The 279,986-nt window shown below is 52.8% G+C and overlaps 9 protein-coding genes across 28 annotated transcripts in view; 4 read left to right on the forward strand and 5 right to left on the reverse strand.

Moving 5' to 3' along the window:
- TENT5B (terminal nucleotidyltransferase 5B) overlaps positions 1-1,510 on the reverse strand; it is a 10,613-nt gene extending 9,103 nt beyond the window's left edge. Inside the window, exon 1 of the mRNA XM_048826086.2 lies at positions 1,101-1,510. Within this exon, the coding sequence (XP_048682043.1) occupies positions 1,101-1,274 (174 nt within the window). The 5' untranslated portion in view covers positions 1,275-1,510. The remainder of the gene's footprint in view (positions 1-1,100) is intronic.
- A 34,479-nt stretch (positions 1,511-35,989) lies between these two features.
- Positions 35,990-93,398, reverse strand: SLC9A1 (solute carrier family 9 member A1). The gene is made up of 12 exons (XM_048826062.2): positions 92,351-93,398; positions 54,567-55,027; positions 48,786-49,036; positions 45,928-46,145; positions 44,664-44,866; positions 43,779-43,868; positions 43,319-43,389; positions 42,313-42,486; positions 42,012-42,126; positions 40,987-41,088; positions 40,500-40,572; positions 35,990-38,923 (listed from the first exon to the last, which is right to left on the reverse strand). Exons 1-12 carry the CDS (start codon positions 92,706-92,708, stop codon positions 38,601-38,603), a joined length of 2,439 nt encoding a protein of 812 aa, XP_048682019.1. The 5' UTR covers positions 92,709-93,398; the 3' UTR covers positions 35,990-38,600.
- An 11,596-nt stretch (positions 93,399-104,994) lies between these two features.
- On the forward strand, positions 104,995-153,009 carry WDTC1 (WD and tetratricopeptide repeats 1). 2 transcript variants are annotated; one of them, XM_048826063.2, is made up of 17 exons: positions 104,995-105,306; positions 114,392-114,454; positions 119,659-119,806; positions 123,075-123,158; positions 124,095-124,141; positions 125,386-125,497; positions 126,840-127,027; positions 128,952-129,134; positions 129,466-129,560; positions 131,434-131,549; positions 133,018-133,093; positions 134,829-134,925; positions 136,129-136,302; positions 145,603-145,838; positions 146,680-146,848; positions 147,580-147,772; positions 149,755-153,009. In XM_048826063.2, the coding sequence occupies exons 3-17, from the start codon at positions 119,699-119,701 to the stop codon at positions 149,950-149,952; spliced, it is 2,076 nt and encodes a 691-aa protein (XP_048682020.1). In that variant the 5' UTR covers positions 104,995-105,306; positions 114,392-114,454; positions 119,659-119,698; the 3' UTR covers positions 149,953-153,009. The 2 variants fall into 2 exon arrangements, with proteins under 2 accessions (XP_048682020.1, XP_048682021.1); XM_048826064.2 differs by lacking the exon at positions 114,392-114,454.
- An 8,830-nt stretch (positions 153,010-161,839) lies between these two features.
- On the forward strand, positions 161,840-169,738 carry TMEM222 (transmembrane protein 222). Its single transcript, XM_048826097.1, has 6 exons — positions 161,840-161,995; positions 165,842-165,926; positions 166,465-166,496; positions 167,244-167,340; positions 167,922-168,052; positions 169,626-169,738. The coding sequence occupies exons 1-6, from the start codon at positions 161,871-161,873 to the stop codon at positions 169,711-169,713; spliced, it is 558 nt and encodes a 185-aa protein (XP_048682054.1). The 5' UTR covers positions 161,840-161,870; the 3' UTR covers positions 169,714-169,738.
- A 16,196-nt stretch (positions 169,739-185,934) lies between these two features.
- LOC125624829 (trophoblast glycoprotein-like) lies at positions 185,935-198,313 on the forward strand. Its single transcript, XM_048826089.2, has 3 exons — positions 185,935-186,047; positions 186,847-187,141; positions 196,641-198,313. Exons 2-3 carry the CDS (start codon positions 186,858-186,860, stop codon positions 197,476-197,478), a joined length of 1,122 nt encoding a protein of 373 aa, XP_048682046.1. The 5' UTR covers positions 185,935-186,047; positions 186,847-186,857; the 3' UTR covers positions 197,479-198,313.
- On the forward strand, positions 187,058-222,558 carry SYTL1 (synaptotagmin like 1). 3 transcript variants are annotated; one of them, XM_075121231.1, is made up of 16 exons: positions 203,249-203,401; positions 204,629-204,775; positions 209,590-210,054; positions 212,634-212,782; positions 213,330-213,435; positions 214,107-214,155; positions 215,308-215,353; positions 215,522-215,607; positions 217,369-217,488; positions 217,968-218,134; positions 219,268-219,367; positions 219,808-219,969; positions 220,237-220,315; positions 220,922-221,021; positions 221,406-221,611; positions 222,197-222,558. In XM_075121231.1, exons 3-16 carry the CDS (start codon positions 209,927-209,929, stop codon positions 222,334-222,336), a joined length of 1,638 nt encoding a protein of 545 aa, XP_074977332.1. In that variant the 5' UTR covers positions 203,249-203,401; positions 204,629-204,775; positions 209,590-209,926; the 3' UTR covers positions 222,337-222,558. The 3 variants fall into 3 exon arrangements, with proteins under 3 accessions (XP_048682024.1, XP_074977332.1, XP_048682022.1); XM_048826067.2 differs by lacking the exons at positions 203,249-203,401; positions 204,629-204,775 and adding an exon at positions 187,058-187,141; XM_048826065.2 differs by lacking the exon at positions 204,629-204,775.
- Positions 222,559-222,858: 300 nt separating this feature from the next.
- Positions 222,859-247,929, reverse strand: MAP3K6 (mitogen-activated protein kinase kinase kinase 6). 14 transcript variants are annotated; one of them, XM_048825949.2, is made up of 29 exons: positions 247,237-247,929; positions 243,534-243,673; positions 241,341-241,364; positions 239,937-240,124; positions 237,444-237,612; positions 236,745-236,851; positions 236,158-236,328; positions 235,549-235,661; positions 234,869-235,028; positions 234,339-234,489; positions 233,601-233,708; positions 233,432-233,481; positions 232,539-232,634; positions 231,857-231,941; positions 231,541-231,674; positions 230,534-230,661; positions 229,991-230,127; positions 229,444-229,549; positions 229,032-229,189; positions 228,411-228,615; positions 228,097-228,256; positions 226,881-227,049; positions 226,274-226,459; positions 225,885-225,990; positions 225,058-225,310; positions 224,596-224,705; positions 224,226-224,326; positions 223,787-223,863; positions 222,859-223,401 (listed from the first exon to the last, which is right to left on the reverse strand). In XM_048825949.2, the coding sequence occupies exons 1-29, from the start codon at positions 247,859-247,861 to the stop codon at positions 223,317-223,319; spliced, it is 4,302 nt and encodes a 1,433-aa protein (XP_048681906.2). In that variant the 5' UTR covers positions 247,862-247,929; the 3' UTR covers positions 222,859-223,316. The 14 variants fall into 14 exon arrangements, 11 of the variants coding, with proteins under 11 accessions (XP_048681906.2, XP_074977365.1, XP_074977363.1 ...); XM_075121264.1 differs by having other exon boundaries at positions 225,058-225,355; XM_075121262.1 differs by having other exon boundaries at positions 226,881-227,130.
- Positions 247,930-253,642: 5,713 nt separating this feature from the next.
- On the reverse strand, positions 253,643-263,082 carry FCN3 (ficolin 3). 2 transcript variants are annotated; one of them, XM_048826020.2, is made up of 8 exons: positions 262,903-263,082; positions 261,864-261,986; positions 261,005-261,049; positions 260,145-260,180; positions 258,821-258,948; positions 257,498-257,627; positions 256,922-257,056; positions 253,643-254,522 (listed from the first exon to the last, which is right to left on the reverse strand). In XM_048826020.2, the coding sequence occupies exons 1-8, from the start codon at positions 262,991-262,993 to the stop codon at positions 254,281-254,283; spliced, it is 930 nt and encodes a 309-aa protein (XP_048681977.1). In that variant the 5' UTR covers positions 262,994-263,082; the 3' UTR covers positions 253,643-254,280. The 2 variants fall into 2 exon arrangements, with proteins under 2 accessions (XP_048681977.1, XP_074977399.1); XM_075121298.1 differs by lacking the exons at positions 261,864-261,986; positions 262,903-263,082 and having other exon boundaries at positions 258,821-258,973; positions 261,005-261,046.
- A 2,924-nt stretch (positions 263,083-266,006) lies between these two features.
- The window catches only part of CD164L2 (CD164 molecule like 2), a 17,962-nt gene continuing 3,982 nt past the window's right edge, over positions 266,007-279,986 (reverse strand). The window contains exons 2-6 of one of the 3 annotated variants that reach the window (XM_048825970.2): positions 278,032-278,136; positions 274,466-274,543; positions 273,707-273,772; positions 271,222-271,384; positions 266,007-267,092 (exon numbers count right to left, since the gene is read on the reverse strand). In XM_048825970.2, coding sequence (XP_048681927.1) covers positions 267,086-267,092; positions 271,222-271,384; positions 273,707-273,772; positions 274,466-274,543; positions 278,032-278,136 — 419 coding nt within the window. In that variant the 3' untranslated portion in view covers positions 266,007-267,085. Of the gene's footprint in view, positions 267,093-267,890; positions 269,802-271,221; positions 271,385-273,706; positions 273,773-274,465; positions 274,544-278,031; positions 278,137-279,986 lie in introns of those variants that run through there. The other 2 variants (XM_048825969.2, XM_048825971.2) reach the window with 2 other exon arrangements.

Below are 279,986 nucleotides of genomic sequence, written 5' to 3' on the forward strand. Positions count from 1 at the left end.
CTTGCATAGTAAGAGATGGATGCAGAGCGAAAAATCTACTATCTTCGCTTCGGCTAGTAGAAGTATTTGCTTCAGCTGGAGAATTCCTCAGCCTGGGTGGCAAGATGCCATGCATGAGAGACTGAATATCACAGTCTCAGCAGTTTTATTTTCTGCTAGCAGACTTCAAGCCCCATATAAGCAGACAGCGAGAGCAAGCGCGGGACCAGCCTGAGTGCAGCCTCATCAGGGCAGAGTCCAACACTTCTGTACAAACTACTTACGAAAAAATCAGTGAGTCAACAGTGGCCTCTAAAGTTTCTGGTGACCTCCTTCTCCTACACAGGGAGCCTACCAGCTGGTTTAGAAAAACTGGAGATGTTTCGGGTAGCCCCATAGCATGCGCCGCTATGGAGGAGCTGCCCTTGCCCAGACACGCACTTGGTCTCCCATCAAGCAGGGGGATTTAAACACAAGTTGCTCTGGAAAGGGAGACACCCTTTGGCAGAAAATACTGGGTCTCTGCAGATCCCAGCTCCCTCCCACCCCCATGGCAGTTTCTCAAACAGGAGCGGGTCAGAACAGCTCCCATGGGAAGGCAGCCTTTGCCAAGTCACAATGCTCATGTGCTGGGGGGGGGGGGGGGGACACCCTTTGAAACCAGCCTTAGCTAGCCGATCTGCTGGCTTCCAACAGCCCAGCACGCAGGACTGCAGCAGAGCCCGTGAACAACGCTGGGCAGGAGCCACCGCACGCTTCTACAGGATAGGGGTGACCTTTAACAGGGAGGTGGGGCGCAGAAGGGCCTACAAGGCCCCCTCCTTTGCCAGCACCATGCACAAGGGACCCCCCCCTCCTCCCCCACCATTGTGGTCACACAGTGGGGAGCCACTGGTCCCTCCCCCCCATACCATGCACAGTGCAGAGCCAGGCACCCCCTCCCCCATACATAGTGGGGGCACCAGGCACCCCTCCCCCCAGCATTGTGCACAGTGGGGAACCAGGCACCTCCTCCCCAGGACCATGCATGGCAAGGGACCCTCCCCCCCCCCTTGTCGGGGGGGGGCTCTAGCCAGCACAGACCCCCCCGCCGGGGGTCTGAGGGACACGCCCCCCCTCACCTGCACGATCCTGCGGGGCCGCACGGACAGGGTGGGGAAGTTGCCCCGGCCGTGGATGGGGACAGCCTCGCCCAGGATCTGGTCCAGCCGCTGCACCTGCTCCCAGCTCAGCACGCTGAACCGGCCGCCGGGCCGCTCCGAGCCGCCAGCCCCGGGCGCCCCCGCTGACAGCATCGCAACCCGCCCCGCGCCGCTCCTGGGAAACGCCACCGGAAGCCGAGCTCAAGTCACCCGGAAGCGGACAAGAAAGCAACCGGAAGTGAGGGGCTTTTAAAAAAAAAGAAACAAACAGCAGCAGCAGCAATTATGCTGAGGGGAACTTGCTGAGGGGAACCCGTGTGAACCGGCGCCGCGCGCGAAAACCCCTCCGCTGCGCGCCGGCTACGCTGAACACTGCGGTCACCTCAGCCCCCGGAGCCGCCTTATATAGCCGCCCCGCCGCACCCCGATTGGCCTGGCCCAGCCACCAATCCCCGCAGCGCTCCGACTCCTTCCAGCGCTCTCATTGGCCGCAGGGAGGAGCGGGAGGGGGAGCTGCTTTCCAGATTCGCCAATCGGGGGACGGGACGGGACGGGACGGGCCGGGGCGGGGGGAGGGAAGGCGGAGCCAAGGAGAGGGAGAGGGAAAGCTGGCTCTGGCCCGAGGCCAGGCTTGTCCCGGTCGCTGGACGGGGATCCCGTCTGTGATTGGTCAGGGCAAGAAGGCTGGGATTTAAAGGGACACGCACCGGCCGGAGGGAGCTAGATCTGCCTTGGAATTAGAGGGGATCTCGAGGAGGGAGGGGGGAGCTGGAGCTGGGGGCTTTGGAGGAGGGGGCTTTGGGAGAATGGGAATGAAGTTGGGACTGGGGGTGTGTGGGAATCTGGGGACTGGGGTGGTGCCCTCATGGGGACACCAACAGCAGCTGGGAACAACAGAGCCACCCAGGACTTTGACAGAGCGTACAGGGCCCAGCTGTTTATTTGTACTGGTGCTAGGGAGAGTCATTCTTTCCCCCACTCCAATCACCCTGCAAGGTCCTAGTTCGGTGCTGATTTACCTGCAGGGGGAAGTCAGTGACACCCTACTCTAAACCATCTGTCCCCTGGGTCTAGACATTCGGCAGCTTTCCGGTCCAGGAAGTATATCTTCTCCTGCCCCCTGACTTTCTGTGGTTTGCACGGTCATAATAATACCTTGCATTTTATGACATTTGCTAAATATATGGCAATGCACTGTTTACTTCAGTCCATGGCTTCAAGGCTTTTGCATAGCTTTCCTCCCCAACTAGGAATTTTGTGAAGAAGCTTCAGCTTGAGCCATCATCTACAGTGCTGGTCATGAGGAGTTAAACATGCTTTATGGTGAGAGATTAAAGGAGATAAGTCTATTAGTTTATCAAGAGAAGGTTAACAGGCGACTTGATTGCAGTCTACAGTTACTGACACAGGGAAAATATATCTTATACCAGAAGGTTATATCTTATATAATATATCTTATACCAGACAAAGGCATAACACAATCCATTCTCAGGAAGCTGAGGTAATTGAAGTTCAAAATGAAAATAAGGTGCACATTTTTAAAAGTGAGGTTAATTGACCACTGAGCCATTTTACCAAGGGATGCGGTACATTCTCCATCGCTTGGAGTCCTGAAATCAACACCGGGTGTCTTTCTAAAAGACATGCTGTAGTTCACCCCCAAGTTGTTGAGTTAGGTGCAGGAATTGCTGAGTGAAATCTATGGCCTGTGATACACAGGAGGTCACACTAGACGGGCATGATAATCCCTTCTGCTCTTAAAATCTCTGAATCTACAAGAGTGCCGGGGTGGATCTGTGCTGTTCTTAGTGAGTGGTATAGTGATTGGCACGGGCTGGAATCCATGTTGGCTTAGTTACTCGGAAGTCAACATGTGTAAGTTTTAGCAGGTTCAGCAACTTGAACTGTAAGCTCTTCGGGGCAGAGAATACTTTTGGCTCTGTCTGTACAGCGCCTAGCACAATGGCCTCAAACTTGGTTGGGACCTCTAGGCCCCGCTTTCACACAGATAATCATGTTTTTCTCTCTTTTCAGAATTGGCTCATCTCAGAACCTTTTTTTAATGTGTACATTTTTATTTCTGGATTCCAGAGGGTTCACGTTTCAAAATGACCATTTTTGCAGCCCCAGAGTTGCAAGTGGTGGAATTAATAGCTAAATAACAAGGGAAGATCTGTCCCAGGGATCTTACAATGGAAATTGGAATTTCCTCAGTGAGAAGCAATAAAGGGTGGAGGAAGTGGGTATGGAAGAACGAAGGGTGCAACAGTGAAAGATTGTGATGTCCATAGTGTTATTTATGCAGTTTACTACAATATATTAAGGTTTGGGGGTAGTATCCATAGCAAGGTCTGGGCTGGGGAAGGAGGGAAATGAAGGCGCACAGGATATGGGAGGCTATTCCAGCAGATGGGTCAATATGAGAAATGGCTCATCTGCTCATGGAAGAAGATAGTCATAGATATGTAGGGCTGGAAGTGACCTCAAGAGATCACCCAGTACATCCCCCCCCCCCCCACACACACACACACTGAGGCAATATTAAGTATACCTTGAGATGCCACTGTGATACTCCAAATGCTAGTTTCTTGGGTGCAGTGGCATCCCTAAAAGTGTCAAAATATTGCTTATCTGCTCATGACGTCTGCACACCTCACAGCACAGATTACACCCAGCCCCAGAGAGGAGAAAGAGACTGAGGGGCCATATGGCGCTCTTTAGGGAGAGAGGGAAAGAACCAGCTGTCACGGAGTGTGGGGGAGTCCAGGCCCTGCACCCCTCTTCCTGGGATTCACTGAGACTCTCAGCCAGCCAGTAAAACAGAAGGTTTATTGGACAATAGGAACACAGCCTAAAACAGAGCTTGTGGGTACAACCAGGACCCCTCAGTCAAGTCCTTCTGGGGGGCAGGGAGCTTAGACCCCAGCCTTGGGGTTCCCTGCATTCCACCACCCAGCACAAAACTGAAACCACAACCCCTCCAGCAGGCTCTCTCCTGCAGCCTTCGACCAGTTTCCTGGGCAGAGGTGTTACCTTTCCCCTCCCCCTCCTGGCTCAGGTTACAGGCTCTCAGGTATCCCATCCCAGATGAAAGAAAAGGAGTACTTGTGGCACCTTAGAGACTAACCAATTTATTTGAGCATGAGCTTTCGTGAGCTACAGCATGTAGCTCCACGGTATGCATCTGATGAAGTGAGCTGTAGCTCACGAAAGCTCATGCTCAAATAAATTGGTTAGTCTCTAAGGTGCCACAAGTACTCCTTTTCTTTTTGCGAATACAGACTAACACGGCTGTTCCTCTGAAACCTGTCATCCCAGATGAAACTCCCCTGCCACATTCCCAGGTCAACACTCCCCCCTCCCTACTGCGTCACACCAGCATTGTCCTGTACTTCATGGGGAACTCAGCTCATCCCTGAGCTGAGATGGAGTGATGGGATTGATCATTCCCTTCCAGCCAAGAGGCTCCCTAGCACTGGGAACAGAGGGCTGCATATCAAACAGGGATGATAGTTGCTGCCTTTTGCTTATGAGCACAAGTACACCTGCTTCAGAGTTATTAACTGCAGACTGGCTACGGGTCAGCCACAGTCCTAGGGCATTCCATTGCTACATTGGGGATAAATTTGTCTCCGTGGATTAAATCCTGCCCTTAGTTACACCCATGCAATCCATTTGACTTCAGTGGAGTTGCTGGGGTGTAATTCAGGGCAGGATTGAGCCCTGTGACTGCCTATGGTTCATGGTGTTTTATGATAAGTCATAACCACCTGAAACGAAACGAACGGTGACGTGAGAATAAGACCTTTGCCCAGAGAGGCACCTCTGTTTATACACTTCCACCCTTTCAGCTCTGCCGCCAACCCAGCCCAAGAGGCAGAGCATGTAACGCTGAATATATATATGAAATATATATATATATATATATAAATATATATATGAAAGCTATATAGTTTTCATTTAAAGCTTTGTCTAGTCTGGCATTGTCCTGCCACAGAAGCTGTTATCTTATGATAAAGTCTAAGCAGGTAGCCAATTCCGCTGTAGCGTTTCAGACTCTGGCTTTATTAAGCATGGCTTTCGTCACATTCGGATAGAGAATTGAAGAGGGCTGTGGGGGCATGGTTAAGGTGGACTCAGGAGGCATTCTAGTAGGATCTAAAAGACAAGTTGCTGTCTGAGAAAGCTACCATGGGAAACATTCAAAAGACGGAAGGAAGAAGGCTGCACAGTTCTGGAACAAAGGAGTTAAGCACCCACATGTCCCTGAAAGTGCCTTTGAAAATCTCAGCCTGGAAGAATAATGGGGAAGATTTTTCAAAGCACGTAAGGGATTTAGGAGCACACATTGCATTGAAAATAATTGGGACTTGTGCTCTTAATTCTCTTTGGTGCTTTTGAAATTCCTCCTTTAATCATAATGGTTATTATTATAGTTGGTGATTATATGCTATGATGGCGCTGCAAAGGCATGCAGCATTTGATTAAACTGAAAATCCGACACATTCACTAACTGGGGGAACATACAGTCTAAATGTCCATCTGCCCTGCAGCTTCAGACATTCCAGGAACCTGCTCACCATGCAGGTGACACCCAAGGTGATTAAAGTGCTGGTCCATTTTACAGTGGAGATAACTGTGTCTCTGATCTGTGCTAAAGCCTTAGGTCCCCATCTTTCAATCAGTCCCCTGTGCCTGTCTGGGGCTCCCTCAGCGTCTGGCTATGTGGAGCTCGTTGGACTTCCCAAAGCTCTACTGTGGATCAAGAACATGGCTAAGTTCCCATCCACACATCAAAATTATTTGTACTCTTTGTATTGAGATAACACCTGCAAGGCCCAGTCAGGGTCCCTTGTGCTAGACAGTGTTCACATATATACCAAAAAGACAGTCCTTGCCCATTTAACTTCCAATCAAACTATAAGACAAGAGCCAACAGGTGGATACGATGAACAGACAGGGGTTGCGGGGGCAGGGGAAGGAACACGCGCTAACAGGGAAACAGTTATGATCAGTGGAACCAACAGCAGTCACAGCGCCCACTGCCTAGCTATTGTTGCATGTTTTGTAGGCATCACAACCCAGAAGGGTTTAAGGCGGGATTTGGAGCACAACAAGGTGGCCTTGAAAATTTTTATGGGGAACTCCTCCTCCCACACATAAAGTTAGCATGGGAGAAAGACCACAAACTAGACCAAAGAGCGCTCCACGCTGGCATTGTTGGGGGAGTGGAGGCAGAGCTGCCAGCTCTGTCATGTATATGAGATGATAGCTAAGGTGAAGATAGGCCCTAAAAATGAAGACAAGTACTGTAGTTTGTGCTGGATGTGATGGGAAAGGCGAGCCAGTGGACAGATTCACTGATGTGGCTTCAACTCCCATGATTCCTACAGATTGGGCATTGCATTCATGAAGAGCAGAATTTGCCTCTAAGACGTGATGAGATGAGACAAGCTAAGACGTCGGACAGTGGCTCAGGTGACGGAGGGTTGGATTATTGATGAGAAGAAAAAGGGTGGTGCAAAGAAATGTCCAGTTGATTACATAAGAGATGCACATTGCCACGGGCTTCTGAAAAGAACAAGGAGCTCTGGGAACCGAGGAAAATAACGCTGGCTGGTTGAATGAGCAAATTAAACACAGCCTGGAATACACAGCTCCATAGTTAGGGTTGATAACTGAATTATCCAAAAGAGCCAGAGAGAAGAATGCAGGAGGCAGAAAAGAGGTCAGGGTTAATTTCGTTCTTGCTCAGTAATGATTGCACTAGCCACCTACTGAGTACTAGTTGTCCTAATAAATGAACCTCAAAAGTATCAGTTTTTGCCCCTCGTAAAGTTAGTGGTGTCTGGTGAGTGTAAATGGAACTGGGAGCCCATCTTTGCTGCTATTTATAGTAAATGCACCCAACTGGCAGAGCTGACGCTGAGAGCTATGATTGGGTTGTGTGCTGGGCAGCATGCAGTAAAATTATGAAATGTCCGGTAATACTGAGACTGCCATGACCTGGCTAGTGTGTATGTGCTCAGAACAGGCGTTGACAACATAGCAGTTAAAATGCCAGTGGTTTATGGCACCTTGGTCTATCACAGGTGGATCTGTGCCATCATTAGTGACAGTGGGTAGTTTTAGTGAGGAAAGGGGAGTGGAGACAAGGTTTATTAGTCTTACAGACTTAAATGCTGCCTGAAAAGCATAAGCAGCGGTCAGCTCCCTTGCCTTTAAATCTGCTCCCACCAGGAAGTGCAGAAAGCAGATGCACTCGCTTCGTTATTATTGTCTTGCTGGAAACAGCCTGAGATGGCGCGAGGAACATGCCCCAGCAGGTCTAAGGTTAGGAAAATAGCCGAGAAAGAATTCCAAACTGGGTTTCCAATGGATGGGTTCATTGAGAAAAGCTCCTACTCTGCTCTTTCAATAAGAGTGTGATGTTTGACCAGGTGGGAAGGAGGGATGCTGAGGTACCACTGTCATGGCAGGGGATCATCTGGATAGGCACTGGGTGGCTTTTGGGGTGGCAATCAGGTGGGTGGGTGAGCTGGAGGCCTCTCTGGGGCCCCTCTGGAATTTTCCTAAATGGGGCTTTACTAGACATAGACTGGAACGCCTCCAGGGCAGAAACTGGCTTGTTCAGAGGGTTAGAATGGGTTGGAAGAGGCAGTGGCCCCTTTTTAGGGATGTTAAAAGTTTTAGTCAAGACCGTGGCTTTGTCCCATCTAAAAGGCTCCACCCAAATAAGCAAACATGGACTCCTCAAGGTGTTGGAGGCAGAAGGCAGCAGAGAAACCTCCAAATCAGGGACCGGGTGATGGAGTAGAGGATGGAACTAGAGGGCGGAGGAGGAAAGTTTCTGTGGGATGGTGCCAGAACTGGGAGGAGGAGGGTGGGTCTCAGTCCGATTCCTAGCACACAGGTGTCTATATTGCTAAAATCACCAATAGCGATGCCTCCAGGGCAGTCGCAGGAGAGGTCAGAGATTGAATGGGCCGTGAAGACAACTGTGTGACCCTCTCCCTCTTGGAAGCGATTCCTGCGGATCAGGGCCAGGGCCTAGCAGCTGGGTTGCGCGTGGGAAGCTTGCACTCCTACTGCCCGTGTTGTTATCTCCTCTGCCAATGAAAAGAGGATGTGGGTATCTGAGCCATGGTCTGGCACCTTTCTCCAGCCTCGAATTCCCTCAACGGGTCTCTTATCAAGGTACAGCTCGTCTTCCCCAAACACATCGTTGGGAGTGATTTCCCAAGATCTAATGCTAATGCACAGGACACCCTCTGTATAAACACAGCTGCCTCTGAGGTGGTGGATGTGGATTTAGGAGGTGGAGTGTTCTCTCGCTTCTGTGTCAGAAACCTCCCTTAACAAACGGATCTCTTTAGATAGCTCCTGTTTATTCATAGTGAACGCATGTCACGTTTCCAAAGGCATCACGGCCTTTATGGGGGTTCCCAGATATACTGCAGATGCTAGTGTACAGAACAATGATGCAGCTCATAAGGGCGGATAGGCAGCTTATGCACACAACGGACTGCGTCACTTACGCCCCACTCCAACACCACAGTGGGACCTCTGTCCTGGGGTGAATTTCACCCGGAGGGCAGACATAGTCAGTAAAGTCCATTATATAAGTATCTCCCTGTTGAGTTTCAGTGCCTTGACTAAAGGAGCCAGGGACTCCTTAAATCTCACAGACACCCCGAGAATGAAGGGGCTTAAAAATCACTGGAAGAATTGGCCAACAAGCACCTGAAAAAAAGCATTCAGATTCTTTTTGAATTAAGCTTTGACACGGTGATATTTTTTAAAATCACGACCAAGAGCCCAGAGTGTGGGATCGGTACCTTGTGCTGCTTTACCAGTGGAGAGAAATTACGTTACATTGGTTCCTGAAAGCTTCAAATGAGGATAATTATATTGATTACTGGAAATCTGGGCCCCATTGTGGTAGGCATGGTACAAACAAATAACACAGACAGCCCCTGCCCCAGAGAGCTCACAAGCTGGGACTGCGCCAATTTGTGACTTAGTCGACTGCAATGGGGTAGGGATGACAGGTGTGCGAGGACAAGGGGCCAGCAGAGACAGGTGCATGGCAGTCGCCAGTCATGCCACCAAAACACCTGTGAGCACAAGCCCCCAGACCAATAAAGCATCTAAGTTACCATTAGTCATACACTGGGCTGTGAGAGGCGCAGCATGACTTGGGGAGGGAGTGTGGTTTAGTGGTTAGGGCAGGGCCTAGATTCTGTTGCCGGCTCTGTCACTGACTCACGGAGTAACCTTGAGCTTCGGCTGTCAGATGAAGGATAACAACACACAAATTCCTCACCTAGGTGTTGTGAGGTCTGGTTAATTAGTGGCTATAAAGCACTTTGGAAGGTGCCCGTATTATTAAGCTCTAAAGGTTGCTCTGCATCTAGGCAGGAGGGGCCTGAGCCAAAGCCCATTGAAGTCAGTGGGAGGTGTTCCCGTGATTTTGGTAGACTTTGGAGCAGGCCATGGGGTCAGAATTCCCTCAAATGGTTCCAAAGGTGCCGCTGAGATGAACTGTGTCCTCCATTATGGAAACAGGCCAGATTTTCAATCCAGATTTTCACCCGGGCTTGGTCAGGATTTCTGTGAATCACTAGGATCAGGATACCTCAGCCTCAGAGCGGGTAAGATCTCAGATGGGTGGAATAAATGAGAAGAGACCTCAGAGTTCACCTCCCTATTGTCAAAGCCAGCTACACAAAAATCCTAGAGGTCACAGAGGGAAAAACCCAACTGCATGCAGGGGGCCAGTACAAGTTTTATATACACTGCTTATCGCTAAGGACTTTAATGGTTTCTGTGCTGTATGCCAGCCCCTGGAACAGTGGTGAATTTCACACTCAGTGAACTCCAGGGCCTTCTTCCCATAAAATGATGCTGATAAGATCTTGCCACAGCAGAATGGAGAGATGTGATTTGCAAGGGGAGGACATTAAGCATGGTGTGGGCGTATCTGCATATGAACTGAAGTTTCCCATAATTTAATGACTAGTATAGTTCCGGATTTGGGACAAAGCCTCCCCTCCCCCACACGAATTGCCTGGACTTCTCTTCATTTGCTGCATTAGACTATTCAACCTTTGGCTCTTAATGTGCTGAGGAGACTTGACAAGTACTCCGTACCTCTCTGGACAGGCAGCCCATCTGCTTTTGTACGTTGGTCGCCAGGAGCTGTCTCTCATTCTAGTGGCTGGTAGACATCCATCCAACCTACATATAGTGGCCTACGGGTGACACGTGAATTGCTTTGGCTGGAGAAGACTCTTGCATTGTTGTAGATAGTGGGCCCCTGTTTTGCTGGTGTGAGGTTGTTGCTAAGTAGCACACCAAGATTCGGCTGGCCCACGAGCTGCTGACCTGAATTCAGTTCCTCCTTGGCATGCTGGGCTGGTCCCTTTGGGATCATGGTAACAAGCCATCTGAAGGTCTTCTTCAGCATCTGACCCCTTCCTTCCTACCTCCTTGCAGAAGCCTTGCAAATGCATGTTGCTCGGAGGATAAGGCAAAGTCAGAAGGTTGCAGCTTCCCGTGGTATTTGCGTGTTTGTTTGCTGAAGGAGCTGATTTTGGGGCAGAGTTTCTTATAACAGCCTCTGATGTGCGTTCAGCTCACCTGGCCTGTGGCAGCATTCCCACATCTGCGAGCGCTGTGGATTCACACTAACAATCCCTGAGCTTTCCTCTCTGATTCCTGCAAGTCTCCACAATTCCCTTCTCCTTGCAGATGTTTTTTAAGGCGGCAAGAACAAAATTGCCCCCAAGGGAAACCCTTTGCTGATCTCTCACCGGGATCATTTATTTCTCACTCTGTGGAAATGGTTTCTCCAGTTTGGTCTCTGGGGCCTAATTTCTCAAAGCTGAACGAATTAAAGACTCACAGCACTGTAAGATAGGCCAGTATTTGCCCCTATTGTAGAGGTGGGGAAGCTGAGGTGCAGAGAGGGTACGTGCCCAAGGGGAGTGAGACTCGCCCCCTGCCCCAAGTACTTGACTCCTACTCCTGTGCTCAGACTGCTAAACCTCTCCCAATCCACACCGGTTGTGCTGGGTTCAACCCCCATCATGGTCCCATAGGAATGACACCTGCCCAAGTAGGACAAACGGAGATACCCGCTGTCAGCACTTTGGCGGAGCATCAGCAAAGCGCTTTTACATAACAATGGCCAAGGTCCTGCTTCAGATGGGATTGCCCAAATTGCGCCGAAAATGCTTATTTCAGCACCTTCCACCAGCCTGTGTAAACTGCCAGCAGCTGTACTTTGCCCCTGGCTGAGACGGGGAGTCACCACCTCACCAGAATGAGACAGCTGCTCTCACAGAGAAGGAGGATGGTCTTGTGCCTAAGGGACTCACCTGGCTTCAATTCTCAGCTATGCCACTGACTCCCTGTGTGAACTTGGGCAAGTCACTTGATCACTCTGGGCCTCGTTTCACCATCTGTAAAATGGGGATAACAACACACTTCCTGTGTCTGTCTCGCCTATTTTGAGTGTGAGCTCTTGCATGCAGGGCCTGTCTGTCATATACAGTACCCAGCATGATGCGGGCCTTGATCGTGGCTGGAGCTTCTAAATACTACTGTCATACAGGTGCTACCAGGGGCTCTTCCCCCCAATACTGGGTGAATTCCCACTGTCTGATAGTGCCTGCTTAGATTGATGTATATCTAATCATCCTCTCAAATACTTTGGAGCTAAATGATTCCTGAGGATAGCTGGGTTACACTATCTCCAGGGGGTCTAAGATTTTGGAAGAGAGACTGTTTCAGAGCAAAAAGAGGCCAAATGTACGACACTGGCTCTGTTGCGCTAGAGATGGGACACAGCAGAAGTTACCATGGCTAGCTCCGGTGTGACCCAAGAGCAAATTGACCATGCTGGTTTATGGTTAGCGCACACAACTTGTTCTGGGCTACCGCAGTGTGTTTACTGTGGCGGGAAAGGGCGAGACAATTTCTGAGTTTCTGCATATTATAAGCTCTGGCACTGACTTCCTCTGTGATCTTAGGCAAGTCACTTCAACCTCTCTGTTCCTCAGTTTACCTCTCTGCACAGTGGAAATTATAAGAATGATGATGACGATAATACTTACAGGGCTGCTGTGAGGCTTAATGAGTGCCTGTACTGGGCTTTGACAGCCTAAGATGAAAGGCACTACCGACGTGCAAGGTGTTATTACAAAAGCATGAGCAGTGATGCAGGGTCATGGAATGACACCAAACACCTCCGCTGACTGTTCAGGAATTGGCAACCCGCAGATGATGGTGGGGTCCATGTATTGATGGATATCTTGGGGACTGGCTTGGGGGCACCTGCAGGATGCTTCTGGTGGGAACGGGGATCCCCAGTTGCCCTTTGTCTTCCAGAGCCCCCTGCTGTTAAGAGAGAGCGATGCAGGCTGCTGTGAGACAAGGCAGAGGTGTCAGGCTCTCCATCCATCAGGGCTCACGCAAACAATGAACGAGGGATTCCTTACCCAGGCAGTAATCCCGGGGCTCTCTCTATGGCCCTGTCTTGGTCAGGGAATCACCCCCAAACTCCAGGGCTCATCCACTCGACAGGAGAGAAATTATACCATGCTGCTGAGATACACAGGATTAGCTGGGGGCTCCTGGCCTTACCCCTCACCTGCCCTGCCCCTGCCCTCCTAGCAGACTGCAGTGGAGGGGGCCCTTGGAAGCACAGCTGTGCACCCCCCACGCCCAGGTGTCCTGAATCCCCATTCCTCTGGTGCAGTGAAACCCGCTGCAATGCTGCGGTGCGCAGGGCCTGCTGCAGCTGGCAGTGGATGGGCAGCCTCCATGCACCCTTCCTGTAACAAACACACCAGGCTGGCTCTTGTCCCCCGGAGCCAGCCTTACTCAGACCCACAGCCATGCTGGGTGTCATCACTGACCATCCGTTTCATGTTCCTTCCCTCTGCACTGGGGTGTTCCCAGGGCCCTGGGGTGGGAGGGGGGAACCACTGGTGCTGCGTCAGCTCTGCCCAGGCAAACAGCAGGGAGACAGACTGATCACACCGCTCCTCGGCATGCCGGAGCAGCTTCAGCTGTGGCTCATGTTCCAGGCTGAGGCTCGGAGCCTGCCCTTCCTGCCTCCCGAGGGAATCAGACAGTCGGTACTGCCTGTTCCGAGAACATGGGAGAGGGACCCACCTGCGCCTTAGGCCAGGCTGCCTGAACGCGGCTCGTACGGATGCAAAGGGGCAGGGAGCTGGTGGCTCCCAGACCATGTTCGATCCCCCGGCAGCCGGGCCCATAGACTAAAGCGAACAAGCAGGCAGGTGGGGGAAAGTGGACCCTGTCCTGATGCCCATGTAACAGCTCCAGCCATAGTTAGTCACACTCCCAGGTCCTTCCCTAAGTGCTCGCTTGTGTCCTCCTGGGCGGCCTGCATTTCCTGCCACAGCCAACACCGGGGCAGAGAGCTCTGGGGAAGCAAGTCTCCTAGGGGCCCCTCCAAAAGCACCTCCCTGATTATTCCCTTGGGGCAGCTGCACAGCATGACCCCCCCTCCCTCCCAGGGAAGTGAATGAAGGAGCCTGACTGGGGACAAGAACCAGCCACTTTAACTGGCCCTGAGCGTCAGCCACCAGGAAGTCCTGTGCCCGCTGACACCAATCTGGCCCCGCTCCTGCAAGTGCAGCCGAGCACGGTGGTGCTGACTCCAGAGAGGCCATTGGTGCGAACAAAGCCCCGTGCACGCATACGCGGCTGCATGCTCGGTACTTAGTTCGGGGCTCTGTGTCACTTTCAGGGGGAGCAGGGCTAGGCCGGAGGCCTATGAACGCAGCTTTGGGGCAGGCTGGTGCCTTCCCTGAGCTCTGTATTCCCTGCTTTTTGCTCGGGGTCTCTTGGGTCCTTGCTCTCTACGCAGCAGGAAGACTAAGGGAAAACCACGCTGACAGATCGCTACCCAAGAGCCACGGTTATTCCCTATGTACCAACATACGAGCCCGGCTACCGACCTATGTCACTAACCTGGCAGCATTCTCATGCCTCCTGCAACAGACGACAGAGAGAGAGGCCCGTGAGAAGCAGTCTCAAATGCGGCCACTGTGGCCGCCTGTGGCCACCAGTGGCTTTTCTTGCAGCCACAGCCTCCTGGGCTGTGACTGGGGGGTTGGGGGAGGCGAGCAGCAGCCCCTCACCCCCGTTGCTCCTCGATGCACCACCTTGGTGTTGTCTGCTGGGGCTGCAAGCAGGGGTTGGGCGCTGCCCCCCTCTGGAGACAGCTGGGACACAATGCTGGAGGAGCAGGCAGCCGGTGAGTTCCCCACTGTCCCAGGGGCAGTGGGGCAGCAGGCTCCGGCCACCTGGCTTTAAGCTTCATCCCCGTCCCCCGGCCATGGGGCTTTGGGCTCTGGCTCTGGGGCTTTGGGCTCTGGGGCTTCAGACTCTGGCCCCCCACTGTCTCCCCTGCTCCATCCCCCAACTCGATCGCCCTTGGCCTTAACTACCTACTCCGACCCCCCATCTTGGGGTTAATTTGTCCCCAGGCTTGGCAGGGCTGAGTAAATCTGTTGTGAAAAGTGATATTAACAAACATGCAATAGACTCACTAGCTAGCAATAAAGAAAGTACAATGATTTAGACGTGTCTATGTGCCTATTTATTTGTTTCTCCTAAAGCCAACTAAGTATTTTAGGGAAAAGCGTGAGCGTGGCCACCAGCTAGGGTGCCCAAATGTCCCATTTCAATAGGGACAGTCCCGCTTTTGGGACTTTTTCTTACATAGGTGCCTATTACACACTCTGAGGCCACCAAAAAATTTACCCTGAGAACCCCTGAGCTAGAGGGCTCCTAACTCTGTGGGATAGGCCCCAATTCCTGTCCTCTAAACCACAAAGTCTGGATTTGATGCCAATTTGGGATTTGGCTCCCCCCCCGAATTAAGGGGTGAGCAGCTCTGGAGGATTTGGGGCCAGGTCCATCCCTGGTCCCACCCGTAATGTCCTTTCCACGCACACGTTGCCTGCAGCATCAGCAGTCGCTACGTGTACCTGCCAGAGACGTCAGCACCAATTCCAAACGGCGGTTCTGGAGCCGTGAATAATTCGTTTGTTTTTCAAGCATTGACCTAAGCTGAATGAATGAGCCCATTAGCTAACGAAGGCAGCAAGTGAGTGGGGTCTGCCAGGTAAATATTTGCCAGGCGTACTTAATTAGCTAACGGATACAATCTCTGCCCATTTGTCACAGTGACACTCGCCAATTAGGCAGCAAACCTGGAGCTCGTTTGTGCTGGGAGCATTGGCCTTGGCACCACCTAGGAGCCTAATTTACCTTCCGGAGCAGGCACCGGGCCAGTGGGAGATACAGGGTGCTCCGCATCTCCCAGGACGGGGCTCACGTCAGGGCTGGGCTAGCAGGGCCAGCAGAGCCTCTCAGGCTGATCTACGCAAACCCTGCTGTTCAAAGCCACTTCCACTCCCACCGCTCTGACCGGGCCCCTTCGCTGGCTTCCTCTCGCCCTCCACAGCTTCTCCTTTCCCCCTCTGAACCCTGAGCTGCCTCTCGGTCAGCTGACCCTGCCACCTCCTGCCCCGTCCACTCTGCTCACCACTTTATTGTCTTCACGCCTTCTTCCAGCCGCCCCACTGAACGGAGCCGTCTCCCTGGCCTTGGGCTGAATTCTGCTCCCCTCCTGCAGGCGAAACTGCCCTTCGCTCCCTCTTCTGTGTTACGCAAGCCCCAGAGAGCCGTGGTGGGTTTGATGGGGCTGCGGCCAGGGTGAATTGTACAACCTGTAAATCACAGGTGGGCAGGCCTTCGGGGCAGCCCCCCGCCATCGCTGCAGAGAGTGAGACCAGCTCCATCCCTGCACCAATGCGACAGCTGGACGGAGCTGGCAAGGAGGGGGCAACTTGCACCTCCCCCATGCGGAAGCTGGTTCAGCCCAAGGGTCACCGCAGGGACCCAGAACAGTTGGGGTGTTGACACCCTCAGCCGCTCTCCCTTCTGCCCCAATACGCTCAGTGCCTGTTCCTACAACAGCCCCTATGGGCTGGGGGTGCAGCACTGGGTGTGTGGGCTCTGAGACCCCCAGAGTTGGGCTCTTGTGCCAGGAGTATTCCATGGCAGGGTGGGGCTTACAGCCCCTCTGAGCTGGCTAGGGCAGCATAAAAGGGCTGCAGCTCACTGGGCGTTGATGCAGCGTGGGCGGGTAGACAAGTGGGGCAGTTCATCCCAGGCCCAACCCTCCCTCCAGTGCTTTACAGGGCACTGAGTGAACCCTGGGCCCAAACCTCCGATGCCCTGCGCCCTGTGTGGTCGTTTGCACCCCTGCCAAATGAGTGCGCCAGGGAGGTCCGAGGCGCTGCCATGCTGACAGGGTGGCACGTCACACTCGCTCTGCACTGGTGCAAAATGCTGCACGAGGGGCCGGGCATCGGAGAGGCGGGGCCGTCTGGCTGTCATGTGCCCCGGGCTGTTTTCTCAGCTGCCTTGCCCTACAGAAATGCACCTCTGTCGTCCTGGGCGCTCTGGGCAAGCTGCCCCCAGCCTCACCGTGGGGGGATGCGCTGGAAGGCTGCGGTGACTGGAGTGAAAGGTCGCTGCGTGGTTCGCTTCAGCGATTCCTCAGCGCCTGCCTCGCTTCCGATTCAAGAGTCTGTAAGGGCACTGAGCTTGGCTGGGCCGCTATTGCTCCTTATTTCAGCCCTGGGTCCCGGGTGGGCACCGCCTGTGTAATGCCCGTTGGCTGGCAGCCGGCAGGGTCACTGGGCCCTGAACCTGCAGATTGGTATTTGCTTTGAGCCCGATGCTGGCGTCTTTACTCACTGCTTCCATGACCAGCTTCCAGTGACACCGACAGCCCAGCGACCGGCCTTGCGCTGTTCCCCAAGGAAAGGTGCTGGCCCCACCTCGGCCCTACAAGCTCTCACAGGCGCAGCGAAACCTCCACGCCGTGACTATTGTGCCTGTCCCAGAGCCCGCAGTGCCCTAAGCAGACCTGCTCCTTGGCTCCCCAGTTCACACTCAGCTCTCCCAGGCACTGTGCTTTGCCTGGCGCTCAGAAGGGGTTGCAGAACTTTGTGGACGCACAGGGATGGCCCCGGGGTCCGATCCTACCCAGCCTGGACTGATAGAGACGGAAGCCTCCTGCACCTGCGATTGGTTTGGTCAGGCGGGATCTGTGACAGATACTGCAGCCCGGCGCAGTGTCTTTGGGGGCTGTTGTCTGAAGTCTCTGGCTGGTTGATGTAGGGTTGGGTTCTGTGGGGAACCCTGTGGGGAAGGGTGACCGCTGCTCCTCTGGGAACTAAGAACTTGGGAGGGGAGGGGGGTGATTAAGTTACTGAGCCTAACCATTCTTGAGAGGTGCCATGCCCTGGAGTGGTTCCCACAGGCTGGGGCAAGCTGGGCTTTCTACAGACGAGGAGCCAAAGGCTTTTGGTATCGGGATGAGCTTGAACTGACCCAGGGCCTTCAGTCTGATCCAGCAAACGGCCAGGCCCTTCTGTCCAAGGGGCAGAAAGATTGGAAGGACTTTGATCAGCTGGTGCCCCACTAGATGGATGGGTGACTGCTGGAATGGTTCGTGTGTGTTCAACTCTGCATTGCTTGTAATATTGTCTCTGCGATGGTTGTGCTTGCTTAGAGAGAGCTGTGGGGTACCTTATAACTGCTGGCCGTACATTGCTCCTCACCCTCGGACAGAAAGCAAGGCCCAGGCGCTGGCCTTGAGGCTGGCGATATCACAGCAGAGGACCATTGGTGCCAACTGGTAAACTGGGGTACCCGGTTCCTTTGGGAACAGAGGATCTGGGATTCCCGTGAGTAGCCAGCGTCAGGAGGTGGGTTTCACAGGCGAACTCTTCGAAGGGGACTGGGATGCTCCGATTGTTCCCCCGCGAGGCAAAGACAGGCTGGCCGAGCCCGGAGGGGAGTGCTCGAGTGGCTGACAGGCTGGTGGCATTGACACCCAGCTGCCAGAGGCAGGGGGGCTAACAAGGGGCCTCACAGAGCTGTTAAGCCTCAAACGCCACCTTCAAAGGTCCCTGCCCAGAGACAGGTGATGGCTTGAGACCTGCCTGGAGTGGCCCATGGAGCGACTCCAGGCAGCAGTTACGCTGCAGGTGCAGTTACGCCGAAACGTGACAGGGTCTTCCACTAAGATCCCGCTGCCACCCGTCAGAGAGCTCGCCCCAGCCTGCGACACCCTCTTCTCGGCCCCGCCGTGTAAGGAAAATAGCCTTGAGCCCAGCTTCTCCTCTGAACTAGGGGCTCCCATGGAACTGAAGCTGCTTTCAGGGGCTGGGGTTGTCAGCAACGAAGCTTGGCAAGGCTTCAGGGGTGGACGGGTGTTGCCAGGCCCCCTCGGCTATGCCCGATCACACAGGATACGAGCCTGTGACAACCCCACCCCCAGCTAGTGGGGTTTGGCTCCAGTTGTAACCCCACCTGCTTTTAGCTCTTGCTGGGACAGGCCCCAGCGTTCCTGCCAAGACAGCAGCTGGGAGCGATGCTTGGCATCGGGCAGCTCGGTGCCAAGTTTTGACGGTTGTTAGCACACTGCCACCCTTACGCAAAGCCCACGACCGCAGCTGGCAGAGCAGGAGACCAGCGCCTTGCCCCTTGGCCCCGAGCAGCAAGAACCTGGGTGGGATCCAGAAGCTTTCTATAAGGAGGGACGTACACTGTCCTCTTCAGAAAGGTTATTGCCCCCGAGCCGAGCTCCCTTGCCCCATGAGAGGCTGGTGTGATGGCGGCTCTGCCCTCGCCCATCGCTGCAGCGACCCAAATGCCCGGCAGGGTGGCCGAGGAACAGCCCCAGGCTGGGAGCGATTGGATGTTGGACACGGGGAAGCCCAGAGGACAGACCCCCTGCACTGAAGCAGCTGATTCCCTGTTCCTGTCTCGTCTCCCAGTTGGGGATGGGGCCTGTCCCTATGCCCCCCCGCCCCCTTAGCAAAGCAGGGCTCAGTGCATGCTCCCTGAAGCCCCCTTCCGCCGGCATCGCAGTGGGGACAGCTTTCCTTTTATTAAATCCTTTTGCTGTTGTTCCCAGCCGCCACCCAGAGAGCCACCAATCCCTCCGTTTCCTGCCTGCAGAGACCTCTAAATGTGTCTTATTGCAGCAGCCAGAGGACCCCGCCGAGATCAGCTGTGCCAGGACCTGCACCGACCCACAGCACAAGCCAGGCCCAGCCTCAATCAAAACACACAAGAAAGGCAAAGGGGGAGGAGTTATTTATCACACCCATTTTACAGATGGGCAAATGGAGGCCCAGAAAGGGGAAGTGACTTGCCTGGCTCGCCCAGCAGACTGAAAGCCAGACAAGTGTGTTGATAGGCAGGGGCAGCTGCCGTTTTGGGAGGCAGAAAAGATGGAGCAGGTTACAGAGACCCCCACCACCCCCACTGGGCTTTCCCATGGAGACTTTAAGGGAAATAAGGAGAACAAAAGTAATCGAATAAAGAGATTCAAGCTGAAATCACATGTGGGCATGTGCGTGTGAAAGATGGCGATGGCTGAGGCACTGACCTGGGACTCAGGAGATCTCAGTTTGGTGGCCAGCCCTGCCACAGACTCACTGTGCAACCTTGGCCACGTCACTTAATCTCACCATGACTTAGTTTCCCATCTATAAAATGGGGATAACTAGCAATTTCCTATCTCCCCGAGGTACTGTGAGGACTGATTTCATTCATGGTAGTGAGATGCTCAGATATGCTGGGGTTGTAGGAAGCCCCAGCTGGACAGGAAATTACAAGTAATTCTGGAGAATTGTTGCTCTTGGTTCTCAAGGAAAAGAAACAATGTGCTGTGCGTCTGGCTGGGGAGGCTGAGTGGTCAGGCAACATTTCAGCACGATCCCTTAAGAAACGCTGGTATTTCACTCTTAACACTTCTCTACAAAGACAAGTGACTCAAACGCTCTTCTCTGGGGCACCTGGCTCTGACAGTGAAAGCAGCAGGGTGGGCACATGGTACCGGCTTTGGCTTAGAGCCCTGGAAGCCACCATTAGCACAGCCCAAAGAAAGACGCCACGCCATTAAAACAGAACGTACCATTGCAACATCCAATGACTTGGTCCTGATGGCCCTCACAAGGATTCCTCTCTCCTCCCACGCATCCCAGGGAGAAGGCGAGTGGCAGAGTACAGAGGAAAGCATAGTAATGGCATTCACAACTCATTTGCGAAGGGAGATGCCCCATGCAAGACCCAAGCTGGGGAAATTCTCCTTGCCTTGGGATGCTTGTTTGTACATGGCCAGCATTCATGCATGAAGTTGGCATAGCACATCCAGTAGTTTGGTCCAGGGCCTAGGGGCCAGGAAATGAATGTTCTACTCCTGCTCGGGGAGGGAGTATGGTTGGAGCAGAGAATGAGGAGTCAGAAGCCCTGGCTCTGTCACTGATTTGCTGTACAACCTCGGGCAAGTCACTTCCTGTCCCAGTTACCCTGCCTGTAGACCAGGGTTAATGGCACTGACCCACCTTTGAGGGGAAAAGTCTTCTCATTGAAGGTGCTGGAGAAGTGCAAAGTATGATTTCAGAATGGCGGGGTTATGAGCTCCGATGGCTAATCACCCGACATTGTCTCAAGCTGCAGCCATTCACCAGCACTGGGACTAGCTGAACCATGGAAAGGGCTCAGGGCAGTTCTTTAGCCATAGAGGTGTTTTGATTGACAGCTCGTTCGGGCCATTGGGCAGCTCTTTGAAAACGGCAAGAACTTGGGCCCATCTTTGGACGTGCCCAGGAAAGTGCGTAAGACGTCAAACGAGGACTCTCAAAGACCAGGCACCTGCTGTCCCTACAGAACGGCAGTGATCCCAAGTCCACAGCAGAGAGCAGGCGCTGGCTTTCACACTTGCAGAGCGATGCGTCTGAGCACAAGCAATATGAAACACATTTCCTAGTGCAGGGCTTGATCCTGAAATCCTTACGCACCCGAGCCCTAAGCCCATTTCAATCGCCGCAGTCTTGCCAACGCTTGTGGGTTTTTTTCACAGGTTTTCTTAAAGCCGCAGCTGCTGTAGTCAGGAGCATCCTGGCTTTCATTTAAAAACAAAGTTTCTGGCCCACATAGTTGCAGAGAAAAGCCTGAAACCATGAAACAAGCACGACCTAAAAGGTGGAAAGAAGAAAAAGGGAAGGCAAATAAAAGGAACCCAACTTACAAAAATCATGATCTGTAAACCAATCTCATATTTTTGGCAGGCCAGCCTCAAGCTTTGTGAACATTTGCCATTGGCAATATTGTCTGTGAGACAACGCGGATAAGGAAGGGTAACAGGGTCTGGCTCCAACTTACCTGCAAAGACCTGAATTCATGGTTTTCCTGATCCAGTTAATGAAATATCCTCTCCTCCCACCCCGACCGACTGCGGCTTAGCTGCCACCGAAACAGAGGATTCTGGACCTGAGCCTCGTCAGGTCAGATGTTCAGAGAAATGGGGAAGAGCTAGGCAGGGCATGACTAAAATGCCAGTTAAATGGACAATGCCACAGGCCCTTTTCGGAGGGCAAAGCATAAAGCCATGAAATCAATGCTATGAGCTTCATTAAATCAACAGGCAGAGGCTGCCTAATGGAAAAGCCCAAGTCGACGGGTGGATGGTTTGTCCCGTCCAGAGAGATCTTTGCAAAGGGGGGGGGGGTGGAATTGCCTACCAGAAAATTGCTAGGAATTGGGAATGTCAACTCTGCTGTCTCTGCGTCCGCTCTCCTGGGTTAAACATGCAGGCAACCAAATCACACACTCTAGCAACATCCAGGCCCCAGTTTAGCAAGGTATTTAAGCATGTGTCTAATTTTAGGTACATAATACAAATTCATAATAATAATGAACATCAACTAGTTACATGCTTCAAGTCAAGCATGTGCTTAAGTACCTGGCTGAATCAGGGCCTTAATTGGCAACAATTAACAAAAGGATTAAAATGGTACTTCTATAAAAAAGACATGGCCCCTGAACGTGTCACTCTGCTGCATACCACAATTTCATGTTGACAGAGAGGGCAGAGCTCAGATCACCCCGCTCTCAAAGCAGATGCCGCTGCCATTTGAACTTTAAAGGACAATCCCCTTTAAGTGTCAGCAGTACAGGGCCTATGACACACAGCCAAGGCATTCCGATTCCATCCAGTAGAGAGCATCAGTGCACACAAGCATGACCCAGTTCATTATTAGATGAGTGCCCCATAAAATACATAGGATGGTTTAGTGCTCTGCGCTTGCGCTACGTTGATGACATCTTCATCATCTGGACCCATGGAAAAGAAGCCCTTGAGGAATTCCACCATGATCTCAACAATTTCCATCCCACCATCAGCCTGGACCAGTCCACACAAGAGATCCACTTCCTGGACACTACGGTGCTAATAAGTGATGGTCACATTACCACCACCCTATACTGGAATGCCTTTATGCCTACCTACTATGCCTCCAGCTTTCATCCAGACCACACCACACGATCCATTGTCTACAGCCAAGCTCTATGATACAACTGCATTTGCTCCAACCCCTCAGACAGAGACAAACACCTACAAGATCTCTATCAAGCATTCTTACAACTACAATACCCACCTGCTGAAGTGAAGAAACAAATTGACAGAGCCAGAAGAGTACCCAGAAGTCACCTACTACAGGACAGGCCCAACAAAGAAAATAACAGAACGCCACTAGCCATCACCTTCAGCCCCCAACTAAAACCCCTCCAACGCATTATTAAGGATCTACAACCTATCCTGAAGGATGACCCATCTCTCTCACAGATCTTGGGAGACAGGCCAGTCCTTCCCTACAGACAGCCCCCCAACCTCAAGCAAATACTCACCAGCAACCACACACCACACAATAGAACCACTAACCCAGGAACCTATCCTTGCAACAAAGCCCGTTGCCAACTGTGCCCACATATCTATTCAGGGGACACCATCATAGGGCCTAATCACATCAGCCACACTATCAGAGGCTCGTTCACCTGCATTTCTACCAATGTGATAGATGCCATCATGTGCCAGCAATGCCCCTCTGCCATGTACATTGGTCAAACTGGACAGTCTCTACATAAAAGAATAAATGGACACAAATCAGACGTCAAGAATTATAACATTCAAAAACCGAACACTTCAATCTCCCTGGTCACTCGATTACAGACCTAAAAGTGGCAATTCTTCAGCAAAAAAACTTCAAAAACAGACTCCAACGAGAAACTGCAGAATTGGAATTAATTTGCAAACTGGACACCATTAAATTAGTCTTGAATAAAGACTGGGAGTGGATGAGTCATTACACAAATTAAAACTATTCCCCCCTGCTTATTTTTCCTCCTACTGTTACTCACACCTTCTTGTCAACTGTTGGAAATGGGCCATCCTGATTATCACTACAAAAGTTTTTTTTTTCTCCTGCTGATAATAGCTCACCTTAACTGATCACTCTCATTATAGTGGGTATGGCAACACCTATTTCTTCATGTTCTCTGTGTATATATCTATCTTCCTACTGTATTTTCCACTGCATGCATCCGATGAAGTGGGTTTTAGCCCATGAAAGCTTATGCTCAAATAAATTTGTTAGTCTCTAAGGTGCCACAAGGACTCCTCGTTCTTTTTGCTGGTCCTATGTTTACTAGTTACCAATACAACCAGTCTGATACATTTTCTCCTGTTATAAAATAATAAAGCCTCTCAGCAGAAGCATCCAAAAGCTTGGGGAGGATGGTGTCACCTTGGCTCATGCCCACGCACCAGGACGTAACTTAATTGCTGGAGCCCAAACCCAGCTATTAGCAATGAAATAACAAGTTGCATGAATGGCAAAGGACAAATTCATTTAGAGATTTCAGCTTCCAGTGAGCTGTAGCTCACGAGAGCTTATGCGCAAATAAATTGGTTAGTCTCTAAGGTGCCACAAGTCCTCCTTTTCTTTTTGCGGGTACAGACTAACACAGCCGCTACTCTGAAAGCTTCCAAGGTGTCATTCTAACAACCCTGTAGGGAGTGGGGCTCTCTGCGTGCCTTTCATTTGGCATCCCAGCCCCTTCTAAGAGGTAGATGTTTATGATCTCTCGTTTATACCTGGGAAAACGCACCACTCACCTGCAGAGCCTGGAATAGAACCCAGGAGAGTTGACTCTCACCTCCCGCCTTAGCCACAAGACCACACTTCCACCTGGCAAGGCCCAGCTGAACCAGTTTGTGAAAGGCCGGATCCAGGTCACATCTGCTCCCCTCCTGCAGATGAAGCCTCATCCCAGCCCCAGGCCTGGAAGTCCAGAGAAGTTTAATGTGTTGGTTTTTTTTTGTTTTTTTTTTACTCTTTGCCTGGCTTCTGTGCTCCCAACCAGGTCATTCCCTAGGGCCTGTTGGGGCTGGGAGGAGGGTGAGTTCAGGGGGGAGCTTGCATGTGCCAGAATTGTTGTGTGAGTCCGGGCCAGGGCAGGGCTGGAGAAAGCTGGTCAAGATTCTCCTCTTTCCTCAAAGTGCATGTGAAGGGGAGTCTCAGCCCAGGCGAAGTGTCTCCACCAGACTGTCCCTCTAGTCGGCTATCTCAGCACAGAGACCCAGGATGCAATGGGCTGTGGGGAGCCTAGAACACCGCTCTCGTCCCTGAAGAGGCCATTACTCAAGACCAGGGCTGAGCTGAGTAGTGAGGGGGTCGGGGAGACCATGCCTTGTAAACAGAAGGCTTCAGTCTCCAGGGCTGTTAGCTGGGTAGTGCTGGCCTAAAATAACGACTGCCCCAGGAATTGTCCTTCTTGCCGGGTGGCCAGACGGAGGCCAGGCTCCAGCCAGTGCACTGGGTCTGCTCAGCAGCAGGCAAGGAGAGGGAGGGGACTATCCACCAACCCACCCCGAGCTCAGCCAACTTCTCTTCTCTGTAATGGATCTGCCCTGAAGGTGGATTGTGGCTCCCAGGAGGACCCACAAGCCTGGCCCTGGAGGCTCCGTCCAAGGCCTGCATGGCTGTGTCAAAGCCAAAGTGGAGAGGAGGGTCTTTCACCCTCTCTTCCATACTCAGCTTGGAGCTCATCAAGGGGAAGGCCAAGCCCAGAAACCCCCCTAAGCTGATGGGCTCTTCCTGGGACCCGGAGCCCGTCTAGAGCAGCATGTTCTTTGCTCTCGCTCCCCCGGCGAAGTCTTGGAGACCGAGCTGACGGCCAGTCTGTTCTGTGGAGGTTCTGAGCCTGCTCTCCTCAGGGCAGTACCTGAGCACTTTCCAGCTGTGCATTAAATGACATGCCTGCCCCCTCTCAAAGGTGGTTCATTTCCCCTCTCGTTCTCTGCATTAGGCTGTTGTGCTACACTTCGGAGCTGGCCTCTTTCATGCTGGGTGTTAAAATGGATTCCTGAGCGTGAAAGGTCTCCTGGGACTTTTTGACATCCCAGCAATGTTAACTCCGGTGGCCTGGACAAATTCCAGTAGGGACAATATTCTTCCTCTTGCAATTTCAGTCGGATACAGTTGGTATTCATCATTTCCTCTCCTAAAATGTTTTATAGCAGTACTGTACACTGTTCAACAGCGGCTGGTTCCACCCCAGAAACGGCTGCATTTCAACGAGTGGGAAGGTGTGCTCTGGGAATCTCTACGCAGCAAAAAACAAAACCCCCGCAGTAGCGAGGCTCAGAGCCTGCGTCAACTGATTGGGGCTCACGCTACAGGGTGAAACATGGGGGTGTCGATGTTCCCAGTTGGGCTGGAGCCCGGGTTCTGAAATCCGGCGAGGGGGCGGGTCTCAGAGCTCGGGCTCCACCCTGAGTGGGAACATCAGCCCTGCTATGTGTAGCCTCATAGCATGATCCCGACTCAGTTGACCTGGCCTGTGGGGTTTTCTACTTTGCAGTGTAGACATGTTCTCTGTGTTTAGAGCTACCCCATTCATTTATCATTGGGGCTGAAAAGTGCTATGGAAAGAGCTAATGCTCAGGGTGGGGTGAGATGGTCCCAGCCATTGGTGGCTGCCGCTTCTAGCGCATCGGGCCCTTGGTGGGGTGTATTTTCCACGAACGAGGGGCTACCACCGCATCTTAGACGCCACAGGGGCGGAGAAGTCACTAGCAGCCAGCAAGTGCTCTGCAGGGCTCTCCAGTTTCACTGGGATTCCTGGAAAGCCAGTTTCATTTTGTTCCTACGGTAACTGCACATGCAGACACCGGTGGGTCTAGGCATGGAGGTGGATGTGCAAGAGGGCACACACGTAGACATGGGAGGGACCGTGCAGGCGTGTGACAATACGCTGTGGACTGTGCCTGAGAAATCCAAAGGCCCAACCCTTACCCCACTTGGGGTGGAGGGAACAGGGTCAGACCCCACATCTGCAGAACAAGCGACAGTGCTGTGTCCCCAGGACCCACGGGGACCTGGCCTAAGGGGCTCCAGGAGACGGTGCCATCCCTCTCACCCCTGCAGCGCTCGGCCAAGGTGTGCAGGCCTGTCCGCACCCTCCTTTGTGTCTCTCTCCCAGGGCAACTTCGCCAAGCCATGGTGTAAACACCAGCTTTCTGGGACGGCACACCCCTCTGCCTGCAGGCTGCTTGCCATCAGCTCATTGCCAAGCGAGAGCAGAGACACAAAGCACCTGTGTGACTGCTTACTTCTCTTCTCCTTCCCCCGCCCCCCCTGCCTTCAGCGGGAGGAAGGCCCTTGCACCAGGCAACGGTGGACGGTGGACTTTGCCAGCCGCTGAGCTGGACGCCTGTGAAATCTCCCAGCTCACTAGGGATACGGGCCCAGTCTCCTGGCCCGCAGCAAGCATTGGCCGTCTTGTCTCTGGCAGTTGCTTCTCAGAGCAGGGATCCTCCTGACGGAAGCACCTCGGAGCTTTGCCCGTGGCAAGTAGGGTTGCCAACTTTCCAATGGCACAAAACCGAACACCCCTGCCCCACCCCCTGCCCTGAGGCCCCGCCGCTGCTCACTCTACCCCCCCTTCGCTCCCTCGCTCACTCTCCCCCAAACTCTCTCACTTTCACCAGGCTGGGACAGGGTGTTGGGGTGCGAGAGGGGTATGGACTCTGGGCTGGGAGTGGGTGGGATCAGGGATGAAGGGTTTGGGGTGCAGGAGGGGGGCTCTGGCTGGGGCCAAGGGGTTCAGAGTGCAGGAAGGGGTCCGGGGTCTGGCTAGGGGTGTGGGCTCTGGGGTGGGGCCAGGGATGAGAGGTTTGGGGTGAAGAAGGGGGCTCTGGGCTGGGGTGCAGGCTCCAGCTGGGGGGTGTGGGCTCTGGGGTACAGGAGGGGGCTGAGGGCTGGGGTAGGAGGTTGTGGGGGTGTGGGCTCTGGGAGGAAGTTTGGATGCAGGAGGGGACTCTGGGCTGGGGCAGGGGGTTGGGGTGCAGAAGGGGGTTTGGGGTCCCGGTGGCACTTATTGCAGCTCCCAGGAAGCGGCCAGCCTTAGGCATACACAGCATACGCGGCTGCATAGGGCACCTGAAAATTTGGGGCACCCCTGAGTCTTAGTATCCACCCTCCCGCCTCTTCCTATCCCTGTTCTGACCCTTCCTGCAAGCTCCCACCATAGCAGGCTGCTGCAGCCTGGTGAGTCTTCCTCCAGAGGGGATCTAGAACTTAAAAATGAAAAAGCCTCCAGCCTGCCAGGCCTATTAGCACAACACAAACTGTTAAAGAGCCTTTCAAGTGGCATTGAAGCCATTTAAGAGGCATTTGCTAACCCCCCCCTCCCCCGGTATATACTGTCAGTTTCCGAATTTACTGACAAAACCAGTTGGGCATTACTGTAATATTTACTCAGAACATGTTAGTCTAAGAGGACCTTAGTTTAAAATTTGCTTTAAAAATATTTCATTAGTGTGTTGCTGAAGATTATAAAATCACATCTCTAAAAACTCCTTGCATAGATTTTTAGATGCCCAATCTGAGTATTCATCTTTAGCTTTAAACACCTGGATCTTCAGACATAGTTTTTAAAATAAATCCTTCAAAAGACCACCCTTATCTAAAATACACACGCGAGCCTGGGCTGCATAGGGGCACCAGTTTAACAATACTGCATAGGGTCCCATAAATCCTAAGGCCGGCCCTGGGGTGGGGCTGTGTATTTAGCGGGGTCCCAGAGGGGTCTGTCCTGGGTCCGGTACTATTCAGTGTTTTCATTAACGACCTAGATAATGGAGTGGAGAGTAAGCTTGTAACAATTTGCAGATGATGCCAAGCTGGGAGGGGTTGCAAGCACTTTCGAGGCCAGGATTAGGATTCAAAATGACCTTGACAAACTGGAAAATTGGTCTGTAATCAACAAGATGAAATTCAGTAAAGACAAGTGCAAAGTACTATGCTTAGGATGGGAAAATCAAATGCACAGCTACACGATGGGGATTAACTAGGCAATAGTGCTGCTGAAAAGGATCTAGGGGTTCTCTTGGATCACATATTGAATAGGAGTCAACAATATGATGCAGTTGCGAAAACGGCTATTATTCTAGGGTGTATTAACAGGAGTGTTGTATATAAGACATGGAGGTAATTGGCCCACTCTGCATGGCAGTGGCGAGGCCCCAGCTGGAGTCTTCCGTCCAATTCTGGACAAAGTGGAGACGGGCCAGAAGAGAGCAACAGAAATGATAAAAAAGTTTAGAAACTCTGACCTGGAGAATTGTTCTCCATGTCCACTGAAGGTAGAACAAGAAGAAACTGGCTTATGCTGCAGCAAGGAAGATGGAGGCTAGATATTAGGAAAAACTTTCTAACAATGAGGGTAGTTAAACTCTGGAACAGGCTTCGCAGGGAGTTTGTGGAATCCCTGGGGGTTTTTAGGAATAGCTAAGACAAACACCCGTCAGTGGTCCTGGCTCAGCACAGGGGCTGGACTAGATGACCTCTCAAAGTCCCTACCTTTCGATATCACTGCATTGTCCAAACAGCCAGTTACACCTCACAGCACCTGCAGGCATTTTCTCCAGGCACAAGGAGGTGAAGTGACTTGGGCGAGGTCACAAAGCAAGTCAGTGGCAGAGACAGGAATAAACAACCCCCCCACATGGCTCCTGACTTCCAGTCTCCTGCTCTGTTAGACCCTGTACCTCTGACAGGTGAGGAAACTGAGGCACAGAGAAGGGAAGTAGCTTGTCCAAGCTCACAGCTGGAGCCAGTGGCAACATCTGGGAGCCAGTGCAAGAATCCTGACTCCCAGCCCTGTGCTCTTGTCACCAGAGACAAGACAAGTGCTGCCTGCAAGAGAGGATCTAGACTTAGTTTACAGGTAGGCTTGCTAACACAGACAGGTGATTGTTATGAAATGGGAACAGCAGCTTCCCCTCGCCCTCCCACTGGGCTTGCATTCAGAATCCAGTGTTGCTGTGTTTACACACAGTAGGATGTTGTCTCTGTTCGAAGCACCTTCCATAAGTTCTCTCCCTTCTCAGGCCAGCCCTGGGTGCCTAGGAGAAAAGGTCACTTCACACGTAGGGAAACAAGAGAAGTGGAGGAACTTTCTCCAAGCCCCAGACTGAGGTGGGGTCAAGGATTAGAAATCAGGTCTGTCCAGTTTCTAGTCCTATGTTTCCACCACTAGAACACACGTCTACATGGAGACAGAAGCCCAGGTGGCCACGGATTTGGGGTGCCCATCTTGAAAATCTGACCGAAACCCTCAGCACTAGGCCCAGATTTTCAAGTGCGCAGCACCCATGTGGGCACCTGACTAAGAGCTCAGCACCCAGCTGCTCCTTCTAGGACACTTGCAGCCAGATGAGTAGAGGTCAGCACGCAAAATGCAGAGCACTTGTGAGAATCTGGTCCTGTGGGGCTGATTTTCAGACCTCATGAGCACCCCCCTCCGGGAGCAGAGGAGGCTCAGCACGCCTGAAAAATACCATCCAAGCTAATACCTCGTGATCTAAAATCACTGGCCTCTTCTGAAAATTTTGATCCCAGAGTATTTCCTCTGTCATGCCTGACTGAGCTGCCAGCAGATCGAGAATCCGCATCTCCTCCTCTTTTTCAGAAGGTGCTCGACCCCCCCGATTCGACACCTCCCCCCCAGAGCCTTTCTAATCCATGCCCTCCTCCCCTACGAGCCCCGCTCCCACACCCCGCCAGCTGCCAAAGGAGCGCCACGAGACCTGGTTTCTATTCCCAGCTCCAGCACTAACTTGCTGTGTGATCTTGAGCAAGTCACTGCCCCTCCTCTGCCTCAGTTTCCCTCCCATCCTTTCTCTGCTCTGTCTATTCAGACTGTAATTTCATGGGGGCAGGCCCCATCTCACTAGGTGTCTATGCAGCACCCTGGGCTTGGGTGGAAGGTCTAAATGCTTCTTAATGCCAACACTGAGAAAGCGGTTAAGCAGAAAGAACATTGAGAACCGACCACTGTCCCGTGCAGGGCTGCTGTCTGACTTTCTGACGTGCCCTTTTTCTCAGTTTGCAGAGATAAGCAGTGGGTTGAAGTCTGCATTAGTCAAACCTAGGGACAACTAGCTGAAATGCGATGGTCTGTGCCCTGCAGGAGGTCAGACACCAGGAGCTAATGATCCCCGCCTGGCCTTAATATCTCTAATCAGAGCCCCCAGCCACCCTCTTGGTTCGCCGTTAAGTTTCAGTTTCTCACTCCCCAGAAGAATTTTTAAACTCCCACAAACCAGTTTCTTTGCAATGAAAAGTAAAATTCTAGACAAGCCGCTCAGTCCTGTGTGTGTGTGTATGTGTGGGGGAAACGTCATTCCGGCTGGGCCCCGTCCTGTTGGCAAGGTCCCCTTTCAACCCCCAGAGCTAGCCGCAGTGCTCTGCCAACGCCAGGTCAGTGCTAAGCATTGGGCTCCGGCACCAGCACCAGCCTTTCACCCTCCTGCTGGTGGCTGTTCAGGCGATGGCAGCAGACGGGCAGAGCATGGGCATAGTTTATTGACCTGTCCGGACCCGGCTACACTCGGGCCAAGGGAAGGAGGAAACAGGCTTTCCATGGGGTGGCTCCTGCCCCACACATCTGTGGGGAGGGAGCAGGAGTCTGAGAACCAGGTTTGCAATGCCAGCCTTTTGAGAGCTGCATTTCGCAGGGCCAAGACCCTTCTCTCTGCAACGGGACAGGCTGGGAGCTAGGCGTGCAATGCTCTAGCTTTACCGCCCTGCTCTGCCCCCTTCATTGCAACAGGTCACCCGCTCCTCTCTCTTCCCCCCCAGCGCGGGCTGCCTGGCTGGCTCAACCAGTCAGACGCACCCCTCCCAAGCACCGAGCCAGGAGCTCCCCCCAGCCACCACTGGCTTCTTTTGCCTAGCCTGTGAATACAGAGTTAACATACCCCACCCCTAAGGGCTACAGGCAGGACGGGCCCCCAGTGGAAGATTTTCCTCTGTAGCAGGAGAGCTGTTCCCCATAGAGCACTGAGGTCTGACCGGGTATGGGGTGGGGTGAGATCCCTTGCAATCAATACCCGTGCTAGCATCATCCCAGTACCCCCAGCTTGCACCACCCAGGGGTGTTGAGAGCACCAAGCCCTGCACTGTACGTCGGCCTCGCTTTCTGGCTGGGAGGTGGAAAAAAATAATCAGACCCACGCCAAGCTGCTGCTGGCCCTTTTAAGGTGCAAGGGACAGAAAATAAAGTTGAAGAGGGCAGGAGATTAGAAGTGCCAAGAACAATCTCAGCCTGCCCTTGGCAGAGCAAACAGCCCGGGTTTGTGTGTGTTTCCAGCGGCCACGTGCCCACGCGGCGTGGTTCTTCCCAGGGCTGGAGCGAGTTTCCATGGAGGGGGAGCCGAGGTGCTTGTGCTACGCAAACCATCCCCCCTCACCTTCACCCCTGGCAGAGGGTCAGCCGTACAGCGGGGCAGAGGCTTGTAGCGACGGTGATGGACTGTCCACCCAGCATGCCCGCTGCCCTGCAACAGACCCAGTCCATCTAGCACAGTATCCCTGCCTCCTGCATCACGGAGCTGCCAGGCCGGGGCACCCCAGGGCCCACTGTCCCAGCGGCCAATGCACCCCCAGAACCCAGCTCGGTGACTGCTTAGAGACTAGACCCGGAATTTTCTAAGCCTGGCCACGAATCTTGGGGGGAGTCTCACATTTCCTGGTTCTCTGCTTGAGCCACCTCAGACCATGGAAGTGGCTGGGCCCCCCCTGATTACAGGCCTCAGCACCAATGAGAATCAGGCCCTGCGTAGCTCAGGTTGGGCCCCCAAAGGCTGAGGTAGCCCAAACCAGCATTCACTTTAGAATGGCCGGGCCCAAGCAAAGAGGAGGCAGGAACGGAGGCTGAATGGAGCCTCCTGGGGCTGGTCCAGCAATAAGCCACCTCACCCCTGCCTTAGCCACCTTCTTCCGGGACCCTTGAACCAGGAGCCCAGCAGGACTGGCCCGGGCATGACAGCTGGAGCTCCTGTATTCTACCTGCTGTGCAGGTCTCTGCTTCTCTGGGTCCCAGCTTCCCCAGCGGGAAAGCAGGGGATCTAGTTCCCCACGTGCAGAGGAGGGAGGCCCTGACCTCCATAGAGCCCTGGGCCTCTGGCCATGGCAACTTCCCGTCCCACAGCCCGAGCCCTTTGCTCCAAAGCCATTGTAACGAGCCTAGAGCCAGCCAGGAAACTCCTCGTTCTCTCTGCCGCACACCATGGCTGCCCCGAACTGGCCCTGCTGTTGGCACAAAAACTCACAGAGCCCACACATGTTTGGAGCAGGTGGGTCTGCCCCTTGACCCGAAGGAGAATCTCCCCAGGCAGTTAGCAGTATAGGGCCTATGACACACAAGTGTCTTACACAGATTGTAAGCTCTTCAGGGAAGGGACTTTTTGTTCTGTGCTTGTACAGCCCCTAGCCTGGGCCAGAGGAGGGGGTAAAAGGCACAGGGAAGTGGAAGGAAAGCTCCTGGAACCCAGCGTCAGAATGCATCATGGGTCCCATGAACAAGCCAGCCATTCCCAGGCCAGCTTTCCGCAGCAACTCTTCCCCAGGGACTGCTGACCCCTGTCATAGTGAGCTCATGTCACAGAGGAGAGTCAATTAAAGCCATGCCAGAGACCTCCAGCAGGGAAGCTCAACATTCATCAGCACCTGGGCAATTAGAGCTAATTATTTTAATAAGGCAGACCAGGTCAGCGTCCTCCTCCTGTTCAGTGTCGAATGCCTCGCCCAGGGCTTGTAGGGTTGCTAGGAGGAGAGCTGTTTGAGCCTGCAACTATGCCAGCTCCTGGTGGGAGATCGTGGACACCATCAGTTAACCTGGGGCAGGCTGGTTTACTATTTGAATGGAAGACCACCAGCCCTACTCACAGTGGGGATAGCCCTTCAAATGGGGGGGCCCTCTCTCTCCAAACCAGTGCTGGGGGACCTCATGCCGACAGAGGCATCTGCTTGCAAAGGATCTGACGGCAGACTTTAACTGTTTCACTTCCTATCCTAAATTGTTGGGCTGCGGGCTGTTAACAGTGTCCAGTTTCCCCTAGAAGTGGGTGTATTTCAGCCGTATGCAATTTGATTTCCTTATGGGGTTACAGTGGTGCACAAACGCTAAGTCAGTGACAGCACCTTTCAGCCAGGGTGGGGGGCTGCTATGTACATGCACCAGCATCCCACCACAGCTTCTCTACACCCCCATTAGCATCAGCATCTATTTAAAGAGACATTGGCCCAAGAATCCTCCACTGTTTCACATATGCTCCATACAAACAAAGCCAATGGGTGCCTGCTGGGGCCAGTATCGGGTGGCAGAGAACAGCCTTGACGCTCATTAGGAAGAGCTAGTTCTCATAGATCCACGCCCAGGGGAGCAGAAGGTCCTGGGCAGTTAAGCTGTGGGGGTGGGTACTACCCATACAACAGCTGTGCAGAGATCGACCCAGAACCAGGATCCTCCATCATGCAGGTTCTGTCCAGGCTTCTGACCCAGCACCTCCTTCTTGAATCTTCAGAGCACCAGGACAAGTTGTTGCTCGTTTAACACTGGACTGAAGGAGAGTCTGTCCTTCCCCTTCATTGTGCAAATCGGGGGAGACACAATCACACAGGCACCAGGGTGGGGCATGAGGTTAGGGTAGTGAATATCGCACAGGCTCTGCAGCGATAGACCAGGCTAAGGGGTAGCCAGGCCTGGAGCCAGCAAGCTGTTTTGCCAGGGCGGGCCAGACCCCCCCCCCCCCCAGCCCTCCTGTTAAGCCCATGAGATACAAGCAGCCTCCCAGCAAACAGCCAGGCCTGGCTTGTTGCAGATTCCAGAAGGCTCCCCACCCCGGGCGTATGAGTCAGGGCACCTTCGTAAGAAGGAGCTGGGCGCGACACTTGGAAAACCGGTGGAGTAACCAAAGCACTAGCGCCTTGACCCAAACCAAAAGGGAGAGCAGCCAGGAGGCTGCCAGGGCAGGGCAGGGCGGGGGGAGAAAGAAGAAATAGTCCAGTCCCCAGAGCAAGGTCCCATCTGGCTTCGTACCACTGCCCGAGCACAGCTGTCACAGCCAGAGTGAGGGGAACAGTCACCACAGCCCTAGAGAAGGATCGAGGACTTGCTCCGGCACTCCATGAGGACAAGGGCAGGACTCCCCTTGACTCCACCTCTCTGGTCCCTGATTGCTCAGTTGGACCCACTCTTTTCCTTTCAGGCTCTGGCTAGCCTTGTGCCTAATCACAGAACTGGGAGTCAGGCCTCCTGGGCTCCATTCCCACTGACTTACTGGGTCAGCTGGTCATTGCCCTTCTGTGCCTCAGTTTCCCCACACAGAGGCACCGAGCAGCTTAGATTAACATTTTAAAACAGGCTTTGAGAGACAGAGCTAGAGACACGTCCATTCTTCTCTCTTCAACTGATACAGGCCCCAAGAGAGACTTGCAGCAGAAAAAGGTCATTGCTCCGACCCCTCCAGCACTATACGATGCTTTACCACAAGACTTAGAACCTAAGGCCTGGGTCCATTAGAACAAGTGCCTGCTGCCAGGCCTTGATCTTTGTTTTTCCCTGGTGCGGCAGCTGATGATTTATGTAACTCCACTAGAGTGGAGTCTACTGCAGACAACTCCCTGTAGGCCACGCCCACACGTGGGCAGAATCAGGGTCAAAATGATCCATGGGGAGAGGCCACTGGAGTGGGACTGAGGAGCCCCACGTTCTATTTCTGGACAGCCAGGATTGAGCACTTCATCAGAAAGACAGTCCCTGCCTGGAGGCAGAAGGCCAATATGAACATGCTGGCTCTTCCGTTTGAGAGCCTCAACTCAACTGAGCCCCACTGGAAGGGCGCGTCCCTTTCATCTCTCTTTGCGCAGGCCAGTTTGGCATTGTCACACCTGACAGCAGCAGTCGCAACAGTGTCCTGCTGTGTCACCCACCTGCCACGAACATCAGTGTCCCCGGACCCTTACAAGTGAGTCCTGCCTCCTCCATCCTTTGGGAATGCTCCCGGTCTCAGGACTACCCCCCTATGGGCCTCGCTCCGCAAGCAACAGCGGCAGCAACTAGCCTGCGAGTGGGTTCTGCAAATGCCAAGCGGAAGTGCCCTAGACTGCTACTAGCTTTGGGTTTGCACTGCCAGGCTCGGCTGCAGCATGACAAGGATGCTCTAGGTTACTGCTCATCTTAGGTCCATCAACAGCCCTTGGTGGTGGGGCTCAGCGTAGTGCTCCAATTCCAGAGGTAGGGAAGAAGCAAGATAAATGATGCAACCCCCAGGCAGACCATCTGGTCGTAGCTATTAAAGGGAAGGTTTGCAGTAGCTAAAGCAGAGAAGAGGAGTGAGGAGGGCCTAGCGCCAGCCCTGTTGCTGACTCACCATGTTAGCATTTGGCAGAGTGCAGCCAGGGTAACTCGGTTTCCCCATCTGCAGGAGGATAGTACTTCCCTACCCGCAAGGTGGTGGGATGGCTACTTATAAGCGCTGCTTTGAGGTCTTTGACTGGAAGCTTCTAGAGAAGAGGGTGGAAGGGTCCAAGGTCAATGAAAACCACTAAAAATTAACATTAATTTATTAGAATAGTCATGAAAAAAGATCTTCTTTACAGGTGTTTTATACAAGAGAGAATTTTCATTGCTTAATTATTCCTTCCGGAGGCAGAGCACTGCACATGCCCCCAGAGACAGGCACATTCCTGTGGACTCCCTGCCTCTGGGCGCTCCGAAGCCATGAGCTGCAGAGACCCCTGCGTCAGAGAGATATTGCACGTCAGAGGAAAACCGCGCCGCCCGCCCGCCCCCTAACCCCGGCCCTGCGAACGGGCTGGGTGAGCAGGCGTGCGGGAGGCTCGCTCTTTGGATGGCGGAATGGATTCACAGATGGAGCAGGCTGGGTTGAGGCATGCGCCCCAGCCAGGCCCACCAAGTCACTGGACACACACACAGCATTTACTAAAGGCAGACAGGCTAGGAGGATGCTGTTTGCGCAGGCAGACACCGTGTGGCTAAAAGGCACGGCGCAGGGCACAGAGCAGAGCGCTCCAACGGGGCTGTCTAAGTGCTGCTGGAGGAAGACAGGCACCAGAAGGGCTCGCTAGGTGGCGGTGCCCTTAAAGCCAAACTTGCAGCACGCCCTGGAGTGCCCTCGACAGGAGGGGCAGCACCCACGGGGTCTCAAGAACTGCCTGCTCCAGAATGGACAGCCTGGGCCCTCGTCCCCTCCCCCATGCCTGCCTCCCCCTGGCCCCAGTTTTACATACACAGCCCCAAAGCAGTAGCTGTTCTATGCGACAGTCCCTTGACGGGCAGCCCCGAGGATACGTCCGGCCCCTAACAACCTAGGAGCCCCTCTCTGAATACAAAGGAGGGGAGCAAAGCTTTGCAGCCCAGGAAAACTAGACCCAGACTCCCAGGACGGGGGGAGCGTCGCAATAGCCAGTTCCAGATTCTCCCACCCAGCATGGGAGGAAAGCGGCCCACCCAGCAGAACAGGGGTGGGGATGGCACCGTCCAGGGGGTAGTTTGGAGCAGGAAGCTGTACTACATGCCAGGAAGCAATCAGAGATGCCCATGAACAAGTCCATCAGTGTGGGAGGAGGACTACCAGCTCTGGGAACACTCTACAGACCCCATCCCCTGGAGCCTGTGCGGTTGTGAGGCCATGGCCCCGTTTCCCTGGACTTTCCCCTTTGGCGGAGAGACTTCCCTGCCTGTCAGAGGCCATTAAAGCTTTACATTAAAAAAAGTGCAGTGTGAGGCCACGGAGGAAGCATCCCCAGCCAGGCAGGGGGAGTGGCTTGGACGTCCCAAGGCCCAAACCAGATTCATTAAGTCACCAGGTAAGAAAATATCCGCAGCAAAAAAAACAAAAAAAAGAAAAAAAGCGCATTCCCTATGTACAATAAACCCATCCAACCATCTTTGGTTCAGAAACGCTCCTTGCTTTTATACAGGGTGGGTGTGGGTGTGGGTGTGTGGACTCCTAGATCATCAGATCAGAAAGTCCCCAACCAAGTGGGGTGGGGGTCAGGGTATTCTACATAGTGACCGTGCCCCGAATAGGGAGGGAGTGCGCAGCACAACGGACTGACCCTGGAGGGGACGATGGATGGGCTGGGGCTCAAGCTCCCCAGCAGTAGATTACTAGCGACAGCTTTTAAGTGAGAGAGAGAACGCAGAGCAAAAGGAGACTTTCAGGGCATGGAACCACAGTGACCCCCTCTGGCTATATGGGGGTTTTACCCACCCCCCATTGAAGAACCTAAAATGCTGCATTCACCCCAACCCTGAACAAATACATTTAAAAATCTGGCTGCCGGGGGGGGAGGGCGACAGCCTGGCAGATGGAGGCACCAGCCAATGCAAGGCGACAGCGGCCACAGCACCGACTGCAGTTCTAAGCCAAGCTGGGCCCCTGCTGAGCTGGGGGAGAGGGTGAGCCGCGCACCCTTGAGGCTGCTGGAAGGAGATGGGCTGTGTGTTAGCACCTGCAGCAGAACAGCAAGGGGTTTCCAGCTCCTCTGCTAAGGGTCACCCTCTGGTTACAACAGCCTCAGCGGCAAGGCAGGCTGCTGCGCTGGCTCTGGGACAGGGACGTGAACTTACAGCGGGTAACCAAGCTGGGCAGAGGCTAAGCCCAGAGTCCTGCTTCCCTCACGCAGACTGTCCGGGGAGTAACCCACAGCCACACACGTTGCAACAGTCCCTGAGTTGGTAAAGATTAGGGTTGCATCTGGGGCAGGGTAAACAGCACAGATCTGCCCTTGGGGGAAGTTTCTCCAACAGCTGCGAAGCGCCTGGATAAGCCAACTCTGCTGGTAAACAGGCTCCTGTCGAGCAGGGCTCCTTTGGGATTCCCCCGCATTCAGCGAGCATCGCAGCACTACCAAGGGAAAGCGGGCCAGGGCAGCACATGAAAGCTGAAGAACCAGGCTGGAATGCATGGGCTCCCCTCCTCGCTGAAAGTCACTGGGGTCTTCTCCTCCGCTTGAGCAAGGGATTCCTCACCTGCCACAGCCAACGCTCACTCGGCAGCCCCGCCCGGGCAGCAGCCCCATTCCACCCTCCCAAACCCAGAGAGTCGCGCCGGGGAACCAATGGGAAATAAAAATCCGTGTGTGTGCAAGCAGCTCCCCCTGCAGGCCAGATCTGGCAATGCACCCACCGCTACTGCCCTTTGCGGATGAACGGCTCGCCCTCCTCAGGTTCGGGCTGAGGCCCAGGGTCACTCAGGCACCGCATCATTCGCTGGTTGCTGGGGCTGTCGCCGGCCCCTGGTGTGAAGACGTCGTCAGTGCCCGGGGAGGAAGACTCCTTCACGTGCATCACGAGACCTTCCTCGTCCTCCTCGGGAGAGGGTGGGAGGCGGCTCAGGCCCTTCAGCTCCTCGTTCACCAGGTCGACGGACTCCGGAGACTGGGGTGAGGCCGGGTCGATCGTGATGATAGGTAGGTTCCCCGAGTCCGACTTGGGCTCATACGCCAGCGGGTCTGGAGAGAGGGAGCGGGGCGAACACAGTCACCATCTCAGCACCACACACAGCTGCCCTCAATTCACTCAGAGGGCCAGGTGGAGTTTTCTTAGACCACTCATTAAAAAACAGTGTGAGGAAAGAGGAGTCTAGTGGTTAGGGCAGGGGGGGATGAGAGTCAGGACTCCTGGGTTCTATTCCCAGCTCTTGAAGAGAATATGATCTAGTAATCGGGGCTGGGGGGGACTCAGAGCACAGACTCTTGGGATCTGTTTCTACTGCTGGGAGCGTGAGCAACTGGTTGGTGGGTGGGGTGGAGGGCTGGGGAAATGGGAGTTAGGACTTCTGGGTTCATTCCTGGCTTGTTGAGACTCTGGGCAAGTCACTTGGCCCATTCCTAGCCTCGGTTAACTTGTACGTAAAAAGAGTTCACGATACTACTGACTGACCACACAGGCAAGTCCGAGGCTTCAGTCAAGGTCTGTAAAACGCTTTGAGATGACAGTTTTATACATGGCAATAAATCGTCACAAACCTCATGCCCAGAGCGAGGGCAGAGTTTACTTTCTAAAGAGCGAACACTCAAGGCTTAAAAAAACCAAACGCTGAGGAGACGGGACCCTTTAAGGCAGCCCCACTCACCCGGCTGGCTAGGAAGCCCAGGAGAGAGGACACTACTAGCTCAGCACAGATGCCGGCTATGTAAAAACAGGGCTTGAGCTGCATGCACCTTTTTGAGTGTCCCAAGAAAATTTGCTTTGCCTGGGGCTCAGGACAGCGTATGGGAATCTACAGCATATGGTCCCTACCTACAGGGCCCAGTTTGAGCTGCATGCATGACACCTTCCCCGAGCAGGAGGCTCAGCGGCAGACTCAGAGCCTCATCTTCAGGGTGCTGAGCACGCCCGACTCTAACAGAAGTCAGTGGGAGCTCAGCACCCCGGGGAACTGGGCCCTGAACAGCTGTGGGTCACCTATGCGGCAGCAACTGGACCTTGCCAGGAACAGCTCACTCCAGACAGCTGGAAAGGCTGCCCCCTGGTGGCCATGGGTGGGAACGGTCAGCATTCCTGACCATTTCCTCTATACTTAATGTTCTCACTCTAAACAGCAATGTGGGTTTCTTTTCTATTCCCTGGGTGTTTGATTCAGACCTTGCCAATATAGTGTTCCTCAAAGTGTTGGACATGCTTTGGGGAGGAGGAGGAGGGGATGGGGAGGAAGAGGGGGAAACGACACACAGGACTAGCTGGGGGGGGGCCTGGACTGGTGGGCATGGCAGTTTCCCCCTGCGCTGTCCTGTTAATGTGGCTAGGCCAAAGCGAGGGGCAGCAGGAGTTCAGCTAGATTTCAGGGGGAGTTTGTCACACTGGGAACTGAGCAAGGCTGGTCTGGAAGCAAGAGGAACAGGAAACTGCAGGGGACTGTGTCATCATGACCAGAGCTGGCCTTTAAAAGGGAAGTGTGAAGAGCAGAAGGGGTCACTATCAGCACAAGTGCAGCAGAACAGTTGCTGTAAGCAACACCCCATCACCAAGTCTCCCGTGTCATCCCAAGCCACCTTTTACCCTCCCCCTCCAGAAGCCCCCACATACCTGAGCCGATGCGTGCCCTGGACATTGTGGGAGAGTCGAGCTTGTGTGCTGGGACTGTCAAGTAATTGTTTATCTGAAATCAGAAGGCAAAGCGGGCATGAGCTCACATTTCTAAAGGGCCAGGACAGGGGTCTTGCTGGGGGCAGCGCCCCACTGGGGATGGGGTGAAGAGAAGCAGTGAGGCTCCCAGTGGATCCACAGGAAACAGATGCACCATCCCCAGCTGCAGAGACAGCAGCAAGAGCTCTGGGCCGGCTCAGCTGCTCTGGTGAGGGACGCACCTTAGGAACAGCTGGCGGGGTTACTTAAATGCCCTAAACCACACCGTTGTCAGGAAGGAGAGCCACGGAGGGTCGCCACATTTCACTGGCTGCCACTTGGGCCCAGCTTGTAACGTCTCCTTCAGCGGGAGTGAGAAACGCTCTGTGCAAATGCCCCCCTGACCCGCCCCCGCAGCCAGCTGTCAGCTCCCGCCTCTCCAGCGCACCTTCTGCTCCAGCTGCCGAGCCTTTTGCCTCCTCAGCAGCATCTGGTTCCAAGCTTCCTCGTAAGGGTCGGCCACCAGCGTGTGCCGGTTGTATGATCGCAACTGAGGAGGAACCCAAAAGGGATCAGGGTAAGAAACATGGGAAACATGCAACGCACCCACTCTCGGTCGCAGAGCCCTGGATCCTGCCGCGTGAGAAGCTGAGCATGTTCCCCAGCACAGGGACAGAGCTGTCGGCAGGTTTCCAAGGAACTCCCAGCATGGTATTTCCACACGTCTCTTGAGCTGGCCGCAAAAGTCCACAGATTTCATCACAAAAACCAATGAGACTGGTGCTCCTAGCTCACCGAGGAGCCCCCAAGGAATGACCCCACTCACCCTCCTGGCTGGCTACAATAGCCCAGCCATGATCAGAGTTCAGCAATGCCTCTCCTACAGCAGCTTCCCTCCTTCACTCCCCTCTGGCTGTGCAAGGCAGCACAGGTGACATTTGCCCCCTACTCCACAGCCGAAAGGCTCTCTCTGGAAGCCCCTGACCCTTCCCACCTGGAGGCCCCAGCTGAGATCAGGTCCCCCTGTGCTGCACCAAAACACAGTTCCTGCCCCCAAGAGCTTACAAGCCAAGGGCAGGATTATTTTCCTTGTTCTACAGCTGGGGAACCAAAGCACAGTGAAATGCCATGACTTGGCCCACATCACAGACGGTGGCAGAGCTGGAGAATTGAACCCAGATCTCCTGGGTCCCAAACCAGGGCCTTAACCACAAGGCCAGCTTTCCTCCCCACACCAAGTCAACCTCCAGCCCAGCTGTGTGGTTCTTCAGGCCAGTGGGGGTCCCACTTCAGCCTTGGTACACCTTAACTAGGGAAGGGGAGGAAAGGACCGGGAATTGCGAAGGTAGACAACGGGGACGAGGCAGGTAAGTACACTAACGGGTGGGTAGGAAATGCAACACGGGCTCCAGCTGCCCAAGGGGATGGGCTGAGCCGCAAGGGGGCAGCCTGGGGCTAGATTCGGGTCATTACCCTCTGCCTGGTTTTCTGGAGGTTGTTGCGCAGGATTTTCCGGATCTCCTCCTCTTTGTCCTTGGACAGCGCTGGCAGGATGCGCTTCACGGGCAGGGCTTTGGGATTGATGTTCCTGAACAGACAGACAGCAAAGATAAGGGAGGAAGCGAGCCTCAAAGCCGGGCTTTATGGCAGCCGAGCGGGGAGGCACTGGGAAGAGGAGGCTGAGCAGAACGGCGGGAAGGAGGGATTTAGAGCCAGTGGGAGCCGCTGACAGAAGTTAGCTACCCCTGTAAAGCAAACAGCAGGGTGTACTCACTGCATGGAGACCGTGGAGATGGCAGAGGGGATCTTGCCCAACCCTCCACTCTCCACCAGCTCGATGGCTTGTTTCATCTCCATCTTGTGATAGAAGGCAATCAGCTGTGGCTCCTTGGACCGCTCGCCCGCGATCAGGCACTTCTTCATGTACTTCTTGTTGAAGCGATTCAGCCTACCCAGGGTGCGGGGATGGGGAGAGAGAAGGAGATGTGTCAGGAAGTGACTCTAAAGTCCCCCACCCCATTTGATTAGCGTCATGCCCAGCGTCCTCGTGTCTTCCCATAGAACCAGCGAGCCCAGCAGATCAAAAGGGTTCGGTGCTCCTGGGTGCGGAGGAGTCTGGGCCCAGGCGTCAGACACGCTCCCCCTGTGCCCAGGGCCCCAGTATGCCTCAGAGACTGAAGAGCTGCACATGCCCATCAGCTACAGGTGACACCAAGGCCAGAGGGCTACCCAGGACCGGCCAGCGCAGCTCCTGCAGCGTTGGCATCGGATCCACTGAGCACAGCAGAGAGTTGCTGGGTCACGCGGCGAAAAAAACAAAGGCACAGATGCACCCTGCTGCCAGTGCTGACCCTTCCGTGCCTGGCAAATCCTTCCCTCACTCGGTAGCGAGTCCCCCATGCTCTCTGTCAACCCCACTACACAGAGCAGGCAGCCAGGAGGTAGAGCCAAAGCTGAATTTCCCATGCAGTTTGGGAACGTGCTCTGGGCTGCAATTGGCTGGGTGGAATCAGAGGGCATCCTGGCTGCTGCAGGGAAGAGGACAAGGGAAGACAGGCCTCTGGCACAGCATAGCTCCGTGCGGCTGCACCACCTCCCTGTGCTTCTCACCATGGGTTCCTGGAATGAGGCGGAGCGGGATTTCAGGGCATTGCGGGAACTGGGGGACCTGAGCTTGCTAGGCCGCATCTAAAAAACTCTGGCTTCTTTCCCCAGCTTCCCCCCACCGCCCGCATGCCTGCCGGCGTCGGAAAGCCTGCACACACGGGAGCCGCACTCACTTGTCTTTCCAGTGGTGGTGGCCGTAGTGACCACATATATCCTCGATGCCAGTCAAGAGATGATCCAAGAACTGGAGAGGGTGCAAAGCAAAAGCGTGTGTTCAGCCTCGGGAGTGTGCACCGGCCAGACCTCTCTCCCCACCCCTCCCAGTTAACCCAGGGCTGGTGGGCTGCCATGCTGAACCTTGCTCAACTGAGGCACAGCTCCAGGAGGATCGGCCTCTGGGTGGCAGCACAGACCTATCCTGACTGGCTGCTCGGTTAGAGAATGTGCACTAAAAAACGACAGTCCTTTAACAGCCCCCCTTACTTTGGATACCAGCTCACAGGCAGCGCCTGCTCTGCATGCCAACCTGGGTTACAGCCTCTGGGGCAGGGTAGCAGAAACAGAAGAGGACTAAGGCAGAGAAGCGCAGGAAAGCAGCGCCAGGGAGGGACCCCGGGTTGGGAGAGCCATTACCTGGGTGTGAATCTCTTCGTTGATGGAGCGTTTCGTCTCTTGCTTCTTCTTCACAGCCAGCAGATCCACCAGGGGGCGAATGGTCATCCCCTAGGGAGGAGATTATACCCCCGTGAGAGCCCTCACCCAGCTCAGAGCGTGAAGCACTGGCATCAACCCTGGTGGTGGCACCATCCTTACCCTGGAGCAAACCCTGCCCTCTGGAGTCAGTCCTGTTACATGACACTATGGACCCAGGCACTCCAGGTCCCTCCTACCTCCTCCAAGGCCTAGGACTGTCACTACTGGAGATAAGAATCAGGCCGTATATTTTCTAGCTGGGTCGTACCCCTCTGTCGTGAGGTGCAAGCCACCCTCCTGTCCCTTTGTGCCATGGGAATCCCGCGGTTGGTCCCCAGGAGGCTGACATTATAGGGGGACCCTTCCTTATAATAGACACCGAAGCACAGAGGTGATGCCAGGCAGCGGCTGGAGCCACTCGGGACTTATCACGACCTTTGAAAGCTGCTGAGAATCACGAAGTTCACAAAGGGACAAATCTTCAGCACACGTGGCGTTTCGCAGCCAGCGATCACGAAGAGCTGGACAAAGGCAGACAAGTGTCACTACCCCATTCTACAGACAGGGCAGCGGAGGCGCAGAGAGTGGGAGGGATCTGCCCACAGTCATGGAGTGAGTCAACAGCAGAGCGAGGAACGTCCAGAGTTCCTTGCCAGGGTGGGTCGCTGGGCTGTCCCACAGCTCATCCTTGACAGCAGCCATGGACCCCAACATCTGCTCCTCAGCCAGAAGCGCCAGGGAAACAACATTCCTGACTGACACCCATCATCACATTGTCAGGGTACCTGGCTATGCACCAAGACCAGGAAGGGGAGTTCCGCCTACCTGCACGAAGACCGTGAAGAAGATGACCGTGATGATGGCTGTGAGGAACATGTCTCTCATGTCGAAGTGCTTGTAATCCAGGAGGTAACCCAGCGAGAATGCAATGGCCCCTCTCAGGCCACCGTAGGCGATGATGAACTGGTCCTTTGGGGTCAGTTTTACAATGCGGAATTTATTGATGAACCAGGTGAGGCCCAGGACACCTAGAGAGCAAGCAGGGAGGACAGAACAGACCTCCTCCAGGTTACACAAGCAGAGTCACATTCAAACACACACGTCCCGCCCCGCCGGTCAGCCCCTGACAGATACCAGCCATGTTATTCCTTCAGCAGAACCGGTCACATGCAGCACAAACCATTTCCATTGGGGGAAGGAGTGAAACACAGAGCGCTCCAGTGAAAGCAAAAGGCTGACACTGCTAGAACCCCCATGCTCTGTGAGGGTCCCTCTCCCCCGTCCCAAATCTTGGCTTGCAACCCCCAAGCTCTAACCATCTTAGTCCCCGGCCTCTAGACGCAGCATATTGTCTGGTACAGCCTGTGCTAGAACCTGTCACGGGTCTGAGCCCAGCCCAGGCTGGCAGTAGCCAGATACCCCCACTTGGAGGCTGCTCAGGGCTTGGGCAGGGCAGGTCTCAGTCCAGTTCCCCATGGACAAGTGTCTACAAAGGAACATCCCAACTGTCCCTTGCCTGAGGGCTGGAAGGGGCCACGCAGGCTAAGCAGCCTCCCCCAGGGGGGCTCTGTAGCCCAGGTCAGAGGCAGTGTCAGAGAAGGGAATGGCGACGGGGCGTGCGCTCCTGTTCTGGATATGCACAGGCCTCTTTGGGCTCCAGGGGAGTCAATCCAGTGCTCAGTTCACCCAAGGGAGAGCACTGGGTGGGATCTTCCTAACAGGGGGAAAGTGGCGTCTAGGGACCAGTCTGGCCCCTAGCCTGGTTCAGCCTGTGACCCGAGGCAGGCTGGAACCCAGCCCTCCAGAGGCGAAGTGCTGGGGCGCGAATGCAGCCTGGCACTGCCAGAAGCCCCAATAAAGGCTCCTCCCAGCCCCCCTCCGCAGTGCTGCATGCTCCCTAGAAACCAGACAACTGCAGCCTCCCAGCAACGTGCTCTACCTAGCGAGGACGAGAATAGCAACAGTCCCTATCTAGGGCTCCGAGAGGAGCCAGCTTCACATGGCAGTACCACTGCTCTCCAGCTCCGGGGGAGTCTGCGTGAGAGCGACCCCACCAGAAGGGGCAGTCCCCAAGGCCCCGGCACCTCACCTAACACCCTGGCAATGAGGCAGAAGATCAGCGTGCTGATGATGAAGGTCCAGTTCCAGTAGTGGTTGCCGGCCACGGTGGAGACCCCCAGGAAGATGAAGATCAGGGTCTCACTGACGCTGCTCCACATCTTCAGGAAGTACTTGATGGTGGTGTGGGACTTGTGGGAGATGTTCGCCTCCACGTAAGGGCGCATGACCACGCCGGAGGCGATGAGCCTGCAGGGAGGAGGAGGAGGAGGGGAGAGGACTTAATACACCCATGGAAACCAGCACCCAGCAGGATTGTCCATCAGCTCCTTGCCCTGGGAGCAGCACTGGCCTCAGCGGCACCTTAGGGCTTCTCTGGCTTATCACAGCTCAGCCAGTCAGCAGAGACCCGATAAGAGAAAGGCAGCGCTGCACAGCCTGAAGGACAAACACCAGTGCAGGTGGGGCCGGAGTCCGGGACCCACCTGCAGCTACTTGGAGCCACCAAGGAAAGCAGGAGAGGAGTTCCCGGGCAGGGCACGGCTCAGGAACTTGACTGGACACAGGCTGGTGCTGGAATTCAGCCCTGCGAGGCAGAGGTGCTTTGTTAGCAGAGTGCCCAGCATGCTGCATCTGGCATGCTGGCCTCTCTGGCAACAAAGCACTGCAGTGACTCACCAGGCCCACAATGCAGCTGATAAGGCTCCATTCACAGCAGGAGTGACAGGCAGGGGAAGGAGGCGGCAAGGCCTCTCTCTAGCCCCAAGGGCAGGGCAGGAGAGGTTGCAGAAGCAGCCTTAGTGTGTGTAACACAACGAGAGCTCAGGCCACCTGCAGTAAAAGCAAACTCTTCAGGTTCTCCAGGATCACTAAAGGTACGGGCTAAGCTGCAATAAAAGACTCACAGCATGGCCACAGCTAGCCCGAGTCAGCTGACTCTCGGGGCACAAGGCTTGGGCTGCAGGGCTATAAAACTGCACCATAGACTTTCAGGCTGCAGCCTGGGCTCTGAGACCCTCCCCGCTCGCAGGATGTCAGGGTCTGGGCTCCAGCCCCAGCTCAAAGGTCTACACTGCTATTTTTAGCCCTACATTCCCAGTCAATTGACCTGGGCTCTGAGATTCGCTGCCGCAGGTTCGCAGTGTAGATGTACTCTAAGGGGCTCAGCATCCATCCACGGGTAGGAATGGAGCAGCAAAACTGACCATGCCTACTGTTACAGGCCTGCCACAGAGCTAGAGTCGCTGGAGCAAGAGGCTGGGTTCTATTGCTAGCTTTGATTGGTGTGAGCTTGAGAAAGACTTCTCTTATGCCTCAGTTTCCCCATCTAACATGCCTGGAGGCCTTCTGATGACAGTGCTACCTGAGTGCAGAACAAGATTACTGCTGAGAAGGAATTAAGTGGTCCGTCCTCAAGTTCACTCTCCAGGACAGTTTCCACTTCTGGAACTAACATGATGGACATTTGAATTCCTGTCCCCATGCAATTTAAAACCCTGAAAAAGCTTCTGATCCTCTGCAGGGTTTGGCTCTTGCTGGTGACCACTGTAGGCCCGACTGACAAACAGGAAATTCGCACTCGGTTAATCATGGTGATACAGTTCGTAGCAGTCCCTTCCGGCCTTGGAATCGATGGTCACTAGTCTGAGACTTCCCAGAATTACTTCCTGTTTGAACTACAGCAGGCCTTAGAGAAATCCCCAATCTTGAATTAAGAATTGCCAGGAAGGGAGGATCCGTAAATTGCTCTAATGGTTAACCACCCTCACCCTATTTCCAGTTCAGTTCCTCTAGGTCAGGGGCTCTCAAACTTCATTGTACTGCGATCCCCTTTGGACAATAAAAATTACTATCTGACTCCAGGAGGGGAGAGTGAAGCCCAAGTCTGCCTGATTTCCACTGCCCGGGTTGGCGAGCCAAAGCCAGAGCCCCACTGCCCTGGGTGGGGAAGGGGTCAAAGCTGAAGCCCAAGGGCTTCAGCCCAAGCCAGGGGGTCTGTAACCTGAGCCCCATCGCGCAGGGCCGAATCCCTCAGCTTCAGCCCCGAGCCCCAGTAAGTCTAAGTGAGACCTGGCAACCCCATTAAAATGAGGTCCCAATTGCAGTTTGAGGATCGCTGCTGTAGTGCAAACCCCTGATGTAGGTGCACTGCACTGGCATAACACAGGCTTCCCCCAGCTCAGCATGTCTATGCTAGGGCCCTGCACTAGCAGAATCAACTGGGGCGAGCGCATAGCAGGTATCACTGGGGCCAAGAACATGGCCTGATTCAAAGAGGGACTGGAGGTTTCTGCAGAGAACAAGACGATCTGGAGCTATTGCAGGAAACCCTAGAGCACGCTGTGAGGGATCATAACCTGCTGTGTCAGGTTAACACAAGCTCTAACAGGGGTCAGGAGGAGATTTCCCCAAGGGCAGATTATCCCCTAGCTGCCTACTGCAGGATTTCTTCCACCCTCCTGTGAAGCCGCCATCAGAGAATGGATGCTGGCTTAGATGGATCAGGGGTCTGATCCAGCGTGACCACTGTTACATCCCTAGTTATGTCACTAGGGTGCGTATACACTTAAAACACTCCAGTGGCCCAGCTGCACTGCTCTAGTATTAGACACTACCTACGCCGGCACAGGTCTCTCCCAGCACTGTAAATAACCCACCTCTCTGAGAGGTGGTAGCCTGGTCAAAGGAAGAACCCCACTGTTGACCCAGGGACTTACGGTTGTTGCTCGGGGGGGGGGGGGTGGATTTTTCACACCCGAGTGACTTCGTTATGCTGACCTAGTTTTCTAGTGCAGGCCAGGCCAAACGCAGCTCAACCCAGATAACTAAGCCCGGGCAGAGAGCAGATCAGCGCGCTGACCGTGATGGTCCCGCCCAGCCCGTACTCACGCCATGATGCCGGAGAGGTGGAAGAGCTCGGCCGACAGGTACGCCATGTAGCTGTAGAGGAAGACGAAGAGGGGCTCAATGACGCGGATGTGGGAGGTGAAGCGGGAGGTGAAGGCGGCAATGACTCCATAGATCACGCCGACGAAGATGCCGCCTAGGGACACCACGAAGAAGCTGAGGAAGCCCAGGATGATGTCAAGAACGGTCACCTGCTCGAAGTTGGCATACTCTTCGAAGAGGTGGTAGAGCACCTGGAAAGGGAGGGGTGGGCGAGAGAGTTGGGGCGATTTCAAGCAGCCAGCCATGCTCCTGTGAAGCGCAGGGAGGGTGGGCTCTCCCCTTGGGGGGAGCCCTGATCAGAGGCTGCCAACACAAGATCTGCATCAAAGGGACTAAGCATTAGTCTCCGACATGGCAAGGAAACATAGCGAAGCCCCTGGTTCCATAGCCAGCACCCGCCCTGCTGTGCGCAAACCCTTTGGTAACTGCTGTCCTGGAATATTTGTTCAAACAAGTCAAATGCAAAAGCAAGTGGCGCTCGGCTGTGTGCGACACACCAACACCCCTAGGGACGCAGCAGCTGGGAAAGGGTAGGGGGGAAACCAGCCCTACGGGCTCCCTTCCCTTCTGATTCGCTGGTGCTTCCCTTGATCTCAGCACCCTGCCTGCAGGGAGCACGGCTCTCCAAAGCAAGCCTCGTAGCTCTTATTGTTTAAAGAAAAGGAGGACTTGTGGCACCTTAGAGACTAACCAATTTATTTGAGCATAAGCTACAGCTCACTTCATTGTATCCCAGGAGGGCCCAGAAGCGCCGACTGCAACACAGGCCTCCTTGTGTCTGTACAGCTCCTAGCACAGTGAGACAGAGGCCCTGCTCGCAGTCTAAAATGGACAAGACAGATTAAGGGTGGGGTCCCCCCGGGCTATGGAGATTGAAAAGTCAGAAGGTCCCGTGGGCTGCACACTGTAACAGCAAGTGGAAGACCATCAAAATCCAAGAATCCCTGCTCAAGTTCGGCTATCTGGCTGCAGGCACAAGGTTGCCTGGTTAGTTCATTGCACGCTGTGGCTGATCCACGAGCCAAACCCAGCATAGCCGAGATGCCTTTCAGGGCTACGGGATTCAGCTCCAAGTACTGTGTCAGCCGCAGCAGAGCAATGGGCTAAGCACCGTCAGCTGCAGCATCCGCCCTGGAACAGCACTTTACCACCAGGCCGCCATGCACGCAAAGAGCTGGTGCCTTCCCCACGGCCTAGCAAGAGCAGTTAAGAGCCTGTGGGGCAGAGAGTCTTGGGCAGACAGCGGGACAGGCACGACTCCTCTCTCTTTGCTTGCCCATCAGTTTCCGCATCACCCTTGGTAGGCTGCTGAGCAGCCCACGCTCTGAAGCGAACAGAAGGGACGTACAGTAAGAGCCGTTGTACCCAAAAGGAGCACAGAAGATTACAAGGAAGGGGGAGGCGTTCTGTTGTCTGTAGCACTAACCTCTAGACACCGAGGCAAGCCAATGCCTGCACTCTCACAGCCAGCCCTTGGACCGGGATTTCCCTTGGAAACACCCAGGCCCAGAGCCCTACTGCATTCCCTGGGACGCTGCTTTTGCTTCCCTGCCGCAGGCGTGTGGGGAAGCGTCCGCATCTCGCCAGAAGAGACTATTGCCCCGAAGATTACAGTAAAGGCCAGTCTCTTCCTCTTCGGGGCTCTATCTACACAACCCCCTCAGGGCCAGGGTGTAGCTTAGCCCCGCGGGACCTTAACCCTGCCCCCAAGAGCCTTCCATCGCAGTCACCCATCTATAGCCAACCTCCTTGCTCAGTGCTCTAGAGCAGCCCAGGGGCCAGGCTAATACAGATCCCTTTTCTTTCATTTCACACCTGGGTCACAGCTGTGGGGCAATCACGCTGATAGCCAGAGTGGGTACAGCATCAGTCAGGATGTAGACCCCAGCTTCCACTTAGCTAGAGCATCCTGATAATTCTTTCCTTTCTATTGCTCGGCGACGCTCCTCCGCCAGTTTCCATGGCACTGGGCTGCAGTTTTACAGCCTCTTCTCCTGAAAGGTCGAGCTGTTTATTCAGAACTGGGCTCTTAAAACAACTTTCTGGAGGGAAGGCTTCTTAAGCGCAATGATTGCAGCAGCCGAACAGGTCCCCCTGGGAGGGACTGGTTCTGCCCTGCATAAACTGGGGATGGAAGAGAGCCATGATCCCGCCCTCCAGTCAGTCAGCCGCACCTGGGCACCCAACAAAGGGATAAACCTGTTAGACAAGTTGCTATCTGCAGAGCTGGAGGCCCTTCCCCAATACAGGAAGGGCCAGAAATCTCATACGCCCAGCCTAGCCCAGGGTGGGTCAGCAAACCCCACTCCTTTCCGGCGCCTACCCACTTGCTGCAGGGCCGGCTGCAAGAGAACAAAGACAATGACCAGCACTGCAAAAACACAGCAACCCAGGCCCAGCAGACAGTTGGCCCGTGATCCCTTTACTGCCCCAGGTCCAGTCTTTGCCCAGGCTGCAGGGAAGGGCAGGGCAGGTAGGCTCCCTGGGTGTGTGCACATGGCAAGCGGCAGGCAGGCAGAGCTATGGAAGCTCGTAAGGGGCCATGCACACGGTTCTGTATAAAACTAAATGTCGAAAGTGAAAGTGAAGCCTCCTTTAACAGGCCTAACCGCTGGCTCATCCTGAGAGACCCCCAGAAAGGATGCAAATGCAGTCTCTTGCAAATGCAGAGTTAAGCGGTTGCTAGAATGCTCCTGCAATCGGAAGGCAAGAGTCTCCCCAGACTCACATCCCTGGTCCAAAGGCCACGGCAGACCTCACGTTCTGACGGATGCACAGGCCATGACTGGTGCCACGCTTCCTCCACACAACCGAAGGCCCCTGAAATGTTCTTTGCACGCCACACCTAACGCAAGGCGGGAGCGTGCGTGGGTGGTGCATCGAGGGCTTTCCGTTGCCAAGAGCAAGAGCAGACCCAGATTTCTAGGGCTCAGCAATGCAGCACATTCTCAGCTTATTTACAGAACCATGTCCCATGCCCAAGCAGCAGCTGAGCCCAGCTTATCCCCTGGAACTGAACAACTCAGAGACACTGATTTCGCTCCAGGATTAGCACCCATGTTGCCACAGACATGGGTATGCTGACCGGAGGCAGATCTCCACAGCCAGGAGCTCTGACACCGGTTCTCTAGTGATGGCAGGTATCAGAACTGGCTCCGACCCTGGTTTCAGAATATCCTGTTTGAAGGGACTCGGAGATACCTTAGTTCTCCAGCCTGGCCAGTCCCCTGAATGATCCTCGCAGACCACTTTTTATGGCTAGCCCCCAAGGACGGACGGTCTGGTCCCAGAAACGCTTCGGAGCTGAATGCCAAGTCCCAGGTGAGCTTTGATGCCTATACATGTAGCAAACTGCTGAATGGTTTCCAAATATTTACCCCCTTCGGTCAGTGTTAAACATCCCCACACCCTTCCCTTCTCTCCCATGATCAACCGGCACTAAGATCTTCTGCCGCTCGACTCCTGTTCCCACCAGCAAGCCCAGCCTATCCCCTGGGGCAAGGAGTACACAGGCAATCTGCTGGGGAGCTCGGGCTAGATGGGTGAGACCCGAGTGCATAGAATAAACCTGCACCAGCTAAGCTGGGCCTCTGAGCCCATGCACAGCCCAGCCCTGGGAGAGGTTTTCCCAGGGCTGCCTATCCAGGCAGCAGCACACAGCAAAGCAGGTCACCCCTTGACCTTGTGGGAGAGTTTAGCCAGGCTTGCAGTTTGGCCCTTATCAGAGAGCTCAGCAGAGTTTTCTACAGACATTAAAATAAATCTTCCAGCACTGTGTGGGAGGGAGGAATTTGAGGCTTGGCTGAGTGCTCTAAACCAGGCATGTCCTCTCTCAAGTTTAAACCAATACAAAAAGCCCACCAGTCCCTTGCAGTGTTGACCTATCCAGATGAAGAGGTCAGAGCAGGCTACAGGATGGGGATAGGAAAGAAGAGAAGACGCTGCTGCCCTGGGCAGTGAAAGGCTCACATCAGGCCCTGCTCAGACTGGGGTCCAGGGAGGAACTGTACAACTTTATGCAAAGAAACAGGAGTTAAAAATAGTCAAGCAAACTCCAGCTTGAGGAACCTTTGGGGTAGGGTGGGAGACAGTGTAGCTGGGTTGCTTCATTACCAAGTGACAGCGTGTGTATCAGAGGCTGTTTCCGGTCTGGCTCCTCTCCAGCCCAGCTGCAGCCCGCAGAGAGGGATAGATGCATCACTTCCACCATACAGCGGAAGATCCCAGCAACCCAGCTGCCCCCATCCGCTGCCCACTCACCCCGACCAGAGCGCATCAGCGCTGCCAGGAATCAGTGCAGAGAGGTGTGTAATGGGAGCGGAAGTTGTGGGGGACACTACTATTAATGATTGCTATTATCACAGCACCAAGGAGCCCCAGCTGTGGGTCAGGGCCATGCTGGGTTAGGCACTTTACGCATACAGCCCTACCAGTGGAGACCCGAATTCTACTCCTGCCCCGACACTGACCTCAGACAACTCACTTACCCAGTCCCCTCCGCACCCGACATGCTTTACCCGAGATCTCCAGATAAGCCCTATGCATGGGCTAATAGTATCATCACCCACATGTAACTCAGGCTATGTCTACACCAGGCGGGGGGATTGATTTGCAGCACACAGCAGTGAGGACCTGGTGGCACAGACTGCACAAGCTCACTTGACACCCTCCCCTCCCCGTATGCACTCACTTGTGCAGCCTGCACTGAAGTTTGCACCACCACATCCTCGCTGCTCACTAGCTAGAGCACAGCAAGCTTCAGCACCTCTACACAAGCTGCAAGACACACCCCAGGCTAACCCCCCCCCATCCACTTCCAAGCCAGAGTCTAAGGGGAGATCTAAGTTAGTGTAACTCACATGCCAGGGTTTAGCAAGCAAAGCATCTAATCCTGTGGTTCCCAAACTTTAACAACCTGTGAACCCCTTTCACTAAAATGTCAAGTCTCACGAATCCTCTCCTAAAAATGAGTATTTCCAGGGATTTTCTCCTTTACCAGAGTATAAATTATAAAAAACAGTGATCTTGGAAATATAAAATTTGTTTTTATGACATGCTTATTACACACTATTTATTATTATTAATCATTACAGTATTTTTATTACATTATGAAAATGGCAAAACTCTTCCACAATCTCACTTTCATAGCTTGTATGACTTGGAATAAGCCTGTTATAAGACAAGGCTCTTATGTTTCATCCAGGAATATCAGATGTGAAACAGCATGAAGGTATTTAAGAAGCCAAATCAAAGAGTTCCTTCTACACAAGCATTCGGGTCTTGAGCAGTCCGACGCACATTAAAACAAAGCTTAAACTTGTTCTTCATAATAATTTTAAAAATACCACCAGCTGCCTATTTAATTTTAAAAACAGCAAAAAATATCCCCCTCCCTTTCCATTTCTTATAAGGAGTCTTGAAATTTAAAATCTCCTCAGTGTGATAGATACGCTTGCTTTGATCTGCTTAGCTCTTGGAAGTCCAGGGGCCCTGGGCTGCTGGCCCCAGGCTGTCCAGGGTCCCTAGGGACAGCTCTGTTTGCCATTCCCCTCCTCCCCAGAACCCCCCTGTAACATTTTGCGAACCCCAGTTTAGAAACCACTGATCTAATCCAATCATATCCACGCTGCCCTCCAGTCTAGACTCTGCTGCCCTCGAGGGAGCTCTGCCACCAGAGCAAACCCAGGGCCTTACAAGCAGCTTGACACGTGCTTCACTCACCACAGTGACGGCGTCATTCAGCAAGGATTCCCCAAACACCAGGATGTGCAGGAGCTCATTGATGTGGATCTCCTCGAAGACAGCCAGCACCGCCACCGGGTCCACTGCCGAGATGATGCTGCCGAAGAGCAGGTTGGCCAGCAGGCCGATGTGACCCAGGCCAGTGCCGCTGATCTGGCACACGGCATACATCAGCCCGCCCAGGAAAAAGGCGTTCCAGAGCGTCCCCACCACTGCAAAGATCAAGATGGTCCCCAGGTTCTCCGTGAACTGGCGCAGGGGCAGGAAGTAGCCGGCATCCAAGATGATGGGCGGGAGGAGGAAGAGGAAGAAGATGTCCGACTTCAGGATTGGGGGACTCTCCCCGACCCCCTTGATGAGTCCCCCAACCAGCAGCCCCACGACGATGAGGAGGCAGCTCTCCGGCACGATGCTGGACACAGAGGGAATCACATGGAAACCTAGGTGAGAGAAGACAGTTGCAGCCATGTTACAACAGGCAGCCCGCCCCTATGGCAGTGAGCATCAAACAATTGAGACATGTGTTTGCTGATTAAAGGAAGGGTGGTCTTGTGGCTAAGGCACTGGTTGGGACCCAGGAGACCTGGAGTCTATTCCCTACTCTGCCACCGACTCAGACACCTCGGGCATGTCACTTCATCTCTGTGCCTCAGCTGTAAAATGGGGATATTAGCACTGCCGTACCTTAGAGCTGCAGACAAATGTATGTGAGCGGCTCAGATAGGAGGGTGATGGACTAAGAGGACCCGGCAGATCTTTGTTGTTCATTTCCAGGCCAGGGAACAGAAGAAGCTATGAACTTCCACGGGCAGTAGCAGCTGTTAATGGCGTGGCTTTACGGCCACCCCAGCGCTGCCCCACACTCCACCACTGCTAGTCTGAAGGGCTCAAGCTGCTGACTGCTACAGCTCTGCTCATCAGACCTACAAAGCTTATACCCAAATATGTCCCTGGTGGAGAGTACGCTGCCCACACAATGCTGCTACGAAGGACACTAGGCCAGCACAAGTTGGCTTTTGCAACACACCCTTAATACCCCTGGCTGCCAGTCTCCTACTCAAGGAGCCCAGCACCTCTAGCACGGACACTGGCCTCTGACTCAGAGGCAGATCCACCGCTCTTTTGAGGCCAGTCAGAGCAGCTCCTTAGCCTTCCCTCTGCAGCAGAAACTAGCTGAAACGTCCAGCTCCTTCCACCATAGAGATGGGAAGGTCGCTCGACATGAAGAACTTGGCAACACATCCTCATGGACCGGGGTTGCTCCTTTGTTTTGGGAGCTGAGTCGGGGACTTGTTTTTAACTTGCGAACTCATCCTCACCTTGGGGCATAGGGGAAGAAGGGCAGGATGCGAGCTCACTATATGCCTAGACCCAGCACACCCTTCTGCTGGTGTAGGAATCATTACACCAGATCCAACCAGTGCTCCAGAGAGGTGTTTTATAATCCTATTTTAAACCATCATTTCAACCAAGTTTCCGGATACTGATGCAATTCCCCGGGTTTTACCCAGTGCTTTATTTTTAAGACGCGAGGCACATATGCTACCCTCCAGTTTCCTGGAACAGGGGCGGATTTTAAATGAGAAATCCCATCCTTTTGTTAGCAGCTTGGCCATTTCATTCTTCTGAGCTCGTGGCTGTACCATCTGTTCTTGGTGACGTGGCAAACAGGAAGCTTTCCCCAGTGAAGGAAGGGGTCTAAGTTATCAATCGTTGAACCTAGATTTTCCTACATGGATTGAAAGCTCTTTGGGACAGGGGACATCTTTTTGTTGTATGTTTGTACAGAGCCTAGCACAATGGGGTCCTGGCCCATGCACTACAAATAAATATATAAGAAGTTGCAGCTCTTACACGGCTGCAAAGATAACTTTCCAAATGAGAACCAGCACAATGCTTTCCTCTTGAATCTGCAGAGACACAGCCCCAGTGCTTCTGGTGCTGCCCATGGTTTCACCTTGTGGTTGCTTAAGGAAAGCTAACAAGGCTCTGGTCAGTTCTGTTATATTCAGAGGGCTTATCATGGGGGGAGGATGACCCCCATTCACCCCCTTTCTTCTCCCCACACCTCATCACCTAAAGTTTCAAGAAAAAAAAATAGCACGCCCTGCAGGATGCAGGAGCCTTTCGGGCTAAAGGGCCCCAGAGGGGTGGGGGAGAAAAAGAGGACACATTGTCCCCTCTGGGGACCAAAATGGGGAACCTACAGGTGGCTACAGAGAGGGACTTGAAATTTATCCGCCCCCTACCTGTCAGAGACAGATATGAGAGCCGGAGCCTTGGGACAGACTCCTGTCATGGATCTCAGGACCCTTCTCCTCTCCAGGAGCTTAGGGGGAGTGGAGCTGCTCACCAGAGCATGGCTGCTGGAGCTCGGTGGAGATCCCGAGTTGCCTCCCCCGCCCTCCCCAAATGGCTTCTGGCTAGCAGGTTTAGTTCTCTGGCTAGCAGACATCTGATAGGCTTTTCAAAGTAATAATTAAGGTAGCAGAGAGAGACTAGTAACATTTTTAACACCTGCCTAAGGGAGGGAAACAAAACCCAACCCAGCTTCATCTCTGCAGGTGCCCTAGCTGCAAAGTGAACTAGCAAGCCAGGCGCAGGGAAGAGGACACCTGCAGCTTGTGGATCAGGCAGACGGGGCTTCCTGCCTTCCAAGCCAACCGTGCAACGCAAGCATCTTGTGGCGTGCGCAAACACAGATCTGGATGGCAAGTGCCTAGTTCAGCTGGGAATGTGGAGCTGACACAGCCTCTGGTCCGCAGTAACATCCCGCTGCTGTCAGCCGATTTAGGTGCTGGGACGGCTAAGGCACAAATTCGAACACACGGCTGACGGTCAAGCAGTGAGTCAGCAGTTTGCTCTGATCACTAGACTGAATCACGTACCCCCAGGTTAATAGGATTTACAATGAACAGGCCTAAAGGATGGAAATAGATTTAGAATTATGTTGGCTTCCACCACCTCCAAACTGCTACCTCTGCACAGTGAGGGAGTGGCTGCAGAGCTCCGACATGGGACAGGGGTTATTTCCATACCCACGACGTGAAACTAGCCAGCCTGGGGTTGGGCTCTGGGCTGAACGAGGGGGTTTGTGACGCTGCAAAGCTCTAACAGCAGAAGGGGCATTTGCAGACCTCAGACAGAGTTACGGCTCAACGAAGGAGGGAAGGAAAAATGCGTAACACTCCGGCTTCCTTTTTCAGGGGGCTCGGCCCAGAACGACCATCACACCAGTGCCAACTGGCTGCTCCTCGGGGAGGGGCTCCTGCACACCCCCACCTGTTAGAGTGCCTTAGTCGGAGGAAGCAGCCCCAGCGCATTGGCGACATTTTTGGGGGGGTGGGAGGGCGGGGGATGTGAGAGACAGGCATTAGCACCAAGGGACGTTTTTTAAATGGGGGAATTTTCGCGCTGGGAGAAAACGTAGGGTTGACAGCCCCAGAGAACAGAATAGTGAAGGCAAAGGTTGCGGCCGCGCAAACTTCCTGCCCATGAGCCTCAAATCTGAAGCACATGCAAGTGTGGAACTGTCCATCCGTGAGGGGGGAGTTCGGTCTATGCAGCCCATTCAGTCCATGGCCTCTGCTGAAGCTAGTGAGGGGACCCAGGGGTGCCAGTTACAGTAAATCTGCGTGAGGTGGATACTTGGCCATTGTCTCATTCATGTCACACAGGCCAGATAGTCATCTGGTCACTACAGCCCTGGCTTTTAACCAGAGACCTGGAGGACAGAGGCTCTTAACCCCATTGCTAGTCCCCTGATCCATGCGGTTACCTCTGGCACCAGCTGCCAAGAAGGCACATCCAGTGGAATTACTGTTAGACAGCTGCAATTAATCACCATGCACCAGACCTGCCATTGTCACATACAATCTAAGAGTCTGAAGGGGACAGAAGGTGGCAGAGGATCTGGAGAGGAGGAAAAAGCATCCCCTGCCTTTCGCGTCTGCTAGCGGGCAACCGAGGGAGGAGTGGGGGGAATCATTCAGCTCTTATATTAGGCACACTGAGGCAGTAAAATATGGCAGAAATGCAACCATGAAGACTAAACTGGCTTCAGCCTCCCACCCTAGGAAACAGGCCCCTCCCAAGGTGATGCGCTATTGGAATTTGTCTACACAGTAGTAAAAGACCCACAAAATTGCGGTGTAAACATTTGGGCTCAGGCTGGAGCTGGGGCTCCGAGACCCCATAAGGGGCGAAGGGTCTCAGAGCCTGGGCACCAGCAGAAGCCCACATGTGTGCACTGCTATTTTTAAAGCTGCAGCCTGAGTCCCCCAAGCCCAAGTTAGCTGACCCAGGCTCTGAGACTTGCAGCATAGACACACCCTCAGGAACTGACTGGAGCTGCGGATGATCGGACCTTTGCAAACCAGGCTCTGGGGCTTGAAGGCTAAAATCCCAACCTGGTTTCTGCCTTGCACAAAAAGCAGGGGTATCAGTGGAGTATACCCGGGTCCCTGACCCGGCTAGTTACAGGACACATGGCTTTTGGCGCTTCCGTTGCCACTACCAGACACAGCCACATCTCTCACTTACCCAAAGTCGTGTCGCTCTTTAATACACGTGTCTGTTTCCCAGGAGAGGCGTTAAAGCAGAGGATTGAAAAGGTTTGTATTTCCACTGCATAGGATATTAGTGTTCCTCAACCTTTTTGATACCAGGGACCAGCTTGCTGCCTTCCTAAACCGTGTCAGGAAAATCTCAGGGAGCGGCACCGGTCCACAGACCTTCGTTGAGAAACTCTGATCCAATGCACATCAGCCCTAGCCAGATCATGGCTTAAGCTACAGGCATTGCAAGAAATCCACAGTGAGTCAGTCAGGTGTCACTTGCTAAATATGTTCAAGGATTGAATAATATCCTCTCCCTCCAGCAATTCAGTGTCTCTCACTTTGTCCCTTTCGCTCTCAGGATTCCATTAATCTGGAGCATCCATGTGCCAGTGCCAATTAAACATCTACAGCCTTTCTGTGAAGCCCTAAAAATAAACTTACATGGGCTGCGCATTAATTAGGCCTTTGATCTCGCTGAATTTCAACACACTCACTCCCCACCTCCTTCTCTTCTTAAAGAGCGCATGAAAGCTTACTTCTACCGGGCTACTGCTGTGATCCCATGGAGACAATTACCAGCCTCAGCCCGCCAACGAGGGAAAACAAGGAGCATTAGACCAGCTCATCGCAGGGAGGAGAGGGGGTAAAAAACAGACAGTAATGGCAGCAGCGTACCCACTGCTGGAATGGAGAGCACACCCACCCTCAGACTGCCACAGGCCGGATGTGAGAAAGGGGAGACAGGGCAGTGAGTGGGAGAGAACGGCCCTTGCAGTGCAGGCTTGTGGCACACAAGCAAGGCCAAAGTTCTAACACCACCTCACTTCTAACCCCATCTCCGACACCGACTTCCTGTGAGACTCTGGGCAAGTCATGTGTCTGCGTGCCTCGGTTTCCCCATCTGTAAAGTGGGGATAGTATTTACCTCCCTAGACCCTCTGAGTGAAGCTGCGAGGGTTGAGGATTTATTCCAGAGGAACTCTGCAGAGGCAGATTGCTCCTCAAGGGCTAAGCAGCCATATCAGCTGGGGCAAGGCAGCTTTACGCCAATAGCATGTACCAAGCAGCAAGCTCGCCAGAAGAGCTTTGCGAAGCATGCAGGGCCTCGTTCATGCAGTGAAGAGCGCCAAGGTGTTTCTTGGGCAGGAGGTGAAAGGTGACAATTGGCCTTCTGATGATCATCCCATTGGAACAGGATTCCCAGCCTAAGCATCCAATGAAGTGAGCTGTAGCTCACGAAAGCTTATGCTCAGATAAATTTGTTAGTCTCTAAGGTGCCACAAGTACTCCTTTTCTTTCTGTGGATACAGACTAACACGGCTGCTACTCTGAAGCCTAAGGACTGCCACCCTCTGAAAGGCAGAGGCTAATCCAATATTAAAACGACTAGAGCAGGCTTTATAAAACCTTGCAGCATCCTCACCTCCCAGCTGGGTGGGGATCGTTCAAGAGAAAATTATGTACATCTTTCTCCCATTAAGTGAAGCAGGCACAGGACACCAGAGCTAAGGTTCCCCAGCACCCATTCACATCATTTGCTCATTGCTGTTACCAAGGGAACCTCCCCCTGCCTCATTAGAAGCTCTTGTCTTCTCTCAAGCTCTCTGTGTGCTGTACGGCGCAGGTGGGAGTGTGATACATCTGCGACATACAAAGGACAGAATCACTAACTCCAGCTGCTTTGTCCGGCAGAGCTCATTCTCCAAGATCTTTTAAGAAGAGGCAGAGGAGAATGCAGAACCTGCTCCGCTACCAATAGCTTCTGTCCAGAACACAGCCCTGGGCTTCAACGCCAATTCTCTTCCAGCCTCCCAGGACTGAACAACAATTTAGATCTCTGCTCCCTTCAGGAGAACATGAGCAGTCTAGCATTGCATGGATGGCCTGGTAGTTTTCACGTGGGAAAATTACAGAATGCATGGGCTTGCTCAACTGCTGACGGTGTTGCATAAGGGTTATACAAGCTATTTGTCATCTCAGGGCTGAACCCAGCATGGGTTCACTGGGGCACACAGATGCTGTTTTGCTGCTCTCCAATCCTCCTGCGATTTCAAATGGATCGCGTGTTCTTCACTTCCTGCTCTAAACTGTTGTGTGCTCTTCAGCCCCTGCTGAAGCCTAGCCCTGTCTATACAATGCGTGGTCAGTGCTTTGGGACCCTCTGGGATGTAAGCTATGGAAGCACAAAATAGGGTAAGAGAAAGACATGGAACTGGCTGTAAAATGCCACATAACAAATCAAGTCAGGGCTCTATTTATTTTAACAATCCAAATTTAATACCTGGCCCAGGTTAATGCTGATCTCGGGCAAATCTAGATGTATGACGCACATGGACTATCAGCATATGGAATTGGGCATATCTAGTTCAGGTAAAATATTAATTATTTGCAGTGCTTAATTTGTAATGAAAGACATGTCAGGGTTCAGGCCTTTTTTTTTTTTATTTACACTTTCATAACAGAGGTGGCAAGCCCAGCGGTGCTCGGGCTACTAATGGCCAAGCCCTGGCACAAAATTAAGCACTGATTATTTGTATTGTGGTAGTATCTAGGAGCCCCAGTCATGGACCAGGGCCCCATGATGACAGGCACTGTACAAACAGGAAGATGGTCCCAGCCCTAAAAAAGCTGATTCCAGCAGCCTATTTCAAATGAACGAAACTGACATTAGAGACCATTGCTGCTCCTTGGCGTCCTGATTTCAGAAGTAAATCATTTTTTGCTGCAGCACAGGGCAGAAGCCAGTTTTGTTCAATATCTTCATAAATGATCTGGAGGATGATGTGGATTGCACCCTCAGCAAGTTTGCAGATGACACTAAACTGGGAGGAGAGGTAGATACGCTGGAGGGTAGGGATAGGATACAGAGGGACCTAGACAAATTGGAGGAGTGGGCCAAAAGAAATCTGATGAGGTTCAACAAGGACAAGTGCAGAGTCCTGCACTTAGGACGGAAGAATCCCATGCACCGCTACTGACTAGGGACCGAATGGCTCGGCAGCAGTTCGGCAGAAAAGGACCTAGGGGTTACAGTGGACGAGAAGCTGAATATGAGTCAACAGTGTGCCCTTGTTGCCAAGAAGGCCAATGGCATTTTGGGATGTATACGTAGGGGCATTGCCAGCAGATCGAGGGACGTGATCGTTCCCCTCTATTCGACATTGGTGAGGCCTCATCTGGAGTACTGTGTCCAGTTTTGGGCCCCACACTACAAGAAGGATGCGGAAAAATTGGAAAGAGTCCAGCGGAGGGCAATAAAAATGATTAGGGGACTGGAACACATGACTTATGAGGAGAGGCTGAGGGAACTGGGATTGTTTAGTCTGCGGAAGAGAAGAATGAGGGGGGGATTTGATAGCTGCTTTCAACTACCTGAAAGGGGGTTCCAAAGAGGATGGATCTAGACTGTTCTCAGTGGTAGCTGATGACACAACAAGGTCTCAAGTTGCAGTGGGGGAGGTTTAGGTTGGATATTAGGAACGTGGTGGACACTAGGAGGGTGGTGAAGCACTGGAATGGGTTACCTAGGGAGGTGGTGGAATCTCCTTCCTTAGATATTTTTAAGGTCAGGCTTGACAAAGCCCTGGCTGGGATGATTTAGTTGGGGATTGGTCCTGCTTTGAGCAGGGGGTTGGACTTCCTGAGGTCCCTTCCAACCCTGATATTCTATGATTCTATGATTTATTTTATTTTTGGAAGTCTCCATAGGAAAAATCCCAGATGGGAAGGATCTCCTCAGGCAGAGCAGTGTTATTACAAAATGAGTCACACAGGATGCCTGAGAAGAGTAAACAGCCTTCATTTGCTAATGAGGTAGGAGCATTAACAGCAAGCCAGCTTACACAGGAGTGCATGAAGCTCATTTAGGCTGCTGGCAGAACACTGCAGGGGGGGGAAATCTCTGGGGCTAATGACTCTTGCTATCAGACATGTCAAATGCCATAAAAACTATCAAATGCAAGAAAGCTGAGTCAACATTAGTGCTGAGAAATCAAACAATCAAGGAAAAGGAAATCCAAAAGATAGAGGTTTCTATTAAAACACTGACTTGGCCGTGTCACATCCTGCATGTGTTCCGGCACATATGGGCAAACAGAAGTTAAAGACACATTGAAGGAGGCAGACAGAGAAACCATTACCCAGATGCAATGTGGTCAGGTTACGGTTAAGGCAGACCCTAATTTATTCAAGTTCCCAACCAGAATTCTCAACATTCACTTCAGGGAAAACTGAATGCAGCATAATCTCCTCTTGCCCTTAAATGCCTCACACCTAAAATTTATGATCTTTTAAGCAATTAAGGACACCTCAGAGGCTGGACTGTCGCTGCAAAAAAGGTGTGGATTTTACACTGAGATTGGTAACTCAAGATCATTCTCAATGTAAAACCTTAGTGGAGGCAAGGGACAGGTAGTTTTTACCTGTGTGGTTAGTCAAGCTCAACCCTACACATTCCCAACCTGGCACTTGCCTCGATGCAACTAGTCAATGTAATAAACTAGCTGTGCCTTGTCTCCGCTAGGATTTTGCATTGAGATAGATGGGTGTGCTCTTACGCTGAGTTGGCTATGTGTTGCAGTGAAGACATAGCCCACGCTGATGAGTTTCAATAGACGCCCCATGTTCTAAACAGATTTACTGTCAGCCTGCCACTGAAAGGCAAACAGAAGCAGCTCTACTGAGCAAGTCCAAGCACTCAATTTAAAAATGTTTATGACTAAGGCCTTGCAGCTACACTTGCTCACATGTGGACAGACTAGCAGTGAGGGATCTTCTGCTCATGCAAAGGCCCACGGGAGAAGCCCACTTGTGTGCTACCCACTGCAGGAGTGGAGCCTAGCTCCCTGGTAAAGCGCTTTGACATCTGAAGATGGAGCGCTGTATAAATATTAATAAAATAACTTTAGCAAGACTGATCTGCTTTTCGACAGAACGGCATGGGGCGTTTTCCCTTTGGCACCGAGAATAAGGTTAAACGAGCCATGTTCAATGGCTGCAGCTAGCAACATCAGCATTATGCAGCTGCTTGATGTCCGCCAATGCCCGCTTTCTTTACTCCCTAATGACTGAAAACGGTTATGCTGAGTTTTCCTCAAACTTTCTAATCAGAAGCTACATTCGGGCTGAGTCCAAACCAGGTGACACAAGAGAAGAAATGGGGGGTGAAGAATGAAAAACGGATCTCACGCTTTTTAGTCAGGCTTGCTAACAGTGGACACCATCATAAACTGGCCCCTCACTATAGCAGGAGGTGAGTGATGGTGATGGGAGGTGATCTTTTAACTAGAGCTAACATTTGTACCACTGCAGCTAAGATAAAAGTGCTATTGAGGCTTGGTGGTATTTATTATTGATCAGTAGATCTCTAAGCGCTCCATAATCTTTAACCCTTACAATGCCCTTGTAAAAAGAAAAGGAGGACTTGTGGCACCTTAGAGGCTAACGAATTTATTTGAGCATAAGCTTTCGTGAGCTACAGCTCACTTCATTGGATGCATTAGGTGGAAAATTCGGTGGCAAATACAGACTAACATGGCTGCTACTCTGAATGCCCTTGTAGGACACAGAGGTGCTATTATCCCCATTTTACAGATGGGGAACTTAGGCATAGAGAGACTGAGGCCCATATCCACAAAGGTATTTAAGTTTCCTAACTTCTGAATTCAGTGGAAGACCTTTGTGGCTCTAGGCCTGGGTGACTTGCCCAAGGTCACACAGGAAGTGTATGATGGAACAGGGAATTGAACCCAGATCTCCCAAGTCTTAGGCCTAACCACTGGGCCAGGCTTCCTTTCTCTAAAGGCAATCTGGTTGTACATAGTTGCCCATGGAGGGGCGGTCTCGAAGGTATTCTTTGTGCACTCTCCTACCCCATCCATGGACAGTGTTTGGATCATTTATTTTTTTCCTTCACCACCCACTGATGCACGAACAGCTTGCCAGCCACAGTCACACGCAGCATCAGGATTGTGATCTAGCAGGACATGTGCTGTCTCTTGGGGTGCTGACAGCGATAGCCTGGATTATAGCTACTCATCAAATTGAAAAGAATCCATCCAGTGCCATGGAACAGGTCAGATCTGGCAACAGACTGAGCAGGAAGAGGTTGCAAAAGAGGCTGGATGCTAAATATTATGGCTGAAGCAGAAAAAGTTCCAGAATGTACAAGGAGGGGGGAGAAACATTCTTCTTAATCTCTGAGGACAGGACAAGAAGCAATGGGCTTAAATTGCAGCAAGGGCAGTTTAGGTTGGACATTAGGAAAAAATTCCTAATTGTCAGAGTGGTTAAGCACTGGAATAAATTGCCTAGGGAGGTTGTGGAATCTCCATCATTGGGGATTTTTAAGAGCAGGATGGACAAACACCTGTCAGCGATGGTCTAGATAATACTTAGTCCTGCCTTGAGTGCAGGGGACTGGACTAGATGACCTCTCAAGGTCCCTTCCAGTTTTATGATTCCATGAAATACCTAGATTTCCTACCTTAACTTCCAAAGCAACTCTTTTGGTGGAATCCCAGCAGACAGCTCAGTAACAGTAACTGATACTATGTCATTAATTCCAACGTGTTTTACTGCTGATTAGCTATGGTATATCTAGGAATCAGTTCACCCACCACTGAAATGGTACCACCTCTGGGTTGGAAAATAGCAGCTGTGTGACAGCAACACTGCATGGACATTGTAGAGAAATATAGACGGGGGTGTCTATTTATCCTCTCACAGTGCTGTACAAGAACAAGGAGTCCAATGAAATTGAAAAGCAGCAAGTTTTTAACTAATAAAAGCAAAACCTCTGTTTTACATGATGCATAATTACCCTGTGGAACTCTCTGCCACAAGGTCTAATTGGGATTAACAGTTTGGTAGGTTTTAAAAGAGGATTACTCACAAGTCTATTCTTAAAAACATCCACAACTATGTCAGATAGCATAAAATCACTCCGGGCGGGCACTAGTCCCTAACTGCCTGGGGTTCAGAAGAAGTTCCCTCTTATGGCAAGTAACAGAGATTGTGCCTTCTGGGGTTTCTTGCACCTTCCTCTGAAGCATCTGGTATTGGCCACTGTCAGAGACAGGACAGTGTACTAGAGAGACTACAGGTCTGGTTCCTACATACATTTCAGCAGCGAAGAGCACACTGTCCCAGTGAAGCTGCCCAGGAATTTTAGGCAGGCAGAATGCATATGCCAGGGCCCCACAGTCACCATCCCTCCTCTAATGGAAAAGATTAAGAAACGAGGGAGGAAAAAGCACTTCATATATTCACTCTGCTTTTGTTCGATTCCAAGTCCCATAAAACCAATGTCTTGAAACAAAGAGGGATGGGAGAGGAGCCAGAGCATGCCAACTTCCCATGCTAACATTTGCATTTACATGTGTTGCTGCCCAACTGAACCGGAACAGAGCCGGAGCCAGTCTGCCTCTCTGCATTGGGAAGGATGACTGCAAGCAAGATGGCTCATCCCCAGCATAGGCTGTTGCCCCAGCACCATGAGGATCCTGCAAATCAGACAGCTTTGATGACTGCCATCCATACCATGGCGCAATGGGGTATCAGTCAGGCACATGGCTTCAGCCCTAGAGTTTCTAAGAGCCTGGACTCTCCAGCCAAGTCCAATGAAGAGTCTCAGATATAACCCGTTAACTAACTTGTAACCCTCCCTTTTCTATCTCAAGCTCCCAAGTGCTCACAGACAACAATGCAGGAGGACAGCAGCACGGGTTTCACTAACAGGACAATGTCCATAATTGGATGTCCTACCATCAACCACAAAGGAAAGGGAGCATCCCCTACAGCTAAGGGCAAGTTGCTTGAAAGCTCAAGAGCTTCCTTTGATATCATACCTTTGGGAGCATCCTCCGACTATGAGCAAATATTGGGAGCACGGGAGAAGAGGGAGAAAGATCCACAGGTAAATCAGGGCTTGATCCTGCTCCCACTGGAGTTACAGAGGGCTAGAATACTATGTCCATTGCAGCAGAGCAGACCCTCACCTGAGCAGAAGATGAAGGGCCATGGGAATTTTACTCCAGTTTTCTGAACAGAGAGGAGTCTAGGACAGTGGAACTCCAGACTGGAAACCTCACTTCACTAGAACTCTAATTATGATCCCATGGATGGGGAGCCAGCACCTTTTCACGGTTTAATATCCTCCTCTCCCACACACAGCACCCTGTCTACATTACAGTCAGGCACGTTGGGATTACAGGGTACTGTAACAATGTCCTTTGCCAAAAACTGCAGGGCTTGAGCAGAGAGAGAGCTTCTCAGTAGATCTGTCCACCTATGGTACTTATCTGGCCTCCATTAGCATAGCATCTGAAAGCCTCACACAGTAGGTTTATCCTCCCAACACTCTAGCAATGTGGAGCGAAGTCACCGAGTGTAAACCACTGGATTATCCTCTCTCTCGAAAGGCAACATAGGCTGTAGACAGACTTCCAAAATTTGGAACAATTTCCATTGCCATCTGTAGCCAGTCACCACTAAAATTGTCTGAAACCGGTCATTAAAATTAGGTTCTCTAAACTCAGTGCTCTTAATAACATGCCCCACTATTATTGCAGGGAACACACTTCCATCTCCAGACACATCTTCTGAGTTACCGTTCTGCTTTCCCAGAACGGGAGAAACTGAGGCACAGAGAGGGGGGAAGTATCTTGCCCACGACCATGCAATGACTCAGGGTCAGAGTGGGGAATAGAACCCAGGAAATCCTGATGCTCAGCCCACCAGCCCATGCTGCTTTTCAGTAGGTCAGATATTTTACAGCAATAGCCCTTTTCAGAGAGGACTGAATACCAAGGACAGGAAGATGTTGCTCTTTTGTGCGACTTCTGGATGACACTAAAACCCCCGGGTCATCAAGTTCCAAACCAAAAGTGGAAGACCTCAAAGAGAGGATCCCCCCACTCCTCCCAATTATTAACTGTGGTTATTCCTTTGCTGTTATAACTAGGATTGTGCTGCCCTTAGCCCCCTGATGGGAGGGTAGTCTGGATGCAGTTTTAAAGGAGAAACGCGGTTCCCTCCTCCAGTCTCTGCTCAGCCAGCTGATGCATACAGCACAGAACGAGGAGCAAAAAGTTAAGTCTGCAGCAAAACTGCAGCTCCTAGAGCAGACCAGCTATTTGCAAGGAAGCAATACTCCCAACAAAACCCTGTGGCTCCCACCTCACCGGAGCTACACCATGGAACTAGACCCATTGCTGTTCCTAACACAGCACAGGGGGGAAGCCACGAACAGCTGGAAAATAGATTAACACAGGAGGGGAGCGGAGCATGCTCAGTTGGGGCTGCCCTTCTGAAGGACACTGCAGATAACTTGCTCCAGCAAGATAGACACACCTCAGGTCTCTGTGCAACCCAAGAGTCTTCGCAACAGGGCTACCTTAACTCTTTAGAGAGAAAAAACAAACAAACAGGAGTACCTGTGGGTGCCACAAGTACTCCTGTTCTTTTTGCAGATACAGACTAACACGGCTGCTACTCTGAAACGTAACGCTTTAGGAGGCTACAGCTGGCAGGTCAACCCCATCCAAAGAGCAGCAATAAGAGACTATGAACAAGGATGCTGCTCTTTCTAGACTCGACTGAGGGGTTAAGTGCTGAAACGTATATGCATTTCAGCAGCCAGACGGAACACCCTCCCCCAGTGTTATTTACTGCTTTCAGAGGGATTGACAGGTTCTTACTCCCCTATACAAAAAGGATCAGCGCAGCTGTACAATTGACTGCGTTGACACCAGAGTCACTCTAGGAGGTGGATAAACTGTGATCCAGTCACTAGATGCCTGTGGCTGCTTAACAGGGGAGCAAGCGTGATCCCCTTTTAATACCGTTATCCTAATTTTGGTACTTATATGGCCAGCCCCCGTTGCCACAGTAACTACGTACCTAATCCAGCTGCAGTCCCCCTACATCCACCACCTACGAATCCCAGCGTCCTCTCTCATCCTTCAGTTGGCCCTTTGAAGATCACTGTATTCCACACCCATTTAAACTCCCCCTACCACTTCTATACCAGCTTAATGAAAGGGGCCTGCTCCCCGATGAACTAACCAGTGCACCTGTTTCCCCGAAGAGCTTGCCAACCAAATTTTTTGCCCAGCATTAGGAAAAGACAATTTCCACCAGACTATGTCCAGCTATGAACTTAAAAAGGCAGAGGATAGAGTGGGGGTGGGGAGTTGCCGCTAGACTGGTACCTTCTTTTTCTGAACGGACTAGGAGAGAACGCATGGTTTCTGGGCTAGGCAGGACAGACAAGCACTAAGCTGGGTGACGCCTCTGATTGCACACATTTCTTTACTCCTATTGAGCAACTTGTCATACAACGGGGGAGGGAATGGTCTTTGGCAGGTAGAGTATGGGTCTGGGAGTCAGGACTCCTCCTGAATACTATTCCCACTGACTGACTGATTCCAAGGGTACAGTGACTTCATTTCTGTTTTCCCATGTATCACCATAAGAATACTGCCACTTCCCAGAGCTGCGAGGCTTAATTAGTGTTTACGAGTACCTTGAGATCCACTGAAATGCGAGAGATTACTCAATTAAAATCCTGTATATCTGTGCCTTTTGGAGTGAGGGTTTGTGGAATAAGCATCTGGGACTAATCTACTAGCTCATGGCTAGCATCCGATCATCATGTGGAGGAGGGAAAGCTGATTCCTAGTTAGCTACTTCCTCAACTACTTCCTCTCCTGGCTAGGTGGAGAGCCGTTCCCTAACCCCGCCCTCCAGTTACTCATTTATCCAGACACTGAGTGAGTTTCCAGGGTCCTCCTTCACTCCGGGGAGAGGATCCTGGAAAAGGTCAGTTGAAAGGCATCCCCTGCCCCCTAGCTAATCTTCCCCAGACACAGGCATGGCTATGAATTCAAAAGTGCTTCCTATGACATTATGGAATGTTATACCCAGGTGCTTTAACAGAGTTCTACCTCAAAAATCCACATCCCTCACAGAGCCCCCAGTAGGCAGGGGGGCAAATGGGACCAACCAGCCCACCGAAATGAAAAATAAAAGCCAAAGGAAGACCTAGTGCTCATGCAACCACAGCAGCACCAGGCAGTCAGCAGTAACCTAGATGCTTTGGGGTAGAGACAGAGATTAGACATGCCCTGAGGAAACTAAACAGCTAGTGGTTTACACCTAACAATAGACCAAAACCAATGCTCATGTCCACCCTGCAGTTAAGGCCTTAACACGTAAATTATATTTGTTAAACCACATTAGGCCACTCAGTCACCTGCCCCATCCCCAAAACTGAGATTTAAAGAGGGATGAGCCCCATACCACATCATCTTGGGAAGCCATCACATACGCGCTTTCCCCCACCTCCAAACTTCTTGGCTTCTACCCCCACTGCAGCTCTCCTTCCCCAGGGCGATATGAGGGCTGGTGCCAGGCTGTTTGCTCCTCCAAAAACACTGACATTAGTTGAGGGGCAAGAGAAAGTACCAATCAAAGGCTCTGGAGCCAGAATCAACCCAAAAAGCCTCGTTGAGGGGGGTGGGAGGAGTAGGAAAAGAAAAGAAAAGAAAAAAAAAGTCCTATGGCTCCCTCAGACAGAAGGATGCAATCTCTATCCAAACTTTCCCTAACGCCCTTGGACTTTGACCTAGGCTGCTAAGCAGCAATTTCAGAGTAGCAGCCGTGTTAGTCTGTATTCGCAAAAAGAAAAGGAGGACTTGTGGCACCTTGGAGACTAACCAATTTATCTGAGCATAAGCTTTCGTGAGCTACAGCTCACTTCATCAGATGCAAGTGATGCATCCGATGAAGTGAGCTGTAGTTCACTAAAGCTTATGCTCAAATAAATTGGTTAGTCTCTAAGGTGCCACAAGTACTCCTTTTCTTTAAGCAGCAATTGTTATTTCATCCAGATTCAATCAGCTAAATGGTGAACTCACTGAACCGCCGCATGCAGTGGGCCCTTTCAGTAGCTAGGTAAGATCTACTAGCGTCAACATCCTGGTTTGTAGTTTCTAGCCATTTGCAGTCTGCAAATGGTGGGCATTGTATACATCAGCCTCATTTGATGACATTCAGACCAACAGATGATTTGGGTGGGTGAAGGGAAAAATACTTGGCGGCAGCCCTGTCTGCAGAATTGCTGCCTGATGAACTTCATTAAACAGCTCTTAACACCGGAATGGGGCACTGGACTAAAGTCTAGGAAAGACACATTGGCCAGTGTAACTTAGATCTGGACTGAGACCTCTAGGAGACAACCTTCCCATTTAGCTCGCGTACAGACCTTGGGCTCTCTTTTCTCACACAGAGCCAGATCCCTGGCTGATTTACCCTGTCTGAGCTTTGAGCCCACAACATTGAATACAGAGTGGAAACCCACCCAGGCTAACATTAAGTGTCCAGCTGGTTTGCCGTGACCAAAGCTACCAGGCATGTCTTGCCTTTGCACTGAATTCAAAAGAATGTCTCTGGAAGGTACCAACAAAGGAGAATGCAATTGTGTTTTCTGTTTAATAGCTAGGAAGATTTGTTGCCAGCTCCCCAAAGTATGATCTTTTCCTCTCTTTCATTTGGGTCTCTCACCACTCCTTCCTGGAATAAAAAACAAAAAGTCCACAAATGTGCTCACCCAGAGATCCCACCTTAACAATAAAACGTTCCCTTCCTTTTCACACCTTCTTGTATTACTGCAAACAAAGCTGCTAATGGATTAAAGGAAGCTAAATTTCCCATATTAGCAGATTAACAGGTACCTGATACAGTTTGTTTAACTTCACACACACTTACATGACAGTCTTACCGCCTACAAGAAACCAAACCCACATGAGAAAGCGACCTGCCCAGACCCAGTCACTTTGCAGAAGATAAAGAATGTTAATCATATCACGCCAGCCCCTCATGCTATGAATGAGTCCAAGCTTTAGACCTACCGCAGAACAGGAGAGAACTCCTGTAGATTACTGTAACCCAGCCACCCAAAGAAATGTACTCCCTACCCCCGAGGCATGTGAAACATCAGTCTTTTAAGGAACAGTTATTCAGAGCTTTTGACGAATTCCAGCTGCCAGAATGAGCAAAGGCCACAGGGACGAGCAATAGCTGGAATAGGCAGATTGTGTCTTTAAACAGTTGAATTTCACTGGGCGCTGAGGAAGGTCAAGCCATCTAGACAGAAGGAAATGGGTACAGGCTGCCGATCTTCCCCTTTCAGAGCAACACAAGCCCCCTAGGAGGAGTGCCAATCTCCTTGCCATTTTTTTTGAGAGCAAAAAGCCTGCGGGACCATGGCTGAGTCAATAAGACAAGAGTCTCCGTTCCAACACATTAAAAGCTGACTCCTCACGCTATTATTGAGCCATAGGAAATCACTCCCTGCTACAGCTTCAGGGCAGGGTGCATCTGGTCCACATCTCCGTCACAAGGGCCTTGTCTTCACCAAGGAATTTTTGGCTCAGATTTCCTGCCCGTTTTTATCACTGGATGCAGCTCCACCAATGGGAGAACTGGTGTACATAGGGCTCAAAGGCAGCTACTGGGCATTTTAAGCCCCACGTTATCTACTATCGCTCAGAGTAGCTCTATAGCATACAGCCACTGCAATGTAAACAGGGCAAATGCAATGTAAACAGAGCTGAGTACAGATGTGAGAGGTGTTATAGGTACTGTAGGTTCTTGTGACACCAATTCTCTAGTGCAACCGAGCCTTTTGAGCTCCCAGCATCAGTTCCAAAATATCTTTATTCCCTGGAGGAACAGGCTCAAATTTCAGCAGAATTGAATCAGTCCATTGTCCTTCTGAGGAAGATACACCGAGATGTAGGCAATTTCTGTGAGCTGTTCTATTAGATGAAATCTTAGGAGTATGTGCTATCTGTGAATACTAAAGATCCGCTGGTAGAGGTTTACCCATGCATCCATGACCAAAATCCCCCATCCCATTCTCAATTCAGTATGTTGCATACTGCTTGTCTGCCTGGCGGCAGCCCTCCCACCCCAAAAGCAGCTGAATTTCAATGGCATTGCGTATATTTTGTACAGGACTTTGGGATCCTTTAGGATGAAAACAATGATGTAACCACAGAAAAAATGTACAATTAAACAAGGTACTCTGATCTTTTCCTTAAAAGGCTGTGAGATTAAGGCATTTTAAAAGCCGCTAGAAGGCTGGAGAGGCTTTGGTGCTGAACAGAACGTCTATGAGGCCAGGAATCATTCATTCATTTAGCGTTTGGCCTCAGAGTTTGGGTGGGAGGCTCCATTTCATCTGTGGCAACAGAAATGAGGACTTGGCTACACTTGCAAGGAAGAGTGCATCAAAGCAGCCTCAGGCACCGTAGCTCATAGAATCATAGAATATCAGGGTTGGAAGGGACCTCAGGAGGTCATCTAGTCCAACCCCCTGCTCAAAAGCAGGACCCATACCCAATTAAATCATCCCAGCCAGGGCTTTGTCAAGCCTGACCTTAAAAACTTCTAAGGAAGCAGATTCCACCACCTCCCTAGGCAACACATTCTAGTGTTTCACCACCCTCCTAGGGAAAAAGTTTTTCCTAATATCCAACCTAAACCTCCCCCACTGCAACTTTAGACCATTACTCCTTGTCCTGTCCTCTTCCACCACTGAGAATAGTCTAGAACCATCCTCTCTGGAACCCCCTTTCAGGTAGTTGAAAGCAGCTATCAAATCCCCCCCTCATTCTTCTCTTCCACAGACTAAACAATCCCAGTTCCCTCAGCCTCTCCTCATAAGTCATGTGTTCCAGACCCCTAATCATTTTTGTTGCCCTTCGCTGGACTCTCTCCAATTTATCCACATCCTTCTTGTAGTGTGGGGCCCAAAACTGGACACAGTACTCCAGATGAGGCCTCACCAATGTCGAATAGAGGGGGACGATCACGTCCCTCGATCTGCTCGCTATGCCCCTACTTATACATCCCAAAATGCCATTGGCCTTCTTGGCAACAAGGGCACACTGCTGGCTCATATCCAGCTTCTCATCCACTGTTACCCCTAGGTCCTTTTCCGCAGAACTGCTGCCTAGCCATTCGGTCCCTAGTCTGTAGCTGTGCATTGGGTTCTTCCGTCCTAAGTGCAGGACCCTGCACTTATCCTTATTGAACCTCATCAGATTTCTTTTGGTCCAATCCTCCAATTTGTCTAGGTCCCTCTGTATCCTATCCCTGCCCTCCAGCATGTCTACCACTCCTCCCAGTTTAGTATCATCCGCAAATTTGCTGAGAGTGCAATCCACACCATCCTCCAGATCATTTATGAAGATATTGAACAAAACCGGCCCCAGGACCGACCCCTGGGGCACTCCACTTGACACCGGCTGCCAACTAGACATGGAGCCATTGATCACTACCCGTTGAGCCCGACAATCTAGCCAACTTTCTACCCACCTTATAGTGCATTCATCCAGCCCATACTTCTTTAACTTGCTGACAAGAATACTGTGGGAGACCGTGTCAAAAGCTTTGCTAAAGTCAAGATACAATACATCCACTGCTTTCCCTTCATTCACAGAACCAGTAATCTCATCATAGAAGGCGATTAGATTAGTCAGGCATGACCTTCCCTTGGTGAATCCATGCTGACTGTTCCTGATCACTTTCCTCTCATGTAAGTGCTTCAGGATTGATTTCTTGAGGACCTGCTCCATGATTTTTCCGGGGACTGAAGTGAGGCTGACTGGCCTGTAGTTCCCAGGATCCTCCTCCTTCCCTTTTTTAAAGATTGGCATTACATTAGCCTCACTACCCATCCACACTGGCAAGGCACATAGAGCGCTCTGACTCCACGGCAAGAGTGCTCCTGGTGCTCCACCTCGGCGAGAAGATTAACACTTGGTGCGCCTTGGCTGAAACGCCCGGGTGTCAATGTGAATGAGGTGTTGCATTACTGCGCTCTGATCAGCCTCCAGAAATGTCCCATAATCCCCTTAAGTCAAGTGGCCACTCTTCTCATTGTTTTAGAATCGCTGCAGGAATGCAGATATGTCCTTTGAAAGCTCCGTTTCTGACAGCCGGCTGCTTATCTGCTCTGAGACAGAGCAACCGTTACTGTGGAATGCTGAAGGGGGGGGAGGGAGAGAGGGGGTCTGCTGCTGTCTGAACTTACAAGACAGCATGCTGACATGCTCTCAACCCCCCAAAAACCCACTCTCTCTCCTCCCACATACATACAAAACACACTCCCTGTCACACTTCACCCCCCACCCCCATTTGAAAAGCACGTTGCAGCCGCTTGCATGCTGGGATAGCTACCACAATGCACTGCTCTCTGTGGCCGTTCCAACAGCTGCTAATATGGCCAAGCCAGTGCGCTTGTAGCTGTCAGTGTGGACAGATTGCAGCGCTTTCCCTACTGCACTCTACGAAGGCTGGTTTAACTCAAAGCCCTCTACATCTGCAAGTGTAGCCATGCTGTAAGTCTCAACACGGACGGAGACTAGAGGCTGACAGAAGAATGCTGCAGACAAGGTCAGTCAACCAGCCAAGAAAGAAATCCCTACCAGCAACAGATAGATGCTGTGATAAATGAAACTGGGCTGGGGTAGCTCCCTTTTATGGACACCCACCCAGCCAGCAGCTATAAAATCCCTCTTAGTAGCTGTTCTCCAATTGCTCTACCTATAAAGGGTCACTGCTATTCATAGGTAAAAGGAAGTGAGGGGGCACCTGCCCAAAAGAGCCAATGGGAAGGCTAGAACTTTTTAAAATGGAAACAAGACTCCCCTTTTTGTTCTCCTGGGGAGAGGCGGACAGGGCAGCAACTATGCTGTAAGAGTTTGGGCCAGGTATGAAGAAATCATCAGTATCATACCTAGAAACTACTCATTTAAAACCCCAGATATGTAAGTAGATCAGGAAATGTCTGGGAAGACGCGATTAGGTTTATTCCTTTTATTTCGTTAGGGCTTGTGGATTCCTCTGTTCTAACCCCAGGTGCTTTTGTTTTGCTTGTAACCTTTAAGCTGGACCTCAAGAAAGCTATTCTTGGTGCTTAATCCTTGTAGTTGCTCTTTTAAAGCAAGAGCCTGAGTTCCCAGATATATTTTCTCCCTTTTTTTGGTCAATAAAATTTACCTTTAAGAACAGAATTGGATTTTTGTGTCTTAAGAAGTTTGTGCACATGTTGTTTAATTAGCTGGTGGCAACAGCTGATTTCCCCCCCCCCCCGCCCCCTTCTCTGCTCTTCCCCAGAGGAAGGGTGGGGGTGGCTGAAAGGGCTTGAGGAAGGAATTCCCAAGTGCTCCCTCCTGGGCTCTCAAGGGGTTCTGCACTTGGGTGGTGGCAGCATCTACCCATCCAAGGTCAGAGAAAAGCTGTAACCTTGGGAGTTTAATACAAGCCTGGAGTGTCCGGTATTAATTTTTAGAATCCTTGCAGGCCCCCACCTTCTGCACTCAAAGTGCCAGAGTGGGGAATCAGCCCTGACAGATGCCCTGGAAGGCAGTCCTGCTGGGGTGGATGGAACAAAAAAAGTTAGTGTACATAAGCTTCTTTTAGTATAGGCCAGAGAGATTGATTTCCTAGAATTCAGGCCAGAGAGGCCTTCTGCTGAACAGCCACATGCCCAAGAGCCCCCCAAATGGAAAGCCAGAAGCTGGGGAGGGCGGAGGGGGGGAACCAGTGTTTAATTTGTAACTTGTCATCAGTCACTTGCAACACACATGGTGGCTGTGACCTTTTCCAGCAGCAGGATATGCTAGGACGAGAGGGCCAAGTCGACTATTCCCACGCTCCATCCATCACACCTAACACTATAAACTCTAGCTCCGTATGTTTAAAGCCTCACATGTGAAATGTATACACTTTCTTGATCTCTAGAGCTGGCAAAAGTCAAACCAAGAGTGATTTGCTTTCCAGCTGTCTCCAGTAACCCCTAGGGTGCAGCTATCCCTCCAGCTGAAGTGACAGTAAAAGGCACTCAGGTCCAATGGTGATGGGTGCAGTACAAGTGCCTAGATACTGTAGATAGATACTGTATTTCTGTTTCTAAAGCCACCAAAGGATTAACTGGCTGTTGTGCCCAGATGAGATGGAACAATACTTGGCAGCTTTCCAGGATCCAACCACAACATACAGCAACCTTCATCCGAAGAAGCAAGATGGTCTTGCGGTTAAAGCACAGGACTCGGAGACAGGAATTCTGGGTTCTTATTCCAGCTATGCCACCTGGTTTGAAACTCTTTGTGCCTCATCCTGAAACAGGGCTAATACGTGCCCATCTTCAAGGATGTTGCATGGCTGAAGTTTTTGTTGTTTGTCAAGGACATTGAGATCCTCAGACAGAAGGTGCTGAAGACAGACAAAGGGCTCTCAGTGGTTAACAAATGTTAATTAAGTCTAACACCAACTATATCCATCTCCATCAATGGGGAAATTGAGGCACAGTGACTTACGCAGTGTCATGCAGGAGGTCAAAGGCAAGGACAGAAACAGAATCCAAGAGTTAGGATTTCTAGTCTGCTGTTCTAGCTACTCAGCAACGGTAAGGGTATTGGAGAAAAGGATCTGCTATTAGAGACCAGCAAGTTCAGTGCAATAATGGAACGTTGAGTGTCCAAGCTCCTCACTTCCTTTCCTCCATCAAATCTTACATCTAGTGACTACTAAGTCAAAAAGCACCACACAAACAGATTTCCTGTTTAAAACTAAAGAGTGAGGGAGTTCTTCGGATTGATTGCTGTCCCTGCCATCCAGCCCTCTATAAAGCATTGGCCCTGAAGTCAGATAACTGCAGAGTATAGCAGACAATTAAAAAACAAACTAAACAAAAACAAAAACCATTTCCACCCACACTGGAAACCAGACAGCAAATCTTACTTGTGGTTTGTTCTTACAAGCCTGCAAATTTCTAGGCCAGCACTAAACAGGCACCTAAGTTTCCACCAATTAACTTTATTATCCTGACATAGGCAGCTGCTCATCCAGACCAGCTAATGTCTCTAAACAGGCCAGGGACAGTCTGACTGCTTCCTTGGTCCCCTGCCTCCAAAGTAATGAATGAATTTGGACGGATCAGTTACTCAAACACTTCTCCAAGAGCTGCAGAGGTGAGCAGCTCACAGAACCACATTTGGTGCACCGGCTCTTGCAGGAGACCATAAAGAGCCTGACTTGTTTACTTACCAACTCAGTTACACACAGTTTTTAAGAGGGTCTGAAGTTATTTTAGCTTAAATCGATGTGTAATAGATTTCAGCTAACCCAAGTCCACACCGGGGGAGGGAAGACACGGGGGGGGGGGGGGGGCACGACTGCACCTCTTTGCTCCATCCTCTACCAGAGCAGGGTTTAGATCAGGCCTACGTCATTGCTCTTCTAGCCACATAAAACCATTTAAGAAGTGGCTTCAGAGAGTGGCTTCACAAACTTCAGTTTGTCTCCTTGGCGAGGAGGAAAGCTCATTATTGGGGCCTTCCTTAGTTCCTCCCAGACCTGGTTTAACATTAAATCCTCCCTAAATTAACCGCTTATGATTTGGCAAATAAGCTACAGTACAAACCAAGACCACCCGCTCCTTTCACCCGCTCGCTTACCCCTTCTTGGGGCAAGGAAACGGACTCTGGAGGGGGCTGATAAAGCAGAGGGATGAAAGAGATAAACATAAGCCGCGTGCGTGGAGAAGATTAAACTCATGACCCGGTCATCTGACACAGAGACATACACAGAGCAGACAGTCAGCACTTATGCCTTGAGTCACAGAAACAGCCACTCTGACCCTAACTGAGAAACTAGGGCCTTCTGAACTAGCTGGACAGCTGCAAGTTGGTACAGGGCTCCCATTAGCCAGCCTACAGTGCTCGAACTCCATGAGATGATAGTACACTACCACCGTCAGTGCAGCTGGGATATTCACCACCCCCACGTATGCAAGGCCAGCCCTGGTCACTATTTGAATAGCACCTTTGTCTCAACAGCACTGATTTAGCAAGTTCAACAAGTCAGGCAGTACACAGAGTCCAGGATCAGCTTACAGAGGAGACAACATTTCCGTGAGTTACCCTAGATCACCATCAAATAATCTGCCAACAGGAGACTCCACAAGACATTTCTGTTCATTTTTCAGGGCAGGGAGAACTAAAGCAACACGAAGCGTTTACACACATCTCCTCTTCAGAGCACTTGACAGACTCTGAAACCTGTCATTAACAAACCAATTTTATTTGAGCATAAGCTTTCGTTAGCTACAGCTAGCTCACGAAAGCTTATGCTCAAATAAATTGGTTAGTCTCTAAGGTGCCACAAGTCCTCCTTTTCTTTTTGCGAATACAGACTAACACGGCTGCTACTCTGAAACCTGTCATTAACAAATCAGTTACTCCCCTGTGGAGTAGATATTCATTCCCTTTTTACAGATGGGGAAATGAAACAGCGAGGTTAAGTGACTCACCCAGGGCCACAGAGTGAGCTGGCATTGGAACCAGCATTAGAAATCAGCAGTTCTTGGCCCCAATCCTATGTTTACATAATATCTCACCTTCAACCAGAAGAAAAGCCAACCTCTGGAGGGAAAAAGATACTAGGCAGTTTCCACTTGCCAATATGGAACTAAAACCCTATCGTGACAGTCTCAATTGTCACCCAGAGATGTGCCCTGGCCAGACAGGGAGAAGAACATTTCCATCTAATTTGGAGAGGATCACAGCTGTTGGTGGGGTGGGAAATGCAGATACTTAATTCTTCAAGACATAAGCCCATTACCAACTGTCTGGTGTTCAGAAGAAACTTCTCCCATAGCCACCTTATCACAGAATGCTCCAAGACAGGGTTTCTTGCACCTTTGTTTGTAGCTTCTAGTTCTTTCCACTGCTGGAGATAGGACACTGGGTTGGACAGAACATAGGAGTCAGACCCAAGCAGGCTCATGTTCCTACAGCAGATATTGTAAAGTCATAGCCCTCACTAAATTATATTTACATTACAGACACAGTCCCCCAAGCCTACTCCCAACACACAAACTGAGATTAGCAAAACTGTTTAAAACCCTAAGGCATGATCTACATACAGTTTTTGCACTGGTCTAACTATGTCAGTTGGGGTACATGATGGTACAGCAAAGGCTTTAGACATGACCCACACATTTTTCCCAGATTTCAACTGTAGCAACACGCGCCAAATGCCACAAATAACCAGGCTAGGAGGGATCATTTAGCATAGTTGGCTGCAGTTTGTGGGAGTTTTATAATAAAAATTGTGCAAGTTATCCAACCTTTATAGATGCATAAGGTCACCACGATGCAGCTTTTAACACAATCATTAAACAGCTATGGAACGCTGGATGCCAAGGCTGATTTCTGACAGTCACCATTCCATAGCAGCTACAGAATAAGGTGGTCCAATTATTCCTCCTTTTAAAGGAATTATTACCACTTCCTGGCCTCTTGTCTTTTATTGCACAACACAGGTTACAATCGTGAGAAAGGCCTGCCTGCTGCGCCTTAGTGAAGCCTCCTAAATGGTTAATAGGATCATAAGACTTGCATCAGTCATATTAATAGGCCATAAATAAACTCACCAAGTCAAAGAGCACAACTGCTCGTCTCAGATTAGAAAGACATATTTACCAAGTCCTGAGGGAGAGTGGGAGGGTGTGGACAACAAAGCTTCTAGGGAAATAGTCCATTGGTCTCCCCACCACCCTGCACTATTACCCTCTGAGTAGGAATGGTGGGAATCACAATGGAAATATTCCTGTAGCTTCCCAGACCAAAAACCAAATAGCACAATTGGCAATGCATGTTGGTCCTTGACTTTCTGGGAGACGAGAGACACTTGGTACATTCCACATCAGCATCTAACATCACTTGCCGTTTCTTGAGCCATTTACAGTAATGGCGACAGAGGCAGTTTTGCAGGCTATACCTACAGAAATCCCTAACACACTATACTCCCACGGGGGGGGGGGGGGGGGGGGGAGGGGCGGGGAGGAGGGGTATATGGGACCTTGCAGTGGTCAGTCTTTAGAGCTGTATTCAGACACAGAATTAACCATTATCATGCAGACGAATATTGTCTCATTCTTTCCTTGTACTCCCCCACCCCCATCAGACTGTCTGTACCCCTCTGTTGTTTCTTGTCTTATACTTAGATGGTAAGTTGTTTGGGTTAGGGACTGTCTGTTTGTTCTGTGTTTGTACAGTGCCTAGCACAACAGGGTTCTGGCCCATGACTGGGGGCTCCTAGGAGCTACGATACAGAACCAGCCCCCTGGAGTCATCCCCAGCAGCACACACTGGAGGGTATGTCTATACTGCAACCACAGGGTACGACTGCAGCTCTAATGGACATACCCAAGCTAGCCTGGGTCCTGGAACAATGATGCTGCAGCTGCACGAGCTGTACAAACCTGCCAGGAACCCTGGACGATTTCTTGCAGGGCTAGGCTGCGCTGATGCTTGCGCTGACGTGTCTTCACTGGTTTTGGACCTGAGCCAGCTAGATTAACTTGGGTATGTTGGCTCAAGGTGCGTTCATTCACACGTCATGATTGCGGTACACACATATCCTAGGAGAGAGCCAGTTCAGTTTCACACACAGGTGACCTGCAGAATCACTACTGACTCCATTCATTTAGTCTTTGGGTTATGCAAAAAAGAATTAAAGTTTCAAACCCAAAGGAATTCAGATTGCAATGGAAAGAGGCCTCCCAAAGAGAAAGACCTTCATTTCCTTTTTTTATATTTGCGTAAGAGTATGCCAGTGAGGTTTGTGCTGCTGGAACCTCATGCATCAGGCTCATAAACTGCCACTTCACTTGGGTCTGCCGCTAAGATTTAGTATGGCAGGAAAGTGACTGCCAATTTGGGAATATTTCTGAGACTGGGAAAAAAAATCCCACTGCAGATTAGCAGAAAGGATTTTTCTCTAGCAAACATGCCCCTCGCGGGCTTGGTAAAGCTAGAGAAATTATTTTTTTCCACCATTAAAGGGAATACAAGAGCTGTCCCCAGGAGCTTATTGTACTGCAACTTTCACCGCCTACCTGGTGACACAGAAGACTGGATGCTGTGATGCCTGAGAGTCACTCCTAATTGAGGGAATGCATTTGTTTTCTTCTAGTTATGAATAATACTTTGCATTTGTTGGACTTTCCACCTGAGGATCTCAAAGCACTTTACAAATATCAATTGCCGCAAAGGCCCTGTAAATATATCCATCTTACAGGGGGGGAAATGGAGGCACTACATGGGTTTCCTCAGTAGCCAGACCAAGACTGTGGAATGAACTCCCATAGGAACTAAGTACCATCATAAACCTTACCATCCTCTCTGCTCTAAGTGCAAGGTGCATTTATTTGACCATGCCTTCTCTAACATATAGCTCTGTGTGGTTATACACATGACAGATGCTAGTCACAGGGGTTACTACAGTACTGAAAGGCATTTGCATGCCAGCATGAACACAGTACAGCACACTGTCATGTAGGCAAGGAGGATAAGCAACATGCCTAATGTACCACAGCGGGGTGCAGACCACATACTGGGCTTCCAAAGTCAATCAACAGTCAAGAACTCCCTGCTCCTTTAAGGGGTGTTTTTCTCACTTTGGTGTACCTAAAGTGGGCTTGTTGGGAGCCTTTCCCTATGATCCCTTTGAAATCAACAAAAGCAGATTCAGGCCCTAAGATGGGGGTGGCCAACCTGAGCCTGAGAAGGAGCCAGAATCTACCAACGTACATTGCCAAAGATCCACAGTAATAAGTCAACAGCCCCCGATTAGCTCCCCCACAGGGCCTCCCACCCACTAGTGGCCCCGCCCACCAGTGCCTCCCCCTCCCTTCCCACACCTCCTGCCCACTGCGATCAGCTGTTTTGCTGTGTGCAGGAGGCTCTGGTGGGAAGCGGGGAGGAGCAAGGGTGCTGGAAGGAGTGGAGGCCTGGGGCAGAGCCAGGGGTTAAGCAGTGAGCACCCCCGGCACATTGGAAAGTTGGCACCTGTAGCTCCAGCCCCGGAGTCGGCATCTATGCAGAGAGCTGCATATTAACTTCTGAAGAGCCACATGCAGCTCCAGAGCCACAGGTTGGCCACCCCTGCCCTAAGAGATAAGAAACAAGTGCTTAAGGCCTTTTCATAGGGACCGGTTGGAGAAGGGAAGTACTTCCTTAATTAATGCTACATAAAGTAGACTCAGTAAGGCTGCATTCTCACAGTATATTCCTGATGGATTTCAGTTTTTATCTGAACAAATTAAGCCTCGGGGAGTGAAAGAATCCAATGTTTACAACACTGGTGCGGTAATTCATTCCTCATTATCGTTTGCTTCTAACGTTTCCTCCCTCAGTACCCACAATCCATTCACCGAGCCACTGGACCAGCTACATTCACAAGATTCAGAACTTACCACATTACTGAAAGCATTTTGGGGGCACTCTCCTATGGAGAAGTCTATAGCTTCACACCAGGAAGGGATGTGTTTGAGGGGGGAATGGGTTACAGTAAGGCAAGCCTATTTTTCAACACAGTAACAAAACACTTGCTGAATTTCTGTTTTGCCTAAATGAAAAAAGTGGGTCCCCTGAAAGAAGGTTATTTCTTCAGCATCCAAGATCTCTACCTACTTACAATCCAATGAGAACAGCATTACCTCCCTCAGTACTGGTGCCAATAGATAACTGGTATTTCCCCTCTGCTCCATTCTCCACTTAATCTGGCCTTCATACCCTGACCCACCATGTTTAGAGATGCTATCTGGGGTGTACCTACCAGCACTCAAACAGTGGTTAACTTGCTAGGGAATGCTAGCGCAAGTGCCTTTGATGATCACAGTTGTGGCAGTAGGGCAGAATATCTCAGATTCATAGTTTTTAAAGCCAGAAGAGATACTTATAGTCATCTTGGTTGGCCTCCTGCATAATGCAGGCCAAAGAACCCCATCCAATAATTTCTGCTTCAAACCTGTCACTTCTGTTTGAGCAATAGCATATCTAAAGATATCTAGTCTTGGTTTAAAGACTGCAAGTGACTGAGAATCTGCCATGTCCCAAGGTAAGTTGGTCCAACAGTTAATTATCTTTATTGTGACCCTAGTAACCACAACCCTGAACCATTTACGGCTTTATAGGTTAATACCAACACCTTGAATTCCACCCAGAAAGGTACTGGGAGGGAGTGTAGATCCTTGGGCAGTTTTGTGACTTGCCCTCAACCTGTTCATTAAGAGGAAGCTTCAGGCTAGGACATTCCACACTAGCTTCAGTTTCTGAGTGGTCTGAGGTGTAGCCTGATAAGGATTGTATTTTAGCAAACACTAAGGCTCCCTGGGGAGTGCTCTCCGGGGGGTACAGGATACATTTACACACTTGCTCATGTTCTTCCCACTCTGTAAACAACCCATATTTCATGTGAGGAATTTTTCACCGCTCACACCCTAATTGCATTAGTACTTTCTTCAGTTCCCTCAAGGAAACTGTTTGGATCGTTCTTCTGTCCAGGCTCCAGCAGCACACAGACAAGCAAAAGAAAAAAGGCCATGGCCAATCTCCTTTTCAAACCTCAGTCACGCTGGCAAACTGTATGAAAAGGCAGGAAAGAAATAGCTGTGTGCATTAGGATCACTCACAGATAAGGAAGCGAGAAAGACCAACACGGTTGCTTCTGAAAAGAGTGTTTATTATAATTAAGAATAATTTGCACTTCTATAGCACCAGCCAGACAAGAACCTCAGAATTAATTTACTCATGTTCATGAATCAAGCCTCAATACCCAGGCAGAAAATGTATTATCCTGATTGTCCAGATGGGGAAACAGGGAATCAGCCAAGCTGGCACAGAACGCAGCTCTCCTGATCCCCAGTCTGTGCTTTACCCACGAGACCAGGATGAGACCCCCAGGCTCCAAAAATCTGCCGAGGATGCACAAGGAATCTCAAAGTGAACCTGGTTTGGGTCTTTCTAACCAAAGGGGCCCCATGGCAAACGTGGTAGTTCTAAAACTAAGCAAGGGCCAATTTATGGAGTCCAGCCCCTTCTCACATGTACCTGTCCCGGTTTCAATGGGGCCAGATCCCCAGCTAGTGTAAATCAGCCTTGCTCCATTGGAGTCAATGGGGACAAACTCCCTTGCCACCAAGAGCCTCACTAGACAAACAGTGGGGCCCTGCAAGGGCAAGAGCAAACAAAAACGGTGGAGAGGGATAAACATACAATTAAGTAGGTATCACTGTCTCCAACTACTTTTCTCTCAAGTTTCGGGCCGGTCGGCCAGTCCCTTATAGGCATCATGGCAGCAGTTGGCTTGCTGTTCACTGGTCCCATTTCCTGCCTCCTTTCTGGATACTCTTATTGGTTCAGCTAAAACAACAACATGGGCAATTTGTGTTTCAATTCTTTTATTGCTCACCATGCCACCGACAAGCAAACCAGCTCTGCTTCCAACCTGCTCAGAAGTTTGTGGTGACATTCAGAGCAGCTCCCTAAATTCTTCTAGGAAGAGTAATTCTTCTAGGAATAAGACTGATACCTTCTTAAAGAAACCTGTGTTACTGCCATGATGAGGAGAGCTCGTCTGAAGACAGAAAACTGGTCATTAGATGCATTTCTTGGATCTTTGGTTTCAGAGTCCAGTAACAGTGAAAGCTCCCCACGCCTGCACGGCATAAGCTCTGCCATGCCTCAGAATGTCCCGGGTCTCCTCCCAGCTGTGAGTCGGTGCCTTCTGGCATGCCTGCCCTCATGCCCAGAATACCTTCCCCACTCCTACGCACTATGCAGCCTCATTCTTCTCTTGATTCATGTCTTTCAGCCAAACTTCCCCCACACTGGTTTCTACTCCAGCCTCTTATGCCATGGTAGGTATCTGTACCACACTCCCCACTGTGGTATCTCATCCTCAAACCTTAGACACTGAAAAATCCTAAGATACAATAAATACCAATACACACGTCTTGTTGGGTCCTCTTTTCATAATGTGTGGGCTTTTCAAAAGTGCTCAAGTCCCATTTCCAGAAGTGGCTTAGGCAAGTGGAACCAAAGGGTAAAATTGTTAAGAGCACCTATGTGACTTAGGAGCCTTAGAATCATGGACAGTGGGAGATTTAGGTACTTTTGAAAAGCCTATCCATTGCAAAAATATACCGGTCTTGTTGGTTGCTCTAACAAAAATATCCTGTGATCTTTTACCCTATCCCCCTCTAACTCCACTTGTGTTTTGTCACTTTGTTGTCCTTTTCCTAGCTCAAATTGCAAGTTCTTTGGGGCAGGAACCTCCTTCCTTTTTATTCATTGTTACAGTGTCATAGGTGTGCATGTGGCACTTTGAAAAGGAATTAAAAAGAGCACTGAATATTTGGCTGCAGGAATCAGATGCCATTGCAGGAAGCTGTCTGCTGAAGTTAGTGACATTTCTGAGACAGTAACATAGGATTACTGAAATAGATCTCGTCCTGCATATTGTAAATGGGCCAAGAAGCCTAGCCTAACAGACATCAGAAACGTCTTTAATTCCACTACAGCACACTGACTATTATCCATAACATGGGGTCTATAGGTCTACATGGAACAGGAGGAAAGCCTGCAAAGTGTTATTTTTCCAAATAATAGATGCTCAGCTCAGATCACTTTACAGCTAATTTAACGTAGCTAACAATTACATGGATATTTTTGAAGTATTGGTTGATGTCTGCTGCTCTGAAGAGACAGGCTGGTGTAGCGGTTGTTGTGGACCAGACAACCCTGACCCAGACGTTCAGAAAGACCAAGTGCTGTGAAGAAAAACCAGCGATGACTCAGTAATTATAACAGGCTCCAACCAAACAGGAGGGCTGCATCAGCTAGTGATTTAATGTCTCACATGCTAGAGGGAGAAAGACAAGGTGGAAGAGCATACCCAACAACAGGTACTGCCTCCCAGGGACTCTCAGCATGGAGGAGACATCTAAGCATCACCACACAGAGTATAGCTTGACTGTCATTGAGCTACGTCTTAGAAGAGGAGCGAAAGGCCGTAACTCCTGCTGCCCTCTAGACCTGCAAGGTGACTTGGACAAAGATGCTCCCAGGAGCAGGATCAAAAGTTTTGTAAGCTCACATCCAAAGCCTCCTTCAGTGCAGCATGGAAGGCTTAGAGAGAAAGGATCTGACATGCTGCCACACCTTGAACCCGGACAATTCCCAACACAGGGCAGTAATATTTTGCACTTCTATAAAACAGAACGGGGGTCTCCAAGTGCTTGATTGACACAGTTAAACCTCAACACTCCTGCAACGTATTTTTACTGCTCAGGTGGGGAAAGTGTGGCACACAGGTGAAGTGACTTACCCACGGCCAAACAGCAAATCTGTGGTAGAGGAAAAGCCTGACTGCCAGTCTCTGGGCTATTCTGCTATAGACTGGCACTGAAAAGAGACGCCATGACACTATTACTGCAATTCGTTAGTAAGTCTTTATTTGCATTCCTTGCGCATTCTTTCCATTTCAGTGGAAATGGGAGATATTAATTTATGTCTGAACTACATGCCTGTCTCCTGGGGCATTGGCGCTGAAGGTCAGCTCCCTCTCTCTAACCTTGAGTTCTGAAGTCACAGGCGGTTCTAGTACTACCAACTGATGCTGCACTAAGAGAACATTAGCTAACAGCATTGTAAGCAGGCAGGGGGTAAAGAAAGACCTAGGAGAAACGTGAAAGAAAATGAAAGGATGAGTGGGAGAGAAGGTGAATCAACAGCACAAGAATCCATTTTTGTCTTCAGTGAGGCCATGTGAGAAACAGTTTTAAAATTTCTACCCCAAATGCCCTACCAGATACTCAGTGCGAAAGCCAGGGGAAATCATCTGTGCCTGCTTCACACAGATGGAGGATTCTTTACACGGCAGAATTGCTGGTTAGAAGCTTTGCTACCCCCATCTCCTCCTGAGTGGGTGGTGATCAAAGGCCATCTACACAACTGAACTCGCCACATGGCAAATGATGTTACAATAATTCAGTTTCCACTAATACAACTAATTCCATATAACCAAGCTCACAAATGAAGATAACGGGTGTAACGCTTCCAAAATCTATCATGGTTAAACCATGGTATGGTTCCATCTAGACAAGTGAAAAGAAACTGTTACAACACATTTCCCGCATGTTCAATGGGACCTAAAAGGTGTTTCAACTTACATCCCCACAGCCTATTCCGGTGCACTTCACTGAGCATTCTATCTTAAAATGCCTCTTAATTAATAAATAAGTCAGCATCAGTCCTAGCCTCAGGTGCTCCATGGCTGGTGGAGATCACAGCCAGAAGTGTGTTTGTGTTACACTAGCACTCATTTCTAGTGCCTGTTACATTCTCACAAGCTGGCAGGTAACTGAAATTTGCAAGATAGCTGCTCTTTGAAGCACGGCACAAGAAGAGCACGCCAAGGTCAGCCAATGTGCATGGGCCTGAGATTCCAAGGAATCGGTTGCCTCAAGACTGGGCTGGTAGGCCAAGCAACTAGGACGCTGAGGCTCCTGCAGTGCTGGCTCAGCACAGATTAAACCACCATACAAAGATTCCCCAAGGGACTCCTTTAAGAGAGGAGTTTTTAAAATCAGGAAGGGGGGGGGGGAGAGGGAGGGGAGATTGAGGAATGTGACAGAATAGCTGGGGTCTGTTGACCGTGATAACGGCCCATTAATTTTTACCCCAAGCTCTTCAGCTTCTTTCCCACTGGCAGCCCATCCATATTGCCGCCAGTTATAGATATCCAGAACAGCACTTCACAGGATTTTAATCCTGTCCCCCGGAGCTCTGCAATAGCCCAGGCATGATTATTCAGACTAGCTGTTCAATCACCAACTCCCTGCCTCAGTTGAGAGGCAGCCTGGTCCAATGGACTAAACCCAGAACTAGAAAACAGAAGCTCCTGAGTTGTAATCCCAGCTCCCGGAGCGTCTCCCTGCGTGGTTGTGGGCAAGTCACAAACTCTCTGCACCGGTTTCTCTATCTGTAAAATAGCAGGAATATTTTTACCCACCACCCAGGGCTCTCACAGGTATAAGTCAAAGTTTGCAAAGGGCTTTGAAAATAAAGAGAACTATATACAGCGCTAAGCATTATTGCTATTAGCTATTCCGATCCTGCCCTCACTTCATATTAGGCCCTGTGGGGAAAGCAAGCATGAAAGGTTTGGAGGATAAATCCTTGGTCTGGTTAATCAAACCTGGAACTCCCAAGTCCTGTCATTTTAGATTCCACTGCATTGATTTGTATCAGCCCCACAATTACAGATTTGCCTATCTGTCTGAAGACTGAATTACACAGCCAGAACACCATGAGCTATAGGGGTGGCGCAAGGAGTGAAGAGTAAGCTACTGCCAGTAAGCATGCTCCTCCCAGAAGCAGGGACATGTTCCCTAACAGAGGGGTTCTCAACCTTTTACTTTCTGAGGTGCCCTCCAAACGTGCTATAAAAACTCCACAGCCCACCTGTGCCACAGCAACTATAAAAGCCAGGACCAGAGTTAGGGGGTAGCAAGCAGGGCAATGCCCAGGGCTCCATGCCACAGGGGGCACTGTGAAGCTAAGTTTCTCAGGGCCTCAGGCTTCAGCTCCAGGCAGTGGGACTTTGGCTTTCTGCCCTTGGCCCCAGCAAGTCTAGCACTGGTTCTGCTTGGCGGACGCCCTGAAACCTGCTCGCGGCCTCCCAGGGGGCCCCAGATGCCAGGTTGCTCTAACAGGTACAACCACAGCAATGATCTTAGCAACTCACTCATTTGGAAGACATTGGATTATATGGTTAAACCACTAGTTTAAGGGATGAAATCGGGAACTATGAGCTAAGACCCAGAAACACAGTTATTCTCAACTGGGCTGATCTGACCCAGCATCAAAAGCCTTGGAAATAAGGAAGAGGAAGGGGATGGAAGAGGATGCTAGAATTCCTAACAGGAGTGAGGTAACCTAGGCTGCGGTATATGCTGTCCCCCCAGCACTCCACAGTACACCTCAGTTACCTGCAATGGGTTCTCAGACACCCTTGAAAAGCTGCAAGGCTGGTTCTCCTCCTAAAACATGTACCCCAGACTCCCACAATCCCTTCGATGTGTGAGAAGCGACAGGCTCTGCTACTGACTAAAAACATCCTTAAAACAGCACAAACAGCCCTAACCCACAATGTAGAGTTCTGCAGAAACTGCCCTGTCGCAGCCTCTGCATAGCCACTACAGATCACTCGGACAAATGAAGATGCTCACAAAAGAAGGCAGCCAGCAAACCTACTGGAAATTAGAAATTTCCTAACCCCATTTCCCACCCTCAGCACATCATATTTCCTTACAGGGTATTTCTGCTGCCTGTCCTGGTGCTTTTCACCTGCGAACACCAGTTTCACGTCTTGCACACCAACCACAAAGCATGCCTCGAGACACACTAACAGGACTGAAACCGGGTTGTGTGTGGCTAAAGGCCAGAATAAACAGCAGCCTCCCCTGCCCCGGCTTCTACCAGCACATACAGGTTTCTGATTTCCCCACCCAATAGAGCATCAGAGGGGTAGCTGTGTTTGTTCTTGTGGATACAGACTATGAGGAGTACGGTGACACCTTAAAGACTAACAGATTTATTTGGACATAAGCTTCCATGGGTAAAAAACCCACTTCTTCACATGCAACTGAAGTGGGTATTTTACCCATGGAAGCTTATCCCCAAATAAATCTATTAGCCTTTAAGGTGCCACCGTCTCCTCGTTATTCCACCCAACAGAGGTAAGGAAGACTGTAAATGCAGTGTAGTAACTGAAATCAGTTACTACACGTTACTTAACATATGGAACACGTGCCAGCTGAGAGGGGACTATGGCTACGAAGAGAAAAGCAACGGTATTGCTTATTTGTCTGGCACCTTCTTCTAAGGATATTTAAGAGCACTTAAAAAGACTTGCCCAGCTTGTGTCAGAGTTAGGGGTGAAGACAGAAGCCAGGAGTCCCGATTCAATACCTGCTCTAACCACTCTATCTTACAGACAGACACATGGAAGTCTTCTGGGCCTAAAGATTAACACTTATATCCCTAGATTCAAACAAAAAGTTGAGAGGCCCACAGGCAAGTATTAAAAGCTGTTCATGTCTACACAGACACTCCCTTTCCACACCAACTTTGGGGGGGGGGGGGGGAGACATTTCTATAATCTCAGGCAGCAATCAGCAGTTTGCCCTGAATTATCAGTCCAGTGCTTGGGGTCTGTTACACCAGAACCAGGGCAGATACAGCCAGCCATGAGATTTCCCAGCACAAGCACCAATCTTTCTTTTAGCTCTCAGAGTCTGATAGGAGCCTGGTATAAGATTCAGCAAGTTACAGAGCACTACAGAAGAGCCTCTAGAGGTGTTAGGTTTTAAATAATTAATAGTAAGAGTCAGGAACAAAATAAAGGAAATGCAGGTCTCCTCCTGCTGCCCCATGACCATCCAAAACAGGAACAGGCAGACGCTTCATCTGCACTCTTGGCTTGAAGACAGAATATAAACAGACATCACAAGTTGGAGAGCGGCCAGTTTGACCTCTACACTGAGAGTCAAAAGCCAGCTTTGAAATCTAGGCATGCAATAGGACCAAGTGTGCTCACATCACATTCTGGAGAATTCAACTGGTATTAATCCTGCTGCAGAAGTTCTGAGAGATTTTCCGTCAGAACCTCAGTACCTCAGACCCGGTTTGGGATACTCATCTCTCCAGGGTATCTAGGTACTTATACGCCCCAACTTTTACAGTACCTCACAATCATTAATATATTTATCTCACAACACACCTGAGAGAGGGGAAGTGCAATTATCCCTATCGTACAGGTGGGGAACTGAGGCACCGAGAAACTAAGTGCCTAGCTCAAGATCTCACAGGCGGTCTGTGGTAGGACAAGGAACTAAACCCAGGTCTCCCAAGTTGCAGGCTAGCGCCCTAACCACTGGACCATCCTTCCTCAATAGGGAGGTTCAGCTGTAAAAGGAAACAGAAGTGACACATCTGAATTTCTTTGTAACAGAATGGTCAACAGTTGCTACTTCTATACCATATTTCATTCACGGATCTCTGAGACCTTTACCAATAAATCTTACAAGACCCCTATGAAGCAAGTTTTATACCCATTTTACAGAGTGGAAAGCATAGAAAGGTTGAGCAATTTCTCCGAGATCACAGGGATACTCATCAGGAAGAGAACACAGGAGTCCCACCTCCTAAGCCCGCAAGTTTGGGCACTGTATACATACCCTCCACCCACACCGCATGCAGAGAAGTGGTGCCAACATACCCAGTTTCATGAGGCATGCCAGCAGTATCCAGAGCGAGATCTCAAACGGTATCCGCACATGGGTGTAGTCAATGCCCAGGACAGGGAAGGCTTTCCGGTACTTGGCGTGCCCAGTGCTGGTGTGGTTGGTTAGAGGGCGAATCTCCTGGGAGACATCCAGAGGGGCTGCAGTGAAGTCCCCAGGTTCACTTCCACTGATAACTGCTGGGTAGTGGTGGGGTGGCTCAGAGGCCAGCATCGGATTAGGCTGCAAGCCATGGCTGTGAAGCAAGGGCAGCAGCCCTAGGAGGGCTGCCACAATGAACAAAAAGGGCAAAGCGCGGAGGGAAGGGGCACCACGGGAGCCTTTCGCCTGCATCTTTCCCTTGCCCTCCAAGAGAGCCCGGCTATTTCAGAGGAAGTCTGCCCCCGAGGGCTTCATGGGGGGTGCAAAGGGGCCGCTGCAGAGGACAAGAAAGCGCGAGGGGAGGGAAGGGGAGGAGGGGACAGAGCCACCAACAGACCGCTCCAGTCTTCCCCTGGAAAGTGGATTTAAAAAAATAAAACAACTCCCGAGACCAGAACCGGGCCGGACGCTGGCCCGGGGAGCGGCAGAGCCTGCAGGCAGGAGAGCCAGAGCCCCGCAGAACCCAGCGCAGTGCGAGACACCCTCCCCCGAGCTGCGGGAGGGCACAGCAGCAGCCCCCGGGGACAGACGGGCCGGCGGAGGGAAGGGGCAGAAGCCGCGGGGGCCGCCCGCTGCAGAGATGACGGGAGCAGCCCGCGCCCCGGAGAAGCCGGTTCCTCTCTGCCGGAGAAGGGCTCGCCCAGGTCCCTCCCTCCGGCGGGGGAAGGCCGGCTGCCTGGCGGCCCGCCCCGGGGCTCCCCGCCGCTGCGGGTAGAGGGGACCGGAGGGACGGGGGGTGTTGCAGGGAGTCCCCGCAGCGCAGCCCGGCTCCTCCCGCCTCGGACCCGGAGCTCCCGCCCGCCGGCCGGCTCCCAGCCTTATACCGCCGAGCCCAGGACGCGGGGAGAGGCCGAGGCGCAGCCGCAGCCACAGCAGCACCCGCCGGCCGGGAGCAGCAGTGCACAGGGTCCCGCTGCCGCCGGCCCCAAGGCAGGGAGAGAGGGCGGGCCCGGCCCGGCCCTAGTCCTGCTCACGGGACTCATGGGGCACCCCCAGCATCCAGGGGAGCCGCTCCTCCTGCAAGTGGGCCCAGCCCCCTAAAGTCGCCACAATCCCAGAAATAGAAATGCGGCCACCTCTGGGGAGTAGGCATCAGCCCCTTAGCAAAAAGAAAAGGCGCACTTGTGGCACCGTTAGAGACTAACCAATTTAGCAGGAGCAGCAATGGAAGATGTGGGGGAGTTGGTAGCCAAGGGCAGTGGGACAAAATCCAGCTCTTAAGAAAAGTGCCCTGGGATCTTTAATGGAGCAGGAGAAGGAGAGGTGCCATGGTGATGGGCCCCTAAATACAGAGAGAGAGAGAATGACCACACATAAAACATACAGGAATTTAGAGGTGGTCTCATTCAAACAACTTCTGCGCTCAGCAAACTCCCTAGAATTCAAGCTCCAGCCTGTACAGTCTATAAAATAAACACAGCAAGGAAATTCATGCAACAAAGCATACCAAGGAACACTGGACATTGTGAAAGCAAACCAGCAAAGCCAACTAAGAGAAAGTATAGACTGTTTTAATTTACTTTTTATGCATGTGTACAAGTAGAAAGGAGAGTACTACCAAGGATACAGCCAATGTACCAGACCTAACCAAACCTTAAGACCTACACAGCCTCCTGGGACCAGATTAAAGGTTACCTTGTTAAAGGTATTTAGGTGCCTAAAGACAAAGATAGGTGCATCATAGGATTTGAAAAAGTACCCCTCATCCCCAGCCTCACCCCAGAGCCCACACCCCCTGCCAGAACCTTCACCCCCCCACACACAACCCAACCCTCTGCCCTAGCCCCTACCTCCAAGCCCCCTCCCGCACTCCAAACCCCCCACCACACATCACCTCCACATTGATGCACATAGCAAATTTCATTTTGCACATGGACATAAAAAATTAGAGGGAACACTTGTGGTGGGTATCATAGGCTGGGGGAGGCTGAGCCTCCCCAGACAGCGAGGCACGGCCCAGTCCACATTCCGCCCCTAATCCCCCTCCTGGCCCAACTCTGCTGCTCATCTTCCCCTGTGCTGTGGCCCCCAGATTGGGCTGGGGCTGCGCTGCCCACCTGGCGCTGGGGCGGGGCTGGGGCTAGCCTACCCAAGCCAGCCAGTCACACACCACCCATGCTGACTCCCATTGGAGTTAGACAACTAGGTGCTTTTGTAAACTCCCACTAGGTGTCTATTTGTATCATTAGGCACCTAATACCTTTTAAAAAATGTGGTTTTTGGCTGTTAAGTCCAATCAAAGTGCCACCAGAAAAGCAGACCTGTAAAATAAAACCATGGCAGTAACATGGAAGGCTTTGTAGTGAAGCAGGTGATTTTGGGGAGTCAGCTTACATGAACTCTGTTCCTGGCTCTGCCACCCGTCCCTGGGCACAACACACAGGGCCTGTTCCATTGAAATCAATGGGAATTTTGCATTGTTTTAGTGGCAAAACTATATACCCATTTATCTGCCAAATGTAAAATGGGGAGGATGATATGTCCCTACCTCACAGGGGTGTGATGAGGATAAATTCATGAATGTTTGTGAGGCACTCAGGTACCATGGGGATAACTCGAACTCTCAGCTTGCAACACTCCCACTGAAGCGAACCAGAGTCCCATGCATAGCAGACTCAGGACCTTGGATTTCACTGGAGTGGGTCTTTGTTTTAAATAGGCATTGTCTCCCAGGATGCTGTGCTGCAGTTTAAATAGACAGAAGAGGAGAGTTGAATACTGGACTACAGGAACTGCAGGTTGAGTATCTATCACTGAAGGATACATTGCTCAATAGATCCTTACTCCAGAGTAGGGGAGCTAACGGTCTGGCAGTTACCCAAGAGAACCAACGAAGAATAAACCTGACTAATCTATGACTAGAAAGAAGAGAACATTCAAATGAATCACAAGTCTGAACAGGAACAGCCAAATGTGTTAACGTCTCACTTCTGCTTGGATACATTCTGGACAAGCAAATTCATCAGCAAGGAAGTCCTGGACTTTACATTTAGCTATAGGAAGAGCTTTGTCACATGCTCCCGAGTAGGGGCCTATTCCTGAACTATTAACCATGATGAAAGTTTTGCCATTGGTTACAGAAGGAGCAGAAACAATCCTCCTCCTACAGAAATCAATGGGAAAACTCCCATTAACTTTAAAAGGAGTTACAATTCCTAGGATCATGCAGGTAAAGAGACACTTGTCCAGGGCACTCACCTGGGCTGGTTCTCTTCTGGAAATAGAAAGATTTGACCTAGTTACTCTGGGCACTATCTCCACAAGGGTGCCAGGCTTTATCTAGATCACTCAGTAATTGTGTAAGTAGGTGCAAATTCCCTAGACTCTGAGAATAGGATGTTTGCCAATTAGGACATGGGCTCCAAATTAATTTTTTGCTATTTTGGTCAGACATTTCACACTAAGCTTGAATGAAAGTAACCGTAGCTGGGCAATATCTCCTGGAGTCTATCCACTATGCTGAAGAATCCCGCTTTCTAAAATAGTTGTAACTTAGTGCGAATTCCAGAGATTTATAATGATGTTCCCTGCTACCCACAATCCCTCTGACAGAGATCATGAGGAACTGGGTTAAGTCTATGTAGAGTTCTATTGCCCATACAACCTCTGATAATCTGAACACCGGGCTACCCCTACAGTGCAGAAACATACTCTTCCATTCATCAAGGCATAGCAACTGTCTCAGTGCAGATTACTAGTTATTCATGACTCACATTTTATGGGGGGAGTCAAACTACCCACTGGAGATACCTTCTATGGATTTTAGAACATGCATTTACCTTCACACCAGGAGGAAGCCTAATTAATTCAGTTTAAGCTTCTTGATCTGCCAGAATAAAGAAATGCAACTGTATGGAGCAAGCAAACAGGCCTTTAAAAGTATCCAGTCAAGCAAATAACATCAGTCATAACACACTAGATCTTATTCTGCTGTATTCTTGAAAAAAGAAGCTAGTGCCATGAACATAGTCACCTCTACTGTATATCTAAGTTGACCACTGTCTTCCCTAGATTCTGGAAATGCTTTGTTTCTCTTTGTGCCTCTTTCTTCTCTTTGAGCAGCCCGTAATGAAGCTAGGGCCTGTCATCCTTCCAACTTCCTTTTCAGAAAGTAAAGAAAAGACCCCCCCACAGCATCCCAAACAAAGATGCACTTAATATTCCACAATCTAGAACTCATGGGAACAGCCAATAGCCTTACGTTATGCAAGTTCCAAAAGCCCTTTCTCAGTTATATTTGCACATTGTTCATGCAGAATTCAGCTCCACTGGAGCCATACTGGAGGAATTTGCAACATAACTTGCCTTTCTATGGCATCCTTGATCAGAGGATCTAAAAGTGCTTCACAAAACATTAATTAATGAAGAGGTAAGCATTATTTATAGCCATTGCACAGATGGGGTAAATGGGAGGCTACGTTGTCCTAAATCACATAATGAGACAGTGACAGATCTGAACACAGAAACCAGAAATCCTGACTACCTAGCCCCTATGCACTGGCCATTAGACCACACAGCTATTAAGGACAGGTTTCAGAGTAGCAGCTGTGCTAGTCTGTATCTGCACAAAGAAAAGGAATACTTGTGGCACCTTAGAGACTAACAAATTTATTTGAGGTTTCAGAGTAGCAGCCGTGAGCATAAGCTTGGTAAGGTGAGCTATTACCCGCAGGAGAGCCAGGGCGGGGGGGGGGGGGGGGCACCTTTTGTAGTGATAATCAAGGTGGGCCATTTCCAGCAGTTGACAAGAACGTCTGAGGAACAGTTGGGGTGGGGATGGGGGAGGCGGGGAATAAACATGGGGAAATAGTTTTACTTTGTGTAATGACCCATCCACTTCCAGTCTTTATTCAAGCCTCAAGCGGTCAGGAACAGTATCCCTGATAATATCACGGCAAACCTGGTGGCTGAACTTTGTGACTTTGTCCTCACCCATACCTATTTCACATTTGGGGACAAATGTATACCTTCAAATCAGTGGCACTGCTATGGGTACCCGCATGGCTCCACAGTATGCCAACATTTTTATGGCTGACTTAGAACAACACTTCCTTAGCTCTTGTTCCCTAACGTCCCTACTCTACTTGCACTACATTGATGACATCTTCATCATCTGGACCCATGGAAAAGAAGCCCTTGAGGAATTCCACCATGATTTCAACAATTTCCATCCCACCATCAACCTCAGCCTGGACTAGTCCACACGAGATCCACTTCCTGGACACTATGGTGCTAATAAGCGATGGTCACATAACCACCACCCTATACTGGAATGCCTCTATGCCTACCTACTATGCCTCCAGCTTTCATCCAGACCACACCACACGATCCATTGTCTACAGCCAAGCTCTATGATACAACTGCATTTGCTCCAACCCCTCAGACAGAGACAAACACCTACAAGATCTCTATCAAGCATTCTTACAACTACAATACCCACCTGCTGAAGTGAAGAAACAAATTGACAGAGCCAGAAGAGTACCCAGAAGTCACCTACTACAGGACAGGCCCAACAAAGAAAATAACAGAACGCCACTAGCCATCACCTTCAGCCCCCAACTAAAACCTCTCCAACGCATCATCAAGGATCTACAACTATTCTGAAGGACGACTCATCACTCTCACAGATCTTGGGAGACAGGCCAGTCCTTGCTTACAGACAGCCCCCCAACCTCAAGCAAATACTCACCAGCAACCACACAATAGAACCACTAACCCAGGAACCTATCCTTGCAACAAAGCCCGTTGCCAACTGTGTCCACATATCTAGTCAGGGGACACCATCATAGGGCCTAATCACATCAGCCACACTATCAGAGGCTCGTTCACCTGCACATCTAACAATGTGATATATGCCATCATGTGCCAGCAGTGCCCCTCTGCCATGTACATTGGCCAAACTGGACAGTCTCTACGTAGAAGAATAAATGGACACAAATCAGACGTCCAGAATTATAACATTCAAAAAACAGTTGGAGAACACTTCAATCTCTTTGGTCGCTCGATTAGAGATCTAAAAGTGGCAATTCTTCAGCAAAAAAACTTCAAAAACAGACTCCAAGAAGAGACTGCTGAATTGGAATTAATTTGCAAACTGGATACATTTAGGCTTGAATAAAGACTGGGAGTGGATGGGTCGTTACACAAAATAAAACTATTTCCCCATGTTTATTCCCCCCTCCCCCCCCGTTCCTCAGACGTTCTTGTCAACTGCTGGAAATGGCAGCATTACTGATTATCACTACAAAAGGTTCCCCCCCCGTACCCCCCCCCCGGCTCTCCTGCTGGTAATTGGTCACCTTACCTGATCACTCTCGTTATAGTGGGTATGGTAACACCCATTGTTTCATGTTCTCTATGTATATAAATCTCCCCACTGTATTTTCCACTGAACGCATCCAGTGAAGTGACCTGTAGCTCACGAAAGCTCATGCTCAAATAAATTCATTAGTCTAAGGTGCCACAAGTACTCCTTTTCTTTTTACAGCTATTAATGTTTTTGTACCTCTACTACAGTCTATCCCTATATCTGATCCATTTATTTCTCGGTTCCTACTGCTTTTTTCATTCATGAAGAATATCCTAGCATGCCTGCCTCTCTGCTTTTAAGACATTTTTTACATCCTCTCCCTGTTTCTCCCAGCTGATTGTAACTTATGATCAGCTGAGCAAAGTAGATGAGATGCAGCCTTCCTTCCCTGCTTGATTCTCTGCCACATCCCCTTGTAAACCAAACCCAAAGAAGTGTGAAATCGTGTGGCTTTTCTCTTCTCAACCTCCGATGTGTGCAGCAAAAAAAATTGGGAAGTAAATAATACTCTATTTAATTTTGCATTTCATTATAATTGGCATGGGCTAACATTTAGCACCTGCGAATGCAGGTTCTATTGTAAGCTCTGCAACCAACTTGCTAGGTGACCTTGTGCAAATCACTTCATCTCTCTCTCTACACTTCAGTTTCTTCTTCTGTATGACAGAGATGGTAATGATACTTGTCTACCTGGCAGAGTGTTGAGGCTTAAATAATTAACACATATAAAAGACTTTGAGATTATCCAATAAAAGGTATTGTACAGGTGAAAGCATTATTATTTAAGTACAGAGGCTAATTTACAAATGTAAATGAAAAATATAATGAAAATATAAAGCTGATCTTACAAAGCTTATACAATGCATAGAAGCAGTCAGATAAGAGAAGATAAATCTACTTGGTTCTCTCTCATGTAAGAGCCCTAGATACAGGCTCACATGGGACCTGTTTTCCTAATAATTCCATAACAGAAGCCCTAATGAGATAATCTCATCTAGTGCATATTATATTTCAAACCCTTGCACATTCAGAATTTCATAAATATAAGTCTTCATATAAGCCATATGTGCAACATCACTTACTTAACACTGCTATAGAGAAGGTAATTTTGAAATTCCCGAATTTCATTGTTTACATTCCCAATTCAAGTTGTGTGTTATTACCCAAAGTTTTTGGCTTTTTATTATTAAAGAAAGAGTGGGAGACAAGGAATTGGGTGTTTATTGAACATTTAATTTAAATGTGATAAATGTCTATTTTAATGTGAGTGTTGTAAAATGGAAGAATTATCAGCTCTCCTCTCCAGGCAGTTTTATTCTATTCTTCCTGCACATTGCTGGATTTTCTGTCTTCAGAAATCTCATTTTAAGTGAGTTGTGTAAAAGACCATGTATATAACATGTAGAGTCGGCAAGTGGGAATGAGACTACTTCGGTTACATTCCCAGCTTTGCCACCAATTTTCTGTGTGACCTTGAGAAAGTCACAAACTCTCAGGGCCTGACTCTCAGAGCTGCTGAAAACCTGCAGCTCTCCTGACTTTCAGCTAGAGGTGTGCATGCCCCCCATCTCTGGAAATCAGGCACTGTATTCCTCCATTTCCCAATCTGTTAAATAGAATAATGACACCTCTCTGCCAGGGGCCTCTGTGGCTTAATTCGTTTTGGTAAAGTGCTTCGAGATCCCCAGACAGAAAGCATTAAAGACATGAAAAATATTGGAAAGAAGTTAGATGGTAGGAACAAGAGTAATGGATTCTGACTTTTTAAAAAATTACTTAATCTGGTGTTTGCATTGTTGTTGTAGCCATGTTGGTCCCAAGATACAAGAGATACGGAGGTAGGTGAGGTAATATCTTATTTAACCAACTTCTGCTGGTGAAAGAGACAAGCTTTTGAGCTACATAGAGCTCTTCTTGTCTGGGAAAGGTAAGTTAATACAAGGCAGAACAGATTGTTTAGCATAAGTCGTTAACACTTATCCTGAGGTCCCTTCCAACCCTGATATTCTATGGTTCTATGATTTGAGCATAAGCTTTCATGAGCTACAGCTCACTTCATCTGAAGTGAGCTGTAGCTCACGAAAGCTTATGCTCAGGAATGCATCCGATGAAGTGAGCTGTAGATCACGAAAGCTTATGCTCAAATAAATTTGTGAGTCTCTAAGGTGCCACAAGTCCTCCTTTTCTTTTTGCAAATACAGACTAACACAGCTGCTACTCTGAAACCTGTCATTATTCAAGATGAAGTTGCCAGTTAACACCTCTTCAGTCACAGGACAAAAAAAGGGGCTTAGTGGGTTACATATTGTTGTACTAAACCATAAATCCATTGTCTCTATTCAGTCCATGGTTTCAGTGTCTAGCAAAAGTTATGAATTTAAGTTCCCAAGCTCACCTTTTGAAGAAGTTGTGCAGGTTTCCTTTGAGGATGAAGTTTGAGAGGTCACTTAGGAAACGCTCAGTTTGCGAAAAGCATTCACCCTTGGGCGATATGATACTTTTATCTTTTATCATTTTTCTGTGAGAGTTCATTTGAGACAGTTGTGATTGTCTAGCTCAGGGGTAAGCAACTGTGGCAAGCATGCTGATTTCCAGTGGCATTCACACTGCCTGGGTCCTGGCCACCAGTTGGGGGGTGGGGCTCTGCATTTTAATTTAATTTTAAATGAAGCTTCTTAAACATTTCAAAAACCTTATTTACTTTACATACAACAGTAGTTTAGTTATATATTATAGACTTATAGAAAGAGGCATAAAAATGTTGAAATGTATTACTGGCACACGAAACCTTAAATTAGAGTGAATAAATGAAGACTCAGCACACCACTTCTGAAAGGTTGCCCACCCCTGGTCTAGCTCCACCCAAATAGTAGTTATTGGGGCATTTAGTGCACTGGATGAGGTACATATTGTGATAGGCATGTGTAAGCCCCACGGCTCTCACAAGGTGTGTTGTGGGAAGGACTGATCATTGCCGCAGTGGAGATATGTCTATAGGTTTTACATCTGTTGTTCTGGCAGGAACAGGTGCTGCTTTGAGTTGGTGTGTCCTGGTCTGCAGGAGCTTGCTTCTGATGATGAACTTGCAAGGTTGGGGGGTTGTTTGAAGGCCAGCAGAGGGCATTTGGGACAGATTTCTTTCAGCATGTGGTCCTCATTAAGTATGGTTTGTAATTGTTTAATGATATCCTGTATGGGTTCAAGTGTGGGGTGGTAGGTAGAAACAAGGCATGTGCTGTCAGGGTTTTTTTTCCCCTGTATTGAAGCAGGTTCTCTTGGTGGCCTTTGGGATCCATGAGATGATCTACTCTTGTGGTGTATCTTTGTTTGGTTTCAGAGGAACAGCCGTGTTAGTCTGTATTCGCAAAAAGAAAAGGAGGACTTGTGGCACCTTAGAGACTAACCAATTTATTTGAGCATGAGCTTTCGTGAGCTACAGCTCACTTCATCAGATGCATACCATGGAAACTGCAGCAGACTTTATATATACACAGAGAATAGTGGGAGGAGGTATTGTTTCATATTCTCTGTGTGTATATAAAGTCTGCTGCAGTTTCCACGGTATGCATCTGATGAAGTGAGCTGTAGCTCACGAAAGCTCATGCTCAAATAAATTGGTTAGTCTTTAAGGTGCCACAAGTACTCCTTTTCTTTTTATCTTTGTTTGGTGAAGGTGATTGTAAGTGTATTAGGGGATGTAGCCCAGACTTTCTCCTCAGGGCATATTCTGTGGTATCTGAGTGCCTGGCAGTAGATAACATATTTCTTGGTGTGTTTGGGGTAGTTACTGGATCTGTGATGATCTATAGGTTTCTTCTATATAGTTGTCTGTACGGTTCCATTGTTGAAACTGATTGTGGTGTCCAGGAAGTTGATGCTGGTGTAGGAGTCTTCTAGAGCTGTGTTTCTCAACCTTTTTGATACCAGGGACTAGCTTGCTCCTTCCTAACTGTGTCAGACAGATCTCAGGGACCTGCTCCTGTTCACAGACCGGTCGGTTGAGAAACACTGTTCTACAGGGAGTTTGATGGATGGGAGGTGGTTGTTGAAATTGTGGTGGAAATCTATGAGGGAGTTTAGGTCATCTGTCCAGAGGATGAAAATATCGTTGATGTATCTCAGGTATATCATCAGTTTAATGGTGCATTTCTCCAGAAATTCCTCCTCAAGGTAGCCCATGAAGAATTTGGTATGTTGGGTATCCTCGTACCCATCCAATGGTTTGGGCAAAGTGTTTGTTGTTGAATGTAACAATATTATGGATGGAGGATGAAATGGATGAGTTTGGCAATTGTTTTTGGGGTGGATATCTGAGCGTTGTCCATTTTCTTGTAGATAATTGAGGCAGGCAGCGATGCTGCCATTGTGAGGGATGTTGGTGTATAGGGAGGTGACATCCATGGTGGCAAGGACAGCGTTCTGAAGGAGGCTGTTAACCTTCCAGAGTTTCTGGACAAAAGCAGTTGTGTACTGCAGTACCTTCTCAAGAAAGCGGATAGATGTGATAGTATCACCATTTTAATTGATAAGTACCACAGGAGGAAGCCAAAAAAAGATGAGAGATTGCAAAAGTAGAGGTAGCGGTTGGTCATTGGTTCTATGGCTTCGCTGGGGTTCAGTGTCTGTGTGTGTGTGGGGGGGAGGATAGAGATCTCATGGAGCTTACATATAGTAGGTGTTTTAAGAGGCTGCTGCTCCTTCTGTAGAAGTTAGAGAAGGCAGAAGTTTTCTCCTGCAACGTTGCCAGGGCTGAACCTGGAGGCATGGGACTGTGGTTTTAAATGCACCTTAAACAATTAAATGTTACTAAATGGTTTAAAATATTGAATTGCAAAATAAAGGATATTTTGATTTTAAATGGAGTCTAGGGATTCTTGGAATTTTAGTAACTATAAATTTTTGCATTTATCTAATCAGTTGACTGTGGCTTAACTTCACTTACCATGACAAGCCCAAATCAGCATTGTACTTCCCACCCCATGTCTTTGATCTGAAAAGTGAGGCACAAAAAAAATCTGTTAGTTGGTAAAACAAAGAGCAATGTTTAGTTCTCTCAGAACTGCAGGGATCTGTGCTTGAATGGTGAAGTGAGGGAGCATTTTTGCAAACAGTGCCACCACCTGGAAAAAATACTTCAACACAGCAAAAAGGTCCAAGCCTGGAGCTTCCTAAGATAAGACCAGGTTCCTCATTTGATTTCTAGGACAGTTTAGTATGCAGACCAGATAGTCAAGCTTAGGCATTTGAGTTTTCCTGACCAGACTTGGAGATGTCCACTTACCTCGCCTGGCTCTAGGTGATTTGAAGTTGCTCCTTGTGGGGTTATGGCAGAAGGTGGATACAGTGAATACTGCAAGCCGGAGATTCAGAACAGCCTATGCTCTAGAGTAGGCCGAAGGGAGACAGGACACAGCCCTGGTGGGCTGGAACACGAGGCTGGGGCTCAAGGGGAGAGCGACCCTGTAACACGGTAACAGGTGAGATGGGGCTTTCGGGACAGTTGGAAACCATAATCGGTTAGAGCAGGACATTGGCCTGGGAGGCATGGCACCTGGGAGGCTGGGTTTCAGGTGCCATGGTGAAGTAGAGCAGGAGATGGGGAATTGGAGCAACCTGGCTGCGGTGGCATGCGGCAGGACAGGGAAGGGTCTGAGGAAGCAGGTCAGACGGGCGGCGGCGGCCATGACTCAGGGAAGTCCTAAGGGCGCTGATGGGTAGGTGGGTGAAAGGGAGACTGGGGGCTTAGCTTGGCCTGAAGACCTGGCTGGGTGGAGAGGCTGTAAGCTCAGCATGGCCTAGGGACCTGGCAGGCCAGCGTGCTAAGAGGGCGAGGCTGGGGTGGACGTGGCTGGGGCTGCCCAGGAGCCTAGCTGGAGGAGAGGGCACAGGAAGCGGAGGGGAGGCGCCGGTTTGCACCGCGCCCCCCAAAGGGGGCTATCACTTATCAACTCCTTTTATAGTCTAGTGTGGGCCGCCCGCCCTCCTTGAAGAAACTACAATTCCCAGCAGGCGCGGCGGCCCTCCAACCCCCGCCCCTCTTGACGCATCTGCGGGCCGATTGGCTCAAACCGCCCGCCGAGCTGGGAATCCCTTTGGTCGGGGCTGCAGTCACTCCGAGCGCGGGCAGATAGACGTTATAGGCGAGGGAAGGGGCATTCTCGAAGCGAATCTGTGCTGTTGGCGTGGCGTAAGGGCTGCCGCGGGGAAGGAGTGGTGGCGCAGTTGGCGTGGCGCAGGCGCAGTGCTGGGGGAGTTTACTGAGCCCCAGACAGCTGGAGGAGATAAACAGAGGAGGGGGCTGGGGAGGGACCGAGTCCCAGCCAGCCTGGGGCTGCGGAGCATGGCGAGGGGCTAGGGGGGGCAGCCCCACCCGCCGAGGGATCCGCCTGTCCTGGCCCAGGGGCCGGGCCGTCCCCTGCATGGATGGAGCCTCTCAACTTCCACTCGCTGCGGAGCGTGCGCGCTGAGGAGGCCTGACAGGTAACAACCCCCCCCCCTCCGGCCAGGTAACTGCTCCCCCCCGCCACTACACCCTGCCAGGTAACTGTTCCCCCCCGCCACTACACCCCGGCCCTGCCCCCCTCCCCGGCCAGATAACTGCTCCCCCCTCCCCGCCACTACACCCCGGCCCTGCCCCCCTCCCCGGCCAGATAACTGCTCCCCCCCCCCCCGCCACTACACCCCGGCCAGGTAACTGCCCCCCCCGCCACTACACCCTGGCCCTGCCCCCCTCCCCGGCCAGGTAACTGCCCCCCCCCCCCCCGCCACTACACCCCGGCCAGATAACTGCTCCCCCCCGCCACTACACCCTGGCCCTGCCCCCCTCCCCGGCCAAGGAACTACCCCCCCCCTCCCCGCCACTACACCCCGGCCCTGCCCCCCTCCCCGGCCAGGTAACTACCCCCCCCCCGCCACTACACCCCGGCCAGGTAACTACCCCCCCCCCGCCACTACACCCCGGCCAGGTAACTACCCCCCCCCCGCCACTACACCCCGGCCAGGTAACTACCCCCCCCCGCCACTACACCCCGGCCCTGCCCCTCTCCCCGGCCAGGTAACTGCCCCCCCACGGCCACTACACCCCGGCCCTGCCCCCCTCCCCAGCCAGGTAACTGCCCCCCCTCCCCGCCACTACACCCCGGCCAGAGGACTATCCCCCCGTGCCACTACACCCCAGCCCTGCCCCTCTCCCCAGCCAGGTAACTGCCCTGCCCCCCCCCCCCCCCACGGCCACTACACCCCAGCCCTATCCCCCTCCCCGGCCAGATAACTGCCTCCCCGCCACTACACCCCGGCCCTGCCCTTCCCCCCCCCCCCCGGCCAGGTAACTGCCATGGCCACTACACCCCGGCCCTGCCCCCCCCCCGGCCAGGTAACTGCTCCCGCCACTACACCCCAGCCCTGCCCCCCCCACCGGCCAGATAACTGCCACCCCCCCCCCGCCACTACACCCCTGGCTCCCGCCCCCCCCCCTCCGGCCAGGTAACTGCCCCCCCCCTCCGGCCAGGTAACTGCCCCCCCCCTCCGGCCAGGTAACTGCCCCCCCCCTCCGGCCAGGTAACTGCCCCCCCCCTCCGGCCAGGTAACTGCCCCCCCCCTCCGGCCAGGTAACTGCCCCCCCCCTCCGGCCAGGTAACTGCCCCCCCCCTCCGGCCAGGTAACTGCCCCCCCCCTCCGGCCAGGTAACTGCCCCCCCCCTCCGGCCAGGTAACTCCCCCCCCCCCCTCCGGCCAGGTAACTCCCCCCCCCCCCTCCGGCCAGGTAACTCCCCCCCCCCCTCCGGCCAGGTAACTGCCCCCCCCCCCTCCGGCCAGGTAACTGCCCCCCCCCCCCTCCGGCCAGGTAACTGCCCCCCCCCCCTCCGGCCAGGTAACTGCCCCCCCCCCCTCCGGCCAGGTAACTGCCCCCCCCCCCTCCGGCCAGGTAACTGCCCCCCCCCCCTCCGGCCAGGTAACTGCCCCCCCCCCCTCCGGCCAGGTAACTGCCCCCCCCCCCCTCCGGCCAGGTAACTGCCCCCCCCCCCTCCGGCCAGGTAACTGCCCCCCCCCCCCCTCCGGCCAGGTAACTGCCCCCCCCCCCCTCCGGCCAGGTAACTGCCCCCCCCCCCCTCCGGCCAGGTAACTGCCCCCCCCCCCGCCACTACATCCCGGCCCTGCCCCCTCCCCCAGGCCAGGTAACTGCCCCCGCTGCCACGCCCCCGGCCAGGTAACTGCCCCCCCCCCGCCACTTTGCCCCTGGCTCCTGCCCCGCCCCCCCGGCCAGGTATCTGCTCCCTCCTCCCCACCACTACGCCCCTGGCTCCCGCCTGCTCCCTCCCCCCCCGGCCAGGTAACTGCTCCCTCCCCCCACTACACCCCTACCCCCCATCTAGGTAACTGCCCTTCCCCCACCACTATACCCCTGGCCCCCCCTCCCCCCTGGGCTAGGTAACTGGCCCCTCCCCCACTACGTCCCAGTGGGCCCCCCGCTAGGTAACTGCCCCCTCCCCATTACACCCCCGACCCTGACCCAACCTCCTGCTAGGTTACTGCCCCTTCCTCCATTAAACCCCGGCCCTGCCAGAAAACTGTTTCCCCCCCCCCACTATGCCCTGGCCCTGTCCCCCCACCAGGCAATTACTCACCTCCCCCACTACACCCCTGGCCCTGGCAGGTAACTGCCTCCTTGGGTGAGGTAACAGCTCCCTTTCTCTGCCACTACACCCTCTGCCCCCCAGGTCCTCCTACCCTGGTGAAGTAACTGGCCCCCAGCCCTGCCAGGTAACAGCCGCATCCTTCTCCTGCTACACGCCCCTGTCCTGCCATGTAACTGCCCCCTGCCCTGACAGGTGACAGTCCCATCTTCATATCCTCACTGCTGCATTCTCATGACAAGTAACTACCCATTCTCTTCCCTGCTACACCCCCTGCCCTACCCCTCCCAAGTAACTGCTTCTATCCTTACATTGTCACTCCTTTCTCCTCCTGCACCCCAACAGGTAACTGTCCCTCTGCCTCCACTCTCCCCCACATGTCTGCCTGCCCTTTGCATACCTACTGCCCTTGCGTTCCCCCTGGCAGGTAATTGCTTTGCTTGTCCACTCCCTTAACTAACTGCTTCCCTCCCTGGCTGCCCCCATGCCTTCCCTGTTCTCCCCACTTTCTTCTCCATCCCCATCTGGTAACTTTCCTCCCTCCCCCTATTTCCCTTGCTCTGACATCTCTGCCCAGCTTCCTGTCCCTTGACAGGTGATGTGCTGTCATCCCTCCTCCTGACTCCCAGCCAAGTTCTTGTTCCTCCCAGGTATCTAGGGTTATTCCGTAGTGACACCCGCCTCTGGACAGTTGGGTTTGAAAACCTAGTATAAGTCTGAGTTTGTTTAAAAACAAAACAAAGACCCTCCACAAACTCTGCCCCAACCAAGCTGATCCCTCTGAGAAGTCATATGCTGGATTTTAGGAGTAGGGAGTCGAGCCCTGCAACATGACCTGAACCCGATGGGACCCAACTGCACATGTTGGGGTCAGGTGGGAAAAGAACGAGATCAGTTTTGGGTTAGATTAGCTCTCTTCCTCCTCCCTCTAGGGTCAGTGTGATGGCAGCTGCATGCACCGGTGGCAGCTTTTCTGCTGCCCGCCATCCTCAGCCACACTCTGTGTGTTGCGGATGGAGTGTGCCAAGGAGTGGCAATGCCTCTCACTCTGCAGTGCACACACAGCAGGCCTTGGTGGATGGCAGGAATAGGGCATGCAGCCACCTGCACGGATAGCTGCCATGCTGACCCCATGGGTAAGAGGGGGTGATGGCAGCTGTGGCGTTGGCTCACCTTTGGTAGGAACGGTCAAGGTAGGGTCAAACTACTTGACCCTCTCCAGCTTGGGTTGGACCTAAAAATGAGGCCCGAGCAGATTTCTAGTAGAGAGGTTATTTTACTTCTGTGTTTGGCGCTGATGGGACTACTGCTGGAATCCTGTGTCTAAGTTCTGATGTCCACAATTCAAGAAGGATGTTGATCGATTAGAGAAGAGCCACCAACATGATTAAAGGATTGGAAAACATGCCTTGTAGTGGCAGGCTCAGGGAGCTCCATCTATTTAACTTTCACTTTAAGCTAAGAGGTGGTTAGATCTGTCTCTAAGTACCTGCATGGGGGGCAAATATTGATAATAAGATCTACAGTCTATCGGACAAAGGTATATCAAGAGCCAAGGGCTGGAAGGTGAAGCTAGACAAATTCAAATAGGAAATGAGGTGTACATTTTTAACAGTGAGAGTAATTGACCATTGGAGCAATTTACCACTGGTTGTGGTGGATTCTCAGTCACTGGCAACTTTTAAACCAAGACTGGATGTTTTCTTAAAAGATGTGTGTTCTAGTTCAAAAGGAATTACTTTGAGGGAGTTCTGTGGCCTGTGCTATGCAGGAGGTCAGACTCGATGGGCGCAATGGTTCCTCCTGGCCTTGGAATTGATAAACCGTGCTTGGGGGTTGCCAGGCCTTTGTTGCTCCTCCTGTTGGGTCCCTTCCTCTGCCAGGCCAATGAGCCACTTGCACCTACGGGCTGTTGTGTTTCTTAGTCTCCGCTCTAATCCCAAGAGGGTGATTATGCCAATTCAGGGATGAGTGGCTGTGGAAGGATGCAGTTTAAAGTAAGTTTGCAGTATTGCAGCCCATGCTGTGTCTGTTGTGTGGGTTAGCTTCATTCTGGGCATATCCGAGCTCCCCTGTGACAGAAAGCTAAGAACCCCTCCAAGTTGTGAGCTGGTGCTGCCAAATCTGTAGTTGTTTTCCCACCTGCGTCATCCCATTCTAACCAGCCTCTTTCTCTGATGGCCCAGATGTCTGAAGTGTTAGATAACAGCTCTGTCCCCGTTCTCTCTTTCCCCTTGTTCCTAGGGGTTGACTGCTGCTGACAGCACCTTGTGCTGGATTTCTGCCCCCCCACTAGCTTATTTCCCCTACTTTTCTAAGCCTCGTTAAAAGGGAATCTTATCAAGGAGCAATGACACTGTGGTAGGCATGGGGGAAAAAGGTGGGTGGAGCTAGTGTGTTGGTGAGTACTAGCTTGTGTTGGATGGGTGAAAATAGTTTGTGTGTTGAGGGGGAGAGTCATGGAAGTTTTTCCTTGAGATAAATCATATTTCTGAAAGGACCATGGGGAGGTAGAAATCAAAATATGACTCTTTTTTCGGGTGGCCTTGGATTTACAGTCTGAGAACCCTGAATTATGCCCAGGAGGTTTGGGATTAGATCACTCATTTAATGACAACCTGTAGTAGTTTCCTAGAGGACTCCCTCCTATTCACTTGGCATTGGCAGAACTTTTTTGAAGCGTAAGTGATACCAGGTTTGAACTTAAGTACAAAAACTGTCAAGCTCACAGGAAACTTTTGTATACATGTGTAGGTAACTGTATGTATAAGGACAGGTTTCAGAGTAGCAGCTGTGTTAGTCTGTATTCGCAAAAAGAAAAGGAGTACTAGCTCAAATAAATTGGTTAGTCTCTAAGGTGCCACTAGTACTCCTTTTCTTTTAAGTATAAGAGAGGTGTGGGGGGGGGATGATTTTTGGGGAGGAAAGCTAGTTAGTGGGTTAAACTAAATCTGTTGTTCGTACAAAAATCTAGTAGGACTCTGAGATACAAAACAGATCAAGGACTACAGCTATCTGTATTTTGACTGTAGTGACTTCCTGCTGCAGGGGTCAGTTGGAGTTGACCAAGAAGGCACAGAGTGTTCCTGAGCAATGAGCAGGACTACTGGGTGAACTAGTCTGGTAAATCTTGTAACTCTTTTGTGGAGTTCTTTGGGAGTGTCTTTCCAGGAAACTGCTGCTGTCTGTGCTCCTAAAGACAGGTTTCAGAGGAACAGCCGTGTTAGTCTGTATTCGCAAAAAGAAAAGGAGTACCCACAAGTACTCCTTTTCTTTGTGCTCCTAAAGTATTTTAACTCCACAAACATTAACTGGGAGGCTGGTGAGGCCAAAGCCTGTAGAATTCTGCGGATCATTAACTTTTGGCTGCAAACTTTAAGAGATCAAACTTTGCAAAGTGTCAGCTGCCTTTGTAGACCTTGTCTGTTCTCCAGCATCACCTGCACAGGATTGTTCTGTTATGAATTATGAAAAAGTGCTACAGAGGATGGGGAAGTTGGGATGGGGAAGAGTGTGAGAAGAGTGTAAGGATGAAATCCCATCTGCAGTATCTCCAGACTTTGTGGAACGGTGAGCAGCAGGTAATTAAAGGAAAAATCTGTTCTGGATTAACTGAGTTGATCATAAGGACAACTGCATGAGGTTTGTATGGGAAATATGTTCCAATGTGGCCTAATACCCTGGCCTGTTTATATTGCTTTAGCGTTTTTTAGTAGTATAAGAGTTCAATGTTGCATGTACCCAGAGTGAAGTTACCCACAGCACAGATAGTGCATCGGTAGTAATCGTGTAAGTTTACTGTAGAATGTGGCACAATGGTAGGGAGCAATCCTTTCTTCCCAAGAGATGCCAGTGCATGCTTGGGGAGGGGGGCTTCCAAATGCATTTGCCCCTTTGCCTCTCTGAGACTATCAACAGGGAGGGGAGAGTCTGATGATGATTTTGTGACATGGATATATCTACTAGGAACAGATCTGAAACACACCCACTTGTTTTGCACAAACCATAGAAAAGCCAAAGGTGACTAATTCTCTATTGTCACTGGTTTGAATCCAGCCCAGGTCCTGGAGGTGAGAAGGCTCCATCTCACTACTAATCCCTTGACGTACCCAGTCCCCCTACCTTGTAGCAGAAAAAAATCCCTCATTTTAGAGGGGAGAGATCAGGAAAGCGGAGGATATCAGACTTTCTGATCTTGTCTCTCACCAAGATGCGAATATTGAACTGAACTTTAAAGTAACAAAATAATAATTCAGTTAGTGCTTTCTCCCTCGGTGGAGGGTGCTATATGGAGTGCCGGGAAAGAAACCAAGTGAACGAAGAGATGGGAATGTAAAGGGGTTCCTAGTAAAGGAAAGAAAATGGTAGAAACTAGTTGGAGTCACAGGTGGGGTGAAGAAAAATGTGGTTGTATTAAACCAAGCCTTGTAAAAGTAGATCAGATGCCCCTTATAGTTTTGCATATTAGCTGGCTTTCAAGGCATGGCCTGAGGTTCTTCCCTAAGGTATTAGGTCCCACTGTACTTCCTGGAGCACCTTGGTTTTTCCTGCAACGTCTCTGTCCCATCTGAGTTTTTAGCCTGATCTGGCTCATAGCTTGAGGTGCTGTAGCTACAGACTGCAGTGGGGCATTATTATGCCAGGGACATTCAAGAAACTCCCTGACAAAATACTACCAGCTATATGGTATAAAACTATGTATAAAATAAACAAAATTAAACCAGTTTGCTCTTAAACAGATTCCAGCTGGGGTGGCTCAAAACATGCTTTTTTGAATAACTAGGAAATATCTAAAAATGAGCCACATGAGCCGAGAGACCTGCTGCTAGAGAAACATACGTTGACTGATACGTTCTATTGGGGGTAACGAATGTGCATGGCCTTTTAGAATCCTAGAAGATCAGGTTTGGAAAGGGCCTCAGCAGGTCATCTAATCCAACCCCCTGATCAAAGCAGGACCAATCCCCAACTAAATCATCCCAGCCAGGGCTTTGTCAAGCCTGACAGTAGAAACCTCTAAGGATGGAGATTCCACCACCTTCCTAGGTAACGCATTCCAGTGCTTCACCACCCTCCTAGTGAAAAAGTGGGACATCCAGTAATCATTTGGACAAGAATAATTAGAAGCCCTTAGATGTACTTCCCAGGAGATCCATAAGGTTTAAGAGCCTTAATCTAAACTTTATTTTGGGATCTGTTTCTAAATTAATCAGGGACAATTATCTTTAAATCTTAAGAGTAAGATAGGATGACTAACAGAGTGGCAATCCGGTTTATTAATAGTGAGCACTTATATAGTGCTCATCTGTAAAGCACTTTAAACACTAACTAGCCCATGCAACACTCTTGTGAGTTAGGTAAGCATCAAACATGTGGCGAAAGTGAGGCAGAGATTGTGATTTGCAGATTGTCAAATTGCGGGGTGGAGGGTTGCTTTTACTTTGGAGGAGAGGATCCAAATTCAAAACTACCTTGACAAATTGGAGAACTGGTCTGAAATCAACAAGATGAAATGTAATAAAAACAAGTGCAAAGTACTATGCTTAGGAAGGAAAAAATCAAATACACAATTACAAAATGTGGAATAGCCAGCAAGGCAGTAGTAGTGCTATAAAGGATTTGGGGGCTATAATGGATCACAAATCGAATGGCTCAACAATGATGCAGTTGCTGAAAAGGCTAATATTCTGGGATGTATTAAAAGGAGTATTGTATGTAAGACACTGTGGGTAACTGTCCTGCCCTGTTGGCACTAGTGAGGTTTCAACTGGAATATTTTGTCCAGTTCTGAGCGGTGCCATCCTTTTAGAAAGATGTGAACAAATTGGAGGGAGTCCAGAAGAGGGCAACAAAAATTATGAAAGGTTTAGAGAACCTGACCTATGAAGAAAAGTTTAAAAAAAGTAGGCATGTTTAGTCTTGAGAAAAGATGGGGTGGGGGGGGTGGGTGGAGAGAGGGGGAACCTGATAAGTCTCCAAATATGTTAAGGGCTGTTACAAAGAGGATGATGGTCAATTGTTCTCCATGTCCACTGAAGGTAGGACAAGAAGTAATTGGCTTAATCTGTAGCAAGGGAAATTTAGGTTAGATGTTAGGAAAAACTTTCAAACTCTAATGGTAGTTAAGCTCTGGAGCAGGCTTCCAAGGGAGGTTGTGGAATCCCCAGGGTTTTTAAGAACCGGTTAGACAAACATCATTGAGAGATGATCTAGGTGTCCTTGGTCCTGCCTCAGTACAGTAGGCTGGACTAGATGACCACTCAAGGTCTCTTCCAGTCCTAACTTTCTTTGACTTTCCCGGGACTACAGACCATGCCTGATCTAGGATTAGAAGTTGGGAGATCCTGGTTCCCAGTCCCCTTCTCAAACCACTAGGTGATCATTCGGAACCTGCAGTCCAACTGGACAGATTTGAAGTTTAAAATAAGTTCTCTTGAAGAAGGATTTAGGATCTTGCAGGTTTGGTTCTGAAGACCTGTTGAGCAATGAAGGTGTAGATGAAGAAAGAAAAAAAGCAATTTTTCAAACTTTCTCTCCGAACCACCGCCACTTCCAAGACACACAGACTTACATAATTCTTCCTGATTAGTGTTTAAAATCTTACAAAATTCAGAATCAAGACCAAATTCTTACTAGGCAAAAGTAAACTGGAAAGCATGAGAGTAAGCCGCTTGACCATTTTGTCCCAAGCCATTCCCCTCTTGCTCTTGTATCAGCCAAATGCTTAAAAATAAATGTGCAAAAGTCCTTTCTGGGTTAAGGGGCATTGGGCGGGGGGTATTTAATAGAACTGCAAATTGTTCACTTATAGACTTGTGCAGTGGTGGTAATGACTTTAAGTTGGGACAGTCCTTAGCAAAGACAAGTGTTTTGTTGTAAGAGTAACTTGCTCTTTTCCCCCTTTTTTTTTTTTTTTTTTTTTTTGACATTTAGTACTACTGATACGCAGGATTGCCAGACCTGAAGACAGAAATTCTTCATATAGCTGCAGAACAGGTACAGCATGGGAAGCACTGGGGCGTTTATGTGCCCTGTCCCACTAATATTCCTAAATCATGCCGTGGAATGACCACCAATACGGGCAAAGGGGTAGCTGAGCCCTATTGACTGCTCTGAGAATCCTAACAAAAGACTTCATTGGTGGTTCTGTGGACGCTTGTCACTGAGAGTGAAACTATGACATCCCAAACTCATTCCAAATGAGCTACCAAACTGCCAGCCAGCTGAGCATAACACCCTTCTGGTTACAGCAAAACTGGGCTGAGTCTGAATGGTCAAATGAGTCGAGACTCCATATCTCATTACTCAATCCCAAAAGCTGGCCCCCTCGCAAAAATAGCAAATGACTGGCTTGTCTCTGTGCTCCTTCAGCGAACTGGTAGTTCACGATGTTCAAAATTGCAAGCGGGGGGGAGGGGATTTATTCATAAATGGAACTTTCTGAGAGACTAAATGCTTTTCTTGGGCCACTGTTAACAAGTTGAAGAATTTGGGAAGTCCCCTACTCTTGGCTAAATGTCAGTTTGTGTTGGTCTATGTGGAGAAGGAGGGAGATCTTCATTTTTATGAAGATTTTTATGTACATCCGCTTACCTGCTTGGCATTCCGACTGACCACATAGAGTTGAATTAAAAGGGGTTATTAGAAGAAGCAGGAAACAATACAATGGCTAGAGATAAGATATAGATTCCCAAGGCTGGAGCCAGCACTGGGCATGGAGGTTTTGATACTGACCTGTGCACAGGCTGGGTGGCCCACTGAAATGAGTCGGGGGTGGAGGTGACGCTCCCTCTCTGAGCCCCACCAAACATTCCTCCACGCCTCCCCTCGGGGGGGGGGGGGGGGGTATGCCTTGCAGTTTGAAAACTGTTGATGTAATCTGACCTCCTGTGTAACACAGGCCATTGAACTTCCCCAAAATAATTCCTGGAACAGATATTTTAGAAAAACATCCATTCTTGATTTTAAAATGGTCAGTGGTGGAGAGTCCACCACGACCGCTGGTAAATTGTTCCAGTTCTTAAGTACCTTCACTGTTAAAAATGTGTGCCTTCTTTCCAGTGTGAATCACTTCACCCTCCAGACATTGGGTTGTGTTATACCTCTCTACTATCTCCCTGGGAGGGGGGTGGGGGGAGGGGAAATGCTTCAATGATCCTTTAGAGAACTATGGGTGGGCTATTAATTTGGATGTGCCTACATGCCTGACTCCAGCCAAGTAGTAGGCTTATTTTTTACAGGTCTGGGGTCTTAAGATCAGAAGGACATGAAATCGTTAAAAATCCCTGTCTGGAGAGGAAGAGGGAAGTCGGGGAGTGATCAGTAGCTGCTTAGGGGGAAACAGGAATCGGTTCTGGGTCCGGTTCTCTTCAATATCTTAATGATTTAGATAATGGTATAGAGAGTACACTTATAAAGTTTGCAGGTGATACCAAGCTGGGAGGGGTGACAAGTGCTTTTAAGGATAAGATTAACATTCAAAATGGTCTGAAGTAAATAGGATGAAATTCAATAAAGACAAATGCAAAGTACTCCACTTAGGAAGTAACAATTAATTGCACACGTATAAAATGGGAAATGACTGCCTCGGAAGGAATACTGCGGAAAGGGATCTGCAGATTGCAAGCTAAATTAGTCAACGGTGTAACACTTGCAAAAAAAGTGAACATCATTCTGGGATGGATTAACAGGAGTGTTGTAAGCAGGACACGAGAAGTAATTCTTCCACTTTACTCTGAGCTGATAAGGCCTCGCCTGAAATGTGGTGTCCCAAACTGGACACAATAGTCCAGTTAAGATTACGACAAATTGGAGAAAGTCCAGAGGAGAGCAACCAAAATGTTTTGTCTGGAGAAAAAAAGACTGAGTGGGCACAACAGTTTCCGAAAAAGGTTGTTACAAGTAGGAGGGAGAAAAATTGTTCTCTTTAACCTCTGAGGATAAGACAAGAAGCAGTGGGCTTAAGGTCCAATTTGAATCGCCCTTGCTGCAATTTAAGAAAAATTTTGTCAGAGTGGTTAAACACTGGAATAAATTGGCTAGGGAGGTGGTGGAATCTCCATCACTGGGGATTTTTAAGAGCACGTTGGACAAACACCTGTCAGGGATGGTCTAGATAATACTTAGTCCTGCCATGAGTGAAGGGGACTGGACTAGAAGACCTCTCAAAGTCCCTTCCAGTCAAACACTTCTGTGATTCTATGAAACCCTTACATGGGGAGGGACTGAGGCAGAGAATGCAACAGGGGCAGTTGGTCTGAGATAGAGGCCCTGCGGCATTTCTGAGGCAGCCAGGCTTGCCTACGTTTTTGAAGAAGTGATGAGATTTAGGCAAGACCCAGATGTGCAGAGCTCTTGGGATACTAACCCTTTTATCTGTGTGCTGTGTACCTTGGGGTGAATGGACCATATGTCTGTTTAGAAAAAGTGGTTTTGAAGCACTTTTATCTACCTCTGATCACAGGTTCATGGAGGCCGGTGTCTTGTAGATGCCAAATCCAGTTGGGCCTATCGTGTTATCACTGTTGGAAATGGGATCTGATGCCCCGGGCAGAGTTGTAGAACCGTGGGGCTCTCATCAGAGGGAGGGAAGGTAATTAGTGAAGGCTGTCATTGGGGGTGCACGCGTGAGAGACTGCAAAGGGGTATAGAGTACTGACCGTACACTGGGAATAGGGGGTTTTGTAGCCTGGCAAGGCAGTGTAAAGTTGAGTAAACAATGGAGATTCACTCTGGAAGAAGTGCAGGTAGAGACCTGTTGCTTGGAAAGATTGACGCGGAGGTACTGTGGGAAAGATCACAGGTGAAGCTTACTGCTGAAAAGTCAGTCTATTAAAACTTGACGTTCCCTTCCCAGAGAGGTCAGTAGAAATTCTCTTATCTTCACTCTGAGCCTAGCAGAAAAGTGACTGACTGGAAACAGTCTTTACTGGTTTCTCTGACAAAGTAGTTTATTTTGCACATTGATGTTTTTTACCCAGGACTGGCCTTGGGGACAAGTAATGATTTGGTGCCCTGTGCTCCTGGGGGCCCTGCAGTTCTGTGTCTACCTCTGAGTTGCTGAGTCAGGCTGATCTCCTTTGCCCAGTGTTGGGCATAGAAGGGGAGGTAGGAGCCAACTCCCCATTCCGCACAAAAAATATCTGGAAGGGAGTGTGACAATCTTATTTGTTTCCACTGGGTTTGCTGCTGGGCTAACCATAGAATGCATCCGATGAAGTGAGCTGTAGCTCATGAAAGCTTATGCTCAAATAAATTTGTTAGTCTCTAAGGTGCCACAAGTACTCCTTTTCTTTCATAGAAGATGTGTTATTCCCTTATGGAATTTATCAACATTGTTGATAAACTGGCCTGGATAACCAGAGGTTAGTTTAAAAAAAAAATCTGATAGTTTAATCATCTTACCTCAAGGTTAGAAATATTGATGACTTGTATGCATTCACAAAGCTGCCTGTTAACACTGAGTCTTGGAGGTGGGATTAATAGGGGTAATGTTAAGATCACTTGAAAATGTAAGGCCTCTTAATGGGCATACACACCAGCTTTCTGGTAACACTTCATGTGTAAACAAAATCTGGATTGAGTAGCGAAGGCCCAGTAGTGCTGGCCATACCTAGAAATGCTACAGACATGCTGTCCAAACTCCCCTTTTCTCATCCTGATCTGCAGCACCTTCTTCTGTTCAAACCTTGAACTTCTGATGTGCAGAATTTACAAAATCTTGTTTTAAGATGTGTGCAAAGAGGTAAGAATAAGACAATAACATTCACTGTCTCTCCTGATCTATTCTAGGAATTGTTCCCAGGCTTCTGGGGTGACAGGCTATCCCACCTTGTTTCTTCTTCTCCACAACCCCATTCACCAAGACCTATTTATCTGATCAGTGACTGCTACACACAGCTAAAAAGTTCACGTTGAGGAGTTCTAACATTCCCTGTTATACCTGAATTTCAATCTCTGCTTAGCATTTCCTGATTCTTACAGGTTTAAATAAGATCCTTAATGTTACCTTCATTTGGAGTTGTATACTGAGAGCAAGCTAGATTAGTTCTCATGAACTCTCGTTAAAGAGAATGTCACGTTTAATTCTGGTACCCTATAACATAGAATGTATATTAACTTGAACTTTCAAAGCCGGGTTTAAAAATATTGAAACAGTGACAGGTACAGCATCCTTAATAATTGAATGAGATTAACCTCACTGAGAGCTGATGTTTTATTTATACTCCCATCAGCTGGACCTCCTGTTGAGAACAGGATTGAGACACAAGAATGTATTTCACATTCGTATGCTGAGACTCAAATTTCAAAGCCTTTAGGCAAGTTATGTTAATATACTCCCTGAAAATTAACCACCTTTATTATCTCAGTTAGTTTGTTCAAAACCGATCCCTCCTTGCATTCAAAAAGTCACCATTTGCTGATCTGAACTGTCAAGATGGCGGCGATGTCTGATCTCGAATTCGTCTTTATCATATCGAAGGAACACTTGTGCTCTTCTAGTAATTTACTGTAGTTCATAATCAAATGTAGTGGTGATCAGTTGCGTTCAGTTGCGATTTGTTTTCCTTTTAAAATGGAGCCTCCTGACTAGAAGCAAAAGGCTAGAAAGCATACATATGGAAGAGCTTGTACACACTATCACTTACGTCTATATAATGTCTGACGCACAGGGGTGTGAATAAGCCACTCCCTGAGTGATGTAAGTTACACTGACCTAACCACCAGTGAGAGCTTTTTCCCACCGACATAGCTACTGCCTCTCGGAGAGGTGGTTTTATTATGCCGATGGGAGAGCTATCTCCCGTCGACATGGAGCATCTTCACCAGATGCACTGCATCGGTGCGGCTGCGATGCAGTAGCCCTTCTGGTGTAGACTAGCCCAGTACTCTTATTACATTGATTGGGTTGGGGGTAGGAGGGACCCAAGACTTGCATCGTTGACAGTCTCAGTACTTTCAAGGTCTCTGCTTCTTACAGGGCTTCCCTAGAAACAATTGTTCTGACATTTTACTGTCAGCCGTCTCCCTTCTGCCCTTCTGAGTCCCTGCTTCTCACTCCTGAGTTTCATGAAGGAGCCTTGCATGAGCCTCACCAGTTCTTTTTGCGAAGGGAGCTCGGCACTGCCATTAGTTGGAGACAACACTTAATTAGCCATGTGTATAAATGACCTGTTAAGTTTTTCTTTCTCTGTTTGTAGGTAATTAAATGTCTTTACTGTGGATCTCCGCATTGTTGGAATGCTTGGATGCACTGCACCTCCCCCTATAGCTTTCTTTTGTCTGCCTCATTGTGAGAAGATGGCAAAAGTAAACATTACTCGAGACCTCATCCACAGGCAGATCAAGGTATGTGTCATTCCAAGACACTTATTTGTGGTTGGTGGATGGGTAAGGAGAGTGTAATGTTCATGCTGGAGCAGTTCTGTGGGGATAGTCTTCACAGAACTAATATCTGCCATACCCCATCTTGCTGAGATCTTGTTAGTTTTCAGAAGGATTGACACTTGGCTGGGAAACTTTGCTGCAGGAAGTTGTGCTGTGGATTAGGTACGGGGGCACTTTCCTTCAGAGTAGATATTGAACTACTGCCCAAGCATAGTGTTGGGGATACTGTATTGGTGGAGTTACCATCTGGATGAAACTTAAGAGGTTGTGGTGACTTGTGATCAATTAAAATCCCTTTAGTAGATTAGAGGTGTTAACCTCTGAGCCCTGGCCAAGTTTCAGCTCTGACAAGTCTATACTTCCTGAGCAGTTTCCTTTGGCCCCCCCAACCTGAAGCAAATACTCACCAGCAACCACACACCCCACAACAAAAAGACTAACCCAGGAACCTATCCTTGCAACAAAACCCGTTTCCAACTGTGCCCACATATCTATTCAGGGGACACCATCATAGGGCCTAATCACATCAGCCACACTATCAGAGGCTCTTTCACCTGCACATCTACCAATGTGATATATGCCATTGTGTGCCAGCAATGCCCCTCGGCCAATGTACATGGCAAAACTGGACAGTCTACGTAAAAGAATAAATGGACACAGATGTCAAGAATTGTGACACTCAAAAACCAATCGGAGAACACTTCAATCTCTTAGGTCACTCGATTACAGACCTAAAAGTGGCCATTCTTCAACAAAAAAACCTTCAAAAACAGACTCCAATGAGAGACTGCTGAATTGGAATTAATTTGCAAATTGGATACAATTAACTTAGGCTTGAATAGAGACTGGGAGTGGATGGGTCATTACACAAAGTAAAACTTATTTCTCTTTGTTTCCCCTCCTACTGTTCTTGTCAACTGCTGGAAATGGCCTACCTTGATTATCACTACAAAAGGTCCCCTCTCGCCCCCCCCCACTTTTTCTGGTAATAGCTCACCTTTCCTGGTCACTCTTGTTACAGTCTTTATGGTAACACCCATTGTTTCATGTTCTCTGTGTATATAGAGACAGGTTTCGTAGCAGCCGTGTTAGTCTGTATTTGCAAAAAGAAAAGGAGGACTTGTGGCACCTTAGAGACTAACCAATTTATTTGAGCACAAGCTTTCGTGAGCTACAGCTCACTTCATCGGAATGCATCGGATGCATGAAGCTTATGCTCAAATAAATTGGTTAGTCTCTAAGGTGCCACAAGCTTCATGCATCCGATGCATTCCGATGAAGTGAGCTGTAGCTCACGAAAGCTTGTGCTCAAATAAATTGGTTAGTCTCTAAGGTGCCACAAGTCCTCCTTTTCTTTAAACTTTTTTCTTAAACTGTTGTCATGCTAGTATTTGTATTTCTAAGGCACTCATTACCATTGTGTCTTCGAGTTGTAGTATGGTGTATTAATTGTTTGTATCTTAAATTTGTAAATGCTTGGGAACGAATGAGATGAAACATGCAAGATTATAATAATGCCAGCACTGCCTCCTTTCCATTGGGCAGAGGGCAGAACATCCAATGCTCTGCACTATGGCCCTGTGCCCACAGTGGGGAATGCAGTGGAACTTGATTAGTGGCCTATAATATGGCACCAACAAAGTATACACATGCTGCTCTGCCACTCTCTAGACTAAAGTGTTAGGTGCTCAGTGGTTTGGGCTCAGGATGCCTAAAAGATTGTCTAAAGCTCCAGGGCAAGGACTGCAAGTAGGGTTGCCAATAGTCCTGTATTGTAAGAGATGTCCCTTATTTAAATAAAATACCGTCTTGAGCTGATTTAATAGGGGACAGACACCTTTTATCCCATATTTCAACCAGGGTAGAGCTATTTGTTGGCAACTTGATCTGGTGCACAGGGTCACAATACCACTCAACTTTGGCCCAGCCACCCCTCAATCATGCCTAAGCAGCCCCTGGACCTCTGGGTTTCTCCGGTATTTTTTAATTAGTTTTGGCAACCTGTCTGCACAGTTCTGCTCTTCAAGCACAATGGAACTATGCATAACAAGGATAGATCCCATTCGGACATGGGGTGGAGCTTTCTTAAGGGCCGATCCAAAAGCGTGGAATGAACTTTCACAGGAATTAACCATCAGACCTTGCAATTTTCTGCTCCAAGTGCAAGGTGCACTCTTTTTTTATCTATCTTTTGCAAATATAAACAGTATACATGTATTCTATTAAATTATTTAAAAACACCTTTATCCTTGTGGGGGAGAAAGAATTAATGTGGCTCTTGTTGCTGAACATACTTCCAGAAGGGGCTCAGATACTATGGTGACAAGGTCTATATAAGAAGCTTAATGGTATAGAGCCTCTCTGCATTTCATGAATAAAGAGTTAGGGTGATATATGGTGTAACTAGAACATACTGCCTCTCCATTTAGCCTCCCTTCATCTGAGCCAACTACTAACCTATCGATGATCTCATTAAGGAACACAGGGGAACAACCATCCTGAATTTGTATTGGCACAGCACTGTGGTAACTGTTCTCTTCTCTGTGGAACAGCCTATGCTAATAGTACTGCAGTTGTATGCCTCTGTTCTGTCCCTCTGTCTGTGTGTCAAAGAAGGCTGTCCAGTACAATATCCCAACTCTCTCCTGTCTAGCGGTTAAAGGTCTCAGGAAGACTGAGAATAGCCTTGGAACAGTGAAAATGCAAGTGTGGATTTTGTAGTAAAATGACACTTGGTTCTCAGGACAGGGTTGTATGTGTCATGGTAGATTTTCTGAATAGCTCTAGTCTAGTGCTTGCATTATCCTTCAGCTGTGACTTGAAGCTTCTGGCTTTCAACCTGTTCTTGCCAAAAGATCAGGCATCCTTCAAACTCTTGGGTGTATCTTTTTGGCAAAAAATATAAAACAGGCAACCCTTCTTTTTTTTCTTGGGTCACCCTGATTCTTATCTCAGGTGCCAGACCTGTCTGTGCCTGGCAATTGGGGTTTTATCGCTAATAGTTGCGAAATGATGGCTTCTCTCTCTTTCTGAACTGGAGAATACAACAGACCCTGTGCGTGAGTGTTCTTCAAGCTGATAAGAAAACACAGAGGAAAGGCATCTGGCTGGTGCCCTGGCCCATTTTGGGAGGGAGTTTGTGTGTGTTTTCGATGATTGACTCTGCTCCTCGGGATAAGGGAGTGTTCTGTGCTTGCTGTAGTAAGTGTGGTGGTTTTCCTTCACATAGGAGAAGGGCGCCCTGGGCTTTGAGCGGCACTATCATGTTACTGACCCATTCATCCGACGCCTGGGCCTAGAAGCAGAGTTGCAGGTGAGTGAAGAGTGCAAGAAGAACAAAACTACCTACCTGTTCCCCGTTAAAAACTGAATAACACGCACCTGTCTGAGCTCCATAGACGTATAAACTCTCTTAAGAGTCCTGGTTTGTCTCCTCAACACGAAGCACTTCTAGCACTAGGCTCTAACTTGCTACACCCTACAACATCAGCTGTCTTGTACCCAGGACAGGCACTAATCCTAGTCATAGTTGTTTTTGACATAGGCAAACCTCTTCTAGTTAAGTCTGATGGCCTGACTTCTTCCTATGACATTTGTGACTGCAGTAAGTTCCTTAGAAACTAATAAGCGAATTGTCACACTGCAGTCTGACGCTCCCAAAACAGATTACAAATCTTTGAGAGTTTGTCTTCCCATTGGTACAAATTCAGTCGTCCCCCCTCGCCCCCACACACCACTCTTCAACTCTGTCTTCCTCTCCCCACTAAATCTCCCACCCACAACCTCCCGAAATGCTGAGTAGGCACTCCAGCTGTTCTTTTTGTAATCCTTTGTTAAATAGGCTGAAAGTATTTTGCACATTCACCCAAATGCAAGATGCTTCTCAAAGGGAGGTAGGCAATGAAAGCGTATCTTCCCTGCTTCCCCCAAGGATCTGTGCACATGATTCTCAGCCTAGCCAAGAGCTTTTGAAACAAAGTCACCTTTCCTTGTGTGCAGCAGTATCTCTGCATTAGCCTCTAAGGCTGAGCTGCTATTGTATCCAGTTGTAACTTATTATTTTTCCCAACAAGCTAGAGCATGCCTTTCTTTCCTGGAGGTGCCTATCTGAGGTGTGGGTAGGGGTGTCTGAAATGGAAAGCTGCTTGCATCAGAACAAGTTGTGTGGGGTGCTTGCTATGTCCTTATCTCATAATAGTCCTTGATAAGTCTGCAGTTTGTGTAACATTCTCTTCCCTTCTTTGCACAGGGTCACTCTGGATGTGTCAACTGTCTAGAATGGAATGAGAAAGGAGAGTAAGTATGTGTCTCGATTCAGGGATGAACAGACTGATAGCCCAAGCTCTCCCATGAGTAGGCTGAGGATCATCTTATCATAAGGGGCCACTTCCTCTTCCCAGTGAAGTAAATGAGGGCTCAGGCTAAAGGTTTTGAACTATAAATCCAGGTTTTGGAAATGAAGCTTATTTTGTTGGCTGCATCTGGAAATGCTCCTCTTGTGAGTTGGTAAAAGAAACAGGCTGGATGGCAAGTGAAGGATCCTCTTCCATAGAGGACTAGAGTACCATCCACTTAACTAGGGTTGTGGCACAGTGGATCTTTGGGATTTGTAGCCTTATATGGGGCTGGGGCGGGGGATTTTTTTTTCTTTCCCTATGCTGTAGTCTGAGTGCTTCTCTGGTGGGGAAGTAGAGGGTAGAAGAGTCCCTGTCTCCATTTGATAACTTTCTGCTCTGCACTATCATACGCTAAAGCATTTGTGTTTAATAACTAGCACAAGTGAAGTAAACCATATCCACCTGGGAAATGTAAGGGAGAGTCTCTGCTGTGTTTGAGCCAATTACCAACCAATTGCCTACATTCTGTCCTCTGGTCCTTGCCCAAATCCATAAGTCAATGGGAGTTTCATGTACTTGAGGGAGGAATTTGGCTCCAAAGCAGTAGTTCTCAGGCTGAAGGTCATGGCATCTGTTGGCACCACCATCTGATCACCTGTTTCATGCCTCTTCCACTGAAGTAGACCAGTTCTGCCACTTGTGACTGCTTCTCCTGACACGCACGCGCGTGCACTCATAGGCACCAACTTCTCCTGGCGCTGGTGGGTGCTCGCGCCCCCCAGCCCACCCCATTCCAACCCCTTCCCCATCCCCGCCCTGCCTCCTCCCCTGGGTGGGCCGCGTTCCCCCTCCTCCCTCCCTCCCACAGCTCCTCCCGGCAAGCAATGGGAGGAGAAGGTGCGCTCAGGGGAGGAGGTGGAGGCGAGATGAGATGAGGTAAGCTGGGGCAGGGTGGGGAGCTGCTGGTAGGTGCAGAGCACCCACCAATTTTTCCCTGTGGGTGGTGCTCCAGCCCTGGAACACCCACGGAGTCAGCGCCTATGCACACACTTATGAATCACTGCATGGATTCTGGTGTGGGGCACATTTGAGGACCAGTTGTGAATGACAGGATGTGGGCTTACAGGATGAGTGGCTGAGCAGCTAATCACAGCTGGGAATGGAGCAATGCTTGTAGCGCTCTCCCCTCTTGGTTTTTTTCAGCTTGCTGGCATCTGGCTCCGATGACCAGCACACCATTGTCTGGGATCCCCTGCATCACAAGAAGCTTCTTTCTATGCACACTGGGCATACTGCAAATATCTTCTCTGTCAAGGTGAGTGAGGCCCCAGGTGTGTGTGTTTGAAAACGAGAGGTATAAAGAGGGCACAGTTGGATGGGGCTCCATGTTTGACTTGCATGAAAATAACTTGTTGTTTAAATGTTGCTGGGGAATATTTTTCCATAAGCAAGTTCTCCAAAGAGTACTAAATGTAAAGACTTTCAGTATTAGGAAAAGTTGTATTAGATGTAGTATTCTGCGTCTGTCTATGCAGTTCTCTGATTTTGGCCACATATCCATATGAATACTGGCAGTGGTGGTTATATCAATCCAGGTGGGGAAAAAATGCCGTAGAGAGAACTGCATTGTATGTCAAATTGTTAGACTTGTACAGCAAGCAGATGCAAGGAACGTACATAATTACAGAAGGTTACTCCCACATGCATAGAGAAAGGATGATCCAGTGGTTAGGGTGCTAGTCTGGGACTCAGGAGACCTATGTTCAGTTCCCTGCTCCAGCACAGACATTCTGTGGGGCCTTGGGCAAATGATTTAGTCTCTCGAGTGTGCCTCAGTTTCCCCATTTTACAGATGGGGATAATAGCATTTCCTCACCTCAGTGCGGGTGCTGTGAGGAATAAAGATCGAGAGGTGCTCCATTATTACATTAGTGAGCACCATGTAAGAACCTTACAACCTTACATAGCTCTCTGGCCACGTGGCTTTGATTGCTACTCTGCTGCTGTTGGGAGTGGCTTACATCTTCCTGTGACATGTAAGAGAAGTCTTTAAATGGAGGAAGAATTTGTTTTCAAACAGTCCCTCCTTACTGAAGGAAAACTGGAGACTGGTCACTTGTGTCATGCTGAGCACAAGCAGTGGTAGCCAGAGTTGGGACTGCATGCAGAGCCCTACAATCTAGACTCCGTCTTGCCTTCTTGCAGCATTTACGGAGAAGGCAAGAGTTGCTTTGCCTGTTGCAAATAAGAATGACCTGCTATCAGACAAGCTTTGATTTCCCAGCTGGGAGCTCCTGTTTATTGCACTATTGCCTGTAGTGATCCAAGCTCTTTCAGGATGTAACTGTAGCTACAGCAGCTTGTTGCAAAGGGAGATGCAGCAGCAGCTAGGCTGTAACTAAGGTTGGATGACTGTAAATGGCAGTTGAAATGTCTGAAGCTCGTCGAGGTTTGAATCTCTGTCCTTCCTTCCTTGGGGAGGGATAGCTCAGTGGTTTGAGCAATGGCCTGCTAAACCCGGGGTTGTGAGTTCAATCCTTGAGGGGGCCATTTAGGGATCGGGGCAAAAATTGGGGATTGGTCCTGCTTTGAGCAGAGGGTTGGACTAGATGACCTGCTGAGGTCCCTTCCAACCCTGATATTCTATGATTCCACAGTTCTTGCCACATTCAGGGGATCGGATCCTCCTCACAGGAGCTGCCGACTCCAAGGTGCATGTTCATGACTTGACTGTCAAGGAAACCATCCACATGTTTGGTGACCACACGAACAGGGTCAAGCGTATTGCCACGGCTCCTATGTGGCCCAACACTTTCTGGAGCGCAGCAGAGGATGGGCTAATCAGGTAAAAAGCTTTGGTGCTTGTTCAGGGGAGTAGCTCTTGGTGCTGTGAGAGACCTTTTATCAGACTAGTCTTGCTTGAGTGGTCACTGACACCCTTAGTTCACTCAGTTCCCTGCCCCTTCCTGTTGGGTTGGCATGGTTCAGTTAATAAATGAAGGGGAACTTTGGTTCACTGGCTTGACTATTACAGACCTTGTCTGTCTGCTTCTTGTGACTTTATTTATTATTTGTATTGCCATAGCGCCTAGGAGCCCTAGTCCCTGACCAGGACCCCATTGTGGTAGGCGCTGTACTCGGAACAAAAAGTTGGTCCTGCCCCACAGAGATTACAATCTAAGTATAAGACAGATGGATACGGACAGGGATGGAGGGGGTACAAGGAAGCCGTGAGGCAATATTGGTGATAGGGCAGTGGTCTCAGCACACCAGCCGCTAATGGTTGTCAAGTTTTTGGTAGGCCTCGTGGCAAAGGAGAGTTTTGAGGAGGGATTTGAAGGGTGGCTAATGAGGTAGCTTCTTGGGTATTTCTGGGGAACTCCTCCCAAACATGAGGGGCAACGCAGGATGGGAAACTGCAAAAGTTGTTTGTTTGAAAAGTTAACAACTCGGCAATGGAGGCTGGTATTGTGGGCCAATTGGTGGTGAGTGTTGACAGCTCAATGGTGAATGAGAGAGAAGTGGGGTGGGGATTGATTGAGAAGAACCTTGAAAGTGAAGATACTCTGGGCTTGTTTACACTGGCACTTTATAGTGCTGCAACTTTCTCCCTCAGGTGTGGAAAAAACACCCTCTTGAGTGATGCAAGTTTCAGCGCTGTAACGTGTCAATATAGACAGTGCACCAGTGCTGGGAGCTACGCCCCTCATGGAGGTGGCTTTTTTTTTTAAGAGCACTGGGAGCGCTCTCTCCCAGTGCTGTGCCGTGACTACACAAGCCATGTTAAAGCCCTTGGCTTATGTTTTGAGTTTAAAGAAAGGGGAGGCAGTGGAGGGATGCAGAGAGGGGTGATATGACTGGCTAGGAAAATTTATCTTTGCAGCGGCATTCTGAATGGACATGAGTGGGGCAAGGTTGCATTTGTCAAGGGCAGCAAGAAGGATGAGCACTTGGAATCGAGTTTTAGCTGTGTGGATATGAGAGGCCATATCTTAGATTTTTAATATTTTATATTACTGTAGTGCCGAGAGGCCAACAGGTTAAGGCCCTGTTGTGTTAGGAGCTGTACACATATATAGTGAGAAAATTCCTGCCCCAAAGAGCTTGGTCTAGTCTCTCTCTCTCTCTCTCCCCATCCCCCCCCAAAAAAAACAACAAAAACCTGAATGGTTCAGCTTGAAATAAAGGGCATCTTTTCATAAATAGAGGAAATGAGGAGGGCATTTCCTGTTACAGAAAATGAGAGATGAGAAAAGAACAGTCCTATCTCCATCAGAAGGAGCAGAGAAAGGCAGATGCAATTCCCTGTGAGATTCCTCTCCAGAACCCTCATTAAGACTCTAGAACAACTAAAGATACTACCCTCAAAGAATTTATTTAATCCAGGCTTAATAGTGGACCCTGGGTGTGTGGTAGGTCAAGACTCGGAGTTCTTGTTGGTGCTAAATAAATTCCCATGTAATACAGACTTGTCAGTGGAAAATGTTGGTTATTCTGGTGTCAAGGCTTAGCTCATAAAATCAAGGAGCTCCCAGTAGACCTGGGACACTGGAAGCATTAGTGTGACTGGAGGGGAAGGGTGTCCTCTTTCCTCCTCAGACACCATCCAGTCCTCTGTAAAATCTAGGTCACTATTTAGCAGGAATAACATGGCAGTATCTGAATTCTTCCTCTGCTTTCCATGGTGATCAAGCTAAACTCCCTTCTGTTGCTATGTTGGTTCTTCCTGGGCACTGGTTAACTAACTCTCTCTCCCTTCTGCCTTGTAGACAGTATGATCTGCGAGAGAACAATAAACGCTCAGAAGTCCTGATAGACCTGACTGAATACTGTGGGCAGCTGGTGGAGGCCAAGTGCCTCACTGTCAACCCCCAGGATAACAATTACCTAGCGGTGGGAGCCAGTGGGCCCTTCGTACGGCTCTATGACATACGCATGATCCACAACCACAGGTAATGGCCACCATCACTCGTAGGACCTTCTCGACAGGGAAGTGAGTAACACGAGACCTGAAAGAGGCCTTGCATGGTGGGAATGGGGCATCCAGAGGAGCTGGCGATCATCCTTCTCAGCTGTGCAATGGTACTAAGTTTTCTTCCCCCAGCATCCTTTACACACAGGTAAGTGGAACTGCCCACCACTCTTGTGGTGACTTGGGGCAGGTTTGCAATTGCTCAACTGTCCCACCTTCTTTCTTTGCAAGTAAGAAAGTATATCTCAGGGCAAGTTGAACTCAGGCAGTTAAGTGTTTTTAATCATAAAACCACTTTCCTTTCTGGCTAGAAAAAGCATGAAGCAGAATCCCTCGGCGGGAGTCCACACGTTCTGTGACCGGCAGAAACCCCTTCCGGATGGTGCAGCACAGTACTATGTGGCAGGTACAACTACTGTCCTGATATGACCATTATTTCTATCTGGCAGTGTCTAGGAGCTAGGGCAGCAGTGGGCAAACTATGGCCTGCAGGCCACATCCAGCCCACCGGCTGATTTAATCCGGCCCTCAAGCTCCTGCTGGGGAGCAGGATCTGATCAGGGTTCGCTGCACGTGCCATAGCTCCGCACGGCTCCCGGAAGCAGTGGCATGTCCCCCCTCTGGCTCCTACGTTTAGGGACAGCCAAGGGGCTCTGTGCAGTGCCCCAGCCCCAAGTGTCACCCCCACAGCTCCCATTGGCCAGGAACTATGGCCAATGGAAGCTGCAGAGGTGGGACCTGCGAATGCGGCAGCGTGCAGAGCCGCCTGGCGGCACCTCCACGCAGGAGCCGGGGGGGAGACATGCCACTGCTTCCGGGAGCTGCTTGAGGTAAGCGCCACCCAGAGCCTGCACTCTGAGCCCCTCCCATGCCCCAACCACCTGCCCCAGCCTAGAGCCCCCTCCCGCAACTTGAACTCCTCATTTCTGGCCCCACCCCAGAGCCCTCGCCTCCTCCTGTACCCCAACCCCAATTTTGTGAGCATTCATGGCCTGCCATACAATTTCCATACCCAGATGTATCCCTCAGGCCAAAAAGTTTGCCCACCCTTGAACCAGGGTCACTGATCAAATGCAGCACCAGAAAAAACCCAGTCCCTGCCCAAGAGAGCTTACAATCTGTTGCATGTGCCTCCAGGCCTCACCAGTTATGTTATGAAAACCAGGATTGTCCTGCTCTGCTATCCTGCAAGGCTATAAAATACTGATACATTAATTAACCGGGGGGGGGGGGGGGGACGACTGGATAAATGTAGATCCCCCTCTCATTTCTGGGTTGAGTTCACACCTGACATAGATTGCTAAAGAACTTGGTCTACTGATGTATGTTGGCTGGCCTACATCACAGCTGTCCCCTTGTAGTCGGCTTCATTGCGGAGTCAAGAACTGAATAAACCACAGAGACTATAAACTCTCCTCGAGGGGGAAGCATTTGTGTTCCAATGTGAGGGGAAACTTGGCCTCATTCAGTACCTGTCTTGTGGAGAAATGGGCACCTGTTTTTCTGTGCCCTTCACTAGCACTAATCACTCTGGTTTTTTTTGTTTTTTTTCCCAAAGACCCTAATATAGATTGGTCTGAACCACTGCACTGAAACAGAGGTGAATGCTACAAGTCTGACTGGAAAACCAGTCCATTAAAAAGGATCAGAATTGTACCCTGGAAAGCCTTATTTATAATAAGGCCCCACCATAGGGTCCCTTTAATGTTCTTAATCCTCCTGTGTTGGCCATTCAGTCCTTGTCTGGTCTATCTGAAGCAAGAGAACCCATGAGTGGGCTGAGCAATTAATGCACAACGTGTTCAAGAAGCCTATATTCTGCTGTGCCAATGAGCCAAGACACGGAAACATTATTAGAGAACTGAAAAATAATGTCTTTCAGATGGAGTCTTCCACTGGAGTCAGCCACTGGAATTCATGGATCACTGGAGCTTCAGGATATTCTCACTGAAGCAGTGTTTGGCTGCCTTTTGGATCCTAGCTGGATTGCAAACACCAGTCTTCGGGGGCTGATTCCTTTATACCTGGGCATAGTCATGCAAAAGGGCTTCTTTAAGTTTTGAGGGCAAGTCTTCCTGCCTTGAGTAAGAGCCCCTCAGAGACTGATGTAAAGACTTACTATATACAGCAATAGAAAACTGGGAAATAGCTTGGAATGTGACTGCATTTCATTCATGTGCTCTATTTCAGCAGTCTCCCTCAACACATGATGGCCAGTGTGGAGCAGAAGATATTGAGGGCTACCAGTTAAGCAAGTAAACTGTCTTTCTCCTCTGCAGGGCACCTCCCAGTGAAGCTACCGGACTACAACAACCGGCTGAGAGTTCTAGTCGCCACGTACGTCACCTTCAGTCCAGATGGCACGGAGCTGTTGGTCAATATGGGAGGGGAACAGGTAGGATGCTAACTGAAGTTCAGGAATAAGAGCTTTACATAAGACTGTATTAGCTGGGTCATGATGTCTTGACTCACCCATATATTATTCTACAGAGTTTATCATGCCTTGAGCAATTCGTGTGTGTCTGTAATACACTTTGATTCAAGTGGCTGTTGTGTCAGGGATGTAATTGTTACACTCTTACATCAGAGGTCAGCGTAATGTTAAATTTGAGTAGCATTTTCACTCTGGTTTTGCAGTTGACATTTGCTTTTCAGGAAGAGCTGCAGAAATTGTTTCATGACTGACCTGGGAATGAGTTGCTTTAGGAAACCTGCACGAATTCCTATACTGACACCTCTGGCTAGTTCTATAGTAGAATCTAGTGGAGGAAGAGCTGTCTTTTCCTAAAAGAAAAGGAGTACTTGTGGCACCTTAGAGATGAAGTGAGCTGTAGCTCACGAAAGCTTATGCTCAAATAAATTGGTTAGTCTTAAGGTGCCACAAGTCCTCCTTTTCTTTTTGCGAATACAAACTAACACGGCTGTTACTCTTTTCCTGTAGAGACAATGGCTTGCACCTGGGATGTTTGACAGGTTTCAGTCTAAGCATTAGGTCTTTGTAAAGCCTATTGTGAATCTCTTCCTGGTAGAAATCAACTGCAAATCGAGGGCTGGTTTAGTTTGCAGTGAGATATGTAAATCCTGTTGGCAGAGCTAACTTCTAAGGGTTAGAGGGAACTTTCCTTGTGGGCAGGTTATTCCATAGCCATTCTCTGCACCTTCCTCTGAAGCATCTGATGTCACTTTGAGAGAGAGTATTGGGCTAGATGGACCTTGAGTCTAATCTGGGCTGGCAGTTCTTATGCCAAGGCACTCTTGCTCAAGGGCTTTGTGGGACAGAATTCTGGGCTCTGGGCTTCTCTAGAAGAAGAGTCTTCCTTTGCTTATAGATGGTTTTCCCTCAGTCTAGTGTGACCCACTTGCTTCCCATTCTCCACTGCTAATTGTTTACAATCAGGTCATGAACCCAAGGACAAAAATGGTTCAGTAACCTGTTTGTACAGGCTGAAGTAAAATTTGTAGGTTGTGTGTGCGGTGGGTTGTTTTTGTTCGTTTTTTTTTTTAACCCTATTAACATTGTAACTGGAACTTTTGCCTTTACTAACGATTCAGTCACCGGTCAATTCTTGCTTACGTAGTATGTTTGGTATCAAGGGGGCTTTATCGCCCCTAGTTTAGTAGGACAGATGTCTCATTTCTCAGCACCGTTCTTTCTGAACCTCTTACCTTGTCCCAGTGCTGGTACTGCTGCCCGTTGTCTCCTTGCTGTGTGTGTGTGTGTGAATAACATTCTACCAAACTCAGAAATACCGTAGATGGAAAGCAAAGCAGTTGGCTGGGTGGGTGTTCTATCCTGCTCATCACCATGGTGTCACTGGCTGTGCATTCAGTCCTTGATGTCTCTCTCTCCCATTGCCTTGTAGGTCTACTTGTTTGACCTGACTTACAAACAGCGGCCATACACTTTTCTCCTGCCAAAGAAGTGCCACTCTTCAGGGGGTAAGTGTGCTGCTGTATGGGAAGTGAGAGCAAAGCCCAGTGCGATTCCGCTTTCCAGCGTGAAATCTGAGCTGAGTGGGAACTAGAAAAGTGAGTGAGGGCAGCACAGTAGCAAGGCTATTTCTGCAGTGCTGTTAATGCTCTGACTTCCAAAACCCTTCAACCGAGCCATAAAACAGGTGTCTCAGGGTAGAAGGAACTGAAATACCAAAAAGGTATGTGGGGGGGAAAGGGGTTCTTAAAACTGTGCATAAGGAGTAAGGGAGGACTTAACGGCTTCAAACAATATCAATATGAGACTGCTGGTCTTCCTTTTCTTCCCTACCCAAAGGTACCTCAAACAACTGAGCTGTGGTGCCTGGAGAGTGGAGAGACTGAATCATCTCATTCCTTAGCACTACCACCTGCCCTCTGCAGCACTTGTAACAAACCAACTCCACCCTGTCAGGGAACAGAAAACTGAGGCAAAGGCTATGCTATGGCAGACTGCCAGGAGAGGGCACCTATACATGTGGTGGAATGCCTGTGTGTGTGTGTTTTCCCCCCCCCCCACATTTTGGCAGTCCCGGGGCAGTCTATACTGTGGCACAGAGCTTTCCCAGCCTTGTTTAGCCTCCATACTAGTAGGGGTGTTGGTCGGTCTCACACTCTCACTCCTGTGACATCAGTTGGTTGCTGCTCCTGTATGCAACTAAACTACTCAGGCAAGTTGGCCAGGGAGCAGAAACTAAAAGAGGATCATTTAGTACTAAGGTAACCCTTAGGACTGCTAGCCAAGCAGAAAACATCTGCGGAGAGGACCGCTAGAAGTGAGTGCAGGACTGGGAGCTAGGCAATCATGAGGTCTAATCCAAGTTCAGACATAAAGTCCCCTCTGCAACTTTAGTGATGTCCCTCCCTAGCTCATTTTCCCTACTCCTAATGTGAGGCAAGTGTTCTTCTTTCTGTATTTGTGATAGCTTCTAAAATGGGAAGGTGAAGAGTTAAAAGCATCAGGTGTGGTGGTGGTGGCTGTTTTGCTCTTTGCTTCCAAAGGGTTAATGGTGATGAGACTTTATCTCATGCCTTAAAAGGATCTGAAAGCGAACATCCCTAGACAGGAGCCCAGACTGGATTCCAATCCCCTTGCTTTCTTCTGTTGCTTCTCACTCAACATCCACCTTCCTTAGCTCTACAATGTTTTGCTTTAACTTAATTTCAGTGTGTCCTAGTCACTTATTAAAAAGGTAAGGATGTCTGGGGGTGGGGGGGTGTAGTTCAGTGCAGCTGACGTAGCCATTCTATAAACTTAAAACCTCTACTAACCTGAGGAAAATACAGTGGGTCATGGCTTGTGCCCAGGCCCAGTCTGTTGAAGGTGATACTGAATGCCCTTCGCATGGTCTTCCATTTTCTGTGGGAATGGGGAGGCGGGAGAAGATTGGAGAAGCTGTAGGTGTATTCAGCTTTCTTGCTTGGGAGATCTGTTGTGATGGATCCTGCAGAGTATTTGTAGCTGATGTCCGAGGGGGTCAGCCAACCCTGCCAAATGTGTATACCTCCATATACTTTGAAGTAGGAACCAGACTCACTGAAGTCCGTGGAGTTGTAGCTACTTACCTCTGATCTGAATTGGGCTCCTGCTAGCCTGATTTTGTGTTGGTGGAATAGAAAGCCCAACCCCACAGAGGAGAGTCTGTGTAATCCGTTGCAGGATTGTACTCTTCAATTTACTGAGTTTTTTACAACCCCCCAGAAGTGCAGAATGGAAAGACATCAACCAATGGAGTGTCAAATGGCATCCATCTCCACAGCAACGGATTCAGATTGTCTGAGGGAAGAACACATATCAGGTGAGGTGACAAATTTGTTTGGATGAGGTGCCCCTCTATGCCCTGTGCTCCCAGTGAGACCTGAAGCTGCTGACTGAGGTGTGAAGTGGAATTCTTCTTCACTTACTAACGCAAAGATTACCCATGAAGCTTTGTTCTGGGATTCCCTCAGCTGCTGGTAGTAAATGGACTGCAAACTGGAGCTAGGTTAGGCCAAGAGCATGATGGGGAAATCCTGGCTATCAGGATCTTTCTTCTTTTATGGTTGTGTTGAATTATTGCTGATTAAATCCACAACTGCCTGTCATGCGTGGAAACTGACCTCCTTTACTTATCCATAGCACAGTCTCTCCTTCTAAGCTGAAGGGAGTGCCTTTGTGGGGGTGGAGAAAAAGATGACTGTCTCCATGCCCCATGGTGCCCTTCTCCCCTTTGCTGGCAAAGGGATCCATTGTGATCTGGGCACCTGTTGGCTGTGAGATGATTTGACAGCCTCCGTTCACAGATCCCAGGACAGCCCTTGGATGGTCATGACTCAGTCGTGATCATCTTGGCCTGGATTTGAACTGGTGACTGGGTTGAATGGCTCTTTGCCATTACCAGCATCTACTCTACTTCTCCCTTTTTAAAAGGACTAAGTGTAGTTGGGGAAGCAGAGGCAGACGTGAAGTTGAACATGTCTGGTTTTTTTGGGGTTCCACTAGCTTAAGGTGCTAATTCATCAGAAATCTTTGAAATGTCAAGAGACTTAGTGCAGCCATGTGAGAGAGCTTAAGAGAAATATGGTTTACACCACACAACCTGTGGAACTTGCCGCTGCAAGGTATCTCTGAAGCAAAGAGATACGAGTAGAATTCAGTGAAGAGTTAAGCGCTTCACACAGATAATAAAAGCACCTATTGTTACATTACTTAGTGTTAAAAAAGATGGGAGTTTTCATGCTCCAGGGCATAAGCCAACTCCTAGCTAACAGGGCTTCTAAGGAAACTTCCCTAAGATCAGGTTATTCCATTATGTGGCTTCTTGTACCTTTTGTGAAGCATCTGGTATTGGCCACTGTCGGATATTGGACAAGATGGACCCTTAGTATGACTGGGGTGGGCTCTATTCCTTTGTTTTTCAGTGTAATGGAATTCTTCTATTAGACTTTCAACAATTTGGTCTAGTTAAATCTCTTCAGTGTTACCATAGTGATTGTAACCCCACACCTGTCTATCCCTGCAGTCCCCAGATTGAGCTGCCTCCATATCTGGAAAAAATTAAACAGCAAGCCAATGAGGCATTTGCATGCCAGCAGTGGACTCAAGCCATCCAGCTGTACAGCAGAGCAGTTCAGAAAGCACCCAACAACGCCATGCTGTATGGAAACAGAGCCGCTGCCTACATGAAGCGCAAGTGGTAAGTAAGCTGGACTCCTTTTGTGGAAGGCTAACAAAATGAGTGTGCGCTGTCAAACGTAGCGTACCACAGGGTTTGGGCATCAGTACTGCTAAGTATACAAAGTTATGGGCTCCAGACTTGGGTGTGACCCCACAAGTTCCTTTCTCTTGGGCCCCATTGCTTGGGCTCCTAGCCACATTTGTGCAGAGTGGGGCTCATCTAATAGGATAACACCTACTGAAGGATATTGTGAAATGTAGAATGGCAGAATTGTGTATGTTAGAGACTGGTTACAGATGGTGTCTGGTCATGAGATGCTGTTAATAACTCACTTCATTGCTCGCTGATACACTCTCTGTAGCTTTCTGTTTCTTTATAACGTTAGAAAAAATCTATAAAAAACCAATGTCTCTCAAGCAGCATCTGTAGCTCTGTGATCTGGTATAGGGAACGTTCCAGTGAAAGGGCTTATAGACATTCATCCCCTGATGAGGTAGAGGTTCTACTGCTCATCTGGTTCAATCCTTGTTACGTTCCTGAAAGCCTAAGACCCCCTGCAGGTCGGTTGTAACTGCTCCTACTGCTAGCTTAATCCAAATCACCACCACTGGCAGAGCACATCTAGTGTGAGGAGTATTAATTCTCTTACTACCTGGACTAGCCACGTCCTGCCATACTAGAAACTACCTGGGATCCTTTCAGTAACACTGCAGGATTATGGTTAATTTTTGGGCGCTGTCGAAGGCTGCGTCTGGCACACTGCTGAATGCATACTGCTAGCATCTGCAACAGTTAATGTCCCTTCTGACAACAGCCAGAGCTGCTCACACAAAATATGGCAAAGCTGTTTTAGGCGCATGTGTGCGTGCGCGTGCTCACTCTCTCTCATAGAATCTCAGGGTTGGAAGGGACCTCAGGAGGTCATCTAGTCCAACCCCCTACTCAAAGCAGGACAAATCCCCAATTAAATCATCCCAGCCAGGGCTTTGTCAAGCCTGACCTTAAAAACTTCTAAGGAAGGAGATTCCTCTACCTCCCTAGGTAATGCATTCCAGTGTTTCACCACCCTCCTAGTGAAAAAGTTTTTCCTAATATCCAACCTAAATCTCCCCCACTGCAACTTGAGACCATTACTCCTCGTTCTGTCGTCAGCTACCACTGAGAACAATCTAGAACCATCCTCTTTGGAACCCCCTTTCAGGTAGTTGAAAGCAGCTATCAAATCCCCCCTCATTCTTCTCTTCCGTAGACTAAACATCCCCAGTTCCCTCAGCCTCTCCTTATAACTCATGTGTTCCAGTCCCCCAATCATTTTTGTTGCCCTCTGCTGGACTCTTTCCAATTTTTCCACATCCTTCTTGCAGTGTGAGGCCCAAAACTGGACACAGTACTCCAGATGAGGCCTCACGAGTGTCGAACAGAGGGGAACGATCACGTCCCTTGATCTGTTGGCAGTGCCCCTATTTATACATCCCAAAATGCCATTGGCCTTCTTGGCAACAAGGGCACACTGTTGACTCATATCCAGCTTCTCATCCACTGTAACCCCTAGGTCCTTTTCTGCAGAACTGCTGCCGAGCCATTCAGTCCCTAGTCTGTAGCGGTGCATTGCATTCTTCCGTCCTAAGTGCAGGACTCTGCACTTGTCATAGAATCATAGAATCATAGAATATAAGGGTTGGAAGGGATCCCAGAAGGTCATCTAGTCCAACCCCCTGCTCGAAGCAGGACCAATTCCCAGTTAAATCATCCCAGCCAGGGCTTTGTCAAGCCTGACCTTAAAAACCTCTAAGGAAGGAGATTCTACCACCTCCCTAGGTAACGCATTCCAGTGTTTCACCACCCTCATAGTGAAAAAGTTTTTCCTAATATCCAATCTAAACCTCCCCCACTGCAGCTTGAGACCATTACTCCTCGTTCTGTCATCTGATACCATTGAGAACAGTCTAGAGCCATCCTCTTTGGAACCCCCTTTCAGGTAGTTGAAAACAGCTATCAAATCCCCCCTCATTCTTCTCTTCTGCAGGCTAAACAATCCCAGCTCCCTCAGCCTCTCGTCATAACTCATATGTTCCAGACCCCTAATCATTTTTGTTGCCCTTCGCTGGACTCTCTCCAATTTATCCACATCCTTCTTGAAGTGTGGGGCCCAAAACTGGACACAGTACTCCAGATGAGGCCTCACCAATGTCGAATAGAGGGGAACGATCACGTCCCTCGATCTGCTCGCTATGCCCCTACTTATACATCCCAAAATGCCATTGGCCTTCTTGGCAACAAGGGCACACTGCTGACTCATATCCAGCTTCTCGTCCACTGTCACCCCTAGGTCCTTTTCCGCAGAACTGCTGCCTAGCCATTCGGTCCCTAGTCTGTAGCTGTGCATTGGGTTCTTCCGTCCTAAGTGCAGGACCCTGCACTTATCCTTATTGAACCTCATCAGATTTCTTTTGGCCCAATCCTCCAATTTGTCTAGGTCCCTCTGTATCCTATCCCTCCCCTCCAGCGTATCTACCACTCCTCCCAGTTTAGTATCATCCGCAAATTTGCTGAGAGTGCAATCCACACCATCCTCCAGATCATTTATGAAGATATTGAACAAAACCGGCCCCAGGACCGACCCTTGGGGCACACCACTTGATACCGGCTGCCAACTAGACATGGAGCCATTGATCACTACCCGTTGAGCCCGACAATCTAGCCAGCTTTCTACCCACCTTGTAGTGCATTCATCCAGCCCATACTTCCTTAACTTGCTGACAAGAATACTGTGGGAGACCGTGTCAAAAGCTTTGCTAAAGTCAAGAAACAATACATCCACTGCTTTCCCTTCATCCACAGAACCAGTAATCTCATCATAGAAGGCGATTAGATTAGTCAGGCATGACCTTCCCTTGGTGAATCCATGCTGGCTGTTCCTGATCACTTTCCTCTCATGCAAGTGCTTAAGGATTGATTCTTTGAGGACCTGCTCCATGATTTTTCCAGGGACTGAAGTGAGGCTCACTGGCCTGTAGTTCCCAGGATCCTCCTTCTTCCCTTTTTTAAAGATTGGCACTACATTAGCCTTTTTCCAGTCATCCGGGACTTCCCCGGTTCGCCACGAGTTTTCAAAGATAATGGCCAATGGCTCTGCAATCACAGCCGCCAGTTCCTTCAGCACTCTCGGATGCAACTCGTCCGGCCCCATGGACTTGTGCACGTCCAGCTTTTCTAAAAAGTCCCTAACCACCTCTATCTCCACAGAGGGCTGGCCATCTCTTCCCCATTTTGTGATGCCCAGCGTAGCAGTCTGGGAGCTGACCTTGTTAGTGAAAACAGAGGCAAAAAAAGCATTGAGTACATTAGCTTTTTCCACATCCTCTGTCACTAGTTTGCCTCCCTCATTCAGTAAGGGGCCCACACATTCCTTGGCTTTCTTCTTGTTGCCAACATACCTGAAGAAACCCTTCTTGTTACTCTTGACATCTCTGGCTAGCTGCAGCTCCAGGTGCGTTTTGGCCCTCCTGATAACATTCCTACATGCCCTAGCAATATTTTTATACTCTTCCCTGGTCATATGTCCAACCTTCCACTTCTTGTAAGCTTCTAAGCTTGTAAGGTCCTTGTTGAACCTCATTGTTTGGCCCAATCCTCCAATTTGTCTAGGTCCCTCTGTATCCTATCCCTACCCTCCAGTGTATTTACCTCTCCTCCCAGTTTAGTGTCTTCTGCAAACTTGCTGAGGGTGCAATCCACACCATCCTCCAGATTATTTATGAAGATATTGAACAAAACCAGCCCCAGGACCGACCCTTGGGGCACTCCACTGGATACCGGCTGCCAACTAGACATGGAGCCATTGATCACTACCCGTTGAGCCCAACAATCTAGCCAGCTTTCTATCCACCTTATAGTGCATTCATCCAGCCCAAACTTCTTTAACTTGCTGGCAAGAATACTGTGGGAGACAGTGTCAAAAGCTTTGCTAAAGTCAAGGAACAACATGTCCACTGCTTTCCCTTCATCCACAGAGCCCATTATCTCATCATAGAAGGCAATTAGATTAGTCAGGCATGACTTGCCCTTGGTGAATCCATGCTGACTGTTCCTGATCACTTTCCTCTCCTCTAAGTGCTTCAGAATTGATTTCTTGAGGACCTGCTCCATGATTTTTCCAGGGACTGAGGTGAGGCTGACTGGCCTGTAGCTCCCAGGATCATCCTCCTTCCCTTTTTTAAAGATGGGCACTACATTAGCCTTTTTCCAGTTGTCCGGGACTTCCCCCGATCGCCATGAGTTTTCAAAGATAATGGCCAATGGCTCTGCAATCACATCCGCCAACTCCTTTAGCACTCGGATGCAACGCATCCGGCCCCATGGACTTGTGCACATCCAGCTTTTCTAAATGGTCCCGAACCACTTCTTTCTCCACAGAGGGCTGGTCACCTCCTCTCTCTCTCTCTTTCTTCTCTCCCTCCCCCGTAGAGTAGGACCATTGGATAATGACTTACTATCAGCATATCAGATCTCTTGTACTGCTGTTTGTGAGAAACTCCCTCCTGGTAGGAGTTCTCCTATCCTGTTGCCGAGATGCAGAACTACTAGAAATCCGATCTGAATATTGGTAGCTGGCCAGTGGCTGGTATTGCAAAGCCAGGTACAAAGGCTTGGGAGCAGCCTCGGAAGGGTGTAAAAGTCAAGGAGGGAGAAGACTCTAGGGTGAGGCAATGGGATGGAATTGTGAAAGGGGAAACATAGGTAGAGCATCAGGGCAAACTTCATTCACGAGATGTTAGGAAAAATGATTCCCTTCACTAAAGAAGTGGGTTTGGCTGGTACATCTGAAACTATACTGTGCTAAGCACTAGAAGGTGAACAGCAGGGTATTTCTTCTGATGAGAAGATGAGCAGTTAAAGCTCCAGCAGGTTTCTTTCCTATGTAATTGTGACGAGGTCCCCAACCTGGACTGGGACCACTGAACCCACCAAACCCTCCAGCCTGGACTGTCTCTCGCACTGTGGTGCTAATGTCAAGCTACAAGCTGCTGATAGGCACTGCAATTGTACAGCTATCTACAGGCAGGGACACACCCAGCTGAGTTACATGAATGATCACACAGCCACTCATGACCCATCAATAGAGGGGCCGCAGCCAATTCCCCCCCCCCCCCCATTCCCTAGCCTTGAATCCCAGAAATATACCGTCTTGCACTGCTAAAGGTTCCCTTTGACCACGCAAACTCATCAATAAGTTTGCCATTTCTTCATAGGAAAGTGGACATGCACCAGCCTTTGTAATCTGAGTTGAGATTCCCCAAGCACTTCAGCTAAAAACACAGTTTTAGATAAAATATAAAACAGATTTATTAACTCCAGAAAGATAGATTTTAAGTGATTATAAGGAGCAGTCCTAGAGATCAAATTTGGTTACTTAAGAAATAGAATTTTAGACTGCAAATTTATTTTTAACTGGAACAGACTAAGTAAGATTTGAATCAAACAGTCTCTTACCCTAACAGATGGTACAGGCCGCTTACAGTTCCTCAATACACAGATTGGTCCCACGCTGGAAGGGGGTCTAATCTCCCTAGTTCAAAGTCTTTATCTTCCAGATGATTTCCTAGGTGTTCAGATTGGGGGTGGGGTGAGAAGCCAAGTGATGATGTCACTGCCTCTTTTTATACCTTCTTCTAGCTGCTAGAAAGATCCTTGCTGTGATGTGAGAGCCAGACAGTCTCCATTGCCTACGTGAACTTTCTGAGAAGCTTCTGGGAGAGTGGATTCTCTTTGATGGGCCATCAATGCCTGTCTGGCCCTCGTTTCTTGCAACAGAAAAGCCGGCTGTGGGCATCTCCCAATCTCACACGTTTCAGTAGCATGTACAGCAATACTTGATAACTTCACATACGCTGATAGTACACACGGTCCAACAGGATATTAAGGTTCAGCAGATCAAGACTTTTAAAATACCTCACAAGGCATGCATTGTACAAAACCTATCCTAATCCTGTGACTGTGAATATGGGGGTTCCCAGGCGCTACTTTGCGGTACAGAGTGCCACAGTAATCTTTGGGATTTAACTGAGGGATATATTAGTAACTTGCCAGGAGCACAAAGGATGTGGTGACTGGCTCCTTTTCTCCTGCCAAAGGCAGCTACCAGCATCCCTCAAATAGAGGCTGGGGTCTCACATGAGACAGTGCATTGTATCCTGGCTCCTCAGCCCATGTTGGGACACATTATCCTCCTGGGCTATGTCCTCCGTACTCAAGATGGGGACAGCTGCAGGCCAAGCTATAGAACTCTATGGGCCTCCCTTTGGCCTCCCTCTCAATGAATAATGGGCAGGTATAGAAAGAGGAAGACACTGGATTGGAAAGTCTTAGCCTATCCCCCACTCGTCCCTAAAGCTACTGCTCGTGGTCTGTAGCTGGTTTTCAAACATAAATGTTCTGTCACTTAAAATCTGCAAATGCCCAAGTTTGCACTTACAGGCGAAGTTTCCTAAGCAATCTTCACTGGCTGCAGTTAAACCACTTTATATCTAAAGCTTTTGAGCTCACATGATGTCAAATCTTGTAACTCTGGGAGAAGGAAGCTGCTGCTTTAGAATAGCAAATTCTTGATATCCAATCTGTCTGGCTGTTTCCAGTTTGACAGTGGAGACTGAAGTCTTTTTGGGTGTGTCAAAGTAGCAAATAGCCAAACTAACTCTTTTTAAAATACCGAGAGAGCCACATTCTGTCTCCATTTCACTTAAAGCTTTGCCTGTGGTCAAGTCTCTTCTTGGATATCAGCTGCATAATAGAAAACTTGTTTTTTAAAGCCATGATTTGAGCAGGGGAGCCTGCATCCACACTGCTGGATTGATGGTATGGTGCTTCTGAAGGTGTATAAAAGTGTTAAGTACTGTGTGTGTTCATGCTGGTTCTGCCACTAATTTCACAGAGAAACCATTTAACCTCTCACTGTCACACTCTTCCAGCTGTAATGTAGGGCCAGTATTCACCTACCTCACGAGTTGACACTTACTGCGCTAAATTCAGGCAGGTGCAACTTCATTGTTTACACTAAGTCTGAAATGAACCCATTGTTTGCAAAGTGCTTTGATTTTTCTTTGCACTAGAAGGTGCAGGTGATGATACAGCTGTCTGAACTGTTGGTCTGCAAATATATTTCCATAAATAAAAAGCCTCTGGGCTGATGACCTGCTTTCAAATTCCATTCTGTGGAGAAGTCTGCTTTACCTCACACAATCTTCTTGTGACTCACTAGATTTGGACTTCCGGGCTGACTAGGACTCTTGTGGGCAGTGCTATGCTGTTACAGCAGGGATGGCAAAAGACATTTCTAGGGTTGGGATCGTCTCTTAAAGCCTGGTGGCCTCATCACACACGTATCTTCCTTCAGGGGTCAAGTTGATGCGGGAGGGGGAGATAACCATGCTCTTCCAAGTTCCACCCACATGAGTCCTTTAAAACAAGGCATTGCTTGTAGACTGTGCAGATGTTCAAAACCCTGCATGTGCTCGCTGGGTTCATTGGGGCCCAGATGGCCTGCTTGACTCACTGATAGTGGAGGGAAAAACAAATGGTGATCTTCCCCCATGGCTCCAAAATGAGGAATTGCTCAGGGCAGTTTTATACTTAAAACACTGCATTGGTGCATCTGTGCTGCTGTAGTGCTTAAGTGTAGCTGCTCCCTTCGGCATTGTTTATCCACCTCCTAGAGAGGTGGTGGCCATATCATGGTGCTGTCTACATGGAGGGGTTGGTTGGATTTTTCACAGCCCTGAGTGATGCAGTTATACCAATTATAGGTCTGTAGTGTAGAGCTGGCCTCAGAGTTCCCCTTCTTTTCTTATGTACTTTCATGAGCAGTGAAAGAGCTAGCAACGTTCATGTTCCCAAATATCAAATGGGGCACCTGAGTTACCACGTCACTGAGATATATGGGGCAGTTCACGCTTCTGAGAGATTGTTCCAGGCTCTGGCAGATCAGTTTGCTCTGTTCAGATTTGAGATTATCTGTTGCAACCCAAACAGTGTGAGTGTGTGAGGCGGGGGAGGGGGGTCACATCCCTGAGTGATGTAAAAGCCTAAGGCCAGGTCTACAATACAGACCTAGATCTGTGTAACTATATTCCTCAGGGGGATGAAAAATCCATATCCCTGAGCTACATAGTTACGTCTACCGCTGTGTAGATAAACTGTCTGTCTTCCCACAGGAGAGCCTCTCCCACTGGCATATCTACGGCCTCTCGGGGAGGTAGATGAATGGCCAACAGGAGAAGCTCTCCCGTTGGCTTAAGAGCATCTCCAGTAAAGTGCTGCAGCTGTGCTGCTGTAGCGTGGTACGTGAAGAAAAGCCCTTAGACTTTATCTTTAAAAATTCTGAGACTGGCACAGGAGGGCAGCTTGGGAGAGTAGCTAATGCTGCTGCCTGCCAGCCCGATCAAAACCCTGGCTTCCATCCCCTCCTTCAGCCCACATCTAATATAACTAAATACCAGAGTGAAAGGTTTGTCAGGTGTCTGCTTCTGGGATGCATGCTGAGACAGGTTGGCATTGTCCTCCACTTTCTCCGATAGCCTTGGGGTACAGGGCAATTCAGCATGCTTTAGCCTAAATATTTTTAAACGTAACCAGTTGGATGTTATGATTTGGATCAATAGGTACCAATTGGGGTTACAGAAGACCTTTTTAAAAAAACAGAACAAAACACCTCAGGATGAACATGAATTGCGGGAGGAGAATGCCACTTTGGAGACAAATGTCCATCAGGAATGTAAAATCCTGATGGTTTTATATCCCCCTGCTGAGCATCTAACTTGGCCATTGGAAAGGGAAATGTGCTGCTACACTGTTTCCCCACAAGAGGGAACACTTGAGCTGCTCTGCTCGTGGAAAGGTATCTGTGCCCTAGGGCTCTCTTCTGCAGGCTTGACCTGGGGACTTACCCCTTTGGGGATGGGGGATCCCCACCACTGACTAGCTTTCAGCAATGAGACTTGATCTGTAGGACTTAAAATAGTAGCACAGGAAACTGTTGTGCTGCACATTAGGGTGGGAGGCAGAGACCTGGTCCTCAAACAGGAGGTGGTCTCTCTTCTGTGTGGAGACACATTTCTGTCAGCTGAGCTCACAAGGAGCAGCTGGGAGGCGAAGTGAGAGCTCTTGTGAGAAAGGAAGTGCTATTGGAGATACTTGAGCAAATGGGAAGCCCACGGGTACAGGGAGAGCTGAGAAGTAGATGACAAGTTCTCGTGTTGTACAAACCCTGGAAGAGGGTAGTGGATATTTAGGTCCCTTCAGGGTCTGTTCTTCTCTCTGCAGGGATGGGGATCACTATGATGCTTTAAGAGACTGCTTGAAGGCCATCTCCCTGAACCCAGGCCACCTGAAAGCCCACTTCCGCCTGGCCCGCTGTCTCTTTGAACTGAAATATGTGGCAGAAGCGCTGGAGTGTCTGGATGATTTCAAAGGGAAGTTCCCAGAACAGGCGCATAGCAGCGCTTGTGATGCACTGGACCGAGACATCAATGCAGCCCTCTTCTCTAAAAGTGATAATGGTGGGTGCCAACACTCAGCCCTTTGGGTTGGATTCCAGTATAACCCAGGATGGAAGTCTTTCCCTAAATTACAACCCTTCTATAAAGTGAGGCTCATTGAGATGCAATTTGTCCATAGATTTATTTGATCTCCTGGCTGAAAGCTGTCTCCATAACTGCACCAGCTATCTTGTGATTTGCATCTGTTACTTGGTTATTTACGGAGAGTTCTGAGTTTCGTAGTATTTTATGGTCTGTCCCTTCTTGCTGAAAATTATCCCTTTCCTTTTAAAAGGGAGGTTCCTGAAGCTTGTGCTCCTGAGACTACAGGTTGCAGGGGGAGGGTCCCAAACAATGAATTGATGCTTATATAAAGTGTTGGATTCACAGCTCTGGAGGAAGGTCCTTGTGCCACAGAACAGGTACAGTATGGGCAGTTTCAATGCAAGCTTCCTGCCAGTATCCTTCACCTCTTGGCCAGAAGGCACCTCAAGGGAAAACCTCCCCCAATGGTTTATTTGATCCTTGGTTTTTGGAGGTTACCACTACCAAGGGGGGTAGTTATGAGATGGACATCTGCCCTCCAATTGGACTGAACTTGCGCTGAAGAGTCATAATCACTTTTGGTCTTAAGCTGCACATGGGTTCTAGGATTGGTATTGCAAGAAGAGGGTTGAGGTACAGAGGTGGGACAGTGAGAAGGAAGTGTGTACTCTAAGTACCTGTCCTCTGGATAAACTGGCCTTCGCTCTCAACTAGACCTGGCAGCTGAGTATCTCTCAACTAAACTTGCTGGAGAATTCTCTGCTCCAGCATGTGATGTGTGAGGAGGAAAATATCTCTGTACTCTTTATACTTCCAGCTGAAGACAAGAAAGGGGGCGGGCCAATTCGGCTGCGAGCAACTGGGCGCAAAGACTCCATCTCAGATGATGAGATGGTGCTGAGGGAACGCAGCTATGACTACAAATTCCGGTACTGTGGCCACTGTAACACCACCACAGACATCAAGGAGGCCAACTTCTTTGGCAGGTACATTGACCTTGCATGGTAAAGGTGCAGCATTTCAGTTGCACGGAACAGCAGAGTGCTGCTGTCCAGTGGATATGTCATGATGTGCAGCCCTAGCATGGGTGGCAATGAGAAGATCTTGTTGCTTCTAGTCTGCGGGGTTTTTTGACCACTGCAGGAACAGCAGAAGTGGCACTCTTCCATGGATCACTGGTTAAATGGTAGGTCAGCATAGAGATGACTGTTCATCACAACTTTCAGTACTCCAGCACTTAGTGCCTAACCATGTGGGCTCTGAGGATGGAGGGAAATGACACACAAGACTACCTTTTGTCACTATCTAGAAATGTCCCTTTCCTTGGGGCGCTGGGACAGCGCTGTCTGAATCTGGAGGTCCGTCTGGTTTTGTGAGATTTCCCTGCTCGGTACAGTGCTGGGAAAGATGCTGATGAGCCTTTAAGTGCATGGTGAAACCTAGTGCTGGATCTGAGTTTTGTCACTAGCTGATTCTCTGAGCTAGTTTTGTGTTGATGAGAATAAGGCTAACCAGGCAGTGGCTTCCTTACCTCTCAGCCTAATGGACTTACCTGCTCCCACCTTCATCCCTCAAACCCATGAGAATAGCCATCTCCTCTGAGTGTGCAGTGTAATAGAGAACAGAGCCCTCCTCCACCCTCTCCTTCAAAGCATGACTGCTGGCTTCTCTAACAACCCTGTGATCTCAGCAGAGCCCTTTGTTCTTCCCTTCCTAGCAATGCACAGTACATAGTCAGCGGCTCAGACGACGGGTCTTTCTTCATCTGGGAGAAAGAAACTACCAACCTGGTGCGGGTGCTACAGGGGGATGAGTCTATTGTGAACTGTCTCCAGCCCCACCCGAGTTACTGCTTCCTGGCCACCAGCGGCATTGACCCAGTTGTACGGCTCTGGAATCCCAGGCCAGAGGTAAGAGAAGTAGCAGAGCATCTATAAAGAGGTGGGTCCTGGATGATGGACTTTAGGACTCCAGGCCAGAAGCCATTGTCCTGATGCAAGCAGAAGATAAAGACTGATTACGGGGTACTGGGATAGTTGGATGGATTCAGAGTGAGACTTCTGAGTTTTGTTCCTGGCTTTGCCATTGGCTCACTCTGTTTTTGCCTCACTGTTGCAATTTGCAGAAGGATGGATGACCCTGGCAGCTGTCAGTATTACTCTGAGAGTAAATCTGTGTGTAGCAGAGTAGTAAAAAGATGCCCAGGTAGAACACACTTTCAACTTCTTGCCAAAACACTTGTTTTCAAATGTCATCCTGTGAGCTCCAGGTTAGGCTGTGGACAACCTCTTCTGAGCCAGGCCAGGGATGGCTGATCATGCAAGAGGCTGGGGAAGGCCTGGTATTGGAGGGAGGCTTGGAAAAGGGAAGATGCCTTTGATCATAAGTGGGGCTAAGGTCTAACTAGAACCAGGCATAGCATAATACAGGCTCTGCTCGCCAATGTTTCCTGCCTCCTTTTCGCCAGTGCACCTCTCTTGACCTGGAATAAGCCTTGCTTTTTCAGCACTCATGAGATGGCTTTTTTAAAAACCAAGCCTCCTTTCTTAATGCTTCCAAAGGAAGGATGATGTCAGGGGATTGCCCAGGAGGGGAGGGGACACTTGCAGTGTTCCCTCTACTTTTTCCAACCCACGTGCGGAATGAATGTTATGTGCATCAATATGGAGGTGATGTGACACATCACCTCCATATTGGTGCACATAAAATTCATGTGGCACGGGGGTGGTCGAGGGGTTTGGCATGTGGGAGGAGAATCTCTCCCCTGGCTGCGGCAGGGCTGGAGCTGGGTTGGGATTGGGGAAGGGGCGCCACTCCCCTGGCTGTGGTAGGGCCCGACTGGGTTGGGGCTGGGGGAGGGGCACCTCGCCCCTGGCTGCAGCCTTAATGCCTGAACAGTGCTTAATAGGCGGCTGCGTGGCCGCGCAGCTTAGAGGGAACTTAGGGAACTTGTCACAATGGGCACCTCAGCCTTTGCTTTTCTCCTCTTTCCTGCCCCTTCCCAAATAAAAAACCCGCTGCGACTCTGTGTGCCACCCAGTGCATCTTGCCTGAACAGAGAGTCATAGAACCTCAGGGTTGGCAGGGACCTCAGGAGGTCAGCTAGTCCAGCTGCTGCTCACAGCAGGACCAGTCCCCAATTTTTGCCCCAGATCCCTAAATGGCCCCCTCAAGGATTGAACTCACAACCTTGGGTTTAGCAGGCCAGTGCTCAAACCACTGAGCTATCCCTCCCCCAGTCTCAGATGCCCCAGCTCGCACAGCCCAGTTGGAGAGCCAGCAGGCAATGCAGCAGGACTAAGTGCAGGCAGCTGGGCAAAGAATTCTTTTAAGGATGGCCAGCGGCTTGGTCATTAAGCCACTGTATCCAACCCCTGCTTAAATCCTAGTTTAATACAATCTTTCCCCAGCACAGGCCTACAGATTAGAGCAGTGGTCTCCAAATTGGATGGTGCATGGCAGCAGGAGTGCTGCCAGACAGCACTCTGCCATTTTTTTTCCTTCGGCGGCAGCTCTGCACGTCCACGGCTGGTGTTCCCCACCTGCAGCTGGTCTTCCGTCGGCAGCGTGTCTGCGGCAGATTTTTCGCCCTTCATCCTGGGGGTGTGCGAGCCAAAAAGTTTGGAAACCACTGGACTAGAGGATGCCTAGTAGCATCATGCTGTTGGGCTTGTAACATGAACATACACCCATTAGGGAGTGGACCAGCCCGCTAGTCTGGTGTCCTATGACCTGACTTTCACCCAATTTTCAGTCCAGAAGACGTGAGCTTAAGGCTCCAGAAGGGAGCAGGAGAGATGATACATCCCTCTCCGGTGTGCAAAAAATTACACAGTTCTGGTGTCCCCTCATGTGAGTGCCCTCCCAAAGTGGTCTCTTTTCTTGTTTGCAGAGTGAAACTCTCAATGGGCGTGTGGTGGAAGACATGGAAGGTGCTTCCCAAGCTAACCAGAGACGAATGAACGCAGACCCCCTGGAGGTGATGTTGCTGAACATGGGCTACCGTATCACAGGACTGACCAGTGGGGGGGCTGGAGGCTCGGATGATGAAGACAGCTCAGAGGGGCAAGTCCAGTGCCGGCCCAGCTAAAGCAGAACTGCTTGTCCTTCCTGTAATTGTTTTGTTGAAGGGGAACCTGGTTTCCTTGGTTCTAAACTTTCTCCGACTGCACTGTTTCACACTATGCACAGAGTAGGACAAGCTGGCAGGGGCAGGAGCGGCCTTCTCATTAGACCACCGCCACCATCTCTCCCCCTCCTCCTCGTCACACTACTGAGCAGCATGGCAATGCAGTCTGGGATTTGCCTTTAGTGGAATTTAGTCCCTGCAGGGATTTTGAGTTGTCTGTGAGCAGTATAAATTGGTGACCTTCTCCAGCTGGAAGAAGGGGCATTGGCTACATTCATGCATTTGCAGAGGATTCTTAACGTCCCAAATAAAATGTAAATCTAGGGCAGGGATTATGGAATAACTTTACTGCAGTGATCTTGGTCTCTGAAGCTTGACTTAGCTGCTCTGCTGCCGGCCCTGGGTCCCTGGTCTGGGGCTACTGGTCATAATGGAAAAGCTCTTTGGCCCACTGAACAGCTCGCTAGCATTCATCTGGTCTCCATCTCTCACCGTATGGTCCTTGAAGGGGCCTGTGTTTGTGTTTAAAAATGGGTGATGGCCAATCCTTGTCTCTGGGCATCTGCCTTAGTTGATGAGTAAATGGAGACATTGAGTACATGCAATTGGAGGGGGCAAACTGCCTTCCCAGCTTTAATATCCATTATTTTCCTCTGTGTGGCTTGTGAACCTGTAGAGTAAAGATGCAGTAATGGGAGGAGACTTGGCCTGGGGTATGAGGCTTGGATGACTAATGTGGGCAGAGCTACCAAGGAAAGTGGCTAATAGCACTCTTCCAAAACTTCCATCTCCTTCACCCAAAATACTTTTTAGATCCATTTACCTTCTCCTTTCCTAGCACTCATGCCCTGGTGTTGGGAATACTACTGCCATGCACTATTGCATCTGGAGTTTGAGCTTCTAGAAGGTGAAATTTTAGTGCAGTCAACTACTCAATCTCTACTCCTGGCCTCAGCTGAGACGATGTCTCCCTGCCTCCTCACCATGGTGACCTCCTACCTGTGCAACAAGTAGAGGAGGTACTGTGGGTTAGTGATCCTCTCAGGAGCAGTCCTTGCTTTCCCCACTTTTCCCTTGCTAACTGTCCACAAAGCCAGGACTGGTGCTTCATATCTTTAGAACATAGCACTGTATTTCCACTCTTTTGTTTCCCAGGTAATTTGCAGCCCTGTGTCCCTTCTTGCACTTGCCAAACAGTAAATGTACAATTGATCTTACACAACTGTGCTACAGCCTAAGCAGAACTGTGTTTTTTATGACCATCAACTAAAACCAAAGAGCCCCCGGAGATCTTACTACTTTCTTGCACTCTACCTTTTGCTGCTGAGGATATAAATATGCTAACATTGGTCCCAGGAGTGTGGGGGTCGTGTGTCTGGGCATGCTGCCTTAGAGCTGTTTCCCCACATGGCAGAGTCCCTGGTCTTCCTGTACCTGTTGTGGAAGGGTGAGTGGCCCATCCTTCCTTCTCTAGCAGCTGTGTGCTGCCACGCATTGAAGGGAGGATTGGCTGGGTGTTGGCTGATCAATGTGACTGTCTTCCCTCCCACCACCGCAGCGCACTCGACCTGCTTTTCTGTACAGCAAGGGTGAGCCAAGTATGATCTAAAGAGGTCTGTGGTGTGTCCCAGGGCCTAATCCCTTTGTAGTACAGTATCTACACTGCAGTATTCAGCAGACCCCTAGAAATCAATGCTCAACCTTCCACCTGCTGTATTCCAGGGGGAGCTAGCTGGGACCATGTGGTCTCTGCCTGCTGCACCTCTGCCTTTAAGACACAAAGGCAGCCAATGTTTGCTCCAGCTTACACAGGTGAGGCTCAGCCCTGATGTACTCTGGGTCACTTAGAGATGCACCCTGGGAAGACTGAGTGCTCCTGTGCTCTTCAGAGCCTCAGGAGACTAGGACAGATGGTTTTCATAGTCCAAGCAAACGTAACCTCAGATCTTCTTCCATCCAGACAAGACTTTACTGGGACAGGCCATCTCTTGGTGGGGGAGGGTGCTTATGCCGTTCCCATTCTTGCCTGGTTAACCTTTTAACATACCACCAATATGGTACATGCGACTCTTCACACAGTTGTGCCCATTTAGTTGTGTACAGGCTATTCCCCGCACCAGTGTGCCAAAATTCCCAGGTGCTCAGTGTTTAAAATCCAGTGGCAGCAGAAAATGACTCACTTGTTTGGGGTTGTGGGGGTTTTTTTGTTGTTTTTTTTTTTTTAAAACTGGCTTGGGTTTTTTTGCTTAAGATTTTCCAATAGACACGCCTTTCTTTCTCCTCCCTCTCCTTTGCAAGCTTTTGCTGGAATACCTTTTTAACTCTCAAATCTACTGAGACTAGAGACTCTGAAAAGAACAGAACCACAAGCTCTCCTGGGGTTTCTCTTTCCATTGAGCTTATGCCATGGCAGCTGTTTTTCTGAGTGCCCGTGTAGCTCTCCTACCTGCCAGCTGCAGTGTGAAAGCTACAAGATTTCCTGTCTCTGCAGTGGATAGCTGCTTTTTTTTTTATGGCTGCTTTTTGGATTAAAAAGAAGGAAATAATAGTGGAGTTGGAGGGAGGAGTCCCTCTGGCCCCAGCCCCTCATTTTGGACAGATTCTGTCTGCTTTACTGCTTGTTAATGGGAAATTCCATATTTATTGGTGAAGGAAAAACCTACTGGGGAAGAGATGTTGCTTTATTTACCTCTGCTGTTTTCTTCTACCCTTCTCCTTGAAAAGAAGCCCCTCCCTTTTTTGGTTAACTCTTTCTAACCGAGGATAGACAGAGATTACTCCTTTATTTTTGTATTTTAGCAGTGGGAATCTCCTTAGAGCCTCTAAGATTCCTTTGGATGTTGCAAAGACAACTGTTCATAGCTTTTTAAATATTTAGAGGACAGTCTCCCAGCCTCTACCCCTGCAGTTGTAGAGATAACACACAAGCCTTACTGTCCTCATTAACAGGAGCAGAATATTTGTTTCTCTGGTCCCTGGAAGAGAAAGGGTTAAGCAATTAAACAGTTCTTTGTTCTAGTTCTCTTTGGTGTCATTTGTTCAGGGGATTGTGCTGCCCCTATTTTCCCCCCCTCCCTCCCACCATTGACCGTACTTGGCTGGGAGGGGGAAAAAATCAGATGCCTGGAGGGATGACTATTAAATACACTTAGTAGGGTGCACAGGCTTCTGCAACTCAGTGCAGTGTGTGTGTGTGTGGGGGGGTGTCTATAAAAGAAGCTTTTTATAGGATGACCTGCTGGTAGTGACTATTTTCAGTAGTCCTCCACGGATGGAGTACTGACTTTGACTGACCCAGTGGCAGGGGGAGCAGCAGCTGTTCTCATGCAGTGTGGGGGATGCGTCTGACCTTGGGAACAGAAGCCTCCTGCCTACACTTATCTCCAGAAGTTCCGTCAAAAATATCCTGGCTGGGGTTTGGACTAGATTGGCTGCCCAGGGCATTTAGTGGATGAGACAAACTAGCCAGCCGGTGTGATTGCCTTGTGTAAGGATGTGGGATTAGTTTAGTTTCCCTAGAGATCTCTTCTAAAGAGACATGTAAAGGGGAGCTCACATGCTCCATGGCCACTGGGGCTTGTGCCTAATTCAAGGATGTGGGGGAAGGCCCTCCTGTGGGGCCATGGAAAGAAGATTGTGGAGGAACTGAGCTGTTACTTCCAGCTGGGGAGGAAATGGAACTCTTCCTATTGGTAAAATAGCCCCTCTTAGGCATGGAACTCTTCTTAAATGGTCACCTGTGTCTGAAGGAATAAGCACTGCACAGCACAACTGATCCAGGTGTTAAGGGTCGCCTGCCTGACTCCTTCCACTGCAACTGAGCTGGCTTTGCTTTCTGGCGAGGGAAACACCCTGTAAAAGCACACTGGCCACCTTGAGAAATATTTGTACCTAGTGCATTAATCCTGGGTACAGAGCCAGAGCTGTGCCCTCTCCAGAGAACATTGCAATGTTTCCCTCGGACTGTGTGCAACCTATTCTCCTACCCCCTCGGCTGTGCTGTGGAAGCACGGGCCCTAAATAATGGAGTTGGCTATTACCAAAAGGGAGAAACAGCATGTTCCAGCGGACTCAGTGGAGTCCATTAAAACTCAGGGGAGCTCACCAAGTTAAACCTGCTGCTCTCAGCACTGCTTTGCAGCCACCCCCTCTGTGCAGTGTGGCTGGGAATGACAATGCCAGCTGAGCATTGTCAACTGCCCTAAGCAGAGGCCTTGCCAGCAATCTCTTGACACCTTAAGGGCCCACTAGTTTCATGCTGAATCCCCGTGCTTATGTTGTGAGCCATCTGAAATGTCATCGTCCTTGTAATATCCACCTCTGCTTTGACAAAGCCGTGACAGCTCCGTTGCATTCCAAGTGGCAGCAGCAATCCTGTTTGTTATGGATGAAAACTTCCCTGCTGCCTTCCACCGCTTACCCAGCAACTGGATTATACAGGAAAGCCACTTCACCTCCTCCTTACTACTACGGTAGCGATCCTGTCCTGCTTACTTTCCTGGGGGAAAAGTCCTAGGAATGCAGCATGTAGATAGTCTCAAGGGTTGGAGAGTGCCTTCCTTCACCAGCAGACTTCTGAATCACCACCTAATGTGAGGGCTGCTTCCTCTGTACGTCTTGGTTTACAGGCTATAAATGTTCCTGTGTGGTTTAATGATTCAAACCATTTTGATGTTGCTGTGGACAAGAAGAATCTGTCACAAGGCTTTTTCTTACTACGCTCCCACAGGAAAATATCTGAGTGCTTAAGTTAAACTTTGTGAGCAAATCTACAGCTTTCTGGGGCCAGTTCCTGGATGAGGTGTGGTATCCAGGACTTTCTACCAGCGTTGTGGGTGTTCAGTCCTTCGCGGCATCCGGTGCTTGGGGTGTACAGGCACCTCAGTCCTGCTGTAAGATAGCTATCCAACACCCTGACTTCCATTTTTTTTCTGTTCACACCTTGTACCGGTTGTTAAGAGACAGCTCTTTAATACTAATCTTCATAAGAAAGTTCTGAGAGGGTCTGGTTTCCCAGCTGGCTGACCAGAGAGTTGAACCTACCAGAACCGTGCTGTTAGTCAACCACCAGTCTCTACTCAATGTGAGATTATTAAAATAACTTGAACCTTGAGCTCTGGCAACCTGCTACTAGACAAAAAAATCTGTTCCATTTATCTTCAGCCTCGCACTGCTCGTTCAGTGCTGCTTTCTCCCCAGCTGTATAAAAGGGTAGTTTGCAATAAGGAGAGAACCAAGTGTTCACTGACTGACTGCACAGGAAATGCCCTGTGTGTTCTGAATCAGTCACAAAGGTGTATGCGGGCTTTACTTTCGTCTCTGCTGTTAAGCCTCCTCTGGCAGAGTGTCTTCAGAGGTGAAAGTAACTCTGGCAGGAGGCTTCTGGCCTGCAGTTGTTCCAGTTCATGCACTTGATCACACCAGCAGATGCACTCTATCAACTATGCCCTTATTAGTGTGTTTTAATAATTGCATCAGCTCTTGGGCTGAATTTGTGGGCAGAGAGGTGGTGGTAAAGATGGAAGGAGCTAGTTGGAAGCAATTAAGAACAGGGAGAGGTTAGGTTGTGTATCTCTAAATGCTGAAGAGGTAAATGTGAGCCCCCTGGAAGGGAATAGTGATGAATAGCTCTTGGGCTGAATTCAGCCATGAATGCAGGTAAAACTGCCGCCTCCCCCTCCCCCCGCGCCAAATGGTGGTGCCTCATTGCTTGATTTACATTACAATCTAGTGGTTTAGTACTGCAGTGACACCCGGTCAGTGGGACTAAGCTGTGTCTCATCTCTAACGGGAGGTGGGAAGAAGTATTGGAAGCACACCACAAAGCAAGCTGCTTTCTGATGAGGGAAATCTCTCTTCTGAAAGTAGTGTCCCTACCCTAGTCCCCTTAGGAGTAGGACAGGCCTGGCTTACAGTCCTCACTGTCACATGAAACGAGGCTGCCTCTGGACCACACCGGTGCCAGCCAAGAACGGGGATGAAGAGCCCTGTGTGGGCTCTTCAGTGTGTTTGTGTTTACTGAAATCAGTGGTGGCTGTGGATGAGAGAGTTGAATGATCCCACATCTGGCTTCCTGGGATTGTTCCTCTATCATGGCTCCACTGGAAACATAACTCTTTTCACACTTGCTACACCTAGAAGCTGCCACATGAATTGGTGAGCACCAACTTAAGTGAGAGGCAGGGAGGGGAAAGTGCGGCTCTGAAATGGCATTGATCCAGAGAAGCCTCATTGTTAAAGGATGGGATGAGGGAGCAGCCTTGGTTTTTGGTGTGTGTCCCTGCTTGATATCGCCACAGCCAGAAAGAAGAATCTGACATTTCTGCTCCTGTTTAGAGGCTGTCAGATTGCAGAAGGCACAGGCCACCAAAAAAAAAAAAAAAAAATCCACCCACCATAGCTTTTCACAGGGAAGGGAAGTATTTTCAAGTGTCCTCTGTCAATTTTGCCTAATTGACATTCCAAACCGTTTCCCCAGCCTCTGGCCCACGGCATCAGCTGCCCCTGTGTGGCTGCTGCTTCATTTGTCAACGTCGCTGCCTTTTTTTGCTGAGTGGTTTGTTTCTGGCAGCTCCTATAATGCTTCAGCTGTCACAACAGGCAAGGCTCAAGAGAAGGCTGCTTAATGAACAAGAGCTGGCTGCATGCCTGCTTCTTTCAAGCCTCTACTATGAACATCTTAGCCACTGCTTGAAAGGAAGCAAGCAAGAGATGCAATTGAATTCCTTGCAGCCTGGGTCCTATCTATGAAGAAATGCCACCTGCTTGGATGAATCCAATCTGATGCACTCCTGGGGCTCTTCCTTCCCAAAATGGATGGGCCTGATGTGTTCTTCTCTGAAAGGTCTTGGAGCCCCTGGTGAGCGATGAGCCTGCAATCAAGTGTGGAAAGATCACTTCTGCTAGTAAATTCTAGCCTAGGAGACAGCAGAACATTTCCTAATAACATGAGACCAGGGTCACTGGGGATAAACCCACCAGCATAAGAACAAAGGTGGGAGGGGGGAAATGTAATTGGATATGGTACTGCTCTCACAGTGCTGCTTGTGTATGACTGATGTTCCATCCATATGGTGATGCATGGAGCATGCTGGCAGCTATTTTGTGTCTCAAACTATTTCCCCCATCCTAATTTTATTCAAGGAAGAATTCCTTGCGGCTTCTTTTTCCAACTGCATCCACTTCCGCCTGCTGACTGTTCCTATCCTATGCAGATTCGTGGGAGAGGAATGGCAACAATGAAAGCTTGACCTATCTACCAATTGTCACTAGGCAAGGCTTGATATCGCTGCAGCTGTCCCCTCCCTCCACTTCAAATGGATGGATTTCTACCTGGGGGAACCCTCCTGTAGAGTCTAAAAAAGAAATGTGATCTGCTAGTGTGGGTTATTTCCTGTGTGTGTGTTTGTGTGTGTGTGGTGGTGGGGGGTGCGGAATTTAAGGAGACTCTGGAGTTGAAATGTATCTCTGAATTATCAGTTCAAATCCTGCCCCAGGACAATCAGGTTCCTACTTTCTCTGACAGCTTGATCCACACCACTGCAAGAGAGGCCTGGTTGTTGGCATGCTCAGCAGGGAGCCAAAAAGTCCAGATTGTCTGAGGACGAAACTCTTTATCACTAGAAGTGGTCCTGTCATTGTTCCCCATTCCCACCGAAGGCAGGACAAGAAGTAATGAGCTTAAGGTGCGGCAAGGGAGAGTTAGGTTAGCTATTAGAAATTGTTTTTCCTAACTCTAAAGATCGTTAAGTCTGGCATAGGCTTCCAAGTGGAGTTGTGGAATCCCCATCACTGGAGGTTTCAGCAGCTTGGACAGATTCCTGCTAGGGGTGGTCTTGGTCCTGGCCTCAGCACAGGGGCCTGGATTTGATGACTTCTTGAGGTCCTTTCAGCCCTATATTTCTGTGATTCTATGACACTGCAAGGGAAGCTTAGCCTGTTGATGCCACTGTGGCTGCTCCTCTTCTGTGCCTGAAGAGAGGGCCTAGGCCTCAGTACTGTGCAGCTGGCAGCCTCTATCAACACTAACAACCACCCTGTTAACTAATATGAAATGGGCATACTAGCTCACGTGGGCAGTGGTGCCAGAGCAGAGGACAATGTGCGAATCTTAACAGCATCCCCTCACGCTCTTGCTAAGTGCTGCAGCCAATGACTATTCACCCTTTGCTTTGTTCTAGACCACCCAGAAAAGTTAGTCTTTTAATCAAACACTCCAGGGTTTTGTGTTTTATTGTCTGTCCTAGATGTTTCATGCAGTTTGTATGGTCACAAGCTTGGCCTTGCTTGTTGGTAGGGGAGAATTATTAGGGCAGGAACACTCTCCCTTTGATTTTTCTTCATGAGGTTTGGTAATGGAATATCTCAACATTTACCTCCAGGTTACCAGATTGAAGCCTGGCATGGAAGAAGGGTGTTACAATCCGAAGGCTTCTCTGTTGTCTGGGAAATGGATTGATGGGTGTTGACCCAGTTCATATTAGATCAGTCTCCACATCAAAAATGCCCTTGTGACGGTTGGCTTCCTTATGGGAAACATTAGTAGAGATATCCAGGAGTGAATGAGCTGGATAGACTGAATGTAGCTCTCTTACCTAAGGGTAGTTGTTCTAAGGCATTGTTTAGTCCAGCATTCAAGGTAGGATGTTCGCTAATGTGCTAACTACTATCTTCTAACAGTTTTTAGTGTAGGTAAGGCAATGTAGACTGACATGCTAAGCTTGTTGAGTCGAACCCTCAGTCCCTGTGGACTGATTAGCACAAAATGTACAGTGCCTTGTTTGTACTAGACTCTCAGAATGTGTTAGCTGACATCTTTAAATTCTAGTCAAGGCCAACCCTTAATCAAACCTGATGGAGCACGGGGGAAGCTTGCAGTGCTGGTCTTTATACTGCATGTGCTCTGTGGCTAGAGGATCTCAGTTGCCAAGGTTTTCAAACTGGAACTTTTCACCAGCCTGAAATACATTTAAAACATATAAACACCCCTTCCTCCCCTACATTATATTTTCCAGCTACTTCTCTCCCAAAAAAAATCTCTAGATAATGCAGTTAACTTTAAGGCAGGAAGGGCCCCACTAACTCAGTTTAACAGTGAGATGTGTAGGCCACAGCAGAAACAGAGGCATGGAGCTGAAATGGGAAAATCAACTATGAAGGACATGATCTCCTACTTGAGAATGAGCCCCATGGTCTATGAATTTATACTCTGCTAGCTATTGGGAATAACACTCAACCTTTCTTAATAATAAACTGCATCCCCAAAACAACCCTTGTATTAATGCAGTGCTTTGGATTGCACTGCAACCCCTTGGTGTTTTAAAGAGACCTTGTGCAGAATGAAGCCAGACATACAGGCCTAGGAACTAGTCCAAGACTTTTACTAGCAGAGCTCCACCAGCTGGCTTCTAACTCTGCAACACTTTAAACATTACTCATTGCTCCTGTGAGCTGTAATAGCAGCACCCTGCCACCGCAATCTTCTAACCTTGAAGGGAAATAGTCACAGATCTTGGTGTAAGGAGGAACCAAGGACTTCTAGAAGTATAACAGGGGTACATAGAGGAATGTGCTGTATGTGACGCTCACCCAGGTAACGCATCAGCTTTTGGTAGGAGCTAGGATAAAATGTCCTGCTCTCAGGATACAGTGAGCCAATGAGAGTGGTTTGGACAAGGTAATTAACCCATTTTCTAACTAGTACAGCAACTTACCCCTCAGTATCCTGCTGAGAATGTTGTGGGGTTGGAACTTGGAATAAATAAATTTCTTTTTCAGCTTCCTCATGTAGTTGAATTCAATTTCCTAATAAAGGAGTTATTTTTCTAATTTGATTCTGGATTTGTAACTATTACTCTAAACACAGTACCAATCCCTGCCGTACCTCAGAGAAATGTGTCTGTCTGAAGCTTGATTAGTTAATATTTATAAAATGCTTGGGGATCCTTGGCTCAGATTCACAATGGAAGGGCCAGGGATGTGTTGTTTCTTCCCACAGTTATTCTTGTATTTTACCTGATTTTCTGTTCTCTTCTTGATTGATAGTTACCTATTTCCGTCCTCCCTCAGGTGTGCTGCTGTTGTCCCTACACGTTCTCCCATCTGTCCTAATTTCTTTTAACTTTTGTACCTAATATAAATGTCCTCAAGTTTTCCTTACAGATTCCCATCCAGGACTTTGGAACAGTAAAGAAAAGATCCAGCTAACCATTCCTAGAGTCTACACTGAGCCTAGTACATGCAAAAGAGGGTTAGGTTTGCTGGAGTTTAGTTAGTGCTGCTGAGTGGATACCCATGTGCTACAGACATGATCAGTAAAGGTTATGGTCATCCATCACTGTCAAGTCTCATTGCCTTGATTTATGGGTCTCCCAGCAACTGAGAACACAACACCCTATTCTGGGGGAACAAAAAGCACTACTGTGATAGTGGCATTAAAAAAAAAAAAGTACCACCAAATCTCCTGCAACAATGGATGAATAAATTCTCAACATGAACCAGAAACGAAGGATTCTGAAACCTTGGACGAGACTTGCAAAGAGAAGGCAAAGCAGAGAAATCTGTCATTCCTGCAGAGGGGACAGCTTGTACCAGCTCCAAATGGGGAGTGCTCCAGCCATCCGTGGGCCTGTCACAATGCAAATGAAACATCAGTGATGCAGACTTTCTATCAGGAGAAAGAAAGAGATGATCCCTCAGGGGCAGCTCTAATGAACAATACATAGCTATTCCTGCTGCTTCAGTTTGGCATCATTAGACACAAGCTGTTGTAGGTAGTACTTTGTTAGGAAATGAAGAAATTCCCCTTTTTGGGCATCCAGCCAGGGCCTTTGATGTAGCTCCCAATTCATATGAATTGATAGCATTTCCTTTCCAGAAGGAATCAGCACTTAAATCTGTCAAAGAAATATTGCACCACCTTGTAGGTGTAGGGGAAAGATTTGCTTTTAAGAACATAAGGCTGTGTTTTTTGAGGACTAGGCCACCCTTTAAAGGACTACCCCTTTAATGACACACAATCCTTATGGCTGTTTTTTCATTATTTATTCTAGACTCTTCACAGAGCTGTGGTGAAGAGCGGTATGAAAAATAGCAAAGTCCCTGTCCGTTGAAAGGCAGGTATGGTTCAGTCCAGCTAGAGCAGGGCTTAGTCCCAAAACTCAGATTGAAATCTGAGCGGGTAGAGAGTCTTGGGAACATTTGGATCTGGAGTTTTGGTTCAGGCTCATTGCGTGGCTGGTTCATATAAATATCTCGTCATACCCAGCAGTGGAAACGTGACACTGAAAAGATGCAAGATTTGATGCGGATGAGACGCCACTGGCAGGCACCAGCTTTCGGGCTGACATAACCTAGAAGACGTGGCCTGCCAGGAGCGAGGGGCTTGAATCAGCACCTCCGACACCTGTCTGGACGAGTCTCGCTCTGGAGGTTGCAACCTCCAATTTCCTGCTGCAGGAGGGGCTGGAGGAAACGCACGGGCCTGACCCCTGTCCTCAAAGGGGTTTAGGCAGGAAGCAGGCCCATACCTCCAAAGGTATGTAGATGACACAGTGCTTCCCCCCACCCCAAGGAGGGGTGGGATCTGTGGCCCTGTGTGCACCTTGGGGCCCAGCTCCAGTTCTGGGGCAGGGCTCTATGGGGGGGCTGGGGGCGGTAGGGGGAGCTAAGGGTAGGAGATCCTGGGGGTGGGGGGGCCGTGTATGGGAGGCTGGGGGGGGTGGGATATAGGGGGCAGGGTGGCTGGGGGGGGCGGGTTATGAGACCAAAGGGCCCAGGGAAGGCCGAGGCAGAAGGTGGCGCGCAGGCCCCGCTCTCCCTAGTTACCAGACGGCCCCGGAAGCGCCCGCGGTCTCCAGGAAGTGACGCGCTCCCCGGCGATGGCGGAAGCGGAGGCCGCGGGGGGGAAGATGAAGCAGTTTAATGGCGGCCCGGGGGCCGGGCTGGAGCCCGAGCGGGGCCGCTTCCCCTACTGCGTGGTGTGGACGCCCATCCCCGTGCTGACGTGAGTGCGCCGCGGGGCGGCTCCGGGTGGCCAGGGCCCCGCTCGGGGTCTCGGCTGCCGCCCGCGGGGCCTGGCTGCGTGTGTCCGGCTCTGCCCTGTCCCCGGGCTGCTTTGGGCGCCGGCCCCGCGTTACTCGTTGGGCGGCCGCCAGCCCCTTCGCGGTAACTGGGCCAAGGGGCGCCCCCCGTCACGCTTCCGGGGCAGTGCCCTCGGAGCCGGCCCCGGGCGCCTCTCTCCGCGGGCTGCCAGATGCGGCTCCCCGTTGAGCCTCCGGAGCCCCCCTACCCTGCACCTTCCTGAGCCCCGGAGAGCCTGGGCTTCCTGTCCCGCGCCGGGGGGGGCTTAGCTCCATGCCAAGCGACGTGAGCTCGGCTGGCAAGAGGCCCTCTTCCCGCCGGACAGGGATCTTTGTGGTGGGGGATAGTGGCCTAACCATCGCTCTTTAAATCCCTACCTTGGGTGGTACCAACCAACCAAAAATAAAACACCGTGGCCTAGGGAAACTCTTCAAATTCTGCTGAACAAAACGTGTCGTAAAAACGAGGCGTCCTTGTGGCGCCTTAGAGAAGAACAAATTTATTGGGGCATAAGCTTTCGTGGGCTAAAGCCCTCCTCATCGGCTGTGGGTTTTAGCCCACGAAAGTTTATGCCCAAATAAATTTGTTCGTCTTTTAAGGTGCCACAAGGACTCCGGGTTGTTTTTGCTGCTACAGACTAACACGGCTGCCCCTCTGAAACCTGTAGTAAAAATGTTAGCTGAGGTACCAGCGCCGTCGGCTAAAAGCCATGGTGCTCCATTGTGTGGAGACCTGGGTTTGAATGTTCAGTGTCTAGCTCCCTAGCCCTGCCAGAACGGTCAGTGCTGCAGAGGCAGTGCGTACAGCCCCAGGGTCAGGGTGTGGATGGTCACAGGAGAGCCTGCTTGACAGGGAGTAGCTTGATGAGGTCTATAGAAAAGTCCTGGCCAGTTATCCTAAATACATATTGTAGCTGTGAAGCATGGCTCTGGTTCAGGGAGTAGAAATGGTGGATCCTGGGGGTACAATTAGGAACCATGAAGGTTTTTTTCCCCCACCCTTGCCTCTCCTGTGCTTCAAACCTAATAGGTTTCCCACTACAATGAGCATAGATGATCACTAGGGCAGCCAGGAGCCGACTCACAATCACTACTTTCTCTGTGGCTTTTCTCCTCGCTAAGACCATATAACGTGTACGTTTGTCGAGTGCAAACCTCATGACTTCAGGTTTTTCTATAAGAAGGCATGGTCTCTTGTCAAGGCTGCTTCTGAGCAGCTGCATGGATTTTTACAGTTGGCTTTAGATATGCCCACTGTAGCAGCATGTGGATTTATTAAATAGTTTGAAGCAATTTGAGAAAAAAATATTTATAATTCCTTTATAATGATGGCTGGGTTATTTTTGGTATGCCTTTTCCAATTTTCTTTCATGCAGTTGGGGGAAACAACCCAAACACAGCCATCCCTAGTGATGACCAAACAAGTACATGCAAAATCAGCACACTAGAAAGAGGCATTTGAAAGCAATATAACCTTTTGTTGCAATCTGACTAAAATATCCAAAGCCATAATGAAATTATTTTGATTTGTTTGCTGGTTCTTTTAGTGGCTAGGGACTCGTTGTAGCAGAGCTGAGATGGGGAGAAAAGATATTTTATGCAGTGTACCAGAAATCTGAATGATAACCCTTCAACCTCAGGTGGAGAAGAAAAACCATATTACAGCTTTCATGTTAATGAATGCTCTAAGGTTGCAGACCAACTTTCATTGTAACTCCTGTTTTCACCTGCTTAAACATTCCAGGCTTCATCTCATCCCAAAGTACTGTTTAAAAAAGAAAAATGAAGAAAAAATCTTTTCAGCTTTTTAATTAGCTGATTAAGGAGTAAGACATGTATCCTTTTAACAGACCACTGGATATCTTTTCTTTCTCCTGGATTTCCCCTCCCATGTCAGTATTGACAACTTCCTGCAGAATCATCAGAAATCTCATGAGATGGTTGTGATGCTGTGAAATTTCTTGTTGTTTGGCACAATTATCAAATTTTCCTCCTCTCTTCCCAGTCACATGGGCCATTCAGTCCCCATATCTGAATTTAGAGTTTAAAAACTAGGTAATCTTTTTAATGTAGACATGTCTTCTGTAATGTTTAGAACTTCAGACCCAACAGCATCCTGGCAATCAAAAAATGAAATTGACTGTAAAACTCCCCCTATGTAAAAGTGAAACTGTCTGGTTTGTTTTCGTTGTCCAAGATCGTGAAATGCAAAGAATAAATAGTGTAAATGGTGAAAAGTAAATAAAAGTCATTAGGGGGTTGTGGAGATTGGCTTAGCCCAGCCTATAAATATTTAGTGCTAAACAACAACTAAGGCCTGGTCAACACTTGAAAATCAGATCAACCTAGCAACAGTCGCTCAGAACTATGAAAGTAATTGCACCCTGAATGCTGTGGTTAGGTCAAACTAACCTCTGGCATAGACGCAGCTAGATCTACTACCACCTTGTGGAGTGGTGGATTAATTACAACGAAAAAACCCCTTCCATTGAAGTAGGAAGCGTCTACACTGCAGTGACGTAGCTACAGTGCTGCTGCCATGCCGCTGTAGCACTTGTAGTGTAGACGTAGCCTTAGGGTGTAGGGACGTAACTCTGCTAGCTCCTGAAGGCTGTAAATACTGAGGAGGAGGAGGAGAAGATTTTAGGATAGCACAAGATAATTAGATAAAAATATAAACTGATGTCAAGAAACCTTTGGAAAAACAGGACCATTTAGGCTAGGAAATATTCTTCCTAGTGGTGGGAGCCCATTGTCTGGGGGAGACACAATAAGTTTTCAGTGAAAAACAGCCCTGGTGTCTTTTGTCCCAAACTTAGATAGTAAACCCCTTGGGGCAGGGGCCGTCTTTTTCTTCTGTGATTGTACAGTGCCTAGCATTGTGGAGACCTGGTCCGTGACTAGGGCTCTTAGGTGGTGGTGGTATTGAAGTATTTGTATGATTGTAAATATTGGTATAAAGATGGGTTAGATGACCAAATAATTTTTTTCATTGATAACTTACAAGATTCAATTTGTCTTCAAGAGAGCTTCCTTCTAGAGCCAGTGCATTTACCCAGAAAAACTAAAATGGGGTTGCTTCAGATAAAGATTGAAGTGCTCATTCCTTCCTGGTTTCAGATGGCTTGCACAGTGGTGTATTTTGAGAGCAGCATCAGGCCCTGAGACTCCTGTCTTTGTAATAACAACAATTAATCATATTAAAAGCTTAAAGTCTTGGTGCCAATGCAAAGAAACCTAAATTTGTGGAATTGCTTGTCCGGGTGGTGTGGGTTTGGACATTATCTGCTTTTATATTCTCCTACCTGTATGTGTGTATCTGTGTGACCTAGCCTCTGCCAATTTGTGCTCAGCTCTGCTTTACTAGCTGTCACGTCTCTTCCCCCCTCACCCCCAGCACCTACCTCTAACTTGCTAGCTCTGTCTGTCTGTCTTTGTCCCACACAGTTCATTGTGTAGCCCAGTGATTCTCAAACTTTTGTACTGGTGACCCCTCTCACACAGCAAGCCTCTGAGTGCTACCCTCCCCCCCTTATAAATTAAAGACACTTTTAAATATATTTAACACCATTATAAATGCTGGAGGCAAAGCAGGGTTTGGGGTGGAGGCTGACAGCTCGCAACCTCTCATGTAATAAACTTGCGACCCCCTGAGGGGTCCCAACCCCCAGTTTGAGAACCCCTGATGTAGCCATTCTAGCAATCTCCTGACGGAGTGTGTGATCAGGGTGAGACATTTGACGCCGACATTTCATTTGTTATCTTGGTAGATGGCTCTTCCCTATCATCGGCCACATGGGTATCTGTACGTCAGCTGGAGTCATTCGGGACTTTGCGGGCCCTTACTACGTCTCCGTAAGTAGGTGATGGTTCTGGTTGATAAATGAGGAACTTGAAGTTGGCCTGGTGCCCACCCTCCTCAAATGTTTGTGAACGGTTCTCTCGGTGTTTCACATTTCCAAAGTGAAATGAAAGCTTGAAATAATTGCTGCATAAATCCCTGAAGAGCAGAGAACTGCTGTGTGTTTAATTTTTTCCACTGGCTAACCCTGTATTGGATTCAGGGCAGATACAACCATGTTAGTCACCTTTGTGTTGAGGGCTGGCCAGTGCAGATAAGCTGGTTACTGCCATCGAGGATGGGCTAATTTGTTTTATTGAGCAATAAGGGAAGGGTGTCTTTTGACCTCTTGTACCTCCAGAGAAGTATTAGATTCCAGTGACAAGGGTTAGTTTGATGTATCCCACAATACAGGTGAATATTGCCATTTTTGGGTCAAAATCAGGGGTCCAATATTAGTGTAACTTAGAGATTGAGGGGGCTAGGAGAAGATGCATTTATTGAATTTTGTGTGGTCTGTATTCTCCTGAGAGATCTTTCTCCTTTCTATAGGAAGACAACATGGCGTTTGGGAAGCCGGTGAAGTAAGTGCTGCTGTTTCTTTTTATTAAACTTTTAACAAATTCACATGGAAATGTCCTTAATTAACTGAAACCAACATAAATATGTAGTAATATAGGTAACATTCTCAGAGATCAAAGGCCCTAATTCAAAGGGGCAGCTAGTGTATCTGTGCATTCCAAGAGAGAACATTAAATTAAATCTGATTAGAAGCATGACTGCAAAGTTATGGTATTAAAATAATGGGAGAGTCAATATTTACATGACTATTACAGCGGTTAAGACTTTATATTAAAGTAGAATTTGTGGCAATCAGTTGCTGAAAGTAAATGATATCAAAAACTGAGTGATAAACAGTTAATATTCCCATCTTGGTTTTGATGTTTTTATTTGCCATGATGCAAATCAGCTCCTGATTTTTGGACTTTATTCAAATAAACAAGTATGTGGATGGAATTAGGGTTTTAAATTCCACATGAAAATTGGAGTTCAGAACCTAATTTGTTCCACATGTACAATAATCCCTTGCTAGCTGAGGTGTAACTGCTTTAGGTTGGAGGTGGGGGGTGGGGTTCTCCTGATGCCTTCTTATCACATGCACCTCTCTAGAACAATGCAGTTCCTTGAGTTCATTGAGCCTCATTAATGAATGACTGAGGGTTTGTCTGCTGACTCCTGCTTTAAATAGCCCCCTAATGGGGAAGGAAAGGAAACTGAAAGAACAGAAGGTGTAGTGATTAAACTAGGGCTTCTCGTGTCTTCCTTGTCAGGTACTGGAAACTGGATCCAAACAAAGTGTACTCCAGCAGTCCCAATGCTTGGGATACGGCTGTGCATGATGCCTCTGAGGAGTACAAGCACCGAATGGTAAGACTTGCAGCCCTGCCTGCATATAGGCTAGTCTTGATTTAACCAGGTGCAGTGAAACAAGGAAAATCCTGTATTTTTTTTCTTAATAAAATGCTACTCTTATAGAACTTGGACAAATCTTCTAATGTTTCTTGCTCTTCTCCCATCTGTGAAATGAAATTTCTTGATGGGCTGATCCCTTTTTATGAAGCAGTTGATAAGAGCTATGTGATCAAAGCCAGTTCTTGACTGTTTTCTGTGTCATGCTCTATCCTCATGTCTCTGCATCTTCACACTTGCCTCGTGAAAGGCTTATGTTTGTGCACTGGTCCTCCATCTCTAAGGTAATATGGAATCAGAATCCTTCTGCTTACTTACTGCTAAACTGGGAGTAAGCCCTGGGGAATATACTCTCTCAGCAGTTTGTTCTGAACTAGCATCCAAAAGCACCAGTGGGATTGGGGTCCTGTTGAGTTCTATTAGAACTTATTATCTGGCTAATTTTAGGGGACAATCCTGCCCCAGAACGAAGATGGGCGGACCTAGAGGAACCTAATGGAGACCGAAAAATTCTAACTTCATGTCCCTTTCTATTATAGCACAATCTTTGCTGTGACAACTGCCACTCCCATGTGGCTCTGGCCTTAAACCTAATGAGATACGATAACAGCAGCTCCTGGAACATGGTCAAACTTTGCTTCCTCTCCCTCCTGTATGGGAAGTATGTAAGGTGAGCTGCAGACCAGTCTAGATCCTGCAGGCGAGGGGATCTGTTTATTGAAGGGCTAGCTTCTCAAAGTTTCTGATCCTTCAGTGTTTTTCGCCACCCCAGAGAGAAGTGGTTAAGCTTTCACCCATATGTCTTCCGATTGTGTATTGAGGACCGTAGGGCTCAGCTGATAGCATACCTGCCCTTGGCTGGATGATTGTGGGCTCAGTGCTTATGAGGAATCCTGACACTAGCGCACAGCTAAGTTGGCAGGGTTGCTGTCCTTTTTACCAAGATGTTAAGAGCAGGCTTCCCATGACTGGTGAAAGCTCAAGAGGAAAGAGAGATCACCAGTGTCCTGAGCAACCCTATATCTCCATTAAAGGCCAAGGTGTGGTGTGTGAGGTTTTGCTGAGCTTGTGATCTCCTGAGATACTAGTGTTTAACATTTTGCTTTGCGAAGTGCTTTTGGGGGTTTGGTCTATGAAAAGTGTAATCTAAAGCAAATCCTAGTCTATAGCTCCCCATGAAGTCTTTGGCTGCCTGACCCTGGGTCTGGCCACCGCTTGTAATGTTCATAACTGTGACCATACTTGGCAGTGGCCTATGTCAGCCACAGATTTTCTTCTCTCTCTTTTGTGTTGTAATAAAATGAGTCCCGTTTTTTTATTAGGATGTCCACCCACTGCTCTTTGGATTTTTCTCCCAGACCTTTACCACCAAAATTGCTTTCAGCACCATAATAGCGTTCACCTGGGCTTTGTTTAAAAAGAATAACTTTAGTGCCAGTTTCTCAGTCCTAGGGAATGTGATCCTCTGTAGACGCAGAACAGATAGAGCAGGGCAGTAGAGTACAAGCTTCCCCAATACTGTCCTGCAAATGTGTTTTACCCCTGTTCTGGAGGAGCCTCTAGGGGCTTTTAGGGGAGTTCAGTCCCTGTGCCTTAGTAAGTCCTCGGCCCCGCTACTCAAGTTGCCAGCTGTAATAACATTTCATTGCATTTTTGTAACATGGGAATTTATGACCTAGGACTGATCTGATGTGACCATCCCCTTTCATATAGACATCAAATAGCCAGCCAGTGCTAACTGCTGGGCTGGATTTGAACTGACAGCAGAGATCAGTCTGGGTCCGGTTCTGTTCAATATCTTCATCAGTGATTTAGATCAGGGCATAGAGTGTACTCTTACGCAGTTTGTGGGTGATACCAAGCTGGGAGGGGTTGCAAATGCTTTGGAGGATCGGATTAAAATTCAAAATGAGCTGGACAAACTGGAGAAATGGTCTGAAGTAAACAGGACGAAATTCAATAAGGACACATGCAGAGTACTCCACTTAGGAAAGAACAATCAGTTGCACACATACAAACTGGGAAAGGACTGCCTCGGAAAGAATACTGCGCAAAGGGATCTGGGGGTCATAGTGGATGACAAGTTAAATATGAGTCAACAGTTAGGGTGATGGTTCCTCCCTTTCTAACCTGCAACTCTTCAATTATCCCCAGACATTTCTCTCCCTCCCTACCCCCCATACACACCCTCATTATCCCTTATCAGCCGTGTCTCTTTTTAATCCTCTTTCTCTCTCTTGCAGCATAGGGGGGTTCATGAAGACCTGGCTTCCCTTTGTCCTTTTCTTGGGGGTGATCCTGACTGTCATTCTGACCCTTCACTTGCGGTGATGGATACCGTGCTTCCCTTCCATTGGTGCACAAGGGATGAAACTGTGGTTGCTGGATCCAACAGGTTGGGGACACAGGACCCTGGGAGTCACTACAAGAGAAGATGGCATCTTCACTCGATAGTAACGACTCTCACTTATGCTTCCTGGGACTGATGTCTGTCTTTCTGTTTCGTTCCGTCACTGGGGTCTCCCAGTATTTGGGGGCCTGGGGCCTCTGAATTCTGCTGCTCACCCCCCCGCTGGTTGGTTTTGGGAATGTACCCTGTAAGCAATGATCTCAACACAGGGTAATGTTGCAAGGGCTAAACCTGCCTCTTGGTACCTGGGCTGCCTCCTTAGCACAAGCAAATACTCATTGTAAGGTTTTCTGTGATCCCAGGCTGCCTTTACATTACTACTTATTTCCTCTCAGTAAACTTCATCATATGCTTCTTAACTATTACGCTGCCCAGATATGGCGTGAGTTCTGAATTTCTGAGGGGGAGAGGAGGGATCCCCTTATTGCACAAATCTGCTATAGCACACATTTTCAAGTGGAGATTCCAGTCTGTTAGTGGCCATGTTCACCTACTGCGGTATATAATGCCACTCTGCTTGTGTACACTCTCCCTTGTAGCTGGGAGTGAAACAAAAGTGCTGGTGGCAAAGCATTCCTCTGATAACATTCATGAGCATTCTCCTGTGGCAGGACAGCTCTGCTATAAATTAACAGCTTCAGAATGAGGGGCATTGCACTAAAGCGTGCATAGATGTCACGCTGTGGAATGGCTTGTAGCAGTCCGTGCACTTCCAGTAGCATATTACTGCAGAGATCAGAATGTGCACATCTGGTCCAGGACATGGACAATGTAGCTCCCTTGCTCCTGCCTTTGCCACGTCTTCCTAAAATTGCTACTCTTTTCCTGCAGCAGTTTACTTTTCTGGAGTCCCTAACACTTATGTACCGCAGCTTAGCCACACCCTTGCAATAGACTTGGTGATGTGACAGCAGCACCAGCATACTCATGGGACAGTATGTTTAGCTGTGGGTCTCTAAAACATCTTTGCTCTGCTGTGGAGTGAAATACTCGAATTCCAAGCCAGCTGGTGAGTATAAAATATTTATTAAAAGAAGTGTTTGAAGACACAGAGTTCCTCAAGTGCAGTTAACCGCTTCCCTTAGGCCTGGGCCTATGAAAGGTAGCATCTATCCCATAGTGCCGAGTGGTGGCAGTTTTCCTACAGCTAGTCTCAGGTTAATGAACATGAAGATCTATTCGCTTCCAAAGCGGATTCATTATTACACTTTGAAAAGATGGGAGTGCTGCGTTACACTACCATGGCAGCACTAGACTGTGCCTCATGGGACCCCTTATGAAAGCTAAAAAAAAGATTATTGGTGAAGATGCCAACTTGATAGCCCTAGAATCTGCTCACGCAGCACAGTAGAGACAGCACAGATGTGGGCTACGCAAGCTTCTCATAGACATTGGCCAATAAATGTGCCTCAGTCCTGAGCTGGAGGCACTTCCTGGGAAAATCCGTTTGTTCATTCCTTGGCCTCTCTGCTAAGGGTGCCACCCAGGGTACCCAATGTGGTGGCTGGCTTCGAAAAGGTGCCCATTTGTTTGCTGTGAACTGGGGCAAGCACACCGCCTCAATCACACAGCAGGGATTCATTTTTCAACTCTGATGCTTTAAAAGGACAATTCTTTACCGCAGCCAATGAATTCCAGCCTCAAGTAACTGTGTCATCAGTAGCTCTCTACATCCCTTGCTTAGCAGCATGCCATTTTCACTGGTTCCTATGCCTCTTGAAAGACAATTCCAAACCACATTTGTTGCTTTCAGAACTCTCCATGCACTCTCCTCCAGTTCAGGGGGAGGAAAGGGGCTTCTCCTGTGTAGCTCCATCTCTCCTCGCTGGCATCTAATTCTCTTTATCACCAAACACTTTCCCTTCTAGCCTAGGAAGGAGACTGTGTAGACACTGCCTTGTCTTTCCCTTACACCTGGAACTGAAATCCTCTTCTCAGTGTCTCTCCGGCATTCAGTTATTTCAAGCATGAGCAGAGAGCAGGCTGCTGCTAAGTGAACTCTAGGCTGATTAGATATTCAAGGTCTCACATCAAAGTGAACCTTAGAATGAGCGTGTGGTGTCTTATCAAGTTACCTTGTGCTACTTCAGTTATTACCTGGCGAAGTTACTACTGAAGTAACAGGCCTAGCCAATTGAATAGGAAAGATTCCTACACTGCTTTCCTGTGTTACTGCTTGAAGTGACCTGCCAAGAATGACATCAAGGAAGACCTAGAAACCTCTGTGTCCAGAGCTAGAAGCCAACCTGCTTTGTGCAGTAGTAATAGTCCTGATACACATTGGGTCGACTTGTAGGAGTGCTTCCCTGATGTCTTAAGTATACAAGCGTTGCCAAAGTTGAAGCTTTAACACTGTCAGTGGCTGAAGCAGGAGCAAGTCTACTGGCCCCTGTGTATTCTGAAAGCATGTATGCTACCCTGACCATGCGTACGCACTCCTCCCCCACCCCCGAATCTCCTCCCTGTCAGGAACATTAGAAACACTAATAGCTCCAGACTAGAGTATTGTAGGATCTGACGTGGGGATTGTCCAGTGCACCAGTCAAGTCCTTGAACTGATTCAGGCTGGGAATGAATGGGTGAGCACTTTGACTGATGTGGCAGTAACACAGAGCTGGGGTCAATGCTTTGTACGAGTCCCAGCTGAGCGACCAGCTCCCGCTCAGGCCTTGACCCTGGTTTCACAGATACTGAAGGAGTGCCCAGCTGTGCAGGGCAGCCTAAGGTGGCTACAATCTAGGAGGAATCCTAAAGTTTAGGTACACTGCAGCCAGCGGAAATATCCTGCCCTTGAGTGTGCCAAGTTGCCCCACTCAGGAGGGCTGGCCAAAGGAAACTGGGAGCAGCAGAGCTGTGCGAAGAGACATAAGCAGAAAACCAGGGGCCTGTGTCTCTACTGATAAAATTCAGACCCACCAAGCCCCAGAAGCAGAAGTGCCAATGGAAGGTATAGCGTGGATGGGGGAGCAGGTGGATTTTTATGACCATCTTGCCTAACCAGGAGCTGCCCCTGGAGGGAGCTACACATCTGACATTTTCTCTTGGTGTTGACGAGGCTGAACTGGGTGCCCTGGGCTGGTGGGCAGTGAGTGCCCGCTGCGTGCAGCTTTCTTTACGTTGCCTACAAAGTGCATGTTGCCCTTTTTAGAATGGCTGTGTTAAAGTTGAACACCCAATGGTAAGGTGTTGCCACTGGTCTATGTACCCCTCTTGAAAACACTCTCCCTCTAGGGTCTAGCCCTTCCCCACCACTCTCTCCACTGCTTGTCTCAAGCAGGTCTGCTGCAGAGCTTCTTGGATTTGCCTCTGTTCTTTATCGGGGCCCCTGTCCTTGGGGTTTGTTCTCATTATCTCAGAGGGGTGTTGGGCTACTTTGTCAATATTGAATGCTGCTGCTGTGATTTCATAATTCCAGTGGTGGGGAAAATAAACTCCTTTCTGTGTATGTCTCCAAGTGCCGGTTCTTTCGTTGTTCTGTCTCCTTTTCTTCCTCTAGCTGTCAGTGAGGAGAGAGGGATGTATTCCCTGGGCCCAGCTCACTCTGCCCTCTCCCTACTCTGCAGGTCTCAGGGCTGCAGTCTCCAAACTGAGTTTTAGCTGCAAGTCTGTGATTTCGTCCCACCTCAGGTATCCTGACCCACGGTCATTCAAATGCCATCTCTCAGTGCTCCAGCTTGCCATCTGTGATGGGAGAAAATGGGGTTCTTGGCAGAACTGAATAATGGCCCAAGCGTTATCCTGCCTCAAACGGGGAGGCTCTGGCTTCCTCTTCAGAACCCAGCTTTGGGCAGAGGGTTGAGCTTACCATGTGCAGGGCTCCAACTTCTGGTGCTACATAAGCAGGGCGATGCTGTCTTCTGTGGTCCTGCAGCTGGCCCATCTGGTGCTCAGTCAGCACAGGTATGGTCTCTGACATGGCTTGTGCTTCAGGCTGGGGCCCTGGGGCTCTTCAGGCATGTGTCCTCTCCTCCCCACCAGCTCAGCATCTCACAGTCTGTCCTCATCACAGTTACAACTGAATCTGAGGAGTTAGCTATGGCCAGGTTAAAATGGGGAGTGTAAATGGGCCCTTTTCCCTGTTCTGGACTGGAGCTCAAAACTTGATTGTCCCAGGCTTCAGTGCAGTTGCAGTCCCACCTACCCTGTTCCCTCTGCCTGCTGTTACCGCTCCATAGGCTTGAATTGCTAATCCTTGGAGATCACTGACAAACTGATGGAGCAGACGCTGAACCAACCTCCGGGAGAAGAATGCTCTCTTAGATAAGCCCCCTCTTGCTTCGGGAGGTTTAGCCCACTTAGCTGTGAATAGATTCCCTTTTTCATTGTTTAATTCTTCTGTTTTCCTAGAAGCTGCGTGAGACTCTCCAGCTCCTTATCCTGCTGCAGAGCCATCCTCCACTGCCCTCTAGAAAGACAAAGGTCCTGGCTCTTTCATTTCACCGAAAGGGCAGCACTTGGGAAGGAGGTTCTCGCAGTTGCGCAATGTGAGCTGCGGTCTAACCACCCTGTGGAGGGGCTGAATGGAATAGTAGTATGCAAACAGGCCTAATATTGCTGGGTGCATCCCCCACCTAAGCCTGTGGGGGTTGCAGGGTTTAAAACAGGCCTTGGACTAGAAGGATTGCTACATAACAGGCAACAGTTGCCCATTTAATCTGCTATCCAGTGGCCAAAGCTGGATGGTAGAAGAAGGGGAAACCTTAAAAGTCAGTCATGTCTACTCTTCCTGGGCCTTTAAAAATTCTCCCTAATTATAAAATAGCACCGCTGCACAGAGTGAAGTCTTTTCTGCCCCAGTCTCCTTCTTCACTGTCACGGGCCGTGGGGTCTGAAGCCTCCACCTGTGGTCACGTAGGGCTGCACGTAGCCAGGGAGCCCATAGTCCACTGCCAAACATCTGACTGTACGTGCTCCAACAAGAGTGTTGCCTAATGGCTCATACTGCCTTCTAGGCCCTGCTCAGCTTCACTCCCTTCCCCTAGGAAGAGAGAGCCCTGCTCTGCTCCCCGCATTGCTGGCTGTGCTGCTAGCTGGCTTCTCTGTAACTTTTTTCCCATGTACCATGGAGATCACAGGCCTGGTCATATGTGCAAAGGGATCTGCATGGGGCTTCATAAGTCCTTCTTTGCAAAAGGCCCCATCGAAACTAGGACCAGTCCTGAAGTCCTAAGCTAGTTTGAGATCCTGGTGAAAGAGGGAGGGTATGATTGTGCCAGTATTGAATAAGGCCCTTGGAGAGAGGGGAAGCACACATGGAAAATCTCTTTCCTCCAGAGCTCAAATGATTACCAGCTGCACATTAACCTTTGATTCCCCTCGCTCAAGGAACTTCACTGGTGCGAAGGTTCTATGTCCCAGTGATGTCACTTAGCAGGCAGCTTTTGGTGCTCTGTTCTGCGTTCTGGTAACCTATGGCTGCCCTTTACGAAGCAGCAAAACTCAGAGCATTTAAAGCGGCAGGGAAAGACTCACCAGACATTACCATGGGCTGTTTGGCCTTGGTGTAATGAGACCGTTTCAGTCCACTCATGGTCCTCTGGTTTACAGTCTCAGCAGAGGGCAAGGACTGAATGGGCCATGGACGCTGCCCTCTCTTGCGTTCTGAGATCTGTTCTGAGGCACATCAGCTGGGAAGCTTGCCCTGCTAGTGCCCTGACATAAACCCTGTTCTGTGAATGGCAAAAGGCCTTCAGCCCCCAGGGCTGCCAGTATAGCACCGTTCCCCAGTGCTACTCTCATTAGCTTGCATCTTTAAGGCTGAATAATTTTTGTGGCTAGTTCCTCTCTCAGCAGAAGCAGCTGATCCTGGGTCTGGAGAGTTTCTCCTTTGTTGTTTGTCACAGGGTGTTGTCTGCTTTATGTGGCAGAGCCCACAACAAGGTGGAGGAAACTCACCGTGGCACCAGGGCTTAGACGTGCTTGAGTGGGCAAAGTTACCCTAATGAAAAGCAGCTCAGTGCTGCAGGGTCACGGGAGAGGCGCCTGCCTTGATCTTCCTTTATTAAATTCTTCTAAGCGTTGTTTGTTTTGGCTGGCACCATCTCTACCTCTGCTCCTGAAGCAATGCTAGTTGTGATTTCCCCCAATGACTGAGTGTGCTGCCGGCTTGCTGACCCGCGGTGAAGCCATCCCAGTTGCTGCTCCCATCCCCAGCTGCTGTTTGTGCTGCTAGAAAGACACTTCTTGCATTTCTGGGGTCATCTCTCTCTCTCGGATTGAACTGTCTCAATCAGACACGTCCGGCATTTCAAACTGCAGGGAGTGGTGCAGCGTTTGCCACCGGAGTTAGTGGGCTGGTACTGGGCTTGTGGGATGGCTAACCAATTTGGCTCACAGCTCAGATCGTAAGAGGAAGGGATGCGGGTATTTTAAGTCTTTGCTTTGAGAAATCTCCCCTCTACTGTCCCCTGTGTGCTTCTGGGCTGCTGTAATAGAGAGTGGTGTAACAGTATTGGGAATAAAGAAAAGGAGTACTTGTGGCACCTTAGAGACTAACCAAGGTGCCACAAGTCCTCCTTTTCTTTTTGCGAATACAGACTAACACGGCTGTTACTCTGAAACCTGTCAGTATTGGGAATGAGCTGTACCGCTCGAAGCACCTTTATACCAGAATAACTGAGTCCATGCTAGGGGATTGTACTGGTCGATCGAAATTGATTTCTAAACCAATACAACACCTATGGGTGGATACGCTTGAATTCTGGAGGAGCACTAGCTCCAGCCTGGTTAAAGAGGAGACCGGCTTTATTTTTTAATAGGTGCTATTTCAGTGTGTTCTCACATGCACATGCCAGGGCTTTAGATACTGCTGGGCCGTGTCGGAGAAGGAGGAGAGGTCATGGAACAAATCTGGAGTCATTTGGTCACAGGACTTCTGAGATACAGACCGTCCCCCTGAAATGTACATACCTAAAATCACGGACGGGCTTGTACTCGGGCAGCTAGCATACGCTGCCATGGCTACCCTGTTGTGTTTAGTGCGCTAGCTCGATCACAGGTCGCGCATGTACCTGAAATTATCCCTCTAGTGGCAGGGTAGATGTTCCCTCAGTGCCTGTCCTCTCCGAGGTGTCTCCGCTGAGAGTCCCATTTGTGTGATGATCACCGGGAGCAAATAATAAAAAAAACAGCCTCCTATCTAGCACTTGTTCTCAGTAGACCTCAAAGTGCTTTACAAAGAAGGTCAGTATAGTTATCTCTATTTTACAGGTGGGACACTGAGGCACAGGGAGAAGTGACTTGCCCTGGGTTGCCCAGGGCGTTAGTGGCTGAGCTGGGAATAGAATCTAGCTTTCCCGTGTCCCAGTCCAGTGCTCTGTCCTTTAGGACACACTGTCTCCCTGGCCTGAACTAGACTGAGAGCTAGTTGGAGGAAGTATGGCCTTGTGGCTCAGGCTCTGGACTGGAACTCATGAGGTCTGAGTTCTATTCCTAGCTCTGCTACAGGCTTCCTGTGGGACCCTGGGCAAGTCACTTAACTTCTCTATACCTCAGTTTCCCCTCTGTACTGAGTGATCATAATGCTTCCCTACATCCTAGTGTTGTGAGGCTGAATACTGCAATGTGTGTGAGTCACAGACACGACACAGAAGAAATCTATTTTAAAATATCCTGTAAATAAAATCTCTCTTCACAATTACCTTCAAATAACTGATCATTAATTTCAGTCATTACAGCCCTGAGCCAGATTTGAACCGGCAATTTACAACTGGAAGGCTCCATACACGGTTTCCAAATGAGAGTGAAAGGAATGAATGGGCTGCAGTGAAATTCAAGAAAATAAGACCATGGAGACATTGAGATGGCATGATAAGTCCCCAGAGCAGCGTTTGAGTGACTTATGTCATCACCGGAGACCCCACTAGGGAATTCATTATTTTTACAACTTTAATATATGGATCTGAGCCTCCATGCATTTCCCAAGCACTGAGGCATGTACTGCAGTGCGCATCAGACTCAATGATAGCTATTAGTGCAGTTACCGTCAGGATACTAACAAAGGGATTTAAAGTCAGTGTGAATCAGGCCATTTGGACTATATCTCCCAGGGAATGTATGGAACTGGATGTGCTAAAATAGCCACACTCCATTACTGCAGTGTCAGGACATGGGAATGTGACTTTCTGATGCTTGGATGGTGTAGCTGGAGATTAGTGGTGGCAAGTTACCATAGTGGTGAGCCTGGGGGAGGACAGAGGACACACATGATTGTTCTGATTTCTCTCTTGCCCATTGTGCTCCTGATGTGGAGAGAGACTAAGGTATTTAGGCTCCTAACTCCCATTGATTTCAATGGAAGTTAGGAGCCTAAATATCTTTGTGGATCTGGCCCGAAGTGCGCTCACGTCCATTGGAGCTCAATGAGAGTTGAAAGTGCCAACCAACACCACACGGGATCGGGTGCCGACCTACCAAACGCTCTTTGTCAAATCAGCAGGTGGGTTCTACCACCCTGGCGGGCTTGTACTTGATGGCAGCCTGAGAAATTAACCTTGACAACCATCAGTCGCTGAGGGATTTTCCAACACCAGACAGTGGCACTAATCAATTAGAGTGCAGTTTACAAAATGAGCATGTAGAAAGCATTGGGTTATTTTAGGAAATTATAAGGGCCAGATTCTCATTTATCCTGAGGCTCCTTTATGCTGCCACAGTGGTGTAAAGGGACCTTAGTGAAAATGAGATGACCTCCTAAGTCGTTTAGAATACATGTCTGTAAGTGAAGCATTTATGCCCAGATCCTCAAATTTATTGAGTTGCCTAAAATACCTAATTTATTTAGGTGCCTAGCTCCCATTGATTTCAGTGAGACTTCCTTTGAGGATCTGGGCCTTGGAGAGTAACATGTAGGCTCACCTCTTTGAGGAGTACAGGACCCCCCAATAATAATAATAAATGCTTAGCTGTTATTGGTAAAAGTAACTTTCAAAGGTAAGTTTATGATGCACATAGAAAACCTGGAAGGTTTATCATTATTATTATTATCATTAATGTTTAAATTGGGGAATGTTCTATTTATCTGTTTTTTGTTTGTTTGTTTGTTAGTTTAAACCTTGTTTCTTTTTCTGGAAGACTCTATGGATGACTGGAAAGCTAATAGAATTGTGAAATCACAAGTTCCAAGGAAGCGATTGGAAGCAGAGAGAGATTTGCTACATGCACGTTGGGGTTTTTTGTTGTGTTTTGTTGAACTCAACTTTCTGACAAACAGGGGCAAGATAAAAGATTTAGCAGCCCAGCCCCTTCAGGAAGACATCAAGAGCTTTCACACCAGTTCTCTAGTCCCTCAAGGAGACCTCCAGCCATGCACTTGTGAAGTCACCAGTATACTAGTTCCCTAGTCATCCATAGAGTCTTCTGGGAAAACATGGTAAAAAAACACACACACACACCCAAACCCTGAATTATAGTATTTAAAAAATAAAACTGAGCCAAATTCTCCCTTCCCCCGTAACATTTTTTAATCCAAAACTTTAAAGCTTTTTTTATCACAGCAAAATGAAAAAGGCCCAAGCCTGATTTCTTTGTTCTTTGCAGATCACTTTTAATTGGTGTTATGGGCATGAGCCAAAGGCATTACATACTCTTTGTCTGTCTCCTGGGTTGTGTCTGCCCTGATTCCCTGAGCCTGAGCTGTGACTCTTGCTGCTGTCCTCATCTGGCGAAATGAGGCAGACAGAGGCCTTGTTTTTTGAGTGCTTTTGTGAAAGGGGGCGTTTAGACTGTGACCCCACGTTACAACTCATGCATGTTTCAGCACCCTCCCTTGCATCTAGCCAGGAAATGGAGGTTGGTCGCAACCCACCCGGCCCTGTTTGTGTCCCCTTGGGCATCATGTTGCCCAGACTGAGAATCTACATTGCAGAACCAGATTTTGCTGGAGAAGAGGGGGGATAGAGGGGCAGTTTGAGATTAGATCTTTATATATCCCTGCTGGAGCTCAGAAAAATGAATTCTAAACTAACCCCTCTGATTTCCAGAAAGGAAACCATCACTGAAACTACACAGACCTCCATCACTTGCACCAGCTTAGGTACCTTTAACTAGAACTCCCTTGGCTTTGATGGAGCTGAGGTCGGTCTCTGCATACCAGCTAGCCAGCTACTGCCTGTAATAGTTGACTCCAACCTGAGCTGTGGCCATGCTAACTTGAACTGCTAACTTGCCACACGTGGCAGCGAAACAAAATCCGCTCAGTTCTGTAGCTGAAAGTTTCCATGGCCAACAGGTCTCCCGTGCACCCCTCTAAACATTCAACGCCCTGCTGTATCCTTGGGACTGTAGGTCTGATTCCTTGCGGGAGAACCCCTGACATTCCCCATGTGAATTAACATTCCTGGGCAAAAGAGAATTTCTTTCCAGTGGGGGCAGGACAAAACACACCCAGCGGGAGAGGCTGTGAAAGGGAGGGAGTGCACTGTGTGCACCAGTGGTCATGAGCGTAGCTGTGGGGTTAGCTGGAAGGCTGGCTTTGATGTGGGGTCATTTTGCCACAGCTGGATGGAGGGGGATGTCTTTCTCATCCAGTTAGCAGCCCCTGCATCAAAGGGCTCCCTGGTGAATGGTATCAAATTGCACTTAAGCATTAGCACATTAAGAGCTTTTGAAATGACAGCAGCAGTGTCTGGGCTGCCTACGGCCCTGGTGCCTCATGGGCTGCATCCCCCCTTGTCATGCAGGGCAACTAAATAATCCGTTTTGTTTTCAGGGGAGGGAGGGGGATGGAAGCCCTGGGGCAGGGAAGGCTGGGGTTTAGGGCTGCCAGCTGTCTGGATCTCACCAGGAAGGTTTCAGACTTCATTCCTGATCAAAAACATGGCAGAAAAGCTGAGAGATCCCGCTTGGCCATGTAGCTAAAACCCTTCAATTCCCAGCACATGGGAGCTCCGTGCTCCAAATCCAGCGCAGAGGGAGAACTCTGTGATCGGCACATGAAAGGAGAGAACAGGGCAGAGAGCACTGGGAATAGCTCTGGTGGGAGGAGATGAGGGGGAGTTTGGCCCAGATGGCCTTATGGAGGCTTATTCTCAATCTGCCACTTGAACTGAAGTGATGACAGTGCTTAGCACAGCCCCATTGCCTTCCACTGGGCCCTAGGGCTCGCATTAAAGACATATCACCGCCCTCCAGTGAGGTGGGTAAGGAGTCACTTCATCCAGCATTGAAGTGCAGCCACTTCTGGGGAGGGGGGGAGGAAGACAGCAACTGTTTAACAGTCCACATCAACATTGTATAATAATAACACTCCCTACCTCTTAGTGCGTTCCAGCCCTAGATTTCAAAGCACTTTACAAAGGAGGTCAGTATAATTATCACCGTTTTACAGATGAGGAAACTTGCCCATGGTCACCCAGCAGGCCAGTGGTAGAGCGGGAATTGGAACCCAGATCTCCTGCATTCAAGTTTAGTGCTTGATCAACTAGGGCAGGCAGTGAGGGGAAAGCCTGTATCCAGGTGAAACGGAAAGGGGGCCGAATGTTAAAGTGAGCCTGGCACCAGGCTCAATGGCCCTACTCTTAAGGCATGTTTGTTCGATGGCTGCCAGCAGTTAGGCTTTTGACTTTACAGCTCATCCCTGGGCACCATGCGGGACTCTAGCTCCACGTTGACTCAGCAGGAAGACTGTCACATCACCTGCAGCGACCACGTACTCCTTGGTGGTTGCCCTTCCAACTCTGTACCCAGCCTGGTCAGCTTGTGAGATTTAGCGGGATCACGTCAGCACAAGATGGGAGGGCAAAAAAGCTGTCAACCATTAGAGCATCTAAGAAAGGGGGCTTCATATTAATTAGATCATACTGATTTGTACCAGTCCAAGCAATACTCTGCCAACTGGTCTCACCCTCCCAACTGGCAATTTAGCACATGGGTGCAAATAGGTTTGGCGACGAATCTCTCCTGCTGGGTTATAACCCCTTCATCTGTGACACAAGAGTGAATCGCTGACACCTGTCCCCTTCTTTGCAGAGGGTGGAGATGCCTTCTTTGATCCTGGGGGTCTAGGCACCCTGGGTTAGGGTAGAAGTTGCTCTTAGAAGACTCTGAAGTCCTGGGTGGTTGTTTTTCTGTTGGTCACAGATAACTAGTGCAAGGTCCTTGGGTTGAAGACCAAGGTTATAACTCAAGACCAGGTTGGCCATGTGTCAAGCTCTGCTTCATTAGCCTGGTATGCAGAGTCAGCAGAGCTGCTGCCTGGTGACCTACAGCCCTGACTCCACTCAGGGGGCAGGCATGAATCTTGGTTTTAGTGATGGAAAATCGGATACGTTCACTTTTATACTAGGGGAGAGGAGCAATCACTGGTAGTAAACAGGACTTTGAGAAAGTCTGAAACCATCATTCTAACACTGCTCTGCCCACTTGGTACCAGCATGGTGCATTGGCTGCTTTCTCGCTTGCTTTCTCAGTTCCAGGCGCATTCCGGGAATTGCAGATCAAATTACCTTTTTCAAACCTTTTAACTCGAGGAAGACAATAATCCCCCAAGTACAGGGGAAAGAGGTGAGTATGGGTTCACCATCCACCCCCCTGCATGCCATAGTGTCCAGCTCCATGGGGAGCCCTGCATCTTGGTGCATAGGTAGGCCTAGGGGCAGCAGTGGGGGAGAAGGAGTGAAGGCGGAAGCACTGATCCACTGGTCCTTGCTGCCTGCGGCAGGTGTTGGGGGTGGCCACTGGTATGGCAAAGGTTACTGATTCCATTGCTGCTCTGTGGGCTGCTCAGGATTCCACCCCTCCCAACTTTGTGGGATCCCTGCACCAATCCCACCTATTTGGGCTTGAGGCAGGAAATAGGACTTGCTCCATCTTTTCTCATGTTAAACTCCTGCATCCTTGGATTGTGCATTCATTACATTCACTCCCCGTTCATTTCAAGACCCTGTTTTTTAAAACTTTCCACAAACTTACACTGAGGCTAATGGGACCATTCATGTGAGAAAGGGCTGCAGGATTGGGACCCTTATTTCACTCTGCTTTCTTTTCTTCACTCATCTAGCACTGGCCTCCTTTCTGTCCCTCCCAGGGTGGTGGAAGAGCATTCTCCTCTGCAGTTCTTGCCACCTGGAACAGCTTTCGTGTCATGTCTCTCTCCACCTGATCCACTCTCCATCTGTTTTCACATCTTGGCTGAGCACACAGCTTGCGTCCCTTGCTTCTGCACCTTCATTTCTCTCTCTCTTTCTAATTCTTTCTTAGCTGTGAAAGGCGCTATACAGAATGAGGTTATAGTGTATTACAGTAAGGTGACCAGAAGTCCCCATTTTATAGGGACAGATCTGATATTTGGGGCTTTGTCTTATATAGGCGCCTATTATCCCCACCCTGCACCCTGATCCTGACTTTTCACACTTGCCTTCTGGTCACCCTATATTACTGGCATGTCGGATCTGTTTCATTGAGTGAGGGAATTCAGATCAGGCTCTCGGGCTAGGAAGCCAAGTCTCTCGGCGTCTCCGCTACCAACTTGGCATCACTTTCTGATCTGAGCAGGGGTGAACCTTACCCTGATTTATAAACCTGGCAGGAAACAAAATACTTGTAAAATTGAAAATGTCATTCATCTTTTCCATCTTCCTGGGACAGTGAGTCAGCAAGGAACAGTCTGTGACTCCTACCGGCCCCCTGTGCATGGGGCCTTTGTTCAGTATGAGAAATCAAATGATATCCAGCCCACCCGCTAATTCATTGGGCTGAAACACCCTTTAGTGCTTTGTCATAAATCTATGTAACGGAGGGGTCTGAACAGCTCGGGGGATTAGTGATCCTCTCTCGGAGACCAGCCTGAGTTCATCCTGAGCTGGGAGTAATTGAAAGTCATTCCCATCACATGGCTGTTTGGTGGCCAAATGAGTTTGGTGAGCCTGACTCAGTTCAGCACATCTCCGTCACAAAAAACACAGTTAGAATCGACAGTAACTGGTCTCCTGCTTGGCACTTGTTGCAGAAAAGCCAAGGTCTAAATGACAAATGGAAACTGAGCTCCCCTCTTGCTCCCTCCAGGGCAGGCATTAGGCACGCTGGAGGAAGCTTGCCCTGCCTTCTCCTTTGCTGTGCTTGCATGATGCATGGAGAAAGAGAGGCCTTCAGTCTCCAGGGCTGGTTAAGTATTTCCATGCAATTCCCTGTGCGAGGAAGACTCTCTGGGTGAAGCCTTAGAACCTTCTGGCCCGCGAGGGTCTGTAAAGTGCTTTTCAATCCTTCAAGATGAAAGATGATATGAAACAAAAATAGTTATTAGATGCTGCTGCAATGACTTACAAGGAATTCTTCTACCTCTGGGGACTTTGGGTCACACCAATAAACTGTGCGAGTGGAGACCTGAATTTCTGAATGGAATTGTTTTCTCTAAAAACAATGTTGTAATTCAGCGTTCTGTCTGTGGTGTAACTTCCTAGAGAGAGTATATAGAGTCATTCATTACCAAATATTTTGTAGATTGTTTGTCTGGACAGAAGACAGATTGAATTCTATCCCCCATCTAATGCCAAAGTTAGCAATGATTCTATCTTCATTTGGACAGCACATAACACAATGGGGTTCTGGTCCATGTCTGTGTTACAAAAATACAAATAATTTCACCCATTATCAACCAGTCTTTCTTTCTTTGGTTGTGTGAAATTTCTCATTACGGGTTTTGTCTTTTAACCTAATCTTCAGATGATGTTGGATCTTGGAAGAACCAAATTTGGTTCATGGTCTAAATTATGACAATGGTCCAGGGACTAAATGTAGCAAAATGAAGGGGGAGGGAGAGGAGGTGAACATGTCTCTAGCTGCATCTGGTGGTTTAAATCATTGGGATTTTTTATACTTTTACATGTGTTGTTTCTGTGTGTTCAGCCAAGCAAGAGGAGGAGGATGGGGGAATGTAACTTCTAGCTATGGGACTTATCTAGTCTCCTTCACTATAGTCTCTCAACATGTCATTATTTTGAATGTATTCTCATAACACCTCTGTGATGTAAGACTGTGTTATGATCACCATTGTATTGATGAGAGACACAGAGAAGCTAAACAATTCCCCCAGTTACACAGGAAGTCTTTCTGTGAAGGAGCAGGGAATTGAATGCAGGTTTCCTATGTTGCAAGCTAGTACCCTAGTCATTAGGTTAGGGCAAGGGTAGTCAATTATTTTTTGTCAAGTCCAAATTTCTTGACCAAGGTATAGTCAAGGTCTGGACTCCAGAGAAAATAATAATAAAACAACAACAATAATGAGAATAAACAATAAATAAACAAAAAGATTTTGGGGGTCTGCTCAAAAGCACCTGGTGGCCCGGATTTGGTGCAGTCTACTTACTGACTACCCCTGGGTTAGGGCTTTCACTAAATGACCGTGGGGTACAAATGCCTGCTCTGGTGATGGCCCATCATCCACACAGCAGCTGCATTTTGCCATGTAGTAACCTGTCACTGAATCAGAAGCAGACCCAGGGGATAAAACTCCACACACAGGATGAAGCCATGTCTTGGGCAGGCACACATTTGTACAGCAGCTGCTGCTGACAGACTTGGGCTCCCTGTACCTTTACCCTTGGGGATCCCCTGGGGAGCTTGTCCTGCTAATCAAGTATTTCTGACTTGGGCTAAGTCATGTTGTGTGTGTGGATGTGCCCATGGTTTGCCTGCCTGGCTCTGCCAGACTCTGTATGTGGTGTGTGTGGATGTAGGGTGGTTTGGCCTACCCCGCTCCGCCAGACTCTGTGTGTGTTGTGTGTGGCTGTACCCTGGCTTAGCCTCTCCCAGTCTCTCTGTATGCGGTGTGTGTGGGCCTGGTTTGTGTGTGTGTCTTGTGTCAACCTGTGTGCGATCTGCCTGTGACTGATTTGTCACTCGGTGTGGGTGTGTCTGGGTGGGGGGCTGGCTGGCTGCCTGGCAGTGGTTGCCTGTGTCTGGCGGTCCGGCCCTGCGTGGGTGGGTGGGCGACGTGTAGCCTGGCAGCCCACACCTGGCGTTTGCCTCCCCCTAGCAGCACATGGCAGCCCCGGGCCCCCCAGACGCCGCGGGCTGGCAGGATCCTTGGCTGCGGGGGGGACGGTTTCCAAAGGGCCCGCCCCCCGGGGCAGCAGCAGGTCCCGCGGGCCGCGCAGGGGGGCGAAGGGGGCCGGCTGGAAGGAGGCGGGGGGCCGGGCAGCAGGCGAGTCCCCACCCCGCCGGCCCCGCCCGCTGCCTTTGAATCCCGTTCAGCCCCTTGCGCGCTCCCGGCGGAGCCCGGTGGGAAGGGGAGCGGACTCCTGCCGGCGGCGGGGACACGGTGAGTACCCGGCCAGCCCAGGCTGGGGGGCCCCGGCCCCGGCCGAGGCTCCCGCCCACCCGGCCGCAGGGCAACTTCTGCGCCCCCTGGTCACTCGGGGGGCGAGATGCGGGGACCGGATCGGGACCGGCGGGGAGATCCCAGGAGAGGGAACAAAATGCCCGGAAACTTTGGGGAGAAGAGGGGGCGGGGGTGTGCAAAGGGCGGGGCAGCTGGGGGTGCAAGGGGCTGGGAAGGGGCGGGGTGCTGGGGGTGCAAAGGTGCTTGTGGGGAGTGTGTGTGCAAGGGACCGGCAGAGGTCGGGGTATGTGTGCAAAGGAGCCTGCGGTGGGGAGTGCAAGGGGCTGGGGGGGACTGGGGAGTGCAAAGGTGCTTGCGAGGTGTGTGTGTGCAAGGGACCGGCAGAGGTTGGGGTGTGTGTGCAAGGGAGCCTGCGGTGGGGGGGTGCAAGGGGCTGGGGGGGGGACTGGGGAGTGCAAGGGGGCCTGCAGAAGACAGGTGGGTGGGAGCAAGGGGACCCTAAGGGAGAGGTAGGGAGGGGATAGAGATCATGGAGGTATAGGAAAGAGGGGAAGAAGGATAGTGGGGGATGAGATACTGCTTAAGGGACCAGGAGTGTGGGGTGGGGGGCAGGGAGTGCTGACCAGAGTGCAGTGCCCAGGTCTGGGGTGCAGAGTCTCTGCACAGACCCTGGGCTGAGCCGGTGGCATGTCTATGTTAACAGCTCTCAGAGGAGGCTTTGGGGTGGGTTGGTTTGTTTAGCATCATGCTGGATTCTAGTGGCCCCCTTTGTCTGCAGGCGTGTTGGAAATGTCCCTCCTGGAGCCCCCCCCTGCCAGTCTGGGGTCCTGGGCGCTCCTGCTCCTGAGCCTTCTCCTTGCCCCGCTTGCCTGCCAGGCTTGCCCAGCCCCCTGCGAGTGTTCGGAACCAGCCCGGACTGTCAAGTGTGTCCTGAAGGAGCTGAAAGCTGTTCCAGCTGAGATCCCCAGGTACACCCGCAACCTCTTCATCACCAGCAACCAGATCGCTCTCATCAGCAGCCAGGACTTCCAGGGGCTGCCCAACCTGGTCACGCTCTCCCTGGCCAACAACAGGTAATTCCCCAGACTGCCTGTGAGGCTGGGGTGGGGGATGGTGCTTGGGGCAGGGTAAGATTCTCTCTCCTTCACTTAAGGAAATACTCTTTATTTTTACACTGTGCACTGTGGAACTCACTGCCACAGGATGCCCCTGCAGCCAGAAGCTTAGCAGGATTCCCAAAAGGATTCGATGCTTGTAATCAATAATGAACATCCACGTAACCCTCTTGCATAAGGAAAAATCAGTTTATTTCAGAAGGGATCTAAACGCTTATGCTTCAGGGAATGAATCAGCTGCTCGCTGGTGGGGGTTAGGAAGAAACTTCCCCTATGGGCAGGGCATTGCCCATTATGTGGTTGCTTGCACCTCAGAGATGGCACAGCAGGCTAGATGGAGCACTGATCCGGCATGGTTATTCCAGTGTCTGTAACCCATTTGTAAATGGCCATGGCTGTAGCTTCTTGGCACCGTACACCCCTGCTGGTGCATATTTATACAATCGAAATATGTATGTTGTAAATGTGCACCCCCAACCCCCCACCCTGCCTCCATGTGCATCCTGTGGGAAATCTGCAAGTGCCTTTGGGCTCTTTCTGGTTTTGCTGCATTCAGAGCCCGCTGACCTCTGAGCGTCTGGACTGGCTAAGCAGGCCTGAGAGGTTAAGGTGGCCGTAGCACCGTAATGCAGCTGATAAAGATACTGTTGCATCTGACTCCGATAGGAGAGGGGCTTCTGCTGCACTCCAGCTTTTCCAATGGGTCTGAGTAGTCACACCTAGAAACCTGGGCCTGCTCAGCATGCCCCAGAACCTTTAATTCTCTCCCATGGGACTCAGCGGCTCTAATCCTCAGTCCCATGAAAATGTCTAATTTTCCCATTGTTATAAATATTAAAAGTGCTGCTGGATCCCACGGGGGAGCCTTTGTCTCGTGAGCCAGAGAAACGGGGTTCCCACTGGATTGTGCCAAACCTTACAGGGCCCAGTCCTGGATGAGTGAGTCCGTAGGAAAGCAAAGCTCTCTTTGGCCTTGCAGAGCGCCCATTGGCAGTGCAGCATTCTGGCAGGTATTTGGATTTTGTACCTGCAGGGCACATTCAGGAGGCTGTTTGTGTCTAGCGATCCTAGGACCTGTAGAGGACCAGTGTTGAGGAATCTTTCATTTTACCTTGGTGTGTGCAGGAAGCCAATGCAATAAAGTATCTGGGGAGCAGGCTGGCAAGGAGTAGTGGGCAAAGCATTTGGGGGAGTCCAGATAGTGGCCCAGATCAGTGTGGTATAAATGGGAACCCTGAGTCCCACTTCCCACCGCCTGCAAGGCCTGATGAGCGCAGCAAAGCTGGCACGTGCAGAATTAAATCTGAACTTGTCCTCAGCTCAGTGTGTTGAGAGCCCTTGGTGCACAGATGGCAGGCAGGGCATGCTGCTTTTTGGAGACCCCTGCCCTGTGCACTGTGATGGATTTAAGGCAGAGCATCAGCTCAGCCTTGCTGGGAATGAGTTGGCTTCTGGAGGGTGCAGAGCTGCTCTAATGTGACTTTTCTGCAGGCTTCCACCAGAAGAACTTCTTGTGTAAGTGACTTGAACTGTTCAAATCCAAACGCAAAGGAGTGGCCTTAAAATAATTCTACTGGGAGCTTGGGCTGGGTACTGTAGGATGCTGAGCACGTCCTCCTGCAATTGTTGGGTCCAGGTCAGGACTTGGGGAGACCCTGTGTAGTGACTAGCAGCACAAACTGTTAGTCCAGGAGCCAGAGGGAACCACAGGACCCGTCTGTGACTCAATAAAGAATCCTCTTTCTATCTGTTATAACTAAGTCCTCTCCCTTCCATGCTTCAGGGAAAGAACCAATCTCTAATCTAAGGGGTTAGGAAGAAATTTCCTCTGTGGGCAGGTTAGTCTAGAACTGCCCACTGCAGAGTTTCTTGCACCTTTGTCCAAGGTAGCTGTTGCTGGCTGCTGTCAGAGACAGGATACTGGGCTGCCTGGACCGTGGGTCTGATCCTGTCTGTCCTTTCCAATGCTTTGTACCAGGAGGGACACTGCAAGAGTACTTTGCGGGGTCACTTGAGACTCGGGTTTGCCGGTCTGGTCTGTACCTTTGTACCGGTTTCACTGCGTGTTGTGAATATTTGTACCTGGCATTTCTGAAGAGGCTGATTGAGGTACTTCGGCAGTGCTGCCAGGGGGTCTCTCGTGGACTTCGAACAGGGATGCCTTGTATGGCTGTGCTCCGAGCATCAGTATCTGCGTGTGCTGGGACTTGGCCGTCTGCACCAGAGAGAGCACGTGAACCAGAGGTGGGTGGTGTCTGTAGCAGATGGACAAAAAGGAGCGAAAATCAGATCCATTCACTTCCTGGAGTGTTCTCTACAGGGACAGGCCTGCGCAGTGCGAGGGAAGTGAACTTAGTGCGGCCTTGACAACCCTGGAGACTGGAGCACTCGATTTAGCCACCGAGCAGGCAGCAGCAGGAAGCCAGCTACCCTGCCAGTCTCAGGCATGGTAAAGGGTGTGCAGATTGTCCCTGCTCCTTGAACTGTCCATCATGACAGCCAGTAAGGCGCCGTTTGTACCAGTGGTTTTGTGAAGGAATTGGGCTGAGATCCGCAAACTCGTGTCATGCCGGCAGCTGAATGCTGTCAGATGTCAGTACCAAGCTTGGCTGGATGCAAACCAGCATCCTAGGGAAGGAAGGCTGCTTACTGGGTCCCTGAGCCTTGGTATGGAAGGCTGAAAACAGGTGGGAAACCAGGAGCTGTTTTGCCAAGGGACTGCCAGACTGGATCAGACTGGGGTCTACCTAAGCTAGTCTCTTGTCTGCCAGTGCTCCAGGGGAAGGTGCTAGCAACTCTGCAGCAGGCACAGGTACTGAGGTCAGTTTCCCCTCTGATCAGACATCACTTGCGTCTACATGCAGACCTCCTCTACCATCCGCGCTCCAACTCCCCTTCCATACGGAGTCCCAGCAAGACACAGAGCTAGCCTTGATGATGCAAGGGCCGGGGGGCGGGGGGGGGGAATTGGGGGCTTGCATGGATGCTTCACCTCTAATGGCACCTGCCAGATGTTGCCTGGGTGGACCAGTGTCTTGTCAGTGCAGTGTTCCCATTCCCTACTGGGCTGTAAGGTCCAGAACTATGAAGAGAGCCTGCCAGGCCTTTTCACAACCGGTGGGTTTCTGAAGAGCCTGGGGCTGTTCGCTTTGGTTCAGTAAATTGGGGTCAGGTCCTCCCGCAGCATGGAGGCGAAGGGACCACAGAGCCTTTCTCCAGAGGGCTGGAGAGAGCGTGGTACCAGCTCCACTTCAGAGGTCTGGCGTGTAGCTCTCCAGTGCCCCAGGCTTTTTGGCTGATACTTCCTGCCTGTCCCAGAACTAGTGCTTAGAACGGTGTTGGGCAAGACTGGCAAGGCTTAGAGGAGCCCATGGCTGCAGCTTTCCTTGGTTCTCATAATCCTCTGTGGGATGCGCCTGTCTCTGGGGTTGGGGGTGAGGGGCTCACATCCTCAGGCCAGGCCTAGCTGTGGAGTTACAGGACCATGATCAGGAGCTGCCAGAGGATGGCAGTTGGAGACCAGTACATGGGGAGGAAAGGGGCCAGAGGGCAAAGACTCTCCCTCCCGCATGGGGAAGAGCCAGCGCGGTGCAGTGGGGAGGAAACATTTTGTACCAACAGCTGTAGCTGGTGTAGGAGAGCGGAAGGGAAAACCCATCATTGTGCTCCTGATCTAAAGAATGTCTTGGGCTCCATCTAGCAGGGATGGCTGCAGATGTTCCCTGGGAATGCTGGCCATCTTCTCTCCATGCTCCTTTCCTCTGCCCCTCCCTGTTGTTCACCCAGCCCCTCAGCGGAGTTTCCCTGTTCTCACTGGCTCGGAAAAAGAGGCAGGAGCAGCCGTCTGCAGGGAACGGAGCTGGGAGGCAAGCGGGGAATATCCGCCATCTCTTACAAACACTTCACCCCAGCAGCCCAGTTGGTTCAGCTGAACGTGGGAGGAGGTCTGGGAAGTGGCTTTGTTCTCCTGCAGGAGCTAAGTGCATGGCATTCATTGTTACCCAAGACATCCTGCTTGGCCTGGCATAGCTGTCCTGCCCTGAGAATGTATTAGGGTCCCACTGATCAGTGACATGTTCTGGTACCCTCAGTCGTGCTGGAGCTGGCGTTGTGTGGCCCTTGTTCCTGGCCTTTCTCCCCTCAGTCTTGGTCCTGGGCTCTCCACATGCAGCTCCGCTGGTGCACTTCAGTCCTGACCCGTTTCAGTCTGGGGTGGTGATTTTTGTGATCTGACCAAAATACACTGGGAACTGAGCTGAGTCCATCCAACTCATGTCACTTGTGTCCTCAGTAACATTTCAAAGCAGGCCTTCGGAGGAGAAAAACCTGTGGGCTAGACCATTGAATCAGTCAGCCCCTTTTGCATGGGCCTCTTTAAAAGATCCCCTTGGTACCCACTGCCAGATCAGGTACGTTCAGCAGGGGGAGGAAGGTTTCATCGTGACTTGGGGACCTGTCTCGGCCAGGCCAGGGCAGGCAAGGCTCCGGTTGGCCGCATGTGACTGGTGCCTGATCCCCATGTTCTGTGTCACTCCCACCTGGCCAGTTCCACGGGATCGGCGCTTCTCACCCCGCCGCCAGGGAAAAAGAAATGCTGACATTGCCATGGCAACATCCTTACAGGAGACGCAGCTTGGAAACAGACTCTGGCAGGGCCGATGCTGTGGGAACCTCTCTCTTTCTCGATTGAGACCTGCCAGGGAGGAGGTCGGTACCCCTGCCTGGTAATCAGCGCCTGGGTTTGGATTGGAACTGACTGGCTTGGGGAAGAGGCAATGGGCTAGCGAGCCTGGATCTCTAACCCACAGCCAGCCGGCATTGGTGAGCGCAGGCTGTACTGTCAGACGGCCAGTCAGTGGCTGATGCAGATGGAGTCTGCGTGATTCCTGTCCTTAGTGGGCAAGTGTCCACATCACCAAAACCACCTGCCCATTAGCACTAACAGGCCCCGTTGTTGGCCAGTTCAACCAAGGGGCCCAAGGCTGGCTGGACTATGGGCTTTGCTCTCCTCCCACTAGAGCCCGCTCTGGCTCAGAGCCAAGGCACGCTGGCAGGGCTGTGGGGAGCAGGGGGGCTGGCACTGCTGCCCATGCTGTAGCTGTTCCCCTGGATGGAAGACTTCAGCCTCCAGCACCTTTCACCAGCACATGGTCCTGAGAAGCTTCAGGATCCAGCGCTGGCCTGAGAAGGAGAGGAGCAGGTGCCCGATGTGGAACAATGAGCCCACCATGCCTCCGCGGCAGATGGCCAGCTGCAGCTCAGCCTGGAGCAATTCGCAGCGGCCACTGGCCTCTTTGGGGGGCAAAACTGCAGCGCACTTGCTTGCACAGAGGCAGTTTGGGGGTGGGTTTCCACCAGTCACGGGTGACCCTGCTCCACCCCACCAATGTGATCTTTGGAGAAGGCTAGATAGCCCCCTAGAATAAAACCAGGTCTGCTGCTGCCCAGCCAGACCCTGTTCCCGCCCTCCCGGCAGGGGAACAATACAAAGGACTTGGAATTTATTACGTTCTTTTGTATCTCTATTCACTCTGTGTGGTGTGAGGGCGTTTGAGGCACTCTAGTTAGTCTGCTTGGAGCAAGGAACTTTGAGCCAAGTTCCTGGGTTCTATAGCTAGAGTCATAGAACCAGGGGGTCAGAAGGGCCCGCAAGGGTCATCCAGTCTAATCTCCTGCCAAGGTGCAGGATTCGTTGTGTCTAAACCATCCAAGCCAGGTGGCTGCCCTGGGTAAGCCATTGTCCAATCAAGTCACCGAGGCCTACATTTTTTTCAGAAGTAGCCTCTCATTTTGGCTTTACTCTCTGTGTCTCAGCTTCCTTCTCGGAGGATGGTGGTGAGGGGCCGACGGTACTTTCTGCTGAAGGAGGGTGGTGAGGGGTAATGCATCAGCGTTTGCAGAACTCCTCGAAAGATGCTAGAAGCCTCCTTAGTAGTATCCTCTTGGGATGCAAGCCCTGTGGCGGCTGGTGGCAGAGATGTAGTTGACTGCCCGGCATTGTTCCAGCCATGGGACTCTCGGCAGGAGAACCAGGCTGGGCTGGGGCTGGTGGGGGCGAGGGAGCGTGTTCCCGTGATCATGTTGATGGGCGTGTGCAATGTTTAAACCTGTCAAATGGCTCTCACGTCACACACAGCCTTGCGAAAAGACAACTGGGAAGCAGCATCTGTGTCCTGCTCCTGGAATGAGATCTGCAGCCCAATGAGGTCAGTGACAAGACTTCTGTTGATTCAGTGGGGTTTGGATCAGTGAGCCCTTCATGGCAAATACTGTCTTCCCATGTGTCTGTACAGCGCCTAGCATCCTGGGCCTCTGATTCTGATTTAGAGCCTTTGGGCACCACTGCAGTATAAATAAAGCAAGTTCCATGATCTCCAAATACACAGCAGAGTAAGGAAGTGGAACCTGCTTCCCAGTTCCCTGTGTCCCATTTATCTACCAAAGAAATTAACACCAACTGCCAGCCCTGCTTAGTGTCTTTGCTACTCTGCTGTGTGCAGTCAGGGTGCAGGAGCTCATTGCAAAAGGACTGGAGGGAAGGGAGGCCTGTGCAGAGGACAGCCCCAGTCATCGTCTCTGTGGGTGTCATGAGGCTCAGCTTTCTCCTGGAGTATTTCTTTAGCAACTGGACTAGGCAGCTGGGTGGGTTAACGTCTAGGCAGAAACCTTGCTATAGCTTCTCCTTCCTGGGTGGGCCTCCGTATGCTCCCACAGTGGCTACAAAGCCCTGCAAAGGGGCTAAGGCTTTGGAGCTGTGTTTAGCCACGGCACAGAGTGGGGAGAAGTGGCTGCCATCTTAACATAGTTTAGTATTCAAAGGGTGATCAAACCCTGGCCTGGATGAAGTCAATGGGGGTATGTCTACAGGGCAAGTAGACACCCGCGGCTGGCCCGTGCCAGCTGACTCAGGCTAAGCAGCAGTTCAATTGCAATGTAAATGTTTGAGCTCTGAGACCCTCTACCTTGCAGGGTCCTAGAACCCAGGCTTCAGCCTGAGCCCGAACGTCTGTACTGCCGTTAAATAGACCCTTAGCCCAAGTCAGCTGGCACGGGCCAGCCGCAGGTGTCTAACTGCAGTGTAGACATACCCTGTGCATCTTGCCATTGGTTTCTGTGGGAGCAGGATCGGGCCCCATCCTCAAAATTCTAGGCTCGTTCTGTCTAAGCCAGTGCCTGAGCTACCAGGATATCTTGGCTGTAGGGCAGAGAGACTAGAACTTGCTGCTTGCGTCCGTTTAAGTAGGAGGGGTGCTTAGCTCAGGGCTCACGTTCCCCCTTGGTTGCGTCTGGGTTCTGTAAGAATCGCTCCTCTTCATAATAAAAACGCCACCTTCGGAGCCAGGGGTGCCCGACAAACGGCAGTCAGTTAGCCCTCCCGCCGCACTGATAGGGGTCACGTCAAGCACCTCTGAAATCCAGCTGCCGCCTGGAAACACCCCAACCCGTTCGCCTCTAGCCAAACAGAATGGGTTGGATTCCGAGCCTACGCTGGCATCCGCCAGGAGGAAGTGCGTGGAGCTAGACGAGGTAAAATCAGCGTTGGGTCAAGTCACTTCCTCGAGAAGCGGCTCCGACTGCAGGTGTCAGGCGTGTTCAAACCCAGATTTAAAGGGCCAGCGTGCGGCAAAGCACTGCACACACAAGCCTCAGTTTCTGAGAAGCCATTTCCAGCCTCTGCCTTTGGCCGATATTTAGTAGAATGTTGCCTGAAGCTCAGGCATGGCAGACGCCTGAAACTTCAGGCGTTGCAAAGGAAAGGAAGCGTCAGCGCTGAAGCTGTCCTGAGCTGCTCCTCTGGCTTATTACTCGGGACGGTGGGACTGAGACAAAACCCTCCCATTTCCCTCTAATAATCCCATGAGCCACGAGGAACTGGGTCTCTTACCGGTGCCTCAAGCAGCCAGAAAACGGGCCTGACTCTCCAGTGACCTGGCTAACTGCAGTGGAGTTTCTCCTGATTTACACCCAGCTGAGTGGGAGTAGGATCAGCCCTTATGTTTTTATTGTATGGAACCAGAATGGTCCAAGGAACATCCCAAATCCACACTAAAGACTCCTCTGGGATCAGTATGTTCCCAGATGTCACAGGAATGTTACAGGCCTCCAGCCAACTCCTTTGTGGGGGGAACGAGGCCCTGTGCTAATGGAGAACTGAGCGCCCTCACTTCCTATTGAAGTCAGCAGGAACCGCAGTATTCAGTGGTTTGCAGGATCGGGCAGCTAAGAGCAGGAATAATTCATGCTCTTGAAATTGACTGACACTAAGTGGCGTCACCCTGCCCCCACCCCCCTGGGAAAGGAGGAGAGGAATAAACAGTTCATGCACAGGCCTTTTGGCCACCCCGGGTCCCTTTGTCGCTCACATGTGGGCGGCATGAATGATGAGGAGCATCTGGAGTTAATCACCTTCTCGGAGGGTGGCTGACTCCTGCAGATCCTCAGAGATGTGTTTCCACCCACAAACATTTGCATTTTGGAGACTAGCATGTGCACATCTGACAGTGGAATTTGGTTCTGTGGGTGTGATTTAAAACTCTGCTTCCCTTAAAGGGACAGTGGCAAGTTCCAGAATAACACTAAGTCCTTCTGTGGTGGTGGTCATCCCTCACCTCTCAAATCACTTTACAAAGGTGCAAATGGGGAAACTGAGGCCCAGAGGAAGTGATGTGACTTGTCCAAGGCCAGACAGTGAGTCAGTGGCAAAGGCGAGAGTAGGAAACTTTTTACTGAAGAATCCAAGGGCCGGGCACACACGACCTGTTGCATGAAATATCTCCAGAGGGAGAACAAATATGTCCTTGAACATGCAGGTTTCTTGGGATCTATGTAGTTGCAACTGGAGTCATTCCCTTCAAGATTCAGGTGTTCATGGAAGAAGGAAAAGATACAAAGGTTCTTGTGCGTCCCTCGCAAGCAGGAGTCCCAGTGTTGGTACTGAGAGCATGAAGGCTTCTCTCAGAGGAGAGACCCCAGGTGGTTAATGATATTGTCTAGGCTTTCTAACCAATGGTTGGAAAAGCATCCAAAATCAGATCCCACTGGGCCCCACACTCTTGTTAAATGTGAAGGGAAAGTTAGTGCAGGTAGGCAGTGCTGCTTGCCATCCCTACAGGCTGAAATCTTCCATTTGCCCACGGCGCAGTTACTACGTGGACCTCGCCAGTGTATCTCCAGCTTGATGCAGAGGGGAACACCCTTAGAGGTGCAAAAGGAGTTCTTTCTCTAGGGCCCATTCATACCTGCCCCCTGGGAAGTGGACTTAGACCCAGCAAACTCATTGCATATAGTCATTGGGCGGTAACAGCTTTAGGTCTGGGTGGGAAGGGCGACCTAGAAGTGAAAGGCCCCAGTTCCGAGCTGCTGGGCCGTTGCCAAGGGATGGAATCGGAGTCATACTTTCTGTTGGGTCTCCTGGGATATTTGACATGAGCATGACCATTTCTCTCTCCCACCCCAGGATCAGCGCTGTGGAGTCCCAGGCCTTCTCTGCCCTCCCCAGCCTGCGTTACCTGGACTTGAGCAATAACCGCTTGGCTACCATCCATCCTGACGCTTTCAGCTCCAGGAACAACTCCATCCGGGAGCTGAACCTGAGCCGCTCGTTCTACAACTCCTCCGCCATCCGGCCCGTGGCAGCTGCCATAGTCCAGGGCGGCTTCCGGAGCCTCTCCAAGCTGGAGCTGACCAACAATGAGATAGTCTACCTGCCGCTGGGCATGTTCTCCAGCCTCCGCAGCCTCCGGCACCTGGACTTGAGGAACAACTCCCTGGTGGACATCAAGAACTCCACCTTTGCTGGCCTCCACCTCGAGCACCTCGACTTGACCTTGAACGCCCTCAAGACCCTGCGGATCGAGGCGCTGGCTGAGCTGGGGAGGCAGCTGCACCTTCGCCTCTTCCTGAGGGACAATCCTTTCGTGTGCAACTGCGACATCGAGGACCTGGTGAGCTGGCTGAACCAGAGCCAGCAGGTGGCCGACATGGAGAAACTGGTCTGTGTCTTCCCCCGGCACCTCCAGAACACATCCCTGTTGGACCTGGCCGGGGCAGAGCTGGGCTGCCACTCCAGCCAGCACAGCAAGAACACTCTGCAGACCTCCTACGTCTTCCTGGGCATCGTTCTGGGCATCATCGGTATGGTCTTCCTCTTCGTGCTCTACCTGAACCGCAGGGGCATCAAGACGTGGGTGAACAGCACGCGGGATGCCTGCCGCGACTTCATGGAGGAGTATCGCTATCATTACGAGATTGACTCCGACCCCCGCATCACCCAGGTCGCCACTTTGGACATATGAGCACGTTCCTCTCGGGAGCCCGCGTGGGGCTCTTTGGATGGCTTTGTGAGCTTCCAGGGGTGGCCTGGTGCTGCCCATCTCCAGAACCAATTCATCTGCTTGGTGATGAGCTGCGACACTCCTTGTGACGGAGTTAGAACTTTTTTCTTCTCCTGTCTGAGGGACCTTGCTGGGGGGAAGGCGCAATCTTCCCCTGCATGGTCTGTCTCTTGCACTGCATTACTGGCCCTAGGGGAACCCCTCTGGCAGTGGGACTCAGCCTTGGGCAGATCTCTTTGTGGGCATTATAAAGGGGACACAGGAAGGGGATTTCTGCCTCCCTTTGGCTTCAAGCTTCCATTCTGTTTTTTTGGGGTGGGAGGCTCTATCCAATGCAGGGAGTTGCTACAGTGGGAACACAAGAACTGCCCCGTGGGACCAACCCACTGGCTGTTAGCTCGGCATCCCCGCTCTTCTACAGCATCAATGCAAACCTTTGATATAATGCAATAATAAACCTTGGGGGTACGTGGGAGATTCCTTCCTAACCCCAGCTGAAGATCAGCCTATGCCTTGGAGCATGTGGATCGAGAACCCTGGGAATGGTTAGTTTAGCTCTGAAGCCACTGCGGCCAGTGGAGGGAATGAGCTGTGAAAACCCAGGGCTGTGTCTCCAACGCCTGCTAGGGGGCCCCAGGCCGGCAGTGGCAGGACAGCTGGGATTTCACAAGTATCCTGGGATGAAAGGGCTAGTGTGGGGGACTCTCCTCCTGCTTTCTGAGATGCTGGCTGAATCCTGGGGACACCAACAAATCCCTCCTCGCGCAGGCGCCCCACAGGAGCTGGGCCGGGAGGGAGGGGAAGTTTTACACGGGGGGGGGAGGGTAGGGTTCTTTTAGGGGTTTTAGTACTGTACATATTGTAAACCAGGGGAATGGACGGGGGGGAGGGAGGATTTTGTTTTTTTCAATGCACTGAGCACACAGAATAAGTGTCCCAGCTGCTGGCAAATTCCTGTTACGACCTAAGGCCCAGATTGTTAATGCTACGGCAGCGGTGCTCCACGCAGTGTCACGATGCCCAGCTGACTTAGGAGCCCAGTCGCACTTTCCGAAGAGATTTAGGCAATTAGGCTCAAGGGGTTAGGCTCCCCAGGCAGCCTGGTGTTGGGCTCTGAGTGCAGCAACGTGATAGCGTCACCGGGCTGGGATCTTCCATGCAAACCTTCCTCTGGGGTGTCAGTTCGGGGGTCACCGCACGTGCCGTAGGGGCTGACGGTTGTACTCCAAACGGGATGGCGGCTGCCTTCCCCCCGAGGTGGGGGGAACGTGCTCTTGTTGGTTTTGTTGCCCGATTCTGACCAATAAATGATTTCTCAAACTGTGTCTTGATGTTGGTGTGAAATAAAAGGTGTCTCCGAGCCCTGGGGGAGCTGGGCTGCAGCTGGGGAGCAGAGGTCCCTTAGCGTGGACTCTGGGCAAAGTCCAGAGCAGGCGCCGTATGGCTAGACTGTGCACCTGGTTCTGGGCTGGGGCTGACCCTCCTTGTGGCCTCTTGGCAGGAGCCTCTAAAAGCCAGTCAGGGGCTCTGGCCATGGTCCTTGGCAGCTGGACTGGCTGAACTCCTGCAATAAGAGACTGTGATCTTCCTTTTGGGACAGCCTCTCCAGCAGCCACAGGGTGTGAGGGTGGCATGGGTTATGCCATACAGTGACATACCAAGACCACGACCCGTTAGCTTTTTGCAGGGGCTGATTCTTTGAGGGGGAACGCACTGTAGTGCAGTATTACGTCTTGTTGGATGCCTAGGGAAACTGAGGCACAGACAGCCCGATTCACCACTGCGCTGCAGGGCAAAGGGGACATGAAAGGCTGCCATGTTGCTCTGCTATCCTGTGTCTGCAGCAGGGGGATGGTGAACTGGAGCCAGAGAGGTTAAGGCCCATTGTGATAGAAGGGTAAGGTGCCTCAGCTCCTGGTGGCCATCTTGAGACAGCTAGTTGCTGCAGGAAACCAGCCCCCCTGAACGCCAGGCCTCAGGTGTCCCAGGATGGAGACACCCCGGGGCTAGGCCCCTCTAGAAAGTGCCGCTCTAAGACTTGTTACAAGGGGTCTCAGCTGCAGAAGGGAACCCAGGAGTCCTGCGTTGCATTCCCATGTTCCAAACAACCGCCCCGTCGAGTTGGCAGCTGCTGGATGTTAAGGAGCGGGTGGCCAGAGCGTAGCCACGTCCTCTGGACAGAATCGATCCATCCTTTTCCTCAGCCGCTGGCCAAGTGTCTCAGGCACTGCCTGCTCCCGAGGGCGGTGGAGGCAGAAGCCCCAACTATCCCCAACGCGCTCTGTCCTACTGCTGGTTTCATAGCCTCCCTCCAGCCCACGGCCAAATGATGCGTCTTCTGGTGCCCTCGGAAATCCAGAATCCCATCTCCTGGGCTCCCTCCTGTGATCTCATTCACAGCGGCTGCCGTGGAGGGTGGATACACCCCTGTGTTTGTGGCATTTCTTTCAGCCCTCTGGTTCTCGGGGTGTGTCTGCCCTAGGGGGAAGAAGTGTGGTTTCACCCCCGGGGAGCTAACACAGGGTGACGTCCTAGTGCGGACAAGGCCTGGTAGTTTCCACACCTGTTGGCTTCCCCCTTGACATAACAACAACCGGTATGTAAATGACCTCTATCCAGCCTACACTAGGATGTTACCGCGGCCGAGCACACCTTGTTTCTTAGCCAAGACAGGGCGGGCTTTCGTCTGTAATTGCCTGGGCTGGGCTGGACTGGGATTAGCAGTCGGAGGGGCAGGATGTTAGATGCTGTCAGGCGCTGGGAGACCGGGGGGGCGGAAAATATTGCTACAATTTCAAAACTCCCCTTTTCGAGGCCTGACTGAGACACTGCTGGTATAAAAAGTGGGTGTGTGGAGTGGGGGGAGAATGAGGGGCCTTACGGGACAGTGCCCCAGGAGCGTCCCAAGGTGTCGGGGGGGGAGCAGAGCGCTCTGGAGGGAAGCAGCAGCCCTTTCCTGGTGGCAAAGAGCGAGCGGTGAGTCTTGAGAACTAAGCTCTGGATGTCTTCCAGGGGGTGGGGAGCACCTGGGCCTCCCCAGCCAAGCTCTCTGCCTTGCCACAGGGCAGCAGTGAGCCCCTGGCACCAGTCTCTTTGCAGAGACTCCCTCACCCCAAGCCCCGGGGTGTTTTCCAGCTGTGCTGGGCGTCTGGATGCCATTAGTCACTGGGAGCAGACTGCCCGGCTGCTGAGAAGGACCGTCAGCTGCTTCCTTCTTCCCCAGTGATCTCCACGTAAATCGAGAGAACGACTTGCCCGGTCGGGGGAGCGTCTGCTTTGGGGGGAACCACCAAATTCCTGCATGCTGGCACTGCCAGGAGAATTCTGCACAGCTCCCAGAGGGCTCTGACGCAGCCGGATCCCCTTGGTCTTTCTTTTAAAGGACGGGACTGGGGAGGGAGGTGCTTTTGTTCCGAGAGGTATTTCCTGTGACCTCGAGCAGGAAAACATCCCGGTAGCATTTTGGGGGCAGTGTGGGGGGAGGGGGGGGGAGAAGCTCACACAGCTGGAGTCCTGAGTGATATTGTCAGGGCACTGCTGGGAGGAAGCTCACACTGTGTGTGTGTGTGAAATCTGTCATTGTGAGGGCACTGCAGAACGGACGATGGGTTCTGCAGGCTGGACTGGCCGGGGGGTCACACAGCGCCCCCCGGCAACCTTCAAAAAGGGGCCTCTCACCCCCCCCCACAGCAGTGAAATTCCCCCCTTCCTGTCAGAGGCTGCTGAGAAGTGGAGGTGCCCCCTGGGTAGGGGCCCCCGGATGCACTGGCCCTGTCTGGCATCTCCCCTAGTCGCCAGAGCAGGAGGGCGGCTGATGGAGCAGGAGACCCCGCGGGAGGCAGCGGGACTGGAGACTCTCAGGTGCAGACGGGCCGGTGGGCGCTCCTGCCTCACGGGTGCTGGAGCCTTCACAAGAGCTCAAGCGTGCCCCCTTGTGGCCACAGAGGACTGGAGCCCGATGCCCGAGGGGCGAGGCCTTCCTAGGCGGGGTTGGGTGGGTTTGTGCCAACTGCTTTGTGCCCCTGCAGCCTGGCCGAGTGGCAGACAGCGAGCCGGGGCCGGGGAGAGGCAGGTACCCAGGGGGAGGAGGCAGGATCTGAGCAGGCCCTAGTCTGCGTCCTGCAGCCCTGTGTGGAGCAAGGAGCTGTCCGTGAGACTGGTCCTTGCCCCTCACGTCTGGTGGAAGCCAGCAGGAGACCTATTGCTGGAGACGGTTAATGGATCCGTTAGAGAGAGAGAGGCAGGGCCAGATTAACGCAGGGGCTTTAGGGGCTGCAGCCGAGGATCTCAGGCTAAGGGGGGCCCCACAACGGGCCTGCTGACATGGGGGGCAAAGGGGACAATTGCCTGTTCGACTTAAAAGAGTCCAGAGGCCCTGGCCGCTGCTGGCAGTGCAGGGGGGCTAAGGCAGGCTCCCTGCCTGCCCTCGCTCCGCGCCGCTCCTGGAAGCGTCCAGCACGTCCCTGCAGCCCCCGGGGGCGGGGTGTGTGTGTGTCTCCATGTGCTGCTCCCGCCTGAGTGCCGACTCCGCAGCTCCCATTGGCTGGGAACTGCTGCCAATAGCAGCTGTGGGGGCAGTGGCATGCTGCAGAGACCCCCCTGACTCCCCCTCCTAGGAGCCAGAGGGGTGTGCTGGTTGGTTTTGGGAGCCGCCTGACGTAAGGGCCGACCCCTTGACCCCCTCCTGCATCCCCGCCCCCTGCCGCAGCCTAGAGCCTGCACCCTCTCCCGCACCCAAACTCCCACCCAAAGCCCACATCCCCTCCCACACCCAAACTCCCACCCAGAACCCACACCCACTCAGATAGGGGCCCCACAAAATCGAATAGCCCTGGACTCACAGGAGAGTTAATCTGGCCCTGAAGAGAGGTGCTGACCGCTGGGGTTAGGGGATTCTGGATCCTGACCCCTGCCATGGGACCGGGTACTCGGGGTACTCGCCTTCTAAACAGTGAGTCAGGAGCCACAGTCTTCAGTTCTGCGGCTCCTGATAGGGCCCCAAAGCCACCTGCTGAGGGTGGGCAGAACTCTCCTCCTGAACCCCTCAACCACGGACAGCCCCGGGGTGTGCCGAGGGGGCGAAGGACCTGGCTGCAGACACCAGTGGGGCTGCATCCCCCTGTAGCCGGAGGGGGAGAGAGCAGTGGGCCAGGGGCACCGTGGCCAGCTGCGTGTCGAGGCGACTCACGCGAGTGACACCCCGGCGGGCGCGGCCTGTGGCACTGAGCCGAGGCTGGCTCATAGATACCCCCCACCCACACCCACATGCTGGGACGGCAATGGCTCCCTGGTGGGGTGGTCAGCTGTGCCTCATCTGGGGGCAGCCAGGATGTAGGCTCAGCTCCATTTATCCCTGGCAGCTACTGGGAGCACCCCCCGGGGCCTGGCCCAGCAGGGACGGTGGGCAGCGATTCAGAAGGGAAGGGATGGGGGGGGGTCTCTGTATGGTGCTGGCACCCAGGGCTCCCCCATCAGGATCAGGCCCCCTCGTGCTGGCTGGCGGACCATGACCCTGCCCTGATGAGCTCCTGGTCCAGCCGGGTCTCTCTGGGTTGCGGAGACTCCTCAGTGTGCGCGGCTGGGCTCTTCGGCTATGCCACCCCCGCGTGTCTGACACCGCCCAGTCCGGTCCGGCGGGCGGCTCTTGCTCCAGGCCCGAGTTTCCTCTCGGCTCTGTGGGTAGGTGTTTCCTCCCCTCTGTGGTTGACTCAGCCTTAGGTCGGCTGCTGTGTAGCTTTGCAAACACAGCAGGGGTGGGGGTGACGGAAGAGAGCAAACTTCTGCTCCTCCGGAGGAAGCTCAGGGCCCCTGGAGAGGTCCCTGCGAGGCCCCAGCTCACCTGGCCGCCTTCTCCTCCCTCCAGCCTAGGCACCCACCTGGACAGGTAACGCACCTCCTGCGCTCTCCACCTGTTGCCAAGATTGGCGGGGTTTGGGGAGTCTGAACCTCCAGGAGTACGATGCAGCCACCCCCTCCTGCATGCCCTGCAGGCCTTGGACCTCACCCCTTCCCTGCAGAGGAGGAGCCCCTGGTCCCGGTGGGGTGGCTGGTTGGTATGGGGAGGCAGTGCTTCGAGCTGACCTCACGGTGCCAGCTGGCAGGTATTTCCTCTCCTGGGTCCTGTTCAGACACGAATGCCTGGCTGGTCTCTTGGGAAGTCTGTGGTGTGCGGGGTGGGGGGTGGGGAGCTAGCTCCAGGGATTGCCCCGCTTCTCTGCAGCATGGCAGGGGTACCCACCCCATCTTCCTCCTTCCTGCCTGGAGCACGGGCCGTGGTACTGCCAGGGGACCAGGTTACCTGGAGCCCCAGCCCCTGGTCTCGTCAGCAGGAGGTGTGCCGCTCTCCCGGGCAAAGGGGCTGGGGTCTAGTTGGGGGGTGCGGATCCATAGTCACTGGGGGTTGGGAGCGCTCGGCGTACTGGGCCCAAAGGCTCCACTTCGGTGGGGACTGGATTTGTGCAGGAGTGGCGTAGCTGCCATGCTGTGGGTGCTGTCCTCTGGCTGGGATCGGAGACCACGGTCCTACTCCTGCGATGGCGAGTGGTCAGGGTGGAAAACAAAGACCCAGAGAACTGGCTGGAAAGCAGGGATGTACATATCTCTGTGCACCTAGTGGTGGGGTGTGCTGTGAAACAGCTGCCGCGTTTCACCCCAGAGGTGGCCGCATTGCAGTGCTGAAGCACAGAGAGCCTGGTGCCTGGCCGAGCGTCGTTCAAGCTTGGGAAGTGCTCTGGGTGCGGTTTGTGTCTCAGCTCGCAGTGCAGTGCTCTGGAGGGACGGGAGCGGGTTTGCCTGGAGCCGGGTGCGGGGCGGGGGGGTGGGGGGCGTGCGCCAGGTTTGCTTCGGGTGTCTGCGCCTGGCGACGGGGCCGAGGGCGCGGGTGTCCATGGGTGTTGCTGGAGAGCCGCGCTCCCTGGTTCAGCCGATTTTATTTGGGGCGCTATACTGAGCGGCTTTCATAAACAAACGGGGCTGGCTTCCCCCACCCCCAGACCCGCTGTGTGTGTACGCCACCCACCAGCGTCCCAGCCGGGCACGGCCGCAGAGCCGCAGCGAGCGCGTCTCTAGCGGGATGGTCAGACCTCAGCCTCTGTTTTGATTCCTGGTGCAGCGGGCGGCCGCTCTGGAGGAGAGGCGCGTGGGCTTCATTTGCAGCAGGCAGTAAACAGGATGCTGCCCGTGGTGGAGATCAGCCTGCAGCCCATGGAGGCAGAGAGCTGCGTGGAATTAACAAGACAGCGGGAACCTCCTCCAGAAGGTGCTGCCTCCCCGGCTCCGGCCCCAGCTGCTTCATTCGCTGCTGAAATGCAGCCACCTCTGGGGTGGGGGAGCAGGGCTCAGCCAAGCCCGCTGGCCCATGCCTCCCCATCCTCTTTCTATGTGCCATGAAATCCCGGACGGCCGGAGAGCGCAGGCAAGGCCTTGGTTTGTTCGGTCTCTTCCCAGAGACCCCAGCTTCTCTGTCTTGGAAGGGCGAAAGGTGGAGCAGTGGGCTGGGCCAGGAGTCAGCCACTCTTCTCCTCTGCAGTCGGCTTTGCTTTCACCTGTCCCAGGATCTCTATGCAGGGGGGACCCACCCTCTCCCCTGACTTCTGTCTCGGCACCGATGGGACTGCAGCTCCCGGGTCACTCGATCCCGGGGGCTCCATATAACTGGGAATCCTTCAGGTCCAGGGCTTCCACCAATGGGGAGGAGGGACAGGGCAAGGGGCGAGGGGTAGGGCATGGAGAGGGGGTGCTTGTGAGTCTGGGGCCGGGGGGGGGTGCAAGGGGAGGGCAGGGGCTGCGTGCTGTGTGTTGAGGGGATGTGGAGACGGGCCCCCGTTCTGTGGGGGCCTCCATGGACCATTCCCCGTGGGAGCAGGGCCGCCCCAAGGCCCAGGAGGGACCTGTGTAGAGCTGAAGGGGAGACTCCCCGCTGGGAGAGGCCCATGGAGCCCAGGGCCCCCAGCCCACCCTGGGGCTCGTCCCGGGGGCAGCGCGGGCACCAGGTCCCTATGGTGTGCTCAGAGGTGGGGCAGTGACGGGCTCCGGTGAAAGCAAGGCAAAGATGCCCCCACTCCTGGGGGGCTGGCAGGGACTCCCGAGGGGCAGCTCCTGGCTAACCCCAGAGGACAGTGGGCATGGCAGGGGAATCAAAGCCAGGTCTCTGCCCTGGAGCTGGGGGGACATGACCCTCTGAGAGGGAGGCCTCAGGTCTGGCCATGGGGACCCCTGGCCTGGCAGTGGGCTGGAGGGGGAGTTGGGCCTCTCCCCTGCCCCGCTCCTGCCCCATCACTGGAGGGAGGATGGAGCTGGCATGCCCGCTTCCCGGTGCCATCCAGCCCAGGCCTGCACGGGGTTTGGGCGGCAGGCTGGGACCTGCTACTGGCTTCCTGCTTTCCTCGTCCACCCCCCGCCCCGCCCCCATGCAAGCAGGGTGGGGCATGGGGGCAGGGAGAGCTCTGGCAGCTGGCAGTGGGCTGCAGGGACCCTCTGGCGATGCTGGGGCTGCCCAGTGGTCCCTGCTCCCCACCCCCAGGTGGGCCACACACAGCTCCTGGGGGAAATGCCAGCTCCCTGGTCCTGCCCCTGCCAGGTGAACAACCCAGGCTGCACCTCCCTGCCTGGCACAGGGCCCAGTGGAAGGCAAATCCCACACTGGATTCCTGGTTTGGCTGGATCCCAGCCCTGCTCCTCCCTAGGTACTGGCTCAGTGCCCAGCCCCCAGCGGCCGGAGGAGGGGGAACTGTCCTTGCCCAGAGTAAGTTGTCGGGGGGGGGCTCGCCTTGGTGCTGGAACTGGAGCATTTCCATGCCCTGGTGGTGCCACGGGCCCGGCGCGAGCTGCGTGACAAGGGTTGCTCCTTTGACTCTGCAAATGTTTTCCTTCTGGGAGGGGCGCTGCATTGGTCCCAATCTCCCTCCCCCGCTGGCTGTCCCGTTAAATCCCAGCTGCTCAGGACTGGGGAAGGCACAGAGCCCAGACTGATGGGTGCAACCCCCGCCCCGGCGCAGCTGGTACCCTTCCACCAGCAGCTGGACACCTGGCGCCTGCCTGGTCTGCGCTATGCCCGTGTGGGCCTGCCATGGGCCTCACGCCGCCTGCCCATTACTGGCCTCCACCTCCACTCCGGGTTCCAGGCTTACATTGCATTACAACCCTAGACACCAGGGGCGCTGATTGGCAGCTCAGGTCAGCATCCCGTCAGCCAGCTGGAGTCCTCGGAGCAAGCAAGCCCTCTGACTGGCCCCCGGGCTGGCTCCCCGAAGCCCTGCTTAGCTCTGCCCCACCGGCGGCCAGAGGCCATTCTCCGTGGCCCTCGATTAGATGGGCCCAGTGAGGGGAAGGGTCACGCGGCAAGTGGGGGAAAGAACTCGGACGGTTTCTGGCTCCTAGTCTCATGCTCAGTCCACTAGGCCATGCGGGGTGAGCAAAGGCCAGGCCGCAGGCAAGGGCAAATTCAGAGCCTGGCTCTGTTGCTGCCCCTTTCCTGCCCCAGTGTGACATGCAATCTCGTTTCCTCTTCGCGCCGCTTCCTGGCACTCAGCAGACTGGGCGATGCCCCTTAGCCCCCACAAGCTGCTTCTGTTGCAACCGCCCTCTATCCTGTCATGGCAGGCTCTTTCTCAACGCAAATTGCAGGGACAGGTCTGCGCAGGTCGCTTGCTGTGTGGCAACAGCCAAGCACATCTGCAGCCCAGGAGATAGGCCAAAGTCAGGGCTTGGCTCTTGGCGCTCTGTGTAAGAGGAGTCTGGGGGGGCTCAGTCCAGTTCCTGCTGGCCAGTTGTCCCCATCCCAGAAACCACCATTGCACCTGGCACCAACTAGCTCCTACGTGGGTGGTCTTGGGGACTGAATGCCCCTCTGGCCCCCAAAGGGGGAAGCCCCAGCCCTACCGTGCGCCCTTGAAAAGTCCCTCTCCCTGGTGTCGTGCCGCTGTGCTGCAATGCGACCGGGGAATGCACCAGCCCTTAAAGATACAGCGAGGCGCTTTAATGCGCCAGGAAAGGTTGCCCTTCCTGCTGCCCCCTGGAAAACCCCGGGGATGACTGGCACTCTCCGGGCCATCACCCCCCAGGGCGCAGCCCTGGAATCCCCTTCCTTAGAAGTTTTTAAGGTCAGGCTTGACAAAGCCCTGGCTGGGATGATTTAGTTGAGATTGGTCCTGCTCTAGGCAGACGGTTGGACTAGATGACCTCCTGAGGTCCCTTCCAACTCTGTTATTCTATGATTCTATGTTTCTATGATTCTACACGGGCAGAGCTCGCTCTGAGCAAACACCCTGGGCAAACACAGACACAGCTGGCTGCGAGGGGGACTGGCCCCTGACTGTTGAGTGGGCTGGCCCAGAGGCAGGGACAGGGGCTCCTGTGCTGCATCTGGCTTGTGGATTTAGTGGGGACCCAGGAGTGGGCTGACTGGGTCGCCTGGCTCTGGGATCTCTCACCCATGTGGCTGGCCAGGGCTCCAGGGTGCTACTCTTGGGCTGATTCTTGGTTTTACCATTTGGGCCACATAAAACCCTGGTGCAAGCTGGGGCGACTCCTACTGACAAGGGTGGGAATTGCACCCCCTTCCTCCAGGCCTGAGTCCAGCCCAGCACCATGTCGCATCCCCTGTATTGCGAATGTCTGGAGAAAGCTGAGTGGGGACAGCGCTGCGGGGATCCTGCTGCCGTGCGGCTAAGGCGACAGAGTGACCCAGGAGATCGAGATTCTGTTCTTGGCTCCGCCACTGCTGCTCTGGGGCAAACTGTTGCCCCGTTCTGGGCCTCAGTTTCCCCCTCTGCAATAAGACCCACCCCGGCGAGGCTCTGCTAACCAATGGCTGAGGTGCAGCGAGATCTTAGCCTGGAAGGGGATGGAGAAATTCCAGACGTTTTATTGTTAGTCCTTCCTTCAGATCTGGCTCGGTGGCTGCCCCCGTTGTAGCCGCAGACGGCTGGACAGTCCATCCCCACTCGGAGACCAGGGGCTGCTGAGCTCTTGCTTTGCCAGACTCCCGAACTATCTGGGAGCCAGCGCCTCGATCCCGTTCCCCACAGCGCCTCCTGCTGGACGAGGCTGGGGCTGGGCTGACTGCGCTTTCCCCCTTGCGGCCGATTCGCCTGCCCCGTTGCCTCCTGCGGGGTGGCAGCAGAGCTGGGCGGTTACGACACCCGGATGTCTGGCTGGAGCGTTTGCTGCAGGCAGTTGAAGTTGCTGGTTTGTGTGGGTGGGGTGGAGGCGGAGGAGGAAGGCCTCTGTTGCTGGCAGATCTGCCCTGCAGGTGCCGGTTACGTCGCTAACAGAGGCTCTTCCATCCCCAGGAGGGAGCCATCCGCCTGCAGGGGTTCAGAAGGCCAGGCCGGACGTGCCCTTCTGCCCCCCAGGGCCGGGCTCGTGCAGGGTGAGCCTGGCAAAGGTCAGGGTGTACCTGGCTTCGAGTGGCCACAACGTGCCCGGCGAGCCCTTGCTAGGGGCGTCCCTGGTGTCTGAGGGCTGGGCCACAGATGCTCGGGCATTCTGAGCCCAGGCCGGGGGCCCGGGACCTCCTGTGGGCTGACTGACTGAGCAACTCGCGCCTCGCTTTCCTGGCTAGCAAGGCGTTCTGCGGGGTGGGAGGGGGGGGTTACTGATTGGCAGCGAGACCAACACGTTGTTATGGACCTGCCGCCAGCGGGGGCTCCTGGAGACTCGTTTAGTGGAGGGGAGATGGGGGCCGTGTGCGGGGTCGTGGGCAAGGGTGACGCTGCAGATGAGCAATGGCTGGGGGCAGGGACGCCAGGCTCTGTACCTGAGCCAGAGGCCCTAGACACACCCTGCAGCTCCAGCTTCCCCTCCCAGGCTGCTGGCAGCCGAGCGAAAGGAGAATGGCGTTAGCTGGCCGTGGGAGTTAGCACACGCACACCCCAGCCATGGGCGCATGGGAGACCCGGACTGAGCGTGTCTGACTTCTGGGTTTGCCCGGTTCTGCTGCCAGGGTCCCTCAGAAGCCGAGACCCGTTCGGGAGGTGGTGGCCGGTCCCCAGGCCCCTTCCTTCCCCGCAGGCTCCTGCATTAAGAGGGGATCTGGGGTGGTCCTCACCTCTTTTGGCTTTGTCTCCGCAGGCGGTCGAGATGGAGCGTGCCCTGCTGATGGGCCCACGGAGCGGTGCGGACCAGAGCTGAGGGCTGCCACGTGCTTCCCCGCCCCCGCGTTGGGCGCGCCTTGCTACCTTTGGGCCCTGGCAAAGTGGCAGAATGGCTCTAGCGGACAGCTGCCCGTCATCCCCCTGGTTCTGCGGCGGGCAGTGACGGGGTGAAGGCACCTGGGACTGAGGGGCCAGGGCTGACCTCGCGGCTTGTTCCTGGGCTTGCTGTGCGTTGGGAGGAGAGCCCCGCGGGAGAGGCGTGGCTCTGCCCCAGGCAGTACCAGTCCTGTTCCCCGGGCACAGCCAGCCTCACCATGGCCCAGGACATAGACACAGATGCGCTGCTGGATCTGAGCTTCTTGACGGAAGAAGAGCACGAGGCTATTGTGGAGGTGCTGAGCAGGGACTCGCGGCTCAGGGTGCTGGAGGAAGGACGCATCAGGTGAGCCCAGGAGATGCTGTCGGGTGCACGCCTGGTCTGCACACGATCTGCGGTGGGTTAGTTCAGCTGGGGCAGGCCCCCACGGGGAGGCTTTCATTCCAGTTTGAGCGGCTTATTTCTTTTTGGCTTAAATGGGTCCCCGGTTGACTTAAGCTCGAGCCAAGCCAGTGGGAAGCCGAGCGGCCACACAGCCGTTGAGCCGGGTGGGTTAGCGCTAGGTCCTCATGGCTGAAAGATGGGATTGTACATAAACCTGCTTGTGTCCCTGGGGCCCCAACGCACAGGAGGTCTTTACCTTGGTCATAGATCATAGATCATAGAATATCAGGGTTGGAAGGGACCTCAGGAGGTCATCTAGTCCAACCCCCTGCTCAAAGCAGGACCAATCCCCCATAGTTGCCCCAGATCCCTAAATGGCCCCCTCAAGGATTGAACTCACAACCCTGAGATTAGCAGGCCAATGCTCAAACCACTGAGTTGGTGTGTCAAATAGTAATACCTGGCTCTCATCAGCAGAGCTGAAAGCCATTTACAAAGCACATCAGCATCAATATCCCCCTTTGTAGAGATGGGGAAACCGAGGCACGGAGCGGTGCCGTGATTTGCCCACAGCCACCCGGCAGCAGAGCCAGGAATAGCACCCAGGTCTGCTAAATCCAGTCTGGTGCTCTATCCATTCGGCCACATTGCCTCCCAAGTCAACGGCAACACTAGACCCCCCCACCTGGGATTAACCTCAGCTAGCTCCACGGAGGTAAAATCTACAGCCCCTTGGTGCCGCTCGGATTTTGCACCAAGCTGGCGCTCTGGCTGTAAGGACCCACCTCTCTCTGCAGCGGGGAGGCACGGTTGTGCCGGTATCTTTGCTCTGCCCTCGCTGGGAGAAGGAGCCACGTATCACCGCGTGTGCATATTCTCGGCCCCGCTGGGCACCTTGGCTGCGTCCTCATGAGGTTCAAAGGTTCATTTTTAGGATTTGCTTTGACCAGCCAACACACGTTAAGCCTGCAACTGCCCGGTCCACGCTGGGATCAGGGAACACGTCTTTCAAAAGACATCTGGTTCCCATCGATGGTCGGAGCCCGAGTGTAGACAGGGGTGTGTGATCTTAAGATTTTATCCTGCTGCCCGTCACCTTGGTGTCTGAGCACGTAAAATCCATGGCATAGAAGTCCCTAGTGGATTTCCTGGAGACTCTGACTCTCCTCTCTCTACAGGTTAAAAACTCTGCTTGAGGGAGGATTGTTAGTTTGGCTTTTTAAGATTAATTTTCTGGGTTTTGTTGTTTGGTAGTAGGGGTTTGGGGTGCACGGGGTGTCGGTTTGGGGTGCAGGGCGATCAGTGTCATGGTTTGGGGTACAGCAGAGTCAGCATCATGGTTTGGGGCACAGGAGGGTGAGCATTGGGGTTTGGGACACAGGAGGCATCAGGTTTGGGGTGCAGGGGATCTGCATTGGGGTTTGGGGTACAGGGCGTTGCCAGTGTTGGGGTTGAGGGAGATCAGCATTGGGGTTTGGGGTATGGGGGTACCAGCATTAGGATGCAGGGTGATAAGCATTGGAGTATAGGGGGATCATCTTTGGGCTGCAGGGGTGTCAGTGTCAGGGTCTGGGGCAGAGAGGGGATCTGCGTTGGGGTGCAGGGGGATCAGCATTGGGGTTTGGGGATCAGCATTGGGGTTTGGGGTACAGGGAGTACCAGCATTGGGGTGCAGGGCAGAGAGGGGATCAACATTGGGGTGCAGGGGGATCAACATTGGGGTTTAGGGTACGGGTGGTGCCAGCATTGGGGTGCAGGGAGATCAGCATTGGGGTTTGGGGTATGGAGGGTGCCAACATTGGAGTGCAGGGGATCAGCATTGGGGTTTGGGGTACAGGAGGCATCAGGGTTGGGGTGCAGGGGATCTGCATTGGGGTTTGGGGTACAGGGGGTTGCCAGTGTTGGGGTTGAGGGAGATCAGCTTTGGGGTATGGGGGTACCAGCATTAGGAAGCAGGGTGATAAGCATTGGAGTATAGGGGATCACCTTTGGGCTGCAGGGTTGTCAGTGTCAGGGTTTAGGGCAGAGAGGGGATCAGCGTCGGGGTGCAGGGGGATCAGCATTGGGGTACAGGGGGATAAGCATTGAGGTTTGGGGTGCAGGGGATAGAAGCGGGTGCCGGTGCTGGGCGTGTCATTCTTACCATGGAAAGGCTTTAGCAAAGCAGAAGGATTTGCTTTTACCGAGTTTCTTTAAGCTGCTCAGACTCTGTGGCCTGATCCCCCACTGGAAGTTTGCACCGTTCGCCTACGGGGCGTGTTGGCTGGCCAGGTGGGACCTTGGGGGAGAGGCTGGGGCTGGCCATGGGCAGCTGATGTGTTTGTGGGGGGGGTTCAGCCCTCGTTGAGTACTGATCATGTCTCCTGGCCAACAGCGGATGGGTAGAACAGACGGTGGGGGGGAAATGGAAGCCCAGCTGCTGATCTGAAGCAGGCGGACACCAGCAGTGGGCTGTGGTTGCTAGTCCCTCCCGGGTGCTGTGATGGGACGAGTATGTTTCCGGGAAGTGGCTCAAACATTCCCCCTCTCCTCGCCCCCAGCAAACTGCGCGAGTCCGTTTCTGATCCCACCCAGCTGAAGATCCTGACGGGGGACTGGTTCTGCGATGTCCGCTCCAAGTGCCACCGGCACAATCACTTTGGTTCTGATCTCGTTCGGGCCTCCATCCGCAGGAAGAAGAAACCCAAAGGTAAGAGCTGGGAGAGGGTCTGGCCTCTGGGATCTCAGGGGAGCTTCTGCTGGGTGCCTGATGGAGGAGAGGGACCCAGCACTGAACGCTGCCTAAGCTGGTGCATGCTGGTCAAATCCTCAGGGAGCCTCGTGGCAATCCCATCATGTGTTGCACGCCCTTGCTGCAATTCTGAAAACGGGGGGAGGCCCTGCCCGCCCAGGATCAGAGAAAGTCGTCTGCATCTGACCAATGGTGAGCTGCCCAGCCCGAAATCCCAGGGTCAGCTGCCTGGATGTCCATGAGCCTCTGCCAGGCTAGCCTGGCAGAGGTGTCCTGACTCTCACAGCTGCATCCAGTTGTGTGCCAGCCTGCCCTGGTGTGGGGCTGTCCCCATCTAGTGGCTGCAGCTTGCCGAGAGGCTGGCGAGGGACCCGGCTTTGTCCCGTGGGGACGTCGTGCCCTAGAGGCCCCGATTTCAGTGAGCCGGGAATCCGACACTGGGACAGTGCAGGGAGGGGGAGATGTTGCTTCAGTCCCTTTAGATTTCCATGATCCCTGTGAGCAGGTGAGCGGGGGCCGAAGCACAGTGCCAGCCTGGGGGACCTGGAGGTGATCAGTGAGCCAGCATTCGAGGAGGAGGGTACGTTTGATGTGCCGGATGCTGAGAACAGGTGAGAAGCTTTTTGGCTTAGAGGCCCAAAGTGGAGAGAGGAGGAATTGTGTGTGTGTGTGCGGGTGGGTGTGTGCATCTGCATGCCTCTTTCCAGTTGTGTGAGGGGAAGGAGTGTGCATTTGTGGGTGTCAGTTTCCTGATGCCATGCACCCTTTAGCTGTGTGCGTGATGGGAGCAGCCTTGGTAGGCTGGTAGCGAGCGGGAGCGGCTGCAGGCGGTGACTCGGGCCCCGGGGAGAGGAGTGTGGAAGGGGCTCATTCGTGGGGTGTAGGGAGGGTTTTGTGGGTGAAGGAGAATCTCCACTGGCCGGCTGGGAGGAGGGTTAGCAAGGGGCCTGCTGCTGCTTGCATCCTCCCTGACTGTAAAGCTGGCTGTTTCCTTCCATTAGGGGGACAGGGAGAAATGGATGGGGCGGACGGGGGGAGGTTGAAACAGACACCTGGGCGGATGCGGGAAAGAAGCAGAAACAGAGGGGGAGATAAATAAGTGGGAAGCCAGCGAATGGGGGCAGGGAGAGACGGATGGACAGCCCCAGCCGGAGGCTGCCCCACTTTTGGAAGAAGGGTCTATGAAGAGCAGGGCGGTGCACCCGCTTCCTGGAGGAGGAAGCCAGACATCTTGGTAGCCTGGAGACTTGTCCAGAAAACTAATCATTTTCTCCTCTCGCAGGCTTCCCCAAGAGGCTGCTCACCAGCTGCCCCATCCCATAGAGGCTCAGGTCAGTTGCGTCTTGTGACGTGGGCAATTTAGAGGTGTCCTCACAGGAATTACTGCCCCCCACCCTGGTGCAGACCCGGCCTTGTCTAGTGAGGCGCTCACCAGCAGGGTGGCAGCCCGGGGCCATGTGTCGGCGTCTGGGCCTTCGTTTTGCGTTAAATGCTGAAGCAGTGACGTGGGGGCTGCCGGGTTACAATCGCAAGAGGCTGGGAAAAGCAAAAGTCGGGCTGCCTGGCTGCGTGGAAGTAACATATGAAGCTGCACATTTAACCAGAAAAGCAGGCTCAGAAATGTCTACAGACGTCCAACCCGCTGGAGTTACTGTTACTGGCGGGATGTGCCTTGACTTGCCCTTTTCAGACTCTCATTCCTTAGCCAGTCTCCATTATATTTGCAGGGAAAGGGGTTTTGCCCTGAATGTCCTTGGTTCCTTCCCCACCGCTCCCAAAGGCAGTGGGTGGGGAAAGACAGTGATCTGATACATGGAGGCGTTCCAGCGGGCTTTGGAGTTTATCAAATAGAAGCCAGTCCCAGAGAGCAGTAGAGCTGGGCTCAGATGCGGATCTGGATCGGAGGGTTCCCAGAGTCTGGGGCACAGGGATGGAGCCCCAGGCCTAGCCCTGCCCCCAGCCTGGGCCCCAGACCCTGGCCCGGCCACGGCTCTGCTCCTGGTCCCAGAGCCAACCCCAGCCTCAGCCCCCTTACCCTGTCCGCCCCACTTCCCCACCAAGCTACGGCCCCCACGCCTGGCCCTGGCTGTTGGGTGTGTGTGTATGTGGACAAGGATGGCGGGGGGAGGGGGGGGCACGACCGTGAACAGTTTGGGGACCACTGCTTTGAAGAGTATAAACTGCACTTCCAGAGCAAACCTTCCTCAGTCTGCAGATTTAAATTTACAAGGCAGCTGTTTCGAATATACAAATAATATTGGAAGTGGTGTGTGTGTGTGTGTGTGTGTGTGTGTGTTGCTTTTTTGCTGCTGTCATTGTTACTTGGTGAACTTCCTAGTTCTGCGACATCACAGTCTGAAGATCTTGGATAGTAATTAATGTGATTTGCATATGCAGATCAGCCCGATAAGAATGTATTTCCCCAAAGAGCCCATGTAAGTGGAGTTGGCCTGTTTCTTTAACCAGTTTTCTTGTCTCTGTAGGAGGACACAAGTCAGTCTAGCAAGCAGGAGGCTGAGGGCAAGCCAGGTAAATGTCCCTACAGCCTGTTGCAATTGCATGGGGAAATGGGATGTTGTAGGGTTCCCGTCTTGTAGGTCTCTCTGCCCGGTGCCCCGCATGCGGGCTGCGGGCCCCAGGGTATTCTGACCTCGTGTCCCACAGACCAACCCAAACGCCTCCTCTTTGTTAACGCAGAGAGCACCAACCCGTTCTACCCATTGAATGCAGAGGAAGAAGAGGTGGATACTGATCCGTCCCCGGACAGCCTCGTCACAGGACAGGTAGGAAGGTGCTTGGGTCTGCCCCTGGGCTTTTTATGTTCTAGACAAACCCCAGTACAGAAATCCTCACCCCCCAATCTGGGCTCTCCATCACCACCTGCGTCACTTACTGACAGGGCCAGTCATGGCTGGGGTCCCTGCCACATATTCTCCCCATCTCATAGCTGGGGCAGGTGTAGGACACCTGGGCCAGGTGTCCTACAACAACTTGCTGATTGGTGCAGAGCGGGCTAGCACTCACCCACACAAGAGAGCATTAAATCAGCTTAAAATGGCTTCAAACCAGTTATTTTAAATGCATCATCACAGAATCATAGACTATCAGGGTTGGAAGGGACCTCAGGAGGTCATCTACTCCAACCCCCTGCTCAAAGCAGGACCGATCCCCAACTAAATCATCCCAGCCAGGGCTTTGTCAAGCCTGGCCTTAAAAATATCTAAGGAAGGAGATTCCTTAGCTCATACAACAACCTGTGGGGCTGGCTGCTGGGGGGGGTGAGTTGCAGATGTTCCTGTGCCATACTGGGGGGGGGGGGGGGGGGGGGGGGGCGGGCGGTAGGATGCTGCATCTGTTCCTGTGCAGGGGTGCGTGTGACACTTTTCGGGCCTATCTGAGATGTCGGGGGTGAATCACCACCTGCTTATAGCCAGAGGGAGCCCTGTCTGTGCCCACCGGTGCTCCGCTCTGGGCTCTCCCTGTGCAGGCTGGCAATATATCCCTCCTGCTCCCTTGTCTTCTGCACAGCCACAGTGCACCCCGATCTGCGGCCTCCAGGAACGCCGGGCACCCCAGTTCACAGAGTTCAATGCTCTCCTTTGCACAAGGCACTTGGCCGGGTCTAGCACAAACCCAAACTGGTGCTTCTGTAGTGGAGCGTCAGCGTCAAAGAAACACAGGTCTCGGGGTTGAGAAGCACAAGGTTACAGGTCAAAGGAAAATGAACACGCAAGCTAGAGTCTGGATTTCATAGCAAGGTCCTGTCCTGGCGGAGAAGGTGTTTACAGGAGTATATCGAATAACGGATATATAACGGAGCCCAACTTTTGCTCGTTCTTTGTCTCGTAGCAGTTCCAGCCCCTTGTCTCTTACCCTCAGGGTCCCCTAGTCAGAGACTTTCCTTGGGGTTCTTTTGTCGCTCTAACGCCAGACAGTCCAACTCCGGCCGGCTTCAGGGGTGTCCATTGTTTTTGGTGTTGGGTGAATTACCCTGGAGACCCCCCCCACCTCGTCTCAGGTGACAAGTTTCACTTCGGCCACTGGGACACCTGATCTCCCCCATGTCCCATACCTCTCAGCCCGGTTCCCCTACAAACACCGCGCGCTAACCAGGCCGGCCAGCTGTTCTTCACTTTCGGCTGCCCCGCCCCACGACCCCGTCGGTGAAACAGGGAGACGCTGGTTGGTACAGGGGTGAAACACCTGCCTGGCTCTGTACTGGCATGAGCTCTGCAGCCCGTTCAGGCAAAGAGCTCAGTGTCGCTCCAAACAAGAACCGGCCCTGCGGTGACCCAGCTCTTGGCCCTACTGCTACAGGCACGGGCTGGGTCAAGAAGGCCCCTCTCCCCGGGGGTCAGGAATGCCCAGGTGGCCCCTGCTCGGCACGCACGTGGGCTGCTGAAACGGCCAGCGCGGAGCAGTGTGGGAGTCGGGAGGCCGGGCCATCGCTCTGTCTTGGCCCTGGTCCCTGGGTTGGGGCTGTGTGGGGAGGCGCATGTCCGGCTCACGGCTCCCTCGGGGCCGGTTTGCTTTGTGTTCCCCAGAGTAACGGGGCCTTTCAAAACGGCCAGGAAGCCAGTGCCGGGTCACCCCCAAAGAGCAACAGCGTGGACCCCGTGAACAAACTGATGAGCTCCTCTGTATCCAGCCTCAGCTCGTCCACGGTATGGGCCAGGGCTGGGGACAAAAACCAGGGGTGGGCTGGAGTGGAAGGCTGTTGGCAACTGGGGCAGAGGGTTGGGTGGAGAGCTGTTGCCGACCAGTCATTGGTTGGCAGCTGGAGCAGGACGGATGAGTACTGGCCCTCTGAGTACTCTGAAGCCTACTGAGGTGTATGCCAGGGCCTCTGCTTGTCCATTTGATAGTCCCTTGGCCATGCAAGGGTCGCTGCAGCTGGTAGGTCAGGAGTGGGCTCAGCACTTAGCCCTTCGGGCTCTGTGGCAGGGGGATTTTAAGGCCATGTCCCCATCACATGATGCAGGATTTTGCTGTGTTTCAAGGGGCCATTAACGTGGTCCCAGCTTGGGCACCCCTCTGCGTTTCTCCTCCTGTCTCCAATTGCGCTCTGCCTGTGGGGGGGTCCCTCCCTGCCCCCCTCCCCCATTCTGACCCTCCCGCTCTGACCCCCGTCCCGCGCCTGCAGCTGAGTGGCAGCATGATGAGCTTGTACAGTGACCGTGATGTGGGGAATGCGGAGGTGCGTGGCTGCATCCAGTTTGCCCTGCAGTACGAGGCCAGGAAGAAGGAGCTGCAGATCCAGGTCATCCAGTGCCGGGACCTGGCCGAGGCCAAGAAGCAGCGATCGGACCCGTGAGTGCCGCGGTGGGGCAGGGCCCGCTGGGCTCGGACCTCCCGTCCTGACGTGCTTAGGCTCAGATGGCCCTGCCAATACCCAGACCAAGGGCACGGTCATAGGGGCTTTCCGCCCTTCCCCCCAACCCCACTGCACCATGGCGCTGGGCAGCCAAACAGCCCCTGTTGGTCAGAGTGCCCTGTCCAGGCGGTCCTGCCCCTGGGGGAACCCCTCCCTGCCCCCAAGCTGAGAAACCAGGTGGCCTTAGGCTGAGAGCTCCCCGCAGGAACAGGACTCCTTGATTCTTTGCTCTGCCCTAGCCTCCCTTTGTTGCCTGCAACCCCTACCCCCAGACACCGATCAGGGCTGGCTGCCTGCCCTGCCCCCGGACCTGGCTGGAGGGGGGGCTTAAACCCCTCCTAGCTCTGGGGCTTCCCCAGCCTACTTCAGGCCTGAGCAGCCCACACAGCTCAGGGGCGCTGAGGCTACAGGACCCAGCTATTCAGCAGGGAGTGCGTCTCTGGGGCTGCACAGACCAGTGACTCAGGGAGGGGGCAGCGGGCCTGGGGAGTGAGAGGTAACAGCCTGGCCAGGCACTGTCCTGCCTCCCTCTCTTCCTCCCCCGCCCCCGCCTGCAGTTTCAGGTGTTCAAAGGGATTCCCCTCCATGTCCTGGCCTAGCAGCTTGCGCTGGGCACTGTTCAACAGCTGCCTGGCTGCCGCAGAGAGGTGGCTGCATGTCAGTGGTGGGTGAAATGAGATCTGTAGAAAGCCACCAGCCCAGACTGCTAGTGGCCAGCCACAAATGCCAAGGCGCCCCCCTCATCCCCCATTAACTGTGCTGGGCCAGAGAAAACGGCCACACCCGTAGTCTGGACACAGTTCTACCGGTGTAATGATCCCACAGAGCAGTCCAGCTGGACGAGATGTATGCTGTCCGTTAGCCGCATACCTGCGTCTACATTAGGGGCTGCTCCAGGATAACTGCCCCTAACTGACAGAGCTACACTGGGACGGAACTGGTACATGCCTATCCGGGAGCCTGGGTCAGCGTCTGCCCCCATCTCCCCGGGAGCCCTGGGTCAGTGTGTGCCCCCGCACTCCCCCAGGAGCCCTGGGTCAGCGTGCGCCCCCCTCTCCCCGGCTTCCAGGTATGTCAAGAGCTACCTCCTGCCAGACAAATCCAACAGCAAGCGCAAAACAACTGTCAAAAAGCGGAGCCTGGACCCCATCTTCAACGAGACCCTCAAGGTAAGCAGGGTGGGGGTGGAGGCTGGGACTGGGGCAGGGCATGGGCCCTTCCCCTGCCCCCTGGGGAAACCAGAGGGGCTTGGCCAGGAGCTGCTCTCTGGCTAAGAGGCACTGAGGGGAGGACAGTGCAGGGGGCAGGTGTGGCTCCGTGGAGGCTGGGGAAGGGGGGTTGTTCTTAGGAAGGGGTTGGGGTCTGGCCCCCCAGTAGCTGCTGGAGGCTGGGTCCTTTGGGCAGTGAAGCTTCCATGGACTGCAGGGGGCTGAGCATTGGCCTGGGAAGCAGGGGGGAGGGGTACATTCCCCCCCTGCCCCAAAGGGCATCTACTCAGCACTGGGGAGGTGGGGTGGGGGGTGCTGCAGTGTAGGGCCGGGTTGCCCCTGAGCACTGCCCACTAGGCACCACTGTTCCCAGCGTCTTCTCTCCTGCCGTCGCTCTGCAGTACAAGATCGAGCAGCTGGCGCTCCAGGGCCGGATCCTGAACCTGTCCGTCTGGCACCACGACTCCTTGGGGCGTAACCTCTTCCTGGGGGAGGTCGAGCTCGAGCTCAGCTCCTGGGACTGGAGCAACACGGGCCCGGTGTGGATCAACCTGCAGCCCAGGGTGAGGGACGGCCAGCAGGCCCCGGATTCTCCTTTGCCCCGTTAGCGCCACTGCCCTCGCTCCGTGTGACCTGCCGAGCCCCCGGAGCCTTGCTGGGGCCCAAGCCAGATGTGCTTTACTTAAGACACACACCCCGTCCCCGGGACCAGAGAACAGGCGCTGCCCCATGTCTTTCCCGGTTGCACGTGTCCCCCCTCCCCAGCTGATCTTGCGGCTCTCAGCCATAGGCCTCTCCTGCCAACTCTGCTTCTGCTCCTTCCCCATCAGATGCGGGTCTTGCCTGACCTTCTCGGCAGCAGGGGCAAGCTGCTCTTCGCACTAAAGTTCATCCCCGCTGGTACTGAAGGTGAGACTGGGCATGTCCCTCGCCTGCACGGACCTCAGGCTAGCGCGCCCCCCCGCCCCCGAGCTGTAGGATCTGTGAACCCAGTGACTACCGGGTCCCTCTCTATTTACTGGGCCCAGCCCTGAGCGGGAGCCCGGCTCCCACCCTGAGCTGGGGATTACTCAGCCCTGCAGTGGTAGGCAGCTAGGTAGGAATGGGACTGTCCCTGGGGCAGGGCAGATGCCGCGCCCAGGTGCCCCCCTCACCTCCCCAGGGGCATGCACAGGAATAAAAATGTGGCCACTTTTGGAGGGGCACTTTCTGTGCCACCCCACAACCGGAGGAGCTGACCTCCCCCTCGCCCTGCCAGGGAGCTGCCTTCCCCCACACCAGCTGGAGGAGCTGGATCTCCCCCCACAGGCCCAGGGCCAGAGTAGCGGTCATCTCCCCCACCCTGGCCCCAGACTAGTGTAGCTGGCTCTCCCCCCACGCCAGGATAGCTGGTTCTCACCCCTCCCCCCAGAGGACCTTGCTCTCCTTGCCCTGACCCCAGAGAAGTGCTGTGGCCCCCGCCCCCTTTACACGGGTCCTTGCCCCCCCATCACTGTGCTTTCACCTCTCTTCTAGGGGCTGGGCTCCCTCCCACGGGGGAGCTGCACATCTGGGTGAAGGCAGCTCAGAGCCTCATTCCCAGCCGGAGCGGCACCCTAGACTCCTTCATTCAGTGGTAAGGGGGGGGGGGGCCCTGCGGCCATGGGGGGGGCAGGCAGGGCTGGAGCGGGGGGAGACAGGCTGGAGGTGTGGGGTGCCCGGTAGCCATGCCACACTGCAGTTGGGCTCAGGGTGGTGCCAGGCTCGCTGCTGCAGAGATTGTGGGACAGGAGCATGGGGCCTCTACCCCTCCACTAACACCATCCCCCCCCCCACCTCTGAGCCCCCCCCTTCTCCCCTGGCCTCAGCAGTTCACAGGCCAGAGCAGCAGGGGACCCGCTTTCTTCCTGCACCCCCATGCCCCGGGCTCTTGTGCAGGGGAACCACCCGGCAGCCCCCTCGTGCCCGGTCACGGCCCCGTGCCCTGGGCTCCCCCCTCAGGCTGCGCTTCCCCCTCCAGCTACGTCCTGCCCGACGACAGCAGGACGAGCTGCCAGAAGACGCGGGTGGTGAAGCGGAGCCTGAGCCCCGTGTTCAACCACACCATGGTGTACGACGGGTTCCAGGCCAAGGACCTGAGCGAGGCCTGCGCCGAGTTCACCGTCTGGGAGCACGAGACCTTCTCCAAGCAGCAGCTGGGCGGCATCCGGCTCAGCCTGGGCACAGGTGAGCAAGCGCCCGGCGGGTGATGCCACGCAAGGGGTATTCCTGGCCATGGAGTGGGGCAGGCGGGCGGGTCCTGCGTGCCAGGGAAGGGTGGCGCCTGCAGGGGGCCGGGTTAGGCCACACTGGCATGGGCACCTCTGCCCTACGGTGTGTTCGTTCCCGGGGTGGCGAGTGGCACCCCTGCCCCTGAGGCTGCCCCAGAGCGCCAGCCCCTGCTGCTTCCCTAACCCCCCTCCTCGCACTTCCATCATCTCTGGGATTTCCCGAACAGCAGCCCTAGGCCTAGGCCGTGCCCTCGGTCCGTTCGACTCGATTCCTCTGCTGGGGGCGCACAACGCCAGGCTGTTTCTGCATCCAAGGCAGGGGTTAGGACTCTCTGCCCAGGCAGTCACAGCTTGGCCTAGACCTGCCCTGCGGAAGGGGACCGTGGGCGGATACAGAGAGGATGGAGGGGGGGCTGGCCGCCGGCGCCCTAGGGCAGGGCCTGCTGGAGGGTGGGAGAGACCCTGCCCCGCAACAGGGGCTACGGTGGGCTCAGACCCTCCTGTGCCCAGCCGCTGAGGGTGCCGCTTTGTCGTTACGCAGGAAGCAGCTACGGGCTCCCGGTGGCGTGGATGGACTCCACGGAGGAGGAGCGGCAGGTCTGGGAGAGCCTGCTGGCAGAGCCCCGCCAGTGGATAGAAGCCCTGCTGCCCCTGCGGACGAACCTCACCCCTCGGACTTAGCCCCTCGCACCGGTGCTGGCTCTGAACGCCTCACCCGGCCCCTGCTTCAGGGGGATGGTGAGCCCATCGCACCAGCAGGCAGCTGCCCCCCGGCTGGGAATTGCCGGGCCTGGACGTATTGGCCAGAGAGGAACCGAGCTGCCGGGGCACAGACCCGGCCTCTCCCTGTGTGACTGTACAGAAAATAAACCCCACGGGGCAAGCCGCGGGGCTGGGAGAAGATCTGTGCCCACCTGGCTGGTGCTTTCGGCTGATGCTGCTGGCGTGGGTGGGCCAGGAGGGGCTCACCGCTACCTTCTGCCCCCCCCCCGCGCAGGGGCTGCTGGATGAGCTGGATTCAGACAGGCCGAGGGGAGCACTGCCTCCTTGGGGATGCCAGCCTGGGCTGAGGTGGGACAGGGCTCCAAGCAGCTGGGCCCACAGCCTGCCCCAAGACCCCCACCCAGGGTGGGAAGAACCTGCTTTCATTTTCCCTTTGCAGACAGGGGCTGCCCCCTCCCGCAATGAGGATGCAGCCGGGGACACAGCTTGGAGGCTGTTTATTACAGTGCTGGGCACTTCCCTGCTTGCTGGAGCTCACGGTTACTGGGGAGGAGGCTGAGGCCCCTGTGGTCCCGTTACTTTCACCAGCAAAGCCCCACAGTCCTGCTGCAGCAGCCTCCTCTGTCTCCTGCAAAGGCAGCAGGGTGGGCACCTCCTTCGCCAGCCGGGGGGGGAGTCACACAGGCGCGATGGGCAGGGTGGCAGCCGTCCCTCAGCAAATGCTCCCGCTCTCCCGCTTGCTGCCTAGGGTCAAGCAGAGCAGTGGTGGGGAGGCTGCTCTGGGCCATGGTGCCCAGCAGAGCGATGGCAGGAGCCACGTGCCAGCTCGAGGGCAGAGGCGGCGTGGCCGGTTGGCAGGGTGTGAAGGCAGCAACCTGCTGGTCAGCTCCGGTTGAGGGGAGTCGATGCCGCAGGGGAGGTTACGGCTGTCCCGTCTCTCACGCGGCTTCCCGTTGCACCTGCTTGGCCAGGGATTTCCGGTGCTCCTGGATGGCTCCCCATAGCTTGCACACCAGCCCCCCTCTGGCAGGGAGAGATGGAGACGAGTGAGACACGCCCCAGATCCCTGCGCCCCTTCGCACCGGCTGCAAACAGCCTCAGTAATGCCTCGCCCTCCGTCTGGCACCCAGGGGACGGGACGGGGGCCACACCGAGGGGATGGCCTCCGTGGGCCCCACGCCCCACTCAGCGCAGGGACTTTCCCGGGCAGAGCTGCCGTGAAACGCACCCAGGGCAGAGTCTGCTCAGGCTCCCAGGACGGATTCATGGTTCGCCAAAGCCACTCGCTCCCATTGTGGCTGGGCTGGGAGGGACAAGCCCTAGGCGTGGCCTCGTGGCCCAGCCAGCAGTGCCCCTCTGGGGATGAGGGCTGGGGCAGCGGCACTGGTCCCCCCTCCTGCCGCCCTACCTGATGCCGGTGTAAAGCAGGTCATCACGGGTGGCGCAGGTCAGCAGGTCGGGCAGGGTGAAGCCATGCTGCAGGAACTGGGGGAGAAAGGAGGCAGAGCTGGGATGGGGCCACCCCACTGGCTCCATGGGGAAGGGAGAGCTGGAGGGTTGGGCATGTGGGAGGGACACCCCAGCCCCAGCTGCCTCTTGCCCCGGCACCTGGCCCCCACCCCACCAAAGCCTGGGGGAAAGGGGGCAGGTTTGACACTGGAGAGCAGGGCCCCTGCAGAGAAGTTTCCCCGGGGCCGCGCTTCTCCTCGGTGCCAGCCGCGGGCACCGCGACTGGGCTTGGAGCGGAGCTCCGCCTGCCCCCCCAAGGAGAGGGGCTGGAGCCAGCCTCTCCCGCTCCCAGCATTGCTAAGGCCGGGGCCGTGGCTCACGTGGTGCAGGGGACGTACCGTCTCGGTCGCAGCCTCATCCGCTCCGTGGCTCTGTAACCAGGCAATGAGGAGGGCGTCCACCGCCCCCTGCTGGGGCCCCCGGGGGTGCGCGGCCAAGGCTGTGCGGACAGAAGGGTTCAGACCCGAGTCAGCCTCCCCCAGGACTCTGCGGGCTCAGCCTCCCCCGTGTCTCTAGGCTCCGGCCGTGTGCCCCAGAGCCGTGGGGCTCGGAGGGAGACCCAGCCCCTGCCCAGATGTGGGCAGCTGGGGGAGAGACCGAGGCGTGTTCCACCCTGCCATGCCTACCTCCCCCTGCCCCTTCCCCACTGCCCCTAGCAGCCCCAGAGAGCTCCCCAGCCCCTCTCCGGCGAGTCCTGCCATCGCTCACCTCGGGGCTTGGATCCCTGCAGAGCCTTGGCATCCTGCTCCGCGGCCCGGAGCGCCCTCTGCAGCTGCCTCTGCCACTCTCGCTCCTTCTCCAGCAACGCCTCCTGCAGCCTGCCACGCGCGCCGGGGGGGCAAGGCGGAGAGCCTGGGAATTGAGGGCCACGCTGGGGGGGGGTGGGGGGTGGGGGCGATTGCTACTGAGCACGTCAGTCCTACTGCAGAACCACAGCTGGGAGCCCAGCCCAAGTGTGGATCCTAATGCCCTTGGACTGGGGGAGTGGCACCGCCCTGGTGGGTGGATCCAGGCCAGGAGGGGGGCTGTGGGGTGCTGCCCTCCCGCGGGCAGAGGCTGGCACAGCGGGCACTAGAGTGCGCCTCCCGACCCCTTGGGCCCAGCAGCTGGCTGAGGGCCAGGCTCCTCGCCCCGTCTCCCCTCCACGCGGGAGATCAGCCGGGCTCCTACCTGCCCGTCTCCACGCGGAGGCGGCTGAGCTGCTGCAGGAGTGGCAGGGAGTCCGCCGGGGGGGGACGGAAGCCCAGCTCGGTGCTGGTGCCGCTGCTAATACCAGAGCTGCCCGTCCCCACGCTGCCCGTCCCCACGCTGGGCTGGCTCGGGGGAGGAGCTGCCCCCTGCGCCTCCGGATCTTCCTCCGCCTCGTCGTCGCTGCCACCTTCATGGGCTTTGCCCAGGGAAGGCTGCGGCTTCACCCGGAGTTCTGGGAGCGCCGGGAGGAAGACGGTGAGCGGGGGAGGTGGCTGGCCTGGGGTAGGGACGGTGGGCAGAGGGCTGTGAGCCCTAGGGATGCCTCTGGGCACTGGGACCCGAGGGGTCAGTGCAGCCCCACAGGTCCACGACTAGCAGTAGCGTCCTGCTGCCTCTGTTCTCCCAGGGTGCTATGCCCGGGCAGGCGCCCCGTGCTTCTTGATGGGAAGCCTCCCCGCTGGAGTCAGGGAGGGCAATGCCCGGCGGCCTCGGGCACAGAACTCCACGGGCAGGGGCACAGGGGTTCTGCCAGCTGAGGGGGTGGAAAGAGCTGGGTCTCAAGGCCCTGGCTGGCAGCCTCCTGCTTCCGTCTCTATATACAGTCCCAATACGGAGTGTCACCTTAGCAGCCCCCCAAAGCACTCCGATGGGACCCCCACCCCAGCTGCAAATCCACTGCCGTTCGGCTAGGGACCCAGCCGCCGCCCAGCCAGGCCCCAATTCCCCACGGGGCTGGATCCAAGCGGAACAGGAGCCAGGGCCACCAAACAGCCCCATGTCCCCCCTCCATCCCCCCACCAACGCACCCGTCACAAGGATGGTGAAAGCCGCCTGCACGGCCTGGCCCATGAGGTTGTCCAGGGCGAACATCCAGTGCGGCTTGATCTGGTGCTGCCGTAGGAGCTGCTTCACCTGCAGGGAGGAGAGAGCATAGGCCACGCCGACCCCACCGCAGGCCCAGAGGGGCGACCCCCCCCCCCCCCCGGCTCTCTCTAGGGTCCCCACCAGGCCTGGGTTACAGAAGCTCCGCCCCCTTTGTTCATTGGCCACACCCACTATCCTCCTGTGACTGCCCAGGTGAGGCAGTGGGTGCTCAGTACTTGGGCAATTGAGTTTTAAAGGTCGCCGGCCAGGTGGGGAGGGGGAAGTGGCCTGGCCCAGCCCGGCCCCCTCCTGGGAAGGGCCGAGTACTCACCGTGTCCTGGAAGCTGAAGAGCGGCACCTGCACGTGGCGAAGGCTCAGGCCCTCCGCCCACAGCAGGGCCTGGAGCCCCAGCAGGTCCTGGCTGAGCTGCCGGCGGCTGGGGGAGCAGATGTAGCTCTTGAGGCAGGACACCAGCTGGGCGATGTGCTCCGAGGAGAGCCTCCCTCCTTCCCAGCTCTGAACGGGGAAGGGAAAGGCTCAGCCTGGGGAGGGGGGACCGACTGGCTCCCAGGCCCGGAGCTTGCAATGCTAGGGCAGCCTCCAAAGGGCACCCGGGCAAGGCTAGGCTGGCAGGGGGAGGGGTCTCAGACTCTCCCTGGGCCAGAGCCAGTGAGTGGATGGAGGTCATACGTGACAGGCCCCAGGAAAAGGACAAAGGCCGTAAAGCTACTGGAGACCCCCCTCTCCGGGGCCAGGCTAGTCCTGTGCTCTGTGACTGATGAGCAGCCCCCAGCCCGGGGCAGGGAGTTTAGACCCTGACCTGCCGTGGAGGGGTCCGAACCGCATGCTGTCTGCCCCATGCAGGAGAGGGGTTGGGCCCACTCATGCTGCAGCTGGAGCGGCCTGGCTACCGAGCCTTCGAGGGGCTAGCACTGACCTGGCTCTGGGCCTCCACCAAGGCGGCCACGATGCTGGGCTGCTCCTCCGTCAGGATCTGGTGCAGGGTGGCCCTGCGCTCGCTGTCTTTCTTCAGCAGGAACATGCCGCCGTTCTCCTCGGGGGTGGGGGAGCTACTGCAATCCAAGCCAGCTGGCTCCTCGGCAGCCCTGGGGAGACGGGAGTGGAGGGCGGCCAGCAGGGACATGCAGTGAAGTCTGGGCACTTGTGGGGTGGGGGGCAGCCCTGTGCTAGAGAGAGGATTCAGGATGGTAGCTGACCCACTGCGGAGCCTGGGACGGGAAGGACGCCTCCCTTACATGCTCCAGGGGGAGCCACCCCACAGCACTGCAGGCCCTTCGGGCTGGGGGGACAGGGAGACTCAGGGTCATGCACCCCTGTACACTGCAGCCCTTCTCCTGGGGAGCGAGGGACACCCGGGCCAGCGTGGGGGACACTGAATCGCGGGGGACAGCTGGGGGGTTTGTCATTCGATCCGAATCTCCCTGGACCAAGAATCCCCAGGACAAAAAACCCCCCCGAACAACCCCCTTCCCCAGGCCCCTGCCATCGGCTACAGCAGCAGCTTCCGGCTGCCAGCCGGTGAACCGGGCTCTGGGAACACCAGGCACAAGCCCTCCTGCTCCGAGGGAGCGGCCGCTCGACAGATACCCTGCGTCACGGGGCTGCGGGGAGCCGGGCGCTCAGGAGAGCAGAGTCTGTGTTCCCCACTCGCCTGCCCCATCCGCTCCGTGGGCCTGGAGCGGGAGGTGAAATCGCACAAAACTCAGCTGCTGGGACAGCTGCTGACCACCAGGTGTCGCCCAATCCCTGCCCTACAAACCCACCCTGCTGCCTGCGGTCAGGTCTGGCCCTACATGCAGGAGGGGCGGGGGGAGGCCTTGGGGTGCAGCCTGGGCACATCCGGCTGCTTGATCCCCTAAGGCAGGGGGCTCCCCTTCGACTTCAGCGTGCAACAGCTACCGCCCCGAGACCGGGCACCCTCCAGGAAACCCAGCCAGGGATAAATGGTTGGGCATGGGGCTGCCGCTCACTTGGGGGCAATAGTGGGGAATGTACCCATCAGGCTGGAGGCACAGTGTCCAGCTGTGTCACTGGGTGCAGTGTGTAGCCCTATGGACCCCTTCCCCCCCCAGCCCGAGATCCTCAGCCTCCTCCCGAGCCTGCCCCTCCTTCCCCCAGAAGGGAAGCCATACCCCAGGTAGCTGCATCTCTGGGCCACCTTGCTGGAGCTGTGGGCTGGCGAGCTGCTGTCTGCCTTGGCAGCTGTCCTGGGGGCCTTTAGGGGGAGGGGGGGGCTCCTGGCCTCGCTGGCCCCCTCTGCTGCAGGGGCCCACTCAGAGGCAGGAGAGCTGGCTGCAAAGAGACAGGGTTGGTTACTGAAGCTCCTCCAGGGAATGCAGCCCACCTGCGAGATACCATGTCCTGCCCCCCAAGCCTCTTCCTGCCCCCCCCAGCTCCCCTGGGCTCCCCCCTGTCCCCAATATCCTTCTCCTGCCTCCTAGCTCACCCGCCCCCGGTGTGCCTCCCTCTGCAGCTGGCACAGCCTGGCTCCTGGCTTTCTTCCTGCTGGGTGCTGTCAGGAAGGGCTCCTGGAGCAGGGCTGCGGCGGGCGCCCGCTTATCCGGATCCACCTCAAAGCACTGGAGGATGAAGGCCTTGGCTGCCCCCGACATGGAGTCAGGCACCTCGGGGTGCATCTTGAACATGCCCACCTGGCGAGGGAGATGAGGGAGGGGCCATCACAGAACCCTAGCAGGGAGTGGGCCCAGTACCCGTACTGCCAGGCACTGCCCAGAGAGGCACTGTCCCTTGGCTCACCCCCCCACAAGGTACCCCACTGTGTGAGCAGCACCAGTTTCCCCCACGTCACCCAATGGGCCTCAGCCCAAAGCCCAGTCAGGCCTTGGTCTCTCTGCTGAGGCTGCCAATGAGGGGCCAGTCAGTGCCCATGGCAGCCGGACTGGGGCAAGGCCACCGGTCCACTGGGAGCTGCAGCGAGACTCACCCCCCATTTTGTAGTGGGGGAAGCCATAACCCTCCCCCGCCAGCCCCCACGTTCAGAGAGGAGCCCAAGCAGTCAGCCCCCACCCCACCCTCCCCCAGAGGTACCAGTGAGCCCCGTCCTCGCCTTGAACATGGCGGCCTGCGGGCTGCCCAGCTCATAGAACGGGGGGTGGCCCGTGGCCATCTCGATGACGGTGCAGCCCAGGGACCAGATATCGGCCGGCTTCCCGTAGCCTCGGGGGCCCTGGTCGATGATCTCTGGGGCCATGTACTGCAGGGTGCCTGGAAAGAGACCAGAGCAACTGAGGGAAGCCAGCCCCCAGCCCCGCCTGCCTGCCCCAGATCAGCCAGTGCCCCCTGCAAGTCAGCGAGCCTCTCCCAAACCCAGATGGGCTGGGGACCCCTTCCCTCCCCTCCTGCCAGGTCCTGAGGATGCCCCTGTGCATGGTGGGGAGATGGCAAATGGCCCCTTCCCACAGCCCAGCATGCCGCAACCCAATGGAGCGGGCGGGGGGGTTTGCACCAGAGCCCCTCACCTGTGAAGGTCTCGGCGCTGGGGCTCATCCCAGCCAGCCTCTTGGAGGTCCCGAAGTCAGAGATCTTCAGCACCCCGCTGTAGGTGTTGATAAGGACGTTGTCTCCCTGCCAAACGCCGCCCCCCCAATCAGAACAGCTCACAGCTGTGGAGATCCTCCTGGGGCGAGTGCTCAGAGACAAGGTGTGCTCCCCCCCCCCCCCCCTCCAGATCCGCTAATGCCCCTCGCTCCCGCTCTGTCCTACTCTGGGGGTCGAGGGTGGATCCACCCTACCTGTGGGGCCAGGAGAGGTGGAGGGGCCAATGAGACCAGCTGCAACCAGATGCCCTAGAACTCCCAGAGCGGGGGGCAGGCCGGGGCCCCTGCTTGGGACTCAGCGCAGAGAGCCCAGCCCCTGGCTAGCAGCCTCGTGCGTGGTGGAGTCGCTGGATTAGCCCGTCATCCCCCTCCAGTCCGGGGAAGGCCCCGGACCCCATAAACTGGGTGGTCCCTAGTCAGCTGCCGTTTCTCCCACCCCGCAATCGCACGGGCCGGGGAACGCCCTCACCTTGATGTCCCGGTGGACGATCTGGTTGTCATGCAGGTAGCGCAGGCCCTCCAGGATCTGCTTGGTGTAGAACACGATGGTGGGCTCGTTGTCCTTCAGGGGGCCCCACTTGGAGCGCAGGAGGGACGAGAGGCTCCCTGGGGACGGGGCAGGAGATGGAAACCCCACTGAGCCTGTGTGCCCGCCCCACGCCCCAGAAAAGGGGCAACCCTGCCCCACCCCGCCCTGCCGAGCCCCAGCGTCACACCCCAGTCCCAGAGCTGGCACAGAACAGGGCACTGTGGGCAGGGCAGGAGCCGTAATGGGCTATGGGGAAGCAATGCAAGGCCATTAGGAACCCCCTAGAAGCCCCCAGGCCACATTCTGGGGCTAGAGCCATGGGTCGCCAAGGGTGGGAGGCAGCTGGTCTGGGACGTGGGGTCTGCGATAGCCCAGACAGGCCAGCTGGAGGGCAGCACGTCCCCAGACTGGGGCACCCTGCTCCGTGCAGGCCGCCTCTCTCCTCGGCATCCCCAGCCTGGGGAGGGCGCTCGCTCGGCCTACCTCCCGGCACCTCCTCCATGAAGATCTTGATGAAGCCGTCCTGGCTGATGGAGCCCAGGTACTGGACGATGTTCCGGTGTTGCAGACGCTTGTGCAGGGCGATCTCCTCGTGCAGGGGCTGAGAGTACCTGCCCGGCGGGAACCGGGGGAGCGAGGGTAAAGGGCCGAGCCTGCCTGCTCCCTCCCCAGGGGCTGGGCAATGGGGCTGCAGTGCCCCGCACTCAGCAAGGCCAACCCCTCCTAGTGGGGCGGGAAGGGCAGGTGAGAGCCACGCCAAGGACCACGCAGGTGCACATCCCCCCCGATACTAGTGCGCTCACACCGGGACTCTTGCACACCAAGAGTGCACATCTGTTCACACTCATCTACCTCCCATGCCCCCACCCCCAGATCACCATGGGCGGGACCCACTGCCTGAGGGTCACTGGTATCAGGCATACCCCAACTCGCTAATGTCGGATCCGTATCTAATGGGGGTCATGTGAGGGGCCATCGGAAAACCGATAACACCCTGATCTGGGATATTCTAGTGTGGGGGCGTGTACGGTAACACCCCAAAGGAAGGAAACACGGAACTGAAACGTGTTCGAACCGGACACGGCGGGGGAGCCGGCTACTGCCCGAATTCTCCATCCAGCTGCAATCACAGGCCGTTGGCCACTCGCTGGCACAAAGCGGGCTGCAGGGCAGATCAGGGTGTATCGCGGAAAGCACCAGTGGGGGAGAAACCAGCCTGGAGCCCTCTCCATCAGACTCCCTGGCCCCTTTCCGCACAGCGGGGGCACTGGTCTCGGAGGAGACGACATTGCCAAAGACCTTGGCCTAGAAAAGACCCCCAGGGATCTCACGCTGGATTCAATACCCTGGTTTGACTTTACGCACCGACACGCAGGGCTTGCTCATCTGCTGGCTGGGAACGACGGGCACTCAGGGCGACACGGACCCGGACTGCTCTGAATCCCAAAACGTCCACAGGAAGCACTGCCCCGTCCCCCCGCGGCTCCTACCTGCTGTCCCGCTCCGGGATCTCCTTGATGGCGATGCGCACCTGGTTGCTGAGGTCCCGCCCGGCGTAGACAACCCCATAGGTCCCCTTGCCCAGGATCACCCTGTCGCCCATCTCCGTATATTCGTAGTCGTACTGTGCAGGCCAGAGCAAGGTCAGAGCGCCTAGGGCTAGCGAGCCCTGCCTAGCTCCTCACACACACAACCCCCCGCTCGGCGAGCTGCGCTGCCCCCTGCATCATGCCCTGGGACTGCCCCCCAGCATCCCCCAGAGACGCCTGCTCCGAGTGCAAGACCGCCCCCACCCCCGGCGCTCACCTCCAGGTCCTCGTCTGGGCCGTCGCCCGCCTCCTCGCCCCCCACTGCCAGCTCGGCCACGAAGGAGTGAATCAGCTTGCAGAACCTGCCGGCAGAGCAGGGAGAGCGTGTCTGGGCGTGGCCCCACTGCCCAGCCCCTCCGGGGGGGAATCTCAGGCTGGGCGATGGGCCCCGGAGAACCTCCCCACCACTGAGCCACCACCCACGGGCTCAGCTCCGCCCCTGCTGGCTGGCGGAACCACAGGATCCCTGGGCAGATGCAGCAATGCCATGTGTGGGGTGGGGGCTAGGGCAGCCCCACAGACAGGGCACCACCTGCCCGGGTGGGGAGGAAGTCTCTTCCGGCTCCCTCCTTGGCCTGGTCCTCCACCCCTCAGACCCAGCCCAGAGCAGCTGCTCCCCCTCCCCAGCAGGGGCTCTGGGACGGGGGACAGATCCTTTATCCCCTGTCCCCCCAGCTCTCCAAAGCCATGGTGCCAGGGGGTCCCTCTGCCTCCCCATCCTGCCCCATCACCAGCACCTCTGACCCACCAGTGGCAGCGGCATTGGGTGGTCCCTGCCCCTTCCCCACCCCAGCTCATTAGACCCAACATTGACAGTGGCATTGGAGAGTCCCTGCCCCTCCCCCACCCCAGCGGTGTTGGGGGTCCTTGCCCCTCCCCCACCCCGTGTCCCAGCTCACCATTGGCAGTGGTGCTGGGTGGGGAAGTACAGCTGGAAATCCTCAGCCGTGTGCAGCACGTATAGGAAGCAGCAGCGCTCGTCACACTTGGAGATGCTGGAGAGAGAGAGGCCAGCCCCACACCTCACAGTGAGCATTGGGGGCGGGCGGGGGGAGGAGGCTCCCATCCGAGCCTCACCCCAGGAAACCCCTCCTGCTCCAGCGTGCTCATGGGCTGCTCTGCCCCTGCGGCTCGGCACTGGGCCCCTCACCAGGCCGGCAGCACTGCCAGCAGGAGCCATGGGGCTGTAGAGGAGGGGTGCGGGCACATCCAGAGCTCTGGGGCTGGCACTCCAGCTAACAGGGCTCCTCCCCCCTGGGGAAGCCTTCTCCCTGCCACGCCAGCCCCCTTGGGGAAGACGCTCATAGAGTGTTCTGGGCGAGCCGTGCTCCTTATCCCCCACTCCACCCCTGCAGGGCCGGGGAGCCTCTCAGAGAAAGCTGGGGGGCTGGTCACTGATCGAGCCTGTTATGCCATGGCTCTTGGAGTCTGCTCTGCCAGGCAGCACAGGACCTCCCCAGCTGCCCACCTCCTGCCTACGGGCAGGTCCCTCTCTGGCTTCTTGTGCCATACACAGCTGGGGAGGCCAACACCTACTATGAGACCCACTAAGGGCCGGGCACTCAGCTGGGGGAGCCAGGCCTACTCTCTGCCAGGCTTACCCCCTGCGCTCCCAGCTAGCCCTGGGCATGGGAACCAAGATGGACACTTGCCCAGTGCAAGGAGGGTGCTCGGGGAGGAGGGTTCTGCTGGGGACACAGAGAAGATTTCCGGGTGGACGCAGGCTAACCAGGGAGTGCCAAGGCTGACGGAGAGGCTATCCCAAGGGGCAACAAAGAGTTAAACTCCTCACCTGATTCCACGGATGGAGGAAGCCGGAAAGGTCCAGCTGGAGATCCCTCTCTAGGGGGAAAATAAACCCGAAAAAAACATGCAGCATGAACAACGGGAGCCCAGAAAGTCGTCGCCATTGTAGGGAAGCAAAGGGGTGGGCTTGCTCCCTGGGCTCCAAGCCACCTTACCTCCTCTGGGGGGCAGATGTGGCACAGCGTCACCAACTTTTCAGCCTCGCTATTGTGCACCGTCAGCTGGGCTGGCTGCAGGACTTTGGTCAGCTCTAGAATCAGCACCTGGAAGGGAGGTGGAGAAAGAGGCTGGTGTGGGGCGGGGGGGTCTTTGCCCCCTTCCATTGCATCCCCAGTGGGCTGGAGGCAGGGGACCTCAAGGCAGGGCTGGGGGTGAGGGCCCCAATCAATGCCGATATTCTTCTCCTTTCACCTAAGGATCCTGCTTCCTCCTCTGGAGCCCCCAGTGTCCCTCCCTGATACACCCCCCTGAACCCCCAGGGCACATTTTAACCTGCAAAGGGCCGACTTCAGGTTCTGCTCTCCCCCTGCTGCCAGGAGCTTGCTCCGGACCCCTACGTAGCAGCACTGGTGACTGAAGCCAGCTGACACCATCACTCCTGCACACCTGTCTGGTTTGTTACCAGGGTAATGGGGCAGCGGTAGCCTCCGGGTCTGTCTTCACCACACAGCTGGCCGGGTTCTTCCTCGGGTGTGGCCCTTAGCCCCCTCCCCACCCCACCCCTCCCATCCCCTGACCTGGGAGCCGATCACTCGGGGTAACTCTGCCCTCACCATGCCTTATTGTTGGCATGTGCCAGGCCGGAGGCAGCTCTAGTGGTGGGACGGGACTCAACGCACCGAGCCGACCCGCTGCACCGAGCCAGCCGCGCCAAGCGCCCGCAGGCTCCTCACCGGGCAGCACTCCGTGGAGACGAAGGGCTGGCAGGACGCCAGCAGGAAGCCCATCCAGAAGTCAGCCTGCTCCTGCTTGGGCGTCTTGATCTCCGGGCAGGTCTTGAAGTGTTTGTACAAGAGGAAGGTCTCCATGACGGAGGTCAGGTACCTGCAGTGACAGCCAAGGCAGAGCGCAAGATGGAAGGGAGGGACACCCCACTGAGGAAACAGCTTCTGGGCACTGACAGGCCTCCCGTGCTGTCCCCCGTGTGCCCAGGACCGACAAGCTCTCCCGCGGTTCACTGCAAAAGCCCCACGGGGCGGCTCATGCCCAAAAGCCCGCGTGAAGCCCCCCATGCGGGGGGCCGCTAGGGGAGACCCTTGCCCCGGAAGCTGGCCAAGCTGAACCCAGCCCGAGAGTCAGTCAAATGCCGATCTGGCCGCCCCTCGCAGAGCTCCCCTCCTGGAGGCACTGGCAGGGTGCTGCCATTTGGGGGTCCCCGATGGGCTCGGGGTGGGTGGGGGGAGCTGGCATTTCTGCCACCTACCAGACAGGGGCATTGAGCATGTAGAGTTTCTCCGAGGCCCGGATGACTTTGCTGAGGTCGCTGGCCAGGATCCAGGAGCCCAGGTAGAAGCCCACATCCCAGTAATACTGCATCTTCTCCACGCTGCCCTTATTGCCCAGAAGGCAGCTCAGCTTCACGCCTGGGGGGCGGGAAGGTTCCTCTTCACCGCTGAGGGCAGGGCAGGCCCATCCAGCCACCGCCCTGCCCCATGCCGCCTTCCCCCATCCCCTCAGCTCACCCCCATGCTTCCCCTGCTCCGGCCCAGCCCCGCCCAGTCATAGCCCCACTCCATGCTCTCCCCCCCACCCCTATGGGTCAGTGCCCCCACCCTTACCCCCTGCTCTCGCTCCACCCCCACCCCAAACCAAAGAACTGTCCCCCGTCTCTAGCAGAGGACGTTTCCCCTCCTCTCCCATGTCCTGTGCAATTCCAGTGGCAAGGGAAGCCAGGACAGACAGGGCCCGCTCCCCCCGAATTCCAAGGGACCCCCTCAGTGACTCTCTCCTGGCCACAGAGTGCAAGAGACACAAACCCATAAACCCCACCCACCTCACAGCCCTTCCTTGGGCCATCGTCCAGGCCGTGCCAGGACTAGGGCAGAGCCTGTTATAATCGGTGCTTTACACACGCACGCCGGGGGCAGAGGAAGAGCCACTCACCTATTTGCCGGAGCTCCACGGAGGTTTCAAACTGGTGCCCGGCTGCTATGAGCAGGACAGCAGAGTTAATCCCAGAGTGGAGGCTCGGCTCCGTGTCAAAGGCTTTGCTGTACCTGGGGAATTCAAACATGCGGAAATGCCAGTGACGAAACCGTCACCCGGCCGGATCCCAGGCAGCCCCACTGAAAGGCAGCCACGTCTGGAGTGGTTGGCAGCAAACAACCGATACATGGCAGTGCAGGGATGGGGCATTAATCCCAATGCCAGGGGAGCCAGGACTCTCAAGGTGCCAAGGGCGGGAGGGTCTCTAATCCCCACTTGCTGCAGACGGGTTGTAAGGTCTCATCTGGAAGACTCCATAAACTCAGCTTATCTGCCTCTACGTTGTCCCTTCTGGGAACTGAACCTGGGACCCCAGGCGTCCAGAACCCAGTGAAGCCCACAGGCCCACGCGCACGCTCAGGAATGGCTGCACACTCAGCCCTTCGCACACCCGGACAAGTGCAAGTGTGTCTATGCTCAGAACCCCACTGGCCCAAGGAGCCCACCCCAGTCTCCCTGGCACGGGCCTCCCCACCCCGCATCTCCGCCGGAGAGAAGCCCCCTCACCAGTAATAGGCCTGGTCCCTTTTCTCCATGTCCGTGAAGCCGGAGCCGATGAACAGGTCCTTGTAAATGCGGCCGCACATGCAGTACAGGTCGGGCGCCGCCCCTTCTCGCCTCTCCACCACCGGCAGGAGCACGGAAAGCGCCTTCTCCCGGTCCCCAGGCTGGTTCCGCCTGCCCAGATATTGTGCGTGCTCACCCGCGATGCACGCTGTCCCGGGCGCTGCCAGGCGCAACGAGCCAACGCCCCAAAGAGAGAACTGGGGGGCCAAGTGCCACTCCCCAGGCCCCTGGCTCTGGGCCCAGCAGGATAGAATCCCCCCTTCGTGCTCCGTCGCTGCAGACCCCGAGGGCTGAATGGACCCCCGAGACTGATCTCCCCTCTTATCCCCGGATTGGGCAGGGGCAGCCTGGCGGAAGCTTGCTCGGATGCTGCCCGGTGGAGAGAGGATTTCAGGCTTCAATCCTCTCAGCCTAGTACCACCCCCTGCCAGGTGGCCCAGCACGCTGGGTGCCCATTGGCAGCAGAGGGCGCTTGGCCCCCTGTGGGGCTGGGAGCGGGGCCTGGGGTGCCCGAGGAAGCGTCTCACCTTTCGAGGGCGAAGGTGTAGTGGAAGCGGATGTTGTGCTGTTCGGCCACGTCGCAGGTGGGCAGGGCCTGGAGCGTCTCCACCAGCCTGATGATGGCATCGTAGTCCTGTCGAGGAAGCCAGGGCTCAGGCGGAGCAGGCTGCCATCCGCATCCCGCAGGAGGTCCCGGGTGGGGGCGGAACAGGCCAGGCCTGACGCAGCACAGGGGGCTCGGCAGTGGGATGGGCAAACCACGGCACTCGGGATCGCGTCCGGAGTGCAGTCGAGGGCAGGCGGTGGGGCCTGCAGAACCCCGGTGTCCTGTGGGAGACCCTTCCTCCAGCACGGCCACCCCCCGACTTAGTGACAGCCAGGCCTGCTGGGCAGCCGGTGGCAGCAACACACCCACCAGGCGCTGCCATTCTGCTGGCCAGGGATGGGAGCTCTGCGCCCGGGGACCCTGGCGATCCCCCATCAGCTCCTGCTTGGGGAGCCAAAGGCCAGTGCTGCACATGCTTGTGTCTGTGACCCAGGGCCAGCAACCTCCTCTGAGAGCCACAAGCCAGGGCCTACCCCGGGCAGCGACCCCACCTCTGCCACCATCTCCAGTGACCTTGGGCCGGTGCTCCCAAGGCCACGCTTCCTTCCGAGCACCCAGCCACCGCCCCCCTCACCCATCTCCCCACCCACCCTGCTGGCGCGGGCTGGGGGCGACTCGCCTGCACGTCCCGATAGGACAGGAGGAGGTTCATGACGATGTCCAGGCTGAGGAGCTCCACATTGTCCAGGCGCTGCTGGATGTTGGCCAGCTCCCGGCTCAGCTGCTCCCCGCTGTACATCTCCCGGGCCTTGCGGATGTCCTGGCGGATCGTCTCCCGGAAATAGCCGCTGGAAAACAACCATGCTCGGAGCTGAGTGCAGCCCACTCCTGGATCAGAGGCCTGATGAGGAAGGAGCCTTTGACCTGCACAATTGCCCACTCTCCCCTGGGGGCACTCAGTGGTAGTGGAAGGGGCTGGCTTGACACCCCTGGGGTCTGAGGGCTCTGGTTATCCACAGGACAAGGTCCCACCTATCCCACGTGAGAGGCGAGATGCCACGGCCCACTCAACCCTCAGCCCCTCCACCAAGATAGAGGACAAGGGAGACCACGTATCTGAAGGGCGCTACCTCTCACCAAGAAGGAGGGCTTATCTGGGGTGGTCCAAAGGGGGTGGAATGAGCAGCAGATGGAGCTGAGCTGGGCTATGGAGAACATAGACTAGGAAGGTCTCCTCCTGGCAGTGAAGTCTCCTGGAAGGTGGAGTTGCCTCCCTCCATGGAAAGGGGTGGAAGCCCCATTGCCTGGCACAGTTCTGGGGCAGGACAGACCCTGGAGAGCAGGAGGCAGGGAACTGGCCCAGCCCTGGGCGTGCCCAGAAGGGGTCAGCGAGGCCTTTGCCCAGCTCTGGCTGGTCTTGCCCTGGACCCGAATTTCACAGGCTGAGATGTCCCCGTGGGCGCCGAGGGGCCAGACAGGCTGCACAAGGGGAAGGGAACTGCACGGGGAGTGTCGCCATGCAGGGGACGTGCAGCCCCCACCCTGCCGTGGCGGGGACCCATGAGCTGGCGGGGGACCTCAGACTAGGGCGGGGCAGAGCCGGGAGGGGTGAGGAGCTGGGGGAGGGCGTGACACAAAGCCCCTTTCCCCCCAGTTTCACTTCCTTCAAGTCCCTCCCTAGCCGCAGGGGGGCCCCCCCAAGCGCTCAGACAGCTGCAGGCCCCACAGCCCAGTGCTGGGGCTCCCCAGGCCTTCACAGCTAGCTGGCTCCAGAGCACCACTGCAGGGCTCCCCCCGCCCCCGGTAGCCATCATCGTCCCAGAGCCCCACGCTGGCTCCCCTGGGCGTGGGCCACACCTCCAGCCTCAGCCATACTCTCAGGCATGCAGGGAGCATGCAGTAGGCTCCGGAAAGCAGATTGCACCAGCCTGGAAGCACCCACTCCCCCTGCAACATCTCACAGCCCTGAGCCTTTCCTACTACACCCATCACCCCACCCCACCCCCAGCCTGCATTCCCATGATTGAGAATCCCCCAGCAGGAGGCAGACGGGCCCCTTGTTGCGATCTGCAGAGGCTGACCCATCTCAAAGGCAGGAAATTGCGCCATGCCTGAGTCATTGCATCACAGTTCAGCCCTGCAGCTCCAGCCCCACATATAGGTCTTCCTTCTCCTCCCCCCAAAGGAGGCAAGAAGACAGTGTGGTGCAAGGCTCAGAGCTGAGGCAATCAGCGGAGCTGCGCCAGAGACCAGATCACGGTCAGAACCAGCCCTTCCTGTTCCTGCAAGCTACATTTACTGGCCTTTCAATGTTGACCCCCTGCAACGGGAGTGAGATTTCTAGGAGCAAAGCTCTGAAATTCAGGCGATTTAACTGGAAAGGGGATTGCCACCCGCTTGGGGAATGGCAGGGAGCCTCGGTCTTTAGAGGTTTCCCACCCTCTCTTTTTTGCAGTGTGGATGGAGGACAGGAAAAAAGAGAGAGAAAATACCTTTAAGCAGCTTAAAGTGGCTGCAGCCCATTGGCTTGCTCCTAGCTTGTGCCACTCCCATATGGCAGGGGGCTGAGGAGTGCAGGGAAAAGCCCAGTTTGCAGAATACATAGCTCCTCGGAGTGGTCATATCCAGAACTTGTATGGTGCCTGCTCCAATCAGCGACTTCCCAGGGCGCAGGGAGCCCAAGGAAACGCCCAAGCATTGAAACACCACGACGGCAAGCGGCCATGACATTACTCGGGGGAGCAAGCTTTTACTGCCATTGGCATCAATGGGGCTGGTCACCAAGAGCAGTGCAGGGGAGGGTTTGAGCCAAAGGCCGCTGAAGTTAACAGGAGTCTTTCCATCGCCTTTCGGCTGCTTCGGCCCCCCCATGCTCAGAGCTGGGTGGTGCCATCCCACACCACAAGCCCTCCGGTTCTAACTCCCCAGCGCTGCATTTATGCCCCGGCCTCTAGATGCCAGTCAGCCAGAGGCTCGTGCAAGCCCCAGCTGGGCCCAGCAAAGACTGCCCTCAGTGGTGGTGGGAGGCAAGGGCCAGTCCTCTCAAGCTCACTAATCGGCGGGCATTGCCACGCACCCCCCCGGGCTTCGGCTGGAGCTGGTTTCCAGGGGCCGTGCCCTGCCCTCGCTGAACGCCCCTCCTGCGGTTGCGCTCGGCCGGGCGGTACGGTACCAGGAGTTGGTGGGGGTGCCCTCCAGCAGCTTGGCCAGACGCCCCGCCAGGGGGGTGAAGAAGGTCTCCACGTTGAAGCTGGGCTGGAAGAGCTCGGTCAGGCACTTCATGGTGCTAGCATCACAGCACAGGACTTTGTTCTGGGCTGTCACCACGTAGGGGATGAAGGTGTAAGTGCCGCAGCAGTCCTGCCAGGAAGAGACGGGGCGCCAGGAGTCAGGGGGCTGGGAGTCTCCCTCCATGTCCCCCCCACATCAGCCCATCCATTCCCTGGGCTCTCAGCCCAGATGGCCAGCCAGGGAGACCACGTGGTCCCCATATGGGTGGTGGCATTCGTGACAGAGACGCTGCTGGGCTGAGACCCCACCAACTCATCTCACGTAACACCCTCCAGACAGCCGGAAAGGAAGAGGAACGGGATCTCCCCAAGCTCCATCCAAACCCTGCCCACTCGACGTCACAGCCCGCACAGGCCCTTTTAATGCCATCTGTCCCGCTCCTTTGTTGTGTGCTCCAATCAGCAGTGAAAGATTTAACAACCTTGGTATTTACATAGCCATTATTAAGCTCCAGAGTTAACACCCCACTGAAAAACACTGAGGCTGCTCACTAGGGCATAGTTGTTGCCACCTGACAGCAGACAGCCTGAAACAACTTCCCTGAGCCAGCGAGAGACGTGAAAGGCTTCCTACCCCATGCCCTCTCCAAACAGGTTCCTTGGGCACAGGGTATTGCCAGGCCCATGTGCGGGGGTGGGTAATCCGTAGCTCTTAGGCCGAGGGGAGTTTGGGCACCTGAGCAGAGGCAGGTGGTGGTGAAGGAAGGTGTCCACGCCCCAGCAGGAGCCTGGACCCACCCCGAGCAGCCAGGAAGCTGCAGCCTTGCTTTCCCAAGCTAAGCTTGTGTCTCCCAGGGGTCTGCAATCATTGGGCTGGGGAGGCCGAGAGCAGCTGCACCTAGACTTTAGGTCACAGGCAGAAGCGCATTTGGGGGCTTCAGGCACCTTTAGGCCCCCCCCCCCCCGGCCATCTCTGCCTGATGGCAAACCAGGTGCAGAGAGAGCAGGGACCAGCTGGGAGATTCAGCTGGGCATGTCCCATGTGATCAGCTCCCTGCTAGCGAGTCTGGGGCATGGGGGGAGCTCTGTCCTTCCCAGCCCGTTCCTGCTGGAACAGCAGGTGGGTGGCGGTGGGTGCATAAACCAACTCTAAGCCGCACTGACAAGAGCTGTTTGCAAAATGCCCGGACTGGAACAACAGGGGGGTGCAGCAGGCCAGGGCTGAGAGGCACAGCCCAGAACTGGAATGACAGAGAGGCGGCTAGAGGTGAGGATTGAGGAGCAAGGAGCATAAACAGACAAGGTAAAAAATATAAATTGATTCACAGACAGTAAATCACACTTACGGAGTTCTTCTGGCAGATATCCTCCTAGAAAGGGAGCAAGAGGGTGGATATTTAGCTGTCCATTCAACTGACACAGAACACATTAGCCCCTAAAACTAGCCAATCTGGGAATCTATTTTACATGGTAGGTGGTGAGACAGCATGGTGATGGGCAGCAGAACACAACATCACACACATGGTGATGGGCAGCAGAACACTCAGGGAAGCAGAGCACACATGGTGATGGGCAGCAGAACGAGACAGAAATTCACTAGGACCCCAGCACTTCCAACACAACTAGACCTTTCCAGGGACGTGCTCAGTTCTCTCCCCCCAACATCCGAACTGCAACAGAGATCAGGGGAACAGAAAAGTGTATCTATTTCTGGTGGGATCTGGCTGGATTTTAACGCTCTCCCTGTATGAGTGCAGCACCAACTTCGGAAGCAGAGGGTGTGTGCAGAATAGGTCATTAGTTGGGATCATTTCATTCCTGGGAAAAACAAGACCTGTAACATTTTGCTAGCTCAGGGTCCCTGAGAGGAGGGCCTGGAAAGGAGGCAGTCTGCATTTTACAGCCAAGCAGCAGATCAGTCATTTGCTCTACGCTTTCCCCCCTCCTCTGTGGCCTGGCACTGGAGTGCCCTTTAATCCCTCCGTGGGTCAGAACCGCACCCTAAATACGGCACTTGGGTCAGTACTGTCTACGGAGGGGAGGTCATGGGAACATGGGGGGCTTAGGAATTCATAGGTACTGGGGCATTTTTTCCTAAAAGGACCAAGGCGTGACTATCTCTGAGTGGTCCCTATACGCTAGAGACTCTAAAATATCACATGATGCCGATTGCTGTCATGCACCCTGTTTCTATAGTCCCATGACTGCTGTAGCAGATCTCTCCCACTGCTACGGCTAGAGATGGGGGCTTTATCCCAGGGAAAGGCCAGGCTCCAGGGCTTGGCGCCGTGGAAAGCGCTCCTGTCTAATGGTTCCTGAGACTGCCGCAGCACTTTCCATGCTGGAAACAAAGAGAGAGAAAGCAGCATACGGGTAATCGGAAAGACAGGGATTTTAAGATTCCCAACAGCCCACTAGGGCTAGATGCACTGGAGTGGCCCAGAACAGATGCATTCAGGGCCAGTAAGCTTTCCTAAGTGCGTGACCAATGATCAGAAATAAAATGCTTAGACCCCCAGCATCTAACTGATTGTTGTTCAAAATCCCATTTGTTTTTCTGCCATTTAGATCAGCTGTTCCATTCCGGTTCAGAACTGTGCTTTTTGTACAGGCATCATTCCAACCCAGGAGAGGAAGGATGGGCTTGGGGCTAAGGCACCAAACTGGGCCTTGGGAGATCTGCGATCAGTTCCCTGCTCTGCTACTGACTCCCCAGGTGAGCCCTGGGTAAGTCACTTTGTCTCGGTCGGCCTCAGTTTCCCAGCCGTACCAAAAAAAAAAAAAGAGAGAGAGAAAATACTCTTTTTCCGACACCCTGGGTGTTGTCTGTTTGGACTGTCAGCTCGGTGGGGCAGGGACTGTATACTATGCTCCTGTACAGTGCCCAGCACAGTCGGGGCCCGATCTCAGTTAGAGCTTCTAGGTGCTACCGTAATACAATAAGCAGCAAGTTCAAAAAGTCCAGTGATTGGATCAGCTGAGCCTGCTCTTGCCAGTTTCCTCTTGCCCGGGCGTTTCCTTATCACAGGAGATGGACGATGAGGAGGGGTAACGCCACGTTGCCAGGTGTCTGCAGCCTCCCCCTATTCTGCTACTCGGCCAGCACAAAGCTGAGAATCCCCGCCGAGTCCACGTTGCTGGCGAGTGCCAAGGGCTCAGCAGAGAGCTCGCCTTCAAAGCAGCCCACAGTTTTTGCAAAGCAACAGGGGTGCTGCATTCATCTAGCACTTCCTATCTCAAGACCTCGGCCTTCTGGGGGAGGGAAGTATTGCCATTCCGGACTTATGAATGGGGAAACTGAGGCACAGAGAGGTGACATGATGGGGCCAAGCAGAGGCCAACCCAGGCATCCTGGCTCCCAGTCCGCTGCTCTAACCACCTGATTTTACCTCCCTAACGCTTCCATCTCCCACGCGTAACCAGACATTTTCCGGCTAACGTGGCCATTTCTCGCACACGCAGTGGCGAAGAGCTCGGTGGCAGCTTACGGAACAGAGTGGCCCCGGTTTCCAACGCCGAGGGGCACCACCCCCACTCACCTTGAGGGCCTGCAGGTCCGGAAGGTCAGTGTGGCAGCACAGGAGGACGTTGTTGGTCATGCTGAAGCTCTCCCGCACCCCGAGGTGGTAGAAGAGCGTGGGCTGGCACAAGGAGTTGCTCACTTCCACCACAGCCACATCTGCGGGGAAGCAACAAGGGACCATCAGACGCCAGCCTGCATCGCTCAACGTGCAGCTGAGGACAGGTCTGGGGCACTGGGGAATCTCCCTCAATCCCCTCCCCTGAGCCCTAGGGAATAGCAAGGAGACTCACTTTGCAGGTTTGGAACATCCTGGTGATGGGGTGACATGATCAGGTGACACTGGAGGGAGGGATAGCTCAGTGGTTTGAGCATTGGCCTGCTAAACCCAGGGTTGTGAGTTCAATCCTTGAGGGGGCCATTTAGGGATCTGGGGCAAAAACTGGGGATTTGAGCAGGGGGTTGGACTAAAAGACTTCCTGAGGTCCCTTCCAACCCTGATATTCTATGATTCCTGGCCAGAGACCGCTCAGTGCAGCTCCACCACTCTCCTTCATCCCCTTTGCAAAGCCCATTGCCTGCCCTGGCCATTGCACATAGACCACCACGCCCAATTACTCAGCACAGTGAGGATACTTCCCCACTGCATCCCCAGCCAAGGGCTCCTGCAGGCAGCAGTTTAACGGCTTCATCTCTCTGTCCATCTCACATTCCCTCCAGGGTAGCCGAGCGATAGCGGACAGAGGGGACCGAACCTGCCACAGGCTGTTTAAAGGCCCAGCCCCATCTCCCCTGGGGTAGGCAGGTGGGCTGATCGTTGCTACACATACGTGCAAGCAGGTTTTACAGACCATGTCAGCGGACCAGGAAAAGCAAGACGCTTCCCCGGACCCGCAGCTAGAACAGAACGGGATGCGAATAACACGGATACTGTGAGGCAAGGTCTTTTGACCCCCAGTGACCATGCAACAACTCACTTTGCGCTTCACCATCAGAGGGGTAACAAAAAACAGCAGCACTTCAACCCTTGCACCCTGCCTGCACTCTGAGGTCCAGCTGTATTACAGCACCACTAGGGGAAACTGAGGCACGGAGAGCTTAAGGCCCCATTTCCTGAGGGGCCAAGGACTCACACTTCCTGTCGACTTCAAGCAGAGTCACAAGTACCCAGCAGCTCTTGAAAAGTCAGGCCCTGGCATGGTTTATCCAAGGTCAGTAGTGGAGCCGGGGACAGAACCGAGGACTCCCGAGTCCCCTGTCCCTGTGCCCGCCCCAGTCAGTGACTCTGGCCAGCAGCGTGGTCCTAGAGGGCACATGCCAGAACAACCGGCTCATTCAGCTGGCCAGGAGCATTGTGCGTGGGTTAGCCAGGCTCTCTCCTTGGGATCTCTTTGTCTCACAAGGCTGCCAGCCAACCTCCTGGCATTATCGATAAAACAGTGCGTTTCCTCCCCCAAGCCTGGCTGCCTGGGTTGGAGCCAGAACAGAGGCGACAGAGGCTGAAGGTGAGATGGGACCATTCAGATGGAATAAATCACATTAAGCAGAGAACATCCCCCTGCCTAACCTCTCCTAGGGGGAAGGGAGGAATCTTTTCCTCCAGCCCCCATAACCCACTGCCAAGGGCACAAATCCAAGCCACGCCCCCCCAGGCCATGGGATGCGGGTGGCTGTGGTCCCTCCTCTGCTCCAGAGGAATCGGGAGCATCACAGATGTCGGGTGAGGAAACCCCAGATCGACAGGAAGTCGGTGACCACACTGCACAAGTGTGTGATTTCCACATCATTTGACATCCTTCTGCTCCAGTAGCTTCTGGCCCCGGAGTCCTCCTTAAAGGGCCAGGCTCTCACATCCGATTTGTCCTTGAAGGGCATGCACGGAGTGTGACGCCCCTGTGGTGGGGAGTCTAGCAGGCCAGCAGAGTGGGGAGCAGAATAAATCTGCCTCCCCCCATGGCAGATTTAAGAGTCAGTCATCAATTATAAAGCCAGAAGGGACCACTGTGATCACCCAGTCTGACCACCTTCATAACAGGCCTGAATTGGCTCCTGGTGGATCTAGAAAAATCTCCTTTAGAAAACCAGCCACTCTTGACTTAAAAATTGGCAGTGAAGGGAGATGCTCCAGCAGCTTCTCGGACACGTGAAAATAAACGAGAAAAGAGAAAAATCCACAGTCCAGAGAAAGTGGCAGAACCAGTAGCCACAGCAGAGTGGCCAGGGAATGATTAGTCCATTGACAAAATTTGGTATCCACATCCGATCTGCACACATGGTCTGTGGACATATACAGATTTGCAGATCCACTGAGACTGGAAGCCCTCTGACACCTAGTGGGACATCCCCTGCCTGGTCAGGATTGGGGTAGTTAGCACTGCCAGGGTTTATGTTGCATCTGTCCTGGTACCTTTCATCCCCACTAAATTCTCTCTCTGTGTCTCACACGCACACAATGCAAAATATCCACACCCCCACACACTCCCCTCCTGGACTGCGAGTCTGTGACCCCATTTTGCTATAACTCAAACCCCATTTGCAGGGACAACCCCATTTGGAAGGGATATTTTATTGTCTGCTTCCAGGCAGCGCCATCCCGCAATGCTAATTGAGCAGAGAACAATCAGAGATGCCCGGATCTGTGTAACTGACAAACCTTCATTTCTTTCACATCTGATGAAGTGAGCTGTAGCTCAGGAAAGCTCATGCTCAAATAAATTGGTTAGTCTCTAAGGTGCCACAAGTACTCCTTTTCTTTTTGCTTCATTTCTTTGTCATTCTTCCCCCAAGATGACAGGGAAACAGTAAACAGGACAATAAGGAGGAGGAAACAGAGGCTAAAAGGCAGGCAGGTCTGGTGCTTAGCACACAGCACTGGAAGTCAGGTGAGCTGGGTTCTAATCCCACTTCTCACACAATGTTGCTCACTGATCTCTCCTTGGGCAAGTCACTTAGCCTCTCTGCAAACTTTCCAACACCCATTAAATGAGGGTAACAGAATATAGACAAACCTCATTGTAACAGTGCAAGACCCTAGGGGTGCGGGAGGCACTATTATATCCAGGGTTTACAGTTTGGTTCAGTGGCTCTCAGCACCCGCACTACACAAATTGTTCCAGGGCCCCTGTGCAAGACTGTTCACGGGTGTTAGAAATGGAAGGTGCTAAATCTTACACAGAATCCATCACTGTCTAGGGACTTCACAGCAACCCTCGGGACAGAGCTCTGAGCTCCCCGTTCCAGAAGGCCCAGGCTCCTGCCATGGGAGCGAAGGAAGAATCTCCACAGGGAGATAACACAGGGCCTATGACACACAGTTGAGCAGTTCCCACTCCACCTGGTAGAGGTCAGTGGTGTACAAACACACACACACACACTCCCCAGCTGATAACAGCCCTACTGAAGATTGCTCCAGGGGCCGGGTGATTTCAAGGAAGGAGAAGGCCCATTTCATCCGCCAGCAGCTGGCCAGGGAGGGGAGGGGGGCATGCCCAGAAGCAGCCCTGCTCTCACCCGCATCGCGAACAGCCCTGGGGCTGCAGCAGCTCCCCCCCCCCCCCCCAACCCCGGATCCAGGCCGTGGCGGGAGGGCTGATGGATGTTGCACCCGCCCCGCCAGGAAGCCGCCCGACCCGTTCGCCCTGTTTCGCCACCAGCCGCGGCCCCGCGCCGGCGCCCCCGCAGGCTGAGGCCGGCCCCAGCTCATCGCACGGGCCGGGGCTCACCGGCGTTGTAGAAGCAGCCCAGGGGGCCCGTGTCGCCCAGCGCCAGGGTGCCGAAGGGCACCGTCTCCAGCTCCGCCCGCACCTCCCGGCAGGCGTCCCGCAGGCAGCGCAGGGGCAGGGACTGGGCCGAGCCCCCGCCGAGGACGTAGACCACGCGGAGAGCCCGGCTCCGGCTGCTGCTCCCCCGGCGGCCCGGGGCGCCGGCCACCGGCTTGCTGGGGGCGATGGCCATGGCCAGGGGGTCCTGCCAGCAGCTCCCCGCCCGCTCGGCGCTTCCCGGCCTGCTCTCCCCGTCCATGCCGGCGCCTCGCCCCGCAGCCTCGAGCTCCGGTGTGTGTGTGGGGGGGGGCGCGCACGTGCAGCGGATCCCCCAGCCCCCCGACACGGGGCCGAAAGGCTGGCACGGCCGTTTCCGCCCGGAGCGCCGCCGGTCCCCAGTTGGGTCAGTTGCAGCCCACGTGGGGCCCCCGAGCCCCACCCACCAAAACACTTTCCCTGTGTGAACTCCTGAGAGTCGGGGAGCGGCAGCTACCCGGTCCCACGCCTTCCTGTGCAAACGCAGCCGCCGCCGGGCTCGCAGGAGCCACGGGCGGCTGCCCCACCAGGGCCTTCTCGCCAGGGGCATGAAAAGAAACGTAAAGCCATCCTTCCCCTTCCTGCCTGAGGCCTCCAGCTGGGAGCTCCCCTCTCCCAGTAGCCTGGGCTTTAAAAACAATCCAGACCTGGGTTGCAACTTGCAAAGCGGCCTCCAGGAGGCTGGTGGAGGGATTTATGGCCAAGGTCGAAAGCTGTAAAGGAGCATGGCTCCCACCCGGGGGGGGGGGGGGGGGGGATTGACACCAGCTGAGGAGCTGCTGGCCCCATGTTTGCAAAGAAAGGCCCCGATCCTGCAAGCTGGCCCCCAAAGGCATGCCCTTGGACCTGTGCCCAGGGTGCAAAAGTGCACGGATCCAATTGCAGGGTTGGGGCCAAAAAAATGAAACCTCTTGAGTATCGGGGTAGCCGTGTTAGTCTGTATCCGCAAAAACAAGGAGGGGTCCGGGGGGCACCTTAAAGACTAACAGATTTATTTGGGCATAAGCTACGGTGGGTAAAAAACCCACTTCTTCAGATGCATGGAGGGAAAATTACAGCTGCAGGCATTATTATGCTGACGCAGGAAGAGAAGGGAGTTACCTTACAAACCTCTATGGTTTCTTCTCGCTCTGAAAGGCAGCGGCCCAAATTGCAAATGCATCTTTTTGCACAAGCAGCCTTTCCAATGCGTGTGCACAAAGGCACAGTGCAATGATGCGAGCAAGCGGGCGCCTGCATTACAGACAGGAGCGGATAGATGCACCCATGAATTTTGCAAACGCATTTCTGGAAGCACTTACGTCGCATACAAGCTCAAGTGCGGCTAAAGATATTTAGACTCCAATGAGTCTATTATGAACTCGAGATAAATAAAAGGACAAATGTGCAAAGCCTAATGTGCAGGAAACATTGTGCAGTTGAACCTCCATTATCTGAATATCAGATATTTGGGTAACTGAAGTTTTTAGCGACCTGCCAGTGCAATTATCATATATCAGGGGAGACAAACCTGTGATGGAAAACAGAGGTGGTTCAGACACATGGAGCTGCAGTTAATTGAGGTTCAGTTTTTCCATAGCGAGAGATGTGGAGGAAAATGAGTCTAGCCAAAGTGTGGCTTTCAGCGTACAGGATGGTACAAACAGAGAGTCTTTTATGACCGGGGAAGTCTTTGAAGGCAGTAGGCAGAGAGGAATTCCCTCTACTCTCATCTTGTGATGTGACATGCTATCGCCTTGGGCGTTCAGTCCCAGATTTACAAAATATCTTTCACTCTCTTCAGAGAGGGGCTTAGGTGGTTTCAACCCGCCTGATGTTTGGCCAGCTTTAGGGGTGGCTGCCCTGGACTGCAAAGCTGGGTATAGGAATGCGTGTGTGTGTGAGAGCGATGGAGAAAGCAGCTCAGAGGCAAGGCTCCAGGAAAAACACAGCTTTCGGCTCCGAAAAGCTGCACGCATACATCAAAGGCTGTTTTGACTCGCTTCGCTTCCTTTCGCCTCCGCCTCATGCAGAATGTCCGTCCCCACTCGCTTCCCCCTTTACTCAGTACTTCCAAAAAGCAGCGAGCGCAGGGCGGTTTGGCTTTAGATGGGCCGACGGCGGTGACGGGAGAAAGGACATTTTCTTTCTCTGGAGCTCAGAGATTTAGCAGGTCCGCTGGGAATGGAGTCCCAGGCTGGGAGTCTGTAATGGGCCAGAAGTCACTTGGCCCAGGGGGGCTGCTTTCCTGGAGCCACTGTTGGTTTTTAATTTGGGGATTAATCATCCATTCACCTCCTCCCATGCTGGGATAAAGGGCAGAGGGGCGGGGAAGGAAGGGAAGCCTCTGTGTGGTGCTTTCAAACTGCACCGAATTGCCTAGTTCTAAAGAGACTAGGAGCCATGTGCAGCATGGAACTAGAGCTGAGAGCTGTTCTAGAGCTGGACGCTTGGCTGGGCGGGGCGTCGGGATGGCATCACTGTGACCAAGCAGGACTGTTCTTAATGTTTCCTCTGAATAGTGTGGGGGTGCCTCAGTTTCCCCTATGCAGTGCTTAAGTATCTCAGTGGTGGGATAAGGGCGTATGATCGTTGCAGATCCCTAGAGGGCAGGTGTGTGCAGGGGTCTGGACACAGAGAATGGCCGACACTGTTTCCTGGCGACTGATGGCCTGGCCTTCTCCCCCCCCCCCCCAAGGTCGCAAGGTGAGAGCTAAAGGGTTGGAGAACAAAGGAATCAGGTGACCTCCTGGCCCAGGAAAGGGGAAAGCCCAGAGGAGGAGGGGCTGGAGGGAGTTTCAGTTTGGGGCTGGCTGGGACATGGAGTGAAGTGCAGACGTGGTTGTCTGGCTCACTGCCCCCCAAAATGGACCCAGCTGAGGGGTCCTGTTCTCTGCACCTACAAGCTCTGTTTTAGACCATGTTCCTGTCCTCTAATAAACCTTCTGTTTTACTGGCTGGTTGAGAGTCACGTCTGACTGCAGAGTTGGGGTGCAGGACCCTCTGGCTTCCCCAGGAGCCCGCCTGAGCGGACTCGCTGTGGGAAACACACGGAGGGGCAGAGGATGCCGAATGCTCCGAGGTCAGACCCAGGAAGGTGGAAGCTGTGTGAGCTGTGTGTCCTGCAGACAGCCTGTTCATAGAAAGAAAAGGAGGACTTGTGGCACCTTAGAGACTAACCAATTTATTTGAGCATAAGCTTTCGTGAGCTACAGCTCACTTCATCGGATGCATAAAGTGGAAAATGCAGTGAGGATGTTTTATACACACAGACCATGAAAAAATGGTTGTTTATCACTTCAAAAAGATATAGTTAACTTCGGCTTGAATAGAGACTGGGAGTGGCTAAGTCATTATGCAAGGTAACCTATTTCCCCTTGTTTTTTAGTCTCTAAGGTGCCACAAGTACTCCTTTTCTTTTTGTGAATATAGACTAACACGGCTGCTACTCTGAAACCTGCTCACAGAAAGGAGACTTCCCCAGAGTCCTGACTGGCTTCATGGGGAGCAGTTCCAGAGCATCGCCCAGGGACTCCGTGACAATCACTGAGAGGACGTTTTATAAAGGACCCAACAAATACATTGAAGACAATGGAGGATGCTCCTACCCCAGCCTAGGACCTGACAGATCCATTTGTGACTAAGAGGACTAGCCGGTAGATTCATTCTCCCCATCTGGACAAAGGAATAACATAATATTTACTGACCTCCTGTGGGCGTGGGGACACTGACTTCATTGTGCAGCTCTTGCAGATCCCCGAGGGAAGGGTGCTGAGCGACATATAAATGTTTGTAATAACACATGGTAATGAGTATGACCCAGAGGTGCTAAATGAGCTTGATCCAAAGTGGGCGTCTCTGCATTGACTTTAGTGGGCTCTGGATTGGGGCCAGCATTAGCCTCATGATGCACTTTTGCCCTAGCTGGCTAAATCCAGCCAAATCGCCCTGCAGCCGTTCCCATGGGGAAGCAGCTCCCCTCCCGAGCCAAGTCAGCTGTTCCTGCTTCCCAGGCCAGGGGGACCATCCGGAACTGTTCTGCTCATGACGCCATGGGCTGTGGCTTGAAAGCCGGGCCCCCTTCCGGCCCTCCCTGGGCTTTAGGGAGTTCTGGCTGCAAACCTAAGAAACCAAACCAAACCGATCGCTCTGAACCGGCCCCAAAGGGCCCTTGGAGGTTAGTGCGCTGGAGACACTAACCTACAAGCCAGCACCATTGACTTCGGTGAAATTGTTGCTGCGAGTCACTGCTCAGCAAGACCAGTAAAGGGTCCAGTCTGGCTTGTGGTGATCTGGGGGCTCCTTCTGGGAATAGTGTCACACATGGGCCTCACCCCGGGGGTCAAAGCATTCAGGCCCCCTGAGCCAAGAGGCTGGTTCTAAAAAAGACGCAGATACTTGCCCCCAGGGAGTCAGGGACCTGCCCCAGGTTTGTGGCCATGTCGTCTGCGTTTGTACCTGTGTCGGCCGCCTGCCGGGACCGAACCCTGGAGCTAATGCACAAGCTACTACTGCTTGAGCTCCAGCACCGCAGCACGAGATAGGAAGGGTGGCCCAGTGGTTAGGGCCTGGGCTTAATTCCCTCCTCTGCCACAGGCGCCCTGCCTGGCCTTGGGCAAGTCACCGGGGGCCAGATTTTTCCAGGATTTAAGTGCTTCCCAATGCAGAGAGGCCAGCAGGATCTGGGCCTTAGGGTATGTCTATTCAAGAGGCACTGCAGCCTAGACGCTTATTGCAGCAACGGAAGGGGTTTTCCCATCAGTGTCGTTAGTCCACCTCTCCGAGAGGCGGGAGCTAGGTCAATGGAAGAATTCGACATTTTTCACAGCCCTGAGTGATGTTGCTAGATTGATCTGAGTTCTAGGTGGAGACCAGGCCTTAGTCACAGGATTGAATCCCGCCCAGGTCAGCTGTGATCATAAACGGCCACCGTTTTGGTGAGATGTGAAAATAGTGTGATGGGTCTCAGGCCAAGGGGCCGGGGCCTTCTCAGAGTAATGTGCCGTTCACAAAAGCAAACAGCAAGGGAGAAAACTCAGACACATGAATTAAACAAAGTCCAGGACATGCTGACTGGAAGTGGGAGAAGATAAACAGATCTTTTCTATGTACACATCATAATTTGGAGTGGCACTGAGCTACCAAAGCAATGAGAATTCAGGAGCCATATAGCCATATAATGCATTAGATCGATTGATAGATAGATCGATAATCATAAGCTTGCTTTAGGCTGGCTCTTTGCAGACTGACTATTGAAGAAGACCCAGATCACATGCTTCCCTACAGAGCCCCTTAGCCTGCAAGCAGGACCAGGAAACTGCCTGAAATTTCAAGTGGTAGCTCAAGACACGGTTGTACCACAGGTTTCTATATACCAAACGTCACTCTTGTTGACAGCTTCTGCAGAGAAGCCAAGAACCGAACGATCCACAAATCCATGTCCCCCCGTGAATGGACTGCTCAGATCTGGGTGAGCAACGTCTTGCCTGGGTGTTGTGGGAAGGGAAGTGCTTACATTGTCACTGCCTCATGCCGTAAGCCCCCGGGGTGAGCAATCCAGCACCTTGCTCCAACTCTAACCTCACCCGTGGATAACACAGGCTGGAAAGGGCATTGCTCTGATTAATAACAAGGAGCTGAGGCAAAGTGACAGAGAAGAACAAAGAAAACAGCACAACCGCTCAGACACACACACACACACGAGGAAAAACACACAATGTGCAAATATACTATAGGCTTCAGAGAGGATTTTCCCTGTCCCCATTGAGCTTTGGCCTGCTAAACCCAGGGTTGTGAGTTCAATCCTTGAGGGGGCCATTTAGGGATCCAGGGCAAAAATTGGGGATTGGTCCTGCTTTGAGCAGGGGGTTGGACTAAATGACCTCCTGAAGTCCCTTCCAACCCTGATATTCGATGATTCTATGAAATAGCAGGTACTGGACCCGACAAGTGGCATCGTACCAGACTAGCTGGACTAGGCTAATTTGCTTAAAAACTTCGGACAAGCTATGGCCTCTGACCTGGGATGACAACTCCTATGGGCCTCCGTTCTCGTACAGCCTGAGCCAAAGGCTACTGCAGCCAGTGGGAAGGTTCCCAGTCGCTTCACTGGGCTCTGGACCAGCGGTAGGTGCACAGACTTCCCTTGGTGCAGTTGTTTCTGGCCAGCGGACAAGGTCACATGAAACTGACAAGCCAATGGGCTTGAACAAACAAAACAGGTCGAGGAGACCTTCAGCCAGCCCGAGTGCTGTCATCCTGGGATCAAAGCCACCGCCACAGCTGGGCAAACTCAGCCGGAGCTGCAGAAAAGCAGCTGCAGAACGCACAGGGAACGTTCAGATGAGAGCGATTTCAAACCAGCAGCCGGGAGTGATGCTTTTATTGGGAGCACAGATGACAGCAGCCGCAAGTGCAGCGGTATCGGATGACATACATGCCAGACAACCCTCAACATGCGTGTAATTGGGTCTGACACGCATACCCATGCACAATGACACGTATGTACACACGCAAAATCTAGATCATTCTGGAGGCCTGATTTGGGCAACTCTATTTGAAAGCTGTTTCTGCAGAGGATCGCATGCTACCACGTTGTGTGGGGACATGCACTGAGCTCATCTATTTATTTGCCTCTGAGCACGTGATGGCGCTAAGCAGCCTTCAGACAATCTGGACACAACATGACTCAATGCAATGTCAGATGGCGAGGCCAGGAGAGCAAGGATCTGCCCCATTGCCCTGGGAGTGAGGGGAGTGATTGCATCAGGAAGGCTGTCCTCGCGGGACCTTAGGGATGCACTGGGGACTTGGATGATCCCAGGAAGGAGTCTTTTATCCCTCCGGAGACGGGGTGTGTGTAATCACTGGAGGCTCCTGGAGCTGCTGCAGGGGGAGAGGAAGGTGGTTTGCTGCAAGGGGATCTAGGAGGCGACTCAGTCCTGCTGTCTCGGGCGTGCCCCAGATGCACAGGTTGGACGGGGCCCCCGTCTAGCGGAGCTTCATTTCCGTGCGTTTGTAGGGGTTGCCAACGCCCTGGCCAGAGACCCAGTCAATGCCGTATCTCTGCTTCTTCTGCTCCCCCACCGCGTAGCCCCCGTTCAGGTTGGCACGGTAGCAGTTGATGTACCACCAGGCACCATGCACAGTGAATGCGCAGTTCTGCGTCCCGCTGTCGTTGTCATGGTCGTAGGTGGAGAAAGGCTTCCTGTTGTGGACACCCAAGGAGTCACCTGCGGGACACACGAGCCCTCAGTGCCACAACAGGACACAACCGCACCAGGGCATGACCTTGAGCAGCAGAGAAATGGGAGCATTTCCCTTGCCAGCAACATATCCCTGGAGGCAGCCTGGGCTCGTGGTCTGGTTTGAGCACAGGACTGGGATCCAAGCCTGTAAGATTTAATTCTATGGCTGTGTCATGCCAGAGAGCAGACGAGACGTGCTTATCACGGTGCCTTTCGGCTTTAACATCTATGAATCTGGGAGCCCTGGGTTTGCCCAAGGCACTAGAGAGCCACATTTTTCCCCAAGGTGCTAGACTAAGTTTTCAAGGCCTCAGCACCCACAATCGGGATCGGATTTTCCACCGAGCTCAGCGTCCACCGTGCTGCCGATGTGCTGAACTCGGTGGCAAATTGCACCTTTCATGTCTTTGCCTCAGTTTCCTCAACTGTGAAATGGGGATGATAATCCACGCCGATGCAGTCATGCTAAGCATGTCAACAGCACATTACGTAATGAATCCTCATACACTCCAGGTGGTAGGTAAGGACGTTATCCCCATTACATGGTGGGGCACAGCAAAGACCCTGATATTCTATGATTCTATGAAAGGCTGTGACCTACCCAAGGTCACGCAGTGAGTGTCAGAACCAGGATTAGAATCTCAGGGTTCCCTGAATCTGGTCCTGCTGTCAGTCCCCAGGGGGGAGGGTGGTATTAATTAGCTAATGTCTGTAAAGTGCTTCAAAGATGGGCAAGTTCTAAGTATTACTGTTAGCAAAGCTGAGCTGGCATTCATGTCAGATTTTCCCTGCCAGCAGCGCTCTCGGGAGAAGCGTGCAGAGCCGGACAGGGTGCATCTGCGTAATTCAGGCCAAGGAAATGGATTTCCGAGGCCCCTAGAGATTAACCACCTTAGTGCACGGGAACCCTGAGCCAGCAGGAACCCCAGCGGAGGAGACAGACCCATTGCAAAGTGGGCCGGCGTGGGCTTTCCTCCCACACTGCTTTGCTGCCCCCCTACTTAGCTGGTTTATGATGATTGTTAACCCCTAATGCTCCACGGATCGGTTTGTATCGGGATGCAATCTTCAGTGCCGTCATGGGCACGTGCTGCATCCCCTCCCACCCTCCAGCGAAGATGGGTGCCACCCACGGGAGCGTTGCACTTCCCTTGGCAGCGAATGGGGTTAATGCCTGGAGAAGGAGGGCGGGGGTTTGACGCTGGGCGCAGGCGGCTGCGGTGGGGCGCTGCCTGGGGTTTTGGATGCCAAGCATCCTGAGCGCGTGCGATCTCTGCCAAGAATCAGAGGCTGCAGTAGGTGGGGGAGGCCACGGCCTGAACTGTGCATCCCTCCCTGCGTCCATGCGCACCCCTGAGCCCCGCCTGGCCTTTGGCCGAGATCCCAGCAAGGAGACAGACAAGGAAGGATCTCTCTTTGCCAGATGTGGGAGCTCCCCACAATCCGTGTGTGCTTTGGGGGGGCAGCCGGGATAGGCGTTTGTATTTGTGTGTGTGATCGTTTGAGACCTAGATCTATCTTTTGCCTCTCCGGCCGTCTCTTCCAATCCTGTTTTGTCTCCTTAAATCCCAGTGTTACAGTTTGAGCCACATGTGCTGTTCTTCTGCCTACTTTAAATTGCTGGATAGCGTTGCTGCTTTCCTCCTCCCCGGAAACAGCTGCATTGCAGTGCTGGGTGCCTGGCTCCCCAGAGACCCTCCATTCTTTACCCCCCTCACAATAGGGCTTTTGGGGCATAATCCGTGGACATACACAAAGTGCTCTGAAACCCGCCAGGGGAAAGCAGAAGAGGCGCCCCGAGGGTTAAGTATTAATGATGACCAGTCATTATCAGGTGATTACAAATGCCTGAGCGACCCTGGAGAAACACAGCCCCTTTCATGCTTCACTGCATCCCTCGCTCTGGGAGGTTGGAAGCACATTTCTTTGTAGGAGCAGCGAAGGGAAGTGGAACATGTGCTGTCTCTCCCACTCACACACACAATGGGACAGATTCTCTCTCCCGCCTTGGCCTCTTTGTGCTGCTCCCGCAGCGTGCCGGGGCCCAGATTGTGCTGCAAGAAGCGGGGGTGTAGTCCCCTGGCGGAGGCACTGTGTAGGTCTCTGATAAGCAGCCCATAGGCCCCCATGAAGCCCCTGGCACAGGGACAGAAGTATAGTATATGGTGCTATGGAGACTCTGAGCTGCTCTGGACTGCGGGGCAGCCCTCGGGAGTTTGCTGGTAGAGCATCCCTGGGGTTACTCTGATTTACACTGGGGTCTGTTTGAGCCCCAGAGCAGCCCAGAATCCCGAGGCTATAAAAGTGGCCTTTGCCCACCTCCCCTCGGGCTGCCCCTTTAGGTGGTGCAGTGCAGAACGCCAGCCAGACACCCCCCCCCTCACCTGCAGAGCCGCCGAGGAACGTCCCCAGAACAAGCTCGTACTTGTCCTCTTCCCCCTTGAGTTTGAAGGACCGGTAGCTGGCAAAGGAGCTGCTGTCATTAAAATTCACCAGGTCCACACGGAGCTGGAACTCGCCTGAGGGAAAGGGACAGAGCCCAGCGTTAGCCAGGGGCCCGTTTTGGCTCCCACTCACCTCCAGGAGGCGGATCTAGCTGGGCCGGGGCTTCTAGCCACAAAGCAGGGAGGCTTGCCCAGCCCAACCAGGGGTGTCTCCGTCCCTGTGAGCGATGCCATGTTTTTGCATGGCACTAGGGCAGGACAACCAACAGTGGGAACTGGATGAGAGGGAGGGGAGGGGATCCCCTGGGGAAAAGGAGGGGATCAGGGGAAAGGGATATTCCCACCCAACCTGGGCATTTCCAGCCCCTCAGCAACACCCTCCAGAACCCAAGGGCTGGGTCTAAAAGGCCTCTCATGGGTAATGGCTGCTCGCTTTTGCCCCCTGGAGAGGCCCTGTGGAATAACAGCCCCAGGGCAGGCCAGAGCTCCCCCAGGACAGCTGCTGGGCTTCCTTACCGTCCTGGGTGAGTTGGTGGAGGTTCTCATTGCCCAACCAGAACTCGGAGAGCTGGTTCCCGAAGCCCTTCTTGTAGGAGCTCCAGGTGCGGTAGAAATCCACCGAGCCATCCATGCGTTTCTGGAACACCTGAAGGAGCGGAGAGAGAATGGGGGCTGGGAGCTGACCCGGCAGCCACACTTCAGACAATAGCTGCAGCCCTGACTGAGCTGGGCCATGGAGGATCCAGAAGAGCAGCTATGGGGAGACTAGCTGGAAGTTAAGATCAGTTGGGCTGTCCAGTCTCAGGCTTCAGGGCATGAGTTTGTCCCTGGCTGGGGTCAGGAAGGAATTCCCCACTAGGGTAAAATGTTGCACAGTTGGATACTACATGGGGTTTTGATGCCTTTCCTTCCCCCTCCACCCTCAAAGCTCCCAGCGGTAACTATGGCTGGAGACAGGATAGAATGCTCTGTCTGGAGGTGGCTCCGTGAAGCAAAACCAGCTCCAATTCCCACGCCCCATGTGCTGGGGAAGTACCAAGCTAGAGCGGCTCCGGACTTTGCTGCTTGGACCCAGGCCTAGCACATTCAGCGCTGGCAGTTAACCTCGGCCGAGCCTGTGAGTGACACCCCTTTGTGACAGCCCCATGGCCTCCTTCCCCACCACTCTCCCCACAAGTGCACAGCCAGCCAGGACGTTCTGACACAGCAATCAGAGGCAGAACCATGGTCCGCATCCCTCCCATCGCCGTCCTGTCAGGGTGTCGGCCTTGCACACTGCTAGCCACTGGGGACTGACACCACGCCTGGGTGAGCGACAGGAAATCTTACAAACCAGAGCAAGACACATGTGTAGGCCATGCCTGCAGTCAGGGAAAGGTGAGACAGATGCATCTGCCTTCCCCCAATCTCTGCTCCACTAACTCATGGACTGATAACCCCAGCTAACTCCACAGCCTGGGTTAACTTCCTCTGCCTCAACCCCTCCTGCTGATTCAGGGAGACACAGCGATCTTCTTTGCTTCCTGCCCTGCACTGTAGCTTTACTGTGCACTGTCAAACAGCTGCCCCATCCCACCCCAGAGGTGGCTGCATTCCAGCGATGGGTGACGTGATTCCCCATGGAGACGGGTTGTGAAGCACTTGGCAGCCCTTCAGGGTGAAAGGCGCTACTGTCCCGCTATATACGGGTAAGGACTGATTCTCTCTTTACCCCTCCCCAGCCACATCACGGCCATATTCTGCTACCCGTGCGTAAATCTCTCACACTGCACTGGGCATAGGCAGCTCTGGATGTGACTTGATCCCCCCATTGCTCTGGTGCTAGGATACTGCGCTCACCAGCCAGCCTCCACCGTCAGTGTCCATGTCGCAGAAGACCCTCAGCGGCCGGCAGTCCGGCAGGTAGATGGTGTGCCAGCCGCTCAGGAACTCCCCTTTGCCCAGAAGCTCCTTGCAGCTCTTTGGCCCTGGAATCAAGGCAGAATCTGGTCCCTGGGGAAACATGTCTGAGGTCTCGTCTCCTCCCAGAGAGAGGAGCACAGAAGTGAGGAGGGGATGGGACGGAGTGGCTGCCGAAGGAACTCTGAGATCACCTCGCAGTGACAGGGGGTTACCGTGCTACCAAGTTAGCGGCCACAGCAGGCTCCAGGAACCTGGTTTAGGCTAAATGTCATTTCAGGAGGATTTCATCTCCATGTAGTGCTTAGAGCAGGGACAGCTGGGAGTCTGCACTGCTGGGTTCTAGCCCCAGCTCTGGGACGGGAATGGGGTCTAGTGCTTAAAAGAGGAGAAATGCCTGTCAGGATACCTGGATCCTAGCTCCAGCTCAGGGAGGAAGTCTTGTCTAATGGTTAGAGCAGGGGGAAATGGGAGTCTGTACTCATGGGGTCATCACTGACTCACTGTGTGCCACAGGGCAGGTCACATCCCCTCTCTGTGACTCAGTTTCCCCATGTGGGGCTGATAATACTTTCCCACCTAAGTGCTTTGAGATCCTTAGAGGAAAGGCATTATTGGCATGAAGGGTGCTATCATTCCTGTATTACTGAACGGTGTGCTTTCCCAGCCGAAGGAGAGTTAAACCTTCTAAAGCAAGCAGACAAACAAACAAACGCAGCCTGCTTATTCCTTTGACGTAAAGGCTCCTGCAATCGCAACAGACCCGGACTAAACTGCTCCAGTGAGTAGGTAGGGGCTGGTCCCTGAAAGGGGAATATTCACTGCTCTGGAGTGATGGTCTTTTGGTTAAGGCACTGGAGGAAGACTCAGTGGACCTGGGTTTCTAACTCTGCCATCGACTCCCTGTGTAACTTGAGCCAGTCACTGCATCTCTTTAACTAGCTCCGGGGGGTCAGTCCGATGAGCGTGGGGTACCCTGTGCAGCTCTGTGCTGCATCGTACCGACCTCTTCGTCCGTCCACCCCTCTTGGGCCCTTAAGATCTCCACCTGTAAAATGGGGCCAGGGCTGCTCCCTTGGTCCGTCTTGGCTATTCAGACTGTAAGCACGCTGGGGCAAGGACCGTCTCTCGCTCTGTGTCAGCCCATCCCCTAGCATGACGGGGCCCTGATCCTGCTGGGTGCCTCAAAGCAACGGTACCATAATGCAAACCATAATGCAAACAAGGGTAAGTCATTTTTTAAGCGCCGAGGAGGTAACCTCACCGTTCTGGCAGAGGAAGGAAGGGTCTGGGTGGTCTCCTGCCATTCCGAGAAATAAAAAAAAAAAAACGCAGTTAGAAAGCAAAGCTGAACAGTCTCCAGCCGGCGCCCTGGAGAACTTGGCCGGATGAGGAGTGCAAGGTTCCTGGTTAGCTGCTTTTCCTGCTGTTTCACAACTGTGTCTCTTGTTTCAAAGGGGTGTGTATAACTGCCCTCCTGCCTTGCAATGTACGGAGGAACCGCGGCCGTGTGCTTGCAGCATCTGTGTGCAACGTTCGCGGCCACCTGCTCTCCGGAGACCTGAGCCAAAGCCCACTGAGGTCGGTGGAAAGGCTCCCTCCCACAGAGGAGGAGGAAAGCCCACTGAGGAGGTGGAAAGGCTCCCTCCCACAGGCTCCCTCCCTCCCTCCCTGATCGGCCCCCTGCGCCGTGAGAAGAGGTGGAAACGCTCCAGAGGCAGCCCGTTTCACACCACCACGGGGGGGGGGGGGGGATCCTGGGTGCTGTCTCATCTCCCTGACGCTGGATGCCCGTCCCAAAGCTTCATGCTGCCCCGGGTTTGCCTGGTCAATGATAAGGGCCGCAGTGACTTGGGGTGGGGGTGGGATCAGGCCCTGGAGCCCTATTAGCAGCCGCGAAGGCCCCTCTTGAAAGCCACAGGAGAATTTTGGCAGGACAGACTAAACCTACTGGAGCCAGAGCAGATAGGAGTGGACCCCAGCACAGGCCCAACGCCTCTTGAAACAGGGGGCACAAAGCCTGGCTCCCCATCTGAATTGCTTGCCTCGACCAACAACCCCCCCCATGGGGTGTAACCTACACCCTCAGCCCCCCTCCTCCAAAGAGCCTTGCTGCATAGTTACCTCGTTCCCCCTTCGGTCCTGCTTTCCCGGGCGGCCCCCCAGCCCCTGAAATCCAGAGCAGACAGAGAGACTCGGTGAACGCAGGCAAGTGCTTGAGCGCAGCTAAGGCGCAGAACATGGTCCCCCCGCAGGCTCTTTTAAAAGGGGACAAACGGACGGACCCAGAGGAAAAAGAAGGGAAGCTCTCAAAGTCCATCACTACTTGTTCCCATAGCAGCCACAAGAAGTGTCTCATGTGGGCTGCCCAGCCGATCCCGGTGGAAGAGGCCCTGCCATCAGGCCTGGAGGAGGTGTGTGGTGGGGGTCCTTCCCAACCCGCCAGGGGCTGGTCAGTTGAGCCTGGGGTGTGTGAGAGCAAGAGGCACCGGGGGGCAGAGGGCCAGATTCATGGGGCGGTGTGGCTATTCCAGATGGAAGGGCGGCTGGCAGATGACGTGCCTTGTTCTTCCACCAGTGGAGGGCGTGCGGTTCATCAGGGACTAATCGACGTGCCAGGGGGGATTGATCCATCAACCACACACAGTCTGCTAAGGACCATGCACCAGCCGGAGTGACCACGGGCGATGAGGTCGCACCGGGCACCACACAGCGAAGGGCCCAGTTCAATACGGGGTTTGCACCCTTAGCCAGAGATTCCCTGGTTCAAGAGACACCTCTGAGCCAGTGGGCTCCATCCTCTTCCGGTGTAAACGGGGCTCAGTAGCTGACGGAGTCTGATCCCCTCCTTGTGACCGCTGCGTTCTCCACCTTCCCCACAGACCCAATGGGAGCGGGCCCAAGACCACCCCACAGGCCCAAAGGGGCACTGCTCCAGCTTGGGGGCAGCACCTGTTGTGAGAGCCCCTCCCTCATCTCCTACCTCTCAGGCCAGGTTGACCGGGTGCCCCCTTTTCTCCAGGGCTTCCTGCTGCACCTGGTGTCCCGGGGCATCCCTGTAATATTGTGAGTTTCTCAGTGCCAGAGAACCCCACCACCTTCACCTCTGTGGAAACACAAAGAGACATGGGAGGAGGCATGATCCCAGCACCTGCTCCGGATCAGCCCCGGTGAGTCAGCTGGTGAGATGGTTCTCAGCATCGCTCTGTGCTCGGCCTTACCCTGGCCCTGCTGATAATTACCGCGGGCCCCTTGGTCTCTGTCTCTGGAGGGCTCTGTGGAACGAAGGCCTGGTCTCACAGATCATCACAGCCCAGTGAGGGACAGGGAAAGGGACCCCAAAGGCATCTACCACCACCATGTTTGTGTTGCCTCCCTGCTCTCAGCGATCACCGGCCCCACGATAGCCAGTGTCTTCCTACTCCACTGGCCCTGCGCCATGGCCCCCTCCACACGTGGGCTCCGCATCCCCTGGCGCAGGGCTGGTCTAGGGTGTGGGGACTGGTCCTGCATTGGGCGCTCGGAAATAAATGCTTCCCTGGGGCCCCAAGTGGGTGGGCGGGCAGTTGGGGAGCTTTCACCCCATTCTTTTATCCACCTCCCCACACCCTGTTTTCTATCCACGCCCCCCGACCCTGGGCTGACATCCCACCCCAGCCACGTGGCCTTCACCTTTTTACAACCAGCTTTAGCCTGGGTGGTCGGGATTCCTGGCCCATGTGACATTGGGGTGCATCATCCAGACACGCTCTCCCCATGACAGGCACTCCCCTGAGGTCCAGCCTACTTTCCCCCCGGCTCAGCTCCAGCCCATCACCCGCTTGGAGCACCAACACCGATCCCTGCAGCCAGCCCAAGAGGCTCAGCCCCCAGGACCCCAGCCTCAATGCCCCGACTCAGACACTGCAGTGCTGGAGCCAGCTAAATAGCTATAGAACCCCCCTGCCATCACTAGGCAATGTGGGTGCCTCAGAGCTCAACCTAGCCCCCCATTTACAGCCCCAAAACAGAGATGCTCCTACCTGGGCAGGTGCCGGGGTCCCCAGTGATCAGCGTCCAGGTGCAGAGCCAAAGCAGGGCTGGAATAAAGCTCCAAGGGTTGACTGGCCACATCTTCACTCTGTTCTCTTGTGAGCTCCTCCCGCCCCAACTCCCTCTCGGATTATGTACATTCCAGGAACAATGCCCTGGTGGGGAGTTTTTCCTGGGAAGTAAACCGGGCTTCCCACTATTGTCCCAAGGCACAAAAGCTTGCCACCCCCAAATACCATCCCCCAGAGGCCATCTGGAGAGGTGGCGTCAGGCCTCTTCCTCCAGCACAGCACAGCATGTCCGATCCAGCTCTGGCCACGCAGCCCTGGCCTTCAGCCACGGGGCTTCAGATGCCAGCTCGTGGTGTGACGAAGCGGGACTGTTCTTAATGTTTCCTCTGAATAGTGTGGGGGTGCCTCAGTTTCCCCTATGCAGTTCTTAAGTATCTCGGTGGTGGGATAAGGGTGTATGATCATTGCAGAGCCCTAGAGGGCTGGTGTGTGCAGAGGTCTGGACACAGAGAATGGCTGACACCCTGTTTCCCAGCAACTGATAGCCTGGCCCTTCCCTCCTGCAAGGTGAGAGCTAAAGGGTTGGAGAACAAAGGAATCAGGTGACCTCCTGGCCCAGGAAAGGGACAAAGCCCAGAGGAGGGGGGGGCTGGAGGGGGAGTCAGTTTGGGGCTGGCTGGGGACATGGAGTGAAGTGCAGACGTGGTTGTCTGGCTCACTGCCCCCCAAAATGGACCCAGTTGAGGGGTCCTGTTCTCTGCACCTACAAGCTCTGTTTTAGACCATGTTCCTGTCCTCTAATAAACCTTCTGTTTTACTGGCTGGCTGAGAGTCACGTCTGACTGCGGAGTTGGGGGGCAGGACCCTCTGGCTTCCCCAGGAGCCCGCCTGGGCGGACTCGCTGTGGGAAGCGCACGGAGGGGCAGAGGATGCCGAATGCTCCGAGGTCAGACCCAGGGAGGTGGAAGCTGTGTGAGCTGTGTGTCCTGAAGACAGGCTGCTCACAGAAAGGAGACTTCCCCAGAGTCCTGACTGGCTTCATGGGGAGCAGTTCCAGAGCATCACCCGGGGACTCCGTGACACATGGCCACACAGCAGCTGGCTCTGATCCCTGGCTCCAGCCACGTGGCGCCAATCCCCAATCCTGGTGGCAGCTGCTGGCCCCAAGCACTGACCGCCGTCCGTGCGCTCCAACCCCCAGCCCTGGCCGCTGACCCCCGGGGTGCAGATCCCCTGCACTGGCCTTGGGCTCCAGCAGGTGCTGGCTCTGGATGCCAATCCCTGGCGGCAGCAGGCACAGACTCCAAGTGCCAGCCCCCAATCCCAGTGGTGGCCGAGCCCTGGCCGCGTGCTCCGACACCAAGCCCTGGCCCCTAAGCCTGGGCACTGCTCCTGGATGTCGACCTGGGTTCCGGCAGGCACTGGCCATGGGTGCCAATCCCCAGCCCCAGGTGCAGAACTCCAGTCACATGGCAGTGGGCACCAACCCAATGCTCTGGCAGGCGCTGGCCCAGGATGCCGACCTCCAGTCCTGATTGCGCTGCAGCAGGCTCCGGCGGGTGCTGGCCAAGGATGTGCAGCACCGGGCGCGGACCCCAAGCGCCAACCCTGGGCTCTGATCCCCGGCCCTGGCCATGCAGCTGTGGGTGCCCACCCTGGGCTCCAGTGAGTGCTGGCCCAGGGCACCGACCCTCAGCTCCGGGCACCAACCCGCACCCCCGCCCAGGTCATGGCGGAGCCTCCTGCATCCATCCTCCCTGGCCCCCGCTGCCTCGCCCCCCCACCCCTCCGTCCAGGTCTTAACTTAGAATCATAGAATCATAGAATATCAGGGTTGGAAGGGACCCCAGAAGGTCATCTAGTCCAACCCCCTGCTCAAAGCAGGACCAATTCCCAGTTAAATCATCCCAGCCAGGGCTTTGTCAAGCCTGACCTTAAAAACCTCTAAGGAAGGAGATTCTACCACCTCCCTAGGTAACTTGCCAGGACTTGCTGTAAAAAGTGATATTCACAGCATTATTGAGTATGCAAAAAACCCTACATAAATAAACGACTGTGGACATGTGCATATTTATTTGTTTTTCCTAAAGTTAATTAAATATTTCAGGGAAACGTGGGTGCAGCCGCCAGCAAGAGCTGGTGGCCACACTCTGAGACCCCCTGTCCTCGGCCACATGCCATAACAACGCCCTGCAAAGGGGAGACACACACGCTCGCTGGGGCAGTCCCGCTCTGCGCTGAGGACTGGGTCGGGCTGACAGCTGTAGTGCTCAAATGCGAGGTGCGGTGCCGAGCACAAGGCTGGGAGCCAGGAAGTCGTGAGTTCGGTTCTTAGCACTGAACCGAATGCCTTGCTGCGGCCGCCTTTGCGTGCCTCAGTTTCCCCATCTGTGAAAAGGGGATAACACCGTCCCCTCACAGTGGGGTCCAAAGCTCACATCCCTGGATGGTTTGGTTTCTCTTCCTACGAATAACAGGGAGGAGAGCAGAACACAGACCAAATCCTTCACTCCCAGTGGGGCTAAGCAGAGCCAAACCCCACACTTGGAACATTCCCAGCCCCGGCCATTCACGGCCACCCCAAACACAGCACCTCCCCGCTGCAACCCCATGTCCCTCTCCACTCGGGCGCCGGTTGATCACTGAGCGTAGCAAGAGGATCCCATTGCAGTGGCCAGGGGCTTACTACTGCTCAGGATCAGGGCCTAGGGGATGTGGGCCAGGCCCAGGGGCAGCCATGCAGTTCAGCAGCCTGGCTCCCTGCTGCTGGCCCTGGAGAAGAGGAATGCAGCTGCCTGCATCGCTGAATAGCCCCATTGTCAGCAGGCCAAGGGTGAGAACTAATCACCCCGGGCCCAGGTGCACACACGGTGTAGAGGAGGCGAAGGTTAAGTCCATAACTGTCCTCCCAGGACAGCCCAGCTCCCCTCTGCCCGTCCCAGGTGTATGCTCCAGATCCCACCCACCAGAGCGGGGGGCTGCCAGCTGCAGAAAACTTGCTCATCAGGCTACCGCGGCGCTGGCAGCTCCCTGGATGTAACGCAGTCCCCGTCGCTCCCACACACGACCCAGACACCAAAGAGTCAAGAACAAGAAAGTGCTTTTATTTGCCTCCTCTGCGTGCAATGACTCCATCCCCCCGCAGCGCTGCGTGGCCAGGGGTCGGAGCCTGGAGTCCCACCAGCCTGGCTGGGGCTGCAGCCCGCCCAGGGGAAACGGAGCCAGCGTGGGGAATAACACAACCAGCCCCCTGTGAGAGCAGATTGGGCCTGGGAAGGGGAAAAGGCAGCTGGCAGGCACCAGAGAGATGATCTGGGGAACATCTGGGGGGGGGGGCCCTTAGGCCACCCTTAAAGAGGAAACCAGCAGTGGGTTGTGGGTCCCTTGAGATCTCCAGAAGGAACAGCACTAGGAAGCTCACCTGAGCCTAGGGGAGACCTCTCCAGCCCCTGTAGCCTGGGGAAGCCCTTTGTCTGAGGATCAGTCGGCACGACTGAGCAGGGGTTACAAAGATGAAGGCTGGTGAGAAGTTACAGGCCGGGGTGGGGCAGAGGGCTCAAGGCATGTGCATGGGGGTGGGGGGAGGCATGTTCCTCCAGCAGACAGAAGGTGAAGGCCCAGTGGACTGCTGACCCCAGGCAAGTGGCTGACCCAGCTTTGCCCCCCCTCACCCACTGGAATTATAGCAGGAAATGGGAGCTCGCCAGCCCGGGGCGCAGGGCGGGGGAGAAACGAACAATCAAACAGAGCTAGAGCTGTGCCGTGGAGGGTCCGGCGAAGGTGGTTTGAGCCCATCAGCCCCGGGGGTCCATCCATCCAGAGAGGGCAGGGCCAGGAGGGCACCCTGAGCTTTCCAAACAAGGCAGCGACATTACGTCTTGCTGGGGACTGGCCTGAGCCTGGGATGGAGCGTGTGTGGCCCCGGGGCCAGGCCTCCCCGTGACGAGTCTAATGGACAACATGGCTCCGAGCCGGAGGACCCGGCCTGGCAGTGCTTTGCATAGCTCCACGGCGCCCAGATCTCCTGCCCCAGCAAGCGGCGCTGAAGGAGGGAGAGGGGCGCTGCTGCGAGCAAGCAGGGCAGCCGGAGCACTGACCACCTCGTCTTCCATTCCTCCTCCCACAGGAAACCACTTCACCGCACCGCCCCGGGGATCAGCCGTCAGATCCTAATGCGGTGGGACAAAGAAGAGAGCTCACCAGCGAGGGCCGAATCCTACCGCAATCGCTGCCCGCCCCCGGCGCAGCCATTCCCCACCCTGGCGCAGGCTGCTGGCCCAGACAGGCCTGGATGCCCCAGGGGCTTGGCAGCGCAAGGAACCCTTCACAACCAGGTCGCTGGTTCAATCCCAGCCCAGGGAGGCAGCTCTCAGCAGAGGATCCTCCTCTGTCCCTAAACCAGGGCTGGCACCATCCCGCTGTCGATCTGGCCCCAAGAGGGTAATGTAGTTAGATGGGCAAATAAACCATGGGTGGGGGACGGACAGACAGACACACACAGGGCTGCTTGTAGGGAAACAGGCCAATTATGCACAGCCCAGGGACATGGCTCCTTGCTTCCCACGGGCAGGTTGTACTGGCCACCCCCGTCCTTGTCCTTGAAAACCCAAATGTTCTCAGCCTCTCCCCGGCCCCTTAGGACCTAATGCACACGGCGGGTGCTGGAGATGGTCTCCCAGAGACCCTTCTATCGGAGAGCCTGACGCTATAGCAGGGGCGTGGGCGCACGCCGGCCTCAAGGGCCCTTCGCACACCGGAGGACAAAGCTGGACAGGCATCCATTCGCCCTCGCAGCCTGGCGGGGCAGGGGAACCAGATACCTGCTACGGCAGCACCGGCCCATGCCCGGCAGGTCAGCCCAGTTTGCCCGGGCCCGTGTAACTCTGCCAAGCGATTTCCACGCCTTGAGCTGTCCTCAACCTCCCGCCCCTGCGCTGGGATCCGCCCAGCAATAAAGAGCCACCCTGGAGAAATCAAACCGTGCAGCTTTAATTCCGCCCCCGCACTCACAAGGCTTCGGCCCACTGCACACAGCATGCCCCCAGCCGCCCCCCAGGGACCCACACGGCAACACAACGGCACAGCAAGAGCACGCGGACGGCTGGGGGGGGGGAGCGGGCAGAGGGAGGGGTACAGGCCCTGTTAACCATCCCACCTTCCCCTCACAACGGCTGCGCTGGGGAAGGGGGGACAAAGCGATACCGACAGACATGCTGCTGGCCCGGGGGAGGGTGGCGGGGTGGGGGCGGTCAGAGCCGTCTGCTGCTAAGCTACCTTGAGCAGAGCCACGGCTCATAGGGGACTGCTGCCATCCAGACAGAACGGGGAGCTGCTGGGGATGCCAGTGGCCAGGAGCACCCTGTATTTTAGAGATGGCCCCACAGCGAGCCAGCATAACGTCACCTGCCCTGCCACCAGGGGGCGGGGGGATGAACAAAAATCCTCCTCGGGATTCAGCAATCAAGTGAGAAATTCAGGGACAGGATTATTTGGAAATTGCTCCGGGGGTGGCTCAGGAAGAGGACACGAGGGGCAGGCATCTCACTGCCTCCCCGACGAGCCCCGGCAGCAGGAATTGCCGGAGGGAGAGCTCATAAGACCCGCTCTGAGCTGGACGCGGTTTTCACACAGCTGGGGGTGGCGGATGGGCTCGGGGATAATGCACCGGGCTGGGGTTCAGGGAGACCTAGATTCGATTTCTGATTGTGCCATCGAGTCCATGCGGCACGCAGTTCACGCCAGATTTTCAAGAGCCCAGCGCGCGAGGGGCTGACCTCATTGGAAGAGTCTGGCTGATGGGCGCGCAGGGAGTCAGTTCCCTCTCTGTAAAACTGGGATAATCCTTCCTCTCCCTCTTGAAGACAGTCAACCTCTTGGGGCGGGGTCTGTGTCTCACTCTGCCTCTGTACAGCCCCTGGCACTGGGGGGCCTGATCGTATTCAGGTCTTCTAGGCGCTACAGTGCTAAGAGAACAGACCCTGTCTGCTCCGTTCAGCGTACTTGGGAGTGCAGGGGGAAGGGCTGCGCAGAATTGCTTCCAGCAGGACACACTCCACTGCAGATTTCAGAGGCTCTTCTCATTGTTGTATGACCTGCCGCTTCACCCCTGTAACAATGTCTCTGGCATCTTCCAGCCAAGGACTCCACAGCGTTTTACAGGTAGCTATTACTACTGTACAGCTGGGGAAACTGAGGCACAGAGGTTCTGCAGCGAGCCCAGTGGCAGAGGCAGGAACAGAACCCAGCCCTCCCACTAACTCCCCCACTACACTACTCTCTCCCTCACCAGGGCCACGCGAGCACCGGGGAAGCCAATCAGGCGGGGCACAAGCAAACGCTTTCCACACAGCCTGGCTGCACAAAGCCAAGCTGGAGCCAGACTGAGGATGCTTACGTAGGGAGGAAGGGTTGATTTCCCAGTCCACAAAGGGGGTTGTTTGGGAACTGCTATGACAGCAGAGAGCCTTGCTGTAGCACAGGGGCTGGGGCGGGGGGGGGGAGAGACGGCCAGACGCCAGCCAAGAAAACGCTTGTGACAGCAGTGGGCCGTGGTGGTGGATGGGAACAGGGTAGCGTCCCATTAAATAGCTGTGGGGACATTACTCAGCTCCATCCCTTGAGTGGGGCACTCGGCCCCGCCTTTGGGCAAGGAGACAGCATTTTAATACAAGCGAACGGGCTAGCCAAGGCCTGCATGCCCCCTCTGTGCAGCACGCAGCCAGGAAGGGAGCAGGCTGGGCTAACATGCTGCCCTGGAGACACCCCCAGCCCCAGCGACGGGCAGCTCCAAGGAAGGGTGAGGTTTTCTCTTGTTGCAGCCGTGGCCCATTTCCCATCGCCTTGCTCGCGCACACAGCCACACCTACTGGTTCTCCTCCCTGGCGCCGGGCAGCGTGCAAGGGAAACACGGAGAGAGGGGACAGCCCCTGACATTAGACACAGGCCCAGCTCCCTGCCCAGCGCAAGACTCTACCCTCCACGCTCTCCTATGGGGTGTGAAGGGAGGCAGGGGCCCTACTCCCACAAGAGAGAAAGTCCCCGAGCCGGGACTGGGGCTGAGAGAGGCAGGGCCCCAGGTGAAACGAGGCAAGCATGTGCCCAGGACTTGGGCATGCCCAGAGGTCAGTCCCTGCATGGTGTATGGTACCTTGGGCAGGGGAGTCAGGCCAAGTGGGTTCATCCTAGAAAGGGGAAGGGGGCTCTGGATGGGCTGGCAGGTGGAGGAGCGCATAGGCTAGGGAGCAGCAGAGGAGTGTGGGTGTTGGGGGGCTTGAAGGGGCCCAGCCCAGAGCCTCTGGAGATGCCCTACCCCAGCACGGGGAGAAGAGTGAGCGAGGCCCCATTTCATCCAGCTTCAGTGACTCTGGCCCAGCCTCCCCTCTCGCAAACGGCCACTTCCCAGCTCCGGCCCATCCCCACATGCCCCGCCAGGCCACAATCAGCATGAGGGGTTTAAACAAGGAGGGCTCCGGCTCTGCAGCAGAACGAGCTTTCCTAGGGGCCGAGTCCCTGGATCCTGTGTCTCTGCTGCGAATGGCAGGAGGTGGGGGATGATCCAGGGAGGGGAGAAGCCAGCTGGCAGGCACCAGAGAGATGAACGGGCGACAACAGATGGATGAGGAGGCAGAAAAACAACCAGATGAGAAACACATGGGGGACGAGTCTCCACCAGAGGGAAAGCTGGGGTTTATTGCTCACAGAGCACACGCGTTGGGGAGACCTGGCCTCCGCAGAGCAGGGAGAGGCAGAGCGGATGCCCCAGTGAGCATAAGGGGGACAGGACAGGGGAAAAGGAGAACATGGAAAGTTTCACAGCAGGGCCTGCATGAGCGTGAACCAGCGATGCACGGCCACGAGCAAGAGAGAGGAGCCTGGATGAGACGCCACACACGGCCACGTGCACGCAGCTGGCGGAGACAGACACGCAAGGGTCTCGCAGCGCCCAGGGGAGCAGGTGCAGAGACCCCAGACGCACACAACTGCCTAGCTGTGGCAGGGGAAAACATGCCCACGGCGGTTCTAGACAGATTGCAGTCAATGCTTTCTAAACACGGGTGGAAAGATGGGAGCCAGACAGTGCTAAGCCCCCCCTTCCCCCAGGCTGGATCTAGTAGTTGCCCCGTGTACAGCTATGGGTGAGTCAATATTGAGCCTATGGCACCAGTGGGTCTCCCTCTATGCCCCATCACACACAGCCCACGTGGCAGGGCTCGCCCCCAGCCGCTCCTGGGATCGGAGCTGTCCTCGAGCCCCAGGACCGAGCCTGGCCAAGACAGTGTGTGCGGGGGGGAAGCTTACAGTGTCTGGTAGGTGCTGTCCTTGGACTTGAGGAACTTGACGATGAAGTAGAAGACGGCCTGGATGCTCAGCACGAGGACGATCCCCCCCACGAAGCTGGCTGAGTTGAAGCCAGGCGGGCGGAACTCAGGGGTGGCCGTCAGCGGGGGGCCGGCTGTCGTCCCTGGGGGGGAAGCAGCAAGGGCATTACTGGGGCCTGGCGCCACGCGCACCCCCCTGCAACGCCACGCTCCTTCTCCCGGCATGCCACCTGCTCCCTAGTTACTGGCCACCTGAGCAGGCTTCTGGGCCCTTGGGGCCCCGAGCCCAGATAATAGGGATGCTGTCCTTGGTGCTGAAGGCAAGACCCCTCTCCTGCCCCTGGCTAAGCAGGGCTTCCCTAGGCAGTGATGGAGGGAAAGGGCCAGGAGGAAGAGATGGGAGATGCCCTAGGCTCTGGAACAGGCTCACCTAAAGCTCTCCAGGAACCAGGAGGGGCATTCCACCTGGAGAGAACACTGCCTTCTCTGCCAACGCCCCAGCATGGTGCCAGGGGGACCGGGCCATCAGAGATGAAGCTGAGGTCCTGGTTGTTTGGGACGAGGGTCACTCCAGATCCCATGGCACTTCCCCCATTCTCTTTGGCCAGCAGCATCTCTTCTTCCCCACCCCACCAGTGCTGCAGCGTACGAGTGGGCAGCTGCCCTCCTCCCCAAAGGTGGCTGCATTCCAGCACAGCCCGCATGCTCGGATTCCTCTCGTGATCTAATCTCCCAAGCCCAGATGGCATCTCAGGCACCGAAGCTGATGGTGACGCAGCAGCCGGTTGACTGGCGAGGAAGAACTAGACCCGTCTGGCGGCAGATGTGAGAGGAAGGGGCAGAAACACAGAGCAGTGGCGTTCTGCAGCCTGATATGTTTTATAACAGAGTGAAATGCAAAGGGTTGGGGGGACGCTGCAGGTCCCCCATGCACACTACAGACCCCAGAGGGGTCACTGGAAGGAGACTGTTTAGGGAATGGAGTTTAACCCTTTCAGTGCTCTCGCTCTGCCAGCCCGTTCCTCTGTCCACAGCACCTGCTGCAGCAGAGAGTTTACTGCAGAGCAGAGACTGTGTGAGTGTGAGTGTGTGAGAGCGAACCACCTGCATGCGGAATGGGAGGACTGGGAAGAGAAGCCATCAGCTGCTCTGCTAACGAGAGCGACTGCCCATCAGAGCCTGGGCTGGATCAATAATTCACAAAGCTCCGGGATAAAGTTACTCGTTTTAATTAGCTGAAAGCTCTCTGATTCCTGCTCCTCCTTCCTGGAAAAAGGCTCCTTCCCATAACACTGCCGTCCCGTTCCCCATCCTCCCACCTGGTTACCCTCCCCACCCGCCCTAGCAAACAATGAGCCAGGAACTGGAAAGAGTATTTGTGCCCATTACATGCCGCCTGCCTCCATTTCCCCAGGCAGGTGCAGCTGGATACGGTATCCTCTTCCTATCCCATGCTGCATTGCTACAGCCTGTCTCACAGGTGCTGGGGTCCTCTCCACCCAGAGCTCTTACGAGCCCAGGGCTCGGCTGCATTTTAGTGGGGAGTGAAGCAATGCTTGGAGAGTCTCTATGTAAAATCAGAGGGCTCTCTCTCTCTCTCTCACTTGCACACAGGTCTGATTTTTCCGAACGTTTGGGCCCCAAATACACATGCAAAATGAGTGTGCAAGTTGATCAACTTGCGATACTCTGCATGAGCGATGACCTGGTTTGCACGAACAAATCACAGTTAACTGTGCCTATAAGTTAGTATGCGGGTGTCTCACACCCCCTTGTAAAAGAAGTCAGATCCATCGTTCAGACATAATAGGTAGCGCTGGATGCTTCACAAAAGGCACCGCACGCAGCCCGGGGAGCTCGGCAGGGAGAGATGTCAGCCACCCCTGCCTTAGTACATGCTAGGCTTTCACCACCAAATATTTGGAGATCCCCAAAATGGGGCTCTCCCCTATGTGACAGTGCTCTGATTAATAGAATACTTTGCCTTTGTATAGCACCGGGCATTAACCTAGAAGCACTTCAGGCAGCGATTAGTAACCCTCCAAACTCTCCCTGGGATGGCAGGGAAAGAATGTCATTATTCTCCTTTTCAGTGCAGATGGAGAAACTGAGGCACGGAGCGGGGGAGGGAGAGGAGGACTTTGCAGAACTGTCACAGCCAGCACTGTCAGTGGAACCCAGGAGTCCTGAGGGCCAGGCCTGTGCTTGAATTACAGCACACGCTTCCCTCCCCCTGTTTCTGCAGGAGAAATTCTAGAACGAAGAGACATTCAACTGGCTGTCTGCCGCGGGAAGGAAGAGTGAGTGTTCTCACCAAAACAAACCCTGCCAGACTCCTCCCCGCTGACCCGAGCCTGGTGCAAGAACCACAAATTTGAACTTGCCTCTACTCCAGCCTGCCACTGCTGGTCACCCTAGATCCCCAGCTGGACACTCCCTCCCCAGCCCACCTGGGTGCCACTTGCCTGGCGTGAGGATCTCAGGCTCCTTGGTGGGCGCTCGCTGGGGCTCCTTGGTGGGCGCTCTCCATGCTGAGGGGGCAAGGGTGGCAGAACAAAACAAGGTGCTTAGAGGCCAGAGTTCCTCTCTGGCTCTTACCATGGCTGGGACTGGAGCAGATGGGACTGGAGCTCCCCCACCGTCACTGTTCCTGCCCCGTTCCCTACAGCGTCCCCTGCTGGGAGCGGTTGGGTCTCATGTAGCTGGGGACAACAATTGGCCGTCAGACATATCAAGTTCCCCAACGGGTTGAGCCCATGGAACTGCGCCTTCTTCTCCCAGGACAGGCAGCCCTGCTTATACCCTATGCATGCAATTAGCTGCAGGCAGGGGCTCCTGCACACATTTAGTCAGAGGTGTTTACAGGATCCTGGAAGCAGCTAGGACAGGAGTAGCTAGCTGCTGCCTTGATAGCCAGTGCTCCTGCCACGTTCTCCACAGCGCCTCCTGCAGGGAGAGGCCGGGGCTGGTCTCACAGCTGCCACTCCTGCAGCGGAGCGTGGGTTCTCTTACACAAAAGCAGATGATAAACAACAGCAATACCAGGCACTTACATTGAGACCATCAGCTCGCACAGCGCCTTGCAAAGAAGGGGGAATATCGTCCCCATTTGACAGATGGGAAAATAAATAGCATCTGAGCCAGGGACAGAATACAGGTCTGCCGAGGCCTGGTGCTGCACTCCACCCACGGCCTGTGCGGCTGCGTTCACCCCGGGAAGTTACCTGGACATGTAGCTGTGACATTGTAGATGGAGCATGTCTCCTTGGTGGCTTCTCCCTTCCCAATGCAGTCCCCGGGCCCTGAAGGAAAGAGGAAAAAACTTCCACAAAACTCCCCTGAGCAAACCTGCCCTCTAGAAAACCCTGCCATTCCCCCCCGCAAGGAGGGCTCTGAGTGGGGGAGGCCTGGCTGGCGTGGGGAGACAATGAGCAAGACCGTGTGGTCAGCCTGGTAAGCCACACAGGAGCGCTGGGGAAGCAGAGTCTAAGAACTCAAAAGTCCAAACCTGCCCAAATGAGCATACGGGCTTTGAGTTTGACATGTCCCAACTTTGCCTCAGCAGCCTCTGCTCCCCCAGGCCCTGCCCAGCATCACGCCCAGAGCTTGTGCGGACGGCGTCACGCTTGGAACACGATCTCCCGCGGGGATGCGTTCCTGAATGGCGTTTCTTGGACGACCGGCAAACCTCTCCCCCCATCGGATCCATGCAGCTTTCATCAGGGCCCATGGTTTGTACCGACAATTCCCCCAGGAGCTGTAAGTCCTGGGAGAGCCCCATTGTGGGCTGAGACGGGGACTGGCTCTCACCCTTGGGGATATTTCAGTTCCTGGAGGGTGGAAGAACAGCAAGGAGATCACATCTCCCATTGTTTTGTCCCTATAAGTGGCTCTCTCCAGCATTAGACACCTAACCACAAATTCCAGCTTATTTGGGATCCACAGACCCCCAGATCGATGGGATCCCATGGAACTCAAGTCACAACCCTGGTGTCAGCTCAGCTGCATGAGCCCCATCCCCTTTGGAAAGCCAGTTGTTATTTTACCATTTCAGCTATGGACCCTTACATAGCTTCACTCCAGACCCCAGTAACCTGGCAGAAGCCCATCCCAGCACATGGCGGCTGGATGAAGATGGCTGGACCAACAGGCAGCTGGACCTAGCATGGCACACCAGAAACCCATTCCTGGAGAGCGAGAGGCAGCCTACTGGCTTGTCAGCCACGCAGACAAGCTGTTCAGATGCCACTTCTAGAGCAAGAGGTCATGGTTGACTTGCAAGCAGAGCAGAATCTGAGGCATCTCACCCCAGAAATGGCTGCATGTTACCAGCAGGTGACGTGATCTCCAAATAGACAGACTCTGGTTACTTTAGCTAAAGTCACCAAAGGAGCCTGGGCTTCCCAAAAGAGTTTAAACAAAGTGGCAGGTATTTTTAAGCTACTGGGTTTTCTGCAGGTCCATGTGCTTGGGCCGATGGGTCGGCTTCTTCTTGCCGCACGTTCTTCTGTCTCAGTTATCTGCCCCACCCATTGGGAAGTGGAGGATTTTCGATTCCATTATCTCTGCTTCTCCCTCCCCCCGCACTCCCGACGACATCAGTTGTTATTGAAGGTAGCAGCAGAAGCATCCAGAGCCCCCTCCCAAAGCAACAGGACACCCACCCAGAAAACAAAGATGCCGTGTGCTGTTCTGTTCAGGGCTGGCTGGGCCCTGGGCTTTAAAGCACCAGGGGGAGATTTGAAAGAGACAGACCCCCCCAGAAAGACCTAATGTCTTCCATGGGTCACAGAGCAGGGACTTAGCAAAGCCTCCAGCTTAGAGAGCTCATGCAACACTGCATAGCGGGACAGAAGCAAGAGAATGAATTACACGGATGAGCAGGAAAGACCCTCACGCAGTCGCCAGTCTGTCACTTTTCCTCACTCGGCTCTGAAAGGGACAACCCAACTCCCCTTGCCCAGCTGGGCCTGATCCCCTCGGTGCCCCCGGCAGAGCAATGGGACAGCGGGTGTGGCAAGTGGCTCTGCTGGCCACAGTGCGCATAGGGTGGGCCGGGGCGTACACACCAGAACAGCGAGCGGAGTTTGTTCTTTGCTCACTGGGGGAACTGGGCTGCCCTGCCACGGGAGCTTAATTTGTGCCTGGGGTTGGCAGGGCTCAGCCCCAGCCTCTCGGTGGCACGCAAGGCCATGCTGGGCAGAGGATGCCAGGGTTACTGCTGGAGCCCCGGCACTTCTGCCTTTGCAAATTAAGCACCGCCAGCCACGGCAGACTGAGCTAGCAACCCGCCAGCCCTGCACCGGCCACCAGGTGGCGCTGCTGCTGTTGGCTGGCGGTGGGGCTGGAGGGGTGAGGCCTAGAGCCAGAGGCCTTTGCGGGGGGTGGGGTGGGGTGGGGGGGGAAGACAGGCTGCACCCGCCAGTAGAAGCAGCTGGGGGTGGGTGGCACTCGATACTGGGGAGCGTGATTCACGGGGCCGTGGGAGGCGATGGCTTAGGACAGGGTGGGAGGATAATGGGATTTTTGGCAGGTGAATGTGTGGGGGATGCTGGGTAATTTTGGGGGTGATGATGTGACTGGGGAGGGCCCCCCCCACTAATGACTCTTGGTCCCCCGTCCCCACCCTTAATCAGACCACAGTAGGCCAGCTGTTGCCTCTCCGCTGGGTTTAGCGGCTCCCTGCGGGCTGGCTCCTCACTGTACCACGGAGGCTTTTGCAGCAGGCGGCTGGGCCCGACCTCAGTCTGGCTTTCGAGCAGGGCACTGCAAGGGAAGAGGTGGCCAGACTAGCAGCCAGGGAAGCCAGGCCTCAGCTCACAGAACCAGCCGGGGCCCCTCCGCGTCCTCCGTCTATCCCGCAAGGAGGAGAACTCTGCTTTCACCAGGGTGGTCACCTCCACTAGAGGGCTGAGCTGGGGTAGAGTGTGGGTTCCCCAGCATCCCCCACCGAGACCAGCGTCCAGAGACAGGGAGATTTCTCCAAGATGGTCTCTGTAGGGAAGCAGGACATGACTAGGTGGACAGTAAAGAAACCTTCCGTCACTGAATCACTTAGAAAGCTTGGAATTCAGCTGTCAAAGGGCAGCAAACTCCCCACCGCCCTGCCAACATGAGAGGAAGCAGCTCAGCCTAATCCCCCGCCTGGCTAGCAGCGCTGAATACAACCAGCAGCGCCCTGTCCGGCCCGGGGACAAACCCGCCCCAACAGAGAGAGCGCGAACGCAGGCCCCTGCCGGGAAAGGCAGTCAGGAAATCTGTCCTGAAACCATTCGCAGTGGAACCCTCTCCCGATACCCCGGTGACAGACGCAGCGTCCAACCCATCACGGACACTGGCGTCGGGAGAGAGCATGTGGCCTGACCAGAGTAAAAGTGCCCACCCATTTGGGCACCTGCAGAGAGGGCCGGTCTTTCCAAGCCCTCAGTGTGACCCTTACAGATGGGTTTTCTGAGCCCTCGTGAAAACCAGACCCCAGTTGTGGGTGCGTAGACTCTAGCTCAAAGGGAACAGGGCCCACTAACACTTAAGACACTGGTACTTTCCAGGCCACCAGCAGAACAATCCTAGGGCCTGTTTCTAGCCATTTCCTGGGCCCAGGGTGGGTCTGAGAACCGTGCCATGGATTCGCCCTACACGGAGGGTTTGGGAGATGGCTTTAAGATCCCTGCTGACGGTGGAAGCTGTGCTGATGTTTGAACACAACCGGATACCTCCTGGCCAGCAGGACCCATGGGGCCAGGCTGCAAAGGGTTAACACAGGAGAACTCGAGGTGCTCCCCCACCGTACCTGGCTCCTCCAAGGCTCCGCAGTGCATCCACACGCAGCCTGTGATGTTCCGGGAAGCGTCTCCTTCAATGCACCTCTCACAGGGCTCCAGCTGTTTGCACTCTCCTGCCAAAACCAAGAGGACGCCAGATGTCAGGTCACAGCAAGCAGCCGGGTAACTAGCCTGCCCCGCCGTCTTTCTGCTTGGAGGACGGGGCACGGAGCCATGAGACGTCAAGGTTGAAGGGCACCTCGGAACTGCTAAGTGAAGCCTTCACAGACACAGAACAGTCCCCAGCCCCCTCGGTTCTGACCTGACCGGGGGCCTTCTCGGGAGCCTGGCCAGCATCCCCCATGGGCGACTTGGTACCATGGCCTCTGAGTGACACTCAGACCCAGCAAGCCACGGCCCCGGCGAGCGTCTGGAGAGTCAAGACATTCCAGCCCTTGCCCCCTCTTGGAAGTTAGGTGGATTAGAGTCTAAGGATTAGACCCAAGAGAGGCAGAGTCCTGTGGTCTGAGCACGGGATAGAGTCAGAGCTCTCCAAAGCCTATTCCTCCCTGTCCTCAGGCAAGTCACTTCAGTACCTAAATACCTTTGAAAATCTGGGCCTCCGTTTCTCCATCTCTGAAAGTAGGACATTCATTTTCACATACCTCACCTGGCTATGGCCCTGAGCTACAGGTGTCCTGCGCTGAATGCCCTCCCCAGAGAAGCAGAGAACACCCCAGTGCTTTACACGGAGCGACAGCCATGCCTTGCGCTGACCTAGCCCTTTTAGTCACAGATCTCAAAGCACAAATACACAGAGCTGGGCTAATGGCTGATTTGTTTGGATCCAAGCCAGTTTTGAAAAAACTCGCTTCAGGATGAACTGACCGAGGGGTTTTTGAATTTTCAGTGAATTGAAGACCTCCATTTCGGGCTGTTCCAGAGCAGGGCCTTGGCCCTGGGTTCCCTAAATCTCCGGTGACTGCCCAAAGCACCGGGCTAGGGGCCATAAGGGTCTGTGGGGCCGTGGCTGGATCACCTCCTCCTCCGGTTGTTTTTGTGAATGGCCCAAACTATTTGGGTCAACTTCCCTGTGCTACCCCTGGGCAGTTCCCTCCAGAGGCTGGGGCACTGGGACAACCCTGCAGCACTCCTCACCTGCACCCAGCTCTGGGTGGAGCCACGTTGACCTCGCAGGATTCCTGTAACCAGCCCCACATTCTGGGGCTGCTGTCCTAGGGCGACAGCCTGCTTCCTCCGGCCTCCTACCTAATTCACTGGCAAAGCCTGGTTATGGGAGAGCCAAGGATTCGCTGCCACTGTGGGTCCCAATCCTGAAATCAGTGACTGAGAATGCTCAGCACACCCCAGGAGGCAATCGGCACTTGTCAGGATTGGACCCATAAAAACTATCTGGGGTGGATCATTCACAGTTAAAGGCTGGTCTCCTGGCTAACGCATTGCACCTGGACTCAGGAGAGCTGGGTTTATTGCCAGTTGGGTGACCCTGGGCAAGTCACTGAAATAGCTCCATACCTCAGTTTCCCTACCTGTAAAATGGGGGTCATTCCTTTGCCTTGTCTACTTACATTGTAAGCTCTTTTGGGCAGGGACTGTCCAGATCCCGGTCCACACAGCCCCCAGCCCCAGGGAGCCCTGATCTCAGTTCAGGTCACTAGAAATAATGATACAAGTAGCAGCCTTCATGCTCCGTGGCTATTCCCCCAAACTGGGCCTGCTTGCTAATGGCCAGATACTTGCTAACGGCTAGGGTCCATTCTAGAGAGAGAAGCTCTCGGTGGAAAGTCCAACCAGAACCTGGGTGTCAGCACAGGATAAAAATCAGAGCGCATCCTAGCTCCCAGCAGCACGAGCCTAGCAGTCCCCAGTGTTTGCCTCCCAGAACTGCAGCCAGGCTGGGCTTTTTTCTAACAGGGGTTTGCCCCCTGCCCTGGCCCTTGCTGGCTTAAAAACACAGCCTCCC

Source organism: Caretta caretta, chromosome 19, assembly GCF_965140235.1.
Source record: "Caretta caretta isolate rCarCar2 chromosome 19, rCarCar1.hap1, whole genome shotgun sequence".
Lineage (NCBI taxonomy): Eukaryota > Metazoa > Chordata > Testudines > Cheloniidae > Caretta > Caretta caretta.

What these genes read in the sequence shown, in the direction of transcription:
- SLC9A1 (XM_048826062.2), bottom strand. Translation starts at nt 92,708, where the DNA reads ATGCAGGCGAAAGGCTCCCGTGGTGCCCCTTCCCTCCGCGCTTTGCCC. An exon ending in CACCACCACTGGAAAGACAA is followed by an intron (nt 42,487 to 43,318) that starts GTGAGTGCGGCT and finishes CACCCTGGGTAG; the next exon opens with GCTGAATCGCTTCAACAAGA. An exon ending in TCCAGAAAACCAGGCAGAGG is followed by an intron (nt 41,089 to 42,011) that starts GTAATGACCCGA and finishes GTTCCTCCTCAG; the next exon opens with TTGCGATCATACAACCGGCA.
- TMEM222 (XM_048826097.1), top strand. Translation starts at nt 161,871, where the DNA reads ATGGCGGAAGCGGAGGCCGCGGGGGGGAAGATGAAGCAGTTTAATGGC. An exon ending in ACGCCCATCCCCGTGCTGAC is followed by an intron (nt 161,996 to 165,841) that starts GTGAGTGCGCCG and finishes TTATCTTGGTAG; the next exon opens with ATGGCTCTTCCCTATCATCG. An exon ending in AGGAGTACAAGCACCGAATG is followed by an intron (nt 167,341 to 167,921) that starts GTAAGACTTGCA and finishes TTTCTATTATAG; the next exon opens with CACAATCTTTGCTGTGACAA.
- SYTL1 (XM_048826067.2), top strand. Translation starts at nt 209,927, where the DNA reads ATGGCCCAGGACATAGACACAGATGCGCTGCTGGATCTGAGCTTCTTG. An exon ending in CCCATCCCATAGAGGCTCAG is followed by an intron (nt 214,156 to 215,307) that starts GTCAGTTGCGTC and finishes TTGTCTCTGTAG; the next exon opens with GAGGACACAAGTCAGTCTAG. An exon ending in AAGAAGCAGCGATCGGACCC is followed by an intron (nt 218,135 to 219,267) that starts GTGAGTGCCGCG and finishes CCCGGCTTCCAG; the next exon opens with GTATGTCAAGAGCTACCTCC.
- FCN3 (XM_048826020.2), bottom strand. Translation starts at nt 262,993, where the DNA reads ATGTGGCCAGTCAACCCTTGGAGCTTTATTCCAGCCCTGCTTTGGCTC. An exon ending in AGGACCGAAGGGGGAACGAG is followed by an intron (nt 260,181 to 261,004) that starts GTAACTATGCAG and finishes TCGGAATGGCAG; the next exon opens with GAGACCACCCAGACCCTTCC. An exon ending in TTCCTTCCTCTGCCAGAACG is followed by an intron (nt 258,949 to 260,144) that starts GTGAGGTTACCT and finishes CCTTGATTCCAG; the next exon opens with GGCCAAAGAGCTGCAAGGAG.
- WDTC1 (XM_048826063.2), top strand. Translation starts at nt 119,699, where the DNA reads ATGCTTGGATGCACTGCACCTCCCCCTATAGCTTTCTTTTGTCTGCCT. An exon ending in TCATCCACAGGCAGATCAAG is followed by an intron (nt 119,807 to 123,074) that starts GTATGTGTCATT and finishes TCCTTCACATAG; the next exon opens with GAGAAGGGCGCCCTGGGCTT. An exon ending in TCTGGAATCCCAGGCCAGAG is followed by an intron (nt 147,773 to 149,754) that starts GTAAGAGAAGTA and finishes TCTTGTTTGCAG; the next exon opens with AGTGAAACTCTCAATGGGCG.
- MAP3K6 (XM_075121261.1), bottom strand. Translation starts at nt 247,861, where the DNA reads ATGCCCCTGGCGAGAAGGCCCTGGTGGGGCAGCCGCCCGTGGCTCCTG. An exon ending in TACACCTTCGCCCTCGAAAG is followed by an intron (nt 236,329 to 236,744) that starts GTGAGACGCTTC and finishes ATATCTGGGCAG; the next exon opens with GCGGAACCAGCCTGGGGACC. An exon ending in CATGGAGGAGGTGCCGGGAG is followed by an intron (nt 230,128 to 230,533) that starts GTAGGCCGAGCG and finishes CCCCGTCCCCAG; the next exon opens with GGAGCCTCTCGTCCCTCCTG.
- LOC125624829 (XM_048826089.2), top strand. Translation starts at nt 186,858, where the DNA reads ATGTCCCTCCTGGAGCCCCCCCCTGCCAGTCTGGGGTCCTGGGCGCTC. An exon ending in CTCTCCCTGGCCAACAACAG is followed by an intron (nt 187,142 to 196,640) that starts GTAATTCCCCAG and finishes CTCCCACCCCAG; the next exon opens with GATCAGCGCTGTGGAGTCCC.